This window comes from Doryrhamphus excisus, chromosome 2 (genome assembly GCF_030265055.1).
Source record: "Doryrhamphus excisus isolate RoL2022-K1 chromosome 2, RoL_Dexc_1.0, whole genome shotgun sequence".
In the NCBI taxonomy this organism is placed as follows: domain Eukaryota; kingdom Metazoa; phylum Chordata; class Actinopteri; order Syngnathiformes; family Syngnathidae; genus Doryrhamphus; species Doryrhamphus excisus.
The window spans coordinates 30,351,042-30,621,669 of NC_080467.1; the positions used below are offsets into that span (position 1 = coordinate 30,351,042).

Genomic DNA, 270,628 nt, shown 5'->3' on the forward strand with positions numbered 1-270,628 from the left:
CCATCCTCAAATCAACCATCCATCCATCCATCAACCATCCATCCATCATCCATCCATCCATCAAATATCACCCATCCATCCATCCTCCAATCAACCATCCATCCATCCTCCAATCAACCATCATCCATCCATCCATCCATCCATCCAGTTGCAGGTTTTGTGGAGCCTATATAAATCATCACGTAGACCAGTGGTGTGAAAGTCCTGCCATGGGGGCCAGGTAGACTACAGGTGGTCTTTCCAGGTCACTAAAGCAGCTGACATGAACGATGAAGCTCCTTTGGTTTGAGGGAAGGAGCTCCTCAATGACATCACCTGCTGGACCAACTGCTTGGAAAGAAAGCTGCAGTGCTTCGGGCCTCCGTCCACGCGTGGTCTGGGATGATAGAAGGTAGGAGATGATCCATACGCAGGAGAGGACAGGAGAAGAAAAGAATGGATAGAATGCCCAAGATGAAGGCGTGAACGAGAGAAGGAGCGGAGATCCAAGCGAGGCCTTCAGGGCGGAGCTTCCGCGGATGGAGCATCTTCCTGGTCTCGGTCACAGTGGGACGGTGGATTCCACTTCCAAACTGGAGCCCGATGAAGATAAAACACCCGTCTCTTTTTTGGTCCCCAAAACCGTTGGTTGGGCTTTGAAGGATGCAATTAGCCGTTTATCATCTCCACGTTTATTTGCCTCCATGACTCGGGAGGCCGTGTACTTTGAAGCGGAATTTCCAACTCCCCGTCATTTTGGACAGGAGAGAGGAGCTTCATCTCGGAGGAGAAAAAAGCAGCGCCGAGGGAGACATTGTATCATCCATCTTTTGAGGGCCTTAGGAAGCCATCTGTGCTGGAAGTGTGGACGTGGACGAGGCTAACACTTGCAGGAGGCTGCTCTTCTCGCAGGAGAACCACCGATCTGCCTTTCGCACTTTCAGACGCCGCTTTGCTGTGATGCTCTCCAAAACAAACGCCGCCGCTTCTTTGCCTGCTACGCCTCCCGTTAGACGCAATTAGCCCCCGCCCCCCCCCCCCCCCCCACGAGGTCATCTTCTTCTCTCTTTTTATCTGTCGCTCCTCTTCACGGGAAATGAGAAGATGAGGACCTGCTGACATCTTCTCCTCTTCAAGAGACGACCACGCTCCCGCCTTCCTTTCCCAGCCATCGCATCACCGTCGGCTTTTCCTTTTCCTTTTCCTTTTCCTTTTCCTTTTCCTTTTCCTTTTCCTTTTCCCTTTCCTTTTCCTTTTCCTTTTCCTTTTCCCTTTCCTTTTCCTTTTCCTTTTCCTTTTCCTTTTCCTTTTCCCTTTCCTTTTCCTTTTCCTTTTCCTTTTCCCTTTCCTTTTCCTTTTCCTTTTCCTTTTCCTTTTCCCTTTCCTTTTCCTTTTCCCTTTCCCTTTCCTTTTCCTTTTCCTTTTCCTTTTCCCTTTCCTTTTCCTTTTCCTTTTCCCTTTCCTTTTCCTTTTCCTTTTCCTTTTCCTTTTCCTTTTCCCTTTCCTTTTCCTTTTCCTTTTCCTTTTCCTTTTCCTTTTCCACACCAAAACGCTCCTTTTCATCACCACCCTGTTTGGGAACACCCCCCCCCACCCCCCCCCACCCCATTCCTTCAAGGGGAAATACTATCTTCTATTAGAAATACTACCTTCTACTGTAATAATATCTTCTACTGTAATACTTCTACTAGAAATACTATCTTCTATTAGAAATACTACCTTCTACTATAATACTGTCTTCTACTGTAATACTATATTCTACTAGAAATACTACCTTCTACTGTAATACTATAATCTACTGTAATACTATCCTCTACTGTAATACTATCCTCTACTGTAATACTATCCTCTACTAGAAATACTATCTTATACTGTAATACTTTCTTCTACTGTAATACTATCTTCTACTGTAATACTATCTTCTACTAGAAATACTAGCTTATACTGTAATACTTTCTTCTACTGTAATACTATCTTCTACTAGAAATACTATATTCTACTGTAATACTATTCTTTACTGTAATACTATATTCTACTGTATTACTATAATCTACTGTAATACTTCTACTACAAATACTATCTTCTACTGTGAATATGAAAAAAATACTACATTCTACTGTAAATATTAATAAGAATAAAAGACTACCTTCTTCTGTAGATATAAATAATAATAAAAAGAAAGAGTACCTTCTACTGTAAATATGAATATAAGAAAGTCCATCTTCTACTGTACATATAAATAACAATGTAATATACTATTTTCTACTGTAAATATGAATATAAGAAAGACATTCTTCTACTGTAGATAAGATTATGAATATAAGAAAGACCATCTTCTACTGTAGATAAGATTATGAATATAAGAAAGACATTCTTCTACTGTAGATAAGATTATGAATATAAGAAAGTCATTCTTCTACTGTAGATAAGATTATGAATATAAGAAAGACATTATTCTACTGTAGATAAGATTATGAATATAAGAAAGTCTAAGAATAAAAGAGGAGGCATCACGTGTCCTAGAGATAATAATGCTCACGTGAGCGTTGATCTTCCGATGCTTATTATAATTCGATTCCAAAGTGTCCCAAAGTGTCCCAAAGTGTCCCAAAGTGTCCCAAAGTGTCCCAAAGTGTCCCAAAGTGTCCCAAAGTGTCCCAAAGTGTCCCAAAGTGTCCCAAAGTGTCCCAAAGTGTCCCAAAGTGTCCCAAAGTGTCCCAAAGTGTCCCAAAGTGTCCCAAAGTGTCCCAAAGTGTCCCAAAGTGTCCCAAAGTGTCCCAAAGTGTCCCAAAGTGTCCCAAAGTGTTCCTGAGCAGGGCCCAAATGGCCTCTGAAGGACTCGGTGTTTTATCCTGCCCGCCCACTCCTGCCGATCCCAGCAATTCCCACGTCCTGTTCCCAAGCAGTTCTTATGTCGCGTTCAAGGACGGGTGTCCTCTTCCGTCCAAAAACATCCTAGATGCTTGAATACGGCAGACATCCTCCATGCCCCCCACCCCCCCCCCCACCCCTTTTTTATCATATTCGTTAGAAGAGGAAGATCATATTTCATGTCGGAGCATCACATTCATTTGTCAACTTCATTTTGAAAACGGATCACATTCGTTTCAGGGCACCTGAACGCCTCATTTAGCTTCATTTGAGGCTTGAAATGTGCTTTTTACAAATATGCTTTTTACAAATATTAACAAATATGCCTTTTACAAATATTAACAAATATGCCTTTCACAAATATTTACAAATATGCCTTTTACAAATATGCCTTTTACAAATATTTACAAATATGCCTTTTACAAATATGCCTTTTACAAATATTTACAAATATGCCTTTTACAAATATGCATTTTAGAAATATTTACAAATATGCCTTTTACAAATATGCCTTTTACAAATATTTACAAATATGCCTTTTAAAAATATTTAGGAATATGCCTTTTATAAATATGCCTTTTAGAAATATGTCTTTTAGAAATATGCCTTTTAGAAATATGTCTTTTAGAAATATGCCTTTTAGAAATATGCCTTTTAGAAATATGCCTTTTAGAAATATGCCTTTTAGAAGTAGGTCTTATGCGCCCGGTGGGTGACAATGCGCATGCGTGTCGTGCTCTCTCCCCAGGGGTTTGGGCCTGAAGATGCAGGATGTAGGATGAAGGGAAGCGAAATCGAACTTTACGGCAACGTCACACTTCCTTTGTTTTGTCTGCCTGGTGCGTTCGAGGAACCTCGCTTACCAACAACGAAAATCGTCCTTTATTAAGTTGCTGGCCCCCTTTTGTGACTTTTAGGAGCCGAGACGGTGAACGCCTCCACAGGCCCCCGCGGCACCCGCTAATGGTCCCATTGCATTTGAACGCAACACTCGTCTGTGGCCCTCACCTGTGGATCTTTCAAGGAAACATACACAATTATACAACACTTATTATACAACATTTATTTATGCAATATATATCAATATCAACCTTCATTCATCACCGTTATTATTATAATACAACACACATTTATTTATACAATATATATCAATATTCTTCATTCATCGCCATTATTATTATTATAATACAACACACATTTATTTATACAATATATATCAATATTCTTCATTCATCGCCATTATTATTATTATAATACAACACACATTTATTTATACAATATATATCAATATTCTTCATTCATCGCCATTATTATTATTATTATACAACACACATTTATTTATACAATATATATCAATATTCTTCATTCATCACCATTATTATTATTATACAACACACATTTAAATTACAATATATATAAATATTCTTCATTCATCACCATTATTATTATTATTATACAACACACATTTATTTATACAATATATATCAATATTCTTCATTCATCGCCATTATTATTATTATTATACAACACACATTTAAATATACAATATATATCAATATTCTTCATTCATCACCATTATTATTATACAACACACATTTATTTGTACAATATATATCAATATTCTTCATTCATCGCCATTATTATTATTATTATACAACACACATTTATTTATACAATATATATCAATGACACCATTCATTCATCACCACTGTTAGTATTATGGTTATTATTATTATTATGATTATTATAATGATTATTATACGACACGCATTTAATTATACAATATATATAAATATCATTCTTCATTCATCAACACTACGTGATTAAGCTCATGAGGATTATGATGATGATGATGATGATGATGATTATTAACAAGGATCGCATTGCAGCGCATGAAGAGCTGGTATATATTGAATATTGAAGTTTTAGTTTTGATTTCATTTTAGTGGAATATTTCATTATGATCCGCACGTGTCTAACAGAAGCTCCGAGGACCACGTGGGTGGGGGCTTTGCTTTCTTTGCTGGTCTTTGGTCATCCTTTGGCTTCAACGCCTCTCTCTCTCTCAACCCCCCCACCCCACCCACCCCCCACCATGCATACTCTTGTGTGTGTGTGTGTGTGTGTGTGTGTGTGTGTGTGTGTGTTGTGAAAAGGCCAACAAATAAAATAAAATGTAGGATTGGTTGATGTGTTTTTCAAATAAGCTGCTGCCTTAAAAGTACAAAGTGGTTTTACTAACACTCCGCCCCTCCATCCCTCCAACACTCCTCCCTCCATCCCTCCACCCTCCATCCCTCCATCCCTCCATGTCCCTATCCCTCCATCCCTCCATGTCCCTATCCCTCCATCCCTCCAAGTCCCTATCCCTCCATCCCCATCACATAGGTTTCACTTTTCCCATAATTACTTTTGTAAAGGGGGGGGGGGGGGGGGGGGGGGGTTGGTAATGACTTTGTGGGCTGGCAGGTAAATAGAAATCCTTATATTTAATTATTTAATACTTTCTTCAGCTGATGTTGATCAGACGGCTTTCCCCAGCATGCACACCATAGCATAGCATAGCATAGCATAGCATAGCATAGCATAGCATAGCATAGCATAGCATATGATATATGTATAGGTATAGGTATATGTATATGTACGTATATGTATAGGTATATGTATAGGTATATGTATATGTATAGGTATATGTATATGTATAGGTATAGGTATATGTATATGTACGTATATGTATAGGTATATGTATAGGTATATGTATAGGTATATGTATATGTATAGGTATAGGTATATGTATATGTATAGGTATAGGTATATGTATATGTATATGTATATGTATATGTATATGTATATGTATATGTATAGGTATAGGTATAGGTATATGTATAGGTATAGGTATAGGTATATGTATAGGTATAGGTATATGTATAGGTATAGGTATAGGTATATGTATAGGTATACATGTACATATACATATACCTATACCTATACATATACATATATGTATATGTATATGTATATGTACATGTATATGTATAGGTATATGTATAGGCCCAGTATGATGCCCCCTTTCCCCCTCCAAGGTGCTCAAAGTGCTTTGAAACTGTTTTACATTTAACTACTGATGACGCCCCCAAGTGCCAGCTAGGAGACCCAAGTTCAATTCCACCCTCGGCCATCTCGGTGTGGAGTTTGCATGTTCTCCCTGTGCATGTGTGGCTTTTCTCCGGGTACCCCCCCCCCCCCCCATTCCAAAAAAAAGCTAGCTTGATTGGCCACTCCAAATTGTCCATAGGTATGAATGTGAGTGTGAATGGTTGTTTGTCTATATGTGCCCTGTGATTGGCTGGCCACCAGTCCAGGGTGGACCCCGCCTCTCGCCCCAAGACAGCTGGGATAGGCTCCAGCACCCCGCGACCCTCGTGAGGACAAGCGGTAGAAAATGGATGGATGGAATGTTGGTTGGAGTAGTCAACATTTGCCTCATGGCTGCAAGTACTTGGGCCTGGCGTGTCTCCATGGCGGCCAGTCCCAGGCCACGCCAGGATGAGCACACGTCAGCCAGCTTGAGCAGGCAGCGAGTGGGTGACAAGAAGTAGATGAAGAGGAGGATGAGGAGGAGGAGGAGGAGGAGGAGGCAGGTAGCATGCTAAAAGCACATCACTGGAGACCTGACATCAAAGGAGACCAAACCTCACATTGATTGAACTTTCCATCTTGGAGGAAAAAAAGAAAAGCGCTGTGACATCAGAGCACCTAAAATGTGACTGTCATGTTTTTCTAACTTGGGCGATTGCAAGAACTGCTGGTGGCTAACGCACACACACACACACACACACACACACACACACACACACACACACACACACACACACACACACACACACACACACACACACACACACACACACACACACACACACACACACACACACACACACACACAGAGTGTATGAAGATGAGGACGAGCTGTCTTTGTCTTCCAGGAGCCTCAAAGTCCGATTAGATTGAGAGACAGGCGTGAGGAATTTGTCAAAAGTAAGATGATAGACAGCACTTTGGTGGCGAGCGTGCACGGCTGGGGACTCAGTCATTGACGAGTCACTGTCACCAAACGTGTCATCTGACGCACACCTGACACTTCATGGGGATGCGAGTCGGGATGGAGACTGATCAATTCCCTGCCAACCGTGGTCTGATCCTCCTCATGCCACACTTGCACTACTCTTCCGGGGGGGGGGGAACAAACACCACAACATTTATTGATATGAAACATGACTATAAACTTAAGTTTGAATTAAAACCGATCAAACAATTGATTGGGTAAAGAGGACGCCTGCAATGTCGCTGACTGAACGTCAGGCGTGGGAGCATCCACATTTTCTAGCGTGGACAACATGGACGTTTTCTTTTTTTCTATGCTTTTCATGGCAAATGGAGTAAAATGGATTGGACCATCCTGGTCTTCAAGGGCTGGAGCCTATCCCAGCTGTCTCGGGGGAGAGGCGGGGTCCACCCTGTATATCTGTATATTCAAAAGCAGTATATTGTTAAATACAAGCTTAAAGGTAACAGTAGTAGATACACAAAACAATCGTTTCTGTCGTGTAAATGTAACATCCAGTATTTATTGATCATATTGCATATTGATTTCTTCTTCTACACTTCCCACTTTTCATACAAGTTGTAAAAAAGTGTTGGTGCATCGCTGCTCTTCTCCAGTCAGTATTGATAGGTGAAGTCCCGTAGATATTTCTTCCCGCCCGACTCGGGTTGCTATGGTGTTGAACGTCCATTCCTACGTGTCTTTGAACGTCTTTGAACGTCTCAGGCCGTACGTTTCTCGGGTGAAATCTGACACGGGAGCATTTTTCTGCCTTCAAAGTCGCCTCCTGTTGTGCGTTGTGATCACAATAGCGTCAATCTGGTACCTTGAAAGCCTCGTCTCCGTCGGCAGCCTTGAGTGGGCGCCCCGTGCGCATCTCTCGGGTTCACACTTTGACGGCTGATCCCAAAACTGGCTGGATGGATTGGGACAAAATGTGGAAAAAAGACAACATCATCATTTGGGCCCATTCTGGGATGGGAACCAGCAACTTGTTCAGTGGCTTGTGTGGAGAGGGGTTCGAACTTGGAAAGAGATGAACAGCGATGCAGGAAGCGATATGGAGAATATATGTTGTGGTGTACCCCAGGGGGCCATACCGGGCCCCAAACCCAAAAGTAGGCAAGAGTCACGGATGAAACGACGAGCCTGAACGATGGCGCTGACTACAGCTGAAATAAGCAGGCTGAGGAAAGGTGACGTCAACAAGGTGCGGCCCCGAGCAGCCAATAGGGTGAGCGACCGGTGTGCGCGTCAGGCGGCGGTTTGCATGTGACGTGAACAATACTCCATGGTTGCCGTTGGTTACGTACTTGGGTTTGGGCCTAGCAAGCAGCGGTCACGCCAACGGAAATGACGTGAGGGTAAAGTGACGTGAGGCGTGTTTTGCGCAAGCTCTGCCGTTGAATAAAGTTTTGTACAACAACGACAAACAGCAAACGGACGTCGCCTCGAAGACAACGTGAAGATAAAAGTGCCCCGGGGGTGTCCCGGTCAGTCAGACGGCTAAAGTAGCTTATGTCAGGTTGCCCCGGCAACGGCAGGCTATTGAGCTAACGAGCAGAAAGGTCCATTTCACCTTCCGTCTGTTTTGAGACGCAGAATCCTAGCAGCGCGCGGTTGATCCGGCTAATCGCCGGCCGTGCCAGCTTTGAGGAGGCGGCGGAGAAGAAAAGCTCGGCGTGGTCCTTTAACAAAAGCGGCGCTTGAAGCCGTGCCAAGTGATTGGAAATAATCAAGTGACAATAATCGCATGAAAAGAGAGTAAAGTTTGTCATTCAAGCATTCAAGGCTCAATCATATCGGAGGTGTTTTGCATAACTAAGAGACCCCGGTTCTAATCCTCAAAGGGTCCGGGGGCGACTTGGCTCTGCACTGTAGTCATTCAAGGTCACAACCTGGCAGGAAATATGGGCTGCCATGGCAACACAAAGATGGCCTCTGAAGGCTTAGCATAATTCTGCCCTAATAGAAAAATAACGGCGGCAAATCCCGTCCTTAGCGAGCGCCGGTCTTTGACTGAGGCCGACTCCCACCTGTGAGGCGCCCCGGCACCAAACCCGGTCGCTAAGGCTAGGAGAAGATGAAACGCAGCCCACCTCTGGATGGGGCCGGGCGGCCTGTAAGCCGCAGCCAAATTCTCTTTCTCTCTGAAGCCCGAATCAGCCCCTCGGAGCGTCTGCGGCTAGCTTTAGCTTTTTGAAGGCCGACAAGACGAGCTGCCAAACGCATGGCGCTCTCAACTTTGAAGTGCTTGAGCCGTGCTCTGAGAAGAAGAACTTTGGTGCCGGGAAATTGGCTTCTGTGGGATCAAATCTCAGTCCTCCGCTCTTTTGGTTGAACGCTGGTGTCACCGTGGGATCTCGACCTGCCTGCTAACCCTCGCTTTCCCCTCTTGATGGCATAAAATCCCCCCCCGCGCCCCCTACATTGTCGCCGGGTAGACGGGAGCTTGCCACGGTGGTGTGGAATTGCACGCTGACGTTCTCTGCTGTGCATCGCTACGGTCGGCAGGAGGGTCCGCCATGTTCTTGTGTGGACTGCTCCGTGGGTGCTTCCTTTATGTCCTTTGGTATGCGGAGCCTCCGGCATTGAAGGTCCCAAAAGCCTAAAAGAGAAAGTGGATCCGCTTGAGGATTACCTCCTTTTAAAACTTGATTTCATTGATTTGAAAACTTGGATTTTCTTTACATTTTCCCAAATCGCACAGTGGCACTGATTCAACGACGCAATTCCAGCGTGGGAAGTTGCTTTGACTTGCTTTGTCTGAGTTGACGATCCTGATTCCATGCCGTACCTAATATTATGGCCTGCGAGTATTAATGCTATCCCATAGCTGGCCCTGTATTCCAGGCCGTACCTAATATTATGGCCTGCGAGTATTAATACTATCCCATAGCTGGCCCTGTATTCCAGGCCGTACCTAATATTATGGCCTGCGAGTATTAATACTATCCCATAGCTGGCCCTGTATTCCATGCCGTACCTAATATTATGGCCTGCGAGTATTAATACTATCTCGTAGCTGGCCCTGTATTCCATGCCGTACCTAATATTATGGCCTGCGAGTATTAATACTATCCCGTAGCTGGTCCTGTATTCCATGCCGTACCTAATATTATGGCCTGCGAGTATTAATACTATCCCATAGATGGTCCTGTAGTCCATGCCGTACCTAATATTATGGCCTGCGAGTATTAATACTATCCCATAGCTGGTCCTGTATTCCAGGCCGTACCTAATATTATGGCCTGCGAGTATTAATACTATCCCATAGCTGGTCCTGTAGTCCAGGCCGTACCTAATATTATGGCCTGCGAGTATTAATACTATCCCATAGCTGGCCCTGTATTCCATGCCGTACCTAATATTATGGCCTGCGAGTATTAATACTATCCCATAGCTGGTCCTGTATTCCATGCCGTACCTAATATTATGGCCTGCGAGTATTAATACTATCCCATAGCTGGTCCTGTAGTCCATGCCGTACCTAATATTATGGCCTGCGAGTATTAATACTATCCCATAGCTGGTCCTGTATTCCATGCCGTACCTAATATTATGGCCTGCGAGTATTAATACTATCCCATAGCTGGTCCTGTAGTCCATGCCGTACCTAATATTATGGCCTGCGAGTATTAATACTATCCCATAGCTGGTCCTGTAGTCCATGCCGTACCTAATATTATGGCCTGCGAGTATTAATACACGTCACTGACAGTTTGATATACGGTAAATGAACTACAGTAAATGTTAGCATAATGACGTCGACAGTATCTTGATATTACTTTGGGCATGATTAGCATCAGGCTGATGTTATCCTACTTTATTATTATCAGAACAATAATTAATATCGATGATCGGTTCATAAATTAATAAATTCATAATAATACTTTTGATGACGCTAAAATGACTTTCCTGGCTTTCCCGTCTTATCCCGGCAGCCGTTAGCTGCTAGCAAACATGCTAGCGCCGTATCGACATGACATAAAGCGATATTGTCTTTCGCCCTGTGCTCCCGGAACGCTTTGATCATCAGGCTGCGTTGCGGCGGCCGGTGGCGGCATGATGGCTCAGCTTCCCGTGAAGCCGACAATGACTTCCATAATGACGCTAAGAGGGGCTCCATTTATTTCTCACCGCTTGTGCGGGCGGGCGGGCACGGCGGCCGAGCCGAGTAATTAAATCAACAGCGTACGAGCGGCGGAGAAGCTTTCAGCGCTCTGGTCCCCGGAGGCGACCGAGCCAAACGTCCTTCTTGGTCCTTCTTATGCCCGGTACCTTTTCCACATCAAAGCGTGCCGAGCTGCACGTCTCAGAGATTCCCATCTCCATGAAAGAATGGCCTTTGCTCAGATATGGACACCTCTGGCCTCATTTACCGCGCACGGTCCCCTTCCTCTCTCCGGGCCCCAATCCCAGGATGGAGGGGCGATGGGAGGAGATCACACAGCGAGGTGCGGGGACTTAAAGGCAAAGAGTTACCGAGCATCCTACCAGGAGTCTCCAAAGGCTTCCATTAAAACTCGCTCAATATGCCGGTCAGGGCTTTCAAAGTGCTGCGCACCCTCTGGCCCCCGCAAACTCAAAGGGCAACGGTGCACGTTGACTGGCGGGGGAATCGGCCCCCATTCATTTAATGAGTGGGGGCCATTAGTATGCTGTAGCCTCTCCCTTTTTCATCTTGACTTTTCAGGAGAGCGCCGCCAACTTGCCGTGCCGGGACAAAGGAGCGGCGCGGGCCAGCCGGCCTCAAATCGTCTTGATGGCGATTTCTCCGCGCTGTCCCCCGGTGGGCGGCTTCTCGCGGTCGGCGCCTTTCTGCCAAGTGTGGCCTAGAGGGTGGACACCCGGGACGCTCATGTGGATCGCTTTTCACGTCACAATCTTCTTGAAGAATAAATAAAAGCACTTCAACTAAACAGCAGGCTAACCCTTCACTACACATCTTCAGGTAAACCTGGAGCTCTGCCGACGAGCCCTCGGTCTGCCACAGAGACGCGAGTTGAAGTCTCACCGTTCTGTTTTTCTTGTGCAAATAGGCTAACCCAGCACGGCTAGCTGGGCTTCACTAAGAATACGAGTGTAACGTTAGCACTCAACGAACAACCGCTGCTAACCCTGGTGTCCTATGTCACCACGTCCTATGCTAGCACTGCAGCTCCCATACGTAGCTATGCTAGTGCTGCTAACCCTGGTGTCCTCCGTCCCGCTCCTTTATGTCACCACGTCCTATGCTAGCGCTGCAGCTCCCATACGTAGCTATGCTAGTGCTGCTAACCCTGGTGTCCTATGTCACCACGTCCTATGCTAGCACTGCAGCTCCCATACGTAGCTATGCTAGTGCTGCTAACCTTGGTGTCCTATGTCACTACGTCCTATGCTAGCACTGCAGCTCCCATACGTAGCTATGCTAGTGCTGCTAACCCTGGTGTCCTATGTCACCATGTCCTATGCTAGCGCTGCAGCTCCCATACGTAGCTATGCTAGTGCTGCTAACCTTGGTGTCCTCCGTCCCGCTCCTTTATGTCACCACGTCTCTATGCTAGCGCTGCAGCTCCCATACGTAGCTATGCTAGTGCTGCTAACCCTGGTGTCCTATGTCACCACGTCCTATGCTAGCACTGCAGCTCCCATACGTAGCTATGCTAGTGCTGCTAACCCTGGTGTCCTCCGTCCCGCTCCTTTATGTCACCACGTCCTATGCTAGCGCTGCAGCTCCCATACGTAGCTATGCTAGTGCTGCTAACCCTGGTGTCCTATGTCACCACGTCCTATGCTAGCGCTGCAGCTCCCATACGTAGCTATGCTAGTGCTGCTAACCCTGGTGTCCTCCGTCCCGCTCCTTTATGTCACCACGTCCTATGCTAGCGCTGCAGCTCCCATACGTAGCTATGCTAGTGCTGCTAACCCTGGTGTCCTCCTGTCCATTTATTGTCATTAAAAGGCAATCAAACATTTTTTGTCGTACGCTGGCCTCACACTTCATTAGCTTGCTGTGACGCACACACACACACACACACACACACGGCGCTGACGTGCATCCCACAGTCACCTGTAAGAGATTACACAGCAGAGTTTGGCCAAACAGGAAGTAGCAGCTGGGGGGGCGGGGCGGCGCTAATTCAAGCCATAGCAGCACAGTATCATGGTCCCACATCAAACACCTCATGCCAGTCTGCCGTCTCATCTCCGGGACGCCCAAGCCCTCTGTGACCTGCGCTCGGAGCTCTGTGGCCCCCAAGACCTGACCCGAGGGCCCGGGAGCGGCGGGGGTCCCTGCAGGGTGCACCTGGAGCAGACTTACCTGCCGCCTTTGTGGATCTGCGTGGCAAAAGGGTGGCCGTGCGTCTCCGTGAGTGTTTGGACTCTGACCTGCACAACAAAGCAGAGGACAGGGCCGGGGTCAGAGGTCACTGGAGAGAAAAACACGGCAACACAGGACGCCATGTGGCCCATCTGAGGGGGAACCAGATGCCCCCGAATGTCCTGATGAAACGTGAGCTCAGTGTCGGCACGCTACCGCCATCAATTCCAAGAGGGAAAGACTAACATGGATTTATCTTCTCAAGGCGACATCTTGGACGTTTCTCCTTCGGAAGTACGTCCACGGGTCTCGGCCTGGGACCATAGCCACGCAATGAAGGACCACGTGGACCTGCTAGCGTACCAGGCAGGAAGAGGGTTCACTGACGTGGGAGAAAGGATTCGCCGGAGCTGCTCTTCCAGTCATGAAGGGGTCATGACGTCACGGGCGGAACCGGCGGATGAAGACAGCTCCTCCGCCGTCCTTGCGAAACCATTCCTACTTATGTAGCACCCCCAGACCCCCAGACCCCCGCCACGCGTGTAATCAGCATGACTGGGCTGTGCCTAATCAAGTGTCCGGCGTGCGCTGGTGTTCAAGGTGACCGTGAGCGTCTCTCGTTGTTTCAGCGGTTTCCGTGTGCTTCCTGTCTTTGCACGTTTGCCTGCCAGGATGGGTCTCCAGCAGGCGTCCCCAAAGCGTGCAATCAGCAGATGTCTTCATGGAGCGGCCCACTGCCACATGCACTCCTCGCTTTCTCTGCCAGCTTGCATTTTGGCCACCGATAATTCTTTTTTCTTTTTTTCAATTCCCTCCTCTTAAGATTATTCTTCCTCTTCCTTCCTCTTCCTTCCTCTTCCAAGCCGACGCGTTTGTTTCAGCTCGGCTGAATGGGTGCCGCTCCGTCCCTTTGGGGGCCCGCCGCTGATTTGGGCAAACTGAAGCACTTCAAGTCCACCCTTTGACCTTTGGAAAGTGGAGTCAGCGACTCCATGATGTCATCACAAAGGGACCAACGTTGAACTCGCAGACCGAGACCGTGAATAAAAACCCGTAGCGACGCTGAGCTTCATTTGGCCCCAAATTGCCCACGTTTGCCCGCTTGACTTTTCTGCTTATTGCGCTGCAGCGTTTGATGCCGTGCGGCCTCCCGTCGGCACAAACACGTGTTGGTCCCTCAGGACCAGACTTCACTTTTTATTACGGCTCACATTTAGGGTGGTCAACATTTTGGTAGTTGGAGCGTAGAAATCCTCTTTATGATTTTAGAAATACTTTGTAAGCTGATTAGAGCCCTGTGGACATGAAATAACACCCCTACAGTCACCGTTACACTCCGATGATCTTTTCTTTACTCCAGATTGCACAACTATTATACAACAGGAACTCCAGCTAGCTAGCTAGCTAACTTTTCACTCTTTGCAATCTGTGTGTGTGTGTACGTGTGCATGTGTGTGTGTGCACGTGTGTGCGTAGTCTCGGCTTGAGGTTGGATGAACTAAGGTGTAGTGTAGTGAGTACACATGCTCATAAAGTACACATGCTCATAAAGTACACATGCTCATAAAGTACACATTCTCATAAAGTACACATGCTCATAATATACACATGCTCATAAAGTACACATGCTCATAAAGTACACATGCTAGTAAAGTACACATTCTCATAAAGTACACATGCTCATAAAGTACACATGCTCATAAAGTACACATTCTCATAAAGTACACATGCTCATAAAGTACACATGCTAGTAAAGTACACATTCTCATAAAGTACACATGCTCATAAAGTACACATGCTCATAAAGTACACATGCTAGTAAAGTACACATGCTAGTAAAGTACACATGCTCATAAAGTACACATGCTCATAAAGTACACGTACACATGCTCATAAAGTACACATGCTCATTATGTACACATTCTCATGAAGTACACATGCTCATTAAGCATACATTCTCAAAAAGTACACATGCTTATGAAGTACACATGCTCATAAAGTACACATACTCATAACGTACACATGCTCATAAAATACAATGCTAATGAAGTATGAATGCTACTGAGTGTATAATTGCTAATAAAGTAGCAATGCTAATAAAGTAGCAATGCTAATAAAGTATAAATGCTAATAAAGTAGAAATGCTAATAAAGTAGCAATGCTAATAAAGTATAAATGCGAATAAAGTAGCAATGCTAATAAAGTAGCAATGCTAATAAAGTACCAATGCTAATAAAGTAGAAATGCTAATAAATTCCAATGCTAATACAATAGAAATGCTAATAAAGTACCAATGCGAATAAAGTACCAATTCTAATAAAGTACCAATGCTAATAAAGTAGAAATGCTAATAAAGTAGCAATGCTAATAAAGTAGCAATGCTAATAAAGTAGCAATGCTAGTAAAGTATAAATGCTAATAGAGTAGCAATGCTAATAAAGTAGCAATGCTAATAAAGTAGCAATGCTAATAAAGTAGCAATGCTAATAAAGTAGCAATGCTAGTAAAGTATAAATGCTAATAGAGTAGCAATGCTAATAAAGTAGCAATGCTAATAAAGTAGCAATGCTAATAAAGTACCAATGCTAATAAAGTAGCAATGCTAATAGAGTAGCAATGCTAATAAAGTAGCAATGCTAATAAAGTAGCAATGCTAATAAAGTAGCAATGCTAATAAAGTAGCAATGCTAATAGAGTAGCAATGCTAATAAAGTAGCAATGCTAATAAAGTAGCAATGCTAATAAAGTAGCAATGCTAATAGAGTAGCAATGCTAATAAAGTAGCAATGCTAATAAAGTAAAAATGCTAATAGAGTAGCAATGCTAATAAAGTACCAATGTTAATAAAGTAGCAATGCTAATAGAGTAGCAATGTTAATAAAGTAGCAATGCTAGTAAAGTATAAATGCTAATAAAGTAGCAATGCTAGTAAAGTATAGGAGCTAATAGGAGTGGGCAGTTAACAGAACAACGTTGATGCTTTAAAGAGCTTCCATGACCTTTTTTTCTAATAGCCGTTCTGTTAACGTGTTAATGAGAACTTTTTTATCAGCCGCTTTGCAAGTGTAATGCCACGCAGAAAAGAGGTGTGTGTGTGTGTGTGTGTGTGCGTGCGTGTGCGTGTGTGTGAGTGTGTTGTACGAGGGCATGTTAGACTTGTGCTCTTGGCTCGCCATTTTTCCTTTTCACTCCATTTGGTGGCAGATTGGCTTTTGGATACGGTTCCGTCTTGGCAGCGGTGACTTGCACGGCTCGTCGTTACAAAGTCACGGTGAGCTTTCACACCTCTTCATGACGACCCCGGACGACCCGGTGTCTCCTTAGCCAACGCTTTCCTTTACGGCCTCCTCGCAGCGTCTGCACGCTTTCACTGAGATCTTCTACATCTCCGTACATCCATCCGTCCATCCATCCATACCTCCATCCATCTATCTAACTAGTTATCCGTCCATTCATCCATCCATCCATCCATCCATCCATTTATCTGGACTTCATGTGTTTTTATACCAGCCTGAAAAAATGAAAACAAATAATAGTAAAGATAATCGTGCTCCATCCATAATGTCCATCCAACCATCCATTTTCTATGCCTCACTGGGGTCCTCAGTGGGGTCCTCACTGGGGTCCTCAGTGGGGTCGTCACTGGGGTTGCCACTGGGCTCCCTACTGGGGTCCCCATTTGGGTCCTCAATGTATATATGTATATAATGTATATATAATGGATATACCTATATCCATAGATTGTCATACATGAATATCCATAGATGCTGGATATTGCCATACATTATATGAATATCCATCGATGCAGGATATTGCCATGTATGTATATGTACATGTATATGTATATGTATATGTACATGTATATGTATATTCATGAATGAATGAACATCCATGGATGCAGGATTCCAAGATGTAGTCCCGCCAAAGTGAAACGGTGCCAAGGATGCCGTTCCGGATCCAAGGGTGACTTCTTGCACCAAGTCATGTTGTCTTCCTGCAAACTTCTTTTGGACTTTCCATCGCGTCCATCAGACGAGCACCCGCAGACGCGTGCAGGGCGGGCGAGCGCGGCGCCTTGTCACCCGAATGCTGACGTGTCACCCGAGCGAATGCTGAGTGACACGCAGCAGAGGCACGGTTGAGGCCTGACGGCGCCGGACTCAGACACGTGTTGTCATGTGTTCGGTGGCGCTGACAAAACTCTTTTCATGCTAAACAGACCGCGGCAGCAAATGCTAAAGCTAAAGCTAAAGCTAAAGCTGAAGCAGCCAAGCAGCCGGTGGAAAGAAAGGAGTGTTGATTTAACACCCAAACTAAGTCGGGACATAATCAGTGACTGACTCATCCTTTCAGTCATCACAGACACCGATGAGCCAAATATGCAAATAATCTAAGGACTTCTAGAAATAATCCAAGTATGTGAAAGATGTCTAGACATAATCTACTGTACGTATTTTAAAAGAATGTAGAAATAATCCAAATATGTGAAAGATATCTAGACATAATATACTGTAAGTATTATATGAAAGAGATGAGCCAAATGAGCCAAATATGCAAATAATCTAAGGATTTCTAGAAATAATCCAAGTATGTGAAAGATATCTAGACATAATATACTGTAAGTATTATATGAAAGAGATGAGCCAAATGAGCCAAATATGTAAATAATCTAAGGATTTCTAGAAATAATCCAAGTACGTGAAAGATATCTAGACATAATCTACTGTATACATTATAACATAATGTAGAAATAATCCAAGTATGTGAAAGATATCCAGACATAATCTACGGTATTATGAAAGAGGTGTAGAAATAATGTACTGTAAATATTATATGAAAGAGATGTAGAAATAATCCAAGTATGTGAAAGATATCTTGACATAATCTACTGTAAGTATTATGAAAAAGACGTAGATATAATCTACTGTAAATATTATGAAAAAGACATAGATATAATCTACTGTAAGTATTATGAAAAAGACGTAGATATAATCTACTGTAAGTATGATGAAAAAGACGTAGATATAATCTACTGTAAATATTATGAAAAAGACAGATATAATCTACTGTAAGTATTATGAAAAAGACGTAGATATAATCTACTGTAAGTATTATGAAAAAGACATAGATATAATCTACTGTAAGTATTATGAAAAAGACATAGATATAATCTACTGTAAGTATTATGAAAAAGACAGATATAATCTACTGTAAGTATTATGAAAAAGACGTAGATATAATCTACTGTAAGTATTATGAAAAAGACATAGATATAATCTACTGTAAATATTATGAAAAAGACAGATATAATCTACTGTAAGTATTATGAAAAAGACATAGATATAATCTACTGTAAGTTGATGAAAAATACGTAGATATAATCTACTGTAAGTATTATGAAAAAGACATAGATATAATCTACTGTAAGTATTATGAAAAAGACATAGATATAATCTACTGTAAGTATTATGAAAAAGACATAGATATAATCTACTGTAAGTATGATGAAAAAGACATAGATATAATCTACTGTAAGTATTATGAAAAAGACATAGATATAATCTACTGTAAGTATTATGAAAAAGACATAGATATAATCTACTGTAAATATTATGAAAAAGACATAGATATAATCTACTGTAATTATTATGAAAAAGACGTAGATATAATCTACTGTAAGTATTATGAAAAAGACATAGATATAATCTACTGTAAGTATGATGAAAAAGACATAGATATAATCTACTGTAAGTATGATGAAAAAGACGTAGATATAATCTACTGTAAGTATTATGAAAAATACATAGATATAATCTACTGTAAGTATTATGAAAAAGATGTAGAAACAATCTACTGCAAGTATGATATGAAATGTACATGAAATATAGAAATAATCCAGTGTAAGAATGTGAAAGCAGCGTATAGATAATCTGCTGGGGGGGGGGCAATAGAAATAATCCAAATAATCCAAGAAGGTGCGTGCGTGCGTCCTTCTTATCTTAACGATAAACTGAAAGAAGAGGACAATCTGAAGGTGTGAAATTGGAGGAGCTTTTTCTCCTTTTCTCTCTTTTTCTCTCTTTTTTTCTCTTTTTCTCTCTTTTTCTCTCTTTTTGTCTCCTGTCAGCGGCTCCTGCTGGTCTCATGCGTACTTATTGTTATGATGATGATGATGATGATGATGGTGATGGTGATGGTAGAGGTTTTGGTGGTGGGGCTGATGAAGGTGAAAATGGGAAGCAAACATCCTTGACGTCCGTGAAGAAAAAGAGTGAACATTTTTAAAAAGGAACATTTCCATCCGACCAATGAGCAACCTGATTTATATATTCCATGGATTCTATATAGTCCATATATTTTATATATTCCATATATTCTATATATTCCATGGATTCTAGATATTCCATATATTTTATATATTCCATATATTCTATATATTCCATGGATTCTATATAGTCCATATATTTTATATATTCCATATATTCTATATATTCCATATATTGTATATATTCCATATATTCTATATATTCCATATATTCCATATATTTTATATATCCCATATATTCCACATATTCCATATATTCCATGTATTCTATATATCTTATATATTCCATTTATTCTATATATTCTATATATTCCACATATTCCATGTATTCTATAAATTCCATATATTCTATATATTCCGTATATTCCACATATTCCATGTATTGTAGATATTCCATATATTCAATACATTCCACATATTCTGCATATTCCATATATTGTATACATTCCATATATTCCATATATTCCATATATTTCATATATTCTATATATTCCATATATTCTATATATTGTATAAATTATATATATATATATATATATATATATATTTGCCATCAGCTGTTCATGTCACATTCTGTCAAAATATGATTCTTCTGTACTCTGGAACAAATAATTCTAATTCCAAACAAAAGTGTAAAAAAAGTACATCCGGCGATGACAAATTTTCATATTATTTCAACGTTTTTTCCAACAAATGTGAGCAATATCAGATCTGAAGTATATTATTAAATCCCACCAAAACCCACCTTCCATTATTCCTATAGTCAATACATAAATAATATATTATTTATGTATTGACGACGATGATGACATCATTACTTCCAAATTGGAAACGCCGTAAACGGTGAAAGAGTGGACTGGAGCAATGGAAGCCAGATATGGATGAAATATTGATGAAATATCAATATACATCCTCGCACGGCGGCGTGTTATCCATCTGACGCCAGCCTTTATTTGCAAATAGTAGTAGTAGTAGTAGTAGTAGTAGTAGTAGTAGTAGTAGTAGTACGTATACCGCAACGTCTCCTTGGAAAACACGGAGGATGTGAAAGCATGCCGAGCAAAAATCCTGCGTATATTGCGTCATAGATAGAAATATGACATATGAAATATGAAATATGAAATATGACAGGGGCATTGTGGGGGACTGCAAGGACTTCTTTCCCAGCAGGAAAAGTTATTGAAAAGACAAAGAAGTTGATGAGGCCCGGGGTGGAACCACGTGGACCACGCTCTTCTTTTGTTTCATGCTAAAGTATGAATATGCAAGCACCGAGAGATGATGAAATAATGAGATGTTTCACTCGGACCCAAACACCAAACTTTGCACAATGAAAGGCCACCATCTGTTTGAGCGTCTGGACGATGTTCCGCCATCAGCTGCTGATGAGCGGAGTCGAGCGGAGACGAGCGGAGACGAGCGGATTCCATCCATCTCCATCCATCTCCATCCACATCCAAATCAAACATTTAGCACCATGTGCAGAAGAAGAAAGGTGTGGAAATAAAAGCCATGTTGATGACTTCATTAAGGAAAAGAGCACAGCGAGAACGGGCTGAAAGGCGTCTTTGAAACAAAGTAGCCCCCCCCCCCCCCCATGCGTTTACCTCTGCACTTTCAACAGCAGAAGAAAAGTCAAAGTATTGTGAGAAAGAAAGTTAGCAGTCCTCCTCCGTCTCTCACATGATTACTCAAAGTTAACCTTAGCACGGGAGGGGGGGCCCCCACCCCCCCACCCCCAAAAAGGCTTTTGAAGGCTTTCCTTGTGTCGTACTAGCAAGCGCTTTCAACCGCGACGCCTCAAACAGACTTTCATACGAAGCTGTCACATCAGTCGTCTCCAAACTCCGCATTCTGCCGCAAAATATTTATGTAATCACTCATTCTAATATTCTTTTATTTATTTGCCAAATTCCCTGTCATGCCGGGATGTTTAACATCCAATCATTGCAACTTTTTGCTTTTTTTTGCTGGGAGAGGGTGTAACCTTCAAAGAGCCCCCCCTCCATCTTCTTCCCGTGTTCGCTAAGCAACAGCGGCCATTTTGTCTTGCGCTTGCATTGGTCCGCCCGCACGGCTTTCTAATCATTTATTAACCTTTACTATCCCACGCGCCTTCCTTCCTTACGCCTTTCATCATTTCATGCAAAAGGCGCAGCAACATATTTCCCACATGCGTGTGCACAGCGCGCACGCACACACACACACACACACACACACGCTTGCCCAAGCGTGCACGTCAACCACCCGCTGCTCCCAGCGCCAAGAGTGCAAAGGCAGACGAGCGCAGGATGTTTAAATCAGCCGTCCTGGGGTCACCTTGACTTGGACAGGACCCACCGGAGTGGGGGTGTCCAAACTTTTTCCTCCCATCACATTTCATATTTTTGGTGCAATCCCGGGAATGTGTTTGGTCCCGCTCCTTTTTCCTCTTGAAAAGCTTCCCAGGCTTCCATTCTACATTTCATTTCTTGGAATCAAAAATGGGCGGTGGGCAGCAAACGGCCCGCGGGCCAGATGTTGGACACCTCCGGCCTAGCGTCATCCTTGCTAGCAAAACGTAAACAAGCCGATGGCGTGCTGGCGGCAGCATGGAAGGCATCCCGCCCTTCCGAAATTCACCGTCGCTGGGTCCTCATTCCTGCAGCCAGTTGCCAGCATCACTCAAATGTGCCCCCCCCCCTTCCCCCCCCCCAGGCCAGCGATGCCAGGAGCTTGTGAGGAGATGTCCGTGACGGACCCAGCCCCGACTCACCCGGTACCCAGGCATGCACACCAGGACACGTGAGGACTCACCTCCACAAGGCGGGGACACGCATCCGCAGGCTGGTCTCATTCTCTGCTGGTCCAAAACGTCCGTCTTGTTGTCACAGAGGGTCTTGGGGGGGCTGGAGGGGCACAAGAACACACAAGAGCCCGGCTGGTCCTGCTCAGGTCGCGAGGAGGACCCGGGACTGAATCAGAGCAGGCCCGGCTCGGCTCCAGGCTCAAGAGCTCCATGGGAGTGCCATGGGAGCGGCATGGGAGCGCCATGGGAGCGCCTGGGAGCGCCATGGGAGCGCCATGGGAGCGCCATGGGAGCGGGAGGCGGCTCTATGCTGAGGGTTTTGGGGAAGGATTATGGATTGAGACGTACAGCTGGGAGGCTAAAGTTACACTTTTCATTAGCAGGACCGAGGGGGTCCCTTAGCTGCTTTATGGGAAGCCGGTCCGATTTTGTGTGTGGACCTCTCACCCCACCCCCGCACCCCCACCCCCTCACCCGCAACCTCTCTCTTGGAATTGTTGGAATTGTTCATTCTTCACATAATTGTTTCTGATATGGCAAAAACAGGAAGGGAAGTGCTCTTATTCTTTTGGCTTTTTGTGCCAGGAATGAAAAAATAATGAAAAGAGAAAGAGAGAGAGAGAGAGAGAGAGAGAGAGAGAGGGCGAGCGGGTGCATTGTGAAGTCCTCATTCACCAAAAAGAGTAAAGAGAGAGAGAGAGAGCAGTATGCCCCCTTCTGGCTCTTTTCTTCTCCCCCCTTTTCTTCTCCTGTGAGGAGATGTGAAGAAACGTCCTTTGATGGGCTCCGACAGAGGCCGGGCCACGGGGAGAGGGGTGGCGGGCGGGTGGCGCTGCCAATCCGTGCGAGGCGAAACAGCCCTAATAAGGAAGTAAGAAGCTGGCGGCGGTGCCAGGACACCCGGCGCCGTCTGACGTTTGGCGCTCCTTGCCAGGTCACGTGACTTTCACCTGTGTGGCCCCGCCCATATGCTACCGCACCCCGTCTCCGCCTTTCAACCAGACGCACTTCTTCTGTTTTTTGGTTGCATTTGTCTCGTTGTAGATCTAGGTTTGGTAGAGTGCTGGTGACAGAATGGGTGGACCACGAGGACGTGGCAGGGCGAGGCCGTCCGAGCCGTGCGGGCCGTCTGGGCCGCCCGGGCCGCCCGGGCCGTCCGGGCCGTCCGGGCCGTCCGGGCCGCCCGGGCCGTCCGGGCCGCCCGGGCCGTCCGGGCCTTCTGGGCCGAGCCACAAGCTTCAGATGTCACCTTGACAAAACAAATCAATGAACGGGATCATGTATTCTCTTTCTTCCTAAAACGGCAGGATCCCATTGGCTGTCCGTCAAGACACGGGACCATCCTGGGCCCCAATCAGACGCCATCTGCCAGAGAAGAAACATCTCCAAAGGCCTGGTCTCAAGCAGCCTCAGTCAAGCAGGATGACTTTTGTAGGACGTGGCTAGCGCCCCGATTGTGGGGCCGTCACCCAAATAAACACATCACCTCCCGGACGGGCTGCGGGTCGCGGGGCCGCGGGGCAGCGGGCCATCCAGCCAAGCACAGGTCTGCCGCTAAGGAGGGCGGGCCCGAGCTCACGCAGGCCTGCATTCGGGCCTTTTGTGGGGGACACGGGATGTCCCGCCCGGCTGGCTCAGACTTAGGGAAGGTGTTCTCTGAAGTCCCGGCCTCAGTCGGACCTGGTAATTACGGTGCAGGAGAAGCCGATTAGGCAGCCCGGTGAGGTGGGGGGACGGGCCCGTGCCCAGCGGGGAGGGGAGTCCTGCCGCGGGGGGGCCCAATCAAGTGTGAAGCCTGAACCGCGGCCCAGCCCGGTTCAGTAGGACTTGGCGGCCGCTTCAGAGCGCCGCAACTTTCACGGATTAGTGGAGACTATTCTGATGAGTGAAAAGGGCCGGCATCAATGCATGCGTGCACGCACTCGCCATGGCCTTCCCGATCCCAACGTGCACGCACACGCCATGGCCTTTCCGATCCCAACGTGCACGCACACGCCATGGCCTTCCCGATCCCAACGTGCACGCACACGCCATGGCCTTCCCGATCCCTACGTGCACACACACGCCATGGCCTTTCCGATCCCAACGTGCACGCACACGCCATGGCCTTCCCGATCCCAACGTGCACGCACACACCATGGCCTTCCCGATCCCAACGTGCACGCACACGCTATGGCCTTCCCGATCCCAACGTGCACGCACACGCCATGGCCTTCCCGATCCCAACGTGCACGCACACACCATGGCCTTCCCGATCCCTACGTGCACGCAGACGCCATGGCCTTCCCGATCCCAACGTGCACGCACACGCCATGGCCTTCCCGATCCCTACGTGCACGCACACGCAGCTGGGAGGAGGAGGGCTGCAGCCGGTGCCACGTCGCCATAGCAACAGAATATTCCACATTTGAGCAGGAATAAAGAGACTTAGAGGATATTTAGTCCGCTGGCCGAGGCTGCATCGTGTTTAAACTTGAACAAACGTGATAAATGCTCCCTCCTAACCTCCATAAATAATACCCCCCCCCCCCCCCCACGTCTCAGTGTCGGAGTTGCCATGACGTCCCAGGGACCGCTTTGCCCAATTTCTGTCTTTCCACGACTTCCTCAGCGTCTTTGGAAGGACTTTTATTCCTGCTTGGCCATGAGTGTCACATGACCCACAACATCTTACCAGAAATGAACCTTCAAAGTCTGCACCGTGTATTTGTATTTGCTGGTACGTGTACTTTCTACTGGTACATGTACGTTCTACTGCTAAGCGTACTTTCTGCTAGTACGTGTACTTTCTACTGGTACATGTACGTTCTACTGGTAAGTGTACTTTCTACTGGTACATGTACCTTCTACTGGTAAGTGTACTTTCTGCTGGTATGTGTACTTTCTGCTGGTACGTGTACTTTCTACTGGTACATGTACGTTCTACTGCTAAGTGTACTTTCTGCTAGTACGTGTACTTTCTACTGGTACATGTACGTTCTACTGGTAAGTGTACTTTCTACTGGTAAGTGTACTTTCTGCTGGTACGTGTACTTTCTACTGGTACATGTACGTTCTACTGGTAAGTGTACTTTCTGCTGGTACATGTACATTCTACTGGTAAGTGTACTTTCTGCTGGTATGTGTACTTTCTACTGGTACATGTACGTTCTACTGGTAAGTGTACTTTCTGCTGGTACATGTACGTTCTACTGGTAAGTGTACTTTCTGCTGGTGTGTGTACTTTCTACTGGTACATGTACCTTCTACTGGTAAGTGTACTTTCTGCTGGTATGTGTACTTTCTACTGGTACATGTACGTTCTACTGGTAAGTGTACTTTCTGCTGGTACATGTACGTTCTACTGGTAAGTGTACTTTCTGCTGGTACATGTACGTTCTACTGGTAAGTGTACTTTCTGCTGGTACATGTACGTTCTACTGGTAAGTGTACTTTCTGCTGGTGTGTGTACTTTCTACTGGTACATGTACCTTCTACTGGTAAGTGTACTTTCTGCTGGTACGTGTACTTTCTACTGGTACATGTACGTTCTACTGGTAAGTGTACTTTCTGCTGGTACGTGTACTTTCTACTGGTACATGTACGTTCTACTGGTAAGTGTACTTTCTGCTGGTACGTGTACTTTCTACTGGTACATGTACGTTCTACTGGTAAGTGTACTTTCTGCTGGTACGTGTACTTTCTACTGGTACATGCACGTTCTACTGGTAAGTGTACTTTCTGCTGGTATGTGTACTTTCTACTGGTACATGTACGTTCTACTGGTAAGTGTACTTTCTGCTGGTACGTGTACTTTCTACTGGTACATGTACGTTCTACTGGTAAGTGTACTTTCTGCTGGTATGTGTACTTTCTACTGGTACATGTACGTTCTACTGGTAAGTGTACTTTCTGCTGGGATGTGTACTTTCTACTGGTACATGTACGTTCTACTGGTAAGTGTACTTTCTGCTGGTACATGCACGTTCTACTGGTAAGTGTACTTTCTGCTGGTATGTGTACTTTCTGCTGGTATGTGTACTTTCTACTGGTACATGTACGTTCTACTGGTAAGTGTACTTTCTGCTGGGATGTGTACTTTCTACTGGTACATGTACGTTCTACTGGTAAGTGTACTTTCTGCTGGTACATGTACGTTCTACTGGTAAGTGTACTTTCTGCTGGTATGTGTACTTTCTGCTGGTATGTGTACTTTCTACTGGTACATGTACGTTCTACTGGTAAGTGTACTTTCTGCTGGTATGTGTACTTTCTACTGGTACATGTACGTTCTACTGGTAAGTGTACTTTCTGCTGGTATGTGTACTTTCTACTGGTACATGTACGTTCTACTGGTAAGTGTACTTTCTGCTGGTATGTGTACTTTCTACTGGTACATGTACGTTCTACTGGTAAGTGTACTTTCTGCTGGTATGTGTACTTTCTACTGGTACATGTACGTTCTACTGGTAAGTGTACTTTCTGCTGGTATGTGTACTTTCTACTGGTACCAAACAGCATGATTTGAGTTGTACTTCGTTCCAAGGACTATTATTATCTATTATTATCAAAGCATGCTTTTAATATGACCTTTCACCTCTGACCTTTCTAATGGTTTCTTCTGTGCTCCCTCCAAACCGTAAGCAGTGGTATCATCCACAAATAATACCTTCAGTCTTTCATAACTTTGATAATGTCATTGATCAAGTTGAAGCCTAACATATTGCTTCCTGTAGTGTAGGTAGGTAGGTGGTAGGTAGGTAGGTAGGTAGGTAGGTGGTAGGTAGGGTAGTTTAGGTAGGTAGGTAGGTAGGTGGTAGAGTAGTTTAGGTGGTAGAGTAGTTTAGGTGGTAGAGTAGTTTAGGTAGGTAGGGCAGTTTAGGTGGTAGAGTAGTTTAGGTGGTAGGGTAGTTTAGGTAGGTAGAGTAGTTTAGGTGGTAGAGTAGTTTAGGTAGGTAGGGTAGTTTAGGTGGTAGAGTAGTTTAGGTGGTAGAGTAGTTTAGGTAGGTAGGGTAGTTTAGGTGGTAGAGTAGTTTAGGTGGTAGGGTAGTTTAGGTAGGTAGAGTAGTTTAGGTGGTAGAGTAGTTTAGGTGGTAGAGTAGTTTAGGTAGGTAGGGTAGTTTAGGTGGGTAGGGTAGTTTAGGTAGGTAGGTAGGTGGTAGAGTAGTTTAGGTGGTAGGGTAGTTTAGGTAGGTAGGGTAGTTTAGGTAGGTAGGTAGGTGGTAGAGTAGTTTAGGTGGTAGGGTAGTTTAGGTAGGTAGGGTAGTTTAGGTAGGTAGGTAGGTGGTAGAGTAGTTTAGGTGGTAGGGTAGTTTAGGTAGGTAGGGTAGTTTAGGTAGGTAGGGTAGTTTAGGTAGGTAGGGTAGTTTTGGTAGGTAGGTGGTAGAGTAGTTTAGGTGGTAGGGTAGTTTAGGTAGGTAGGGTAGTTTAGGTAGGTAGGTAGGTGGTAGAGTAGTTTAGGTAGGTAGGGTAGTTTAGGTAGGTAGAGTAGTTTAGGTGGTAGAGTAGTTTAGGTGGTAGAGTAGTTTAGTTAGGTAGGGTTTAAGCGGTGTGCGTTTAGGGGGGTCGGGCTGATCCTGAGGTGTTCTGACGTCCCACCAGAAAGGAACCTTTTCCTTGATTGCATCCTTAAAAGCTCCAAAGAGATGGTAGATTCTTCTGACGTGGCTAATGTTGCTAAACGGGCCCTAGGGACACACGTTCCTGTTAGAACATCACAAAAAATTCATGTAGCATAAAAGTCTCATTCAGAAGCGGCTAAATGTTGACATTGATTGCTTCTGATACGTGTTTCAAGCTGAATGGCTGTGATGGTGAGATGTAGCATTATCTACAATGGCCAAGCTAGCTTGCATCATGCTGCACTGCAGAGCGCACGCACGTACACACGCACGCACATGCACGTACACATGCACGCACACACACACACACACACGCACTTCCTATCTCTCTGCCTGCTCATCACTCCTGACTTTGAAGTCTCCGACTTGTTGGGTTTTGCTTTGATTGGCTAACATCGTGTGAACACTTCCTGTCTTCCTGCTCGGGCGTCCATAAAGTGTCATCCAACCATTTGGGGCCTCCACTCTCTCCCCTCCTTGCTGCCTTGCCTTGTGTTCATACTTTTAATTGGACCCATCATGCTAGTCGCAGCCACACACGTGCTGCTTCTTGTTCAGTGTGTGTGTGTGTGTGTGTGTGTGCGTGCATGTGTGTGTGCGTGCATGTGTGTGTGTATGCGTGTACGTGTGCAGCGGAAACTATTAAAATTTTTTCCCCAGCAGGTTTATGTGTGTAATTTGTGCGGATGCGTCCCACTGAGCTGCCGGCAAGGAGAACAGGAGGAGATTGTGTTGCGGTGTGTCCAGCGCTGAGGGAGCGGAAAGGGGGGAGACGGCGAGGAGGTCTTTATAGGAGGTGGACTAAGTGTTCCTAAAGAGCTTCCCGGCTCCGTACAAACTGCTTCATTTATGGCATGTCTGCTGCTTTGCAAGCTCACAATCATTTCCCAGGGGCTTGACGTGCACGCCAACATGGAGGCCTGCGTGCTGGCTCTGCACCCGTGGGTGGCCCAGGAAATATGAAACACGCGTCCACGTTGCCTGCTTTTATCAGTAAGGGAGAGTCCTTGATAATGGAAAAAGTTCACCTCGCCGTGGGGGTGTGCAGCAGGGAGTAGCACTTCCTGAAAATGGTCTCACAGGTTTTTGGTTTGTTTTAAGGAAAAAGACAAAATGTAATAACGGCCTGCAGATATGAACTCGGAGGGAAGTATCCTCCGCATCTTCTCAGTGGACAACATTAGAGAAATGAAAGTGCTGGATACTTTAGAGCGGGGGTCTCAACCTCGTGACCGTCTCCTTATGCGCCAATCAGGACGCGGCAGTAGCGCTGCACTGACTATAGGGGTGTTACATCATGTCTAGAGGGCTCTAATGATGATAGGACGTATACACTGTATTCCTGGAAGCAATGAAGGCCACAGTGTCAAACAGCTTCTGTCAGCTGGTCCGATGCTGCTGCTCGAGCGCTGCCTGCAGGAGATGGAAATATTGGCTATGATTGGTAGATGCTGCATGAAGAAACACGCTTGCTTGTCAGAAGGTCGGCCACTGCTGCACGAGTGCTGCACCAGTGCTCAGGTTGTTAGCAAGACAAGCCCCCCCCCCCCATGTCTTAAATGTGCCCGTGCTCTTTGGAACGATGTGTTAAATTAGGGCGAGGCCTCCTGTGCTAAGCCAAGTCCTGTAGGAGAAATGAAAAAGCAGGCGCCCCCCCGGCGGTCTGCTTGATGCGTCCACGGACAGGATGGCTTCCACCAGGGCGGGGGCCACTCCATCGATCCTTGACGGCAGGTGGCTGAGCTGTGAAAGCGGTCCTGGCTGCTAAAGCAAAACCATGCAGGGACATATTTCTCCTCACCTGCAACCTTGATGACTGGCGGATGAGCCTCCTTTGCGTAATATCGTCTTGTTAGCGCCCCGAATAGCAGCATTTGGTGGGGGGGGGGGTTAGTAAGAGACAGAGCACGCATCCACGGATGCTTCTTCCAGCTAATCCACTCAAGGAATGAATCATCAAGTTATATAGCGAGAGAACATCAAGTGCACAAGGCTTTCTTCATAAAGAAATAGGTTAAGCCTTGATGTTTAAATCACAGGCGAGAGCGTAAATCTCCTGAAATCCTTTCATGCTTGTTAGGACAAAAGACTCTTCTTGTCAGAAAGGCGTCTTTAAGATGATGTGGCAGCTACTGTATGTGTGCATCAATGGAAGGTGGATAGGTGCATGAAACAATCGAGGCTTCTCCCTCTTAAGTACGGCGAGGACTAGCGTAGCGAATCAGCATTCAGTCTCCGGGATGGCCCATCGATATCCTTCCACCGTCGGGCGGACCGCACGGTACGGCCGACACCCATCAAGGGCGCCGTTGGGTCCCCCCGTCAGCCGGGACAACCTGCCGCCGTTCCAGGGAGCGAGATAGGGGAAGTCCGATTCATGGATCGATTCATCTGTTCCAGGGTTCACACTGCTCCCAGCACTAAACACGAGGGACAAAAATACCACTCAAAAAAACCACTCAACCACCGTGCAGCCCGTAAGATTTCAATACTCCATATATTAATATTATTACGGTGATAAAATAATGTGTTGGAAGTAATAAAAGTAGCAGATTAGAAGAAAAATGAAAAAGAGAATTGGAAAAGAAATACAATTACGGGGAACGACGTGAGAGGTTGGAAGTTCCTCATGGGGGGGTCATGAGCGTACTGTCGGCGGGTAGTAAATCCATGATGATGACGCCAGCGTCTTGTGGACAGTGTAAAGTTTGGAGGTGTGCCTTTGGATCCGCAGGCCCGGCGCCGCAGGCCCGGCGCCGGCGGCCGGCGGCGTGCTGAAAGGAAGTGGGCGGCGAGTAAACAGGCTTTATTTGCACGTAGAGGGAAGTCATTACGGCAGACGTGCGGCTGATGTTTAGCGGCTGATGAATCCACAGCTGAGGCTCATGATGACTTATAGCAGATCTTTTGGAGGAGAATGAGGAGCAAATTGGATAGAAGATGAAATCCACCACCACTGGCTGGCGACATGATGAAAAGCTATATTCTGGGAAATGTGTATTAATGCCCCCCCCTGTAAAGATTAGGGGAAGATGCTGAATGTGGCAAAGTGGCTCCAACTGCTGCCTGTCAGATGAGAGCGTCTTGTGCCCCCCCCCCCAGAGCTGCTTGTAACATATCACACACAAAGACGGGAAAGAGAGGCCAAATCATGGAGTTGATTAGAGGAAAGCCTGGCATGTCAAGGACTTCTCTTCATTAGCAGAAAGGTCTTCTCCAAACGTGAATGACGCGCCTGAATGGGCCGCTAGCTTTCAGCCGCCCTCCAATGCAAACAAGCAGCACATTGTTTCTAAGGACCTTGTGACACGCACAAAACAAGTGGGCCAGGCCTTGGACACACATGCTAACCCAGACGCTTTCATGGGCGGCTAAACGTTTAGCCACCTCGGCTAATTAAGTGCTTTCAAAGAGGGCGCATCAAAGGGGGGAGGCGGGCTATCCGCTCGCTCTGACCAACCCTCGGGTCGGGAGGTCGACCCCTCTCCAAGACACTAGTTGCCCCTAGACGCCCTGGCCCCCGGACCTCTGGATGCTGACCCCTGACCCCTGCTGGCGGGAATCAAAGCGCCGGCACAGACGGGCCTTACAATCACAAGAGGACTTCAAAAAATCCACTTGAAAAAACACAAGGGGGGTGGGGGGGGCAGAAAAAAAAGTGATATGTGCCCACAGGTTCATGTCTTCACTTGTTGCTAGGCGGAATTCACAGGGCTCAATTCTAATGGCCAATGAAAACATTGACAAAGACAAGCCCCGCCCACGCTAGCCTGAAGATACTTGGCCTGTCTTGGCCACTCGACCAATCAGGAGATCTGATTCCTGTCTCCATCCATCCATCCGTCCATCAACCATCCATCCATCCATTCAACCATCCATCTATCCATTCAACCATCCATCCATCCAACCATCCATCCATCCATCCATCCATCTGTCCATCCATCCATCATCCATCCATCCATCCATCCATCAGCTGGAGGTAGGAAGGACTGGAAGAAAGGAGGATGAAACATCATGACATGACTACTACCAGGAGAACCAGAGTATAGAGGGGGAGAAGACGCCTGCCGTGGCCCAGCAAGGTGCACTGTATTCGGGCACACGCTCAGAGCGGCTGCTGTGAAGCCACGAGGTCTCTGGGAAACCTTTGGCACTTTTCAAATGCTGGTTTCAGGTCGCTGATAAGGTTTTTTGTGCTGTGTGGGTTTTTTCCGTCATTGCGGAGCATTTGAAGGAGCTTTATTGCCATAGATGGGGGGCACAAGGTAGTCAGGATCAGCCTGATCATTCTCAGTCCGAAAATCAATACATCATTTTTTTTCCCTCAAATGTGCCGTGGGCAGTGGGCCGCACTTTGGACAACCTCGGTCTGACGTACGCAGCTTCCTTCAGTCAGTCCAGGACGGACGCCACGAAAAGAGCGACCCGTGAATTCCCTCTCCAGCCCGCCCCCATCATGCCCATAATCAAGTGGCTGGCGGCCCCCTCGTCCCCGGCCGGGCCTCGTGCAGCCTGGTCACAATCTGTCTAATGACAGAGCGGGAGCCGCCGAGCGCACCAGCGCTTCGCAATAAGCCACAAAGGGAGATCACAGACTCCATTGTGGCTCGGCGCAGCAGCTTAACACTCATCAGGCCCAATAAACCTGTCGCTAGTCCGGGAGAGACACACCCCTCCCAGCCGGCCCAGCCAAGAACCCCCGCCCCCCCAACCCGGCCCCGTCACTCTGTCATTATGACATCAGGCTGACACGGCCTTAAGACCGCTGTTTATATTTACACGACGGCCCGCTCGGAGGTGCAAGTGCAGCTAATGCTGGGCGGCGTCCCCGCCTGTTTGCTTGCCCGCCCTTTTGCCTCCGTTTCAAAAAAGCGAGGCTGCTCATTCTTGGCCCCCTGTGCCGCCTTCCGGAGCTCCTGCCAAACGTATGCAAATGAGCGCGTCCACAATGGCGCCCGCAGCTGCACGCAGGCGGCCCAAGACAGGAGGATGAGGCGGCCGCCCCTTTCATCCCTAACCCCTGATCCCTGATCCCCTCTCGGTGACACGGCTTGTTCGCCCCCAAACGCGGGACCGGGCCTAAGAACCGTGTCGTCTCGGGCCCGGCCCCGCTCCCCCACTCTTCCCTCTCCTTCCCCAAACCGCCACACTCCCCAAACACGATCTTTTGGCTGTTCGCAACGTTGGACACCACCTCTGATTGCTCTCCAACCTTTGTCAAGAGCAAGTAAAGTAAACAACTTGTGCCTTTTTCCCTCCCATTTTATTCTCCGCTGCCCAGAGAATGGATGGGGGGTGTCATCCCCCCGAAAGGGTGGGGGTAAAGAACCTGATTGCTTTAATCTCAGTGCTCGCTCCCCTTTTCATGGAGCTCTTTGGCCGTGTGATTCAGTCCCGGGCCCCAGTGTTCTGCGCCCCGCCATTGTTCTCACATGAAAATCAATTCCCTTGAAGACCCTCCTTAATCCTGTTTTGGGCCCCAACAATGGCCACTTGTGCACGGCCCTGATGGACTAAGAGCCGGGATGATGCGGCTGTCTGCTCTCATTCCAGCCTATTCAGGTAACGGCGGCCCGCGTGGCTTTGTAGTGCCAAGTGCGGGACTCGACAGGAAGACGTTTGCGATCATAATTTCCTGCCGAGCGGAGGCCCCGGCGACCCGCGCGCCCGCAGGACTCTTGATTAGGACAGACAACCACAGAGATTAGAGATGGGCCTGCGACAATGAGGCGCCCCCACCGGGCCCATATGTGGAGCCCGGTGCCATGATGGCGCTAATGAGCGTCACCTCCGCACACAGCAGACTGCTTATTGGACAGCCTCATGCTCGTCCTCGGAAAAGGAGCGTACGACAGCGGAGCCGCTGGAAAGAAATGACACGCAGACGTACGGATTACCGCAAACGCGGCAATATGGCTTCTCTTTCCTGCTCATGGCGCACCTGTTGCTAGGCAGACTTAGGTCATCATTGCGCAATCACAACATTTACGGCTCTTCAACTTGATGAGTTCCTGCTCGGTATCACTTCCCAAGGACATGAGAATGACGGACAGCCTCCTGCTCAGACAATGTTCCCAAACAGAAATCACACGTCTGTCAAATGTAGCGTGGTGATGTTTGATTAGGACCAATCAGCATCATCCCTTCCTCTCCTGCTCACCCCCAGGGGTGGACGGGTCCTTTTTAAAATGAAAGAGGCCCCTGGAAAGCATCACCATATCGCTTGGACGAAGGAAGCTATGGCAGCCCGAGTTTCACTCCCGGCACATTTGACGGAAGGACAGAGCGACTAACGTTCCATGGCGACTATCAGGGAATAGCAAGCAGCTCCAGCATCTTCACGTCGGAGCTCGCGATGCCAAAACAATCCTGCCTCCGCCCTGTCAGACTCGCTTTTCCCCAACTTTTTCTTTGACCCCCTCCATAAAAACAAGGGCGGCTTCCGCAGTCGCCGGGCGGCGGATAGCACCGGATGGGAGCGTTTGATGCCGCCTTCCCGGAAGCCTCCAAAGGGCAAGAGGAAAAGCAGAAGAGAGGCGCATGGCGGCAACAATCCGCCTTAATTACAGTCAAAGCTGTATCTGAAAATCCAGATGAAGGGGACACAAAGGCCTAAGTCTACAGAGGAGATTTCATTACTCGTTCCTCTCCTTACCTTTTCTGTGTCTGGCAGAGAAAAGGAACAAAGGAGGAACCCTACTGCTAGAAAACTAGCAGAACAGTGAAACAACAGGACACAACTGATCGCTCATGCATGGCCGGGATTAGGCTGCAACTAGAAAGAGCACGGAGAAGAAAGCACACAACTAAAGAAACAGGGGACTGACAAACTTTTTTCTTCTTCTCCTTTTGTGCTGAAAGGGATGGAATGAAAGGTCCGCTCCTATGAAAAGATAGAGAGAACGATTACCAAACAGGGGCGGTTCTATTCAGCCGAGTACGCCTCCACTCGCCTCCCTTTTAAGCAGCGACATGAAAGATGGATCTGGGCTCTCCAGCGCCGCTCGGGGACAAAACCAAGATTGTTTATGGCCGTGCGAGTCTTAATGAATTCATTTGTTTGCTGCCAGCTATCTTCGCCGTCAACTTGGAAGAGCTGGCGAATGGCGCGTTGACCAAAGGCCTCGTGACGCGCCCACCGAGCTCCGCTACGCCCGGATCAGCCGACAGCCTCAAATTGTCGCTGCTTCGTTATTTGAGACAATCCTTGCACTTGCAGCCGATTGGATGCAGGCTGAGCAGCCGATCGTGTCCGGAGGTGAAGCGGGTCACCGGAGCGGCGGGAAGCCGAGCTCGGGTCTTGGAAAAAGACGCGTCACCTATGGTCGTGGAATGCTTCGTGACTTCTGGACAATCAGTCCCTGCAAAGATGGCAGACGTGTCTTCCACTCCATCTTGCTGCCATGTGCTCCCCACATTTCACACTGATTGGTCGAGACACCTCGGCGTTACGTAGCGTGTTGAGCTGTGGGAGAAACAGTCGCACAATTTCACCGTTATTTACCAGTTATTTACATTTGGTTAGGACAGTGTTTTGAAACCGTTTCTGAGCACCTTTTGGCATTGGAAACGGCACACCACTAACCAAAACTGTTACCAAAGGTCGCCACTAACCAAAACTGTTACCAAAGGTCGCCACTAACCAAAACTGTTACCAAAGGTCGCCACTAACCAAAACTGTTACCAAAGGTCGCCACTAACCAAAACTGTTGCCAAAGGTCGCCACTAACCAAAACTGTTGCCAAAGGTCGCCACTAACCAAAACTGTTGCCAAAGGTCGCCACTAACCAAAACTGTTGCCAAAGGTCGCCACTAACCAAAACTGTTACCAAAGGTCGCCACTAACCAAAACTGTCACCAAAGGTCGCCACTAACCAAAACTGTCACCAAAGGTCGCCACTAACCAAAACTGTCACCAAAGGTCGCCACTAACCAAAACTGTCACCAAAGGTCGCCACTAACCAAAACTGTTGCCAAAGGTCGCCACTAACCAAAACTGTTGCCAAAGGTCGCCACTAACCAAAACTGTTGCCAAAGGTCGCCACTAACCAAAACTGTTACCAAAGGTCGCCACTAACCGAAACTCTTACCAAAGGTCGCCACTAACCGAAACTGTTACCAAAGGTCGCCACTAACCAAAACTGTTGCCAAAGGTCGCCACTAACCAAAACTGTTGCCAAAGGTCGCCACTAACCAAAACTGTTGCCAAAGGTCGCCACTAACCAAAACTGTTGCCAAAGGTCGCCACTAACCAAAACTGTTGCCAAAGGTCGCCACTAACCAAAACTGTTGCCAAAGGTCGCCACTAACCAAAACTGTTGCCAAAGGTCGCCACTAACCAAAACTGTTACCAAAGGTCGCCACTAACCAAAACTGTTACCAAAGGTCGCCACTAACCAAAACTGTTACCAAAGGTCGCCACTAACCAAAACTGTTACCAAAGGTCGCCACTAACCAAAACTGTTACCAAAGGTCGCCACTAACCAAAACTGTTACCAAAGGTCGCCACTAACCAAAACTGTTACCAAAGGTCGCCACTAACCAAAACTGTTACCAAAGGTCGCCACTAACCAAAACTGTTACCAAAGGTCGCCACTAACCACCTCATGTGCATCGCTAAGTCTACTGGGGAGCGATACGACATCGCTCATCTGCCATAATCTGCCATAATCTGCCATAATCTGCCATCATCTGCCATCATCTGCCATCATCTGCCAGTCTTTACACCACAGACAGTCACCATGACAATCATATGACATCATATTTAAAGAAAATGATGATTAGATGTCCATTTTAAAAAAGATTCACGTGCCTACAGTAAACGGTCCAGTACACACATGGCTTTCCCAAATATGCAGTATTATATATATATATATATATAGTAGCATATACGTATATGTAAATCCTACCACGGTTCCTGGCCCGATGGTGGTTGACTGAGGCCTCAGTAAAACCAGATGCAAACCTAACGCCATTCTCCATGTTTGTGGCTCAAATGGAGCATCGTCAAGCGTAGAGCGGGCGACATGATGTCACGCCCCGGATGTTGGCGTTCACCATTTAGTGCCTTACGTCCGCTTTCATTTGGTATTTACTTTCTTCTTGCATCGCAGCCGCTCCTCACCATGTGATGTCTGAGTTGGAACCTCGGCATCAGTCCCGTGGTGGTGCGTTCACGTGCAGGGCGTGCGCTGTGGTTGCTGCATCCCCGCCGCGGCACTGCAGCAGGGCTGGGGGTGTACGTGTCAGTGTTGCCAAAAGCCAAAGCAACCTGGCAACACGGATGTGTGAGTCTGCAACCCGCACGCGGCTCTTTTATCCTGCTGTGGCTTCCGCCGCTTTACGCCCCTGCACCGTCACTACGCCGTCTCCTCAGAGCCTTTCCAAGTTCTGAGTCGGAGGTGAGCTGGGCTGTGCACTTCTCCGCCAAGGCGCAAGGGGGCGGTGTGTTCTGGTGGTCACACTGAGAGTGGTACTGGAATTGGAACCGATAGAAGCGTAACTGCACCTTTATTGCAAATGTTGATCCGAAATCGGCGACAAAGGCTTAAGAAACACAACTAATCGGCAGGTGACGACTGCTGGGTTCTCAGAAAGGAAAGCGTGCCAGTAGGTTTGTGGCTCCACGTGGGTTTTAAGTAGATGTAATTAATTACATGTAATTAATTAGATATAATTAATTAGATGTTCTGGCTGATAAAGGTTGCCAACCCCGGTCTATATCATGTTTTATTTTCTCTTACTGTATTGGGTAGTAGGATTGTGAAGGTGATCATAGGGGTGTTATTTTATGTCCGGAGGGCTCTAATGATGTTGAAAGTGGTAACGTATTGCATTTATGACGAAGGGAATGACTTGTGACGGTCTGGTGTGGAACCAATAGGCTGCCATTTCATGCATGTGCCCCCCCCCCCTCCCATGTCAAGTTCATCATCAAAAGGGAAGGATTGACTTTTTCTTTGTCTTTTTGGAAGGGTGCCCCCGATAGCCAACCTGTGAACCTTTGTGTTATGCCGTGCTAGCGCCTTGCTCATGGGCTCCTCACGCAACACGTTGCAGCTTTAGCCTCGGTGACGGTTGCCTTTCTTCAAGCGTAAGACGTGTGAATGTATGATGTCATTGTATGTTGTATGTAATCGCCATTTGTGGAAATGGGTTGCGAGGCGATGAATGGCGGTTGCGGCCTTTGAGGTAACGAGATTGATCACGCTTCAGTGTTGATGGCAAGAATGGCGTGCATGGCGCTATTCTTATTCAAAGGAATTAGTGATGATGATGAATCATTCATCAATAATAACCTCATTTATGCTCCATCCCTGGTGATGATGATGATGATGATGATGATGCTGGCAAAGATAAGACAAAATACATCCCATGACTCCCTGTGGCATTTATCCCGTAATCTGATCATCAGCTGATGATCTCCACGGTCGTCAGTCGGCTTGGTAGTCCTCCTGGTTTGCTGATAGAGCCTGTTGTTCATGTAAGACACATTTAGCCCGGAAGAACCGCTGCCGACGTTCCTGTCGTCCTGGAAAGGCCCAGATGACGTGCAATCACGCCCCCTAGTGGGGGTGGGCGGGATGGCCGTGACACGAGCGCCACGGAAGTCCCGTCCGTCGTCACGACGCCTCTGCCATCACCTTGGCCCTGACGGAGGAAATGTTTCCTTTCACGTGGATCCCACGTGAACAATCCTTTTGAACCCCGGGAAAGAGCATGTGTCAATCATTCCGATAATCAAACATGCTATGCTTGATTGGGGATGTCAATTAAAGAATCCATATCATCAATGATACTTTGTTCATCTTTATGGAGAACGTTGACAATAATAATAATAATAATAACAACAATAACAATAACAATAATAATAATAATAATAATAATAATAATAATAATAATAATAATAATAATAATAATAATATAATATAATATAATATAATATAATATAATATAATATAATATAATATAATAATAATATAATAATAATAATAATAATAATAACAATAATAATAATAATATTGACTTTGAGTAGATTTCACATCATGAATGAAAGTGTTGCAAATGTATTTTCATACGTTCAAATCAAAATGACAGAAAAAGATGAATTTTGCTCGGCCATTTTTGCAGAATGTACGGCGTGCTCGGCGTGCTCGCCGTGTGGGGGGCGTGTACTGTGCGGCCACGCTGTGACACGTTTCTTCTTGCTTGGCCTTCAAGAGGTTGATTTAGTCGCACAAAGGACACAAGGACACGAGGACACGAGGACACGAGGACACAGGCCTCTGTGGTTGCATGTTTGTCGTATGTTCGCTTAAAGGCTCCTTTCTGCCGGCAGGAAGTTGTCTCCATTATGTGGAAATAAACAAGTCATGTTGTCAGAAGTGGCGTTTTACAAAACAATGGCCGCCGCCGCATGCATGGGGGCTTCCTTTGTGCCACCCCCGCCTCTGTGGCATCTTCTAATCGCCATGACTGCCTGACCTTTAGGCTGTGCTCCTTTCTGGGATTTACAGCTTTCACTAGATTGACCTTTAACCCCCCCCCCCAGCAGACACCCCCTTCACGTGAACGCCGGCCGGCCCCGGAGTGGGACAAGCGGTTTCCTCATCCACGGCGTATAAGGCGGCCCCCCTCTAGGTGGCACCATATCTGGTCATTAAAGGCCCACCTCCTCCAAGGCACACCCCCTTTACCCCCCCACCGTAAAGAAGGTGGGCCCTTTGGCCCTTTGGCCCTTTGGCCCTTTGGCCCGGTGGAGGTGCCACGGTAGAGGAGCTACATGCCACCACCACATGTGGGGATGATTACAGGAAGTGCTGCAGAGTAGCAGGGGACCGAGGGGGTGGGCGGCTGATGGGAGGGGGGGGGGGCATACTTGGGCACAGAGAATTCCCAAAGGCTATTGTTGTTGGGCAACTCAGCAAAATCCCCGTCCCGGCCAGGTCACGCAAATTTAGGAGGCAATGAAATGTAGGTGTGGCGGGGGGTGCGGGGGTGCCCGGGGGTGCCCCCCCCCCATCTTTAATTGCAGCCTGTTTGTGTCTCGGCAGACTTGCGGGAAAGAAGCTCCTTCCAAGGTAAATCCAAAATGCTGCTTTTGTCGCTTGTGAATAAAACATGGCGAGTCCTACCTCTTCATTTAAAGCCTTCCTCTTGGAGGGGGGGCCTCATCAGCCCCCAGCCAACGCGTGCAGCCGAGCGTGGGGGCTCATCATCAAACATCCCCCACCCCCCAGCAACCAAGTGCTACATGAGTATTATCATCATTTCAAACATGCTTACAAACGCAAACATGCACTCTGGTGGGGGCCGTGGGGGGGGGGGGGCGTGGGGGGCCACACAGACGTTTGGACAAACAGGAAAAGGAAGTAATAGCCGACCATCGACGAGAAGAGACGTCTGGACTATCCTCTTTCTTCCTCGATGGTGTCTTTTATTTCACGCGTGTTATTTCTTTCCCGATGCTAACTAGCATTAGCGCTACCGTATTTATTATTTCCTTACATTTACATACATGTAGTCTTAGCATCACGGACACGGGGGAGCAATACGGGATTTATTTATCAATACTTCATTCCATCCATGCGGAGAAACGTCCAATGAAAAGGAGTCGGAAGAAGCAGAGTTTATTCTACTTCTATTCCACTTCCTGCTCCAGTTTGCTGCCTTCTTACAGGAAGATCAAGAATAGGAATGTTTCCCTGTCATTCCAGGGGTGTACAAATGTGAGCTGGGGGCCATTATTGTATTGAGTATTAATAATAGTAATAGTTGATGATAAAGTATTGAGTAATAATAATACTGTATTGTACAATGATGGGGGGGTCCAGGTGATGATAAAGTACTGAGTAATAATAATAATACTGTATTGTGCAATGATGGGGGGGGGGGGGGGGGTCCAGGTGATGATAGCGTACTGAGTAATAATAATACTGTATTGTACCATAATGGGGGGGGTCCAGGTGATGATAAAGTACTGAGTAATAATAATACTGTATTGTACAATGATGGGGGGGGGGGGGGTCCAGGTGATGATAAAGTACTGAGTAATAATAATACTGTATTGTACCATAATGGGGGGGTCCAGGTGATGATAAAGTACTGAGTAATAATAATACTGTATTGTACCATAATGGGGGGGTCCAGGTGATGATAGCGTACTGAGTAATAATAATACTGTATTGTACCATAATGGGGGGGGGGGGTCCAGGTGATGATAAAGTACTGAGTAATAATAATACTGTATTGTACCATGATGGGGGGGTCCAGGTGATGATAAAGTACTGAGTAATAATAATAATACTGTATTGTACAATGATGGGGGGGGTCCAGGTGATGACAAAGTACTGAGTAATAATAATACTGTATTGTACCATAATGGGGGGGTCCAGGTGATGATAAAGTACTGAGTAATAATAATAATACTGTATTGTACAATGATGGGGGGGGGGGTCCAGGTGATGATAAAGTACTGAGTAATAATAATAATACTGTATTGTACAATGATGGGGGGGGGGGGTCCAGGTGATGATAAAGTACTGAGTATTAATAATACTGTATTGTACCATAATGGGGGGGGTCCAGGTGATGATAAAGTACTGAGTAATAATAATACTGTATTGTACCATAATGGGGGGGGTCCAGGTGATGATAAAGTACTGAGTAATAATAATACTGTATTGTACCATAATGGGGGGGTCCAGGTGATGATAAAGTACTGAGTAATAATAATAATACTGTATTGTACAATGATGGGGGGGGGGGTCCAGGTGATGATAGCGTACTGAGTAATAATAATACTGTATTGTACCATAATGGGGGGGTCCAGGTGACCTTTGCCCTCGCAAGACGAAGAAGTGAACTTTCCAGACCTGAGGGGTTACAGGTTATTATTTATGGGCGTGTTTGACTCCTTGCTAATGCAATGCGCCCCCCGCCCCCCCAATGTTTCCACAGAGCGAGCGGGTACCCTCCCACCCAATGAAGCGCTGCTTTGGCCCCCTCCCTCCCAGACAGGAAAAAAGAAAAGCAACAAAGAGAGGCGGTACATAAAGGGATTGGGGTCAGATGGGTCACATGCTGTCCTTTGAGTCCCGGGTCCATCAGGACCATTGAGGGTCTCTATAAAAGCGGCAGGCCGCTTAAATACCTGACAGTCCAAAAGGAAAGAAAAACAAAGAGCGAGCGGCAGAACAAGAGCTAAAATAAATAGGACAGCCCGTGTGACTGATGTGCACGGATGCTGCCGGAGAGTCGCTGACATTCCCAGAAATGTGGCCGCCGCCACAAAAGGCAGCTGGAAAACACTCAAGGAGCTTGCTGGGCACATTTTTTTCCACTCGGACCCCCTTTTGAGTCTTTGTCTGGGATCTGGATCCATGAGAAAAGTCAACCACGCGCTCTTGCTGGTCTGTGGCTTCTTGCCGCTCGCGGCCCCTCGCTATTCATCCACGACCGGGATTAGCGCCGCGGCGGTACCCAGGCATGCCCATATGAGGAAGTCGCCGGATGGAAGGCTGGGGGCCCAGGCCGGGGGCCCAGGCTAAGGCCCTTCATCTGCAAAACCACGGAATGGAACACAACCATCAGGCCCAAGCCTGGAGAAGCCCCGCCCTCCACTTACATAAGCAAGCACGACAGGAAGACATCGTGCCTGACAGGAAGTCCAACCATAGTTGAAAGACCATGATGAAACATTCCTACAAGAGCTATGCTAGCTTTTGTGCTCCGGACCAGAGTACCGGACCACAAAGCCAAAGCAGCAGACAGCCTGGTGGTCACCTTCACTGAAGAAACGTCCTTCTTTCTGTCTCCACCTTTTGGTGTTTGCTTTAAGTCAGCGCGTACGTGCCCTCAGGCTTCATTCTCACCGTTTACTCTGCACAACTCCATCAGAGTTCCATCTGACCTTGCCAGCATCATCCTCCGTATCTCCTGGCCAGCCCGGCTTCCTCGAGACTTAAATCCACATGCGTCATCCTGGCCTTTGCTGGGATGAGGCAATGACCCTGGAAGGTTGGCCTGGCAACTTGGCATGAAGATCCCATGAAGAGACCAAGAAGTGCCCATGAAGAGCCCGTGAGGAACCCATGACCCGTGGACCCGTGGGCGCTGTGATGGAAGGCCTCCGGTGGCGATCTGGCATCCTGGGCACGTGTTGAGCTGACGTCCATAACTTTGAAGGACACTTTGAGGCCTTGAAGCGTTTCTTCTGTGGCCCAACGAGACAGCTCTCCATACAGCTGCTGTTGGGGCAGTCGGCGGTCAGCCCCATAGAATAATATTCCATGCAGATTGATGGCACGTATGAATATACGTATGTCTAATAATAAGAGTACTGATACACTAGCATACTTTGTGCCAAGACCTATTTGCTAGGCTAGCGTTGACTAGCCTGTTAGCTTTGGGTGTTGCCATGGTAACAACACCTGCCAATCATAATGTCAAAGTATTCCATAAGCAAGGAAAGAAAGTGCCATATTTAAGGAGCCAAGAGTCTCATTTGCATCTTTTCCATTTTCTTTGGAGTCTGCAGGACCAGGACCAGGACCAGGCCAATAGTGGCCAGGAGGAAATAGCAGCTAATTCCGCTCTTGGAGGGAATCATGGGATCATATTCCAGTAATGGAATATTATTCTCTTCTTTCTGCCGTGATGAGATGTGGCCGCCTCTCGCTTTGATGTGGAAGGGGCCAAGTAAACCCGGGAATGCTTTTTGGGAACAAAAAGGCAAAGACAAATGTGGGTGGCAAAGGTGAGGAATGGCTGCCAACCCGCCGTTGTCCTCCTCTGAGAACCTTTCAGAACCTCTGAGAACCTTTCAGAACCTTTGAGAACCTTTGAGAACGTGCGCTTGCATTACAGGAGCGCACGTGACCTGAAAGACATCCAGATGACGCTCCACAAAATGGAATAACACGCTAGCACGCTGCTGGGTGGTCACCGTCCCGCTGCTGCAGACGCCATTTCTTCCTGCCCTGTGGCGTTTTCCTCAGCTTGCATTGGGGGGGGGGGGGGGGGCTTTTAGTCCATCACCTACTTCCTGTTCATCGCCAAGATGGTTTGCATCCATGCATAAACGTTCCTTTGCGGATGTCATGTGACACCAGTCAGCTGACATTCAAGAGGAAGTGTACTTTTATCGGAATGTTGCCCATCATTCCCATCTTATTTGTCTCCCTTTGCTGGCATGAATATGAGCTAGCTTCCAATGCTATCATTGGGATGCACCTCTTTCCCCCATGAAGCCCTAGAATGGACCTCCGCACGTGGCAAGGTTTGATGTCCATGCACGAATAGCAATATCATATTTACTATAGTACTTTAGAAGTTTACAGCTTAGGTTAGGCATATATATATATATATATATATATATATATATATATATATATATATATATATATATATATATATATATATATATATTATATATATTTATATATGTATGTCAAATTTTAAAACTCCCTCAATTTGTCTTTATTCCTCTTCGTTTGTCTGTCTATCTATCTATCTATCTAGCTGTCTAGCTGTCTAGCTGTCTAGTTGTCCGCCTGTCTATCATAGAGTTCTATGCCGCCCTCTGCTGGCCTTTGTGTGCATCTGCAGTCAGGCTGCATTAACACGTCAGGTCAGGACCCTGACGTTTAGTACCAAAGATTTCAACGATGGCGCTGCCATTAAAGGCTGTGCTCTTCTACTTTCCATCAACATTTCACTTCAACGATGCTTCTTTTCTCTCCCTCCCATTTCTTCTTCTGGCATCTTCAATCTCTCCTACAGGAAGTTTGATATGGTGACGATGAAGTGTATGAGATGGTAAACAGGAAGTGTGATATGGTAAAGAGGACGTGTGATATGGTAAACAGGAAGTGTGATATGGTACACAGGAAGTGTGTGATATGGTAAACAGGAAGTGAGCGATATGGTAAACAGGACGTGTAATATTGTAAACAGGAAGTGTGATATTGTAAACAGGAAGTGTGATATGGTAAACAGGAAGTGTGATATGGTAAACAGGAAGTGAGTGATATGGTAAACAGGAAGTGTGATATTGTAAACAGGAAGTGTGATATGGTGAACAGGAAGTGTGTGATATGGTAAACAGGAAATGTGATATCGTGAACAGGAAGTGTATGATATGGTAAACAGGAAGTGTGTGATGTGGTAAACAGGAAGTGTGATATGGTGAACAGGAAGTGTGTGATATGGTAAACAGGAAGTGTGTGATATGGTGAACAGGAAGTGTGTGATATGGTAAACAGGAAGTGTGTGATGTGGTAAACAGGAAGTGTGATATGGTAAACAGGAAGTGTGTGATCTAGAATAGTTTTATGTGGCGTGCTCGCCGCGCAAAGCTGCGTCTTCCACGAGGCCGAGGTAAGACCGTCTGGACCGGGACCCGCCAACAGATGGTCACCTGGATTAATGGAGTCCATGACTTGATGTGATTATGTCATTAAGGATGGAGCCTGACGAGCGCAGCGGCCCAGACGCGGCTTCCTTAAGATGCTAAGCGGCCGCTTCGCTTCATCTCCCCGAAGAAGCGAAGCGAGGGTGCTTGTCTGTCAAACAGCACCATGGCGCTGAGGGAAACGACAACAACACAAAGTCTTGTGTACTTTTCAAGCTGACATGAAGTAGTACTGGCCTCTGGAGATGATAAATGAGTCCAGTTTGGTCAACAGAAGCAAATTCCGTGGAGACGCGCTGACTCTGTTGATTAGTCTGCTTTAATCCTCGCACGGACGCCTGGTGATCATCTTCTATTATTACTGTCACACGCGTCTTCGGGGAGGGACGCTACGCGTTTCTATACTTCCACTTCAAGGGCACGACAACCTATTTGCATCCCTTTGGTATCTGACGACATGCGACAACATAAGTCACACAGGAAGTTTTAGTTGGGAGCCAACAAAGACACCATACTTTTTAGGATGTTGACAGTTCATTTATTTTCTTCCGCTTATCCGCTTACAGTTATGACAATATATCATTTCTTCTAGACTACACCCAGGAGTACGTCTACATCAGTATGTGATTAGTATTAGTATTAGTATTAGTATTAGTATTAGTATTAGTATTAGTATTAGTATTAGTATTAGTCACGTGACCAGGAAATCCAGATTTCATACCCTTTTTGGTTATTGAGTGTTGATGACATTTTGAACTCTAACTTTAATCCAAGACAGATCAAAAGACATATTTTTATTCCTGCTTTTGCACAACCTCATTTAGCGCCCGCCTGTAATGATTGACAGGTACGTGCTAATTAGCATGAAATGTTATTGAAATTAAATGTTAATGAAATTAGCACTTCATTCATACATACTCTGTAGTGGTATTTCTGTCCTGGTCATCATCAGATCATAATCCATAGAGGAAATCCACGTTTATAAGGCAACATCTCATCCTGTGTAAGGATCACATTCTAATCAAGTCATGTGAAAAACACACCTTCATTTTCAAATCAATCATTTTCATCACAGCTAGGAGAAAGTACTTTGTTTAATTGTCATCATATTTAATTAGTCGTCACGCTTTTCTAAGCAAATATTTCATCAGTCAAAGTCATGATTGATTGTCAACTGTGCTTTTACATTCCATCGTTTCTTCCAGCATCGATTAGTAAGCAGTTACCTGATGAATATCGGTCCGTCTGGAGCCTTTCGGTCATGCAATTAGGCTTTGCTTTGTTTGTGACGTCATAAAACACACATTGCCATTTCCGAACGACCGTGAAGTAGCAGCAAATGGCCGCCAGAGGGCGCGCCGGTGTCAGAGCTTGCGTGCTGCACGAGCACCACGAGCACCACGAGCACCACGAGCCGAGGGGCCGTGAGCCGATGACGTTTTCAAATCCAAATCATAATAAATGTCCCAATTAAAAGCCAGGATTTAGTGTTTGATTGCCTCGTTTTGAACTTCTTCCAGAGGTTAGCTTGGTAGTTCGCTAGATGCTTTCTCCTTACCCGGCAGCAGACATTTGAATGCATCACCATGTGAGTGGATGACCCATGACCCCCCAGTGGGAAATGGGAGGGGCAGAAAGGTCAGGGTGTGGGGGGGGGGGGGGGGGTGAAAGCAGACTAATGCAGGCTGCGGTTGATGATGCGTGGCCCCTAATGGAGAGAAAAGCAGGAAGTGGCGGGAGCCAATGAGGGCGCTCCATGCTTAAGGACGCTCGATAATCATATCATCTTTTTATCATCTTTTTCCATGTTCACATCATCTCTTGACTTTTTCTGATCATGGCCCCCAGACTAAAAACCTGCGGTCATCTTTGGTCACTTTTGGTGACTACATTTGAGAGTATAGTACTGTAGTACTAGTGCGATATTACTATCATGTTATGATCAGTTATGATTGAATCATTAGTAATAATAATAATAATTGAAAGAATGAACTTAGACTGAATGTCTTCTTCTGATCTTCTGTGAGCTCATTAAGCAACATTAGCGCCACCATCTGGTCGGAAGCTGCGTCTCATGGTTAGCATACATTAGCATAGCGGCTAGCCCACCTCTGGCGTCTTCACCGGATGACCTACTACTCAGTCCCGGCCCTCGTGGCCCCATAGGTGGCGCTGGAGGCCCGAGCTTCTGGTTAAGAGTCCCCGGCGTGGAGGCGGTGTGGCACAGATGGGGGGGCGGGGCCAGCAGGCTGCGTGCGGACGCCCACCCAGTCAGCAAGTGAGAGGTTTTCTTCTTTTCTTTCTTCCCACATCTTCTTTTCAAAGCTTCTTATCAGCTGGGACAAGAACTCCCAGGGTTCCGTGCGGGAGGCGCCGGCCTCGTCTTTTCTTCTTCTCAGGTCTTCTCAGGTCTTCTCACCTTCCACCGACCTTGGCCCACTTCCTGATTCATCCCATCAGGAGTTACAGTCCATTTCTTTAAATGCGCTTTTTCTGCTGCAGTACGTGTTCTTTCTACGATTGTGTTCGTTCTCAGAAAAGATCCCAATGTTGACATCCGAGGCCGCCAGCCTCCACGAGCGCCGCACTGCCGCCATTACGTAACACAGGAAGCTGATGGTGAAGATCTTGCACGCCGTGATGGCGCTTTAGCTTCGTCCTTCCAGTGAAACATTGAGCACCTTATGGCCAAGTAAAGCCCTGCATCGCATGCGCCACTGGAGTCCCGTCATGAGCGATACCACGGGTCCAATTCCGGCACTTTCAGGTCATTTCTAAAAGGTGGTGTAGGTGGTCACATCGTAGCAAGAATGGGGGTGGGATTAGGGGTGGGGTTAATAATAATAATAATAATACATTTTATTGGTATAGTGTAACCCAAGTGAAAATTGTAATATAATTTATTGATATATACTTGTATACTATATATTTTTGGATTTAATTTAATTATAATACCCTTTCATATCATTATAAATGCATATAAAGTATAAATAAAATGTTTCAATAATATGTTTCACTCAGCATCAGGTGATTTGAATTATGTGATTTGAGTCATGTGACTCTGGGCCCCCAATCAGGGTTTTACCCCTTGATCACATGACACCCAATAACCAATAAATAGCAGGAATAACAGGAAGCCTCTGCACAAACACGCATGGAGGAACGCCTGCTGCACAGGTAGGCTTTAAGCTTTAGCTTTAGCTTTAGCTTTAGTTCAGACTGCTGCATTTAAATATGTTGGAGGCTAGCACTAGCACTAGCACTAGCACTGCTGTGTCTGTGTGTACTACCCAGGAGCATTTCATGTACTCTTTATTGAACGGAACTGGTAAGTGTTGCTAACATTGGCCTCAGTTAGCTTAGCCACCTAGCCTCATGGTGTGTGCTGGTTAGCATGAAGAGCAAAACCTAAATGGAATAAACATCCACTTTTATGTTGATGGTAGAATTGTTGCATTTCTGTGAAAGTTTTATTGAACCAATTGTACTTCAGTACTACTCGTGAATGAGTTTCGGATGAATGCACTTCACTATTGTATCGATTATGGCATGAATAATGTAGTACAATATCATGACCCTTTGGTCACTGCCTCTCACACACGAGGTCTTCACTATGGCGTCACCGAGCCACCGATCGATGGTCTAGTTGGTTTCAGCTGAAGGGAAACTTTGGGAATCTGACATCGCATACCTTGTATATTCTTGTAGATGGCACCCACTGACTGGCCAACCACGGGGACCTGAACTGGCAACTCTCTTTGGGGTTTATGCCCATGCATGTAAATATTGAATCCACTTCATAAGCAAACTTTGATGGTGTATCCGGGTCATTTCTCCTCTCCCCGAGTCGTACCTAAACTCCTCTGATAGTCCTTTTCCCCAACAGTCTTTATTGATTGCAATTAAATAGCCAATTAAATTAGTTACAATGGCGCTTTTCAAAATACCCTTCGCTTTCCAGTGAAGAAAAATAGAGTTGAGTAAAAAAGTATTGAAATACATCCAACATTCATTGGGGGCTAAAAGGGGGGCACAGCAGTCGGGTATAAAAGTCTAAAAAACACATTTAAGTTGCTGGGTTTTTACTTTTGAAGGTGGGAAGGTCGAGGCAAAGAAGGCTGGGGGGCACGTTGGAGATGGCTGGGTCGGGGTCAGCGGATGCAAATGAACACTTAAAGGAAGAGGGGCGGGGCCAGAGCGCTGTCAACCCATGTCAGGATTCAAAGGGAGCGTTTAACGCCCCCGCTGCTGCGTGTAAAAGCGGACCAAAAGGCTGCCGAGCGGCCAACGGACGGACCGTGACGACTGGCTTCTGACCCTGGCGTTGACCTCTGCTGTGAGCGTTCAACCGCTTTCCTCGTAGGTCTGGCGTAAGGCGCACCCTCATCAGCCCCCGGCCGCCGTCCTGTCTGCCGCCCGGTCTGCCGCCCGGTCCTCCCTCGGTGTTGTCTGGGCTGACATGCATTAATCATGAGAGCAGCCAGACTCCTTTCGGTTACGTAAGCGTTGACCCTTTGTTGGCCGCGGGTGCAACGCTAGGCTGAATATTCCGGATAGAAAAGTTGCAAGCGGCTCCGTTATGGTGGTAGCGCTAGTGGCGTCGTTAAGACAAATGTTCTTGCTAACGGCAGAGAATGAAACCTGCAGCTTCATGGTGGATGTGATGGAACTGGAATAACAAATGGCTGCTGGTGGTGAAGAATGTCTACGTTTGTTCCCACAAAGGCGCTTTTAACCCACCTGGATTTATCTTTGCTGACCGGCTTTCCACGGGCGGACGTAAAAGCTAGCATCACCACCTTTGGACTTCAGCTCCAAAAAGGATGTCGTCCACGCAGTAACCATGGTTACACTTGGCCACAACATTCTTTTGGAGCAGGTCTTGAAGATTTCTTCAGCGATCTTCAACCCCCCCACCTTTTGTGTAGCTAGTATTCCAAAAGCATCCAGCAGTAAAAATACACTAGCAAATATTCCTCAGCTATATTTCAGCTTTCACTGCCATGTGACGCAACCTTGGCATCTTTATTGATTGATGGATTTTTAAGTACTTTTAAAGTAGAAAAAAGAATGAAATATGAACAGCTGCACACAGACTGCTCTAAAGTTCATCCATCCGTGGCGTTGCCTTGAAGGACGAAAGTCACGTCCTGTGCTTTCTGCTGCGGTTCGATGCCCAAGTGGTCACGATGAGTTGAGGTCAATATGTGTATATGCGTGACGCGAGCCCAACTTCAACACCAGCAGGATCTCTTGTGAGCAAGCAGCACCCCATTTCACCCCCCCAGGCCTGAAAGCGTCGTCTTTGATTGCCCGTTGTCTTTAATTACGTTCTTCCATGCTCTCCCTCCTCCTCGTTGATCAACTGCAGCCATAAAAAGTGTAAAAGTCCATTAACAAGAGATTAGGTCTGAACAATTCCATTTCCTCTCTCCTTCTCCTCCAATTATAGCCTGCATGAATCCTACTCGTGGAGAAGAAAGTAGTGGCTCGGATCAATGAGACGTTAGCAAGTACAAGATGTTTGCTCAATGATGGTTACTTTCGTCCTACAGGCAGGAAGGACCAAGCGTTTGGGTTATTGCGGCCTGCAGGGATCCTTGCTGGGTGGGGGCGGGGTCTTTTAGGATCTACTCAAATGGACGTCCCTGTGATTGGCTGGCCACCAGTCCAGGGTGGACCCCGCCTCTCCCCAAGACAGCTGGGATAGGCTCCAGCAGGCCTGCGCCCCTCATGAGGATGGATGGATTGGATGTAGCATGTTGGATACGTAGAAGTCTTACCAAGTCGAAGCTGTAGTGGTTGGGATGTAGTTGGGATGTAGTTGGGATGTAGTCGGGATGTAGTCCGTGGGGTGCAGATGGAAAAACCCGTGTTGTAGGAAAGCTGTGTCCCAGCTTGGAGAGAAAGCGTATTGAAGTAACGTATCTTCGTTCTACACCGGACCCCAGCAGATGCAGCACCCCCAGCACGCGTGCTCCACGCCGTCTAGGAAGTGGCCTCTTCCACCCAGGGAGAGTAAACGAGGGGGTGCGTTCAGCCCCCCTGGTGGGGCGCAGCGGGGGGCTGTGTGAAGGTGAGGTGCTGGGTGTCAGGGCCCACAAAGCGGACCCCCCCGGGAGAGTAATCACCATGAGGCCAGCCCCACTTGGCGCAGCGGTGGCCCTCACTCCCACAAAGGCGGCGGTCTAAAGAGTCGCGCCTGTGCCTTTGTGCTCCTTCCTCTCGCAGTGTGCCCCACTCCGGGGGGCTGGAGAGCCACAACAGGGTGCCCATTAAGCCATGAGAGTGGTGAGGGGTGGCCGGGCGGGGGGTCCTGACAGCCTGACACACGGACTGTAAGAAGATGACAAAATATTGTAACACGTTTTTTCAAGCCTTCAATGACTCCGCCCATCAGGTCAACATAAACACTTCAAGTCCTGGCACACAAGCCTCTTTGTGTCCGCAAGGAGACCACCAGGACTTTATGGAGCTCTTTGTGGGATACACTGGGATCCCCGTCGTGAGCGACGCCATGGAGACGCTATTAAAAACAATACTCTACATTGCTACTGTTGTCTTAGTAACAGTACGTGTTAGCCGTTAGCCTAGCATTGGTAGCAACGATGGGTGAGATTAAAACATAACATTCGATTTCTCGTTTGGAAAAACAGACAGACGGCCTGGAACGATGATGAAACACGTTCATCAAAGAAAACCAAACATGACAACCAACTGCAAACATTTGTGGTGGTACTTTTTCTGAAGTACATGAAGTACATGAAGTACATGCCGCCGAGCCAGCGCAGTAAAAGCTGGATACTTTGTTGTAAAAGGCTGATGGCCTTCTGTTGAGCTTGGATATATGACTATATGACTAGGATATATAACTCACGCTTGGCTAGCTGCATAGCTGCATGGGGCTGGCCTTTCCTCTCTATGGAAGGACGCCAGCCAGCTGATGAGAAAATCTAAATATTGTACTGAATGTTTCCCCGTCTGGGTGCGCTGCAGGTTATGTAATCCCTTGACGGAGTTGTTTGGTGGAGTCCGATAAAAAGGCCAAGTACTGAATATGATTTATGGCTTTGCAGGAAAGACCCAAGCTGATGGGTGGCCTGCCGTGTCCGTCCGACCAAATCAATGCCATTGACTTCACTGCTCCAAAGCAATGAAAATCATTGAAAATGATAGCTTGGTGATAGCATGGTCCTCTTTTCAGCCTTTGGCCCCCTGCATCTTTGCCATGCTTCTTCTGCCTTAGACCAAGAGCAGGTACAATTTGCTTAAATATGCATTTTCATACCAACGATAGGCCATATTCAGCCTCATATTTTCATACCAACGATAGGCCATATTCAGCCTCATATTTTCATACCAACAATAGGCCATATTCAGCCTCATATTTTCATACCAACGATAGGCCATATTCAGCCACAAAACTGATCATCATCATTGAAAAACATCGACAGCGCGGGAAGATGCCATTTTGGTTTGGAAAATGTGGGTCATGTTGCGTAATATGTCACAAACGCTGCCCAATCAAGTCGATGGTTGATGTCAGCGCCATGACAACACCCGTGATGACCGCGTATGAACGCGGCGTGGTCAGCAGCAATGAGCCACCAGAGTCTCGGCAGGGGGCGGGCGGGAAGATGACTGTTGATGGGGACACTTCATCCCTCACGACGCCCGTCCCTTGGCATAGGAAAATATAATATACATAGTAATAATATACATAATATACAAAGTATATTAAAAGTGCGCTTTTTGATGATCATATTCCAAAAAAAAAATCCAATGTTTACATTAAAAGAGGTAAAAAATCAAATAATAATACAATGAAACTAATGAACTAAAATGAGTGGCTTTTGTGGGCCAGATAAAATGAAATGGTGGGCCAAATCCAGCCCCCGGGCCTTGAGTTTGAACCCTGTGGTGGTTTTCCCGTAAGCCAGATTGCAGGTTTCGGTCTGGGAAGCTGTTCAAGTCCACAGCCGTGGGCTTTATCATCCTCTGCTTATTGCTTTGGGCTGCCACCTCTGATGGGCAACTTTACTGTAGGAGACCTCAGGGGCCATGAGGACCAGAGGTGTAGCTGATGGATGGATGCATGGATGGATGGATCCAGGACGTGATGGTTCTTTTCTTCACTGGTGTCTCTTCATGTCAGTCGTACACAAAAGGCTAATAGCCCACCAACGGCCAATCACGTGCCAGCAGAGCAGCCCGGCGTCTGCCCGCTGCTGCGTGGACGCTGACGGGTAGAAGATGTGAACGTGTAGGCAAGGTCCGTGTGTTCTTGGAAGGCTGCGTTGTTCCATCTGCTAGCTGCTCGCCAACCAGCTGCCACCATCGGCCCCGGCAACACCAGCTACGACTGCTCTGCTGCCATGGCAACGGGCTGCCTTCTGCGGGCCGCCCAGATTGACCGACCCCACTGCTCCTCCGCATCTTCTCGCCGGCCGTTTGTAGCATTATTACGAGGAGGACTGTGTACTTCCATCCCTGTGCCGTGCTACGCAATGCTGCAGATGCTATTTGCATAATTCATATGCATCTTGTGAGCACAGCGCAGTACAGTGAATGCATCACTTTTTCACACCCTGGATTAGAAAACAAGAGCAAAGCAACGCTGACTTTCAAACGTAGTCATGGTGGAATGACGTGGATGAAAACATTTAGTCACCACAAGTTATGGCAGAAATCACAGCTTGGATGCTCTGGCAGAAACCCATGTTTGTGCTGCTGTTGCTTGGCGTACCGCGGTCCTGCTAAAGTAGCATAGCATCATGTAGCATCATGTAGCATAGCCTTCATGTAGCGTAGCCTTCATGTAGCATAGCATCATGCAGCGTAGCCGTCAATAGCGTCATGTAGCATAGTAGTCATGTAGCATAGCATCATGCAGCATAGCCTTCATGCAGCATAGCCGTCAATAGCGTCATGTAGCATCATGTAGCATAGCATCATGCAGCATCATGTAGCATAGCCTTCATGTAGCGTAGCCTTCATGTAGCATAGCATCATGCAGCGTAGCCGTCAATAGCGTCATGTAGCATAGTAGTCATGTAGCATAGCATCATGCAGCATAGCCTTCATGCAGCATAGCCGTCAATAGCGTCATGTAGCATAGTAGTCATTTAGCATAGTAGTCATGTAGCATAGCCGTCAATAGCGTCATGTAGCATAGTAGTCATGTAGCATAGTCGTCATGCAGCATCGCGTCATGCAGCATCGCATCATGCAGCGTAGCATCATGTAGCATAGCATCATGCAGTGTAGCCCTCAATAGCGTCATGTAGCATAGTCGCCATGCAGCATAGTCGCCATGCAGCATAGCATCATGTAGCATAGCCTTCATGTAGCATAGCCTTCATGCAGCGTAGCCGTCAATAGCGTCATGTAGCATAGTAGTCATGTAGCATAGCGTCATGCAGCATCGCATCATGTAGCATAGCATCATGTAGCATAGCGTCATGCAGTATCTCATCATGTAGCATAGCCTTCATGTAGCGTAGCCGTCAATAGCGTCATGTAGCATAGTAGTCATGTAGCATAGCGTCATGCAGCATCGCATCATGTAGCATAGCATCATGTAACATAGCGTAATGCAGTATCTCATCATGTAGCATAGCCTTCATGTGGCGTAGCCGTCAATAGCATCATGTAGCATAGTAGTCATGTAGCATCGCATCATGTAGCATAGCATCATGTAGCATAGCATCATGTAGCATGGAGGAAGCTCTTCTTTCCCACCATCCTGTTAACGCCCCTCATCCTTCCAATATCCCAATCATTGGGAAGCAACTGAAGCTTCATGAAACGTGTCTCTTGGGAATGTTTTCTTCCCGACGGCGGGACTCATATCCGATTGCTGCGGTTGGTCATCAAGCTGAAGATCCCAGCATCCCAGGAAGGAGTGAGGTTCTGCCTTATTATCCAAAACGGAGCGCTGCAGCAGAGTGGAGACTGAGGAGGACAACGTGACGAAGACGTGAACTCCTCTTGTGGTCCTCTCCCTTTTTCCATAATCCCTGAGGACCTGTTGCCGTGGGAGACCCTACCAGGGGTCAACGTAGCTACTGGTGGGGGGGGCTGTGCCATGATGGTGGTGTTACTTGTAGGCATTGTAGGACAGTCCTGGACCACGCTAGATGTAGAACTAGAGATAAACACGCAGGTGTGAAGACCACTTCAGGCGTCTCTTCGGCCGCCTTCTCCACACCACTTAGCGAGCTGACGGACAGCTGGGAAGGATGTGGACATTGTGGTTGATCGGCGCCGCTTGAAGCCACCGTCTGCTGATGTTCTCTGAGCACCGAGGTGACTGCTGACGTGTGGATCTCCAGCAAATGATGGCGCCAGAGGGAGAGGCTGCCGTGTCGTCGGCTAAAAGCAATTTCACCACAGACGCCGTCTTCTCCTGGAGAGTAAAGACCACGGAGGAGAACACAAGGGAGGAGGAGGAGGATAGCCGCAGGCTGAACACGGAAGACTGAACTCCAGATGAGAAGGAGCGATGGACGGCAGGGAACGTGAGAGCGTAGCTGTGTGGAAGAGCAAGGGAGGAGACCATATATATATATATACTATAGTGTATATATATAGTATATAGTATATATATATATATATACAGTAGTACAGTAGCCATTCTACCTCTTGCTCCAGAGAAGGGATGAGGCAGCCGGATGAAAACTGGAGGCAAAATGTTTTCCCTGAAGTTGTGGTTTAGCCTGGGGGGGGGGGGGGGGGGGGGTGGTTGGGGGGGGGGGGGTGTGGGGGGGGGGGGGGCATCCAGGCTGCAGAGGCTTGATGAATAATGGATGCGGCCTTATTGCTCCCATGCAAGCTGACGGAGGTGAGCACAGCTTCTCTCCTCATTACGTAACGCCTGACCTCATCCGCCGCAATGAGAGGCAGAGCTGGGATTCCCCCCCCCCCATCCCCCCCCCCCCCCCCCCCCCCCCCCCCCCCCCACACGGACCAGAGATGCAACACGGCAGGTGATCAAAAGGCATCTTTCTGACAGGCAGGAGCGAGATTGGAAGGATGAGGGGCGTTAACAGGAAGGTAGGAAAGAAGAGCTTCCTCCGGCCCGCAGGGAAAGGCTTGGCGGTGCAACCAAGCACTTCCTGTTGGAATCCAACAACGCAGGATGGGAGGCTATTCCCTTCATAATGATGCCATCGGTGTATTAACAGCGAGCGAGATGACAAAGACATCTTCCTTTCATGGCTGCCCACATGATCACTGACACATTGTCCAGTCCTTCTCCAGTCCTCCCAGTTAGGAAAGTGTGTGTTCGGGCCAACGCTCCCAGCAGCCGGGGTGACGTCACGGCGGTCTCTGTCAAGCCTCTCGTATTTCTCTCATAGAGCTTCATTCTCAATGCGATCATCATCGTTCTTAGCTGCACCTAAGACCCATCCATCAGGTAGACAGGTGTGCCCTCACGCTGGTGAACTCGCCGTATCAAAGTAGATGGGGGGGCTATTGATGATGCTATTTCCTGTGTGATGCTACTTTTCTTTGTTTGAACCTCTCCTGGCTGAGCCGTACCTCCAAAGCTCCAAAGAACTCCGCATTTATTCACCTCTGCTGCGGAATGGCTCACGGGAAGGTCAACTTTATTTATACCTTATTCAGTGAGACATCTTTGTCTTTGGTCGACGTTATAAAGGTATAGAAAGAGCTAAAGAGGCAGCCACTTTATGGAATGGGGCTTATCAACATTGTTACACCCAAGAACTACGCGACCGGCGTGAATGCCAATGTTTGAATGTTGGGATTTTTGACCAAAAACGTAAGGGGTTAGTATGTCGGTTTTTTCAACTTGCTCCTAACGCACTTTTCTGGTGGAAAAACCAGTGGAAACCTCACACACGCTCAAAAACGCCATCAAATGATACATAGTAGATACATACATATATACATACCTACATACATGCATATATAGGGCTCGGACTTTGGTTAGGGTTAGGGTTAGGGCTGGGGTTAGAACTAGGACTTGAGCTAGGGTTAAGACTTTGGTTAGGGTTAGGGCCAGGGTTAGAACTAGGACTTGAGCTAGGGTTAAGACTTTGGTTAGGGTTAGTGCCAGGGTTAGAACTAGGACTTGAGCTAGGGTTAAGACTTTGGTTAGGGTTAGGGCCAGGGTTAGAACTAGGACTTGAGCTAGGTTTAAGACTTTGGTTAGGGTTAGGGCCAGGGTTAGAACTAGGACTTGAGCTAGGGTTAAGACTTTAGTTAGGGTTAGGGCCAGGGTTAGAACTAGGACTTGAGCTAGGGTTAAGACTTTGGTTAGGGTTAGGGTTAGGGCCAGGGTTAGAACTAGGACTTGAGCTAGGGTTAAGACTTTGGTTAGGGTTAGGGCCAGGGTTAGAACTAGGACTTGAGCTAGGGTTAAGACTTTGGTTAGGGTTAGGGCCAGGGTTAGGACTAGGACTTGAGCTAGGGTTAAGACTTTGGTTAGGGTTAGGGTTAGGGTTAGGGCCAGGGTTAGAACTAGGACTTGAGCTAGGGTTAAGACTTTGGTTAGGGTTAGGGCCGGGGTCAGGACTAGGGTTGGTGTGAGGCTTCCTGATCGGGGTCAGGTTTTGGGTGATGTCACATGACTAAAAATGGGCTTTTTTTCTGGTGGCCATTTTGCAGCCTTGGTAATGAATTGGACTGTGGCAGCCTAATGAATGGAGTGTGGAGACGGGCGAAAAGGAAATGAAGGGAGTAGGGAGTGTCAAAGTACATGAAGGATGAAGTAGCTCATACCGGGGCCCATATTACAGCGGCCTATTAGTTCTCCTGTCTCTGCTGGCGATGGGCGTAATGAGGCAGACTCCGAAGACTGAATCGATGCCACCTCTGTCTGGCACTCTGTGAGGATGAGGAGGGGAAGCTATTACCTCATTTATTATTATCAGCTAAATTTGCTAGACGACGATGTTGTTTTTTTACAGACATCCCCCCCCCCCCCCCATCCGTTTTGACAGTGTTTACCCTCAGCATCTCTGTGGGCGTCCCCCCGAGGAGACTCATCATGGACAAAGCCTCCAATTAGTCCAAAAGTGCTCGTTGCCATGACGACAAGACCAGAACGAGCTGACCTTATTAACAAAACCTGATGCCACGCCATCCTTCCTTATGCAGCACCCGAGTGTAGTTCTCCTCTTAAGCATCACTCGTGCTGCTGTTGCTTGGAGACATGGAAAGACTTTGGGGAGCAGGAGTGGAGTCCGCTCAGCTTTGGGACGACGTCCATAGGCTGGCATAGCGTGGAAGCAGGCCGGCATAGCGTGGAAGCAGGCTAGCATAGCGTGGAAGCAGGCCGGCATAGCGTGGAAGCAGGCTAGCATAGCGTGGAAGCAGGCTAACATAGCGTGGAAGCAGGCCGGCATAGCGTGGAAGCAGGCCGGCATAGCGTGGAAGCAGGCTAGCATAGCGTGGAAGCAGGCTGGCATAGCGTGGAAGCAGGCTAGCATAGCGTGGAAGCAGGCCGGCATAGCGTGGAAGCAGGCTAGCATAGCGTGGAAGCAGGCTAACATAGCGTGGAAGCAGGCTAACATAGCGTGGAAGCAGGCTAGCATAGCGTGGAAGCAGGCCGGCATAGCGTGGAAGCAGGCTAGCATAGCGTGGAAGCAGGCTAGCATAGCGTGGAAGCAGGCTAGCATAGCGTGGAAGCAGGCTAACATAGCGTGGAAGCAGGCTAGCATAGCGTGGAAGCAGGCTAGCATAGCGTGGAAGCAGGCTAGCATAGCGTGGAAGCAGGCTAGCATAGCGTGGAAGCAGGCTAGCATAGCGTGGAAGCTGATCACCCCTCCTGCAGGGCGGACTTGGTGGAAACAGAAAGTGAGTCCTTAGACGACGAGTAACCAACACGTAAAAACAAGGAGGAATATAAAGTTGGTAGTTCAAATCTGGCTGTAGGATCCATTTTTAACTGTTCAGTTCCCACCTGCCGTGCGCCGAGCCTGGTCTACCAAGTTAGACCAGGTACCGTGCGTAGCGTTTATGCTACTGAGCATGGAGGACATATGGACGTCTGCGCTTGTAATCCGTTGTATTAAAGTCACTAGTCATTGAAGTAATAAGCAACAAGTATCACATACCAGACCAGGGTGCACCCGCCTCTCACCCAAAGACAGCTGGGATAGGCTCCAGCACACTTCCACCCTAGTGGGGATAAGCGGCATAGAAAACGGATGGATGGCTGCATCCCAAAGCCAACTGGCCACAGGTTGGAAATCAAAGAAGAAACTCCGACACATTTTAAAAGTATATCTTAATATAAAGATTTTATTCAGTGCATTTTTGTGTATACAACAAATAAGAAACTGGAAGTCATCAGGCAGCTCGGACGTCTTGCCTTCTCCTGGTAGCTTGGAACATCAGATCCAACGTGGGTTAATTACATATGGCCTACATCATGCAGCTCTAGACCAGGACTTCCTGCGTTCTTCCCATGCAACAGATACAAACCACCTCCCGAGGGAACCCAGGAACAGAAAGTCCAGCCAAAAAGCGTGGACCAGAAAGAAGTCATACGGAGCTTGAAGGACTCAAAAAGGCTCCTCTTTGTACACCTTGTTGGTACACGCCCTGTGCAAGAAAGGAACCCTGCCCCGCCCCTTTTTATGGGTTGTTTTTTGACTTTTACAAATATGACATGTCCCTACAAAATATTAAGCCACCTAAAAGTCCACAGTATTCTTTTTTTTAAATATAGAAAATATCATCACCACAATAAGTTACTCAAACACATGACAATCCTGGGAGGGGCCGGCGCCATACTTCGATGGCCAGGCGATAAAGTGGAGGAGAGAGGATGACGAGGGTTATGACACGAGCACAGAGGGAGGAACCAGATCACGGGGACCAGAGACAGACATTGTGACAGGACAAGAAGGTTATGGCGACACCGAATCCAAGTTTTCCACCTCAGAGAAAACACTCCAATGTGAATGACATCACTTCCTCTTGTTTGCAAAAGTCCCAAACCTCGGAAAAATATACATCGGGGGGGAAAAACCCAGCTTTGCCGACTTAAAGGGACACTCTTTCGTTCAGTCTTTGGTTTGCTGGAACCTTTTTCAACGGTGTGACAAACAATGGCGACCAATGGCGAGGGTTGGACAACAAGAGGGCGCCAACAGAAACCGGTGGAAGTCGAGAAGGAAAGCTCGTCGGCGAATGTGAAACGAGCAGACAAAAGGGCAGCCGTGGCGTCTCTGCCGCCGCACGGAGACCTGTCAGGTCAGCGGAACCGGACTTCCCGTGCTGGGCGCGTGCACGAGGACGCCAGGGTAGCTACGGTCTGGCCGGGCCTCGGGCCGCGCCAGGGAGTTCATAGGCTTGGTTTTCACGCAAGCACGGATGAGATGGAGATCGGGGCTTGTTCTGTACCCCTGGTTGCCCCGAATGCCCGCTGGCTTCCTGTCCCTGTGTGACGGACGTGCGGGTGCGGCGGGTGCGGCGGGTGCGGCGTGTCTACCTGACCTCGGTAAAGCTGCGGTGCTCAGGAAACGATAATAGAAGTGGTGAGTAAATAGATAACAAAGCAGCCCAGAAGAGACTAAATGTGAAGAGAAGGTGAAGCGTCCGTGTTTTCAAAGGACGGTTATCGATGTAAATGTTTGGTATGATGCAGCGAGTGCTGAACCGCCGATACAAGAGAGGGTCTGCTTGGATTCGCGCTCTGCTGGAGGTAAGGTTTCAAGGTTCAGTCCCAAAGGCGGGGCTACGTCGACTCGTTCTGGCTCACAGCTTTGCCGCCGTTCAGCATCGCCGAGGCACTCCGACTCTTGGTGGGCGTGCCGCTGCCGGAGCGGGAGAACTCGGTTAGGTCGTGGAGGGATGGCTCTCTGTACATGGCCACTGCGAGGAGGAGAGAATGCGGGTTAGGAAGACGCTCGGGACCGATCGCCATCATCACTGTGTTGACTGGAAGTAGCGGGAAGTAGCTCAGGTCCCGAGTCCTTGTCAAACCCGCCCCGCCCTACGCCCCAATACGGTTCATTCATCGTTCATATTGTACGTCACATCCTTTATTCGTCTAGTCAGTCCAAAAATGTGAAATTAAAATGAAAATAAGACAAATAATTCCAGGTGGACTGTTGGACTTGCAAGCGTAAAATAGTCAGCGTCTATTAAATATATAGTCTGGCCCCCCTGGACAATTTTCTTAACTCATTGTGGCCCCAAGTCCAAACCCTCACCGTACCCGTACCCCAAACTCACTGACTCTACGATTCTACCGCCTAGCCTGAACAACACTACCCTAACCCAAACCCCAAGAAAGATATAGTACGGACTCTGGAGCTCAACCCCCACTGACCTAACCAAAGCCCACAAGGGCCGCAATCCTACCCTTAGAGACCCTGACTAAACACCCTAAACCCTGACCCTAACCTGAACCCTTAGCCCAGAGAAGCCTCACCAACCTTTATCTCCTCAATCTGCACTAACAAGAAAACATTAGCCTAAAAAAATAAAATAAAATAATAAAAAATAAAAAAATAAAGTGACGGGCACAGAAAGAGTCCAGCAGGGTCTGCCTTGCCTCCTCCCAAAGTTCTGAATCAAGACGTGGCAGCAGATCACGTTGGCGCTGCACTTGGAAGCAAATCCCGGCCATTAGGAATTCAGCCTGGCATGTTCTCCGGTTCTGCTGAGGTTGCAGCATTTGGCCCAACTTGCACCTCAGCGCCACTCTGACACAAGACCACCGGAATCTCAAGTCCTGCTGGACGCTGTTTGACGTCCGTCCCGCTGCCGAAGCAGCACCCGTCCCAAGCCTCACTTAGCCCAGCATTTATTTGGGTTTTGGTTAGAGCGGCAATCCAGACCTCACAGACGGCAAGGAGGTCTTGTCAGTTGCTGCTGGTCACCTTCTACCATATCTACTCCATCGTGTTGTTGTTCACTTTAAACTTCTTCTTCTGTCGTCATAACAACGCTTTAGATGTTATGCTGCTTCTCATGGACCCAACGTCATGTTCAATCACGGGCTGGTGGTGGTTGGCTACATCTGTAGGCACAGCTGCTTCTGGACGCCACCTTCTGCTGCCACCGACGATGACATGATATTCCAAAACAAGGTTGACCTCAAAAGCAAAATATGAAGTAAAGAAGCGGAAGAGGAGGGAAATAAGTGGATAATAAGTAAATAAATAATAACGAGACGCCCGTGTCCATTCGGACGCCATCATCAGTGGTCTGCAACGTCTTCTCTCTTCGCGTCTGTCAATCATCAAGCTTGTCTTCATGAAATGTCCTCTCACTCATTCCAAATCATTCCTTCATGAGATACTTCCTTCCTCCCGGAATATTTATCCGCCATACAGTCTTTGCTAACTTATCTCCCTCATTATTATTTCCCTCATTTCATTTCTTTCTGGAACCTCCATTTTGTTTTCAAGTATGAATACATGACCTTGGAGGCGTTAGTACAAATATTGGACCTTGCATACGGGATCTTTACCAACTAGCACGTCACACAGCAGCTCCAGCAACTCACCTTTCAGAGGTTTGGGAAGGAAGTGGGCCGCCGGCTTGTTCTTCTTCACGTGGTTGCCCTTCATGATCTCCCCCTCCTTGTTCAGACCGAGGTACCAGCCCCTGCCCGACTGCTGCTGGCGGTATATCATGGAGGAGTAGGTCACGTAGTAGTTCTCGAACACCGATTCCTTGAATTTGCATTCCGGCGTGAAGTGTTCCTGGAGGGAGAAGAGCATGGTGTCAGAAGAGCAGTGGCGGGACGGACGGACTTTCACACGGAGCCCGAATGCAACAAACGAGCGTTGGACCAATCGGGGAAGACTTTGGCCTCTTGAGAAGGATTCCATTTACTGGAGAGAACAATGAGCACGGCACAGTGGATGACGGATATGGATGAGCATGAATAAAACATCCCGTCAGGACAACCAGCATCTTCTCGTTTGCTCCCAGCTGTTAATTATGGATGGCCATTTCATTAGCAGTTAGCATACTGGACAAAAGTGTTGATATGGGCTTGCAGGTATTGGATCCTCCTCCAGCAGCCGAGACATTACACCCGGATACTTTGGAGTAGTCAGTGTACAGCTTGGATTAAAGTACATACCAATAACTTTTGATGTACTTTTTGGAAATGTAGTACATAGCTAGTGCAGTTTATGTACACCTGGAGGATGGGACCAAGTGGACCTGATGATCCACTCCAAATAAATAGCAGGACATGACCACTCTCAGGAGGGAGGAGCCCCCTGCTGTGGCCCAGCATGGTGCACTGTATTCGGGCACACGCTCCGAGCAGCGACGGAGGACTCTGGGAAACGGCTTTTGGGGTGCTGGAGCCTAGGCCTAGGCGGACCCAGGAAACACTAGAGGGATTGTGTCTCACATCTGGCCTGGGAAAGCCTTGGTGTCCTGGTGCAGGTGGCCGGGGACCAGGAAGTCTGGGCTTCCCTACCGAGACCGCCGCCCCCCGCAACCCGGACCCGGATAAGCGGAGGAAAATGGATGGATGGCTAAAACTGTCCACTCCCGTTTTACGGCGTACTCTCAGGAGGAGGAACGCGTTGCGCGGTGTCTCGCTGGCCAAAATCCTGCTCTCGAGTACCCGCAGCAACACAAGTCAATGTTTGTTCCTCCCGCCTATCTGCTGTTCGAGCGACGCCAACGTGAGCAGCGGCAGCTTCCCACTCGCTCCAGGAAAACCAGCACAGGATTGGATGAGAGGGCTGGTATACCGTCCGCCTTATATTGCAGTACTACTGCACTCTCGGATGCTCTGATAAGACCAGCATGTGTTGATGCACGAGCAGAGCTGGGGGGGGGTGTGGGGGGGGTCTTGGGCCAGGAGCGGCGTTCTACCTTCTCGTAATGAGCTTATGTAGACTTGGCTGCGGCCCCTGGCGTGGTGAAAAAAGGGAAAAGGCGGCTATTGATAAACAGATCCATATAATGAATGCCAAGAGCGTCTGCTAGCCGCCGCACCCGATTGGGCGGCCTGGACGGGTGACACTCGCCCTGACTCACACAGGGAGGGGCCACAATGGCCGGGAGGGGGGATCCCCGTTTCTAGACAGAAACATTGAGGTTCTTTTGAACGCAGGCCAGCAGCGTCTCCTTCACAAATCTTTTGTTCGCTGAAAGCAATCTGCCATGGGGGGGTTTGGGGGTGGGGGGGGCGGCCTCAATGGTGGCCAGATGGAGCTTAAAGCAGGAAAGTATATCCATAGTAACAATATCAGCCAAGATGGATTTTTAATGAGGCCATTTCACCATCGACGTGCTTACTTGGACTACGGAGATCCTGATCCCATGATCAAATGCCGTCCAGGGGAAAACATTCCATGCCAACGGTGACGGAGATGAATAGATCAACCTCCACTCGGGGAAAAGCCCGAGAAAAGCCACGCATGCACGGGGAGAACATGCAAAGTCCACACAGAGATGGCCGAGGGGGGAATCGAACTCGGCTCTACTAGCTGTGAGACCTGTACGCTAACCACTTGTCCACTGTGCAGCCCCTCTCACCATGATGATGATGATGATGATTATTATTATTATTCTACACACACGTGTATATGTACAGTGTATACGTACGTACATATATACGTACATCTGCATATGAAAAACACAGACGTGGCGATGGTGGGGCCATCCCAGTACAAGTATTACTAGTATTATTACTAGTATTATTACTAGTTTCATTACTAGTATTATTACTAGTATTATTACTAGTTTCATTACTAGTATTATTACTAGTTTCATTACTAGTATTATTACTAGTATTATTACTAGTTTCATTACTAGTTTCATTACTAGTTTCATTACTAGTATTATTACTAGTATTATTACTAGTATTATTACTAGTTTCATTACTAGTATTATTACTAGTTTCATTACTAGTATTATTACTAGTATTATTACTAGTTTCATTACTAGTATTATTAATAGTATTATTACTAGTTTCATTAATAGTATTATTACTAGTATTATTACTAGTATTATTACTAGTTTCATTACTAGTATTATTACTAGTATTATTACTAGTTTCATTACTAGTTTCATTACTAGTATTATTACTAGTTTCATTACTAGTATTATTACTAGTTTCATTACTAGTTTCATTAATAGTTTCATTACTGGTTTCATTACTGGTTTCATTACTAGTTTTATTACTAGTTTTATTACTAGTTTTATTACTAGTTGTATTACTAGTTTCATTACTAGTTTCATTACTAGTTTCATTACTAGTTTTATTACTGGTTTCATTACTAGTATTATTACTAGTTTTATTACTAGTTTTATTACTAGTTTTATTACTACTTTTATTACTAGTTGTATTACTAGTTTCATTACTAGTTTCATTACTAGTTTCATTACTAGTTTTATTACTGGTTTCATTACTAGTATTATTACTAGTTTTATTACTGGTTTCATTACTGGTTTCATTACTGGTATCATTACTAGTTTTATTACTAGTTTTATTACTACTTTTATTACTAGTTGTATTACTAGTTTCATTACTAGTTTTATTACTAGTTTCATTACTAGTTTCATTACTGGTTTCATTACTGGTTTCATTACTGGTTTCATTACTAGTATTATTACTAGTATTATTACTAGTTTTATTACTAGTTTCATTACTAGTTTTATTACTAGTTTTATTACTAGTATTATTACTAGTTTTATTACTAGTTTCATTACTAGTATTATTACTAGTTTTATTACTAGTTTCATTACTAGTTTTATTACTAGTTTTATTACTAGTTTCATTACTAGTATTATTACTAGTTTTATTACTAGTTTCATTACTAGTATTATTACTAGTTTTATTACTGGTTTCATTACTGGTTTCATTACTGGTTTCATTACTGGTTTCATTACTGGTTTCATTACTGGTTCATTACTGGTTCATAACTAGTTTCATTACTAGTTTTATTACTAGTTTTATTACTAGTTTCATTACTAGTTTTATTACTAGTTTTATTACTAGTTTCATTACTAGTATTATTACTAGTTTTATTACTAGTTTCATTACTAGTTTTATTACTAGTTTTATTACTGGTTTCATTACTGGTTTCATTACTGGTTTCATTACTGGTTTTATTACTGGTTTCATTACTGGTTTCATTACTGGTTCATTACTGGTTTATAACTAGTTTCATTACTAGTTTTATTACTAGTTTTATTACTAGTTTTATTACTAGTTCATTACTAGTTTTATTACTAGTTTTATTACTAGTTTTATTACTAGTTTTATTACTAGTTTTATTACTAGTTTTATTACTACTTGTATTACTTGTTTTATTACTCGTTTTATTACTAGTTTCATTACTAGTTTTATTACTAGTTCATTACTAGTTTTATTACTAGTTTTATTACTAGTTTTATTACTAGTTTTATTACTAGTTCATTACTAGTTTTATTACTAGTTTTATTACTAGTTTTATTACTAGTTTTATTACTAGTTTCATTACTACTTGTATTACTCGTTTTATTACTCGTTTTATTACTAGTTTCATTACTAGTTTTATTACTAGTTCATTACTAGTTTTATTACTAGTTCATTACTAGTTTTATTGCTAGTTTTCTTACTAGTTTTCTTACTATTTTTTCCTCATCAGGAAACTATGTATGTATAAACTATGTATAAGTTTTTTAAAAGCCAGACCAAATAAGCAGGAAGGAAAGAAAGGTTCTCCTCCCCTACTCGTCCTTCCTGTTTCCTGTTTCCTGTTGTTGTTGTCGCTGACTGCAGCCATCTTTGTTCCTCTGCAGCAGCTTGTTGTCATAACGCCCAGCGGCATTCCTCCAACGCTGGAGTCTTTCTGGGCTCCACTCCACCGCAGGCGCACCGAGCAGGCTTACTGTACCGGGCGCCTCATCAAGTCCGCCGTGGTCTTGCCTTCCTTTTTTTTTTTTTGCAGGAGGCCAAGCGCCAGTCAGCATTCATCACGTAGATGTGAAGTGGACGCTCTGGTCTCGTCAAGGAAACGGCATCAATTCTAATCCTCATCCTCATCATCATCATCATCATCACAGGCCGCTTTGCCCGATCCAATCAGCAGCAGGAGAAACACTTGCGTAATGGATTGGTTCCCCTCCGAGGAGATACGGGCTGCTGGGCTGATCTTTCACAACAGCAGCCAAATGGATGCGGCACGACGCCCCGCGTGCGTTCAGCTGCCATATGCGGGATGAAATGATGAAATGACAGCCATCACGGCGTTGGAACCACGGCAGGCTGCAGCGGCGGATCATCGACTTCGCTTGTTTTTATCGCACTTTCGTGGAAGTGCTGAAAACCCCCAACATGCTCACACATCCAAACATCTAACATCCATCATCCATCATCCATCCCAGCCGAAGCACGGAATGACACGGCTCACCGGGCGGGAAGATGGCGGCCGGGCTGATTTACCAAAACCGCTGAGGCGGTTGGATGGTTGGATGGCATTGAAGTACACATTGACCAGGACAGGAAGCAAGGCTGGACCGTCCAGGCACAATAAAACCCTCTGATCCACATGTAGGCAACCATCTACCCCGTGTCCTGCTGGATCACCAGGAGCTTCTAGGTAGGCTTTCCAAAGGCAAAAGGAACCAATGGGAGCGAAGAAGCAAGGAAGCATCCAAGCCAAATAGGCTGGTACCATCCTTGCTTGATGGCCGTCTTCCCAGGAGCGGGTGGGAATGTTGCTGCAGGTGCTGAAGATGCCTTCGCTGGTTGGAACTCGTGTCCACTTTTCTACATAAATCCACCCCCAAATGTTCTCCAGTGGATCTAGATGAGGGGATGGTCCACAAGAGTCAGCTTACTTTTTGACACCCCTGCACAACCTGAAGCTCCATTGTTCCACTGAAGGATCATGATGGCACCCCCTCCACTGCTCCGTGTGGGAAACATCTCCTCGTCATGCCAGTAACGTAGGAAGCCACCAGGAGCGTCCACCTTTCAATGTCCCATGTTTGGTGATGTTTGGTGCTCTCCTGCTCATTCTAAACCTTGAAGGAGACCAGACCTTTGGAGATGTTTCTTCTCTGGCAGATGCCGTCTGATGGCACCAGTGCCGAGCTTCATTGGGGTCCAGGATGCCCGGTTCGAAGAGCCTAGCATCAGATCTCAGCAGCCTTCCCACCACTTGGCTAACCAACTTAACCAGTAACTTCTGAAAGATGACTTCTTCTTCTTTGGTTCCTCCAAAGTAGCTCCAGGACGTAGAGGAGAAGATGGTGGAAGACATTAATTGCTTCTTCTTCACCCACACATTGGTGCTGAAGGATGAATATATTTTCACTGGTGCTGCTACCTCACCCACTCATGCTCTCTCACCCCCCCCCCCCCTCTCGCTTTTTCACTTGATACACGCTCCTGTACGTGCAAAGACATGCATACATGAAGTACATGTACACACATGAAGTACATGTACACACATAAAGTACATGTACACACATGAAGTACATGTACACACATGAAGTACATGCACACACATGAAGTACGTGTACACACATGAAGTACATGTACACACATGAAGTACATGAACACACATGAAGTACGTGTACACACATTGAAGTACGTGTACACACATGAAGTACGTGTACACACATTGAAGTACGTGCACACACATGAAGTACATGTACACACATGAAGTACATGTACACACATGAAGTACGTGTACACACATGAAGTACGTGTACACACATGAAGTACATGTACACACATGAAGTACATGCACACACATGAAGTACGTGTACACACATGAAGTACATGCACACACATGAAGTACGTGCACACATGAAGTACATGTACACACATGAAGTACGTGTACACACATGAAGTACATGCACATACATGAAGTACATGTACACACATGAAGTACGTGTACACACATGAAGTACATGCACATACATGAAGTACATGCACACACATGAAGTACGTGCACACACATGAAGTACGTGCACACACATGAAGTACATGCACACACATGAAGTACGTGCACACACATGAAGTACATGCACACACATGAAGTACATGCACACACATGAAGTACGTGTACACACATGAAGTACGTGTACACACATGAAGTACATGTACACACATGAAGTACGTGTACACACATGAAGTACATGCACACACATGAAGTACGTGTACACACATGAAGTACATGTACACACATGAAGTACGTGCACACATGAAGTACATGTACACACACATGAAGTACGTGTACACACATGAAGTACATGTACACACATGAAGTATGTGTACACACATTGAAGTACGTGCACACACATGAAGTACGTGCACACACATGAAGTACATGTACACACATGAAGTACATGTACACACATGAAGTACGTGCACACACATGAAGTACATGTACACACATGAAGTACATGTACACACATGAAGTACATGTACACACATGAAGTACGTGCACACACATGAAGTACATGTACACACATGAAGTACGTGTACACACATTGAAGTACATGCACACACATGAAGTACGTGCACACACATGAAGTACGTGCACACACATGAAGTACGTGTACACACATGAAGTACATGTATACACATGAAGTACGTGTACACACATGAAGTACGTGTACACACATGAAGTACGTGTACACACATGAAGTACATGTACACACATGAAGTACGTGTACACACATGAAGTACGTGCACACACATGAAGTACATGTACACACATGAAGTACATGTACACACATGAAGTACATGTACACACATGAAGTACATGTACACACATGGATTGATAAGGCTACATTAAGAGTGCATGCATAAGAAATATTTAGTGTTGTTATGCATATTATTATTCATATTTGCATGTACAATAAATGTGGAACATCGCGCCCTCCTACAGAGGTGGGGGTGGGGGGGTATACGTATATGCAGTATATACTAACTCCTCTACTAACTCTATACTAACTCCTGTAGTTCCCCTGGACTTAGACCAGACAGCGGTTTTCCTAGCTGAGTCTTGAAGAACAGTGACACGCTGACGGACCCCATGACCTCTGCTGATGGACCTCATTGGTCGGGGTGCACCTTTAATGAAAAGTCCGAACCGGACAGGCCAGTGTCCACCTTGTGTCTGATTCTGTGGACCGGAGCTTCAGAGTCAGAACTCGCTGATCAAATGGACTTCGAGTCCTCAGCACAGAAAAAACCCTTTGAGAAGCAGACGCTGCCAGAACGGAAGGTGGCCTCCAATTACACAGCATCTTCATGCTAATAGCAGACAACATTTGATGAAGAACCAAGAACCATGAAGTCCATCTGCCAGGCCTGGCTGACCCACTTCGTTATTTTATTACAAATGTTTGTTGAGTGTCAGCAGCAGATGTCCTCCAGCCTTTCAATCCATGCACTAACTTGGCAACATACAGCAACGTATCCATCCATACATCCATCCATACATTCATCCATCCATACATCCATACATCCATACATCCATCCATACATCCATACATCCATACATCCATCCATACATCCATACATCCATACATCCATCCATACATCCATACATCCATTCATCCATACATACATTCATCCATACATACATCCATACATACATTCATCCATACATCCATACATCCATTCATCCATACATACATTCATCCATCCATACATCCATACATCCATCCATACATCCATACATCCATTCATCCATTCATCCATCCATCCATACATCCATACATCCATCCATCCATACAGCCATACATCCATACATCCATCCATCCATACATCCATACATACATTCATCCATCCATACATCCATACATCCATACATCCATCCATCCATACATACATACATCCATACATACATTCATCCATCCATACATACATTCATCCATTCATCCATCCATCCATACATCCATACATCCATACATCCATACATCCATACATACATCCATACATACATTCATCCATTCATCCATACATCCATACATCCATACATACATTCATCCATTCATCCATCCATACATACATCCATACATACATTCATCCATTCATCCATACATCCATACATCCATACATACATACATTCATCCATTCATCCATCCATCCATACATCCATACATCCATACATACATTCATCCATTCATCCATACATCCATACATCCATACATCCATTCATCCATCCATCCATACATCCATCCATCCATCCATCCATACATCCATACATCCATTCATCCATACATCCATCCATACATCCATTCATCCATTCATCCATACATTCATCCATACATCCATTCATCCATTCATCCATACATCCATCCATACATCCATCCATCCATCCATACATCCATACATCCATTCATCCATCCATTCATCCATACATCCATCCATACATCCATACATCCATACATCCAAACAAACATACATACATACATCCATACATCCATACATCCATACATCCATTCATCCATTCATCCATACATCCATACATCCATACATCCATACATTCATCCATCCATCCGTACATCCATCCATCCATACATCCATCCATTCATCCATTCATCCATACATCCATACATCCATACATCCATCCATCCATCCATCCATCCATACATCCATACATCCATACATCCATACATCCATATGTAACCCACATAGAAGTTATGCATCCTTGGAAAATAATGAAAATATATTTTATAATAAAATTATTAAATATTTATATAATATAAAAATATTCCCCGGTCTTGTATAACGTCTGTGAATGCAACCCAGTCACATGACGGAAGACGGAACATCTTCCGCTTGCGCTGCGTCTCAGCCAATCAGGTTTGCCGGGGCCGCAATCAAATACACCGGTACGCTCTCCTCACACATACCGGTGAGGAGACAGGCTACAGGACGCTGCTAACACGGTTAGTCTCGAACAAACTACTTCAACTTATATATATTGTTGATCGTTCTCTAAAACTTTGTGCATTATAAAACTTGTAGAAGCCGCGTACCGTCGCTGCGGACATCCGGGTTCTAGCGGGGACTGAATTACGAGGGGAATTGGTGAGTCTGAATGCTATTGTTGTGTGTGGTTAGCTTATGTAGCGTTAGCATAGCAATGCGATCGGCAACCAGCTTCGCTGCTGTAATGCGATTCATTGTTATGCTAACCCCCAAAACGATAATCACACTTTTTAACTTGATTTGGCCAAATAGAAGTAACTGTGAACTAGTGAGCCACTGCTTTTGATTACTGTGTATTCTGAATGTTATGCACCTTAAATTGCATTTTAAAACAATCCTCTTTAAAGCTAAACCGGGGTTGATATTTGAAAATGTATTTTCATATTCTGATGTATAATGGATTTTGCATACTGATTAATGGATTTGTGTACACTGAGCTAGCTAATGATAATTATGATTGATTTACTGATAGTGGCCCTGTCTGTGATATACAGGCCAGGTGTGGGCGGTTGGGGACAACCCCCATGCTACGAGGCGAGCTAGACCCAAAGGGAACCGAACCACTTCAACATCCTCCTGCGGTCTGGTAGGGGTGTTGGCAGCCAGTTCTCTCCCACCTATGCACTGGTCACTTTATCTGTTCACATATGAACTCTGTTGCGCGCGGTCCTGGACAATTTCCACATATACCATGGACTCTGGGTCTCTATGAGATGGACATTGGCTCCACACATTGTTGTGGCCACTGACCCTTTATTGTGAATACTGTGATTTTGTGCTTTGTGTGATCTTAAGGGCGTTTACACCCTGGACTGTGCTGAACCACTGTTGAATTGTGATTTCTTTATTTGTAAGAACCAAATGAACTAGACTGAAAGACTGAAGTGCACTTCATCAAACAGCTATTGGAATTCCCAAAACCTCTATACCAGGGGTCAGCAACCTACAGCTCCAGAGCCACATGTGGCTCTTAAGCCTCTTTGTTGTGGCTCCCTTTGCAATGCTCAAGTATTTTTTTTTGCAAAAAAAAAGACTTTTTGCGAGACCCTATACTCCCATCAACTCTGCTTTTTCTCCTCTGAACTTTTTTGACACCCCCAAATTCCCTCCAAATCGGGCAGTCAATCAAAATCTTTGAAGACTTGCAATTGGCTGCCCATTTCTTCAGGCGTCTATTGAGGTTTAACCAAGATGATACTATCATGACCCAATGAGCTAGCATCCATCACACATCAAGTTATTGTATTCTGCTGTTAAAACTTGTTAAAATTAAAAATTAATCTTTAATTAATCTAAATTAATCTAAATTAAAAAATTTAAATTAATCTACATAGATGTTTTTAAATCATGTTCTGCGGCTTCGGTCTATTTTTCTTTCGTGATCGAGGGGGTAAAAATGGCTCTTTTGATAATAAAGGTTGCCGACCCCTGCTCTATACCATTTTACTGCCGTTTGTAAATATTGTAAATAATTTGTCACTGTTTGCACTTAAACCAAATAACGCACCAAGCCACTTAAAAGTACATTTTGTGTCTTCTGTGATATTACTGTACCTCAACCTCCCTAGAGCCGAGCATAGATCTTCTGAGCTAGTCCATACTTCTATTCAATTCATCTTTACCTTTTCTTGCACTTCTCATATATGCTACACATACATCCATTCATCCATTCATCCATCCATCCATGCATACATCCATCCATTTTCTACCGCTTATCCTCACGAGCGTGCTGGAGCCTATCCCAGCTGTCTCGGGGTGAGAGGCGGGGTCCACGGCGGACACACCCATATTTATGCATCATATTTTGCCAGACACTTACGGACGTGTACAGGAAGCCCTCGCTGTTCATGGCCAGGTAGAGTTTGGTCTGCACCCCCTGGATGGCCACCACTCGCAGACCCACTGGAATAAGGTTGAACATGGCTGCGTGGAAAACAAACCACAATCAGAACCACAATTCATCCTTCTTATCCATAAAACAATGATTGAGATTTGACAACAACCCTTGGGACTACAATAGTACTTTTGTCGGTGCTAGCTCGGTTTCTGTTGTTAAAGTTGTAACCCTAACCCGTCCCAGAAACCCCCCAAATGAAACCCCCACACACACATTTTATAAAGAATATAGGTTTTCTATGTAGAAGATGATGCAAAAAATATATAAATGACCAAAGAACGGACAGTTTAACATCGCTATAGGGGTGTTATTTCATGACTACAGGGCTCTAATTATGTTAAAAAGCGTATTTAGAAGATTGTAAACGGGTTTTCTACGTATGAACACTTTCCAATTACTACTATTGAATCCTCCTTTGCAGGAATGGGTTTATCACGTTGGGGTCTGGAACCAGTACCAGGAGCACTACCAGGAATTTGCTTCCGAGCATGCCGGAGTCTACTGGAAAGACGAAGCAAGGAATTGGACGTTTGGTTTGAATGTCCTCCCCACTGAGCTGTGGTCTGTCTGCGACACCTGGGACTAAAGGGCCCCATCCAAGCTTTTAGAGGGGGCCATTACACTCAGCCTTATCACCTTAACAGCTCAGATACCCAGAAGCCACGGGGGCCTGTCAACATGTCGGCCCCTTCCCGGTCCCAGTCTCTATCCGCCCACACCTTCCCTCCTGGTTCCCCCCGTCTGCACCGCTAAATGTCTTCTGGCCTGACACCAAGCCCTGGTCACGAGCATCTCGTTGTACCGCAAGACAAACGCCATACTTACTCACATGGTCATTTCTCTACCAGTCAACATGGGGGGGGGGGGCCCGTGGGGGCTTTTTACAAACGGCCTGCTTCTCACTCGGCTTTTTCCTCACACACACACACACACGTCTCTCGAGAATCTCAAGACGAGGAGCCCAATTACTTCCTGGCTCCTGGAAACACCTGATCCCCCTGGGGGGGTTGGGGGGGGGGGGGGGGTCTAGCGACTTGGTGACCTTTCCTCAGTGCAGAGATGCAATGAAGCAGAAGAGGACCTGAAGGACACGTTGGTGATTGGCCAAAGTTGGACAGTGTGTGTCATGATGTCCTTCCGGGGGGGGCGGGGCGGGGGGTTTGGATCAGCGTGACATTCTGATGGTATGATGTCCCGCTTCCATGGTTCCGACATAGGTGGGTACGGAACTCATCTTATGTCTTCCACGGTCTTACCTGCCGAGGCTCCGGTGGCAGCCCGGCAAGGTGTACTGTATTTGGGAACGTGCGCCGAGCAGCCGGTCTGAGGCCACGGAGGTCTCTGGCAAACCTTGGTGCTTTTCAAACGGCGCAGCGCTGGCGTTTCAGGTGGCTGATGAGGTTTTTCATGTGCTGGATTTTTTTTCCTTTGCGGCGGAGCGGCGGTACAACTTCCACGTGAAACGTCTTCCTCTTAAAGTGAATGTTTGTTTACACGTGGGCACAGGAAGTTACGACCGGCCATGAACATCACAGGCGGGAGAAAAGGAGCGCTTGATGTGCTCACCTGCAAAGTACGGTTAATCTCAGGAGCGGGTAAAAAAGAATGTCATGGGATTCATGGTATGATGCCATCCGATAGCGGGAATCCTGGAATTCTTCCCAACACGCTCCCAGTCTCCAGGGTTTCTGAAATACTTTGAAGTGGATGTTTTCCGGATGTTTTCCAAGAGGCTGATTGGCCGAGACTGACTAAATTGAACCAATAGGAAAGGTCACGCTAACGAGGATGGACTCTTGTTGTGCATTGGAGTAGCCCCCCCCCCACGCCCCCCCCACCACAAGACACGCTAGCTCCAAGAGGACTGCTCTCGTCACCATGGAGACAAGCGCAGCCTAACCTAACAACGCTATTTTTGGAGCTCCACTCTTCCTCCTTCTTCCAACTGAAGCAGCACTCCTTCATTCCTCCTCCCAGCCATGCGGCGACACTCTTCCACGGCGCCGTGAGTAAATGACGCCGTGGCGTAACCATGCCGCATGCTGCTTTGTTGCTGCCGCTTCATTTACGCCGGCATTGGACCCAAAAGCAAGGTTGGTTTCCACTTGGGAGGAAAAGCAAAGCCAGAAAGGTTGCAGATGATGACGAGATGGCGGCCATGAAGTATGCGGCCATATGGCCGAGGCCCATTAAACGCCGTCCCGGTCTGAAGCTCATCGCCGCTGCTTTATCACCACGCAGACCAGAGCCCCCCCCCCCCCCTTTGTTACTTTACCGTTCATCTCCTCTTTAATCTGTCGGGAAGCTGCTGGAGGCCCAGACATCAGTTCCCACTTCCAGGCAACGCAAACACGCAACAACCAGCGTGAGCAGTGGCGTCCTCGTCAGGCGTCCATGGTTGCTCACCTACTGCTGGACTCGTCCTCGTGTCAAATGGGCCGCAGACGCTTTCTTACTACGCTACGCATGTACTGTACTTCCAGATACTTTTATGGATCCATCATAGCAAAAAGAAGCCGTCAAGAAACACGCAGCGTCTTGTGTTAGCATCGGGAATGGGAGGCAGACTCACCGTAGCCGTTGTCCTCCTCCTTGGTTCCATCAATGGTTCCGTCTGCCTGCAGCTGCAGGTGGAACCCCTGGCGGCTGTACAGCTTGGTCACGATCCCCTTCAGCTGGGGCTCTGTGGGGGGGGGGGGGGCAGAAACACACACATCGTCAGATCCAGTATTTTCACCTCGGGAATGTGATGGAAGTCCGCGGGCGCCATGTTTGATAAGAGCTAAGTGCTCGGCTCTCCCGAGCGTGTGATGAGCACACCTTTCATCTCACCTCCACTCAACCACTCGCAGGTATTCCAGCCTGCCGGCGGCCATTTTCCAACCAAAACTACCACCGAGGAGTTGATCTGACAAGCATCAGCTACGGCATTCCATACACATTCTGGGAATGTTGGCTTCCCGTTGTGGAGATGAACGTGTGCTTGAAATGGTTTGCTGGATGGATGACTGGATGGACGAAAGACGTGACGAATGGACGTGATTGGACAGAAAGAGGACGGATCCCCACATGACAAATCCAGTCCGGGTGTCGTCCCACTCGGGTATTAAGCGCTGCTCTCAGTGGGCTTGAGGAACGCTGGACGGCTTTGGGTCTCCAGAGATTTCAACTTCCTGTCGGTGCAGTAAGGAGCAGGACACGGACCTTCACCCGGAACGCTTGAAGGTCAAACTTGCGACCCTGCTGGCCCTCATTGATCATCAATCATTGATTGTGTTTTCTGAGCGAGGTAGACGTTATTGTTCGTAAAATCACACCCGCCTCACAGGACACACTCCTAAATACAGTTTTATCATTATTAGAGCCCTCTATATGTGATGTAACAACCCTATAGTCACTTTTACACTCCTATGACCTGATAGTAGCCAAAATAAGAACCAAAAAGATGTGTGTTGCTATAAATGTCTTCCCTAAGGAACTGGTTCCCTTTGAAGCAGGTTAAGTCCAGTTTGAGTATATAAGTTGATGGATGGATGGAAGGAAGGAAGGAAGGAAGGAAGGAAGGAAGGAAGGAAGGAAGGAAGGAAGGAAGGAAGGAAGGAAGGAAGGAAGGAAGGAAGGAAGGAAGGATGGACAAACGGACGGATGGATGGTTGGATGGACGGACAGACAGATGGACAGGTTCGATCGATGGACGGACGGACTTCCATACGTCCCTCCGGTCTGCCTTCCCAGTGGACCAGAAGGGATTGGCTCCGTCCGGGTTGTCCGTCTTTCCAATCCCTCCCACAACAAACGTTTTTTTCCTGCGTTTGTAGAATGTTGCGCAACAGACCTGGCCGTCTCCTGCGCCGCTTCTTGGAGCCGAAGAGTTTGACCCGGGAGAAGACGTTGAGCCGCCCGGGCTTGTCGCAGGTCCCTTTGCTCTTGCTGGGGCTGCTGACACAGCGGCAGGCGTTGGACTTTTCCCGCTCCCTCGCCTGCCGTTTCTGCCGGATGAGGGAGCTGGCGATGGCTGCGGCCATGGCCACTTTGGCAGCCTGGAGATGAGCGCTGCCCCCCCCCCTGAGTGTCCTCACAAGTCAGGCTGGGAAACAACGCCTGCACTTGCTCAATAAAGCAGCGAGCTGCAGCGGCTCCGCTCAGTCGCAGCAAAGAAGTCCGGCTTTAAAAGGAAAACGTGCTCCGGCGGTCCAAGAATTCCATGGTGGCAAAGACGCTCCTCACCGCACGGCACACCTGTTTGCTCCCTCTAAGACCGCAACGCCGATGCCGGCCACGCAGCAGGGAGGCACAGAAGGACTGCCTTCCCTCCACCAGTCAGGCGAGGCGGAGAGCGGCGGCGCCCCTCATGTTGGAGGCGAGGCGCAGACTGCCGAGAGCTGCCTGACAGCATCCCACCTCCAAGTTGCACAATGAGCCGCTCGGGGGGGGCGGAGGGGGCGAGGGGAGCGCATAGCCAAGCCATCGTGTGTGCGTGTGCGAGGGAGTGCTAATATCAACATGATCGGGGTAATATTTCATATCCATTTCAAACCATACGTTGTGCTTATTCCGCACTTTGTGGTTATGTAAAAGATGATCCCGCCAAAATAAGATCATTCAACCACGTGATGCTGCTGTGGGACCACAATGCCAATATCAATGGGAGTACCAATACGAATATATGAATACAAATATGGAAATACGAATATGAATCCATATTTTTCCAATTAGGATTGAAAGATTGATTGAAATAGAAACTTCCATGGGAAGAAAGAGGACAACAAATGTGGATCCATTTGGGATTTAAGTCCTTTTTTACATCCTTTTAAGCTGATGTTGAATAAACATATCATAACATAAACAAATCAAATTGCCAAGCTGGGGGGTGGGGGGGGGGGGATCAAGGGATTGGTGGGACAAGCTGATGAAACTCAGCATGGTGTCGTGGCAGGACGTGGGTAGGAGGACCCAAAGGCAGAATTGGCAGGCACTACAGGGGGTAGGGTTGTTGGGGGTGGGGTACACAGGAAGTCATCCAATAAGGAAGAAGAAGAAGGGGTCCAAAAGCAGATGAGGGTCAGAAAAAAGGCGAGGCCGTAGCAAGGACCACTAGAACAAGACATGAGTGTTCAACCAACTTGCAGCTAACAGGAGGAACCAGAGGAACTAAATAGGGACCAGGAAATCAGGTGATGGGGGACACCTGAGCAAGTCTTTATGAATATATATAGCATATATATATATATATATGCTCCATTAAACGTCACTCCTTCCATTCCATAGCAACTGATGTTTTACTTCAACGCTAAGCATCCATGGATCTCCAAAGAGGGTGGTGATGTCGAGTGCTTCCACAACCTAACCGTTGGCGCCATCTAGCGTCCAGAAGCAAACATTGCACAGCTTTTTTTTAGCTACTGTCCGCAGGTCACTAAGACTGTGACATTTTCATATGTAAATACATTTTATATGACAAAATGGGACTCGTCTACTGCAGATACCACTTGACTTGATGGGGGGGGGGGGCATATATGTCCTTCAATCACAGTAATGCACCTTAAAGGAATGACTACTCAAGTTCAAGGTACATTTTTTGTAGCTGAGGAGTTGACAGGAAGTGAAAGTATGGAGGGTCCAGAAGCAAACCACTAGCAGGGGTATGGTACCTGCAACCCTGCACTAATTCACTGCTGGGGGGGTCATGTGATTCGGGAACTTGGGAAATAAACCCAGAACAACAAAATGTGCCCAAAGTGAATGAAAGAGGAATCAGCACCACGGACAGCTCCCCGTGGAGTTGACCATGAGAAGACAAGGATGCTAAAAATAGGATGCAGCCTACCTGAGACGGTTTTTCTTAAAGGAAAAGTCATGGTTCTGTGCAGCGAGTGGACTCAGCGGTTCCGGGCGGTGTCGGGCGGGTCTGACGGTCCCCAGCAAGCAATCAGCCAAGTTGGAGCGGTCGAGCGGACAACAACTGTCAGAAGATGCGTGGCGAGAGAGGAGCGAGCATCGAGGCGTGGCCACCGGCGGGAAGATCATTAGAGGACATCAAGCGACATTAGGACTTCTTAAAGGCTCATTAAACTTTCATTTGGAGGTCTGCTGCTTGATCCGGCTGTGTGTGTGTGTGTGTGCGTGTGTGTGTGTGTGTGGAGGGGGTCAAAGTGGTGGCAAAAATGGACGCTTGTTGTCTTGTGGGGGGAGCAGACAAGACTTTGCTCTCATGTTTCTCAGATGATGTAAAATGATCCGATAATGCACCGACTAAACCGGTTATTGTGGGCCTTCCCACCGTGGACTGAGCAGACATGGCCGCCCGGTGGAGGGAGAGACAATGGAGGGGCGTGTCCATCACACAAAGACTGTTAGCAAGGACGTTTGTCTCCCCGTCAAAGCGATGGCAGGTTGGACAACACTTGGACAAACCGATGCCATGGAGCATCCCTTCCTGGCAATGCCGGATCTCTCTGGAAGACATCCCATAATAGCTCACTGCCTTTACAACAAGCTGTGCTTAGTCCTACTGTACTGTACTGTACTGTACTGTACATAGTCTGTACTGTACTGTACATAGTCTGTACTGTACTAGCCAATACACGTACTATAAATAGACCTGCAGACAGGATGAGTGAACCTTGACCTTTGTGACCACGAGACCACGCAATGCAACCGTCTACCAAAGGGGTCGGCAACCTTCCATCCATCCATCCATCCATCCGTCCGTCCATCCGTCCGTCCATCCGTCCATCAACCATCCATCCATCCATCCATCCATCCTTCCTTCCTTCCTTCCTTTCTTTCCTCCATCTGTCTGTCCGTCCGTCCATCCATCAACTATCCATCTGTCCATGCATCCATCCATCCTTCTACCCATCCATCCGTCCATCCATTCATCAACCATCCATCCATCCACCCAACCCACTCATCCATCCATTCATCCATCCGTCCATCCATCAACTATCCATCCGTCCATGCATCCATCGATCCTTCTACCCATCCATCCGTCCATCCGTCCATCAACCATCCATCCATCCACGCAACCCACTCATCCATCCATCCTTCCTTCCTTCCTTCCCTCCATCTGTCTGTCCGTCCGTCCATCCGTCAACCATCCATCCATCCTTCCTTCTTTCCTTACGTCCGTCTGTCCGTCCATCCATCCATCCATCAACTATCCATCCATCCATCATCCATCCATCTGGAGGCGGCCACAAGCCTGGCCTGGTTTCCATGGCAACATGTAAAAGGCCAATGTTCAAATAATAATAAAAGGGGAGGGTGTGAGTGTCTTGGATCGGCTAAGGACTAAAGAACTCGGGGGGGGGGGGGGGGGGTAATGGAAGCAAATGATAAGCGGTTGCTATTGCACATGTTGACCAGCAGGGGGTGCTGCTGATGAACCATATTAAATACCATCTTAGTTTCTTTCAATTTGTGGTCATTACGGAATAATGTTATTCATATAATGTCATTCATATCATTTAAAATGTAAAACAAAAGAAATATTAACTACAACATGTATTTATGTTATGATGTTTGTTATAAAACGTGAAAAATGCACCTTGATTGTTGTTTAAATCAATGAATAAAACAGTCTGGGCCATATTTACTATATTTATATTTATATTTTTGCTATATTTAGTCTGCATGATGTCATCCATCTCGAAGGCCGCGTGCATCCTGACACGCCCACAAACAACCTTATGAAACAGCCAGGACCCTTAGGAACGATGACCTCTGCCAGTGAGGTCAAGGACACAACAGACGCGTCTACGTGGTTTTCTTGTGTACTTTTTCTTGTTTTCCAAATCCTCCACAGACTCCGAGGTTGCGGTTCCGATCTTTGGCCACCAGAGGGCACCGAGGCTCGCAGGGAGCTGCAGCCGTGATGGAGCACCATGTTGACCTTCATCCAACAACTCAAGCAAGTCCTGTTCTTAGTAACCCGAGGCCATCATTAGCATGTCGCTGGAACAAACAGGTGAATAAACGAGGACTTGGACCGTCCTTGAGGACTTTACCCAAGGGCAAAGTTGCATTGTGTACAATCACATGGGGGTGTTGAATGGAACAGCAATCATCAGCCGGGGGCTTGGGTGCTGCCTGCACGTGTTGCCATGGAGACTGCACACACGGCGTGAGCATGGGGGTGGGCACCTGGCAACCCGGAAGCATCAGTCACTTAAGGTTGCGGGAGAGGAGAGGGTGGGGGGCGGGGTGGAAACAGTCATGCTTGACTGCCGTTGAAGGCCCCCCCCCCCAAATCAGGGGGCTTGAGGGCAGCAGAATGAGGACACGTCTGATGATTTATGTCAACACTTGGCTGAGACGTGCCTGAGGAGACCACGAGAAGAACACTTGATGTTTATGTTTATATTTAGATACTCATGTACTTGTACTCATGTACACCATATGGATTGGAGTATTTAAAGCAGCACAAATGCTAAAATACACATGGCTAGCATGGTACGATGGCTAGCATGCATGGCTAGCACGGTACGATGGCTAGCATGTATGGCTAGCACGGTACGATGCCTAGCATGCACGGCTAGCACGGTACGATGCCTAGCATGCACGGCTAGCACGGTACGATGCCTAGCATGCACGGCTAGCATGGTACAATGGCTAGCATGCACGGCTAGCACGGTAGGATGGCTAGCATGCACGGCTAGCACGGTACGATGCCTAGCATGCACGGCTAGCACGGTACGATGCCTAGCATGCACGGCTAGCACGGTACGATGCCTAGCATGCACGGCTAGCACGGTACGATGGCTAGCCAGAGGACCCGATGAAGCCAATGGAACAGGAAGCTCTACTTTGCTACGTTGCTGGTGATGCTAAGCTAGTCTTCCAAAGAGAGTCAGTGTGAAGAATCCCGATGAGGAATGAAAGGACTAATATTCCAGCACGGCCATCTTGATAAAAAAGGAGCTAATTAGGCAGAGCCAGCATTCCTGGCATCTGTCACGTCACCTCCAAACTTGGGTTCCGTGTGTGGCTTCAAAGTGTTGGTTGATCAGCGCTGTCGCTACAGTAGCTTCCTATTTTTAGCCATCATCAATGGAGGCTAAACATGGCAGCCAAACAAAGCCTTGCAGCTATTTCAGCCGGCGTTGCCAGACGCTTTGGTTTTTTCTGACTGACTTTGCTTGATGGGAGCCATTTTTGTGGACGAGGTGTGAAAGAAACGGAAACGTCCACCATGACGACGGCTGCTTTGCTCCACGAGCAGCTGGACGCCATCAAAAGACTCGCCATGATATCACTTGGTATCGAGTAGATGCCAAGCGGCCGTATCTGCTGACCCGGAGGCCGTGGACAGATCCTGCAGGAGTACTCCATTTATCCCGGGGGGGGCAATAGAAGGACTGATGGAAGGGAGCAGGGAGATGGTCCCTGGCCAAAAAGTGAGCCATCCAACGGGTGAATTACAGCAGCTGAGTCAGAGGCGGCCCTTTGGCCAATAGCAAGACGCCATTTAGGAGTAGAAAGACTAAAAAGCAGGATGGCTTTCATGCTCCTGTTCTCCGTCTGCGTCTGCGTCTGCGTCTGCGTCTGCGTCTGCGTGACACGCCAAGGCTGTCAGACGAGCAGCCGTCGGCACAAAGGAGCCATCAAGGAACGGGACGTGTTTGGATCCTAAAAAGGGCTAATTTTACCTCCTCACAGCCCAAAATACTCCGACCTAGAAATAGCGGGCCAGGATGACACGGGACAGCTGATGACATCATCTCCATCGGCGCTAAGCGCTAACCTCCGCCAGGATCCTTCTCCAGGCACGCCCCCATTATCTCTGGGCCAGCAGCATATCATGCCCTCTCTGGTCACATGGAAGTACGGCACGGCTAGCTCACACACCCAGCATGCAGTGTGGCGTAGCAGGCTAACGTTAGCCCGCTAACATTAGCCTCTCCTTCTGGACCTCAGCTAGCATGCTGTCTAAAGCGGCATATCATGCAATGTCTTCATGGATGGATCTTTACGCTTGACTAATGATGATCCACTTTAATTATTATTATTATTATTATTATTATTATTATTATTATTATTATTATTATTATTATTATTATTATTATTATTATTATTATTATTATTATTATTATTATTATTATTATTATTATTATTATTATTATTATTATGTTATGTTATTATATCATAGAGTATGTTTAGTTAAGCAGTCTATCATATGTATTATTGTATTGAATAAAACCATTTCATACATAAAATAAGACATACTTAACAGATAATTACCGTGTACATTGTACTACACCAATATAAATAAAGAATATAAAAGATATACTTTATGGTATTATACGTATATAAAACACTATAGCGTGTCCCCAGCATGACCCCCATCCCATCCCATCCCATCTCTGCTCCTCCTCAGGAAAAGTGTCGATGATGCAATGAGGTCATCGCTCCTTTTAGCCTGGTTGGTGCAGCAAAAGGCCAACTGGCACCGGAACGGAACCATAAACGTTGATCGGCTTGGCCGCCTGGGATTATTTCTGCATTCCCACTGCTGTAGCAGGAACGGGGGGGGGGGGGGGCAAACATGGAAGTGGGTCATGCACCCAGACTGCTTTTCAGTGCTGGCGTTTGTTGGGATCCGGGAGAGCAACGGGCGGGGACGTCATGGCGATGGGCGGCGGGACACGAGGGCTTGGAGCGCCGATGGCCGCCCCCCCCCCCCCCCCACAGCCGAGGAGTGAAAAGTAGGGCAGAACACAGCAGTGAGGAGAAAGTGGGTCTGTGTGTGGAATGTGGAGTGGGACCTGGTTTTGGCGACACCACAAGGCAGGTTTAGGTCATGGTAACGCCCGTCTATTTAAGACACGCCCACTAAACGTGAGGAGAAATGTTTCCATTCAGGCTGAGGAAAGGAATCCATATTATTCCATACTTCCATATGCATGCACGCCATGGGAGTGCATGGCTCCTTCACGGGTACGGATGCAATTGATGGGTGAAATCTAGATTCATCGTGATGCGTTTGTGGGTATCGGTAAAATCCCATGCAAGCGCCGTTTATTAATGTTCAATTTCACTCCATATGCTGTTCCCAGGCGCCTTGAATGCACCATCGTTATGCTATGCACACTTACACACTCTACTACCGTGCTGCCCTGAAGGCAATTTCCGAATATATAAGTCAATGGGTTTAAATAAGAAATATTAAAGGTGGGTATTTTGCTAGAAGTGATTAAAAGTTGTTTAGGCAAGTAATTCATGGTTTATACAAATTTGTATTAAAAAATGTTATCGCCGCGGTCCACTTCCGGTTTTCGGAGATGCACTTCCGGTTCACTTCCGGATGTCGCGGGGGAGGAGATCGCTAATTGAGACTGCAAGGGAACGTTGTGGATGCCACCCACGGTGAGTTATCACGCAGGAATGCCGTGAGTTTGACTGTATTGTGATTTATTTTGGTATATTTGGATATTGGGTTTTGTGATTGATTGGGCTGGGGGCATTTTATAATGTAGCAGCCGCTCAAGATGTTGACATGCACCATTTATGTTGCAGTTTTCACCGCGAACACACAGACATATCTGTTAAAGAAGACAATTAAACTTTCCAGTGGAACTCCAGGGTCTTTGTTCGTGGTTTAGCTCGGTGTCACCAACATCCCCGTTGAAAACACTACAACTACTAGTACTTACACATACTGGTACTGCTAGGCACACTTACACACCCTACTGCTCGTACTTACACATACTGGTACTGCTAGGCACACTTACACATACTACTACTAGTACTTACACATACTGGTACTGCTAGGCACACTTACACATACTACTACTAGTACTTACACATACTGGTACTGCTAGGCACACTTACACATACTACTACTAGTACTTACACATACTGGTACTGCTAGGCACACTTACACACCCTACTGCTCGTACTTACACATACTGGTACTGCTAGGCACACTTACACACTCTACTACTAGTACTTACACATACTGGTTCTGCTAGGCACACTTACACACCCTACTACTAGTTCTTAACACTTACACATACTACTACTAGTACTTAACACTTACACATACTACTACTAGTACTTAACACTTACACATACTACCACTAGTACTTAACACTTACACATACTACCACTAGTACTTAACACTTACACATACTACTACTAGTACTTACACATACTGGTACTACTATGCACACTTACACATACTACTACTAGTACTTAACACTTACACATACTACCACTAGTACTTAACACTTACACATACTACTACTAGTACTTACACATACTGGTACTACTATGCACACTTACACATACTACCACTAGTACTTAACACTTACACATACTACTACTAGTACTTAACACTTACACATACTACCACTAGTACTTAACACTTACACATACTACCACTAGTACTTAACACTTACACATACTACCACTAGTACTTAACACTTACACATACTACCACGAGTACTTAACACTTACACATACTACCACTAGTACTTAACACTTACACATACTACCACTAGTACTTAACACTTACACATACTACCACTAGTACTTAACACTTACACATACTACTACTAGTAGATGGATCTTAAGGAGGTTCTAAGTAGATTAGTACTATGTATGTATCAATGAGAGATGCATCCTTAGTGAAAGGGATCTGCTTCCCAAGACCGATACGATACCAATAAGTGATATGAATAATGCCAATGATGTAGTACATCTACTCTGTTTGCCGTACAGGGAGTACTAATGAAACATCGTACATGACTACTACCAGGAGAACCAGAGTATAGAGGGGGAGGAGCCGCCTGCCATGGCCCAGCAAGGTGCACTGTATTCGGGCACACGCTCCGAGCAGCCCCTGTGCCGCCCTGGAGGTCTGTGGGAAACCTTTCTCACTTTTCAAGCACGGCGGCGTCGGCGTTTCAGGCGGCTGATGAGGTTGGCGTTTCCCCTGAGGGCGTTTAGCATTTAGTACCGCTAGCTACAAAATGTCCTCCCTTTTAAAGTGAGTCAGGGGAAGTTGGGACTGGCCGTGAACGTCACACGCAGGAGATAAAAGGAGTGCTTGATTTGCTCACCCTCACAGTACCAGTAACCTGGCGTCACTGGAGCGTTCCTTCCAAGAATGATGGGAGTTATGGGAGTTATGGGAGCAGTTCTCGGCGCTGCTGGGTTTATGGGTGTCACGTGACAGTCGCCTGCTAGTCGTAAATCACAGCGTTGGACGAAGCCAAGTGTTCCCGGATCTCCGAGCGAGCGGCATCATGCGGGGTCAGGCGGATGAAGGCAACGCAGGAACACAGATTAGAGACGGCCACGGCGCCATGACGGCCATGATGGCGGTTAGCGTGTGAGCGCCGGTGAAGCGGCGGCGGCGACATCACGCTCGTGGCCCCCATGTTGCCCATTCCAGCTGCTGCTTTGCATCGCTTCACGTTCTGGTTGTTTTTCCAATATGGACGCCTCCGATCCAGCCCCCCCCCCCCCCCTTCTGGACGCGTGCAGGTCCTCTCTAACGTGCACCCCCGCACTGTGTCCAATGTGTGAGAATAAAATAGAGTAGACATCTGTCGATACGCTCTGGCAGCCGCTGATTAGATGTGCAAAGTCCAATTATCTCTCCAGATAGTGGATTAGCCAGCAAATGCTAATGGCCGCCATCAGGCTGCAGGTCTTCCACATGCTGACCTTAACATGAAAACATCCAAGCCCGGCAATCTGCTCCCGGTCCCGCTTGGACCGTTGACTCGCAGGAAAGCATCAAACGGGAATGATCTGTTCCTGGGTTAAACCGACACCAGAGCATCCCCGCTGCCAAGACTTGGATCTTCCTATGAGCGCATTTCAGTCAGCTACTAGGAAAAAGCCAAAGAAAAAGCCTGGAGCTGGTGAGGCCACCTGCTTGGAAGCAGGAAGGTGAGCTAGCGAGGGGGGGTCTGATACCGACCCAAGCTCGTGGAAGAACTTTAGGATGGCGTCTTCCACGGTGCTCCCCGATCCACCGACGCTGTTGAGTGCAGACCAACTCATCTTGGTCTCGTGACGCCACCGCCATGTCCAAATGTCCATGTCCAAATGTCCATGTCCAAATGTCCATGTCCAAATGTCCATGTCCAAATGTCCATGTCCAAATGTCCATGTCCAAATGTCCATGTCCAAATGTCCATGTCCTCCAAATCTGATGTTTTATGGCCTCCAGCTCTCCGGCTAAGATTTCCACTTCAGCTTCGGCGAAGGTCTTCGGCTTGTCAGCAGCCACCATTGAGAAGAAGTCAGCGAAATGCAACAAAGTCTCATTAAGCATTCATGAGGTACTTAGCATGGACCATTCATGGTAAAATGGGGGGGTGTCCAGGGCGGGACCAGAGGTGAATCTAACCTCCAGGTGGAGTGGCATTCGTGAAGGGAAAATTGCGTGCAGGTGTGCGTACGCACGACTTTACGAATGGGAATATTTTTAGGCGTACTATTTGTACGTTTTCGAAATGACCCCCCCCCACACGCGGTTGTTAATCCTCCCTGGAAGTCGTCTTTATCTGTTGGCATGTTTGACAGAAAGCGGGCGCTTCATAAGCCGGCATGGCAAGCAGGCTGGCACACTCGCTGGCGACCTCCGACCTGGACCGCCAGGGGCTTTACATAACCCTGAGCAGCACCTAACATGACCCTGGAATGTGCAGCACGGAAGCCTTGGTGCTGACTTCTTGGTAGAGAAACCAACGTGATGGTCTCCACCCTGGGGGCTCACCCAACGTGTGGAAGCAGGAAGTCACCAGCAAAGTTGTGCGTCACAACGTTTGTCCGCGTGTTCCTCACATGGAGGCTAACAGCAACCTGCCCCCATTAAGCTTCCCGGGGCCCCCCAAAAGGTCAGAGAAGCGCAGCAGGACTCGCGGTTCCGATGCGACATTGACACTCAGCAGGCGGCCAATCACGGGGCGGCACGCATCATTTATTCACGCGGTCTATTTGCACGAAGACGGCGCGCAGCGTGCTGAAAGCCAGAGCGCCGAGGCCGAGTAAAACAAGCCGTTAGCGCCCCGAGGCCGAGCTTCGTGTCTCGTCAAGACCGCGGACGCGAGGAGTTGATGGGACGGCACGAGTAATGGGACGCGGCCATGTCGGCGCCGTCAAAGGTAATTGCGCCGCGCCGGCCTTTGCGGTGAATCACCAGCATGCATTTTACATCAGGCGTGGGAAACGATAGCGCCGGCCCCCGGGGGTCCTCCCCACGTCTGCTAACGTTCTCGTGGTCTGGTGGCTGGCAGATGAGCTGTTTTCTCTGGAAGGATCAGGCTAATTGCTGCAGTTAGGGAAGGGAATGCTGAGCGGCACAGGTGCTGACTACATTAGCCCAGATGGGGGGGGGGGGGGGGGGGGGGCTCTCGTCTTGTCTTATCTTTTAGTCTTTAGATCATCTTTAGACTCCCGGGAGGAACGCATCCGGGCCTGCCGGAGGTCGCTGATATTTTACAGCAGCAGGTGCCTGGAGCCTCATGGAGGTGGCTAGCATGGTGGCTAGCATGGTAGCTAGCATGGTGCACAATGTATGACGTATGACACATGTATGACTTTGGACATGTTAACACAGCCTAAGGCCCAAACGCTAAACTAGCTAACACGTCAGGAAACGCTGCCAGGTCCTTCGTAGAAAAACGAGGCAAAGCAGCTTTAATGTAGACGATCCAATATGGAGTACAACATGAATGGGTTACTCTGAGACCCTTGGGGCCTCTGGGTTTACACACAGGCAATAGTGATGGGGTTCCACAGGGATGTGTACATACACTGGGCCCACTATGTTTACACACAGGCAATAGTGATGGGGTTCCACAGGGATGTGTACAAACACCGGGCCCACTATGTTTAGACACATGCAACAGCGATGGGGTTCCACAGGGCTGTGTACTAACACCAACAGCAATTTTATACAAGGCACTCAGTAGCCGTGATACGTAGTACTAGAGTACACTGGTCTCTGTGTCAGTAATGGTTCATTGATGAGATAATAGCTGCAACAGGAAGTACGCTGTCTGGACAATTATATGTCTTATATATCCAATGACCTCTTATTATGTCTACTGTATTGGGTAGTAGGAGTGTAAAAGTGACTATAGGGGTGTTATTTAATCTCAAAGGGACTCTACATTATAAAGTGTATTTAGAAGGTGGTAAACAGCTCGTCTTAAATGTCCAATTTCCTCTTATTCTGTCTACTATATTGGGGAGCAGGGGTGTCAAGGTGACTATAGGGCTGTTATTTCATTTCTAGGGGGCTCTAATAAAGTTAAAAAGTGTATTTAGAAGGTGGTAAAACCATTGATAAATGTGGGAAAAGGACTGGTCAGGGTGGGGTCAGGACCCAATGACTGCCATCAGGGAGGGATGACCACGGATCCGTCCCTCCAACATAAAACCATGAAGACATGATGGCGTCATTTCAGCGCTAATATGTTTGTGATGGTGTTTCCATTTTTAGGGCAGATGGTAATGACAGCAAATTCCACCAAGTGTAGTTTCATCAAGGCCTCATCAAGGCCTCATCAAGGCCTCATCAAGGCTTCCACCATCTACTACTGCGGTGCAGGCATAGGCGGAGGCCCCCGTGTTCCATCTTAACATCTCCGAGACCAAGAAAGGCGCCCGTGAGCGAGAAGACAGCTGATGTTAGCGTATGGGTCTGTCTGTGTGTATACGGAGGAACGTGCGAGTACAAACACCAAGTCTCACAGTCATCCTGCATTATGGATGGAATATTTGCACGGATCTGCCCCCCCTCAGGCACACTGTTTTGTTTTGTGGAGGAGCGCTGCATATTTAACCAGAGCGGCGAGGGAGGGGAGGCTGTATTAAGAAAGGGAGATGAACCCAGAGGTGATGAAGACGGACCACGATGCAGGAGCAGGTGGATCTCCGCCCTCGTGATGTTGGGGCGTCCCTGAACACCCCAACATCACAATAACGTCTCCATTATGGGTGGTGTGAATAAAGGCTATTCCTATCACTCCCCAGAAGCAGGAAAACATGACTAGCGTATCCTCATGCTACTGCTAGTGCTAAAGAGGCAGGGGCGGGGCAAGCTACCGTGCTAGCATGCTAGCACCAGCATTATTTGGGTCTTATTTATGTCTTCAAGGAAAGCTCCATCATCCACAACATGAACACTCCTTCTCTTTGCTGTGATGGAAAGATCTATACCAGGGAAAAAGAGGCAGCTAAGCATGCATGCCATGGGACACACCTATAAAGCCTGGAAAAGCTCTGGGAAGGGAAAGGGAACGGGAAAGGGAAAGGACAAGGACTGCTACGTCTGGAGGCTTGGAGGGAGTTCACGCAGAATGTGAGAGAGAGCGAGAGAGAGAGCGAGAGAGAGAGAGAGAAAGAGGTGTTGGCGATGTTGTGTCTGTGTGTGCGTGGGGGGGGGGGGGGCGTAGCATCAGCAAATGAAAACAAGGAGGGGGTGCAAACAAACCTTCGGGCTCAGCGCTCTCTTTGTGGACGGCTTGCTTCAGCGGGCAGCAGAAGATTTCGTGACACTTAGCACGAAAGGGGGACCCTTTACTCCTTATATCCGCAGAGTGGATGGAGTCCTGCCGTAACATAATGTACTCCTGGGTACCTGGGGCAGCATCATCCTGGACTGCGGCGGTGCCATAACAGAACGAAGCGGGGTTAGAAAACTCACCACAGAGAAAGAAAGAAAAACAACAACAACAGAAAACAGGCAAAGAAGATGCTGGACGTGTTGCTCACCTTTGCCATGCAGGAACAAAGAAAGGAACAAGGAGCATCTCAGCACCGCCCAATGACCCAACCACCCGATGGCCCAACCACCCAATGACCCAACCGCCCAATGACCCAACCGCCCAATGACCCAACCGCCCAATGACCCAACCACCCAATGACCCAACCGCCCAATGACCCAACCGCCCAATGACCCAACTGCCCAATGACCCAACCACCCAATGACCCAACCACAAAGTAAAAGGGTGGAATGGCCCCCGAGCCATAGCTTCCCTACCCCGACTTGGTGTGTGTTGTAACAATAGAAACAAAATTGGGGACACAATCAAAGGTCACGGGGGGGTCATGCTTGCATCAGGCTGCAAGGCAAGCGTGCCGACCGCTACGACAGGAGGAAGTCAGTTTGCCGTAGCCCACAAGCAGGTGAGGCATGCACAGGCGCCGCCCCCCCCCCCCCCCCTCTCGCCAGGCGGGGGGCGGACACTCACCCCAAGTCATGCTGAGCACACGTGTCCACATGTGTGTGCATGTGTGTGTACATGTGTGTACATGTGTGTGTACATGCGTGTGCGTGTGTGTCAGTGACCCACTTTCACCACGCTGTTGATGGATTAGCAACTAACAAATCAGGCCAAATAAATGCCATCTTTTTCTCTCTTGATGGATGTAAGTGTGTCGTCTCTATAAATGGAAATGACTACAGAGGGGCCAACATCACCCCCCCCCCCCCCCCCCCCCCCAAAAAAAAATACATCAAGTATCACGCGAGTACACAATGGACTTCTTATCAAAAAACAAGTTCCTTTTTTGGAATTTAGAGTCATCATCTCATGTGAGACATAGACACACGTCTCTCTCTGGGCCTTATAAAGATACTCAAAGAGGTCAAAAGAGGCAGCTGATGGATGCACGTCATGGGACACACCCATAGGGCCGAACAAGGCGGCGATACAAAAAGCTCCAACAAGGTTCTCTATCTCTGCTGTGAGCATGTAGCAACATAAAAAGGAAGGCTACACTTAGCATAGCATTAGCTTCGGCTAGCAGCCTGAGGCATTCTGAAAAGACGTAATATAAGACATAAATGATGCTCGTGTCCGTAGGGGACTGATTCTCAACTGGTGGGTGACGGGGATGCTGGAGCCTATCCCAGCTGACCCTGGACTGGTGACCACCTCCATCAGGAATTTGGGGACCACAGTGGTAGACCTCCGCTAACATCTGCTCAGCTTTTGGTCCTCAAAGAGCCCAATTTAGCGCGTCAGTCTCGTTTTCGCCACGTGAAAAAGCTAGGTCGGCAAAATCCTTTTGTCACGCTGGTGTTTACTCCTGATAGTGAGGTCAAAGTGGAGGATCCCAGGGAATAAAGGAGTGATGGAGTGCAGCAGGAGGACAAAAGGCGCCCGTCTCCTTCATCTTTGGCCCAGCCTTGATGAAGAGCGCATATCGGGATTGAAAGGACGCGTGATGGATGATGGAGTGCGGCGCGGGGACCTCAGTCACCCGGGTTCATCACGGTCCGTGATCTACAGGCACCTTCAGCCACCGCGATGGATGTCCTTGCACCCTGACTGGAATTAATCTCCCGGACAGGAAGTCGGTCCGCGGAGAAGAAGCCGGCTTGCGGCGTAGCTGGCTTGCCTTAGCTGCTCATCTCTTTAAGCCCCGCCTCTCATACCTTTGACGGACAAGGTGTCTTTGGGCCGGTGGATATTTACCATGCAGACGCGTGTGACCTGACAAGGTGTTACATCACAGGCCACCCTGAGGTACAGTACATACGTACAGTACATACGTACAGTACATACATATGTACATTATCACTGCGCTTTTACCAAACAAATACAAACATGATACATGAATAAGCTGTTTTCCGCCATCTGTCCAAGATAAACGGACCCATGGAATCTTTTCTTAGGGGACATGAGTCTTCTTTCCAGCTAAAATGCTAAAATGATGATCCCAATGGTCACGGACACACATGTTCTACCCAGGCCTGGAAGGACGTTTGCCATATAGGAGCCCTCTTCAAGCTGCTGGTTCCTGGCTCCATGTCTTCTACTGTACATGCGGAGCCTCATTAGCATTCCGACCAGGATGCAACGGAAGCCCGGGAGCAGCTTTGCATTACCTTATTAGATTTAGCGTAAAGCATGAAGATTTATCACTTGACCAGCCAAGGCCGCCGCGTGCACACCTCGGCACGGGAAGCCCGGCTGGGTCCCGATATCGGGATGAACGATCCCTCCGGCGCGGAATGGTGCGTTCAAGGTACCACCATGTAGCCACCGCGGTCTAATCTGATGATGAAATGCGAGTGGAAAGAGGCAAAACAAACAAACAAAGGCAGAGTGAAAAGGTCAATTCCGACCCACGAGTGCCAACCGCTTGGCCCGCATGCAAGGATTACATAAAGCGTTCAAATCCAGGCATTCAGCGAGCGGAGAGGAGGATTTAGGAAGCACACGAGCCATCTGAATCATCAAGTATGTGGGATTATGGCTCCCTTTCCTCATCGTGCACTTTGAAAAGCAACCGCATGAGCATGTGGCCCTTTGGGGGGCGGGGGGGGGGGGTCTTTCTTGCATTTGGAGTAGAGCTGATGGAAAATGATTTTACAGCAATAATCACCATATGTGAGCTTCGAGGTCCCTGATGTTGGCCTCTGGAGGGGGACGGATGTTTACACTGACGCTCTTCCAGGTGAACATTGACTACCTCACCCGCCTCACCCGCCTCACCCGCCTCACCCGCCTATCTGGACTGGTATTCATCCATGTATATTTGCTTTTCTCTGTAGTATCATATGCTGTATGTAAACCTGGATTTGGATCATTGCTGTTGCAATGCATATGCCTGTGGATGGGGGGGTAGTAGAGGTGGCTCGGCGGCATGGGGGGGTTGGGGGTGCAGGATTTAGCTCAACACAGCGTCACATGAATTATGCACGGAGGCCATCCAGATCCAGACACGTCGCCGTGTATCTTTCCAAACGCTTAGCGGTTAGCGCAGCATGGAAGCTTGGTTTGGCTATTATTCACCAGGGGGGGGGGGGGTCACCTGACCTCACCACTGATTTCTTATTCGGAAATAGAATGTCCCGCGATAATAAACACGCAGGATGAAACGGAGGCGGCTAATTCAAGAGCATGCCACGTGCACGCGTGTGTTAGCGGCGTCTGGCCTCCAAGGCAGGAAGAGGCGTGGCTTCACAGAAAGTAAGCTCTATGCATACAGATGAAAAGCCGGCATTTCTAGAAATGCTGCAAAGGTTTGGCAGACCGCTAAGTTTGGCTGTGAGAAAATACATGTCGCAAGCGTCACTTCCACAACTTTACAGGGTGTATTATCATTTTGGGGGCCACCGAGACCCCACGGGTGACATCGACACGCGTGACTTGTGACTAACATGTAGTCTTGGTCCTTTACTTGGTCTGGTCTCGTTCTTGTAGAGCCCATCGTGTGCATGGTCGGGACACCCCCACTACTCACACATTAGAGGCACCCTTTGTGGTGGTAAACAAGTGTGTGTGTGTGTGTGTGTGTGTGTGTGTGCGCGTCCAACGCCAGGTCCGATGCCGCAGGCTAGGTTTACTATCCGGGAGCCAGATCAGAGCGATTACACGGGAACTGGTTAAGACAACTGCTTGACTCAACGTTATCAAACCACCCACGCTCAGCAGACGCCTGACACATCACACACACACACACACACACACAGACACACACACATCAGATGGGAAGCCACACCTCCAGGGGCGGCCGAGTAGATGGTAATATTTGTCCACACCAGTACTACACGATAGACCGTGTACAGTCCAATACGTATCTTGTACTTTCAAATCAAGCGGCATCCAAATGCTTTTAATGGGACAGTGGTCAGGAAATGAATGTCTTTTATCGTTACCATGGCAACACCACTTTACGGGTCTATTTATAGGTCAGTGCTATTCCAATGGCGGACGCTCAAGACGTCGCAAATACACTCATACAGCCTGAGACCCACTAGCATGCTACGCTAAGCCAGGTAAGGGACGACTTAGCGTCATGACCAAGGGGTCGGCTGGGGGAATATTTCCCCACGTAGGCGGACCCTTTCCTCCCGATGATGGCGTTTGGTTGACATTAAGTTCAATCCCGCCAGATTCTGTCAACGCGACCATCGCACACGCCTAAGCCGGCCAACGCCAGCCTGCCGTCTCACGTCTCTTCACTGCCGCCATTTCTGGTTAGCCTCGGCTAACGTGATGGCTTTCTTTGTGGAGACACTACGGCGTGGCGGGAGAGAGGCGCTCTGCTAGGTCGGCCAAAATGAGGACAAAAGATCAAATTGTGAAGTTGATATGAACAATATGTTCCTTCACCTACGGTAGACGACAACGACCCTTGACCTTTTAGCATCACTTTGCCATGTGGCTGGGAAGGGCATGGCCCGCCTTGGTTAGGGCTGATCTGGTTAGAGATCATATTTCCCCCATCGCTGTGGAAGAGAGCTGAAATAAAACAACATCAAATAAACAAATAAAACAATAATTCTTCATAAGAATTACACAACCGTACGTGATCCCTCATTGGCTGTCTGCACCCGAGCATCAGGTGACCGAAATAATCTGCTGATCTGGCAGGAGAACAGCAAACCATATGAAATCCTGGCCTCGGCTCAAGGAAATTAGCTTTAGCGCTATGAAGCCAATGACATGAACGATGGCGCTTTGCCCCCCAGCAGGGGGGAAACGGGACAGGTCTTCTAAGGGACAGACGCAGGTGACAGCAGGGGTCGCTGACCGGGCCATCCCCGTGTGAAGATGGTTTTTGGAACTAAATCCGCTTGTTGCGCCTCAGGGCTGCCCCCGAGTCAGCGGGGGGCGGGGGGGGGGGCAGATTGTCCAGCTCGGCTCAGCTTCCATTTGTGATCTGATCAATGATCTCCTCAGTGTTTCATTGGTTAACGGGTCTTCTGTGTTTACATTGTTGGGATAATCGCCATGGCAACATCTCCTTGCTATGTTCCCCAAATGAGGCAGTTTCTCCCCGAGAGACACGCGGCGCTCGCTAAGCCTTTAATGGAAGACAATTACTCGTCTGGCATTAATTACTACATGATACGCTTTCCTGACCCCCTGCCCCCCCCCCCCAGCTGTGGCGCCAATGCTAAGTGGGCTTCACCTGATGATTAACGTCACTCTTCATTCTCCTCAAGCCTCGCCTGAATGCATGATATCAACGTATCATGGTATCGGGGTATCGAGGTATCAACGTATCATGGTGTCAGGGTATCAACGTATCATGGTATTGGGGTATCGAGGTATCAACGTATCATGGTGTCAGGGTATCAAGGTATCAACGTATCATGGTGTCAGGGTATCAGGGTATCAACGTATCATGGTATCGGGGTATCGGGGTATCAACGTATCATGGTGTCAGGGTATCAAAAGGTATCAACGTATCATGGTGTCAGGGTATCAAGGTATCAACGTATCATGGTGTCAGGGTATCAAAAGGTATCAACGTATCATGGTGTCAGGGTATCAAGGTATCAACGTATCATGGTGTCAGGGTATCAAAAGGTATCAACGTATCATGGTGTCAGGGTATCAAGGTATCAACGTATCATGGTGTCAGGGTATCAAAGTATCAACGTATCATGGTGTCAGGGTATCAAGGTATCAACGTATCATGGTATCAGGGTATCAAGGTATCAACGTATCATGGTGTCAGGGTATCAAGGTATCAATGTATCATGGTGTCAGGGTATCAAGGTATCAACGTATCATGGTGTCAGGGTATCAAGGTATCTTCTGCAAAGAGGGAGATGTTTGAAGGACACGTAAAGGTCAAGCAACACGACAACCGCCCTACGAAGGCGCCATGGGGTTTCCCCAACGCCGAGCACCCAGGCACGTCTCCTTCCCGCTGCCAGGTAACGTCCTCTACGTGGACTGAAGATGGATTGAATACTGAACTTTGGTTTTATTAGATTCAGATCAAATGTTGTGTCCTATGTTCACATCCAGGATCCATTTCTACCCAATTCCCTCCTTCATGATTCATTTATGGCTGAAACGTTACTGAATCCTTTTGGATCGTACCAATAATGTGGAAGGTTTCCGTCCTAAAGACGACAGCCTCCTTGCTGCCTTCCATCATCAACCTCCACACGATGAGCGGAAACGGAAGTCATCATGGAGTACACGAGTGCTGGCTCAGGCGCCGCATGTCCACTTTTATTATTTGCAATTCAAATCAAGGATGGAACCACTCGCCGTCAAATATTACAGCCCATGAATATAGTTCAGGTAAAACCGTCCTCTTCCAGCGACTTCACATACAGGATGACTTATGCCCCCCCCCCCCTTTAAAAGCAGAAAGGCATGAGTGCCCCCTGGAAGTGGCAATGGCGGATGGAAGTCAAGTCTCCACTTTCCACAGCAGGCATCTTTCATGCTAACCCTCCATTTCCGCGTATGATAGGCCAGATGTCCCATTCAGCTGAGGAAGCGCTGAGGATGCTGGGACACTCGGGAGGGGCGGGGGGGGCATCCTCATGCTGTCCCCCAAAGCAAACGGAGAGAAGTCTTGATGTACCAAATGTTGTGGCTTTAAAGGGGACCTGTCATGCTTTTCCATTTTCTGACCTTTGTGCTAAACTACCCCCCCCAACCCCCCCGCCTGCACTGTGAAGATTTCACCGTGTTACACAGAGTATGACCAATCACAGCAGAGTGGGCGTGCCCAGAAGTGGGCAGTGGGTGGAATAAATTACAACAGCCCGCTTTGCAAAGCCAAGGAAATCCAGCTGGAATAGGCGCAGATTCTGGAAGAACTAGAAAGCTTTGTGTGCTGGTTCTGACTCTATAGGAGTCCAGAGAGTGATAGTTCCTCTTTAAAGGTTCCTCAAACCTTATTGTGAACATCCAGCAGCAACACAGTGTTTTGGGGTGAAAAATACACGGAACCAAGTCCAGCATCTAGACCTCCACCCGTGTTCCAGAGGTGTCACCCCGATCTCATGACATCAGGACATGAGGCCGAACTAGCTTGTCGCTATAAATAACATTTTTGGGTTCTGTTGGCTTTCAAAAATGGAAAAGGTGGAACATCACGACAAACAATATGGAAGGCATGTTGATGAATCACGTCGGGGACCTTTTAAGGAGTTCCCAAATATCCCAGGGTGGCTCCCTAACCCGGCTGAGCTCATTCGGTTTCCTCCGCCAACCCCACACCTGGCTGACGGCCAAAACATACGCCCACAACCTGAGACCCACTCAGCACCCAATCACCCCCACCACCAACATTCCCGCCATCCCCCACATGCCGGCATGCCGCCCCTTGACCCGGCTCGTAAGCAGGTGCCGAGACACGGGAATCAGCGAGGCTGTGAACGCACCACATCAAGGCTGCCCAGCGCCTGATGACAGCTCAGCAAGCAATCAACGGCGCCGTCACCGCAACAGCTGACCACACCTGCTGGGGCCTGACAGGGAGAATTGATGTCCGGGGGCCGCGGGTGGAGGTTTACGGCAGGTCAGGGGGGCCGTTAGCGCATGATATGGTTGCAATTAGGCTTCCAACCTTGGAGAGGTGCTACTTTATAGACGCGGCAGAAGAGGCCACATGGTTCATCACGCCGGAGGAACGGCGCTCCCAACCATCAGGAAGCAAGCGGCCATGATGACAAACACGGCTTTGCTTTTCCAGTGGCGCTCTCCTCCTCCTCCTCCGCCACCCGGTGTCATGGCTCATCAATAATGCAGCGACCCGGGCGCAAAGACCTCACAAAGGAGGACCGGTGCCTCTGTGAGGAGCACCCGACCTTTACGTACAACTCAGCGCTCCGCAGCGACTCTTACATAACAGACGGGTGATAGCGTCTGTAGCGGCAGTAGCGTTAGCGCTACAGTAGCGTTAGCGCTACAGTAGCGTTAGCGCTACAGTAGCGTTAGCGCTACAGTAGCGTTAGCGCTACAGTAGCGTTAGCGCTACAGTAGCGTTAGCGCTACAGTAGCGTTAGCGCTACAGTAGCGTTAGCGCTACAGTACCAACATAGGCCTTGGCTTTGAGGCGGAATCTTTGAAGCGGGACAGAGGCAAAGTGGTATTTTTGCCATGGCCCAAGACTGTACAGTCCAAAAGTCCCATGCATCAAGTCAGGATGGGATTGTCGGAAAGGGCTGATGGATCGTCTTTGGGAATACATCCCACAGATCCCTGTTCATAACCTCCTGCCCGGTAGGACTTTAGGAAGGAACAACGGGCCCTGACAGGAAGAGGAGGTTCCCCCAGGCCTCCTTTATCACCAATTACAGGCGGCGTTTGCCATCAGTGCTGCCCAGCGCCCTCCTCTGACAGCCCCGCCCGATGCAGACAGTCCTTCTGGCCGAGGATGTTCCGGGCTCGTTGGGCGCCAAAGCCACGTCAACATCTGACAAGGTGATTAAGAAGTTCTGCTGAGGCAGGAAGCCGAGTATTTGAGAAGAGTCGCAGAAGCAAAGTAGACAGGCAGCAAGATTTAAAGCGCTTCTCGGAAATGTACTCGTCCTTCACTATATGGCTCTCTCTGTAGCTAAGCTTGACTATATGGCCATTTAAATATGGCTCTCTCTGTAGCTAAGCTTGACTATATGGCCATTTAAATATGGCTCTCTCTGTAGCTAAGCTTGACTATATGGCCATTTAAATATGGCTCTCTCTGTAGCTAAGCTTGACTATATGGCCATTTAAATATGGCTCTCTCTGTAGCTAAGCTTGACTATATGGCCATTTAAATATGGCTCTCTCTGTAGCTAAGCTTGACTATATGGCCATTTAAATATGGCTCTCTCTGTAGCTAAGCTTGACTATATGGCCATTTAAATATGGCTCTCTCTGTAGCTCCGCTTTCCAAAGATCATTCAAGGGAAAGATGACTTTCTGGAAATCATCCACAATCCTCATGTGAGACAGGAACGAGCGTCTTTCCTTTTTCCGTGTAGGAAGGATAATAAAACAGCTAAGAATGCACCAAACGGGACACAGCTATTCCGCCCCCCCAGAAAGGCTCCATGTCATGTCATCATGTGGGCTGCATATGAAGCACATTGTTATTATTATTATTATGATTATGATCAACATTGTTACACCTAAGAACTACATTAGTGGCGTAGTGACACCTCGCCACACCACACGTGGCGTTTATGGCGTCTGGAAGCAACTGAGGTCCATAAAGGAGAGACACGTGAATGCTGGGAGGACAGTAGCGGTGAGGACCATGTAGATGGTTCTAGAAGACCTGAGTATTTCTCCCAATGACGTGCACTATCCACAGACGCCTATAAAGCACCCAGACCCCCGCCTCCACCGATATCTGCCACCGCCTGCCCCCATTCTTCTTCCACGGTCCCTCTTTTATCCCCCACCTTCAATCAGCAGGCGGGGGGCACGGCGCCACCACTCATTAGCCGGCTGCGGCGGCGGGGTTAGCGGGGTTCGCTTAGCAAAGACAAACAGCTCAATTAAAGGCTGCGTCGCTGTAATAACTTCAGAGGAAAATTGTTTTGAAAGGGGGGGGGCAAAACATACCAATCACCAACACGGCAATTAAGTCCACAGCCGCGTTTGGATTCAGCTCATGAGGATGGGATGGTGTCTGCATCCATCAGGACCAGCATGGACTCAAGAGGTCCTGTAGAACTTGTTAGACTCATCCTTTGCTTCCCAAGCTCCAGGTCACATGACTCAGCTCATTCCTTCCAGGAAGACAAAAATGGATGGATGGATGATGGATGGATGATGGATGGATGATGGATGGATGATGGATGATGGATGGATGGATGGATGGATGGATGGATGATGGATGGATGGATGATGGATGGATGGATGATGGATGGATGGATGGATGATGGATGATGGATGGATGATGGATGATGGATGGATGATGGATGGATGGATGATGGATGGATGGATGATGGATGGATGAATGTGACCATGTGCCTGCATGTGGGTCCATATGATCAAGCTAAGGTGTGTGCTCCAACTGTTATGCTGTGATGCTATGCTATGATGTTATGCTATGCTATGCTGTGTGGTGTCATGCTATGCTATGCTATGCTATGCTATGCTATTACGTTATGCTGTGATGCTATGCTATGCTATTATGTTATGCTGTCATGCTATGCTATTACGTTATGTTGCGATGCTATGCTAAGCTGTGCTCTGCTTTGCTATTATGTTATGCTGTGATGCTATGCTATGTTGTGTGGTGTCATGCTATGCTATGCTATGCTGTGCTATGCTATGCTATTATGTTATTTTGACATGCTATGCTATGCTATTATGTTATGCTGTCATGCTATGCTATTACGTTATGTTGCGTTGCTATGCTAAGCTGTGCTCTGCTTTGCTATTATGTTATGCTGTGATGCTATGCTATGTTGTGTGGTGTCATGCTATGCTATGCTGTGCTATGCTATGCTATGCTATGCTATGCTATTATGTTATGTTGACATGCTATGCTATGCTATTATGTTATGCTGTCATGCTATGCTATTACGTTATGTTGCGATGCTATGCTAAGCTGTGCTCTGCTTTGCTATTATGTTATGCTGTGATGCTATGCTATGTTGTGTGGTGTCATGCTATGCTATGTTGTGCTATGCTGTGCTATGCTATGCTATGCTATGCTATTATGTTATGTTGACATGCTATGCTATGCTATTATGTTATGCTGTCATGCTATGCTATTACGTTACGTTGCGATGCTATGCTAAGCTGTGCTCTGCTTTGCTATTATGTTATGCTGTGATGCTATGCTATGTTGTGTGGTGTCATGCTATGCTGTGCTATGCTATGCTATGCTATTATGTTATGTTGACATGCTATGCTATGCTATGCTATTATGTTATGCTGTCATGCTATGCTATTACGTTATGTTGCAATGCTATGCTAAGCTGTGCTCTGCTTTGCTATTATGTTATGCTGTGATGCTATGCTATGTTGTATGGTGTCATGCTATGCTATGCTGTGCTATGCTATGCTATTATGTTATGTTGACATGCTATGCTATGCTATGCTATTATGTTATGCTGTCATGCTATGCTATTACGTTATGTTGCAATGCTATGCTAAGCTGTGCTCTGCTTTGCTATTATGTTATGCTGTGATGCTATGCTATGTTGTATGGTGTCATGCTATGCTATGCTGTGCTATGCTATGCTATTATGTTATGTTGACATGCTATGCTATGCTATGCTATTATGTCATGCTGTCATGCTATGCTATTATGTTATGTTGCGATGCTATGCTAAGCTGTGCTCTGCTTTGCTATTATGTTATGCTGTGATGCTATGCTATGTTGTGTGGTGTCATGCTATGCTATGCTATGCTATGTTGTGCTATGCTGTGCTATGCTATGCTATGCTATTATGTTATGTTGACATGCTATGCTATGCTATGCTATTATGTTATGCTGTCATGCTATGCTATTACGTTACGTTGCGATGCTATGCTAAGCTGTGCTCTGCTTTGCTATTATGTTATGCTGTGATGCTATGCTATGTTGTGTGGTGTCATGCTATGCTGTGCTATGCTATGCTATGCTATGCTATTATGTTATGCTGTCATGCTATGCTATTACGTTATGTTGCAATGCTATGCTAAGCTGTGCTCTGCTTTGCTATTATGTTATGCTGTGATGCTATGCTATGTTGTGTGGTGTCATGCTATGCTATGCTGTGCTATGCTATGCTATTATGTTATGTTGACATGCTATGCTATGCTATGCTATTATGTTATGCTGTCATGCTATGCTATTACGTTATGTTGCGTTGCTATGCTAAGCTGTGCTCTGCTTTGCTATTATGTTATGCTGTGATGCTATGCTATGTTGTGTGGTGTCATGCTATGCTATGCTGTGCTATGCTATGCTATGCTATGCTATTATGTTATGTTGACATGCTATGCTATGCTATTATGTTATGCTGTCATGCTATGCTATTACGTTATGTTGTGATGCTATGCTAAGCTGTGCTCTGCTTTGCTATTATGTTATGCTGTGATGCTATGCTATGTTGTGTGGTGTCATGCTATGCTATGCTATGTTGTGCTATGCTGTGCTATGCTATGCTATGCTATTATGTTATGTTGACATGCTATGCTATGCTATGCTATTATGTTATGCTGTCATGCTATGCTATTACGTTACGTTGCGATGCTATGCTAAGCTGTGCTCTGCTTTGCTATTATGTTATGCTGTGATGCTATGCTATGTTGTGTGGTGTCATGCTATGCTGTGCTATGCTATGCTATGCTATGCTATTATGTTATGTTGACATGCTATGCTATGCTATGCTATTATGTTATGCTGTCATGCTATGCTATTACGTTATGTTGCAATGCTATGCTAAGCTGTGCTCTGCTTTGCTATTATGTTATGCTGTGATGCTATGCTATGTTGTGTGGTGTCATGCTATGCTATGCTGTGCTATGCTATGCTATGCTATTATGTTATGTTGACATGCTATGCTATGCTATGCTATTATGTTATGCTGTCATGCTATGCTATTATGTTATGTTGCGATGCTATGCTAAGCTGTGCTTTGCTTTGCTATTATGTTATGCTGTGATGCTATGCTATGTTGTGTGGTGTCATGCTATGCTATGCTATGCTATTATGTTATGTTGATATGCTATGCTATGCTGATACGTTGATGTGACTGGTTTTATTTGAAGAGATGGATGATGTATATCGTCGTGTATATATTGCAGTACAACCTCCATGAATAGAAATAGTACCTATACTGTATTACACTTTGGGAAAGTTTCACATTTGTTATGGCATTGGTCACACCGTCCGAGGGTGAGCACAATACATTATACTGTAAGTACTACATGCTAGTATAAACAGTGCTATACTATACTAAAGTATATACTATAGTTAAAGGTGCTAAAGGTCCTTTGTGACAGCTAGCATGTCAAAGGTGAGCGCTAGAGTTGAGTTAGGAAAGCTTTGGCCCTGGAAGGGAATGGAAGGGAATGGAAGAAGGCTCCAACTATGAAGCAACGTGAAGAAGAGGGTCTGGTGTCCAACCCTTCATGATATGTTTTCCCGGGCTAGGATGAGCGTCATAAATCAGCGTGATGCATCTCAGGAAGATCTACGGCCTTTTCTCATCATCCAGCTGTCTCCCTCCGCCCGTGCTGACCACATTTACGCCGTGCATTTTTCCACAGCATCTTTCATTCATTTGTGTTGCACCATCTGTCCACAATTATTGCCAGATGATCAAGGGTGACGCTGGGGGGGGGGCATGCTGCATGGGAAAACATGGGAAAATACAGTTGGATGGAAGTGAGGACTGATGATGCTCACATTTGGTCCTGTATTATCGTTTGTAGTTGGCGTTGGTGTGACAATAAGACCATGGAAGATGATGTCATTACACCATTAATATCAATATGGAAGGGCCACGCGCCACCGAGGAGGCAACACCAACGTTGAGGTGAACGAACATTGTGGTCAGCGCTGAAGGAAACACAAGTTTCATGGAGGGGGCCCCTCATGGAGGGGGCTCCTCATGGAGGGGGCTCCTCCTGGAGGGGGCTCCTCATGGAGGGGGCTCCTCATGGCCGCGCTCCATCTCACATCAGCACGGTGCTAGGATTCCTAGCACCGGGAGGCTCGGAGGGCATCTGCCGGGTACCCTGCAAGGTTAGGGACAGGAAGGACCTCCGGCAAGACCGCGTGTGTTTGTGTGCACCGTGCGTGTGAGCGTGCACGTCTGTGATGCTGCCGCCAAGACAGGATGGAGACCTGCAGCCAAGGACCAGAGGACCGGTAGAGCAAGTCACACTGAGACCGGGTGGCCATCTGTCCCTCAAAGCTTTACTGCACGGGCACATGCACACACGCATACGCACACGCACACACACACACACACACACACACACACACAGTATCACAGCAGTCAGCACCCCCCCCCCTTCCTTACCAAGCCATGAGTGAACACATACTGTATACGAAGGCTAATCAATATGTCTGCCTATTTGTGGGCAGATGTTTGTCAGTCTAGCACCCAGGAAGAGTGTGTGTGTGTGTGTGTGTTTGTGTGTGTGTGTGTGTGTGTGTGTGTGTGTGTGTGTGCGTGTGCACGTGCTGCAGACATTCTTCATCTTCATCTTCATCAAAGCGTTGTGCATGTTGCTGGATGAATCTGTAATGTGATTATTGGAGAGCGTTGTATTTTGTAGCCCCTTGAGAAAAGTGGAAGGAGGAAATGGAATATCGTAGATAGAACGCTAAGACGAGGCTTCACAGATGCTCTTATTTTGGTTGCTTTTAATAGAATGAATACATTGATTTATAATGTTAATATAAATAAATAAAAATAAAAATGATTTATTGTCCCCAGACAGTTTTCCTGAATGAGAAGTCTTGCCAGGTTTTCCTTACTTTGTCCTACGTCCTACTTTGGGATCAAGGAGACCCTCGTTTCCACCTAAAGGACTACTGACAGTGAAAGATTTGCATACGTAGGCTATGCTATCTGTCTACGTGATGAGTGATGAATAAATATTAAGGTTAGCGGCGGAGAAATAAAGCTGGTCGTCTTTTCCACGAGGGAACGGTCCTGATATCTCAACGATCCAAACCATCTTGACATTCCAGCAGATGATAGCGACTCACTCTTTCCAACGTGATGCCAGTTTGACTCTCAAACGGGAACATTGGAGCGAGACAAAGTGGTTGAATTGGAAGCCGTGGTGTTGGAATCGTTCTTTCCACTCCGCAATCGCATTAAAGGACCACACGGAAATAAATATGTCTGCTATGCGTCTCAACACCTTGATGGAATCCTCACAGGAGATACGGACACACAGCAGGTGGCGTGCTTCCCATCGGTCAGTTCCTCTCACACGCACGTGCACACACACACGTGCACGTGCACACACACAAATGAACCACAGATGATGCGCCAAATGGCTGAAGACGTTCCTCCAATAAAGACCATGATTGGAAAGCAAGGTAGACAAATACAGGATGTTCCTCAATCAACCTGGAGGGACGAGGAGAATACTCCAGGATCCAAGCGGCAAACACAGCCTTGGAGTACGCGGCAGTACTCGCCAGTATGTGTCAGTACGTGCCAGTACTCGCCAGTACTCGCCAGTATGTGGCAAGCAGACTGAGCTCTGCGTCCTCGTTCCAAAGAATCGGGAGCAGAGTGTAAAGCTTTTCCACCCATCCAATGCTCCTGGGCCTAATTTCCCACCCTGACCTTTCCCGGAAGATGGAGAACTTCCTCGTCATGGCGTGCAACCTTTTCATTTGGCCGAAAGCAGGCTTCGTCTTCTCGATGCTAGCTCTCTGGCGCTGCGTTGGATTGCCGTTAGCTCGCTAGCCGCCAACTCCAGCTCTCTTTCTCTCGCCCTTTCCGTTTTCCCCGTCACCCCCGTACCGCCGCAGTGTAGGCGGCGACCTGTCTCCCTTCATCACGCTGCAAAGCATGTGATCGCTCGCCACCAACAATCTCTCATCTGACATGTGACAAAACAAGACGTCTGTCAGGCTTGGAAATGAAACCATGAGATCGGGGATCTGCATTTCACTTCACTGGGAGTACAACTTCCTCTTACAGATCACTGACCGTGTACACACTGTGTACACATACACCGTGTACACGGTACACACTGTGTACACATACACCGTGTACACGTCCACCACACCTCATTTGGAACATTGTAAAGGTTTTCGTTTTCTTGACGGTGCTCTGCAGGAGCCAGCCTCCTGTGAGGAACGTCAGAAGCGGGATGAGTGTCGGCCGTGGGATGGGTGCTGGTGAGATGTGGTGGTCTTTCACCCAGCTCCAGTGAGGGTGCTATTCCTGAAAATGCTCTGAACAGTGGGACGGGTGTCAGAAGGGGATCTACCAGTCACCTTTTGGTCTTTTTGGTAGAAGAACGATATCTCAAACCAACACCCATACTGATCACTTTGGTAAATATCTCTTTGGTGTTCATATTACTCTTTTGAAGGAGTCATGTGTATTTCCTGGAAGAAAGGAGGATGTGCTGATGTGTCCTTATGAAACATCTCAACATGACTACCACCAGTAGAACCAGAGTATAGAGGGGGAGGAGCCGCCTGCCGTGGCCCAGCAAGGTGCACTGTATTGGGGGTAAAAGGTCAATGACATAACGGATACGGTGTCCGGATGCTCCACAGACCAGGATGGAGGCCAAAGCAGCGGCAGCCACGCACCTCCATCCCATCCCAGCCCATCTCATCCCATCCCATCCCATCTCATCCCATCCCATCCCATCCCATCCCATCCCATCTCATCCCATCCCATCCCATCCCAGCCCAGAGGAAGCTGATCTCCAGCTGCTCTCCCCCCCTTTATTTCCTAATCAAGCGTGTCTTTCCATACGGAGGGTGTCTCTGGGGCTGCGAGCATGTGTTTGCGTGACGGCGTGGTTGCCGTGGCAGCATGTCATTATGTAAATGACGTCTCCCTGACGAGAGGCAGGCAGGCAGGCGGCCATGATGCTCAGCCTTCTCCAGCCTCGCTCAAATTGGCTTCAGGGACCAAGTGAAGGATTGCTGCTATATTTAGCAATCATCTCCACCCTGCCTTTCATCTGCGTTCTTTCTAATGTTCTCCAAATAGACAAAACGTGCACGGAAAAGGTGCACGTCCATGAGTCGGGGCGGATATCTCGTAGCTCCGGGCCGTATGTGCTGGGATTGCAACTTTGTCCAATTTCATCTTTCCTCCTTTGTCCCTTGAACACATCATTAGCCTTCCATCGTCTCTTCTTCTCATCAGCGCTGAACCACTTAGCTTTCCCTGCAGGATGATGCTAACGGCTTTCTGCTGGAGATCATCTCCCGTGTTCCTCTTCAAGAACAAGCCAATACAAAGAGCCCCGGCCCTTCTAGATGATCTACTGTGGACGTATTTGGCTTTAAATCAGGTGACCTCTAGCGAGACAGACACCAATAAGGCTCTCCTCTCATTCTGTGTGGAAGTGGTCCACCGTCAAAGAATAATAGGAGCGTAGAGGTGTCTTCTGGGGTGTTATGTCATGTCTAGATGATGTCAGGTTTCCATGCCATCACGATGAAGTCTTCCATTCATCGTCTCTTGGTTTGTCTTCAAAAGGAAGCAGCGACTACATTTGTCACGTGATCTAGATCACGTCTTTTCAACATGGCGAGATGGGAGCGTTTGGGCATGAGCGAAGGCAACGCCACCAAAATGGTCAGAGCACTGGGAATACCTGCTGGACCAGTAATGTCCTGGAGGAGAAATGGAGGATAATGATCTTGGTGTGAATCACCCTATGGGGGGCCATGGCGCCAGGCGGGGGGCCATGGCGCCGGGCGGGGGGCCATGGCGCCGGGCTAGCCGGTCAGTATTGGATCCTAAATTCTACAACCAATGAACCGCCCTAAACGAGGGAATGGGTGTGTCTAGAAATCACCAGCCAAATATCCTCTTATCTTTAATAGATGTCGTCACCCCCCCCCACCCCCCCCCCCCCCCCCCCCCGCCACCCCGCCATCAGACCCCCAGAAGCTGGAACGAGTTGGCAGTCATTTGTGGCGTCCTCATCAATCTGGGGACCGTGTCCGCGTGTCCGTCCTAATGAAGCACGCTCTTTGAGGGAGCGGCGCCCAGATCGATGGAGTCGATGGCGTTAACCTCCAGGGAGCGCGGCATCTTGCTGAAGGTCAAGAGGTCACCTAGGACCTTAATTAATGAACAGCCTTTATAGGCCGGGTCGTCCTGGGCGCCATCTTTATTGGTAAACTTTCAGTGTCCAGGCCTCGGGACTTACGTATGTGTGCGTCCCGGGAACCCCTCCCAGCTTCTTCCCGGCTGGGATCAGCAGAGGTGGAAGAACCGGCGTTAAAAACAGGACCTCGACTCACGCCACTCCCGGTGCCGACCGTGGAATCGCTGCGTCATGATGTGGCGTCCTGTGATGATTTTGCTAAACTTTATTCTGGCCAATCACTGGCCCTGCAGAGGCCTCGTGCCCAGTTTGATGCCTTGCTCGCTTCCAGCCTGCACCCCTGTTTATTACCCCCCCCCCCCCCCCCCCCCCCCGCCCGCCTTATCGCCTCCCTTTCCATCCGCCTTAATCTCCTTTATAGTTTTCAGCAACTTTAATTAGTTGACGTCCAGAGCAACTATTAATCCCGCCATGGCTTGGAATATGAAATCCAGCTGGATGTGCAGGCCGTCCTTACACGGCACCGGACCTTGGCTTGGAGACCACGCGGGAATCTTTCACCAACCGATTGGCCGCTTTATCATTTCCATGTCACGTCTTTCAATTGCTGAAGGGGGGGGGGGTTCAGCAGCGACCCTGACATTTAATAATCACCTTAGTCTTAGTCTTGGTCTTGGTCTTAGTCTTAGTCTTAGTCTTAGTCTTAGGCCTCCACTGTCCTGTCCTTACACAGGAAAGGCTATCTAGCGAGCGAGCTAAAGGAGCTAACAATCCCGCTGATTAATAAGAGAGAGAGAGAGAGAGAGAGAGCGAGAGAGAGAGAGAGAGAGAGAGAGAGAGAGAGAGAGAGAGAGAGAGCAAAGTTGAAAAGAGGACAAGGTGACGGAAGTTGGCGTCCAATGACAAAGTAGAAGCCAGACTCGGCCATTTTGTGCTGATGTCATCTTTTTAGCGGCGTTAAGCCCATAATGTCCTGACATGTCCATTAAAGTGCTGAGCCAAGACGGCCTGAAGGTATTAGCATCGCTAGCCAGGAAGTTGTGTTGTTATTGGGGGCGTGTGACACACATAACCACAATTATGGCAGATTATCTTTGGATGGGATTAGCTAGCATAGCACGACCACGCTTCATCTCTCAAAGTAAGGTTGGCCGTAATCCCCAATCCTGAGGTAGTAATCCGTTACCTATGTGGACTTTTGGACGCGGCCATTACCATGATGAATCCCGTGGACACGTGATCGCTGGCTGGGTGCCACTCAAACCTCCGAAGCAACGTCTCGTGTCTTTGCTGCCGCGTCCGATGCCTTGTTTCTTTTTGACATCTGATGGAGATGAACTCCCGTAGAAGACCCGACGGCCATTGTTTTTACGGGTCTTTCCGACTCCAAACATGGGCGGCAACTGTGTTTCGGGTTTCACCTCAGACGCTCTGCGGATTAGCGGCTCATGCTGACTAATGCACCAGAATAGTGGAGTATTTAGGGGCTTGGAGGGCGCAACACTTCTGACATAACGACAACAAATGACAACGCTGATGCACTTTTCCTTTGGAATGCTTCAGCCGCCCTGCGCTTGGTAGCGGTCACAGGACCACGCTAGGCTAGGCCAGCAGGAACGCAGCACTGACACAACGTGCTAAACATTCACCATGTCCGACATTCCAACATTCACCATGTCCGACATTCCATCATTCACCATGTCCAACATTCCATCATTCACCATGTCCAACATTCCATCATTCACCATGTCCAACATTCCATCATTCACCATGTCCAACATTCCATCATTCACCATGTCCAACATTCCATCATTCACCATGTCCGACATTCCAACATTCACCATGTCCGACATTCCAACATTCACCATGTCCGACATTCACCATGTCCGACATTCCAACATTCACCATGTCCGACATTCCAACATTCACCATGTCCAACATTCCAACATTCACCATGTCCAACATTCACCATGTCCGACATTCACCATGTCCAACATTCACCATGTCCAACATTCCAACATTCACCATGTCCAACATTCCAACATTCACCATGTCCGACATTCACCATGTCCGACATTCACCATGTCCAACATTCACCATGTCCAACATTCCAACATTCACCATGTCCAACATTCCAACATTCACCATGTCCAACATTCACCATGTCCAACATTCACCATGTCCAACATTCACCATGTCCAACATTCACCATGTCCAACATTCACCATGTCCAACATTCACCATGTCCAACATTCCAACATTCACCATGTCCATCATTCACCATGTCCAACATTCACCATGTCCAACATTCACCATGTCCAACATTCACCATGTCCAACATTCCAACATTCACCATGTCCAACATTCACCATGTCCAACATTCACCATGTCCAACATTCACCATGTCCAACATTCACCATGTCCAACATTCCAACATTCACCATGTCCATCATTCACCATGTCCAACATTCACCATGTCCAACATTCACCATGTCCAACATTCACCGTTCAAACACTGTTGCAAAGTAGTTGCAAAGTGAGCCAATGTTATTTTACTATCATGATTATTTTATGATTATGACTTTGTCCAATGGAGAGTCCACATGTCCAGGTTTCATTCAGGGTGACCAAGGTCCAACCATCAAACCAACGTCAAACCCGACTGTGACTCAATGTTGGCAAGTACGTGTTTCTATCAAATACAAGCCCGATAAGATACCATAACTAATAAGCTTTATTATATCTACGTTGTAAAGATCTACATGTAGTGTGGGCAGGATGGAGGTATGGACTGCTGATGTGTCCTCATCAAACATCATGACATGACGACTACCAGGAGAACCAGAGGATAGAGGGGGAGGAGCCGCCTGCTGTGGCCCAGCAAGGTGCACTGTATTCGGGCACATGCTCCGATCAGCCCATGTGATGCCATGGAGGTCTCTGGGAACGCTTTGGCACTTTCCAAACGCCGTAGAGCTGCCGTTTCAGGCGGCTGGTGGGGTTTTTTGGGTGCTCAATGTTTTTTTTCCCCTCATCACGAAGCATTTGGTACAAATTTGGTACAACTTACACACAAATGTCTTCCTCAGCAGCACTTGATTTCCTCACCTGCACAATGAATAGATGTCATATTGGCCCAGTAATTATGGTGCATCCCTGGTTTTTACAGATGTGACGTCTTGGGAAAACTGGTAGTGGTTGGTCTGCTGTTTGTGACCAGACGCTCCACTTTCTCCTTGTTTCTGGAGCTCAGCTTCTAAGGATGAACTCCTATTGATGCTAGGTGGCAATGCTAGCTGCTATTGTACCGTCCTAAAAATAGCACGGAGATTTCCAGTGCTGGGGAGGTGAAGATTACCAGTTCAAATAAGAGGCAGGATGGAATCTACAGCGGCAAGGAGGAGTGTGTGTGTGTGTGTGCGTGTGTGTGTGTGTGTGTGTGTGTGTGTGTGTGCGTGTGTGTGTGTGTGTGTGCATGTGTGCATGTGTGTGCATGTGTGTGTGTGTGAGACATCATGTACCAGGGAAGGAAGTGTGAATTTGTGGGGGTTTGTTGCCTTTTCTCAACAAGCACCAACTAAGGTGCCAATCACGGGGCGCCAGCGTCACTCCCAAAACCCCGAGCTGACACGAGCGAGCGAGAAGGACGAGCCCTCAGCGTTCCCAAACACGGATCAGCACGCGATGCGGCGATGGAGAGTGGCACATCTCTGATGCGAGGCGAGTCGCGTCCCTCCAGGCGCTGCGGACGGATCTGCATCAGCACCGGGAGAGCTGCTTTGACAGGACAAGCGCTCGGGCGCCGCACCGACACCGGAGCACGCCAACGCCAACGCCGCCGCCGCGTGTTGCGTTTGAGTGTTAACTTTAGTCAAACGGGAAATGAAGACAGCATATTTTAAGACTGCGTGTGACGTTCCCACAAAAGCTCCTTGGAATGTTTACTTGATGTCTCCTGATGCTCTACACGGTGACTCGGTCTCCCGTCTGTTGGCTTATGGAAGGATCCGCCGATGCTGGAAGTATGACATGCTAGCTTGAATGCTACATGCTCACAGCACGGATGGAAAACCTTGCTGGAGGTTTTTTTTCCAGGGATTCCTGATGCTGTTTTAATCGTGCACTTTTCCTTTCAGGCAGGTTCTCCTGAAGGTGCCAGCATCACGGAAGGAACTTACTCGTGGCGCCGACCACGGGACATCAGCACAACAAAGACACCCAACAAGACTCGACCGGGTAACATCTAGGCAGCGCTAACCATAGCCACGGAAAGGGACCGCAAAGCATGCTGGGTACTCCCCCCAAGATTTCCATAGGTTGTAACCTTTGGCCGGTTAAGCAAAGATCTCGACATCATCCAGCATCCTCGGCCACAGATGAAGCGCAGTACGTCATATTTCCCATTCAACAGGAAGTAGAAGAGCAAAGTGTAGGAAAGACCCAAATCCACAGCTTAGCAGACAAATCAAAGCCAGTTAAGACGCCGACGTTGTGATGTTCATCCCCGCGTTGGTGTCAGCAGGCTCCTCCATCATGCCGTCCATCCACACGTCGGCTTCACAAGGACAGCCTGGGATTTATCGCCGTGAATCAGCGGTCGCACGCGCACACACGAAGCGCGGCCTCGACTGGCCGACCCGCACGTTTGATTAATCTCACCGAAAGAAGACACGGCTAACTTTGTTAGCGTGGGATTACACGGCAGCGCTACACGGGCGCCGCAGTACGTGAAGGTGATGGAACGCGTAGCAACATCACGCTTTAACCACGCCTTTCAAGTCCTAATTAGAAGAATGATGCCACCATTTTGTGCTAACTTGGGTCATTTCATTCATTATTATATTGATTTCATATTGACACTTTTGACATATTATCCTTATTATTTCTATGAAATATCACTCTCTCACTGCAGTATATCATCCTTCCATCCATTTTCATAGCTATGGACAATTTAGTCACGCTATCGTGGTTTTGCAAAAGCAGGAATAAATGAAGGTTGTTTCATGGTTATGGTTATGGCCTATTATGACTCCAACAATATTGAAGTTATATGTTTATGTGCATACTACAAGTTATATGTGGAGCTGGGGTCACGGCCATCAGTACTGGCAGAATAGCATCCCTTTTCAAAATGCCAAATGCTTATTTTGAAGGTGTTGGCAGCCATCAGTGAAATGATCACTGCAAAGAACAGAACTGTGTACTTCCTTCTGTGTACTAACTTCCTGTATTGCTGTCTTAAAGCTTCCACTTTTGGGAAAGAAAACAAACTTCCAGTATGACTGGGATACTGTGAACATCCAGCAGCAACGCAACATTTTGGCGCGACTACTGTTTGTATCCAAAACTGAAGTCCAGCACGGACCTGGAGGAGCATGTGTCTACTCTGCTTGAGCTGCGAGGTGTCACCCACCCCACGGAAGGAATGGAATGAATGGAAGGAGACTGGGTGAAGATGTCGGTGGCGTAGAAGCCGAGTGAGTCAGCCATTCACAGCGCCCATTGATTTGGAGGGGGTGTCGGACAGAGAAAGATGCTCCTGAGGTTAATCTTGGAATCAATTTTTTGGAGCACATCTTTTCTCCTCACTCTCTCGTCGGCACGAAACCACACACACACTTTGGGAGGGCCTCACGTGGCGCGTGGCACGGGTGGGATCTGCATCCAAACACGGCCAGCGTGCTAGTATCAGGAGACAGACGCACTGATGTCTCATGGGGACCAAAGGGAAGTGGCAGTGCCTTGCACAAGGGCACTTTGCACACCTCGCAGTATTCCACAAAGGGAAGACGGGAAGTTTGCAGCTTGTTCATGTCATTAGGCTGTACAGTCAAGGCCTCTTCATGAACATGAAGGAAGGACAGTAGCGGGATCCAGAATCCAGGATCCAGGATCCAGGATCCAGGATCCAGGATCCAGGATCCAGGATCCAGGATCCATATCTGTAGTGGTAGGTCACACCAATGAATCCCACAACATTAAAAACAGCTCAGATAATCCACCATTGAGACAACAACGCACTCCTTTTTTCTCCCGCCTGCGACGGAATTTCCCTGCTGCCCTTGAGCTAAACATCCACTTTCACCAAATGCTCCCCATGAGGGAACAAGACTAAACAAAAACCGATTCAAGTAAAGAACGCAAATATCGGCTCGATATATCAGCCAGCTTTTATTTGAAAAGTGCAAAAACTTTCCCGAGACCTCCGTGGCCTCACAGCAGCCACTTGGAGCGTGTGCCCGAATACAGTGCACCTTGCTGGGCCACAGTAGGCGCCACCTCCCCCTCTATACTCTGGTTCTCCTGGTAGTAGTCATGTTGTGATGTTTCATCCTCCAGTCCTTCCTACCGCCGGCTACACGCTACACTTACGTCTACATTTGGAAAAGTACATCAAAAGTATTATCGGTATCATATTGGTCTTGAGAAGAACAATGTTCATCACTACTAAGTTTGTGAAACTTGGTCTTATTTTGCACTGAGCCAATTCAAGCTGTTCTGCACCGATGGTGCTCCCGTGGCCAAGCCAGCTAAGAGCCTCTGCTACAGAATAGAGGATCTTTGACAAGCGGTCTCGCTCCCAGTCATAGAGGATCTTTGGTGTTTTTTGGCATGTTAAAACCAGCAGAGTGGTGCTACCGTGGAGGAGACCTTTGCTCTTTTCATCCATGACTTTATTTGTTGAGCCGGACGTGAGAAGGTACGCGTGTCAGAGAACCACAACCTTTGTAGCTTTGAGAAGATGTGAAGAAGAGAAGATTGGCAGCCATCACTGGCATTGACGTGCAGCATGATATGATGGTCACCATCTCCATAGCTTCCCTCCCGGCCACGCATGCACACAAACGCCACCGCGTCTCCATGGCGATGGGGGCCCTTCCCATGCTGTACGACACCCAATCAGGCTACCATGTACGGAATCCCAGGCCTTTCAACGGAACGCCACAAGGAGAGACTGCTCGCATCCTTCCTCTTCCACATGCTGCATCGCCATCGGCAAAACAAAACCATCGTGCACGGAATGTGGGCCTGCACGGCGTCCACATGCTGACATGGTTCACAGTGACCCGGTGCACCATGCAGGGGGGGGGGGGTAAAGCATTCTCTACATTTGAAAGCAGATAAGTGCCTCTTACCCTTGGAAGCATCCTTGTCTTCTTTAGGCTTCGCCACTTTTCCGCTCATAGATCCCAGTTTGGATGCGTAATTCCCGATTGAGGCAAGAATTCCCTGGATGGCCGGCTCTGTCCTCAATCAAATCCTTCCCAAGGAGTCCAGGTGCGGAGATAAGGCTTCTGTGGAGAGTGGCGGAGGGCAAACATTCACACCAATTGCTGATTTTACGCACAAAGAGGAGGCGATCATGGAGCCCCCCCCCCCTTCTCTCTCTCTCTCCTGTGCGTGGTGGGGGGGTTCGAGCGGGGAAAACAAACCGTGTGATAATGACGATGATGATGATGGTGGTGATGCTGCCATATGTCACACAAACACACGCACACGCACGCCAACATGCGTGGCAGATATCCTACCTTATCTCGTCCGCGCTGTGCGCCTCATCAACGCACATGGATGGACGCTCCCGCCATCAGGCTTGCATGGACGACCAGCCTGCACGATGGTTGCTTTAAAGGTGCCAAATAGGCGCGGGGGGGGGGTGAAAGAGAGATGGAGAGAAAGAGAGAGAGAGAGAGGGAGTCCTATGTGGAAACAAAGCCCTGGAGGGAGGCCATCCAGCCTGGCTTCGTCTTCTTCTTCTTCCTTTTCTTCCTCTTTTTCTTCCTCTTCTTCCTCTCCTTCTTCTTCTTCTTCTCAGAAGAGCATCTCTCGTCTCGTCTGAGCCTTTTTTCCCTCTCAGCCACAATCAACAGGATACGCAAGCACAGCGCGCTCCCACCCACGTCACGCACACGCCGATTGGCTCGCTCCCGTCGACGCCCGCCCCCTTTTTCATTCCCAATCCTATTTAGTACTCTTATGTCGACCACGGACGGTGCATCCTGATCATTCCATCTGCTGGCGAGCTGCTGGCGGAGTGATGCGGCTCTCCTCCTGACGATCTCTGCACCACCACCACCCCCCTTCACCCCCCTTCACCCCCACCCCACACATGATCACATGACCTTCATGAGGGCTTTCTGGGTTTTTGTGCTTGAGGGAAAAATGGTTTGGGTTCCAATCGGAGGTCTTTAAAATACTCACTGTTATTATGATTATTATTTATTTATTTTTATTATTATTATTTTTTATGATTTTTGTATTATTATTATCATTATTATTTTTTATTATTTTATATTATTATTATCATTATTTGTTATTATTGTCATTATCTTTATTATTATTATTATCATGATTATTATTATCATTATTATTATTATCATTATTATTATTATTATCATTATTATTATTGTTATTATTATTATTATTATTATTATTATTATTATTATTATTATTATCATTATTATTATTGTTATTATTATTATTATTATTATTATTATTATTATTATCCATTTTCTGTCCTGCTTATCCTCACCAGGGTTACAGGGGTATGCTGGAGCCTATCCCAGCCGTCTTCAGGGGGACGTCCCTGGACTGGTGGCCAGCCAATGGCAGGGCACATATAGATTTATTGAGTATGTTGTATGATTGCTTCCCAGAGGGGGGGGGGGGGTCATATTCCGCTAGCAAGCAGCCAGCCATTGCCAAGATTAGGGTCCTTAGTCCTGGTTGAGGTCTTTGCAGTAGAAGGCTACGTGGTTGTCGCTACGTTGGCAGCAGTCTTGGGTTGTCGGCGTAAAAAGCAGTCCTTACCCTCCAGCATCCTCTTCCTCACCATGAAATCCAGACTAGCGCTTTCCCTGGTGATGAAGGTTTGATGATGAAGGGTGTGATGAGGAGGAGGAGGATATTTTCTCCCCGTGTCAAGGTTCACGTGTCTCCTCTCGGCCTTCTGGACGCTCAGCAGGCTTGAGGGTTACACGATCTTCATGCCGCCTATTTTTAGGGGACACTGGACGCCTTTCAAAGGTCGACACGCTGCAATCTTAGCTGACATCTTGGAGGCCCATCAAGGCTCCTTGGCTTCTCCTTCCCTTTCTCCTGGACCCTCATCCAGATCAATGGGCTTCCTGCCTTGACCTTTGAGGTCACATGCGTTGGTGGATCCGTGGCGGTCTGGCCTCCGCGTACGACCATCCCGCCAGCATTAAGGTGCGGTATCGGTCGACACCGGTATCTGACGTTTCAGCTGATATCAGACGTCCCTAATGCCAAGATATCGCCATCTACCGGATCTACCAGGTTATGCTCGTCTGCACTCTGCTAGCGGCCCCGCCTCCACCCACACAGATAAAGACAGCAAGATTGACAACAAGGCTCACTCCGTTCATGCCATTGTTCTACAGAGCAATGATGCTGAAAGCAAATGCACAGAGTGAACCCTCTTCCTGCCTGACCAATTGATTATTGATCATCCACATATTGATGGGTGATCCATTGTCCATCTTGGAGAAATCAGGTTCTCATCTGATGAGATCCTGGGCCGCCCGTATCGCTCTCAGTTGCCAGCCTGGAACGGTTCTCACGAGCTCAGTGATGGCGTTCCTCATTTCCCACGTCTGAAAGGCAGCACCAACATTCCCATCACAACCAATCAGGCGGCTGGCTGAGTGGAGCGAAGCGGGGCGGCTCGCTGCGTGCAAACAGCCGGGAGTGCGTTCTACTTGGATGTGGAAATGTCACCGGGTCGAGTCCCCGCTGCGGCCGTGGCCTCTGGCGCCCTTTGACCTTTCTGCCAGGCATCACGGGGCAGCCCGCGGGAAGCGTTGCTCCATGCGCTCTGTGGTGGCGTCACGGCAAGCCGACACGCTTTCGTCACGGAAGCACACGCGGTTGCGTAACCACGCTTGATGACAGTGCAGTGACAGTAGGTACTCTCCTACCTACCCTCCTATCTACCGTCCTATCTACCATCCTACCAACTCTCCTACCTACCCTCCTATCTACCATCCTATCTACCGTCCTATCTACCGTCCTATCTACCATCCTACCAACTCTCCTACCTACCGTCCTATCTACTGTCCTACCAACTCTCCTACCTACCGTCCTATCTACTGTCCTACCAACTCTCCTACCTACCGTCCTACCTACCCTCCTATCTACCATCCTATCTACCGTCCTATCTACCGTCCTACCAACTCTCCTATCTACCGTCCTATCTACCATCCTATCTACCGTCCTATCTACCGTCCTACCAACTCTCCTACCTACCCTCCTATCTACCATCCTATCTACCATCCTATCTACCGTCCTATCTACCGTCCTACCAACTCTCCTACCTACCCTCCTATCTACCGTCCTATCTACCGTCCTATCTACCATCCTACCAACTCTCCTACCTACCGTCCTATCTACCATCCTATCTACCGTCCTATCTACCATCCTACCAACTCTCCTACCTACCGTCCTATCTACTGTCCTACCAACTCTCCTACCTACCGTCCTACCTACCCTCCTATCTACCATCCTATCTACCGTCCTATCTACCGTCCTACCAACTCTCCTATCTACCGTCCTATCTACCATCCTATCTACCGTCCTATCTACCGTCCTACCAACTCTCCTACCTACCCTCCTATCTACCATCCTATCTACCATCCTATCTACCGTCCTATCTACCGTCCTACCAACTCTCCTACCTACCCTCCTATCTACCATCCTATCTACCGTCCTACCTACCGTCCTATCTACCGTCCTATCTACCGTCCTACCAACTCTCCTACCTACCGTCCTACCTACCGTCCTATCTACCGTCCTACCAACTCTCCTACCTACCGTCCTACCTACCGTCCTATCTACCGTCCTACCAACTCTCCTACCTACCCTCCTATCTACCGTCCTATCTACCGTCCTATCTACCGTCCCACCAACTCTCCTACCTACCCTCCTATCTACCGTCCTATCTACCGTCCTATCTACCGTCCTACCAACTCTCCTACCTACCGTCCTATCTACCGTCCTACCTACCGTCCTATCTACCGTCCTATCTACCATCCTATCTACCGTCCTATCTACCATCCTATCTACCGTCCTATCTACCGTCCTATCTACCATCCTATCTACCGTCCTACCTACCGTCCTATCTACCGTCCTATCTACCGTCCTATCTACCATCCTATCTACCGTCCTATCTACCATCCTATCTACCGTCCTACCTACCGTCCTATCTACCGTCCTATCTACCGTCCTATCTACCATCCTATCTACCGTCCTATCTACCGTTCTATCTACCGTCCTACCAAACGTCCTATCTACCATCCTATCTACCGTCCTACCTACCGTCCTATCTACCGTCCTATCTACCGTCCTATCTACCATCCTATCTACCCTCCTACCTACCCTCCTATCTACCGTCCTATCTACCGTCCTATCTACCGTCCTACCAATTCTCCTACCAATTCTCCTACCTACCCTCCTACCTACCCTCCTATCTACCGTCCTATCTACCGTCCTACCAATTCTCCTACCTACCGTCCTATCTACCGTCCTACCTACCATCCTATCTACCGTTCTATCAACTCTCCTACCTCCCCTCCTATCTACCATCCTACCAACTCTCCTACCTACCGTCCTACCTACCGTCCTACCTACCGTGACGCTTATGAAGCTAAGCTAACGTGCTAACAGCCATGACCGTGGGGGTGTCGTCTTCACAGACCTGCATGTTCATTGACTCTAGCTGTATTTAGCTGTAAACAGGTTTTATATGACTTGTATATCTTATGCGCTTTATTGTCTTTATTATATTGAGCAATAGGAGTGTAGGTGTGACTATAGGGGTGCTGTTTCATGTCCAGAGGGCTCTAATAATGTTAAAGCGTATATGTACAAGGTGTAAACAAGTTTTATATGACTTATATATCTTATGTTCTTTATGATCTTTATTATATTGAGTAATAGAAGTGTGACTATAGGGGTGCTGTTTCATGCCTAGAGGGCTCTAATGATGTTAAAGCATATTTAGAACATGTAAACAGGTTTTGTATGACTTATATATCTTATGTTCTTTATTATCTTTATTATATTGAGTAATAGACGTGTGACTATAGGGGTGCTATTTCATGTCCAGAGGGCTCTAATGATGTTAAAGCATATTTAGAACATGTAAACAGGTTTTATATGACTGATATATCTTATGTTCTTTATTATCTTTATTATATTGAGTAATAAAAGTGTGACTATAGGGGTGCTGTTTCATGCCTAGAGGGCTCTAATGATGTTAAAGCGTATTTAGAAGGTGGTAAACAGGTTTTCGAAGCTCTAGCTATGAAACTATTCCATTTCCAAATAAGGAATGTGGAAATCCACTTTTCCTGGACAGGCGTGGAAGCAACGAACGATAAACATAAACGATATCCTGCTGTGATGCATATTTCACACAAAGCTTGTCAAATATTCTTTGAGTGACAGCAGAGCTGCTCCTGCATTGTCTCGTACAGATTTGTCATTTCAGCCTCCTTTTTGCTGCCTTTTGGACACGGCCCGCCGTGGCCCCCTGTGGCCCCCTGTGGCCCCCTGTGGCCCCGTGAGGCGTTCACCCTGTACCCAACCCGGCTGCACCAGACCTTAGATGCCCCGCTTGAGTTCAGGAGAAAAACAGGATCCTCCCACGTACCACACGTGCTCTGTTGACTCTTCCTCAGCCTACGTGATCCCGCTCTTGTTTGGCTTCTGCTAAGGTACACAAAAAGACCATCAGGGCCACGTTAGCATGCCAGGACCTGACGTCCTGATGGACCTTCATTATTGTACACAGTATTTCATTCATAACCCAGTCAGGGGTCGGCAACCCGCCACTCTTCAGCCTCCTCATCAGTCTCAGCCTCTTTCAGTCACGGCAAAAGAAAAAAAGGATATTGATGAGCATTATTATGATCTATGCACCATTCCACTTTGGTGTATTTGATATCTTGGAGCTGAAGTCAAACTGGAAGAGGGAATTGATGGCCTTTTGTTAGTCTGCTCAGTGCCCCCCCCCCCCCAGCTCCTCCAGTTGCTCCTTAGGGAATACGGGACAATTCCCTCCCTCTTGTGTTAATCTGTCAAGTATGAATATGAGCCTGTGAAAGAAAGCTCCATGGCCGCGGTCGGGAGCCGCCAGCCCCAGAGAAGCCTGTTGTGTGCCCCCCCCCCCCTTTACCCCCAGGGAGGGGCGTTTATTTCCGTTTGATATGGCAAAGCACAAAATGACAGCAGTATTAATGTCCTCAGCTGTTGGCCAAGACTTGTGTTGTAGAAATGCAGGATGTTGCTTCTTCTACCGGCGCCGTGGCTCGCTGTGCTCGGCCGGAGGGGCTGGTGCGCCCTCGTGTGGTCAAAAGGCTAAAGTTCATGAAAAGAAGAATGGATTAGCATCGTGCTAACTTGCTGTAATGCATTGGGTATTTGACTAAGCTGTCTTATTATCACCCCAAATCCTTCCTGTCATTTCATACAGAGATAAAAATAGTTCTTCATGTTAGCTGCTACAATAATGATAAGTTGTTGGTTCATGTAGGTCACCTATGGAAATGGTACACTGTTTGGGGAGTTTTTGTTGTGAAGGCTTGAGCGTCAAAATAGGTATATCCCATGACGCCTGTTGCTAGCTAGCTCATATTAACTTGTTTTCTCACGCTAGAATGCAGAAAAGGTAAGAAATATGTGTTCATGTTTCATATAAGGATTGGGAACGATGGGCAAAATGTTGCCCCGGCTGCCCCCGGCTGCCCCCGGCTGCCCCCGGCTGCCCCCTGCTGCCCCCGGCTGCCCCCGGCTGCCCCCGGCTTAGCCCTGGGCCTGCGAAAGCCTCACGTTTCTACCTACAAACCGCCAGATTGGCGCCCTCAAGACCTCTGGTCTCTGTCCTCGCCGTCTGCCTGCTGCTTGTGTGTCCTTTACCCTGCGTGGACACCTTTTATTGAATCAACACCACGACTCTCGGGTTCCGGTCCAGTCCACTACGTAGTTCCTAACACAAACTGAAAAAGGCCAGTTCCCCTTTAAAGACGTACTGTATACATTTCCAGTCAAAGTGCAGTAGGTACTGCAAGATCAAAGTTTTGTGTGTACAAAGTGTCCGCAGCAAACAATGGACTGTTTATAAGAATGTTAGCATGAATGTTAGCGTCTACAGTGACAAGTCATGCAGGATGTCCATACTTACTGAACCCCATGCGTCAGACCAAGGTAGCCTGCTATGATATGTCGTTAAACGCGACGTGGGCAAGCTGTCAGTCACCACACAACAGATGTTGGAAGTCAACCTTGGGTTAGGGTTAGGGGTCAGACGTGGGCCGTGAAAAGTAAACGCTGTGTGGGCATGCGTGGTCACGTGTGGTCACGTGACCCAGGTTGATGGTACAAACACGATCGTGCACTTTGGAGCGTGTGACCATCAGATAGCTGTTTCGCCATGGCCAACGTCTTCCTGGTTTGTGTGTTGCTGTTCCACTTTCAGCGGATCCTCGCAGGTATGACCTCAGTGTTGGAGTTGACCGGGGGCCCTAATGGCCCCGAGCCTGGCTGTCTGCAGGTCCGGTGTTCCTGTCCGGCAGCACGGCCCACGTGGTGCTGAGCAGAGCCAAACGTGGGAACAGCGGCGTGTTTGAGGAGCTGTGGGAGGGCAACTTGGAGAGAGAATGCTACGAGGAGAAGTGTGACGCGGAGGAGATCAGGGAGGTCTTTGAGAATTCCCAATTGGCCGTGTGTATTTGCCCACTTCCTATTCCTCCATCTGGCTCGCTGTGGCTTTAAAGGGACACCGCTATCGTTTCAGGAGAACTTCTGGGCTTCGTATGCAGGACGTAAGGCTGTCGACCAATCCCCAGTCTGTGTAAGCGTCTCGTACTGTACCTCCTGTAAATCCCCTCAGGTGGCAGCCAGTGCTTGCAGGATCCCTGTCAGAACCAGGGAACCTGCAAAGACCAAGGCGACTCCTACATCTGCTCATGTCCAGACGGTTTCATCGGCCAGAACTGTGAGATGGGTAAGGGATCCACCTAATCAATCATACTGACCATTGGGATGGATGGATAGCTGGGACCCTAGCGGGGGCCCTAGCAGGGGCCCTAGCGGGGGCCCTAGCCGCTTTGGCCATGCTGAATGGCAGATGCTGAAGATGGCTTCACTGTCTGGAACTCATCTCCAGCCTTGTGAATCCATCCATCCCCAAATGTTCTCCATTGGATCCAGATGAGGGGAAGATGCAGGATGGTCCAAAAGAGTCAGCTTGTTCCTCTGGAAGAAGTCCTTGGTGAAGTGTTGAAGAGCCGGTAATGACCACACAGACCAGGGCCTTCAGATCTCCACATAGCCGGCTGCCGTTTTACGCCCCTGCACAACCTGAAGCTCCACTGTTCCATTGAAGGATGATGATGGTGGAGAACATCTCAGGTGGGATCTCCTTGTCATGCCATCAGGAGCGTCCACGGAGAAGAAGACTTTCTTCCACCTTTCAATGTCCCATGTTTGGTGTCTCCTGCTCATTCCAAACCTTGAAGGAGACCAGGCCTTTGGAGATGTTTCTTCTGTCTGATTGGGGGCCAGGATGGTCCCGTGTCTTGACGATCCTGTCGTTTTAGGATGTTTTGGAGAAGCTCAGCAGCAACGGATGGCTGCCAGAGGCCTTGCTTATGCAGCTCAACATTCCCACCTTGTTGCCATCCGGAGATGATGACAGTGGGAATACCTGACACTAAATCACTAAATCCACATTTTCACCACAGCCTATTTCACTCCAATGCTTCTTTTCTCTCCCTGCCATTTTTTGGATGTACGGAGCAGAAGAACACCAAAGTGTTGTAGCTTGCTGTCAGGTGAGTGAAGATATGCCGGATGCCGGTGCTGCTGTCGCGTGGCCATGATGGGCTGTGGTGGGTCTTTGTGGGTCTATGTGTGACAGAGGCCCTGGTCACAAGGTGTCCTGTGATAGAAGCTCCAAAGGTGGGAAATTGCAGCTCGACTCGGCTCAGAAGCTCTTTTTCCTGCCCTCAGCTTTACAAGCTTTCCTGCGAAGGTGCGACTTCAACAATGGACAGTGTATGCACTTCTGCGAAGCGGGGGCGACCGGAATCACGTGTTCCTGCGCTCCAGGATATAAGCTGGATGAAGATGGGCTGGGATGCCAGCCAGAAGGTATGACAACAATCAACAAACCACGGCCACGCTGCGGCTAAAAGCGGAAACCTCGTCCTTTTGCCAGCCGAGTTTCCGTGTGGAATGACCGCCCGGAGAGCTATGATGAGAGTCACCAGGTCTGTGGGCGGCACCATCGACACGCCTGTGCGCCACAACAATGCGACTCCTACGATGACGACGACCCCAGCTACCGCCTCCACGGAGGCCCCCCGAGGACATAATGGCTCCGTGGAAAATCATCCCCCGTGGAATCAGCGTGTCATTGACACGCTTAAGAAGAAAATCCCGATGGTCCGCAAACGCATCATTGGCGGTCATGACGTCCGTCCTGGAGATATCCCCTGGCAGGTATTCACCCACATCAAGTGGTGCCTTGGTTTTCATACGATATATCAAGGACCGTGAAACCTTGGTTAGCATCATTCATTCCAGAATGACTCTAACCAAGTCCATCACGTTCACCAAATTTGTCAGGTTTTACGGCACTGTTCCTTGCGTCCATGCAGGTAGCCTTGGTATACAGTGACGACGGGAGAGTATTCTGCGGGGGGTCCATCCTGAGCGAGCGATGGGTCATCACCGCAGCCCACTGCCTGGCTCAGGCCGAGGGCCCCTTCTTCGTTAGAGTGGGTACGGCCGCTTTATTTCCGCTGAACAAGTTGGGAAGCTTGAGGTTGTCTCTCTTCAGGGGAACGTTTGATGTGTCCTGCAGGGGAGCACCAGATTTCAATCCCTGAAGGACATGAGCAGGATCTCCAAGTATCCGAGCAGCACATTTACCCCTTCTACAACCCCCAAGTGAGTCTTGTCAATCACGACCTGGCCCTGCTCCACCTCGACAAAGCCATCATCTACTCTCGAACGGTGCGGCCCATCTGCATCGGGCCCCAGGACTTCACAGAGGCCCTGGTGCAGAGCTCCTCCCCGGCCACGGTCAGCGGCTGGGGCATTACCCAAACGGCCAATACATCCGACGCGCTGAAGAAGATCAAGGTTCCCTTCACCAACCGGCGGGACTGCAAGCTCAGCAGCGCGGACAGGATCACGCGCTTCATGTTCTGCGCGGGCTTCGACGACAAGGACGAGGACCCCTGCAAGGGGGACAGCGGGGGTCCCCACGCCAACAAGCGGCACGGCACGTGGTTCCTGACGGGCATCGTCAGCTGGGGGGAAGAGTGTGCGCAGAAAGGCAAATACGGGGTGTACACCCGCCTGTCTTTGTACTACTCTTGGATCCACAGCATGATCAACAATCTGGCCTTCAGCATGGAGGAGCCCCAAGAAGAAGAGTAGTCACCCGCACCTTTGTCCAAAAAGGTTATAAGGGAACAGCATGTGCAGCGTTGCGTTTTGTTGACTTTTTTCAAATAAAATACAACGTTTCCAAATATTTTTGGAGATTTTTTATAACAATTATCTTAGTCGGCCAAAAGGACTTTTTTCTGGTTTGGTTGGGCTCTCCCTTGGAGATAAGGAGGAAAGTGTTTTGTGTTAACATCGGCTTTTAACAGTAAAAAGAGGAGATAAAAAGCGAATCGGCTCCCAATTGCCGCCAACGACGCGAACCGGCTCCTGTAGTTGATTTCAAAGAGTCGGCTCGTAGAGCCGGTTCGTTCGTGACCGACGCATCATTACCATCCGTGTCTATGGTGAGAGCGTTGTATCACGCTTCAGGTCGGTTCAAACTTCTTTTCACCATCCACTCGACAGTTCTGCTTTTAATCGTTCATTTTCAACTCGTAGGAGCTCCCAACCGCGTACCGAATGGGGAAAAGGAAACAATACATGTAGCGATAGACCTAGGAATTGGTAAGTCATGAGGTGTTTGTAGCATTAGCTAGCCGCCTCCATTCATTTCTATGGAGGCGGTTAGCCATGCTAGCGACCCGCCATTCATTTGTATGGACGCGGTTAGCCACGCTAGCTACCCGCCATTCATTTCTATGGACGCGGTTAGCCAACCTAGCTACCCGCCATTCATTTCTATGGACGCGGTTAGCCACGCTTGCGACCCGCCATTCATTTCTATGGACGCGGTTAGCCACGCTTGCGACCCGCCATTCATTTCTATGGACGCGGTTAGCCACGCTAGCTACCCGCCATTCATTTCTACGGACGCGGTTAGCCAACCTAGCTACCCGCCATTCATTTCTATGGGCGCGGTTAGCCACGCTAGCTACCCGCCATTCATTTCTACGGACGCGGTTAGCCAACCTAGCGACACGCCATTCATTTCTATGGACGCGGTTAGCCAACCGAGCAACCCGCCATTCATTTCTATGAACGCAGTTAGCCAACCTAGCGACACGCCATTCATTTCTATGAACGCAGTTAGCTTGATTCAAGTGTGCCTCATTTCACCAAAATGCAACGACGAAACCTGCTAAAGCGATGAACCATTTGTCATTACCAGTGTCTAATGTACTTTAGCACTTTTAAGAAATGCTTTGTCTAATTTGAATGTTAGTTATTGTTACTTGAATTATATACTTGTTGAATATTGTATATCAATTGTAAACGGTATGTATATTGTTGATAGTAAACTTGCTGGTAGTAATCTCAGGAAGTAATGCAGAATACATTGTATTTATAGTGCAATTTTTCCTCCTTTTAATAAAAGGTTTCATTTAAACTACATAAAGTGTTTAGTTGTGTACATTTTCTTTTTCTGCTGTTTTTTAACCATCACTTGGCCTGGCGAACACAACCAACTTGGTTGACCGAACACAATGTGGCATTCATACCACTGGAATGTTTCTTTCTCTCTACCAGGCTTTCCCAAGCTTGGTCCGCCCCACACCCAAAGTGGAACTCGGGTTCCTCCCTGAAATACAGAAGCTCACTGCTGGAACATGGACATACACACACGGCTGTACGCTCCTCCTCCACACGCAAGAGCAGCTGAACAATGTGAAGAATGTACATTTAGCACTGTTGGATCTTAAGGAGAGCTTGAAGATGCCAGAAGAAGAAATGGGAGGGACAAGTTGGAACGTTGGTGAAAATGTGGATTGAATGTGATTTAGTGTCAGGTATTCCCACTGTCATCATCTCCGGATGGCAACAAGGTGGGATTGCTGAGCTGCATAAGCAAGGCCTCTGGCAGCCATCCGTTGCTGCTGAGCTTCTCCAAAACATCCTAAAACGGCAGGATCCCATTGGCTGTCCGTCAAGACACGGGACCATCCTGGGCCCTAATGGTGCCCGCTGGTCTTCAACTTTGGATCAGCTGATGAACAGCCCATGTCGCTGGAATGCTTCTTTGCCAGAAAGGACTTTTTTCTCTCACTCCCGTTTTTGGCATCTTCAGTCTTTGGCATCTTTAGTCTTTGCTTGGAACCTCCTCAAGATGCAGCAGTTCTAAATGTACATTCTTCAACACTGGGGGGGGGGGTCTATAAAAGGCTTGGAAGTATCCGCTCATCCAGGCGGCCATTATTCCAAGTCCTAAAGTAGTTCCTACCAACCTTTATTGTCAGTGAGATAGTCCAGCAGCACAAAGAAGTGCAGGATGCCCTTTGGGATACATTGTAGTTGTCTCAGACACGCGTGGATCCGTTTTCTTTTACTAACGTCGGCGGTCGGCACATTTCTGCTGAGTACAGCGAGAGGATGAGGAGCGAACATGAAGCCAGGCGGCTTCCCAGAGTTTCCCAGCAGTCAGTCAGGGAGGGAAGTAGGAGCGCTGAACGGGCTGATCACTACCATATGCTGCACGGCTGCCTTAAACAATAGCAGACAGGAACATTCAGGAGTCACTTCAATCTATAAATAGCCTGAGAGGAAAATGGGGGCCGTGCCAGGCAGCACATCTGCAAAGTGTGTTTTTCAGTGGGAATGTCAGGAAGAGAGGGGGCGGGGCCTGAGGAGGGAAGAAGAATGAGCGAGAGGAAGTGATGTGCTGGCCGAGTGTAGCCCTCGGAACGTGGAGTCACCTCCTCTCCTGTCATGTCATGGGGTCGTCTCCTCCCGCCTTCGACCCGCCCCTCTGCTCCGACACCGCGCCCGTGTGGACCTGCCTGTGGACGGAATCTAGCCCTGGAAAAGACGATCCCAGTCATCAGCTGAAGCTCTCTGGAGGGTGTTCCTCTTCCCTTATATGGCCACGGAGCTGGGAAATCATTTGAATTAGTCCGGATTCTGCTGGCATGCCCGTCTGCTTTCAGTCCTGACCGACTCGCATCTGGTACGCTTCTACCGCCGCTCTTTTCTGGGCTGGGTTTCTTTTCCTAGCTCTGGGCTGCTTTTCCTGGTCTTGGTTGTTTGGGACAACAAAAGGAGGGCTTGTGTTTATGTGCTGACATTCGCCTCCGGGGTGGCTGCTCTGCCCCCCCCTCGCCCTGGAATACACAAACACACACCTGGCAGCCAAGAACTGGAACAGGGTCGCTCTATACTGGAGAACTCGCGTCTATTGGGATGGCTTTTCCTTTTCCAAGCAGCCAACACAGCGACAGGGAACGTTAAAAGACACCAGACTGCTTTCTTCCCAGATTTCCAACATGAAGATGAGGACCATGGGACGCTCGGCGCCCCTGTGACACCTTCTGAGGCTAAAGCGCTCTCCTCATGTGGACCACCTTTACCCGGCCGGCGCTAAACATCGGTTGCCATGGCGACGGCAGCATGGTATCACCGTGACATCAGTCGTGTGCATGCGGAGGACCTGCTGGCACGAGCCGGGAGGGATGGAAGCTTCCTGGTGAGAGACAGCGAATCTGTGCCAGGAGCCTACGCTCTCTGCCTCCTGTGAGTACACTATTGGCTGACCTTTGACCCCACCATATCTTTTAGTTCACTTCCTGCTTCTCAAGATGCCCATAACCAACTTGTCTGTACTTTTTAAAATGGAGATGTAGTGTCACACCTCCATCTCTGTGTGGAGTTTGCATGTTCTCCCCGTGCGTGCGTGGCTTTTCTCCAGGTACTCTGCTCTCCTCCCCCATGGGGCGACCACCTCAGATCCCGAGAGACAGTGGTTCCCAGAAAACTGAAGGCGTCCACACCAGACGCCGTGCTGTTGAGCATTAGGAGAGGAGGAGTGCAGGAGGTTTCTCCTCAAGTCCCCTGTCATCCCTACAGTTTTGAGCGGGTCCAGCTCCAGATGGTTGTGGAGAGGAGGTGATGGGGGACGGAGAGGAGGTGATGGGGGACGGAGAGGAGGTGATGGGGGACGCAGAGGAGGTGATGGGGGACGCAGAGGAGGTGATGGGGGACGCAGAGGAGGTGATGGGGGACGCAGAGGAGGTGATGGGGGACGCAGAGGAGGTGATGGGGGACGCAGAGGAGGTGATGGGGGACGCAGAGGAGGTGATGGGGGACGCAGAGGAGGTGATGGGGGACGCAGAGGAGGTGATGGGGGACGCAGAGGAGGTGATGGGGGACGCAGAGGAGGTGATGGGGGACGCAGAGGAGGTGATGGGGGACGCAGAGGAGGTGATGCGGGACGCAGAGGAGGTGATGGGGGACGGAGAGGAGGTGATGGGGGACGGAGAGGAGGTGATGGGGGACGCAGAGGAGGTGATGGGGGACGCAGAGGAGGTGATGGGGGACGCAGAGGAGGTGATGCGGGACGCAGAGGAGGTGATGACAATAGTTGCTTTCTCTCTGTGTGCATGGCTGCTGTGTAAGGTTACTGGTGCCATACGTATTCTGAAGAAAGGAGTCGCTTTTGAGGCAAAATGGAGGCGCTATGTTGGCACCTGTGGAGATGGCAGGCGGTCCAGATGATGGCTGGTTTTTGACATGGTGACATCTTTGTGATCCAGTTTGGAGGACGGCTGTAGCAGCAGCATCACAGCCTCACCCCAAAGCCAAGGACCTTCTTTTTAGCCTGGCAAGCATGGACTAAACAATTCTCCAAGGCTGTTCGGCCATGAGAGGTTGAGGTGACTGGTAGCCAAGCCTCTGTGACCTACTGGCAGGAAAAGGGATCCAGTTGGAAAGAGAAGGCGGCTTAGCAAACGCCATGGAAGAATTTCAAGGCAGTCATACGTCCAACATTTTGCAAAGAACAATTCATGGGCTTCACCCCCCCCCCCCCCCCCCCACCCCCGACCAGCACGAGATGGTCAGACAGCAGATGACCGTGACCGTCACAAAAACCCGACTTTCCCCTTGTGACGCATCCGAGCCACTTCTAAAGCCTTGGCTCCAGATTCCTGTTTCCCATCACACTCCGTCTTTCTTCCCTCGGGCCCCATGGAAGAGGGCGGGAGCTCCGGTGACCACACTATGCTGACTGGTCCTCCGCCTGCGCCAGACGCATTCCTGAAAACTGAGCTGGGCCGCCCGCACCGCTCCCTTATACACCCCCCCCCTCCTCTTTTCTGTTTTCTCTCATTGAGGTTATTTTTGGGGGTGAATTTTTGTGTTGATGAGTCCTCATGAAACATCATGACTACTAGTATGGAGGGGGAGGAGCCCAGCAAGGTGCACTGTGTTCGGGCACACGCTCCGAGCGGCCCCTGTGAGGCCACAGAGGTCTCTGGCAAAGCTTTTGCCCTTTTCCAGCAGCACGGTGCTGGCGTTCAGGATGGCTAAAGAGGTTTTTCCCCTCAACGTGGAGTATTTGGTACAACTGGCACGCAAAATGTCTTCCTGGGAAAGTGAATGTTTGTTTACAAGCAGGGTGCTATTATCTGTGTGACATCATTGGCTATGTGATCCACTCTGCTTTTTAAATGAAACGTGAATGTACCTGTGTCAAATGTCAGCTGTGGGTCCCTGTCAGGTCCCTGTCCCCACCCTCCCCGTCAGAGACTGGTATCTTCAACCCCGGTAGACCTGATGTCAGACCTATTTACACTCCTGTTATTTGTCTCCCTTTCTCCTGTAGATTTCAACGCCATGTTCATACCTACCGCATCCTTCCTGATGGAGACGGCCTCCTGGCGGTGCAGGTGAGTGACATCATTGCCCCACCCAGCGAGGTTGACCAATGGAAAGCCTGCTAAGCGTCCCTGCCCCAGAGACGTGCCAGCAACAGAAGATCCTCTGTCGGCTCTGCAGTAGCTTTGTTGCTCCGGTGGCGTCTGCGCCGTGTGCTTGCATGCTTGGAGGATGAGCTCAGCGGCTCTGAGAAACATTTCTTTTCATGTGTCCGCATTCTACCCCCACATGAGGTCAGCGAGCCGTGGGTGGGTGCTTATTTGTTGTCCTGCAGAACTGTGCCCGCTCGGCATAATAAGCTTCCGCGGCTGGCAGGGAATCTTACGGAGAAATGAAAGCGACGTGATGAGTGGCCAGCTTAGCTTCACGTTTTCAAGTCTTTGCGGCGCTCCTGAATGCCCTGCTTTCAGCCTGGGAGCTGGTGGACTTATTCCACTGCCATCGGTACACAACTCCCTGGCATCGTACCCCAGGCCCCCGTGGGAGCAGTAAACCGCATGCATGTGGCACGGATGGCACGTGGAATGGTTCAGATATGTACTGGTCAAATGCCCTTCCCAGGATGGTCCATCGTGATGGGAAGAAGCACAGGGAAGCCATCTTTTAGCCGTTGCTAACAGCTGTGGCTCTCGACACACGCGCCAGTTTACAGCCAGCAACAACAAATAACACGGGATTCATCCTCAAAGCTCAAACGTTGCTGGAAGGGGGAATCTGAAAGGTAGCAGCTGGGAGAATGTCCAGCGATGCTCCACGGAGGCCTGGAAGCGAGGCCTCTTCTGGCTGGTTAGCATCTAGCAGCCCGGAAGTAGCGGCAAATTAGCATGTTGGCATGTTTTGCAAGAAGGCAAATTAGCATGTTGGCATCATGGTTGTCATGATGCTGAGCTCAGCTTTGCATGTCATGTTGTCACGCATCATGCCATGCCAGTAGTGTAGTATTTTGTGTGTATTTAGTGTAGTATTTTGGAGATGCAAGTGAAGGACGGTTCCTTCACTTGCATCTCCAAAATACTACACTACCATCCTGAGCGTGTACGTGTACATCGTGTATGCTAGCCCCATCTGCTGACGATGCCTTGCTCTTTGGGCTTGTTATGTGTGTTAGCAGACCACACAAGGGGTGCAGGTCAACTGTTTCCGGACGCTGGAAGACCTGGTTTTGGGCTACCAGCACCCTCACAAAGGCTTGGTCTCCCCGTTGCTTTACCCCGTGCCTCGTGACGCCGACGCAGGGGACGAAAGCTCAGGTGAGGCTCTACCAGATCCACACTACTGTTCTGCATCAGGAGGTGCGTGAGGGTGCGGGTGATTGGCTAGGTGGCCTGGAGGGGTTGGCCTAAGATGAAGACGCTAGCTTGGAGTCTCTCTCTATTGGCTCCACGGTGCTCCCTTTGCTCCTGGTCCCGATTCCGCTTTTCCTCGTCCCGTGCCTGCAAACAGCCAGGAAGGGAGCTCACTCTGTGCGTTGGTTTCAGCACCGGGTGCGTTAACAGACGCTGTAGATTATTACATCACACGAGAAATGCTACTCCTTCATAGTTAAACAGCATTTCAAGAAATGCTTCAAACATTTTAAAGACAGCACAAATAGAAAATGGCCAGTCCACATACGAGAGGAATGATTGCATTGTTATGATATATTCTTACACTATATATCACGTGGGGGTGCACCATCATTATGTGGCATACAAACATTTCAGGGGAAGACATTTGGTGTACTAGTACTAGTACTGGTACTAGTACTGGTACTAGTTGTACCAAGCCAACACATCCTCATTTACATCTTCATTAACATCAACACTGGTGGCTTTTCAGATGATGAGAAGACGCCACCAAGTTTAGTTCCTGTCCACACGGTGACCTTCACCACACCGCCGGCAAGTCCCGCCCCCCAGGCTTTGTTCCTGGAGAAGTTGCAGGCGCTGAACACGTCCAGGTAGTTCTCCTCCCGTCTCCTTTTGCTGTTGGTGTTGCAGGGTGAGATGGTCCTCACGCTTCCTCCCTTTCAGCACTGCCAGTGACGTCATCGCGCTGCTCAACGACTATTTCTTCAGCCAGCTCCCCCTGGACGTTGAGAACGTGCGCAAAGGGGCCACCAGCCTGTGTCACCTCAGACGTACGCTGGGGGCCGCCTGCCAGGGCCTGGACAGGTCAGTCTTGGGATGGCGGGCGACGCCTACTCTTTCTTGGTGTTCTATACTCTACCGGTACACGGCACATCAGCTAGCTACGCTACTCTAGGACAGATACAGATGTCTAGTCTCCAAGACTAGATAGGACAGCCCCAGTCCTAGAAATCCTGTGACATTTTAATCCTGCAAGTTGTAGTGAGACCCCTAGTGTGTAGAAGATCTTCCGGGATGTCATCTGGGTGGTTCTCTTCCGCAGTGAGATGGACCAGACACTCTCAAGTCTGGAGACCCTGGCCAAAGTCTTTGACCATCCCAGCTGCTCTTTGCCAAACATGAGTGGTCAGGTATGACACCTCATCATCATCATCATCATCTCTGGCACACGAGGCCGTGCGGGCCGAGACTCTGCAGGTTTTCTCTCCAGCAGCTGATTCATTGCTGAGCTCCTTCCCTCGAATTGAGGGAGGTGTTGATCATTCCATCATTCAAATCAACTGCTGTAGACCACCTGCAGCGTCTCCGCCCCCCATGGCACCGGTTTGCCAGCCCCGATGGGACATTTCTAACTCTATCACATCTGCATGGAATGAAGAGTCCAGACTCGGAGGTCGACACCTTGTTGGGGAAGATTTCAGCTTTGGTCAGCCTCCTTTCATCGCTGGAAAAAAAGGTATGCACTCGTGTGTGTGTGTGTCAGTCACCATCCATCCATCTTCTACCGCTTATCCAAGTTGGATCGCGGGGGCAGCAGCCCAAGCAAGGAGGTCCAGACTTCAGACTTCCCTCTCCCCAGCCACTTCATCCAGCTCCTCCTGGCGGATCTCGAGGCGTTCCCCGGCCAGTTGGGAGACATAGTCTCCTGGGTCTTCCCCGAGGTCTTCTGCCGGTTGGAACACCTCCCCAGGGAGGTGTCCAAGAGGCATCCTTGACCATAGCTTAGCATGAGTCTGTGACCTTCTCCCACTGATAGACCACCCAAAATGACAACATGTGCTCTTCTGGCTGTGAAGGTACTGAAAGCCCTGCAGGACGCAGTGACCAATCACAATCTAGCTGTGCAGCCGAGCCCTCCTCCTCCGGAACCAACAGCCACCATCGGGACTTCTGCCAGGAACCACGGGCATGGACTGCCAGTCCACACCTTCCAGGTCAGCAACACGTGCATTTCACTGCGCTGGACGCCTGAGACCTTCAAGGACCAGGGCCTTCAGCTCCCTTGTTTGCTGTTGATACTTTCCACTTCCTACTCCTCTCCGCTCCCTTCTCCTCTCCTCCCTCTTCTCCTTGCGGTGTGCCATGATCTGCCGTGTGTGTTTCCAGGTAAAGATGCTGCGCTACGGCAGGCAGACGGTGTCCGTGGACGTGGGTGCAGGGCTGCTGCTCTTTGACAGGAAGTCCAACTCATGGGATGTCGAGCGGGTCTCACACGACAGAGGTGATGATTGTGTGTGTGCGTCCGTTGGTGCATCCTTGCTTGACCCTTCTGATGGCGTGGGGGCCATGATCAGTCCTTCAGGTTGTCAAGTACCAGAGCTGCCGCGCCAAGGTCCGCCTGCTGGTGGACAGCCACCACAATGCACCATGGGACATGATGTTTGAGAGCACACGGGTAAAGCGGCTTCTCTCTTTGATCGGCGCCTGGACGCCTTCCTTTTTCTCACCCACGTTCCCCTTCATGCGGGTCTGGTTTTAGAAGGGGGACGCCTTCTGCCAACTCCTCCAGCTGATGAAAACACGACATTCCAAACTCAGCCAACCCGACGTCGTCTCCGTCTTCGTCGGCACCTGGAATATGGGTACGCACGAATAACGAGTGTCCCAGCGAACACAGGAAGTGAGCAGGAAGTGAGGCGTCTGTGTGTCAACAGGTGGCTCCCCTCCGCCTCGCAGCCTGCGGTCTTGGATCAGCTGCTGCGGTTTGGGACACACCCCCGACGACTCCGTGGCCTCGCTGCCTCATGACATCTACGCCTTGGGCACGCAGGAAAACCCTCAGGGCGAGAGGGAGTGGGCGGAGCATATTAGAGCCACCCTTCGCAGCCACACCCACGTGGACTTCAAACAAGTACATCCTTCTTCTTGTTAGACGCCACTAACGTGGACGTACATGCTAACCATCAGCAGAACCTTCCTTTCATGAATGGGAAGGAACTCATTCACCCCCCAAGGCCAAAGACAGGCCCTTCAGTGGGGGCCGTTTTAGGCCCATCTTTCAAGGCACATGGAATATATATCTATATATCTTCTGTGGCTGCAGCACCATCTAGTGGCCATCCCGGGGTATAGCCTTCAGACGGCCACTTCCTTGGCCAAATGGGAAGGAAGCATCTGGTGTTGCTCTGGTTTGGCTTTTTCTCTTCACCCGTCATTCATTCCATGTTCGGAAAATGAAATATAAAAACCAAACAGTCTATTTGGAACGATTTGTATTTCCATTTCATTGTTTTTACATACAAGGACCAAATCACTTGTCATGGTTCAAGGATGGGCATATACAGTACACAGTACACAGTATGTACCTGTGTGTATACGTGCATGCACCTATGTGTCTGTATTCTCTACATTATACTTTGTACTGAACTTTGCTCACTAGCAATAGCAATGCTGTAATGCAGACATGGTCCTGCAGGTGGCGGTGCAGTCCCTGTGGAACATGCGCCTGGCTGTGTTCGTCAAGCCGGAGCTGGAAGGCAGCATCGGCCGTGTGAGCACCGCCAGTGTAAAAACGGGCCTGGGCAACACTCTGGGTAGGCGGCGGACATTTAGCAAATGAAAGCATGACTTTAAGGTGCAGGCTTCTGTTTTAGGGAACAAGGGAGCGGTGGGAGTGTCCTTCCACCTCAATGGAACGTCCTTTGGCTTTGTCAACTGCCACCTGACCTCTGGAAGTGAGAAAGCTCTAAGGTATGTCTGATGTTGGCGTGCATCTTTTCACGTTGTTGACGCCTTACCGACATGGCATCAACGTGCGTCTAGGAGGAACCAGAACTTCGGTGACATCCTCAGGCTGCTTTCACTGGGCGACAAACACCTGGGCGCCTTCGACATCAGCCTGCGCTTCACGCACCTCTTCTGGTGCGGAGACCTCAACTACCGCCTGGACCTGGACGTGCAGGTAGGGTGGACTGGCCGTCTTCAGGCCGCCTTGGGAATGGCACACTGCTCCCAAAGTTGATGACCCTGTCCCGGTCTGCAGGACATCCTGAAGCACGTGTCCAAGAGGGAGTTTGAGGAGCTCATGCGTGCGGACCAGCTGACCCGAGAGCGGCTCAAGCGGAAGGCCTTTTTGTATTTCAGTGAGTTTGGCCTTTAAATCGTCTCCACTGGCCGTTCATTTCATCTTCTGGTCCGGCTGGATCGGTCCAAAGTCGGCCATTGACGGTGGCACCTCAGGCATTCCATTCATGACCTTCCTGTTTAGCGGAATTAGCGCACGCCCACCACGCCATGCTACATGCTCCCACGCTTTATCGTGACCTGAACACATCAAGGCCACGCCCTTCCAGCAGCGTACACGCATCTCCTACTCACACACACATCTCTGGGGACGAGGAGACTAATTGGCATTCATTCACTTGATAACGGAAAGAAGAGAATTAGTACTACTGCGACTGTGTACTTATACCCCCAATTAGGAGTATTGTTGTGGTAAAGCTGTGTACCTGTTGCTGTAAGTATCATAAATGAAATACTTTTGTTGATGATGTTTTTGAAGAGGAAGAGAAGATTACCTTCCCACCAACCTATCGGTACGAGCGAGGCTCCAGGGACTGCTACCTGTGGCAAAAGTACAAAACTTCAGGGGTGAGTGCCCCCCCCCCCCCCCCCCCCCACGAGGACGACTGCACACATTCCATGCGTACTAGCGACCAGACCCCCCCCTCCAACATGTCAGATGAGCGACAAACAAACACGCCTGCTTTGTCTTCCCGTAGGTGCGAGTCAACGTTCCGTCATGGTGTGACAGGATTTTGTGGAAGTCGTACCCCGACACGCATGTCCTCTGCACGGCATACGGTGAGAATGGGCGGCGCCCGGAGGAGAGGGCGGGCCTAAGGGCCTCATGAGTGTCATTGTCTGTGGGCAGGCTGCACCGACGACATCTTCTCCAGCGACCACTCGCCTGTGTTTGCCACCTTCCACGTGGGCGTGGCGTCGCAGCCCAGCTCCAAAGCAGGTGTGCCTGTCAGGACTCGTACCCACACGCTACCGTTTTCACGTTCCGAGTGAATATGACATGTACCACACATGGTGTGTGTCTCTTAATTAGCCTCATTAAGGAAAGGAAGGCCAATATATGACACATATTACAAATGATTTATTACTCATAAACAGAAAACAATAATAATAAACATCCCTAAATTGGGAGTGAAGGAAGAGTGAAGGCAGACGGTGCAGAACCAATCATGTTTCCGCTGGGACTGACGTGGTTGGTACGTACCACGGACAGCTCACACGTCCAAGTTTGAGGGACGTTGGTCTGACAACGTCCATGACCTCCAGACCTACGTCCCAGCAGCCTCGGACTTCCTGCCTACCTTCCACTTCGAAGTTCTCCACCAGCAAAAATGTGGGGAACGGCCAAAGAAATGGTAGGTCTGCTTGTGACGAAGACCTGCTGATGTCCACACTTTCATGTCAAGCAGATCCATGCTCCGGCGTGGAGAGGGCCTGGATCGAGCTGGAAGGCATCGAGGCCATTGTGAAGACGGCTAGCAAAGAAAGGTTCTTCATCGACTTTTCTTCCACTTGCCTTGAAGGTACAATATCCTACCCAGTACTGTTTCCTCGGGTACTCTATGGATTAGAGATGCACGTAACAGATATCAGATAACTGCTTCTCAACGCCGATACGCTACCTTCTAAATGTAGCCGTGATGTAGATGGAGTGTAGTGTGTGCACAGCGGCGGCAGGAAGGACTGGAAGAAAGGAGGACATGTTGATGTGTCCTATCATGGCATGACTACCACCAGGAGAACCAGACTATAGAGGGGGAGGAGCCGCCTGCCGTGGCCCAGCAAGGTGCACTGTATTCAGGCATACACTCCGAGCAGCCGCTGTGTCGCCACGGAGGTCTCTGGGAAACCTTTAGCACTTTTCAAACGATGATGAGGTTTTTTTGTGAGCTCCATGTTTTTTCTCCCCTCATGGCGGAGCTTTTGGTACAACGTCCTTCCTGCTAAAGCGGAGGTTTGTTTACGGGAGAGCTGAGGGAAAGTTGGGCTTTATTGTATCGATAGGATGCCATAATGCCCCGCCATGGCTCTCTTATGGTGCAGCACTAGCATATAGCGTACGAATGGAAGCTGGAAGGCACCGATTGACGTCTTTCGTGCTTTCCAGAGATGCGTCGCTCAAGCGAGAACGACTCTCAAAGCTGCGACGTTCCCGGCTTTGTCAAACTGGCCTGGTCCTTCAAGCAGCTGCCAAAGGTCAGCGGCCCCCAGACATTGATGTGGCGACACGGCCCACTCATGTCTGTGTGTCTTAGCTTCTTCCACTCAGGTCTGACATGGACTTCCTGCAAGATCAGCACCTGCTGCTGTCCGTCAAGTCGTGTGACGGCTTCGAGTCGTACGGTGGGGGGTCTTCTACTGCTTGCTTCTTGGTTGCTTTGCTGATGGTGGACATTTTGTCCCGTACACCCACTCCTGACTTTGGTCTTCCCAGGGGAATGCTGCGTGGCGCTGCGCTCGCTGGTGGGCGCGTCTGAGCAGTTTGAGACCTTCCTGAGCCACCGTGGGGAAGAAATCGGCTCCATCAGGGGACGGGTACGGCTTCACGTGCCCAAGGACAGACGGGGAACCCGCAAGAAGACCTACGGTGCGTCTGTCGGAATTGGCCACCCCCCCCCCCCCACACCCGCCTCCTCGCACTATCACTTCCTTTCACCTCCGATGGTCCCTCAGCTCTCCTGCCAGTCTGGCACTGCTTCCTCTACCCGGTTCCTCAATGACCCCCCACAGCTTGGCTTTGCACTTCCTCTTCCTCTTTTGGCATCCTGAGACACGTGGGTGTCATGCCCCCAGGTCAGCATTCTTCGAGCAACGCCACTGTGCTGGACCCCCCCCCCCACACACACACACAGAGGAAGCACAATTCAAAATGGCAGGTTTCTTCACATCACAGAATTATTCTTTTTCAGAGTGGTTCCGTTTGGAGAAAGACCAAAGAGGTCCTGGCAGAGGTCACGTGACCCCCGCACCCACACGAGTCCCAATTAACAGGTGAGGACTTCTTCTGTGGTACCGTGTGAACGCCACCCGCATCAGCGACAGCGAGCTCAAGTGTTGATGTGTTGCAGGTCGTTGGCGGCGCACCCCAAGGCCACGCCGAGCAGCTACACAAACCCCGCCTACTTCATCTTCGAGGGCGTGTCAGTGGTCCGAGGAGTAGAGGAGGCTCTCCCTCTACAACGGAGGGAACCGCAGGTGATCTGGGCCGGCAACCAGGCCCTGCAGCTGCCCAAAATCTCAGCCCGCCGCGGCTTCAACGCCAGACCCTGTCGCCGATCGGACTTCACGGAAATAGAAATTCCAGCCGTCCTTCCCAACTACGCTCCGACCAGCCAGCTCCGCACCCCTCAAGCCGACTCCTCCTACGAGCTGTTCCCTGCCAAAAAACCCTCTCCCATACTTCCGCCCTCTGGGAGAAGCACCCCGCCCGGCCAGGAGCAGCGGTCCCTTGTGGAAAACCCTCCCCGTGACTCCGCCCTGCCGGAGAACAACCTGAGGAACTCGTACATGAACCAGTCGGCCATCCTGCGGCAGAAAGCCAAAAGGGATCTTCCAGACAGGAAAACAAAAGCTCCGCCGGTTTTCCCCTTCACCCTAGCTCCTTCAGGACCCTGTGGGGTGCCCGCCCCCTGGGTGGCCGAGCAGCCGCCGCCCGGCCCCGCTGGCGACAACTCCCTGACTGCTTTGCAGATCGCCAAGTCGCTCAGTGAGGTGGACTTCTTCCCTGCAAAGCCGAGCCCCCCATCCTTCCTCAGCCAGAGGCCAGGCCCCGGGAACGGGCCCGCCCTGCCCCCAGAGAGGGGCCACAGTTGGGAAAAAGAGGTGGGACGCTGCATGCTTTCCCGGGGCTCCACTGAGGAGACATAACCAACCTTGCGTTTGTTTCGCATCAAAACAGGTTTCTGTCCTCCAAGGTGCTCCTGAGACGGTCTGTGAGCTGCTCGGCGCTCTGGGTCTCCAGAAGTACTCTCTGGGACTCCGCCTCAACGGCTGGGACGACCTGGACTACTTCAGGTACGCTGCTAGCACCACGTAGCCAGCTAAGCTAAAGACCCCCCTACGGTGTTCCACAAAGCGCTTGGACCGCTAAAGTAGCTTTGGCTGGTGCTGAGATGTTGGTGGCGTCCTTCAACGTTCCCATGGTTCTGGTTCTCCACGCTTCACATCTTCTTCCAGCATTGCTGTTGTGGCACGCATGCGACAACAATAACAACCCAGCATCTTGCACTGCGCATCTTTGCCTGCTGCTTCACTCTTCTTTGGTCCCCTCGCCCCCTCGCCCCTCGTCCCCGTCCAAGACATCTTGGAGGAAAGGTGTGGGGCTTCTCGTGTCCTCCCGTATTTGTGCTGCAGTAGCTTTTGTCGTCTCCACAGCGGCATCACCGAAGAGGATCTGCGTGCTGCCGGAGTAACAAACTCCTCTCACCGACGCAGGATCTTGGAGAACCTGCCCAGGAACTGGACCTGACACGCATGGACGGCTAGGACGTCCATCCAGAAGCTTCTTTTCAGCACCTGCAGCAACATTTCAGGGATTTAGTCTGGACTTGGTGGCGTTTTCACGTGACGTTCCTGAGGTAAGCCCCCGTGGTTCTACCTTCTGTACGCCACTGGCCTCCTCTCGACCTCAGACTCCATCCGATTGGTTCCTTGAAGATAAAAGTATGATTTTAGTGCCAGGGAAGGCATTTGTGTGTCGTGTTCCACGTCCGTGAAGATGATGTGAACGTTGGCGCTCCGTGGACATTTGATGGACTGACTGTCCTCCTGTGTACTTTGTGCTACGCCTGAGCCTGGACCAGAGCTTCTATTAAATGCATCGTCTACACATCTTGCCAGAACATTCTGTCATCAGCCGCTCTCCACCGCCGCCACGTAGTCTCAGCCACGGCCGTCTTTTCCAGCAGATAGAAGAGCTGGGCGTAGAGCAGACCAGACTCCACAGGTCCAGCCACGGCTGGTGTGTCAGGTACAGAAGAACTAGTTCCGTGTCCGTCCGCTCTGCTGTGGTTACTCATTAAGGCTCCGACAAACAACTCTGCCTGACCCCTGACCTCCAGCTGCCTCGTCCACGATGTCATCCTCTGGACAGGCGCAGGGGTTTTTGGCAGCGCTTGCACGGTTTTGGTTATCGTACGGTTTACTGACTTCAGACTTCACGGTCCTAAGTGGTGGTCTTTCAGTCGTTATTTGGCATTCCCACGATGGCGTCACCACGCACTCGTGCAGACGCATGGCCAGCAGCGCCACATCCTGCAACGCCGCGCCTCGTCCTCCTGGACGTCACAGCACGCCTTCAGTATGTGTGCCGTAAATACAGACAGTAGGTGTTGATGTTATATATATTATACATATATTGATGTCACTCACTAACCTGACTGACTGCAGACGTACATTTCTGCTGGCAAATCCCAGGAAGTACGGCTGGACTCAAACCTGTGACTTCTACCTCCATGACAAATACACTTGTGTCCTGTTCCTTTCTGTGTGGACCAATCTCACTCTCTCATGCAAACTGATTCATTTGATAAAAACGTGTCATCATGTGACTCCGCCCCCTTGAAAGAAAGCAACATGCAGCTTTTCCATGATCCAGTCCTCAGGTCCTCGCCGTGCCCTGGACCGGGAAGTGATCCTTTGACCTGCGTGACGCCGCAAGCCTCATGGAGACCATTGCTCCACTCCTGGTACATTTATGTCTTTATGGTCAGGCGTTATTGTCTCATACCCGTGGCAACTTTGTAGCCAAACAAACAGACGAGCACTTCACCTTCCTTAGCAATCCCAACTTGGCATAAGATTCCCAATATTCCAACTTTACGCTGGTAAGATGATATTTGGCATTCTCGTATCTCACATAAGTTCCTTCCCGTGGCTAAGTAGGCCCACTGTTAATAAAAAGGGGGAAGAAAATATAATAACTTCATCTTTCATCAATCGGCTTTTCTTCCTGTCACTCACACACATCCGTGTTATATTTGCTAAGTGAATTGGGATTGTTGGGAATCATAGTCAGAATGAAAGTACATTGTGTTGCGTTCAAGGTAGTCTCTTCTCCCACTTAACCCCCGCCCACCCTCAGGAGCGTGAGCGCGCACGGTTGGCTCCTGGCGTGCTGCAACAGGAGCGCGCACCCCCCCCCCCCCCCCCCCCCCCCCCCATCCGTAAACAAGTTAGCAGCGTGTCTGCTGCAGCAACGCCGACAAACTCCGACGGCGGGCTGGACCTGTAACGGCCACAAAAAGGACCGGAAAGCAGGAGAAACTTGAAGCTGCACGTCCACGGCGCCTTTGGGGTGGGTGGGGTGTAGTGGGGTCTTATCTCCGTGAAGTGGACGACGGGACGTCGCGGGGAGTCAGAAGCCACGTTCACGTCTGCAGGTACAGTTGACGTTCAGGTTCCACTCATTGGATTTCCGGTACAGAATCCTGCTTTCTCAAACCAACTTTTGGACTCTGAGCAGCATCCGTGTAGCAATGTTTATGATGATGATTATGATTATGATTATGGGTGTACTTTGCAGCCGTTTGGAATATTGTGGAGCTATAAAGACAGATTTACAGCCCCCCCCCCCCCAAAAAAAAATATATATACATAGATATATATATAAAAGACAAAATATATCCTATGTGACATGAAACGTCCAAACGACAAGATAAGTCATGATTAGATATGAGATGAAGTCTACTGATGTCATGATGATGACGTAACGGTTACAATGGGATACAAAGCGGAAATAAGCTAAAGTGAGCACGTGACAAAGGCTGCACGTGCACATTTCTCTCATCATTTTCACTTTTTATCCATTTTTATTTGTAAATGATGACTTTATGTCATTCTCCCGACTTTGTATCTCCTAATTATGAATGCTGATCTCATAATCGGACTTCTGTCATCATTTAGATTTTCTTTTCTTCATTTGGTCTCCTTGATGTATCTCCATCTCCTACTTTGGTGCCCTGGAGGGCTTATGGCGCCACCTTCTGGTCCGTCTTAGCCTAACAGATGCGGTGCTGGCCGCTGTTTATTTAGCCAACTACGGCGTTTCCAACTTAGAGAACAAAGGCGTTTTTAACCTAAGGATTTGGAGTGCATGAGAAAGTGGGGAGGAAAGCAGAGATGCTGCAAGGGAACCAATGTTGGAGTAGCGGCAGGGAGAACGTGCTTGATGAAGGACGTCACTTGACTGTCCCACCAAAAGCGGAGTAGCTAAAAGAAGCAGGTGGATGCTTCAGATGCTGTTACTGCCATCAGGAGGCTGCCTACAGCCACGGTGGTTTTTGAGAGGCTCTGGCTCTTGCTGACATGGTTTCCATTGTGTGCCTAGAACTTCATCATTCTCCTCATCTTCCCTTGGAATGCCGGGCGCCGGAGGTCACCATGGAAACGCCGACCCCGCCCAACCAGTCCACGGTTTTCATCTCCATCTTCAATGAGAGCTGCCGCTTTGACGAGGAGTTCAAGTACGTTCTCCTCCCCGTCTCCTACAGCCTGGTGTTGGTGCTTGGCCTCCTCCTCAACGCCAGCGCCTTGTGGACCTTCGCCAAGATGCGTCCGTGGAACCCCAGCGTGGTCTTCATGTTCCACCTGGCCCTCACGGACTTCCTGTACGTGCTGTCCCTGCCCACGCTCATCTACTACTACGCCAACCGCAGCCACTGGCCCTTCGGCGTGGCGGCGTGCAAGATGGTGCGCTTCCTGTTCTACGCCAACCTCTACTGCAGCATCCTCCTGCTCACCTGCATCAGCGTGCACCGCTACCTGGGCGTCTGCCACCCCATCAAGGCGCTCACCGCCGTCAAGCCGCGCCACGCCCAGATGGTGTGCGGCGGCGTGTGGACCGTGGTGGGCGTCTGCCTGGTGCCCAACCTGGTCTTCGTCACCACCTCCAGGCGGGGCAACGACACGCTCTGCCACGACACCACCAGCCAGGACGCCTTCGAGGCGTACGTGGACTACAGCTCCGCCGTCATGGCGCTGCTCTTCGGCGTCCCCTTCCTCGTCATCGTGGCGTGCTACTGCCTGATGGCGCGGGCCTTGTGCCGACCCAGACGGGGATTGGCGACGAGCCTGGCGGGCGCCGGCTCACGCCAGAAATCCATCAGGCTCATCGTAGTGGTCTTGGTGGTCTTCGCCGTCAGCTTTGTCCCGTTCCACATCACCCGCACCCTCTACTACGCCGCCCGGGTTCTGGACCTGGACTGCCATGTCCTCAACATCGTCAACTTCACCTACAAGATCACACGGCCGCTCGCCAGCGTCAACAGCTGCATTGACCCCGTTTTGTACTTCCTGGCCGGCGACCGCTACCGCTCCAAGCTGATTTATGCTCTAACGGGAAGACGCCGGCCCCCCAGGAGCCACGTGCCCACCGAGGTGCCGCCCAACAGGAACCCCAGCCTCGCTCTGGTCTGCAAGAACCTTCACAGCGGCCGCCCCACCATCAGGAATCAGGAACCTCCCGTTGAACACCGTGGCACCGTGTGACCTTCACGGTCCTCCAATGTCAGACCAGGGGTGTCCGCAGGGCAGCTCTTTGAATGCTAGGAGCACGTTGGAAAAACACCAGAGGTGCACGATAATTGAGGGGATTATGACATCATTCAACAAAACGCTCCAGTGAGGCGAGATTACCATCCCGTGCAAATCAAGCGCTCTTTTTTTCCCCTCCTTCCACTGACGTTACCTTCCCCTCACCTCACTGGTAACCAACATGCGCCTTTAGAGCACAAAGAACCTCATCGGCCTCCTGGAACGCAGCACTGCAGCATTTGAAAAGTGCACAAGCTCTCCCAGAGACCTCCGTGGCGGCACAAGGGCCGCTCGGAGTGTGTGCCCGAATACAGTGCACCTTGCTGGGCCACAGCAGGCGGCTCCTCCCCCTCTATACTCTGGTTCTCCTGGTGGTAGTCATGTCATGATGTTTGATTAGGACTTATCAGCAGGTACGCTTGGTCACATGCTCGTTTCTTCCAGTCCTTCTTTCCTCCAGGTGTGCGCAGGTAAATGGGAATTTAGAAGAAGTACATATAAGATAGTTATGGTATGGCTTTGGAAAATAAGATATTGTACATCTGTAAACGATGTAAACAAGACTGGCATCACACCATTACCAAGCAGGATGAGGACCACTCTTAGCTTAGCATGCTTATATCATCTCCAGATATCACATTAGTTTTGATGAAGGATGACTGTTTTGGGGTCAATATGATATTAAATAAATAACTAAAAACTAAATAACTTCTTCGGAAGGTTTGAGGCTCTGAACAATAACCCTGCGAGGAAGGCTACCCCCCACCCAGATGAACAGGCAGTCAAGTTTGATACTGCTGCTGTGTGGAGAGTCCTGAGGAAGGTCAACGTGCGGAAAGCTGCAGGCCCAGACGCCATTCCAGGACGGGTGATCAAAGAATGTGCAGACCAGCTGGCCCACGTGCTCACAGACATCTTCAACACCTCACTGGCCCAAGCTGTAGTCCCCCCGTGTTTCAAGTCCGCCACAATAATTCCAGTGCCCAAGAAACCATCTATTACATGTCTGAACGACTTTCGGCCCGTTGCACTCACATCCACCATTATGAAATGTTTCGAGAGGGTGGTTAAGGACCATATCACCTCCATACTCCCCCCATCTCTCGACCCTTTCCAATTCGCGTACCAGCCAAACCGCTCCACTGAAGACGCCATCTCCACTGCTCTCCACCTGAGCCTGGAGCACCTGGAGAAGAAAAACACCCATGTACGGATGCTGTTCCTGGACTTCAGCTCAGCATTCAACACGATCATCCCCCAGGACCTGGTACGCAAGTTGGAGCCACTGGGCCTCAAGACCTCCCTGTGCAACTGGCTGCTTGACTTCCTCACAGATAGAACCCAGTGTGTCAGAGTGGGCAACAACACATCCAGTGTCATCTCCCTGAACACCGGCTCACCCCAGGGATGTGTTCTGAGCCCCCTGTTGTTTACCCTAATGACCCATGACTGTCGCCCCAAGTACAGCAGCAACCATATCCTGAAGTACGCGGACGACACAACAGTTGTGGGCCTCATTCAGGACAACAACGAACTAGCTTACAGGGAGGAAGTGCGACACCTTGTGGATTGGTGCAAGGCGAACAACCTGATCCTGAATGTTGACAAAACAAAGGAGATCATCGTCGACTTCAGGAGATCCAGACCCAGCCACACTCCACTCAGCATCAACGACACAGCCGTAGAAGTTGTGAACACAACCAAGTACTTGGGGGTGCATATCACGGACAACCTCGGCTGGTCACTCCACACCTCCGCTCTGGCGAAGAAGGCACAGCAGCGACTGCACTTCCTGCGGCGGATGAAAAGAGCCTCCCTCTCCCCTCCTATCCTTACCACCTTCTACAGAGGGACCATCGAGAGCCTGCTGACCAACTGCATCTCCGTCTGGTCTGGGAGCTGCAAGGCCTCGGACTGGACGTTACTGCAGAGAGTGGTGAGGACAGCGGAGAAGATCATCGGGACCCAACTCCCCCCCATTAAGGACATAGCAAACAGCCGGTGTGTATCTAGAGCCCATCGGATCTGCTCTGACCCCACACACCCCCAGCATGGACTGTTCTCTCGCCTGGCATCGGGGAGAAGGCTCTGCAGCATCCGCTGTAGGACGACCAGGTTCAGAGACAGCTACTTCCCCCTGGCCATCAGACTGCTCAATGCCAAATAAGCCTTACTTACATTATTATTATTTATTTTAATTATTTAAATTATTTGGGCAATTTACTGTTCATGCTGCACTTTATATTATGTTGTTCATATTTGGTGTCTATTCTATCTATTTATTCTCCACATTATTATTATTATTATTATTTGTTTTTACTTATCTTCTTTTGTGTCTGTTATTATATGGGAGCCAGGCAACGACATTTCGTTGGCAATTTCACTACTGTGTTTTTGTGCAATGACAATAAAGGGAGTCTATCTATCTATCTATCTATATTATATGATATTATATTGTGATACACATGATACATATTCCAGGTATCACCTGATTTCCACCCCACGTGAGTGATGGTCGCACCTTGGACAGCCCAATGAAATACTTCCGGCTCCGCCACTGTTGTGGTGCTATTCCACGCCAGTCCGTTAGATGGCAGTAGATTACACAGCGCCACCTGCTGGCTACGGTGGTGACGCTACAAAGTCTTGTAGCCATTGTTTGTATTTCCTGCCTACCACCAACGAAGCACAGCATCAAGTATTTAAGAGTCGAGGTTGTACTTTATTCGTGGTGTGGTGCCAGTCGTTAAGAATGTGAGGTTTAACCCACCGCCTCCGGCTCTATTCCTCCCACGCAGAGTGCTCTTGAGCAATGTGGTAGTAGTATAATACTATAATCACAATACCGACTAAAAAGTTCTTAGTAGATGTTTTAACAGCTCTGTGTACGATGCAGAGCGTTTGGACGTGAGTGCAAACTACAGCCACGATAATAAAGCTATTGTTAAAGGAATGCAGTGTAAATGTAGGCTAAATACAATCCCTCTAACTTGGGGAGTTGTGGGAACTTTTCAAATAATAAATGACCGCTGTTTTGGGGGTTGACTGTAGTCTGTTATTAGTCCAAATATGCTGAAAGGCAAGTTGTCAGTAGCATTGTCGCCACTTAGCATTACTAATGTTGTGAGACGTGACCTTAGAGACACCTGAAAACAAGATTCTCCTCCCTTTTCATCTGGAAGTGGTAAGTTTTAATCTTCTTTGTTATTTTTCCCACTCCGTTTGAAACACTTAGTGTATTATGGAGGCTAACCAGTTAGCTGGCTAGCTTGCTATGCTAGCAGCGGTGGTCTGTTATGTCCCTTCTGTGATTCCGTAGCCTGAGCAATGTGACGTAAACAGTGAATGATAGGTTGGGGAAGTGACAAGTGGGGTGTTATTTGATGTCTGTATGAAGAGTAACGTCAAAGCCGCGTCTTTAGGAAGTCAGGAAGATTACATATTTAAACATTGACTCGTATATGGCGGGAATTCATTCGACGAGTAATTAATGTACTATCCCTTTAAAAGCGGAACCTGGTCACGTGACTGTGCGGGCGTGCCTAATGATCTGACCCTGTGCTGCTCCCAGTTGTTTTTCTTCTTTTAGCATCTGTTCATTTCTTCTCTCACCGAGTGGGTGGAACTTGTCTGCAACAGACTCCAGAAGCACACCCACATCCTTTCCCTGGGTAGCTTCGGGCTGGAATGAAGATAGGATAACCAGGTTGTTCCTGTAGATACGTGCTGGAACCTGAACCTGGCCTACAAGAAATGCCAGCAGCAGTAAATGAACCCCTACAAATGGTCTGGTCTATGAAGCCATTCCTTATGAGTTGGGCGTTAATGGCTTCTAGGGATGCCCCCCCCCCCCACTCCAATAACGGCTCTGCTGCGCCTCCTGGTGGTGGGCGTGGATCAGTACAGTTGGCAAGGAGGCCTTGCATACTAATCCTAAATTTACCCCCCAGTGCTGCCCGGTTAGATGTATAAAGGTGACAAAATGGCAGCAAAAACAGGAGAAACATTAAAGATGATAAATCATAGAAAGTTGTTTTTTTGTTGTGGCCAAGGCCAGGGCAGTTTATTTATAGAGTCCATAAGGTAATTCACAGTGCTGTAAAAGTAAAGTCGTGGTAAAAGTCTGCATGAATGTGATTTAACACCCCCCCCCCCCCCACCCCCCATTCCGTTAAATGAACATTTTCCCTGCACGGCTCCTCGAGTATTCCTGTTATTTGCGGTTCTGTTGAGAAAAGGATGCGCTGTTCTCACATTTCTGCGCTCAAGGACATGAAGGACTATTACGATCAAAAAGTTGATTTGTGACATTTAGGGGAGGAAAAAACATGTTTTCTTTTTCTTCTTCGTCCTTAAAGAAGTATAAGAAAATAAATTGGCTGTGGTGCCGCGTGGAGAAGGTCTATTCAGCTCCTTTTTCACTCCTAAATACTTTTTCACAAGCTTTTCCATCAGCTTGAAGATGAAGTCGCTGAAAGGCCTTCACATGCACACACATTTAAATGGCTTTTTCACGCCAAATGCCACGAAAATGAAGAAAATGTTTACTTTGTGTGGGTTACCTCCAGAATAATATGATTGATCCTAAGGAGGATTACACAACGTGACATTTATCAAGAGGAAAGGGGAAGATATATTCTTATCACTCACTTCCTAACTCTAATTTCATGCATAGTTATTGATTCTGAATTAATGATGAATTATGATGAATTACTTTGGAAATTGCATTACAATTTTAAAACATTTGACAGCCCAAATGAAATAAAGGAGTTACTGCCATTAACATACTATTTTTGACAGCCCTAAAATATAGGAAAAATATGCAAAGGAAAGCTATGCAGTTGTAATATCATATTAATCAAGTAAATGATTTTTTTCTTTTCATTTCCAATCGTTGTAAACATAGTGTGTATATGGTATACTGTACTGTACCATCATGTGTGTATACTGTACTATACCATAATATAGCCATATTTATGATCCATCAATGCTGCCATATTGTGAAATGTCCAGCCCTTAAGTGATGCATTCATTGGACCTTGAGCATTTGCCCCCCCCCCCCCCCCCAGCCCCCCCGGCCCCCAGTGAGAGACGGTGGGTGAGGGCTTTCAAGGACGCCCGGCCTGCGGTCTGAATGGACGGGAGGCTGAGAGTGGAGTGGAGGAGTGACACGGCGAGGAGGGGAGGAAGTTCATTATCCCGCTGAAAAGGAAACCAATGGCTTTGGTGGTTGCCGTGGCAACGGGCCTGTTTTTGGCTGTCAGCGCTATGATAAGGTACTTCACAGCATTAAGCGCAATTATTGCGCTGTAAAAGGGGAAATATTGCCTTCCATTGATAACAGATGCTGGGGATTGATTGGCGTGGACCTTCCTAAAGAAGCACCCCCCCAACTCTTTCACCCCCCTGACTCTGGGTAACCTTTGCGTAAATGTGATGGAGAGTGGAGGGGGTGGGGGGTGTTGCATGATGACACTTTTGTGTGTTTACTTCTGCTCTAAAGGACGCGTGGCAGCCAGGAGGACGATGGAAGAAGCCGTCTGACCTTCACATAGAACCAGGACCTCCACCAAGCCCACCTGGATGGACTTCACCTGAGCAGGAGGGCCTCAGTCTACGCAGCGGTTCCGTGGCTACGACTGCAAGGTCCAGTTTTAGTGCAAATGTAAGTCACACTACACATGAAAGACGTGAAACACTCCAACAAAACCAACTTTTATCCCGCTTGTCCTGCACCCTGTGAGGGGCTTCCTAATTCACAATCCTGAAATATCCCAAAGATGTTGGGAATTCCCGGGAAATGGAAGAGTACCACGAATAGTCTGTGTTGTCAAGGAAGTAATAAACCCCGAGTCCGGGTGATGAATAGACCAAGGTCTGCTAGCGTTCCCGCTAAACGGCGGCGTTCCACATGATTAGCGTGTCTCTCTGCCGGCTGCCGTCTTACAATGGCGGCGCGGCCTTGGCGGTGTAGCGGTGGAGGCCGGCGTGGCGGGATGGGTGGGGGGTTATTTGGTGTCAGCCCGTGTATTGAGATGGGGGGGGGTAAATTGTTTTAACCCCATTGCAGCGAGTGCACGGCGTTCCCCTTATCAAGGCGGCGGCAGCCTCTCATTAATATTCCCGCCATATGGCTGCCCTGTGTATCATTGTCTATTAATGGGAGGGATAATCGCTCATCCAATTATCAGCCAGTCAGCACGAGAACGCCGACGCCTGAGTAGCAGCATCCTGCCCGCCACGTTGCCGCGTGTGGCCCCGCCAAGTGCGGCGTGCCAGTCGGGGAGGTGAGCGCGATAGCGGGAGGGGATTACAACGTATTAGCGAGATGAACGAGTCAGGCTTCAGGAAGCAGGAAGCAAGGCCAGGAAGACGGAAACATGCCTGAGGACGAGTAACACGAGTGTCAGCATCACCGCCACCGCCACCGCCTCTCGTCTTGTTGTTGTCCTAAATGTGGCGGCCATGCTGGATCCTAACCTGACTGCTATGTGTGTCTGTAGCTTTGATGCTAATGGCTACTCCCCTCAGCTAAATGTTAACACCAGGGATGCTGCACACGGTGTTGGCAGAATAAGAAATGATTACTAGATCAATGATCATTTCTAAGTTCAGGTGTTTTTTCTACAAGTTACCATTCTGAAGGTGCTGAAGCGTTTCATTCCTGCTGGATGGCTGATGAAAACATGCTTTTATTTAACTCCATCTTATCTGCCTTTCTCCTTCTCAGGACTTTTGAGTGGCTCAGAGGCCACACAGCCTGGACGGGACCCATAATAGTCTGACCTCTGTGACCTCTGTGACCTTGTTGAGCCAACAGCAGCGCCCCCGCCCTGCCGAGAGAGAGTGGCTGTTTGGAGGAAGTGTGAAAGAGATATGAGGTGAAACGCTAAGAAAGAATCTCATGAACTCCACAGTTTGATACATTTTCACACCCGGAAGGCGGAGGCGAAGGCGGGGGGCGGAGGCGGGGCTTTTGTCGGAGGTCCTATTTGTTCTTCTTTTTCTCCCCGATGCTGACGGTGTCAGCCAAGTTAGGAAAGTAATTAAAGCTGGGAGAAAAGAAAGCAAGCTGCCATTCTGTTTTAGAAAAAAATAAATTACAATTTTAATAACAGGGAGGGTGGGGAGGGGTGCGAGAACGTGGAGAGCCTCGGTGGGGGCGGGGGGGGGGGGTGCTACTTATCAATAGTTGCATTTTTTTATTTTTTTGGCTTGTACATTGCAGAGGCACAAGTGGCCTTAAAAAGAAAAGGCGGGAACATTACCATAGTGATGTGATGCGCGTGGCAAAGGGCCCGAGCCCGTATCAGAGAGGACTCAGCACTCCTTTTGTCCTCGGGCCTCTGCTCCCCTCTGATATGAAAATTCAATTATTTTATAACTAGATCTGGCGCTGCCTTTTTGACAGTCCACGCTAGCGCCCTGCCAGCTTGCAACTGGGGGGGGGGGCTCCTGATGGGGGGGCCGCCGGGCTCCTGATAGCGAGAGGGAGGCCTTTTCACACGACGACACAGGTTTTTTTTTTTGGACAAGATTGCCTAAATGTGTTGCATTTAAGGGCTGGAAGTTAATCTAACGCAGCGCCATTATCTCCCAGCCGGTAATTCCAATGGCCGCCTCAATCTGTTTACGCTCGCCGCCGCCGCATTCATTCTCCGACACTTTCAATCTGATCAGCCTCTCCGCATTCACACCACTAATGTATTTATTTACTTGCCTGCACACGCCACACACACGCACACACACGCCACACACACGCACACACACACACACACACACACGGCGCCACAACTTTTCTTCGACGGACATCAGCATATTTCCAGGTGGGGGTTCTTTTCATACGCAAACTCAATATTCTGTCAACATGTACCCATGAACACATCATCTGACAGGGAATTATACTCTTTCACATGGACCCTGAATGCCACACATTAAGAAGTGATTAATAAGGATGCATCATTATGGGGCTGATATGAGGGAATTATTACATCATACTGATAACATTCAAAATAGCCCCCCCATCGCCCTCCCACTAGGTGAGCAAATCAAGCGCTCCTTTTGAATCCTGCCTGTGACGTTAAGGGCCTGTCGTAACTTCCCTTCAGCTCACAAACATTTACTTTCCGTGGAAGACATTTGCATGCTCGTTGTCCCAAGTGCCCCAATGATGGGGGGGCGGGGGGTAACCCATCAAGCACACAAAAACCTTATCATCCACTTGGAACGCCAGTTCCGTGGCGTTTGAAAAGTGCTAAAGCTTTCCCAGAGACCTCCGTGGCATCCCAGCGGCCACTCGGAGAGTGTGCCCGAATACAGTGCACCTTGCTGGGCCACGGCAGGTGGCTCCTCCCCCTCTATACTCTGGTTCTCCTGGTAGTAGTCATGGTTGGTCTGGAGAAGGACAAATGCAAACAAAGAATAAAGTTACATTCTAAATTATTTGGTGGAGATTTTCATGACAAAACAAATAAAATAAATGTACAAAAACAATACATAAAGCACAATAATAAGAAGAATAAAAAAAGAAATAAAAGACTATAAATATACATGAAAAATAAATAGATAGAAATAAAATGAAGAATATAAACCAATACATCAAATATGAGGCAGAACATCCAAATGTTATTTATTATTAAAAATAACGAGGTGAGTAACGAGTGTAACGGAGGCCGAGTGGGGCGTCCCCACGTCACAGTCTGATGCTCTTTCAGCCATCCTTTCCAAAGTGGGAATCCTTGCAGTCATTGTTCCTATCAAACGTCCACCCCAGGAATGAAAGAAGTCAATCAGAGATGAAAATCATGGCAGCGGAAATGAAGCTAATGTTTTTGTCCGTGATTTGCTGCTTGCTAGCCGCCTCCTTGGTGGCATCCGTGCTGGCCATCCCGAGCCAGCGCCTCTCCACGTTCTCCACAAATCTTTTCATTAGCTCCCCGGCTCTATTGTCCGCGTTCCCAGGGGGGTCTCTAGAGATTAGGGAACAGGAAGCACCCCCCTCCCTTTTTATTTAGCTGTGTGGCCCTCTCTCTGCTTATTAAGCCACCCTGTTGGGGGAAACGTACCTGGCCCCCCGCCCCCACCCCTCATTAGGCCGGCGTGGAGTGGGCGCTCAGCTCATGGAAGAATGGGACATGAATTAGTATTCTCTGCAGGGGGGGCCGCCATTAGCACTTCATTAGCAGTAGAGGACCATTCAGGCTGCAGGCTAGTCCGGTCCAGGACAATGTGTGTCTTGTTGCTCCCTGCCAACATATTCTGGAAGACGTAGGGTTTCAGCTCGCCGAGCTTCCAGCTGAGCAAAGGCGCGGTGTCGGAGAAAGCGGGCGCCAGGGAAACCAGAGGTCGGCTCTTCCCAAACGGTCCGAGGAAAGTTCCTTTTGACGGCCCGGAGTCGCCATCGCTCTCCCTTTACAAGCTCTGGGTCCAGAACCACCGTGGAGGACGAGAGAGGCTTTTGCCCCCCCCAGGTCCGCTCACTCCGTCCCTGTGTCGTCCGGCGGTCCCGGCTTTCCTCCCTGAAACCGGAGAGGCAGAGAGCTGTCATTTGCCAATTTGGGCTGAATGGGGGCCTTACGCTGGATTGAATGTCGTTTTCCCACCAGGCTGCATCGTCCACACCAGCTGGGGGCCGCAGGGGCCGAGGGGAGGGAGGCGGGGTGTAACGCTAGAGTAAAATTAGAGCTTTGATGGCGGTGTGATGGGTGGCACCGAGAACCACAGGTTCTCTCCTTCTCCCCCCGTCCTCCCTTCTACTGTCTCCCAGCCGAGTGCTGACACACCTTTAAGATTACGCCGGGCAACCCCCCCCCCCCCCCCCCCGCTTGTAATTACACATCTCCGACTTCAAGCCTGCCCCGCGGGTCAAAGGGCCTCATCGCTCCTGTTTCTACACGCCTTTGAGCGAGTGAACGCACGTTTGTTCCTTTAAGGATGTACGCAGGAACCGCTGCAAAAATGACGTTCATCATCTTGCTAAACACGACGGCTATCTCGCTAATATCCCAACCTGCACCCTCAAAGGTGCCTTGCTTGGGGGCAACATGCTGGCGTACATTTCCTGCTCATTGCCATATACGCCATTTGGCAGGAAGTGGTGCTTTTCTTCTGATCTTGTGCTAACATCACGCTAAATATCATCACTCATGATGAAACTGCTGCACGACGGCAGTTTTCCTATGGTTTCCACTTCCTGTACTTCAGTCTGATGTACTCTATACTGCATATACTGCATATACTGCATATACTGCGTATACTGCATATACTGCAAAGCACTTAAGATTTCTTCTTACGCAGGACGCTCCTTGCTTCGCCAGCCATGCCGCACCACGAGAACAACAGCACCACCCCCAGGGGGACACGCCCACAAGGGGGACACACCCACCAGGGGGACACGCCCACCAGGGACCTAAATAGGTAAACTCCACACCTAACATTTTTGGACAAAGGGTGCTGACGTTCCACACAGACCAGCATGATAGCTGATAAGCTAACACATGTTAAGCATGTTAGCTTCAGGTATGAATGTGAGTCCACGGTGCACCCAAAGTCAGCTGGGATAGGCTCCAGCATACCCCAGTGACCCGGGCCAAAGCGGCATGGAAGGTAGATGGATGGGATGGTCTTTGTTGCAAGGAACAGACTTGGTGTACCTCTTGGTGGATTTTGTTTTGGGCTACAGTACAGGTATTTGCAGTGCTAGCATTAGCATTAGCATTACCTTCGGGTAATGATTTCTCATACTTTTGGGCAGTTTTTCAGTTGAAGTGAAACCAGGTCATATTAATTGGATACTCCTAGCAGTATGGAACAGAGGGGCGTGTATGTTAGTAGCCGTGCTTTAGCTTAGCTTCCAGGCAGATGAGCTGTGGGACTTCCTGTACAGTAGGTGAGGTCACAGAGTTCAGGTGTACAGTAATGAAAGAGTGGATGGAATGCCTTTGGCCTGGACGGGTAGGAAGCGTCCTGTATCAGCGCTCTTCTCACATTCGTATGAATTAATCACACACAGCTCGCCACCCTCGCTGCTCCCACCCGACCGTGCCAGGATGACACCGAACACAACGCTGGGGGATTGCCTTAGGCCACACGTACACACGCACGCACACACGCACAGTGGTTTTTGAGGCACGGGCGTCCTGTTGCTGGTTTGACATATGGAAGGTTAAGGCTTCTTAAATATCCATATCAATCTGCTCACTTGTCAGCTGGACAATGACAGAAAGACAACACCATTAGCAGGATCGTCTTCCTGTGCAACCTTAGCAAAATAGATGGCATGCCGCCGTACATTCCTGTGGGGGGCGCACCGTTCATTCATTTCAAACGCCGGTGGACGGTGCAGACAGGAAGTGATGTTGATGGTTGAGAATTGATTTTCAGCTTACTGCCGCAACAGAATCTCTTGTTCTTTTATTCAGGATTATTGTGCTTATTGTCAGATCGTTCAAAGCTGCAATAACCACCCTCGAGTCTGGTGCTTGTGTGTCTGAGCCAACATCACAGTAACACTACTGACCCCTAGTGACCAGTGTACAGTACTAAATACATCTTTGAATGTGTCTTTTCAATGCCTTCAGCCATTTTTGTGCTTGAAGATGCTTCTTGTGGACATTTTGGGTGCTCATTCTACCAAATGCTCCGCAATGAAGGCAAAATAGCCATCAAGTACACAAACCTTTATCAGCCAGCTGACACGCTAGTGCAGCATTTGAAAAGTGGCAAAGGTTTCCCAGAGACCTCCATGGCGGCACAGGGGCCGCTCGGAGTGTGTGGCTGAATACAGTGCACCTTGCTGGGCCACTGCAGCAGGCTCTCCCCCTCTATACTCTGGTTGTCCTGGTAGTAGTCATGTATGATGGTTGATTAGGACACATCAACAAGTACAATTGTTGCCTTCAGGTGTACACGAAGTACACGTCCATTTACATTTGAAAATCATATGTAAAAGGCATACAGTTATGGGTGTCACATTGGTCTGAGAATGTAAAAAAAAAGATAACATCTCCAACTTCCTTTGACTGTAAAGCCAGATCCATTTTCCTATGATATGAAAGTCAGGTGATGGACGAGGTGAGCAGGATCCTGGTTCCTCTGCAGAGAAGCCTCCTGTTCACAGCCTCCATGTTTTGGGTTTTGGAGCTCTTTCACGCCACCAGTGCTTCAACAATAGTGTTCTCGGGACGGGAGGCTCCGGGTCACTTTCCCTGGCCAAGTTTTACCGGCTGCCATGTTGTCTATTCTGCTCAGCTATTTGGGAAAGGTTGAATATCAACAATGGCTTTCACGGATGCATTGTCAACTTTTGTATGAAGCAATCTCCACTGAATGAGATGGCTCCCAGAGCAGCCCCAGCTCAGCTGCAGCGTGCCGCTCACTGGCCCGTCTCTTTCTCTATCTGCCCCCGCAGACCGGGGGCTCGCCGTGGCGGCTGGGTGGCGGCGAGGGCCCGGCGAGATGTTCTGTGGACGCCCTCGTGGTCCGGCTGCTGTAGATGCGTCCTCGGCGGAAGCGATGGCGGCTGCTGGGTGAGTGTTTCTGACCAAAGTGGGAGGAGGTTTGGGCTCCGGGGGGGTACGGGGGGGGGGGGGGGGGGGGGGGGCTTGTTCTTTGCATTCATGCTTTACTTGGGAGGATACCACAGTCATTAAAGACTGAAGATCCTGTGGAATAGCAAAGTAAAGTCCAGGTTTGATGGCCATCAATCAGGTTATGAACACGCCATAACTTTATGAAATAATAACCTCTATGGAATAATAACCTCTATGGAATAATAACCTCTATGGAATAATAACCTCTATGGAATAATAACCTCTATGGAATAATAACCTCTATGGAATAATAACCTCTATGGAATAGTAACCTCTATGGAATAATAACTCTATGGAATAATAACCTACAATAATATATCAACTCATGTGTGAGCAAGCAGATTGAATGTGAATAATGTTTCTAGTGACTATGACATAATTCAATACATTTTTTGACTTTGATATTACACTCTTTAATGTTTGATTTGATATCAGCTACATTCATTATTTATGGGATGATGATGATGATGATGTTTTTATGAGAGGAAGTCATTTCCATATGTCATTAGAATATTCACCATGGTTTGTCTTCCTGCACAATGCATGCTCTGCATCATCTTAGTAGAAATCACTACATAAAGGAGGAGGAGGAAGGAGAGGAGGGAGGGAGGAAGGAGTAGGAGGAAGGAGAGGAGGAAGGAAAGGAGGAAGGAAGATTGATTTGGGATGGAAAGGAAGCATCTTAGCCGTTTTTGTCCTGCTGTGATGTAGAGAAGCCATGCAGGAAATGGTCTTGTATTCTCCATACGTGTTTGTCTGCACACGCACACACGTGTAATGACCAATGAAAAGACTTACATGAGGAAATGGGACCACTGGGGACGTTGCTGAGCAATGGTGGACCTTCTGTGAAAGTGCAGACCCTTGGTGGACCTGGGATGGCAGCATTGAGAAAGGGATAGAGGTTGGTAGAGCTGCAGTTGGCCATGGTCACCACTAGGTAGCGCTGCTCGGTCTTCTCATGCATAGAAACATGTTAGTTGGATCTGGAAGAAATGGATGGTCAAACCTCCATCATCTACTGGACCTTGTGGTACCTCCCATTTCCAAATCCTTTCTTTCCCTTTCCAAGTGTTGAGCTGATACAGCAGACTACCTGGAATCCTGGAAGAACTTCCTGAGGAGCTTCCAGTATTTTGGTGTCCTCACGGGTTGACCAGACTCTTGTAGATGTTTCACTTTCATCCAAAAGTGTGGGTGCCCATGTGGTTTTGGGTATGCATTGGTATGCACGCGTCCCGTTCTTCCTTTCATTGGTTGGAAAAGCATCATAGGTCCCCTTTGACCCTTTCCTGTCCAAGTGGAAAGGAGGCCTCAGTCTTCCTTGGAATGAGACAGTCTTTGGGGGAGAAGTGCTTCCTTTGACCTAAATGTTTTCTTTCACGCCCCCATGAAACCCACCAGGGACCCCAACAGGGAGACTCCCCACCCGAACACGTGGAACTGGACTAAAGGGGAACCGTATCCGCCTGCCTTCAGTCCCCCTTCCGCCCGTGGACTCCCGGCCACCTGTGTCGTCCTCCAGCTCACCCCGCCCCAAGGTGAGCAGTTTCCTGGGGGGCCATCCATTATCATGTCAACACAGCCAGCCCCCCTGCTCCCCGCCGCTAATGAAACGTGCGCTAATCACCGCCTTCATCTGGGCCACGCTCAAGGTAATTAATATATTTAGAGGGCGATGGCTAACTCTTAATTAAATCAGGCCTCCTTTGTAACGAGACCTTGGGGGGGGGGGGGCAAACCGATGACCACCAGTCTGCTCCGTCAAGCGCCTGGCGGGCAAACGACGTATGTCATTCCCGCTCCGACATCACGGCTCCACGACGCCTCGTCATTTGGAAAGCTTGTTTGCTTCTCCATTTGGAATTTCATAAATGACCTCCTGATGGGGCAACAGACGCCCGGCCCCCGCCAGCACATCACAGCGATGATCGTGTAGAGGAGAGGACAGATAAGGAGGCGAGGTGGCATTAATCATGGCGCTAAACACCCGCGCCTTTCATTCATCATTGAAAATTAATTGCGCATCTTCCACAATATTATCTTAAACTAATGAATTTGACAAAGCCACTCCCTCTCTTGTTGGCCCAGATTAGCCGGATCTTAATTATGGCTAAAACAAAAGCAGGCCTGCTCTGCCTGAGCAAAGATGGCGGCGGCGGCGGCAAAAAAGTGCCGACTCTGCACTTTCTCCCAAACACGGGAAAAAAGACCAAGAAAGTTCCTTTTGTTTTTGCTGGAACGTGAACATGGCGACGATTCAAAAGATACACACTAAATAATGAGCGGCGTAATTAGCCCCGTGCTCGTTAAGCTGATCATCGTCAAGAGGTGCGTGATAATGTCATTCACTTTTAGCTTAACCACGCTAATTAGCGTTTGATTTGTCTTTCTGCAGCGTCTTGTCGTCCTCATGGCACACATGGAGCCCATCGGGATGCATCTGGCAACCGCAGATGTCATCTCAAATATGACGCTAGCGTAGCCTCGCCCCTCGCTAGTAGCGGCTAATTGCTTCCACACGCCGCCGCCTTCGATCCATGGACGCGATATCGGATTCCATGTTACGCAATGCAACGACACTCTACAGCGACACGTATGTTCGCTTTCTGCATTCTAAGCTGCCTTGCAAGTGTAAGAAGAAGCTAACCCTGGCAACAACAGGAAAACAGTCACCCAACTTCCTGTGTACGTTCTTGCAGATGAAGCACAAAAAAGCCAAAGAAAAAGTGAAGTTTTGTTTTGTGTGAAGGTAATTCAAAGTATTGTTTTTTTTTATGCATCCGTATTGGCATTCTTCCAGGAAATGTCATTACCCCCCCCCCCCCCCATAAACAAGCGTCCCACCCAGTGGCTCAGAAGCAAAGGTTTCTGCTAAATTAGCGCGGCTGAATCCAGGTGTCGTGTTTAATCCGATGTTTTATTTTCCATTTAACGCCCCATGTCCCAAACGTCTGAATGGCGGCCTTTCTCCCTAATCTCTCCCGGGAAAAGAAATAGTCGTCATGAGGGAAGGCCGGCCCGATGGCCCTTTGTGTGCTTTCTTAGCCTCATTAGACAATCAGCAAAATAGCCTGTTCATTATGGGATAGCGGGGTCGGCAGAGAGCTGCCGTGTATTTATTTATCACCTCACCTTGCATTCACGGCCCTGGCTTTGGTTACACTTCCAGGCCTGGAAGGCCCGGAGGGCAGGACTTCAAATAGGACTTCATCGGGATGAAGCCGGCATGCGGTCAAACTATCAGAACCACATCCTTCTAACTGATGGATGGATGGATGGATGCGTGGAGGTCAGGAGCTCCTCTATTTTTACATTATATTGCTTTATATTTCATTATATGGCATTATATTATATTACATTATATTACATTATTTTACATCATATTACATTGTGTTACATTATATGACATTACATTATATGACATTACATTACATTACATTATATTACATTATTTTACATTATATTACATTGTGTTACATTATATGACATTACATTATATTACATTACATTACATTATATTAAATTATATGACATTATATGACATTATATGACATTGTATGACATTATATTATATTACATTATATTACATTATATTGCATACAGTATGTTACATTTTGGAAGAGAACATAATCCAACAAATATATATAATCTTGTGGGGGCCAGCATGCAATGAAACTATCATAACCACATCCTTCTAACTAATGGATGGATGCGTGGAGGTCATTATCTCCTCTATTATTATATTATATTACATTATACTGCATTATATTACATTATACTGCATTATATTACATTATACTGAATTATATTACACTATACTGCATTATGTTACATCATATTACATTATACTGCATTATATTACACTATACTGCATTATATTACATTATGTTACATTATACTGCATTATATTACATTATGTTACATTATACTGCATTATATTACATTACATTATATTACACTATACTGCATTATATTACATTATGTTACATTATACTGCATTATATAACATTACATTACATTATATTACATTACATTATACTGCATTATATTACACTATACTGCATTATATTACATTATGTTACATTATACTGCATATTACATTACATTACATTATACTGCATTATATTTCATTATATTACACTATACTGCATTATATTACATTATAATGCATTATATTACACTATACTGCATTATGTTACATCATACTGCATTATATTACATTACATCATACTGCATTATATTACATTATATTACACTATACTGCATTATATTACATTATACTGAATTATATTACATTACATTATATTGTATTATACTGCATTATATTACATTATATTACACTATACTGCATTATATTCCATAATACTGCATTATATTACATTACATTATACTGCATTATATTACATTATATTACACTATACTGCATTATATTACATTACATTATACTGCATTATATTACATTATATTACACTATACTGCATTATGTTACATTATATTACATTATTACATACGGCAATTCATGACTCGTTTAAGCTTACATAAAAATGACTTTTTGCTTTCTTGTTCTTTATGATATTACATGTAGTGTATATTCACCGAAGCAGATTACTGCCCCCCCCCCCAAATGTTTGTGCTGAAAAAGGAATGTTTCCATGTCTTAGTTTTCGTCTGTAATCAATGAAATGGATGAAATGAGGAGCCAAGAAGGAGCTGATGATGGCAGTGCTTTTATTCCAGCAAATGAGCCGTGAATATGATTTTACCTGCCTTCAGCCGGGGGGGGGGCTTCCCAGCATTGAAAAGGGGGCACAAAAGGAACACCAGAGCGGACGGAACATGCAACTTCATTTGCATCCTTCGCTCCACAAAAAAGGAAAAAAGACACAGAAAATCCTGCAAATCTTAATGAGGCAGATTCCATTGTTCCTTTTACTGGGGGGGGGGGGCTAGTGATCGAATACATCTTCTTTATTGTGCTTTGGACGTTATTATTTTACTTAGTATTATTTCGTTATTACTATTATTATTACGATTATTATTATTATGTTGTTGTTGTTATTAAATTAATTATTTTGATTAGATTTATTTAGGAGATTGATGAATGGGTGAAGACCACATCTTAAGGCTCCTTGCCTGTGGAAGTTCTATCTTCTCCCTGCCTCCGTGGTCCACATTTGTAGATATCCGGCATTAAAGGGATCATCCCCAATGTAAACAATTTCTACAAAAAATATCAGAACCAATTCAACTACAAATATACCCATCCTAATCTCGCGATATGTAAACGTTAGTGCCTGTTCTCGCATTTCGGTGCTTGTCTTGCAAGTGGATCAGAGCCAGATGAACCGAGGAAGGAAGGAAGGCCTTTTCTTTCTTCTTCTACGGTTCCATGTGCATCCACCACCGGGAGAACTTTCCCACCTTTTTGGGAGGAATCGTTCATTGAAACAAATCAATCATTTCCATAAACCAACGATTCGATCAGCAAAAGACTACTTCTTAAATACACGAATAATATCACTAAGGTAGTACTTCGTCATCAAGTCGTGTATTCCGAGGTACTACAAATTATATTTGAAAGAATCAAAAACAATGTGACCCCACCCTACAAAGTACTACAAATATAGTACATGCAGTATTGCATAGTAGATAGTACACACAGTACTAGTATAAACATAGCATGTAGTTGTCAAACACCCTGGAAAAGGAGACAAGGCAAGGATGGGGGGGGTTGGTGGGGGGGGGGGGTGTAAAGAACTATCCTTTGTCATCCACAAGAGGTCGGTGATGTATTACTTTGCTCTGGGGACCCGGGAACCTGGGAACCTGGGAACCTGGGGAACTGGGAACCTGGGAACCTGGGGAACTGGGAACCTGGGAACCTGGGGAACTGGGAACCTGGGAACCTGCACGTGCACATGAGCCTTTCAGTCACGTGGAACACATGACACATATTCCTATGTTCATACCTGCTCATACCTGCATGCCAATCATCCTCACTACTTCAACTGGATGTATAGAAGTATGTCATTACCCCCCCCCCCCACAATGTTTTATTCTAGATTCCTTTTTAGCCTGCTATAGCATTCTAATATATATATAATATACATATAGTATTCCATTATAATGGCATTCTATTATAGTATTCCATTGTAATGGAATACTATACTCCAAATCTACTTTAGATTTGAGATATTTAGTTTGTTTAGGCCGTGTATTTTATTCCAACATTTGATGAGAAATGTAGGAATAAAGTTGTCATCATTAATATGCCGAAATGAGGACATTGACTATGATATTTATTGTTATATTTATCATGTAAATAATCGTACATTTCCCCACCGAAGGCCGAATAAAGGTATTTATTATCTTACGTCAGATTGAAGGCGACTTCCTGTTTGAAGTGTGGAGTGGAAGCGGGCCGGTTTGGCGTGGAAGCGGACGTGGTAGGCCGGAACCGAATGGCTTCCACGTCCGTGACGTGACGTCATTAACCACCAAGAAGCGTTCCGCGCGGGCGTCATGTTGTCAAATACAGCAAAGAGTCGTCAAAGTACGCGCAAACATTTCCCCAAACTTTGCACCTTTCCCCCTTCTTCCCCCCAAAGCGGCTTCCAGCACCCGGCCAGTCTCCCCGCCTCTGATTGGCCGCCCGGCGTATGCGGGAGCTGGCTCCTGATTGGCCGCCAGCCGCCCATTGTGGAGCTGTCAATCACGGTCACATGGTGCCGGCGCCCGGCCTAATAACAGCCAGCCTGGAGAACAAGTTTGCAGACTTGGGTCGATGAGCTCGCAGCTCGGAGGAGCGACACACCAACACCTGCTGGCAACCTTCTCTTCTGGGCTTCCCCGTCTGTTGCTCCTCTTTCGCTCCTCTTTCGCTCCTCTTTTTCGTCCACCTTCCTCCGCGGAGACGGCTCGGCGCGTCTTTGACTTTCCGCGCTCGTCGCCCAACTTCCCGCGCCAGCCGCCAGAGAATGTACAACATGATGGAAACGGAGATCAAGTCCCCGCTCCCGCAGCCCAACTCGGGCTCGGGGGGTCCGGGCTCCAAGGGGGGCAGCGCCGGCGACCAGGAGCGCGTCAAGCGGCCCATGAACGCCTTCATGGTGTGGTCCCGGGGCCAGCGCCGGAAGATGGCCCAGGAGAACCCCAAGATGCACAACTCTGAGATCAGCAAGCGGCTCGGCGCCGACTGGAAGCTGCTGACGGACGCCGAGAAGCGGCCCTTCATCGACGAGGCCAAGCGGCTGCGGGCCATGCACATGAAGGAGCACCCGGACTACAAGTACCGCCCCCGCAGGAAGACCAAGACCTTGCTCAAGAAAGACAAGTACTCGCTGCCCGGCGGGCTGCTGGCCCCGGGCGCCACCGCGGTCAGCAACCCGGTGCAGGTGGGCCAGAGGATGGACGGCTACATGAACAGCTGGACCAACTACTCCCTCATGCAGGACCAGCTGGCCTACCCGCAGCACCACGGCATGAGCGGCCCCCAGATCCAGCAGATGCACCGCTACGAGATGGCCGGCCTCCAGTACCCCATGATGTCCTCGGCGCAGACCTACATGAGCGCGGCCTCCACCTACAGCATGTCCCCGGCGGCCTACACGCAGCAGGCGGCCGGCGCAGGCGGCGGGGGCGGCGGCGGCGGCGGGGCGCCCGGCGCCGGCTCCATGGGCCTGGGCTCCATGTGCAAGAGCGAGCCCAGCTCCCCGCCGCCCGCCATCACGTCGCACTCCCAGCGGGCCTGCTTGGGGGACCTGAGGGACATGATCAGCATGTACCTGCCCCCCGGAGGGGACAGCGCGGAGCACTCGTCCCTGCAGGGGAGCCGGTTACACAGCGTGCACCCCCACTACCAGAGTGCGGGGACGGGCGTCAATGGGACCCTACCGCTCACCCACATCTGAGGGCCGGCCTGCGGGCGCCACGGCGACCGGTGAAAGACTTTTCGAAATAAACAAAGTACTTGGATACTTGAACTTTTTGGCTCGCTGTCGCGAGAAAGCGGTTTTACGGCGACCCGGTGGTTTTGGACTCGAGTCCGGCTCGGTTCAAGACGGAGCGAAAGAGACGCTATGAAATATTGAAATATTGAAATATTGAAATATTGAAATATTCCTTGCCATATTCTCCTCAAGCGGCGTCACCGGGCTGCTTTATTTCACAGTAAAAGAAATGTTTACACTTTATTTCTAGGATGTCATGGATCCAGACCTGTAGACCCCCCCCCCCCCCCCCCCCCCCATCCCAGCCCTCCTTTTTTTGTTAGCTTGAAATGAAATATTAAGACTGTGCGGGTCGCAAACGCAAGTTTTATTTATAGTTTTCTTCTTTTCTTTCCTTCCTTTCTTCTTTGTAGCTTGTCACCCCGTGCTTTTATTTTGTCATGTGGGAAAAATGTTCACCTTTTTGTCAAATCCTGTTTTGTTTTTTTTTGCTTTGTCACGTTTACGCATTCCTCTGAGCTGGAAAGCAAAGGTTTTATTTAAAGGGGGGTTTCTACACATTGAAGACCACCCTCTATTCCTAAATGCTGAATAAATTTGTAAGAAACCAACTCATGTCAGACTTTGTCTTTTCTGTCCGACTTGGGGACGTGGCACCGGGGGGGTCATCACGTCACCAACGGAAGAGGCGGCTGACGTCGGGCGTGGCGGGGGAGAGGTGTCGCTGTGCTCCTGGGGGGGGGGCGGGAACTCCAGCGTCCAAGTCGGGCCGCAGGTGCCGCTCGGGCAATCAAACGTGACTTCAATCAACTTCTAGCCGCTCGCTTCCGTTTCCGTTTGTGTCCAAGTCCACGTGAGACGTTGCTTCTTCTCTAACGACATTTTAAAGGAAGTCGAAAGCGTTGACTAAACTTCAGCAGATACCACTTGAAGCTCAAGTTGGTGAAAATGTCTAACGTGCCTTCATCTTGCTAAGGTGGCTTTCCATGGCGTGCTGCAGGTGTTACTTAGGGTGGCTTTAACGACGACCAGGCCGGCCCAGGCGGCCTGCTGTGCTCCGTGTATTTTGGCATAAATGAGCTTCGGCCACCAAAGAGGGTTTTTGGGAGCCTGCAGGGGCGGGCCCGCCGGCCTTCCCACACTCTCCTTTTTAGGGATCTTGATCCACAAGCTGAGCACAGCGGCCTGGATTAGCCCAGCACACCTTTGTGGAGGGAAAGATTATCCGGACCTCCCTGCATTGACCGGCCTGAAGCCTTAAGTCACTCTAGTGTGCCAGAAGCCGCCACCTAATCACGCCGGGACTCTTTTTTTCTAATTAAGCAGCTTTTCCTCATCCTTCGCTCCTCGGCATAATGACTTAGTGTGATGGTCCCTCCAGGATGTCCGTGTGGGGCTCCTTGGAAAAACACCATCACTAAAACGCCACATTGAAAAACTAGAAAAGTAGTTGAGGATTGTGTACTCGCATGTGAAACCCAATCCAGACCAGGCCCCCACTTTGGCCTCGTGTAGACATGCTACATGGCATTTCCACTCATTGTCAGTCGGATCCGGATCCAAACTGATTTGAGGTTGCAAACTCGACGCTGCTTCATTTCCCATCAAATCACATCAGTTTTGCCTGCTTGGGATTTGAATGTGCAAATGCAAATAGATCCCTTGGCAAATAGATCCCTTAGCAAATAGATCCCTTGGCAAATAGATCCCTAGATCCCCTAACCGTAACGTACGCTATAAACCGATGCTGACTCGGCTGGTTTTAGCCAAAAGAAATCATGGAAGTCCAAAAGTGGTACCCCATTCCACGTGCTAGCTGTACCAAAACAAACAAAAGGCACCCAAAAGCACCTGAATAAAAATACCACTTCCTCTTTCATAACTTTCATATTCCAACTTTATTCTTTTTTCCTCCTAATGTATGAATTTATTGTGCAAATCTTCTTAATGCGCCATCATAGGGGGGCTTTAACGTATCGCAGTTAAAACAAGGCCACTAATGTTCATGAGTTACGCTCCAATGTTGCGTAATCAAGCCACGCCTCTCTGTTATGACGGCAGACCAATAGCGAGACCCCTCAGAGTCTGGCGTTCTTTTATAGCCCAGGAGCAGTATCTACTGTACACATCTCCATGTACTCCACTATCTACTGTACGCATCTCCATGTACTCCACTATCTACTGTACACATCTCCATGTACTCCACTATCTACTGTACACATCTCCATGTACTCCACTATCTACTGTACACATCTCCATGTACTCCAGTATCTACTGTACACATCTTCATGTACTCCACTATCTACTGTACGCATCTCCATGTACTCCAGTATCTACTGTACGCATCTCCATGTACTCCAGTATCTACTGTACACATCTCCATGTACTCCACTATCTACTGTACACATCTCCATGTACTCCAGCATCTACTGTATGCATCTCCATGTACTCCAGTATCTAATGTACGCATCTCCATGTACTCCACTATCTACTGTACACATCTCCATGTACTCCACTATCTACTGTACACATCTCCATGTACTCCAGCATCTACTGTATGCATCTCCATGTACTCCAGTATCTAATGTACGCATCTCCATGTACTCCAGTATCTACTGTACGCATCTCCATGTACTCCATACTGCGTGTGTCTATTAAAAGCAACATTTTACCTCCAATCAGGTCCCCCGTCCGGCACCCTGGGGTGGCGCACCCCCCCCCCCCCCCCCCCCCGCCGGAGCTCAGTGCCAGCGGACGGAGAAGTGAGGAAGACACAGAGATGAAGATGGTGGCCTTGCCATCCCAGAATGGTGAGTGTGCTCATCCTTCAAGGATCTTTATGCTTCCTAACGAGTGTAAATTAAATGGCTACCCCCCCCCCCCCACCCCCAGTCAACATGTGGCTGTGAAAGATGTTTATGTAAGATGTATCATCAGTGAAATGATGACTGCTAAGAACAAGTGGAGGTGGGCGTCCATCTGCCTCTCCTTCTCTGGACTCGCCTGGTCCACTGTTGTCCTCAAGCTTCCTCTTTTGGGAAAGAGAAGCTATCCCAGCATGACTGGGATACGGTGATCATCCAGCAGAAATGTGGACCATAATTGCCAAGCATCTAGAAGATATTTAAGCAAAGTAAATGAATGATGTCAGCCAGCGAGAACATTCGGTTCCTTCTTCTGTTCCTTTTCCTTCAGTGGCCTCTGAACTCTTGTGGATCTTTTGACCTTTGATGGTTTCACCACATCATTGTTTTTCCTTGTGTGTTGGAGTCGTGCTGGTAACCGTTAAACAAAGGAGCTAGGAGTGATGGGAAGTTTTAGCTTGGAGGAGATAATGACGACTAATTGGGTGTAATGACTTGTGATTATGATTGGAGCAGACAGGATGGGAGGCATCATCTTCAGATCTTCAGCTAGGTGTGTGTGTGTGCACCTTTCATTCTGTCTTCCTGCAATGAGGCCATCCAAGTGGGGGGGGGGTAGCTTCTGACCCCCCCCCCCCCCCCCCCCCCCGCAGAGCACCCAGAGGGCCTCTCCGGTCGGTGTGTGCCCACTCAGCAAGTGCAGGCCTATCCCACTTCCATCTATGACCTCACAGCCCCTGTTTGTTTAACCCCCACCCCTCCCCAAACTAACCTAATTATAGCCCTCCCCAGCGTGGATTCAGCAGATTCCCCCGGTGCGTTGTGCCGCCGCCGCGCCGCACGCGCCCATGGCAGCGAGATGAAGGGAGTGTGTCCCGCGTCAGCGTGATGCGTGGAAAAGTCATGTGAGAAATGCGCCTGTCGGCCGCTGACATCACGCCGCCGCCTGCTCGACCGGCCGGGCCGCTCGGCTGCGGGAGGACACGCCTTTGTTGCGGCGTCAAACGTGGGATCTTCTGCCGCCAACAACGCGAGCTCAGCTATCTGTGGGGGCCGGGGGGGCGACCCGTCCGGGCCGGCCCGGCCTGAGGAGCGGGACTCGTGTGGGGCTCCTCAGATTGACAGCAGTGAGCGGCGAGGTTGTGCGGGGGTTGGGGTGGGGGTTAATCTCCCTGAACCGGGGCAGATGTTGTTAACGAGCTCCTCTCAGGTCGGCTCCCCGCGTGGGAAAATGGCATCAAATCCTCCAGGGGTCAGGGGCTTTGGGGCTGACCCGCTGGGAGCCCGGCCTTCCCGGGTCTTGGCTCTTCCTTTCCCGGACTTTTTTCTTTTCAAAGTGCAACTCAGGCAAACGTTCACAGACTTGTTTTGTGATGCACGCCGTCTCATTAACGGTAGCGCCGCTGGAATCGCCGTGCCTTACACAACCACGAGGAATGCCGAGTGGGAAGTGCTTCAAAGGCCACGGTGCCGCCGCCCCATCCGCCCAGCGCCGGCCGGCCCGTTGGGAGCTGGGAAGCGAAGACGCTCGGTTGATGACTCAAAGGCGCCGGTCGAAAAATACAAAGGTTCCTTCACGTGTCAAACACGTGAGGCCGAGCTTGGCTGCCGTTGGATCGCCCCGATAACCCGATTCCCAGATACCCAGATACCCCGATCCCAGATTGTCAGATTTCCCGTTACCCCAATTCTCAGATACCCTGATTCTGTGATACACCCCAACACTGGCTTTTCAAGACTTCCCTTTAGACATCCTATCTTCTGCATCCGCCCACCTGCTGCCCCAGGAGAGGCTGACGTCATCACGCCTCCCACGGGCTGACTGACGTCGCCATCAGCGCCATCATCCACACCAAAACTCGCCACAACTTGCACCTTTGCTTCCCACAGACGCTGGCGGAGACGCGGAGATAATGAAGAAGGTTGGAGGTGCAAAGCCATCGATCGCCATGGTCTCATTGTCCACCAATCATAAGATGAAGATGTTCTTAGATGTTCTTCTGAAGATTTTTTTATTGACTGGAATCAAACGGCTCGGTGTCGTTTCTCCGCTGTGTCGCCCGCTTGGATGGCACCACCCCCCTGCGTGTGCCGTAGATGCGTCCCTCCCGCCCCTCCCCCTGAAGTCAGCTGGGATAGGCTCCATCCCACCGCTGACCCTGAACATGAAGGAGGTCGTAGAAAAGGTCATGAGAAGAAGAAGCCGCCATGAACGTGGTGAACATGAACGTAGCATGAAGCACATCGCCCCAACAGTGCTTTCTGGGGGGGGCGATGAGGCCCAAAGCATTGTCCCCGGCGGTCTTGAAGGAGGAGCTGCAGATGGTCCCGTTCTGTCCCGCACATTAACTTTGTCTCGGAACACTGAAGCATGCAGCCTCGTCTCCAACCACTTCCTCTGACCCCACTTCTGACCCGTCTCACATACACATGCCTAGGGACAGTCCACGCTCACAATGCCAGGTCCGGGGGTGGGGGGTTAAGGAGGTCCGTGGGGGCGACGAGGGGGGGAAGATTAGGCGGCTCATGTAGGCCACGGCGATTGATTAGTGTACGTTGAGGACAGTGAGAGGGAATCCAGATTGACACGGACACAATGGCGCCGTGCTGGCGGGAGACCCCCGATCACATCGCTATTGTCAGGGGGGGGAGCACCTTCACATATGGGGGGGGGGGGTTTGTGTGCAGCCCAATCAGCCAATTGCATCCAATATCAAAGTACATCAGGAATCCCGACTCTTCAGAAAAAGTCAGACATGTGGACGTCTCCACACGGATGACAAGGACACGGGGCAGGCCATGGCTGGGTGGGACATGGGACAGGCCATGGCTGGGTGGGACATGGGACATGCCATGGCTGGGGGGCACAGGGGACATGCCATGGCTGGGTGGGACAGGGGGCAGGCCATGGCCGGGTGGGACATGGGACATGCCATGGCTGAGAGGGACGCCCCCTGGTTGATTTCTTAGTCTGTCACCCTTCAATGTTTCCGTCATCAAACCAATATAGTAAATATTAGCCAATGATTTATGCACGTCTTAAATGAAAGGTTTTATTTTGAAGGGGCACATGGCCCTGTGTGGAAAACGTGACCCCCCCCCCCCCCATTCAATCATACTGTACTTTCATTGAGATGAAATGAGGTCTGTCAGCGTGGAAAAGGTTCTAAAGCCATTTCTAAAGCTTTGGGACTCCAGCAAACCACAGTGAGAGCCATGATCTTCAAAACATGGAAACGTGGTGAACCATCATAGGAGTGATTTGTTATCTTTAGATCTTTAGAAGATGGAGGTGGACAAAAAAGATGTCAGCTGAGGATTGTGGAGGATGGACAGCAGGTCAGCATTGTTATCTTTATTTATTGCCTTATTTTATTTTACACAAATGTTCTTATATCGTAAGTGCTCATAGTGTGTGTGTGTGTGTGTGTGTGTGCTTTATAGAAGTGTAACCCTGGGAAGCTGAGGAGTGGGAGGGCGTGGGGGGGGGCCGGGGCGGGGGTGTCGAAGGCTCTGGGCTGCAGGTCAGCGGTGACCGACTGTGTCACTTATTGATTAGTTGCCATGGAGAGTTAGTCGGGCCATCTCTCTTTTTGGAGGCGTGTCCCGCTGCAAGGCCTGATGAGCCTGCGGAGGCTCCTGCGGGGGGGCGTGGGACGGGGGGGGGGGGGGGGGGCATTCTGGTGTGTATGCGACCTCGCTTTGCTGTCTCTCAGCACTCAGCATCGGCAGCGAGAAGACCTCGTCCCTGCCTATCTGCCAAATCTCACGGAATGAAAGAAAAACATCAATATTTATGCCGGCCCCCTTGGGGGCGGGGCTTAATGGGAATTGTAAACAAATTGTCCAAACTTATTGAGCTGTGAAATCCCCCCTTCATCGCACCCTGGATTTGCCTCCTCCATCCCCTCTCATCTGATGTTCCTCCATTGTTCCCGTCCAGTGCCAAGAAGGGGGGCTCTGGGCCGGGTGGCGGCACCGGCGGGGTCCCGTGCCTGCTTGTGAGAGGGTGCTGGACTCCACGCCTCAGGTGAATAATTAGCGGGCTTGTAACGACGAGTAGAGGAGGCGGCGACGTGCTGGGGTTTGTTTTCCCCGCCAACGTGGGCCAAGCCCAAAATAAATAAACACTTTGGCTGCTGTGGAAAGCACAATTGGACCCGCAAGATCAAGACCAGCATCCGTGGAACATCTGGGTTCCTTGGACCCACAGGAGGATTCTCCTGAACTTCTTCTTCTCTTGAGCAACACCAGATGAACACATCTACAAGGTGATGTGGTACGTTTGGCAGATGACATGAAGTTGAACTGACGTGGATCATCCATGATGGAGTCCTACATATGGTTCCAACCAACCCATCTCCACCCACGGAGGAGATGACCACCCCACCGGAAAGCATCTGTTCCTTTGTCATCCATGCAGGATACTAGCATAGAACAACGGCATGAACGGAGCGAGACCTTTTGTATCATACAGTGTCTTTGTGTGGGTGGGTGGAGGCGGGGCCGCTAGCATACACACAGAGTGCAGTAGAGCGATATTAGTAGATTGCAATATGTATTTTTTTCATTGTACGGGTGTCGTGCCACCCACGTTTATTTCCAGATGTTTCCAAGCGTCCTCACCTGATTTATTTCATTCTTATTTATTTTATTCTTATTTATTTTCTTCTTATTTCATTCTGCTTACCTGAGATAAAGACCTGATTGCATCATCAGCATCTCGGTGGCTGCGTTGTCGCCATCAGCGCCAGGCAATGGAGCCAAACTAACATGTGACACATTGAGATTGCGCCCCATTGCCCCCCCCCCCCCCCCAGGAGCGCCTGACTTGATGTTAAGTTCAAATTGTAAATGTGGGAATAATGCAGGAGAGAAAATGCGCACAAACTTCTTCACCCCGAAACCTGACGACGCGGCCCCGCCCTCCTCTCCCCTAATATCACACCTCGGACGCATAAACATGACGGCGGTCCACACATCAGTTCTCCGCAGGGGGTGGATGGTTGGGGGGGGGGGGGGCTGCATGGCTTTAGTGGCGCACTGTGACACCAATCAGGGGAGATGGCGGCCCCCTTTGTCATGCAAACACCTTCCCTTCTTGTCTTATTCAAATGGCTCTGCCCCCCCCCACCTCCACCCCCCTCCACTCTCGCTCAACCCTTCGACCCCCCCCACCCCTCTCCACCACCAACTTCAGCCCCTCTCACCTCCTCACATCCAAGAAAATGATTTCTAGACGGGCAGCAGACGTCGTGGTCTTTTCCAAAAATGGAAAAGATACTTGGAGCGCCTGGTCATGTGACCACAGGCGGTGGTCCAAAGGACCCCTGATCAAAATCTTCGAGCGGTTGAAAAATGTCAAGAATGTTCATTTAGGTGTTGGAGCTGAAGGAGGTGCTAAGTGGAGCTGCTAAATGCAAGAAGGAGAAACGGGAGGGAACTGATAGCAAAGAAGCTATGGAGTGAAATAGGCTGATCCACCCCCCCCCCCCCCAAAAAAAAAATAGGCTGTTCACCAGCTGATCCACAGTGTGGGACCATAGCTACCCCCCCCCCCAAATATAAATGAAAAGTTTAAAAAGGAGAGTGATGAGATGGTCGTCTTCCCAGGAGCGGGTGGGAATGTTGCTGCAGGTGCCGAAGATGCCTTCACTGTCTGGAACTCTAAATCCATCCCCAGATGTTCTCCTTTGGATCCAGACGAGGGGAAGATGCAGGATGGTCCAAAAGAGTCAACTTATTCCTCTTTGTCAGGTGCAGCGTTGTCCTGTTGTCATGACCACTGCCGTTTGACGCCCCTGCACCACACGAAGCGCCATTGTTCCATTGATGATGATGATGATGATGATGGTGGAGAACATCTCAGGTGGGATCTCCTTGTCATGCCAGTAACGTAGGAAGCCATCAGGAGCGTCCAGGGAGAAGAAGACTTTCTTCCACCTTTCAATGTCCCATGTTTGGTGTCTCCTGCTCATTCCAAACCTTGAAGGAGACCAGGCCTTTGGAGATGTTTCTTTGATGGGAAGCCATCATCGTAATATTTGGAGGTACATGAGCCCCCCCCAGTTGAGATTGTCTTCTTCTCCCCAAGCCCTCATAGAAGTAATTCCACTTAGTCGTAAGTCTACATGAGCCTTTGAAAGCCTGTTTCATATTCAAATGTCAGCATCAGGCCTGGGGACCACGGGGGGGTCTTTATAGTCCCCGGCTCGGGGCGGCAGGTCAAGATGGGGGGGTGGCAGGGGTTCTAAATGATTTAAGGCATGAATGAGTCATAAAAAAGCATTTTTCCTGAAGTTGTCATGTAAATTCCAGCTTTGGCGCCGCGCCCTTCCTCTGGTTTCCCCCCAAAAGTTGCTGGTGGTCTTGGCTCAGGTGGGTGGAGCCGGCGAGGATGGAGGAGGAAGGTAAGCGTCATCAGGCATCATGGAAGCACGCGGTGCCGCTGTGTCTCAGATGTCCCGGTGTTCTGGAGCGGCCTGTTATTCCTGTCCCCCGTGGGCGTGTTCCCAACGTCGCCGCTCCGACATAGGCAGCGTGGTGATGCAACGTCACGGCGGGGCCAGGATGTGGGGGGGGGGGGGCAGCTCACCTGCTGCTTCAGTCCATAGCTCCACCCCTACTGAAGAACATGAACATGAACATGTTCCACCCAAGAAGACCCATGTTGGTATGTTGGCCGTAGTTAGCCACCATACAGCCATCATTTGTTTCTTAGTAGCCATCTATTGTGTGGCAGATATTTTAGGCATCTTCAAGGACCTTTCATGTGTTGCTGTGTGTACCTCGGCCAAGTCAACTCCACAAGGATAGAGACACTTTGGCCACAGAAGGGGCGTGGCTGGGGGGGGGGGGGGGTTGTCGTCCAAGCCTCAGTGGGCACAGCTGTACGTACCCCCGCCGCCATTAATGCTCCTCTACTGCTTCAGAAGAAAGCCCCCCCCCCACTTGGAAAAGCCTGGTAGTGCCTGGCGACGCCGCCCTTGGCCTCTCACGTGTGGCGAGGGAGGCATCGGTGCGAAACATGGCGGCGTGCGGGGCCCGGGTGGAGGTCAAACCTTCGTGGGTGGGGCGGCCTCTGTTCCTTCCTCTCTCATCTAGCGACCAACCATTCTGTTTCCCGTCCCCTCGCCCCCCCCCCCCCCCCCCCCCCCCCCCCAAAGCCCTTCTCTCCCTTTTGTGCCCCCTGCACCTGCAGCCCTTGAGACTGGAGCAATAAAGCTGAAGGATTTGCCCACTGGAGGTTGGAGTAAGAGGGTGGGGGTGGGGTGTTGGGGGGGGGGGGTCATTAGACAGCCCTGGAAAGACAAAAGCAACAGGTCCCAACCGTGTGTCTTACACGGCTATGCTATATTCCAGATCCACGTAACGCAGGCTGCACCTTGTTTGGGTGGGTGGCACTGAGGGTCCGGGCGGTGGGTCCGCCTGATGTCACACCTCCCTGACATCCATCCTGGACCAGGAATCCAGGAGTCAGGAGTTATGAGGGTCCGTTATTAAAAGGTACTGCAAACTGGTGGCTTGTCTAAAATGTACTTCTATATGAACATGTTGTTTATGTTGTTAGCCGCTTCATGTCACGCTGCTGCTGACTAGCTGGCATGCTGCTAATGCTAGCTCCATGTTAGATGTTGCTATGATATGTCATGATCAGATGTTGCTATGATATGTTATGATCAGATGTTGCTATGATATGTCGTGATCAGATGTTGCTATGATATGTCGTGATCAGATGTTGCTATGATATGTTATGATCAGATGTTGCTATGATATGTTATGATCAGATGTTGCTATGATATGTTATGATCAGATGCTGCTATGATATGTTGTGATCAGATGTTGCTATGATATGTTGTGATCAGATGTTGCTATGATATGTTATGATCAGATGTTGCTATGATATGTTATGATCAGATGTTGCTATGATATGTTATGATCAGATGTTGCTATGATATGTTATGATCAGATGTTGCTATGATATGTTATGATCAGATGTTGCTATGATATGTTATGATCGGATGTTGCTATGATATGTTATGATCAGATGTTGCTATGATATGTTGTGATCAGATGTTGCTATGATATGTTATGATCAGATGTTGCTATGATATGTTATGATCACATGTTGCTATGATATGTTATGATCAGATGTTGCTATGATATGTCGTGATCAGATGTTGCTATGATATGTCATGATCAGATGTTGCTATGATATGTTATGATCAGATGTTGCTATGATATGTCGTGATCAGATGTTGCTATGATATGTCGTGATCAGATGTTGCTATGATATGTTATGATCAGATGTTGCTATGATATGTTATGATCAGATGTTGCTATGATATGTCGTGATCAGATGTTGCTATGATATGTTATGATCAGATGTTGCTATGATATGTTATGATCAGATGTTGCTATGATATGTTGTGATCAGATGTTGCTATGATATGTTATGATCAGATGTTGCTATGATATGTCGTGATCAGATGTTGCTATGATATGTTATGATCAGATGTTGCTATGATATGTCGTGATCAGATGTTGCTATGATATGTTATGATCAGATGTTGCTATGATATGTCGTGATCAGATGTTGCTATGATGTGTCATGATCAGATGTTGCTATGATATGTTATGATCAGATGTTGCTATGATATGTTATGATCAGATGTTGCTATGATGTGTCGTGATCAGATGTTGCTATGATGTGTCATGATCAGATGTTGCTATGATGTGTCATGATCAGATGTTGCTATGATATGTTATGATCAGATGTTGCTATGATATGTCGTGATCAGATGTTGCTATGATGTGTCGTGATCAGATGTTGCTATGATATGTTATGATCAGATGTTGCTATGATATGTTATGATCAGATGTTGCTATGATATGTCATGATCAGATGTTGCTATGATATGTCATGATCAGATGTTGCTATGATATGTCATGATCAGATGTTGCTATGATATGTTATGATCAGATGTTGCTATGATATGTTATGATCAGATGTTGCTATGATATGTTATGATCAGATGTTGCTATGGTATGTCGTGATCAGATGCTGCTATGATATGCTATGATCAGATGTTGCTATGATATGTCATGATCAGATGTTGCTATGATATGTCATGATCAGATGTTGCTATGATATGTCATGATCAGATGTTGCTATGATATGTCATGATCAGATGTTGCTATGATATGTTATGATCAGATGTTGCTATGATATGTTGTGATCAGATGTTGCTATGATATGTTATGATCAGATGCTGCTATGATATGTCGTGATCAGATGTTGCTATGATATGTTATGATCAGATGTTGCTATGATATGTTATGATCAGATGTTGCTATGATATGTTATGATCAGATGTTGCTATGATATGTCGTGATCAGATGTTGCTATGATATGTTGTCATACTGACATCTTAGCATCCCAGGTGGGAGTGGCTTTTGCCAACCAGTCATGTGGTCCATGGCCAAAGGGAAGGCCTCCGTGACCTGGGGGCTCCAGGGTGCCAGGGCATGGTGGCGTTGAGCGGAGGGAGTTGAATTCCCACCTGTTGCAATGTGATGTTCAGTCATGTAGAACTCCTCCTGCAGCTGCCACCCCCCCCCCCCCCAGACCCCCCACCTTGCAAATGAGAGAGAGGGACTGGAGCCCGGAAGGGCGAGCAAATAACAGTAAAAGGGACTTAATTCCGCTATTAGCCGAGCGGGAGCGCTGCGGGGACGGTGCGGGACGGCCCGATGCTTGAAATTCACGGAGCGGAGCGGGATGAGGCATGCTGGGTAAACGGCGTGGTAATCAGGAGGCAAGGCAGCGCCTGATCAAGGTACACTGGGCCCTCTTCTTCTCCATGCGCCTAATAAGACTCGCTTGGACCTCCTCTCATGTGAGGGACCTGCTAGGAGGGACGGGAGATTAGGCTTTGGGGGGGGGGGGGGTCCCACATTTGATTATTCAGGTTGGCTGAACTCTAAATTCTAAACCCATAAAATTCGTATCCCCTCTGGGGGACCATTTGCATATATTTTAGTACCCCCCCCCCCCAGCCCCCCACCCCCCTTCTCTGAGAAAGTGAAAGAGGGTGAAGTAAGCGGGCCTGTCTCGGCTTTAAGATGTCGCTGTGGTGTGAAATATGGGTGAACAAGCAGGGCCTTTGAAACCCAAACTAACCCCCCCGCCCCCCCACTCCACCCGTGTGCCCCCGCCCTGCTCCGCCACCGCCGCCTCGGAATTAAATGTCACTTCACGTTACACATTCTGCTCCTCTGCGCTAAACGTTTGTGCACCTGAACGCCTCTCCGCTGACACGACGGCATGTCTGCTGTCATTAATGGGCCGCCGTGGGGGGGGGGGGGATTAGTCTCTTGCCACATCATTAGGTACACCTGCACGGTCCAAAGAAAACCCAAGCCTGTTAAATGGAGAAGTGTGAATGCATGAGTGGAGACCACTACAATGTACCCCGCCGGGTATCCTCCGACCAATCAATCAGGGTCTGCTAAGGAGACCACTGCTGTCTAGCACAACACAATGTGGAACCATGTGACCCGTGGCGGCCAATCAGCAAACAATGTTCAGGATTGTATGACGTATAGTCGTTAAACGTATAGTTTTCATTGAAACAATACAAAGTCAAACAGGAAGTGGATATTCTTAGCACTCGCCAGCTAACTCCTACTAAGGTAGGAGAGTGTGCTGCATTCAAGTATGCTGGGGAATCCCAGATAATACACTCAGAACATGAATTTAACTTCAAATAGGTGCTGCACTTGAACGCAACCCCACAATGTCATAGAAATGTTCTGCTGCTGTTAAAGAGATTATTATTATGAATGATTATTATTATTATTAAGAATTGGTAGATATCACAATACAAATACTATGTTCAGTCTAAAGATGATTTGAATGAAAAAGTACTAGTACTACTACTAATACTACTCTAATACTATACTATAAGCATCCACTTGAAGGTGCAGATCCAAGATGAGGGAAACATCTCTTTGACGTGGAGGTGCCATGCAGCCCGGTCACATGGTCAGTGATGCTGCCAATCGGGCCATCACGCCGTGCAGCCGTACCTAATCAAGTGTCCCGACGAGGCAGCAAGGAGGCCACGCTCGTCCTCCAGGATTCATTTTCACCCCCCCCCCCCCAGAAAAAAAGAAAGCTCTGAAGCCCAGGTCTTAAAATTCCGGTGAGGGTGTGTGGTGAGTCGTGCCAAGATGAAGGGAGTGCACGTGCACGTGCACACGCACACCCAGCCTGCGGCGGGCGGCGTGAGAGTCACCTGTTAGCTTGCGGTGCCAAGCGGGCCCATCTGGAGGCGGGGTGCACGTTAGACCGGGACCAGGAGGGGGTCGTTGATGCTTGGCATTTTGGTCATCCTTTAACCCCCCCCCAACTCCACTTGTCCAATATCCCCCCCCCCCCCGCCCCTCCCTGGTGCACAGGCAGAATGCGGTGTCAGGAGAGCGAGCACTGAGCGGCCATTGTGCCTGCTAACCAAAGCGGAATGCCCGGGTGACAAAAGGGGGAGGAGTGGGCTCAGGGCGCACAAAGCCAGGGGGAGGAGAAGGGCGAAGGAGGAGGAGGGGAGGGGAAGGAGAGATGGGCAATCTGCTGGGGGCTAAATAGACCCACTCAGCCTCAAAAAACACCCCCCCCCCCCCCCCCGGGTACATTACGCTGGGTGATGGAGGTCGTTCCTCGTCCCGGAAACAAGAGGATGAAGATGCTGGCTGGGAGCTTCTACACTATTTATATGTCATACGAGGGTCGTGGGGGTGCTGGAGCCTATCCCAGTGCTGGAGCCTATCCCAGTGCTGGAGCCTATCCCGGCGTCCACCCTGGACTGGTGGCCAGCCAATCCCAGGGCACATATAGACAAACAACCATTCACACTCACATTCATACCTATGGACAATTGGAGTGACCAATCAAGCTAACATGCTAACATGTTTTTGGAATGGGGGAGGAAAGGGGAGTACCCGGAGAAAAGCCACGCATGCCCAAGCAGGCAATCGAACCCGGTTCACCTAGTTGTGTGGCCTGCACGCTAACCACTCGGACACTGTGCAGCCTTGAACTCCTATTGCCAATATTGTAGCCATAATAAGAGAAAATAAGACATAAATAATTGTCGTTATGGTTGTCTTCCCTGGGGGAGCTGAGGGGCGGGCAGACAGGAAGTGAGGGGGGGGGGGTTGGGGTTCATTTGGCCTGGATTACAGCAGCCACCAGGTTGTGTAATTCAAACCTGCATCTTTAACATGAGCGCCCCCCAGTGACCAGTGAGGAATACTACCTGTCCTTCACAATGCGTCTTCTGAATGCCTTATATTTGTACGTTACTTCATTTAGGCTCAGATGAAGTACATTTTGCTACAATGTGTATTTCTATTGACTTTACCACAATTATTCATGACTTCCCTTTTGGACAAGTGCTCTACTGTAAGTACTGTAAGTACTGTAAGTACTGTAAGGAGATGATGAAGTACTAGGTGCCACGTAGCGAGGGATGTCTGGATACGTAAAAGAAGGTACGGGAGAATAAAGGCGTGCACGTGAGGCCGGTCTAAGTGTGTATTTGGTGTAGTATTTCCCATCGTGCTCCTGGCCTTCCTGCCGTGGAGGAAGGGTGGGGGGGGGGGCGGCCTTGTGGGGGCTTGTACACGTGCGTGTACTCGCCTGCCCGTCGCAGACGCCGCCTTCTCTCTGGTGTAGCATCCTGCGTCAGAGCCCGCCTCCTCACGCCCACGCAGGACCCGCGGCGAGAGGCGGCCTTCCCTCTTTCCCAACGACGCTCCGACGTCAGATGAACAACCTTGCCAAAGTATTTTAATAAGTACTTCATACTAACGTACTGTCTGGCCATCAGCCTCCTACGTCATGCTGTGTACTGTATACATACTGGATATACTCTACATACTCTATATACTCTGTATACTGGATATACTCTATATGCTCTATATACTGGATATACTCTATATGCTCTATATACTGGATATACTCTATATGCTCTATATACTGGATATACTCTATATGATCTATATACTGGATATACTCTATATGATCTATATACTGGATATACTCTATATACTCTATATACTGCATATACTCTATATACTCTATATACTGGATATACTCTATATGCTCTATATACTGCATATACTCTATATGCTCTATATACTGGATATACTCTATATGCTCTATATACTGGATATACTCTATATGCTCTATATACTGGATATACTCTATATGCTCTATATACTGCATATACTCCATATGCTCTATATACTGCATATACTCTATAGTATACTACATATACTCTATATGCTCTATATACTGCATATACTCCATAGTATACTACATATACTCTATATGCTCCATATACTGTATATACTGTATATACTGGATTGGTTGATGCTTGCTGATCAGATGGACAGATGGATGGATGGATGGATGGATGGATGGATGGACGGATGGATGGATGGATGGATGGACGGGTGGATGGACAGATGGATGGGTGGATGGATGGGTGGATGGATGGATGGACAGATGGATGGACGGATGGATGGACGGATGGATGGATGGATGGGTGGATGGATGGGTGGATGGACAGATGGATGAATGGACGGGTGGATGGATGGATGGGTGGATGGACAGATGGATGGGTGGATGGACAGATGGATGGATGGATGGGTGGATGGACAGATGGATGGACGGATGGATGGATGGATGGACGGATGGATGGATGGACAGATGGATGGATGGATGGATGGATGGATGGACAGATGGATGGATGGATGGATGGATGGACAGATGGATGGATGGATGGATGGATGGATGGATGGATGGACGGGTGGATGGACAGATGGATGGATGGATGGGTGGATGGACAGATGGATGGGTGGATGGATGGGTGGATGGATGGATGGACAGATGGATGGACAGATGGATGGACGGATGGATGGATGGGTGGATGGATGGATGGGTGGATGGACAGATGGATGAATGGACGGGTGGATGGATGGATGGGTGGATGGACAGATGGATGGGTGGATGGACAGATGGATGGATGGATGGGTGGATGGACAGATGGATGGACGGATGGATGGATGGATGGATGGATGGATGGATGGACGGATGGATGGATGGACAGATGGATGGATGGATGGATGGACAGATGGATGGATGGATGGGTGGATGGACAGATGGATGGATGGACAGATGGATGGACAGATGGATGGGTAGGTGGATGGATGGACGGATGGATGGATGGACAGATGGATGGATGGATGGATGGGTGGATGGACAGATGGGTGGATGGACGGGTGGATGGACAGATGGATGGATGGACGGGTGGATGGATGGACGAAGAACGTCTGCGGCGGCCTATACGCGTCCTCCATGCATTTCCTGCATCCGTTGCACATGGAGCGTCCATAGGAGCACGAACGACCGCTTGTGGTCTGGTCTTAAGCGTGTTTCCATCCAAGGTGCCCTGCTTGAACCTTTGCCCCCCCCCAGAAACCCGGGGTCACTTTGAAGTGAACTTTCAACCTCTGCGGCTCCCATCCCAGCGGCCAAATGCTGACTCGGCACATCAAAGGGACGGCTGTAAAGAAAACTCCCGGCGGTGGACGCCCCCCCCCCCCCTCCACCCCTGGTCCGCCCCCATATGCACACTTAGCATCTGAAGCCCCTTCCCTTCCATTCATGCGGAAGCTCAGCCCTTCCCGTCCCATTTCCATATTCTGCTGCGGGGCGCCAGGTAGTTCCACCCGGGCCCAGCTCACAGGAAGTGGCTTGCTGAGTTGTTTTGGTCGCTGTGTTGTTAGTGAAACGCGGAGGGTCAAATGCAGGCCTGGGGGGCATGTTTAGGTCCCCCCCCCACTCCCCCCTCACCTTTGGGACCGGGCTGTGTGAGCGCCAGGTGAGTTCATGCGTGCCGGTCGTATCGCTCAGCGCCGAGCCGTGCGGCCATCATTGTTCTGGAGCTGCAAATCACCCGGGCCGCAATCAGGCGTCCCGATCTCGGCCTGCGTGACCCCCGCCGCTCCTGATGAGTCCTCCACCGTGATTGGCCTAACTGGACGCCTGTCTGTGGCGGCAGATTAGCATGGATTGTTTTTTCTCTGCGGCATACGGATTGGAGCGTGTTAGCATTCGCACCTACGCACGGCACCCCGCCGCTCGGGAAGGGAAAAGGAAAAGTAGCCAAAGGTGGACTTTTAGTCCCGATTCACCAGCTTGGATTTGAACCTCCTCCAAACTTTGATGGTGAACGCGCCCATCACAGCCTCCATTTTGTCCTGACTGCTGTGGTACAAACCTAAGATTCCAGTGTCAAAAGGGACTTTTTATGCAAATGAGTGCTATTTTTACCTCCGCCATGCTAGTGCTAAGCTAAGCAGCATGGAGGCTATGCTATGGCCTGCGTTCATGTGGTTCTTTGTTTTTGTGTTGGAAATATCTGAAGGTTCTGAATGGCTTCGGATAAAATGTTCAGGAATTGTTGGAACTGGGATATGGAAGAACTGATTACATTTTGGCAGAGATGAAAAATCCCAAATGTTCCCAAAATACAACCTTTTCCCGAAAAGTCATTTTTAGTAATGCTAGCACATAGCCATTTTTATAGTGATACGCTTAACGCCTGGCATTATTATGCTAGGTGTTCTCATGCTAACATTAGCATGGTAGCATCCCAATTCTTATGTGAGACATGAACGCACATCTTTCTCTTCTCTGTGCCTTATAAAGATACACAAAGTGGTAAAAGGAAGGCTAATGAATGCACATCGTGGGACACACCTATCGGGCCTAGCAAGGCGGCTATTCAAAGTAGTACTATTCAAAGTAGTACTTCTAGTATCCCTTCCTTCCTGGGTGCGTTGATGTCCCATAGCACCATAGAAAGTTGTTGGTGACATTTGGGGGGGGGGGTGTTTTCTAACACCCTCCCTCATCTGGTCTTTGACTGCTGTGGATCTCCACGTGACGTTTTCCCTCCCAGGCTGCTCATCACGTTGTAGTAATATCATCTCTTTTACTAGACGCCCTCTCTCTGCCCCCCGCCAGCCCCTTGGCCCTGCAATCAGGGACAAAGTCTCTTGGCCCTCAGGGAGAGAGAAAGGCATCGTTGACCTGTGGAGACCAGACCACATCACCACATCACCACAGACCACAGACCATAGAACAGAGACCATAGTACATAGACCATAGACCATAGACCATAGTACATAGACCATAGACCATAGTACATAGACCATAGTACATAGACCATAGTACATAGACCATAGTACATAGACCATAGTACATAGACCATACTGCATAGTACATAGACCATAGTACATAGACCATAGTACATAGACCATAGTACATAGACCATAGTACATAGACCATAGTACATAGACCATAGTACATAGACCATAGACCATAGACCATAGTACATAGACCATAGTACATAGACCATAGTACATAGACCATAGTACATAGACCATAGTACATAGACCATAGTACATAGACCATAGACCATAGACCATAGACTGTGTTATGGATGACAAATACTTTTTCATCTAAATTCTTTCATCTGGACGAAGTCATCAGGAGTACAACAGTATATTACAGTATATATATAGTATATATACTGTAGTATTGTACTCCTGATGACTTCATCCAGTGTGATACGTGCTAAAATGATGTTGTATGAGAGCTATGCTAGTACAGTTAGCGTACTAAAGGGCGTTAGGGTGGCCTGATGAGGCATGTCAGGTGAGTGAAAGAAGGTAAACAAAGTGTAGACTAGAGAGAGAGAGAGAGAGAGAGAGAGAGAGAGAGAGAGAGAGAGAGAGAGAGGCGAGGCGAGGCGAAGCGAGGCGTGTACGTCGAGGAGGAAGGGAAATGGCCCGCGGTGTACATGTCTCCTGTCTGGGACCGGTCCCGGTGTGACTGAGCGAGACTGTCCTGACACGGCCGTACAGGAAGTTGATGTACGACTGGTCGGTCCAGTTGGGGGCCGGATGCCACATGCGTGTCCCTAATTTCCCTGAGGGGGCGTCCGGGGGATCAATAAGCCTCCCTCTAATCTCATCCATGTCATCTCATCTTCAAGATGAGGCGCTGAACATGTCAACCACAGGTGGGGGCATGCTGGACTCATGAAGGCCTTGATGAGGACTGATGGACTGATGGATGGTGATGGGGGGGGGATCTCTGCTGGCCCTGGTGGAGGTCTGCACCCTGAAGCTGGTTCATCTCATAGTCAGCTGACAGAGTGACCTGCTACGCTACGTGTGTACTCGCTTATTGTCTTGCCCTGTTTACCTCTTCCAGGGTGGGGCCTGGGCTTTGGGGAGGGGGGGGGGGGTGGACCTCAGCTCCCAGGAAGCTAGCTGGCCATACGTGCTCGTGCTCCAGAAACCTGAGCTTTGTCCCGCTAAAAACAATGAAGTGGAACACGTGAGGGGCGTCGCACATGGCGGCTAAGGTTACCTGTTTGTCCTGCCTCGCTTTCCACGTTGGCCTGGTGGGACAGCAGCACGTTACCTTATGGCCATGCTGGGATGCTGCACCTTCTCCACCTTCTCCATCTTCTCCACCTGATATCAATCACTATCAATCAGTATCAACACTATCAATCTCCATGCTTTCCCCCAAATCCATTCCTGACTAAACGATGACTGTTAGGTGGCTGACTGGCCTATGGTTGCTCTAAAATATTCTAAGATAAGTCCTATCAAGTATGGTGGTCACTATGACACATCACCCTACATGCTACATGCTACATGCTACATGCTACATGCTGCAATGCTATATGCTGCACACTACATGCTGCATGCTATATACTACATGCTGCAATGCTATTTGCTGTATGCTACATGCTGCAAAGCTATATGCTACATGCTGCATGCTACATGCTACATGCTACATACTACATGCTGCAATGCTATATGCTACATGCTGCAATGCTAAATGCTACATGCTACATGCTGCATGCTACATGCTGCATGCTCTATGTTACATGTTGCATGCTGCAATGCTACATGCTGCTGTATGCTACATGCTACATGCTACATGCTGCGTTCAAAGCCTGTGTGTGTGCTTTGCAGGGATAGTATGACACAATATTCATATATCCACAACATGCAGAGGTTGCCTAGCATGAGCCCCCCCCCCCGCCCCCCCCCCCCCCACTCAGCTACTATGACAAACGATGCCGAGTCAGTCGCTGAATGACAGGATTACACACTTTTTTGTACGTTGCCGTGTTTGCTGCTAGCGCTCCCCTCTGAAACTCATCCTTTGCCATAAGCCCCCCCACCCCACCCCCACCCCCCCGCAGCACAGCAGGTGAGCTCCCTCCACCAGGCAGGCAAACCGGACTTTCAAGGCCCACACCTGTTGGACTCTGGTCCTCTCACCTGTGCAAATATGAACGGCAGGTGAAAAGGAGATCTACCCCAGCCTTGGGTGACCTGGGTGACCTGGGTGACCTGGGTGACCTGGGTTACCTGGGTTACATGGGTTACCTGGGTTACCTGGGTTACATAGATTACCTGGGTTACCTGGGTTACATAGATTACCTGGGTTACCTGGGTGACCTGGGTGACCTGGGTTACCTGGGTTACATGGGTTACCTGGGTTACCTGGGTGACCTGGGTGACCTGGGTTACCTGGGTTACCTGGGTTACCTGGGTTACCTGAGTTACCTGGGTTACCTGGATTACCCGGGTTACCTGGGTTACCTGGGTTACCTGGGTTACCTGGGTTACGTGGGTTACGTGGGTTACCTGAGTTACATGGTTACATGGGCACGGCACAGCTGAGCAAAGCTCTGCAGCCATAGGACGGACTTCACCTGCTGCTCCTCTAGTCCATCTTCCCTCTGTGCAACATGACGTTCCTTCATGGCCATTCAGAAGATCTTCCTTCCAGGTGCCACACTTGATACTCTCTCATGTGGCTTTGTGTGGCGTGGCCACATTGTGCAGCCATTGGCCGCCTCGGGCGCCACATGCCCTCCTTAGAAAGATCACGGCATGGGTGGAAGGCATAATATGGATATGAATCAGGAAATCCTTTCATCTCCAGGCTGAGCTGTTTAGCTGATTTGGAGAGCATAGCCCATAATCACCATGACACTGCACTTCCAGACGCACCATGACACTGCACTTCCAGACGCACCATGACACTGCACTTCCAGCCGCACCATGACTGGGGAGCTGGCACGCCGACTTATGGAAGAGTGGAAGAATCTCTTCATCGTCTGGCATCTGGGAGGGGAAGAGCGTTTACCTCCAGACTTGATGTCATTCCTGGAATGCGGGGGGGGGGGGGGGGCAGAAGAACAAACGCAGCCATCAACTGAAGTTGTAAATAAGCAAAGGGAAACACAACAGATTGGGATCGGGATGCTATCGCTTTAGCATGGGTGGCTACGGCATCACCACATATCATAGCAACGCAAAATACCACGAAACCACACCCTTAGAAATGGACGGATCAGGTGCAAGGTGGCGTATTATTATTATTATTATTATGATTCTATATTATTATTATTATTATTATTATTATGATGGATCTCATGGATGGCTACTTCATCTAAGAAGCCAGTCTGAAGCCACAAATTGAAGGCATGATGTTCAATGTAGTTCGTGGGCATGCCCCACAAGTAGGATGGGAGTTGGAGGAAAAAGAGAAATTCCGGCTAGACCTTGATGATGTGATGCAGGGCATCCCTAGAAGGGAAAGAGTTGCTCAATCGACCTTCCGTTTCCGATGAAAGACGGGAGTGTCGTCTGTCTGGCAGCGTCCATGTTTGGGTAGCCATAGAAGGCAACATGGAAGAGGAGTCAACATGGCCGCCAGTGAAGGCTTGTCGTCTGGGATTGGCTGGGATTGAATGAGTACAGATGGAATGTGGACAGGTACGTCCTTCGAGACTTGTGTATCAATCACCGAGGTGAACAATTGGATTGGCTAATCCCTGCCTTTGTCAGGAAGCTAAGGGTGTTGTTGTTTGGACATTTTAATGTTCACTTATTCTCCGCTTGGGAATCATTTGGACGGGAAAACAAGTTTTCAAGTTGACCGACCTGATGTGAGAACTTTGTCTTTGGAGGTTTTCTTTTGCATTTTAGTGGAAAAGATAGATGATATGATGATAATAAGTGTGTTGCGTGTTGACATTTTGGAGACTTGTGACATAAATGTGTCAACCGCTGATGACGGCCGACTTCCACTTCCTGTTCCCGTGCGTTAGCAAGACGAAGACCACGCTTGGACTGTATGAATTCAACATATTGGACGCCAACCGAATGCATGCAGACATGAACTGCTAAGCATGCTAAAGGCTAAAGGCTAAAGACAGATGATCCTTCCACTGATGACTGATGTGGAGGAACACCTTTGCACCGATACCAAGGATATAGGATAGGATGCTATTCCTGGTTTGGTACACGGGAAAAGAAAGATAGAAGGAATGGCGTTCCTAGTCAATAGCGTTGCTATTCCATGATAGCGACAAGGCTGTAAAGCGTTATACATCTTATATAAGACAGCTGGGATAGGCTCCAGCATCTCAAGCATTCTTTATTTCATCTCCAAAACTTTCTTCCTCCTGGAAAACATGTCTGAAATCTTGGCTTTAATGACCGTGTACATCCTCTGACTGGTACAGCGCCATGTTTGCGTACCTGAGTGCTCGTTCTCCCCATCGGGCTGAAAGGGAGCTAGCGCCATCAACTATAAATGGCCTAGCACAACACACAGCCTAACTTCTTTTTACGCTTGCTCCGACAGCCTGCCCCTGCTAAACGTGTCCAGATGTAAACACACTGGTGTGTGCGCGTGGAGGCGGATGGCGCCGGGAGGCTTTACGGGCTGTGGAGGTGTATGAGGTGAATCATATCGCACGAGGGCAGCCACGCTCACACCTGTTTGACTCTCCACCTCCTTCCTCTCTCGCCCTCTGTGCAGGTTTGGGCCTGAAAGACGTGCCAGACCTGCTGCCAAAGCGCGGGCCGCCACCTCACCCTGCAGACATGGCTGCACGCACACGCTCCGATACGCACGTACAGCCGACATCCTCTATCCCGCCGCTCCGATGCAAAACGTGCGGATGGGGCACATTGAACATTTGGCGGTCCACATGGCTTCCACCTCATTGATCAGTGGCGTTCACCCTCTCGCCTATCAAAGATATGTTTTTGCTCCAAACGCTCCGTCACGTTATTACAGAGTGTCAACTCTTTCCTCCACTAACTCCCACTTTGGAATGTTCAGGGGCTCATTTGATATTTCCTCTTGGAAAGCAACCATGCAGAGCGACAAGAAGCGGAGGTGACTCAAAATCACCTTTTATTTCTTCCCAGACTTCCATCGTGAAAAGCAGGATAGAAGATGAAGTGTACAACGCTAACGTCATGAAAAGTACACGCAAGTAAAACCTCGCCCTCGCCAAAAAAAACATTATGGTGGAGAAATGATGAGGGCAGCCTGGTTTCTTCGGGTATTTGTTCAACTCCAGCTGCCTCACCATGACTTCCATTTGGCTCGCCCTCCTTCAACAGCGACGCCGTGGTGTAGGCCGCGCCATCATTGGCAGACCCTTAAGTCTGCTTTTGACATTTGGTTTGACATTTGGTTCCAGATCAGACCGTCATACGCGAATTAAGTAGGATTCAGTATTAATAAACGGAATATTTCATGTTAATCTTGTTTTTAAATGTTTGAAATCTTACCACTTCCACACAGAAGCTGCTTTTCTCTCTTCTAGTTGGGAACTGAAATTTTCCTGAAACTCTACTGCTGATTCCTAAAGAATGGAAAGAAGGAGAAACAAAGGTTTTCTCTCTCATCACTCGAAGTGAAACGCTTTAAAGGGGACCTAAGATGCTCATGAGCTGTGGTCTCCTATAGAGCAGCTACACACAATAACCCGCACAGAAAACTTTGGAGATCTTCCAGAATGTGCACCTATTCCAGCTGGATTTCCTTGGATTTGTGCTTCCCAATTGTGAACCATTGTAAGGACGTCCACCCCTCTGTGACATCACAAAGAGGCAGTTTTACCACGCCTTTTGAAAGCGAGCGTTTTGAGCCATCCCAAACGTCTTTCAGGGATCACTTAGGAAAACTCATGGTGAGGAACTTTGGCATGGTTTAACATGGTTTAACATTTGCACGTTTTGATGATACAGTCTGCCGGCATCGGGGCCAAGCAGGGCAGTGAGCAGCATGACTGCCCCCTACAGGACCGGAGTAGATGATTGGTTCAGTTGGATTAGATTAGCTAGACCTGGTATTGATCCCCTGGGCGTGTGCCAAAGTAAGACCAAAGCCCACCTGAAAGAGGCGGGCAGGATGAAGGTGGGCATTTATTACGTCAAAAGCTGCCAAGCTTTCACGACTTCGTCCTCCGGTTCGCATGTTCCCATGTAGCGTGCGTCTCCTTCGTAACGCTCTGGGTTCTGAAGCGCTCCCATGAAAGGAACACATTCTTGGCATGGTTCCACTCTACGTGCCTCTCCATCACGGATGGTGGCGTCGTCACACACTCATGCCATGTGTCAAAGCCCGACACAATCAGGCAACATTCACACGGTCCTCACACACACACACACACACACACACTCACTTGCTGGTTTGTGACTTTTGCCACACCTACACACATTCTCCCAAGCTGGGCCACACCCACCAGGGCGGCCCGTGCACAGCAAAGTAGAGCACAGGTGAAGCGAATCTCCACACCTGACTGACTGATCGTGGTCTGCGTACTTCACGCCACGGCGCCAACTGACGAGCGCTCAGCTGCTCTGCTAATTGCACGCCACATACCTGCTGGTGGGGAAGCCCGCACGCTCGGCGTGGGGCCTCGCCGTCTCGTTGGAACGGTCACAAGACACGTTGTACTGGAACAGCCCAAAACGCACCGAGGTGATGAGTCACGACGCTGGCCTGAAAGCTGGGCTGGTTTTCAGTCACGCCTGAGTGTGTGAGGAGCGCTTTGGTGCGTCACTCGCTCGCCCCGCCAATATCTCCTCATCTACACATCCTCCATGGAGTAGTATGTAGTCCTGCAGATCGTCCTCACGTTGGCCTGGACGCTGGCCTGCGGCTTCACTGCTACGTTGGAAGACCAAGTCCGTCAAGCTTGCTCTAAAAGTACTGACCTTGCGTTCCCAGCATCTTCGTATGAAGGTTGCAGGAAGTACGTGTGAGCTGTACGTTTTACATCCAGCATATATTACAATAGAGGCCTAGCAAATAGACCATACAAGGTAAGCATTAATAAACCCAGATAGATACCATAAAGCATGGCTAACTAAGCCCTGCAGCTTCATATGCCCCACTTCCTGCATGACCTGTGGAAACAACCCCAGCAAACGTAGGAGAGCCCCACGTTGGCGTACGGACCACTCCCGAAAACGTACCGAGAGCTAAGTTTGTCTTGCAAGCTGCCAAAAACGTAAGAGATGGTTTGGCCTGACAAAGTGTCAATCTGGCACGTATGGAACCTTGCCGTCTTGTTGTTGTTGTTGTTACTGACGTAGCCAGAGGCGTGTTGGCGTATTCCTGGGTGACAGAAAGAGCACTTAAACCCAGTAAATCCTCACCACGTCACCTTCCTCCTCTCCTAAGTCCTCGTGACCTCACAGCAGGTCACCCAGGCGGCTTTCCACCGGCCTTTGGCCTTTGTTTTGGTGGATCAGTGGGAACCCGTGTTGGACCAGCAAACAGGGCTGGGTGGTATCTGACTTCAGGCAAGGTGTGTGTGTGTGTGTGTGTGTGTGTGTGTGTGTGTGTGTGTGTGTGTGTGTGTGCGCATGTGTGTGTGTGTTAACATCAGGTTAGAGTGTGTTGTCGGTTTGAGTCTGGTCTGACGTAATGCTACTCTGACAAAAAGCTTTCCTTAAAGTTGCTCTTACTGCATGAACTTGAGTGCAATAGTTGGATAACTTCACTTTATGCCCTTTAAATACTCTATTGTCGATCATCAGGTTTATAGTCGTTAACATAATTATCAGGACTAGGGCATATTTGCCTCTTAATGGCAGCAATTCAATTCTTCAGTTACATTGTGTCAAATAAAAGTAGTGTCATTTGTTATGACTAACATGCTATTAAAAATGCCCTGTGTGGTATTCAGGGTGGAAAACCAAGTATCGGCCCAAAAGCGGTAGGTATCGGTATCTGGTATCGCCCCTCTCTGAATGCCTGGAATAGGCCTTCTTATAAAGTTTAGGCCCCGCCCACCGGATCGTAAACGACCCCAAAACACATTCCTTTCTGATTCAAGCACAATTTTAATAAGATAAACAGCACCTAAAATACATTTTAAAAGCAGACCAAACTGTGTCATTTGCGAGTTTCATTTAAAAAAGCAAAAACTGGCGATGGCGATGACGTCACCCACAAGGCTCACCCACTATGGCCACCATTGGGGGAGACATCCACGATGGACACCGCCAAGGAAAGGTAAGTTTGGTTTGCCAGGTGTTGGGACCAGAACACATATTTAGACGTAACATGGAGGCAGGAGAGAAGTTTAGGAAAGGGGAAGTCCACTCTGTAAATATAAGATACCTGCTAACTGAAAGCTAGCTATGGTTAGCCACCTTAAACACCGGCTAACTGGTATTGTTCATGATAAAGCCGGCAAAACACTGTGTAAATATAAGATGCCTATTAACTGAAAACTAGCTATGGTTAGCCACCTTAAACACCGGCTAACTGGTATTGTATATGGAAAAGCCGGTAAAACACTGTGTAAAGATAAGATGCCTGCTAATTGAAAGCTTGCTATGGTTAGCCACCTTAAACACTGGCTAACCTATATTGTTCATGGAAAAGCCGGTAAAACACTGTGTAAAGATAAGATGCCTGCTAATTGAAAGCTAGCTATGGTTAGCCACCTTAAACACCGGCTAACTGGTATTGTATATGGAAAAGCCGGTAAAACACAAAGAACGTTCCAGCTAGCATGTGAAGAAAGCCGGTAAACATGTTGCTAACCTGTCTTTTACATAGGCTTAGCTAACATGAACAGAAACATTAGCATGTGTGTAAAAGCACTATGAAACACAAATGTTTTGTTGTAAAAGCCAAAGGAAAATCAATGTACAAAACAAAGGCAAATGGGGATGCTTGTAAGTGTAAAACTAAGTTAACCATACCAGGCATTTTGTGCTATGGCATCCAAGTGTAAAGACAAACCACAGCAAGATGTGTTGAAACAAGAAAATTCAGCAAAAAAGCCAATGAATAAAAGTAAATGTGGGGGTTAGAGTGGAGTATAGGTTTGAGCTGCCCCCTTGGGGGGTCAGCCCCATGCCGGGCGGATGCACGCCTGCTGTAGTGAAGTAGGCCTCTGACACCTTCCCGGCACAACTCTCCTCCCCGTCCCAGGACTTATCACCACCTGCTCAGCAGGTTGTTCCAGGACTGCAGGCACGGCCCCCAGGGACCACTGCAAGGCAGACTGTTACGTGTGGCCGTGAACGCAGCACGGACGGGACGGTGATGGTGACCTGACCTGATACGGGGATTATTTCAGCCACAGAGATGGAGAGAGAATGGCAGTAGTAGTATTGCAGGTTAGCAAGCCCCTCAGCTACCACGACACCCCCACGCCAACGAGCCAAGACGACGACCAAACGCCATGAGCCGGACCCTGACGGACTGCTACAAAAGTAGGGGTGGCTAGCTCGTTCCAGTCTGGGATGGACACAAACGCACCATCATGTAGTCCACCACAGCCAGGAAGTAGTCTTTGTTCCTGAACACAAGGTACATTGAAGAAATAAAAATACAACAATTGGTCCTTCATTATTAAGTCAAATGTCTTATTTTCTTCTTTACCCAGGCAGAAGTATCTGAAATATGAAGTAGATCATCACAGGAATATTGGGTAGGCTACTTTGTTACTAAAATATATAAAGTAGCACAATGTTTCCCTTTTAGCTTCTCTATTGATCACATGCTTTATTATTATTGGATTTCCATGATAGTCCCTCCCCCTGGGAACCCCCCATGCATGATTGTGTTGGTGTATCACTTTAAGGACGTGTCATAAATGTTCCATGTCCTCCATAAGAATATGCTTTAAACTTAGACGTTTGCTTATCCTTGGCAGTCGACTTTGTGTTGATGAGTTTTTTCTGTGAGAAGCGGCAGCAAAGAAATCAGCCAAATGGCTAAACGGTAAGACCAAACATCCTCTCCGTCTACCTGCGTGTAATTTAACACCTGCTCTTGCCTCTAGCTGTCTTAACCTGTGTCTGTGAACAAGAATCACTGCAGGCTCCCTGCTGTGCAAACAGCCTGTTACCTAATTGGAGCCTGCAAGCCAGGGGCCGTCATCTGTTCACCGGCCCCCACTAGTGGCCCAAAGCTGCTACTGTGGCATCCTGGGAGAAAATCACCTGTCATGTGTTCTTGTCATACTTCATGTCAGCTTTGTGTGGTGACAAGCTAATTACATCACGTCATGATGGCGCCGCTGCAGAGTCAACACGGCAAACACGTGCACTGACGTGGACGCCGCTCTCCTGGGCCTCAACGTGCTAATGGCTTTCCATCATCCCGCCGCCGTCCGTGGGTCTCATGCCTTCTTTGGTGCTGCGGCGCCTGTTCTCTTCTCTTCTTCACGCCATCATCACCTGGACAAGAACCCGCCTCCGCGCCCACGTCCTTCTGGATAGAGGTGACCTTTAACCCTCGCCGCTGCTAAACCGCCAACCACTACTAGGCCATACCAGACTAGACTAGACTATAGTACTATATATATACTATACGTATATAAAAACATGCACTCATTGTGGCGTACTTTATATAAACACCACAAGGTGTTATGAACAGTAATAGTAGCATAGATGCTAGCTCTACGGCTACTGTAAACCAAGTAGATGATGGAGTACTCAGATGTAACGTGATACAAGTCTTTGTCATTATTAAGGTCAAATGTCTACCTTAAAGCACGATGGGGTTAAAGTGTGTGTGTGTGTGTGTGTGTGTGTGTGTGTGTGTGTGTGTGTGTGTGTGCGTTAGCGCCTCTTCCAAGGTGACCCTGTGAAAGGTGTTCTCCAGTTACCTGGCCCGGCCTGGGTGCGGCTCCTAATTGGAACGGGAAGGAAGTCCTGTGGGATTATTGCATGTATGCCTTCCATTAATATGATCCCCTCCGTAGTCATATCGCTTACTTCTTCTCCTCTCCTTTTTAGGACAATCGCCTGGAAATGCCTCTGCAACCAAATATTCCGACCTGTGCCAAACGTTTCTGGTTCCCGGTTTGGCCCTTGCACTACTTGAAGGTAAAAAAAGAAGACAGCATAGTACTCCTGTATGGAGGACCTTTAACTACCAGTAGATCCTCAACAACAGCATAGTACTCCTGTATGGAGGACCTTTAACTACCAGTAGATCCTCAACAACAGCATAGTACTCCTGTATGGAGGACCTTTAACTACCAGTAGATCCTCAACAACAGCATAGTACTCCTGTCATATGGAGGACCTTTAACTACCAGTAGATCCTCAACAACAGCATAGTACTCCTGTATGGAGGACCTTTAACTACCAGTAGATCCTCAACAACAGCATAGTACTCCTGTCATATGGAGGACCTTTAACTACCAGTAGATCCTCAACAACAGCATAGTACTCCTGTATGGAGGACCTTTAACTACCAGTAGATCCTCAACAACAGCATAGTACTCCTGTATGGAGGACCTTTAACTACCAGTAGATCCTCAACAACAGCATAGTGCTCCTGTATGGAGGACCTTTAACTACCAGTAGATCCTCAACAACAGCATAGTACTCCTGTATGGAGGACCTTTAACTACCAGTAGATCCTCAACAACAGCATAGTACTCCTGTATGGAGGACCTTTAACTACCAGTAGATCCTCAACAACAGCATAGTACTCCTGTATGGAGGACCTTTAACTACCAGTAGATCCTCAACAACAGCATGGTGTTGAAGCGTCCCAACTGAGACTGTCTTGTGGTAAAGCGTGTATTTCCATCTGATGTGATGAAATGTTATAGAAATCCAGTCCAGTGTAAAAAACCAAGCTTTTTTTTCAGAGATGGCTGCTGAATGTCGCTGTGACTAAAGCATGACTCAGCAGTTCCAAATGACATTTCGCCTTGATGGAGGTCCATTCTACTGCTGCTGTTTGTTACTGACGCCATGTTTCTTATTGTTTGCCAGTGCGTCATCCTGAGAAGGACTTCCTAACATCCCATGGCCTTTTAAAGTAAGGTAAGCCATATCTCCTAGTAAACAAACACTCCAATAGTCACATGTTGGCACCCAGGAAATGAGCCATTTGCAGCTTACACTAAAGATGAACACGTTATTTTGCCAGAATAATCTCCAAATATTAGGACAATGAAGCCAGAAGACCAAAACTTCATTTTACAAGAACTGAAATCTTCCAAAAGAATAGTTGTACTTTCACAAAAAAAAGGTTTAAAACTTTTTTGACAGATGTTTTGAAAAACATGTTTAGAGAATAAAGTGGTAATATGTGTTTCAAAGGCTTATATATGCATCATAATGAAATATGAAAAGTCCAAACATTATGAGAAACCAAACAAAAACGGCAGACAAAATGGGAAAAGCAGCAAAAAGGAGTAAAGTAGTAAAAGGAGTAAAAGGAGTAAAAGGAGTAAAGGAGTGAAAGGAGCATGTCGCCAGGAGAGAAAGTGGAGTATGAAGGAAAGCTGACATGCAGGCTCTGCTGGAAATGTTGCTCCTGGCTTTTTTCACGTCTGCATATTTGGTTCACTAGATATCAAAGTGGCCCCCGCCTCCTCCTTGATGTTTCAGGGTGCGGCCCTCGTCTCACCTTTAATTTCATCAAATTAGGGCCAAAAAAAGCCAGCAAAATAATGGCAGTGTCATCATGATTCCATGCTCCCGTGAAGGTCTACAGTACCCGCATGGTGGCCCGTTTTCATGATCGGTTATGGTTTTTGCTGATTGGTTTGGGGAAGTCACATGACCCCTGGGCTGATGTTACCAAGTATGGTCGCCTGGCCTGGCGCTGCCTTGGAGATCAATATTCACTCCCCTTTTGTCACCAACTTTAGCACAAAGTGATGAGTGCCAGCTCACCCACTGAATATGCATGCCTGTCATTCAAGTCAGATAGGGATCTTTTGGAGGGGGGGGGCTATAAATTTTCATCTTGGTTTGCAGGGAGCTGGGTTGTGTGTGTGTGGGGGGGGGGGGGATCAAGCAGTGTCACTGGAATCCACAGTGTTGTGAGAGCGCCATACCTTTCAGCTTCATTAAACCAATTTCACGCCGAGGTGAGCTAAGAGAGGAAGCTCTGAATCCGAGCGCCGCCAACAATGGCGCATTGAGGGTGACGGCGGCCAAAGTAAATTAGGTAGCACTTCACAGACGGCAAATTAAAATCTGAAAGTTGTATTGGAAAAAAAAAAAAGTTGAGGCAAGATGATTATGTCTTTATTGTGCCCCCCTCCCTGCTTAATCTAGAAAAGCCTTCTTTTTTTTTCCTTTTAGCAAGCACCTCGACCGCTTCCACCCACCCCCCTCCACCCCGCAGCCCGACCCCCCGAGAGAACAATAATGATCTATTTCTTGTCCGGTAATTGCCTTCTAAGATGCTCCCACTCACAGAGAAGATCTCTGCTTCCCTCGGCCTTTCACCGCCTTCATTTGCCGCCTTTGCTATCCGACGCGTTTCATATCGAGAAAAAAATCACATGAATGAAACATTCATGTGCGACTTTTATACAGGCCATCGCTGACCCCCCCACACACACCTCACCTTCCACGTTACTGTTTCTAACCTAAAGAACCATGGGAGACCCGACCTGAAGGTAACACCATCCTTCCGTCCCTCCATCCTTCCACCCTTCCATCCCTCCATCCCTCCATGCTTCCATGCTTCCATCCTTCCATCCTTCCATCCCTCCATCCTTCCATCCTTCCATCAGCATGCCAATACATGACATGCTGTGTTTCCACTGTGGTTACAAGGAAGTATGAAAATAATCAGACGTTTGGAGAATAAAGTGGTACATTTCTGTACAGGCATTGCCTCGGTCCAGCAGCAGCTGGGAAAAAGCCAAAGAAAAAGTGTTGATGCGTTTATTTGGCCTTTCCAGCTGTATGTATACGTACATACTGTACAAGCTAGAAGAACAGGGGACTGAGGGAAGTGGTTTTGGCTTTTAGTGGGCCCTGAGACAGACACACGCGGTAGGATGCCCCCCCCCCCCACCACCACCACCATAAAAGCATCCAGAAGAGAACAAAGAGGGCTGGTGCTGACAGCTGCATTGAAGGCTCACCTGCACCCAGTGGGGTGGTCGTGGGGGCCAAGAGGCCCTCTACCCTCCACTGCCTTCACGCCACCACTCGGCAGGCACCAACGGGGCCGCGGCCACCCCCCCCCCCCATAAAAGGGATTAGCGTTGTTGTAGATGATGGTGTGTAGCTGGTGCTACAGGAGGCGACAACACGCATGCTAGCACTCATGCACGTCCATTGGCCAATACCAGAAATCAAACCTTTCCAAAGGTGCCCCTGGTCATTGTCACGTGTCCGGTGCGTTTGCGTGCGTTACTTTTTGGAGAGGGTGCCGGCAGATGGGGAGGCCCAGCAGAGCCACAGGTAGATGACAAACATGGCGTCAGGCAGCCAGGCGGTCAGCGGGGGAAGGCCGTCCTCAAGTGACAGATGTACGCTGGTCAATCTTTAACTCTTGCTGGTCCCCCCCGAAAGGGTGCCCCCCGCCACCACCATCAACCACCGCATCTGTCCTCCTGCTCCTCGCCAGTTAAGCCCACCCCCCTCCTGTGAGAAAGGGGCGTCTCAAAGGGAGAGTAGGAGCTATCAACTGGACTTATTGATTAGTTTGGCCCTCATTTGAATGACCTCTGGGAGTCATTAAAGGACAAGTCATTGTCTTTGGGATTTCTTCCCACTTTCCCCCACCATATGGGAATCCTCCTGCTGCCAACTCAAGGCTGCTGCATGGAAACACTTGTGGCTTGCCAGTCCGTTGACTCCTACTCTATACGGCAGGAGAACGCTGCTGTTTCTAAGGAGCTCCTGCAAAAACACGACTTGGAGATCATCAGCATCATGTCCCAAATGCAGCCTGCAGCTCCTTCTTCAACTTTTTAATTTCTATTTTTTACATGTAGATGGGAGTGTAGTGTGTGCCCAGTTGGAGGTAGGAAGGACTGGAAGAAAGGAGGAAGAAACATCATGACATGACTACTACCAGGAGAACCAGAGTATGGAGGGGGAGGAGCCGCCTGCTGTGGCCCAGCAAGGTGCACTGTATTCAGGCACACGCTCCGAGCGGCCCCTGTGAGGCCATGGAGGTCTCTGGGAAACCTTTAGCACTTTTATTTATTTTTTCTCTCGTCACAGGCAGGAGAAAAGCCCCAAGATATACCGTATAACGTAAAGCCCCTATGTACAGTATATACATCACATACATAAGCCCCCACCCCCCGCCCGCGTCCTTATTTTTTTACTGGATGGTTCTTGGCCCATTATGCTGCTTAAATGTATAGATACTATAACAACAACACAAGAAAACATCTTCCCAAGTAAAAACACCCCCTCCCCCCATGGAGTCCCGTATGAAAGTATCCAAACATCCTCCTTTAGTCAAGTCTTCCTCACTCAGCCATGGCGGGGACAAGAGATGGTTTATTTTAATTGAAAATTAGCAAAACAAAACAAGAGCAAGAGGATCCCCTGAATGCCCCCCCGCACCACCCCCCGCCCACCGCGTTCCCCTCCGTCCCTTTCTCCTGTGCCGTTGAATAATGCATATGGGAGAAAGTAAACAGCAGCCGCGGGCCTTGCCGGGGGAACAATGGGCCGCACACAACCCATCCAGGGCGCCTGATTTTATTACTGGCTTGTCAGTCCGGATCCCAGCTACCCCCCGCCCCCACCCCGGCCTGGGAACTGCGGGACCTCGGCCAGACGGCAGCTGCTGACCGCTCGGTGCTGACCCAACACACCCCGCACACCGCTGCATACCTCCAGTGGAGAGATCTCCGAGAGCTTCCACCCTGGGCGCTCGCGTTGGCAGAGGGGGGAAGGAGACGCCATCAGGCCGTCGTCTTGGAAACTTGGAAACTTTTTCACCCACACTCGTTCTTTGTGTGTGTTCGTCAGGCATTGAGATTCCGGTCTTGCTTCTGGCCTCAGTCAAGTCCCGGTTGCCATGCCGACCGGCAACCCGGTCTCCCAGGATGAGTAATGATGTGATGTGGCTGCACGCTAACGTCCCCAACAAAGACCTTATTACTGCCGCAGCACCTCATAACGCCGCATTGTTGTCGAGTGCTCCCTCATATTAACCCTCGTGCACTTTGGCTTCCTCCCTGCAGTGTGTGTGTGTGTGTGTGTGTGCGCGTGTGTGTGTGTGCGTGTGTGTGTGCGTGTGTGTGTGCGTGTGTGTGTGTGCGTGTGTGCGCCACATTTACTCAACTTATTACTAATGAAAACAGATGGAAAAACTTTGTTTACACAACAACAGGGAGTGTTCAGTTAAGGCCAGGGGTGTCCAAAGTGCGGCCCAGGGGGCCATTTGTGGCCTGCAGCTCATTTTGCAACCACAATTTCCCTTGGAGGTGAATAAAGTGTCTATATATCTACCTGCAATTAAACACACATATTCCAACATTACAAAGGAGGATTAGGGCCACACAGAAAATTCTAGTCAAAGATCCTCTATATGACAGAAGAGCTCTGCCGTTTTTCAGGACCTAGCCCAAAAACAGTCAAAAATCATCTATACCAGTGATTTTCAACCACTTAAAAAAAAAAAAACTTTCTATTCCTGCTTAATCAGCTTTGTGTTCATCTAAACAGGCCCAGGTTTCAGTGTAAATAAATAGAGAAATGATAATATCATTAAATACACTGTACAGAGTGTCATTCTGTAACATTATTGGTTAGTGGTGTGCTGCCACATTGTTCCAATGTAGAAAAAAACAAGGTTTAAAAACGCTGGTCTAGATGATGGACACAATCTGCTGTTTTTGCTGGAAAAACCAGAGTGAAAAGATCCTTTTATTATATTCTGCAAATATGCTAGTCAAAGATCTACTCCATGAGCACCACAGTTCAGGCTTATTTTTTTTTGAGGGGGGGGGGATTTTTGGCTTTTTTTGCAAGACAAAAAGGAGGGGACCTTATTTGCTCTCCATGTGAGATCAAACAGCATCTTCATGTCCTCGTAGCGTCTACAGACCTTTCGCCAGACTAGTGTGAAGCGCTATAAGGAAGCGCTGTGCTGAGGAGTGTGTGTGTGTGTGTGTGTGCGCGTGTGTGTGTGTGTGTGTGTGCGCGTGCGTGTGTGATGGCACAGGATGTTTGAGTGTTTGACTTGCTTTTAAACAACATCCTCTGACAGAGACACCACGGGCTGCAGATGAGGCAGGAGATAAGGAACGGGCCTTCACCCCGGCCATTGTCCTGCTTATCTCTAATGAAGCGCTACTTCTGCTAATGATGGGGAGGAGATGCAGGCGGGGGGCACAGCAGAGGCCTGGTCACTGATGAACAGCAAAAGTGGAGTGTTTGTCCAATAGAAAGCATTTCAGTGGAGGGCAGCAAGAAATGGCTGCTTGAGGTCTGATCACCGCATATCATAGCAAACCCAACATACGGTGTCATATGATTCTGCGGTGTTAATAACTCCACCCTAAATTTGAAATGATTGACAAAGAATGTGGAACCCACAGAAAACAGGATGAGGTTCCAAAGCGCTATGCTAGCAAAGGTTGTTGACATGATTCCCTTTGGGACAATAAGAAGTGGTGACATCACGTTCCCAAACCTGGCTGTTTTAGATCTTTAGAAGGCGAGATGTCCTGTCAAGCGTTCGCTAGTCTTGCGACCTCGGACCATGTCTCTACATTCCCTCATCTGATTGTTATCCATCCCGGACTATGCCATCCATCCCGGACTATGCCATCCATCCCGGACTATGCCATCCATCCCGGACTATGCCATCCATCCCGGACTATGCCATCCATCCCATGCAGCCGCATCTGTAGCTTGTCGGTGCATCCTTCCCAACCCCAGTAAGTGCTACGATGTTCCGGCGGTGCCCACGGCCTAGTCCACGATCTATTGTGGAGTCTCGGAACTATCGCGATCCCCAGCAAGGCGCACATGTTGCCCCCCCCGCCTGAGTCGGAATGGGTCATGTTCAGTCATGTCATTACGTTTGTATTTTGATACGTGCACGCGTCCCGATGGAGCAATTTGCAAATTCTCCAAAAGGAGCCATCTTTGTTTCAGCCTGATGAGGCGTACACTCAGGTGCGTCACACAGGATGTCTTGTCTTCTCCGGTTTCCCCCCACAATGGCCGACAAGGGGAGGGGGTGGGGCCGTCAGAAGGAAATCACCGCTCTAGTGCCAAACTCCACAGGAAGACAGCTGGGAGGGGCTTCTTGCCTGGCGTACATCACTGTCGCCGTGGGAAACCGTATCCCCGGAATAAAGTCAAGCATTTACCTGTACGCTTCAGGTGACGGGGAGGGAACAGGGTGGGGGGGCTTGCGGTTGTGTGTCCACCCCCCTGGGGGTTAGAGAGTAACCCTGACCCCGTGGTGGTAGTGGGGGTGGGGGCGGGTGGCTTGCAGCATCTCAGTTAGTGGAGCAAGATCTGCAGGGATTGTGGGAATTTGGCCTCCTAGCAGGGACAGATGTCCCTTGGGACGCTGCTCTTTAAAGGGAATGATCCCCCCAAACCACCGACCCCCAACCCCCCCTGCATTAAAATCAGCTTCTTTCACAGAGATCCTGCACGTCACATCCTTAACGCTAGATGCCGTATCCATCCACTGGTGCCTTTTACACAGAACTGTCAGAGGTAGACCCGTCTCCTGCTTCCCAAAATGGCGTTTGTGGCGAGCACTGGTCTATTTATAGTATTTATTATTAGTATATAGTTAGTATAGAGTATTTATTACGGATCCCTACCGGTTAGCTCAACCAGATATTCATAGTTCAACAAAGTTGGAGGCTGTGACGCGCTGTCAGTAATGATGGTGTCGTTTTTCACCCAAACCATTAAAAACCGATCAATAATTGCTGTGCATTTCTTACAAAGCGTCTCATTGTCCTCCAAAGTCATTAAAAATACGCTCTGTTTTAATTAGGCGCCGGGAATTCATCATATTCCCTCAAATGCAACAGTATCTTCAGCCACTATGGATCCGCCCTTTCCGTGAATAAATCACCCGTGTGACAAGGCAAACAGGCCTGGAGACACCTAGCAGGATAAGATGGGGGGGGGGGGGGGGGGGGGGTATTTGGTTACACCTGCTGATAACTTGATGAGATTACATTTGGGACCAGGGATGAGGATGAGATGTTCTCCTCACTGGTGCGTGGACAACAACATCTCAGGAGGTTTGACCCGCCCTAGACTGGCCGACCTGAGTTGGTAGGGGGTTCCGGGGGGGGGGAAGCTGCTGAAGCTTCCGAGTGGAGTGTTGAAGCATGAGGCAGAGCTAATCCTCATCTTCGGACCGAGACCGGCTCCGGGTCTTTAGGGTTGACAGTGGATGGCCAACAGGGGGGTCAAAGGGTCGTGTTTACCTGGAGCAGGTATTTCCTCTGGGAACTGATAAGGCTCGGGGAGGGGAAGTGCTCGGTTCCAGGTGAGTGCAGAGGGGCCCGCAAAATGACACCGTACACACCTAGATGCCCCCCCCCCCTTCACTTAATTGGACTGCACTTCCTTTCTTTAACACATACTGTCCATGGAGGGGGGGGCGCTAATATGAAAAATAATTCACCTTTGATCCTCTTTTTGCTGTTTGTTTTTACTCCCCTCCTCTTCCTCCTCACCTTCCACCCCCCCCCCCCCCCCCCCCCCCCCAAACACCCCAGTGGTCCTGAGAAGAGTCAGTGAGCTAGAACGTGTTAACAAGCAGAGTCCCCAGTCTGGACCACTTTATTGAAAGACACGCTCACCACCTGCACCGGGCCAAGTGGACAGGGCAGAGCAGGGGTCGGGGGAGGTGATTTGGGGAGGGAGGGGGTCGGTGTGGCTCCTTTGCAGATGTTTTTGCATGGAGGATGAAAGACAGCTCATGTTGATGATGATTACATATTACTATATGTGCCCTGGGATTGGCTGGCCACCAGTCCAGGGTGGACCCCGCCTCTCACCCAAGGACAGCTGGGATAGGCTCCAGCACCCCCCGCGACCCAAAGACAGCTGGGATAGGCTCCAGCACCCCCGCGACCCAAAGACAGCTGGGATAGGCTCCAGCACCCCCACGACCCAAAGACAGCTGGGATAGGCTCCAGCACCCCCGCGACCCAAAGACAGCTGGGATAGGCTCCAGCACCCCCGCGACCCAAAGACAGCTGGGATAGGCTCCAGCACCCCCGAGACCCAAAGACAGCTGGGATAGGCTCCAGCACACCCGCGACCCAAAGACAGCTGGGATAGGCTCCAGCACCCCCGCGACCCAAAGACAGCTGGGATAGGCTCCAGCACCCCCGCGACCCAAAGACAGCTGGGATAGGCTCCAGCACCCCCGCGACCCAAAGACAGCTGGGATAGGCTCCAGCACCCCCGCGACCCTCATCAGGAAAAGTGGTAAAAATGAATGAATGAACATTTGGCATGCTGGTTGTACCACATTCTTCGCTAATCAGCCACCTGAAACGCTAGCGCCACCGTGTTTGCAAGAGACGGCTCACATGGCTGCACTATGTGTGTGTATGCTAGCGGCCCCGCCTCCCCCCACCCAGACAAAGAGACTGGATGACTGGGAAGAGGGCTCACTCTGTTCATGCTGTCGTTCTATGGAACAAACGTGCCACGGTGCTGAAATAATGTACAGAGTGAAGCGTCTTCCCGCCAGATTTCTTGTGTCATCCATCCATCCATCCATCCAACCATCCCTCCATCATCCATCCATCCATCCATCCAACCATCCCTCCATCATCCATCCATCCATCCATCCAACCATCCCTCCATCCATCCATCCCTCCATCATCCATCCATCCATCCAACCATCCCTCCATCATCCATCCATCCATCCATAGTTGAGAAATATATCGATCAACCCTGCCAATCAAAACTCATATCAGCTTTGACATCTACAAGTAAAGTCGGACAGCGTGTCCTAGACGACAGGCCATTGTGCGGGTGTACCTAATGTTGTGGCATGGTGAGAGTGTGTCCTGCCCGTAAGAAGGGAGGCGTGCGTCCACACGGTCCTCCTCCTCCTCCTCCTCCTGCTGCACCTCCTCAGGTCCCGCAGAAGCCTAATTAGTGCCAAGGTAGCACACGGCTGCCATTGTGGCCAATCCAAACATCAAGCCCTCTCCATCCCAGCCCCCCTGCCCCCCCGCCCCAACCAAATCCTTATTTTTCAGGCTCCTGCAGCTGGCCCGCTCTGCCGGAGCACTTAGCCGTGTCATTCTATCCGGCTCTCCGGGCCTCCACGGAAACAGGCCCGTTTTGTGCTTGCCACTCTCTGATATGACTCCAGAAATGGAAATGAAGCCATGGATCTTCATTAAGGAGAGGCAGGTGTCCATAGAGACCCGGCCCAGGTGAAGGAGCAGGGTGGGGACGGGGGGAGGGGGGAATTGGATCGCAACTTAAAATGTGCTTCAATGATAGGCCCTTGCTGCCCCCCCCATCCCATACACTTGCATGAACACACTCCTTCCCACCTCCACCCCAGCACTTAATTGCCCATGTAATGAGCTGCACTGAATGGGATTACTTGTGTGGAGGCACTTGAGGACCTTGTGCATGGGGGGGGGCACCTCCTGCAGGCCCTCATCTCCAGGGAATACATTTAGGATGATGTTTTCTATGACGCATGGGGAGAAGAAAAAGCCCCTCCCCTCCTCAGCGCATCTGTTGTCGCCGCATTAGGCCCTCCGCGTCCTCTCCTTCATCCCTCAGCCACTCATCCCCTCGGCGCCTTTGTTGGCCTAATTATTCATCACAGAGAGGTGGCCCCCGCTTTGAAACCTGTGCTTGGCGCTGACCCACCATGCACCACAGCATCCTGGAAGCCCTTCCCTTTGTGGCGGGACACCTGTTATTCCCGCATCCTTCATCAGCATCATCAGCATCATCGGCATCATCGGCATCATCGGCATCATCGGCATCATCGGCATCATCAGCATCATCAGCATCATCGGCATCATCAGCATCATCGGCATCATCAGCATCATCAGCATCATCGGCATCGTGGCCTCGGACCAAACATGACACTGGATGTTCCTAATGTGGTTTTAGCGTATCGTAGTATATAGTAGTAGTAGTAGTAGTACAGTTACACTATGCATAGATACATATCAGCAAAGAGAAGCCCCCCCCCCAGACTGAGTGGGGGGGTGATGGATAAGGAAATGCTCCACCTCCCATTCCACTTGTTAGAGTTCCCCTGGGTTGACGGGTTCCACCCGGGTCAGATATGACCTCCTCTTCTGGTTCCGGTTAAGACTCTTGCACCAGTGTGTTGGTCTAGCACGGGGGTCAGCAACCCACGGCTCCAGAGCCGCATGCTGCTGCAAAGCTGGAATATTGCTTGAACACCCGAGTGGGGACAATGCACGTCTTTGTAAGGAGTTACTAAAACCAACTTTGTGTGAGACCGTGAATGCATCCTGGCTGAGTTCTGAGTGGTGATTGGCTGAGCAGACAGGATGCTAATCAGTTCTCTCTCGCAGGTAAACATGGAGGACAAAAGTCATACTTGCCAGAGATATTTGATATTTTTATATTTTATTCCTAAAGAAGAAATGAGGGATCATTTAAAAACATGGGAACTTGTTTGTTTCCCATGTTTCTCTTAGGACCCATGAAGACGTAGCAGCTGTACGTTTGTCTCGCTTTGTTGGACCAAGAAGATAAAGACCAAGAAGATCTGAGCGGGTGCAGCTTGACAGTCAGTTGACATCCGTGCATCTCGTGCCCACGTAGACAAGAAGGTAATATTTATTTATTTTCTAGTCTTCATGCTGCTTAGACGAGGACGCGTCTACAAAGGATGGTGGGCGGTACGGGGGGGCCACAGGGCAACATAAATGTTTATGCTGTGGGTTTAAGGCTGAGTAGCGTGCCGCTAATGTGGCCTCCAAGGCGCCCACGGCCGCTTCTCTTCTCACGCTGTTTCTGGTAAAATATTAGCCCCCGCCGGCCTGCGAGGGGCGGCTGACAAATAAGAGAGCTGTTGTCCCCCTTCTCTCACAGGGCTGAGGGTTAATGATCCCAGTTTTGGGGGGCAGAGGGGGGGGTTGAAGCCTCACCAGTAGGCTTTTCTCCCGCACCCCAGCAGATGTTGCCGGGACTTTAATGTGGTTATCAAATCGGAGTGCCCTCTGAGCCCCCGGGGGCTCATTGTGCGCCGCCGCATTCCAGGGCTTCTCCGTGGTGACGGGGCATCCCGGGGGCCGGGCCGGCCCCCCTCAGAAGCTGACAGCTCCCCGCAAGGCCCTAGCAAGGCCTTCATGCTGCCCCCTCGCCGTCATAAAGTCATCCTTCAGCCCCCCCCCCTCGGCCCAGCCGGTCTCTGACTCTCACTTTCTTCTTTTATGGGTAAAACCTGTGCTGGCATTATGGCTTCAGCCAGGCTGGGGGGGGGGGGCTTTTTCCTTTCATTTATCAAATAATTATGCTTTTCCTGCAAGACGTAAAAAGTCACTAAATGATTGGACAACCCAGTTTTCTATTTCTTTTTCTACTGCGTTCTTTCAGTGTGGCGCTGATCTCCCCGTACCACCAGATTGGTGTTAAATATGAAGCCGCCATGAGCCGCCCCTGCACCGTGGCACGGGCACCCCCGGCCCAGCCCGTGTTTTTGGAGGGAGGGGTGCATGAGCTGGGGGAATAGATGAATAATTGCTGTTCCGTGGAAGCTGGCTGCCACTTGGCGGGGCCAGCAGCCATTTTTCATCTTATCGTCTACCTGGCCGTGCACGCAAGACGGATGGCTGACAATGACTCCGGGAAAAGCCCGACGTTCCCAGATGATAAAAGTTGGCGTGAAGGGGCTTTAAAGATGGTTCGGAGAACGGAAAGCACCTTGCGTCCGCCAGACAAGCCGCGGCTGTGGAGGAAGGACAGGCGACAATCAGCCTGCTCAATGAAGTGTGCGGCCATTAGCTCGTCAATTACCAAACTGATTGATGGGCCCAATCATCTCATTCCTTTTCTCCACCCAGCGGGAAAAAGGGGGAACATTTGCTGATGAATGCCTTCACAAACCATCGCCTACATTGGAGAAATATTACTACAAGAAATCCATCCATTCATATCCACTCCCGCTCTGCCCACATCTCCTATCAGGCGGGGGTCGGGAACCGGGCAGCCCCCCCCCCCCCCCAAGGAGGCTCCCTGCCTTCGCTAAACTAGCAAAATTACTTTGGTTTTTTGGAACGGAGGAGTTGGCCTGACGGGATGTCTGACGGCCAAAAGGACCTCACGGTGTTGAAGAACGCACCTCCATAACCACGTTCAGAACTTCTTTACACATGGGAAACTTTATTCCACTAAATGTAGGATTTTATTCTACTAAATGTAGGACTTTATTCCACTGAATGTGGGACTTTATTCCACTAAATGTTGGCCTTTGTTCTACTAAATGTAGGACTTTATTCCACTGAATGTGGGACTTTATTCCACTAAATGTTGGCCTTTGTTCTACTAAATGTGGGACTTTATTCCACTAAATGTAGGACTTTATTCCACTAAATGTAGGACTTTATTCCACTAAATGTAGGACTTTATTCCACTGAATGTGGGACTTTATTCCACTAAATGTTGGCCTTTGTTCTACTAAATGTGGGACTTTATTCCACTGAATGTGGGACTTTATTCCACTAAATGTGGGACTTTATTCCACTAAATGTAGGACTTTATTCCACTGAATGTGGGACTTTATTCCACTAAATGTTGGCCTTTGTTCTACTAAATGTAGGACTTTATTCCACTAAATGTAGGACTTTATTCCACTAAATGTAGGACTTTATTCCACTAAATGTTGGCCTTTATTCCACTAAATGTAGGACTTTATTCTACTAAATGTAAAACTTTATTCTACTAAATGTAAAACTTTATTCTACTAAATGTAAAACTTTATCCCACTAAATGTTGGACTTTATTCTACTAAATGTTGGACTGTATTCTACTAAATGTGGGACTTTATTCCACTAAATGTGGGACTTTATTTCGCTAAATGTGTGATATTTTTTCCCAAAGCGGCCATAGCAAAGTAGAGAAAACTCACAATAGTCAAGAAAACTTTATTCTACTAAATGGAAAACTTTATTCCACTAAATGTAGGACTTTATTTTACTAACTGTAGGACTTTATTCCACTAAATGTGGGACTTTATTTTACTAACTGTAGGACTTTATTTTACTAACTGTAGGACTTTATTCCACTAAATGTAGGACTTTATTCCACTAAATGTTGGCCTTTATTCCACTAAATGTAGGACTTTATTTTACTAACTGTAGGACTTTATTTTACTAACTGTAGGACTTTATTCCACTAAATGTAGGACTTTATTCCACTAAATGTTGGCCTTTATTCCACTAAATGTAGGACTTTATTTTACTAACTGTAGGACTTTATTCCACTAAATGTAGCACTTAGGACTTAGTGTAAGGTGTAAGAAGGGTTGTGCTGTTCTGCAGCGAGTGAGGGAGGTTGCCGTATTTCCCGCCTTGACGTGGATGGGCCGCCAAGTTCCTCCGAGCGGCTGAAGGACGGCCCAAAGAAGACCCAAAGAAGACCCAAAGAAGACCCAAAGAAGACCCAAAGAAGACCCAAAGAAGACCCAAAGAAGGTGTGAAGAGCCCTATGAGGGGACCGAAACCTTGGGGTCGGTCTTGTGTTGTTAGACGACGGACGCCGTCCTCCACCGTGGGATCTATGGGATGTATTTCTAGGCAGGCCCCCACATTGAGGCTCCATCATGGTGTCCCTACACACACGATGACACATTCAGGTCAACACCGTCAAACCAGTACACAATGTGGGGGCAGGAAAGGGGAGGCGGCACAGATTGTTTGCTTGCGGTTTTTTCATTGCTATTATTATGGAGCTCTTTTGATGATGTCATCATGATGTCACAAAAAGGACGTAAAGTTTACTTTATATACTATATGTACATACACTATATATATATATATATATATATATATATATATATATATATATATATATATATATATATATATATATATATACACACACACAGTATAATGTCGTAATTCATATGTCAAATAAAGTGACAGTTTTGTCTTGGATTAAGTGTATGGTCTTGGATTAAGTGTATCATCTAGGATAGGTGTATGGTCTTGGATTAAGTGTATGGTCTTGGATTAGGTGTATGATCCAGGATAGGTGCATGGTCTTGGATTAGGTGTATGATCCAGGATAGGTGCATGGTCTTGGATTAAGTGTATGGTCTTGGATTAGGTGTATGATCCAGGATAGGTGCATGGTCTTGGATTAGGTGTATGATCCAGGATAGGTGCATGGTCTTGGATTAAGTGTATGGTCTTGGATTAGGTGTATGATCCAGGATAGGTGTATGGTCCTGGATTAGGTGTATTCCGTAGCATTGGTGTATTATTGTTGAATGGATGATGTAAGCAGTGGTCTAAGTAGACGATTATGTGCCATCTATTATTTTTGCGCCTCCACAGCATCTGCTGGTAAAGATGACATCAGTTGATCTGCTTTTTCTCCCATTAGCCCCCCCCCCCATTATAACAGGCCCATATCATTCTGCTTGACTTTCCCCCCCGAGCCTCAATTCAGTTATTGATTGCCTGTTCACTTTCACTGGGAAAAGGTTGATAAAAGGAGGTTTTCAGTGGGTGAATAGAATGTGACAGCTCCCTAACAGGAAGAATGGGGGCGGCCCATTCACAGGCAAATCAAGCTAATCCAGCGTGCCCCCCGCTCTCAATGGAGCGCTCACAGTCCTTCCCGGCCCATTCCATCACAAGCCCCTCTCTTCAAAGTTAGCCCAACTCCTCCAGGAGACAACACCGGCCTTTGTGCACGCCTCCCGCTCGCCGGCAAACGGGGGCAAAGCCGGCTGAACCAGTCCCGAGTCACGGCGGAAACATAATCGCTTTGCCTTCGCTCTGATCTGCCTCCGTCGCGCTCGCCGTCCCGGTGACCGACGCCATCGCAGCCTTTTTCCCACAGGAGCGCCTTGCAAGTGTAAAAAGAAGTAGAAATCCACGGAATGAATGCGAGGTTGAATAGTCTATATGTGCCCCGCCATTGGCTGGCCACCAGTCCGGGGTGTACCCACACAGCTGGGATAGGCTCCAGCATGCCCCCACCCTCGTGAGGATAAGCGGCATAGAAAATGGATGGATGGATGATGGACCAATTAAGAGGTTAGTCAGTAATGCTTAGTCGCAGCCCGAGAATAAAGCATAAAAAGCAAAGATGCCCTCAAGGCATGCTGGGTGCTGTGGCAGCAGTACCAAGAGTAAAAGATGGGATATGTCAACTCCTCATCCTTCACTTCTCTGGAGACACAATCAACATATTATGTTGGGAGCTACCCAGCATGCCTTGCGGCAAGAATGTTTTCTTGCCGTGAGTATTGTTATGGACATGTGTATGCCCACACGGCGCAGTGGGCGTGTCCTGCGTGTTGGCGTGTTGTTTTTCTTCAAGCAACTATTTTGTCAGCTCCAACGCTGCAAGCCGTGTTGCCCAGTGTTTGATGCCGCTTGTGGCTTGGTCATTTGACGGCGCTAACGGGCCGAGGCGCAAATGGCTTTCATCCACCAGTTCTGCAGGACCTCCGTGTCAAAGAATAACGCCGAGCGTATTTTGTGGAAGACAAAGACGGAGGCGCCGGGAACAACTCCACTTATCTGGCGTGCGCCGTCCAGATTGGACGCCTTTGGCCGGTCCTTTGTCCGCCATCAAAGCGGGCGAGAAAGGGAGAAAAACAACATCAACAAACTCTTTGTCACGTCTTTTTCCACTTTGGGAATTTTACAAGCGGTCGTCCGTCTTGGGTCATTCAAGTTTGACTTTGTGGTCTTTTCAGGTGGGCAAGAAAAGGAGGAGATTAACATGACTTTGCATACCCCCCCCCCCCCCACACACGTCCCAAAGGCGTGGCGGGCCCTGGCTCAATGCGCACTTGTTCCTGCTCTCAATTCAGCTTTCAGGCCCCTTGAAGGAGACACGGCCCAATCACAATATTGTCAAGGCTCTGTTGGTTTTCTGGTTCAAATCCTTGTTCACGCTGTTTGCTGAGTACTCATCTGCTGTGACAGCCTTCAGACAAACACCCGGTCCTCAAAGAGGTCTCCCACAAGCAGATCTTTCCTGCTGGGCAGCCACTAAAACGCTTCTTTCTCTCCCCATCAAGTGGAACCCGGCCTATTGAGCCCGGCCCTGGGATCCCCCCATTGAGGTGGGCTACGGGCCAGTGCTCGGCCCCTCCTCGCCCCGGGCCACCCTCGTTTCTTCGAGACACCTGTACCCTTAAAAACCCCACCGTGGGAACCTCCCTCCGGGCCTTTGCCACCCGAGCCGTGCCCGGCTGGGCGGCACCCGGGACCGAACGGGGGGATTAAAGCGTCCGAGGAGAAGTTCTTTGGACGGAGAGGACATCAGAGTTCTCCCACACCTGCTCTGGATCTCCATGGCACGCTGCAAAAAATCAACATTCACGAAGCGTTGACTGGAGCCCCCCCTTTTGTGTTTGCCGGGGTCCCATCCAGACAGAGAGCAGGCTCAAAGCCATCAACTGGTGTTTCGGGGAAATGTCCCCCCCCCCCCCCCCCCCTCCACGCCCTCCCTCGCTCTCGCAGCCTCTTCCTCTTGTGCCCCCTCAGTACTCAGGGCAGGAAGCGCCGTCTCTTCATCCATCCCCCCCCCCCCCCCGGTCCAATTGACAGCCGTGTATGAAGAAGACATCTGTCCATATTGCTGCAAACGATGGCGCCCATGCTGACATAAAAACCTGCCAATTCTTTCACGTGCAGAAGAAGCGCCTTTAATTGGCCCGTGCCTTCCTTCTACAATCGCACAATCAATGGCGGCGGAGATGCCTTTTCTGCGCGTCGCCATGTTTTGCCCCCATTTAGTGCACTTTTCACCCCGGTTCATGCCACTCCGGTTGGCCCTTTTCACCGCATGCAAATTGGGCACATTGGGCTTGAAATGAGGCGTAATTGCCGGCATTGAACACCCACACCTTTCTGCCGGAGGTTCCTGCCGCTTAGCTGCCGCTAAAAAGCTCCCGCCGCATCTGCAGCGTCTTGTGGCAAATGGCGGCTTCCTTTGGGGTCGGAACGACATTCCCGTCTGGGATCTTTCTTTGCTGGAACCTCCACGGTCAAACGCGATCCGTGCCGTGACCGTGATGGATGTCCACGTCTTCAAAGAAGGTCACGTCAGTCTTCTGGCGATGTTGAGGTGGGGGAGGGGCCGCGGGGCCATGAATCCCACCACATTAAAAATAGCTCATCATTTAAAAATGAGATGACCCGTACTGTGCAGGTGAGCCAATCAAGCGCTCCTTGTAATAGACCGTAGTCCACCACCAACAGCCGTCATTAGCAGGAAGTCATTTGTGGAAAACGAGGGAGGACTTTGAACTAGTGGCGGACAGCAAGACCCTTTCCCACCTTGCATGAAGTGGCATTTCCTGTTCTATGGTTATCATTACACTTTTTACACAGACAAAAAAGTACTTTGTTGCCCTTCCTCCACAATCCATACTCGATGTGAGACAGGAAGACCGGGGGGGGGGGGCAACAAGTTTGTTGCTCAACGTTCTATTGTCCCATTCCACAGCATATCAAGCTAAGTGCTAATTTAGCACGGTGGGCGTGACCTGTTGAATGGGCGTATTATTAAAAGGGTCCCATCCCCGACGTTGACCCCCCCCCCCAGCCCAACATGTTGCTATGAGACGTACGCATGTGAAGATAACCTGGCCTTTCTTTGCTTCCTATACGGGTTCTAACAAGTGCAGCCTAATTAGCGCTAATCAGTCCACGGAACGGCGTGTCAACCTCCACATGGGATCGCCACCAAAGGTGCTTCCCTCGTCCTATCGGGGGCGTGTTGGACGTCGTAGCGAAAGAAAAAGAAGAGCCTCCGAGGCTGAAGTGGTGGCCCGAGCCCACTCCAAACAATACCTTACAAGATACTGTTTAAATTCGCATCCGCTCCTCCTTTCTTTGGGGGGGACACCTCCACAGACCCCTGAGCCACCGATACACAATTAGAAGCGATGCGGCAGTTAAGGCGACAAGCGACTCTGTTTAACAGACTGTCTTTGACCCTCGGCCATTGAAGAAATAGAATGCCCCCAAAGGGAGTAAGACACTGGGCCCCAGTGAAAGGGGAGCCGCAGATAAGTAGTTAAAGACCTTTATAGAGTATAACGCCATTATCCCTGCTGAATAAAAATAGGATTTAGTGTTTTTTCCACTTAATTTCAATCAAAAGAGTCCCCACCTTACATATTGCACTGCTAATGTAATGGAGAGAGCGCCACAAAAAGGCTTTGTGGCCGTGACACCCCCCATAGTCGGACCGTGTTGTCCCCCCGGCAAAGGAGAGAAAGACTTTTTCTTCCTGGCGTTGCTATCTACAAACACATCCTAATTGATGCTGCTGCATTCCTCCACTGGACGCATTCAGCCAATAACGAGCCTGCCGCTGAATACCCATCAATTGGTCCCCCTTTACCCCCCCACCACCCCACCGCCATGGCGGCCACCGTGCAGCGCCCTCCCCTCCGAGACCCCAAAGCTCCTCTCCGAGCTTCAGCGCCCATTAAAGCATGACCATTGTGCGGGGGTGCGGCCCACAAAAGCTGTCAATCTCTCCCAGTCCTCCAAAAAGCTCGGACTCACACAGGCTGGAGTGACAGACCCCCCTCCCCCGCCCCCGCCCCCCAACCACCACCATCACCCCTGAAAATCCTCCCAGAAAACTTCTCAGCTAACTCTCCCCCACTCGCTCCACCACACCACCCTCTCTCTCTCTCTCTCCCTCTCTCTCTCTCCCCGGGCGAGCGCACAAAGCATCAATCTGTCTTCAGCCTCAGCACCCTCGGCCCTTTGTCCCGTCTGCAGGTGCCTCTGAAAGCACCCACGGTCGCCCCCGGCCTCCGCGCACGCCACGCCTAGTCCAGGGACAGGAACTGCTGACAAAGGCCCAGTGTGGGAATGAGGGATGCGTGCAGGGCGGGAAAAGGGGGTCGTGGGGGGGGAGGGGGGGGGCGCTCCTCCAAGACAGATGGCCGGGGAAGTCTCCCAACTCCTCCACGGAGGCTGTCACTTTAAATTCACAAGTAGGACGGGGACGCACAAGGGAATGCCCGGCACATGCAGCTAATTGCTAATAGCTAGTAGCTAGTAGCTGCACCCTGCTCAGGGCGCCATGTTTGTATTCTTACCATGCACACCCCACACTCACACTTATACACCACTTATCCTGTACGGGGTCACGTGGGGGTGTGGGGGTGGGGGTCTTGAGGCCTCTATGCAGGCATCATTTCTTCTTAATGTGACATATTAGATGTGAGCTTTATGAATATGAAGAAGAGTTCAATGCTGTGGAACCAAGAAAAGTTGACATCATAGTTGGTCTGCTCGGTAAAGCAACAGCTTAGTAACAGCCTAGTCACCCCATTCATGCTGCTGCACTGCCACCTCCTGGTCGATGTGCGCATTGCAGCAATCTCACACTGACTATGTGCACTGGCTTATCGAGGAGAGCAGAGCGGTATTAATAGTCCTAATCCGGCAGGTCCACCCTTTAAGCCGGGGGTGTCAAACTCATGCCGTGGGGGGCCGGGACACTAGGGTGGTTCTTAAACAGCTGATTGGAATGATGAACCTCCTTTGGTTTGGGGGAAGGAGGCCCTCAATGAAATCACCTGCTGGAGAAAATGCTTGGAAAGAAGACCTGCAGGGCTTCGGCCCTCTGTCGACATATGTGGTCTAGGGGCTTACATGTGGTCTAGGGGCTTACACGTGGTCTAAGGTCTTACATGTGGTCTTGGGGCTTACACGTGGTCTAAGGTCTTACATGTGGTCTTGGGGCTTACATGTGGTCCATCATGGTCTTCTGGACACTGCCGGGTCAGCATCTCCCCATGGTAGTGTCGCCATCTGACCCAGACTGAAGATACCTTTGCAGGTTCTTGGAGGTCATTAGTGGAAGAGAGAGTGACACCATGACTTCCCAAGATTTCCACAATATTCTCATTTCCTGATCTTTAAGCCAACCATCAACATTTCAGGAAACAAATATATAAAACAAAGAGTTTTACTCTATGTGTGATGAATCTATATAAGATATCAATTTCACATTCTGAAATGAGTGACAAACAATATTGAACGTTTTCGTGGTATTCCCATTTATGAGACGATCTCCAACCCTTCTTCCTGTGTCCACCAGGTGGCGGTAGAGTCCAGCATACAAGCCTGGTCCTCTCCGGTCTGACTGACATGCTGAGGCGTCCAGGTCCAGGTATTACATAATAATGATCATTTGAAGTTCGCCTTCCGGCTTTCTTGACTTTTGTTCTCTACGAGTGGAATCTTGGGATGGAATTGTGTAAATAGAATACACTTCATTTTCCACATCCAGAAATCTAATTTAGCGGTAAAGTGGGAACTTTGCTGCAGGATTCTGTTTGTTTTATGTCACCATGGCAACCAAAGAGCTTTGCAAAGCACACATGCAAATTAACTGCGAAGGTCAGTCAAGCTATGACACCAAAAGAACCATGATGGAACCATAACACAGTGATGGAACCATACCACGGTGATGGAACCATACCACGGTGATGGAACCATAACACGGTGATGGAACCATAACACAGTGATGGAACCATAACACGGTGATGGAACCATAACACGGTGATGGAACCATAACACGGTGATGGAACCATAACACGGTGATGGAACCATAACACGGTGATGGAACCATACCACGGTGATGGAACCATAACACGGTGATGGAACCATACCACGGTGATGGAACCATAACACGGTGATGGAACCATAACACGGTGATGGAACCATACCACGGTGATGGAACCATAACACGGTGATGGAACCATAACACGGTGATGGAACCATAACACGGTGATGGAACCATAACACGGTGATGGAACCATAACACGGTGATGGAACCATAACACGGTGATGGAACCATAACACGGTGATGGTAGCAGGCCTCTTGGAGACAGTCTGAAGCAGGTGTAGACAAACACGGCTCATTGGCATTAAAGCTACAGGCACGCAAAATGGCGCCCCCTTTAAATGACCGTCTAAAGTCCACGTCTTGGTCGTCAGAGGGGGTGATGTGGTGTGGAATAGTGACATGTTTTATAAACATATCAAACGCCACAAAAGAAAGAGGACTCGTCTTGGATGTCGCGGTCCCACGGTGCCTCTATGATGACATGACACGCCATACGTCCACCGTCATGACACATGTCATTCACGTTCCAGCCGCTAGATGGTGCTTGGACACAGAGTGCCGGTGTGAGGCACATTAGCTGAAGACAGGAAGTACCTGTGTGTATATATGTTGGCTAGTTGCAAGCTGGAATAAGTACAGCGAGTTCTTAATGTTGTTGGTCTTAACGTTTGACGGAAACAAAGCATCCACGTGACAACAAACCTCAGCAGGAAGACAATTGCGGAAGCGAGTCGCGTCGTCCACACGACTGCATTACCCACAATGCACCGTCACGGGTAAAGTTGCCGCACCTTCCACGGGAGGGGTTAGCTACCGCTTCCCCGGTCATCCCCACCACTCAGCGGGGAAGAAGCCGCCGGCAGACGGCCAGCTAAGCGAGCGTCAAGGGAGAAGCGAAGTTCCGGCGTCGATCACCGTCGCGAAAGGCGGCCAGTCTCGCCTCACCGGATCCTTCCCGGCGGCTTGCGGCGGCAGCAACAGGGCGCCAGAGCCGAGCGAGATGTCAGCGGCGGCTCCGACCTCCAGCCTCGAAGGGAATTACCGACGAACCGCCACGCCGAGTCCCACCGCCGGCGCCGGCAGCAGCAGCAGCGGGAGAGGATGCGAATGGTGACCGGGCGGAGGAGTCAGCCCCAACGGAGAGGATGTAGCGGCACCGCGGTATTTCTTGCGCCTCCAACTAACGTTAGAAGAGTAGTAGAGGATAGATAGCCGAGGAGCTAGCTGCTTCACTAACATTCATGACATAAAGTTGCTCCCGGAGTGTGGAAGCCGAGCCGGGGGAGGAGTTGGACATCAAGATGCTACGAAGAAGACTCAACCGACTGGTATGTGTGCCTGACACCCCCACACGCCCCCCCATACACACCACTCACACATGGCTAGCTTATGTCTGCTCGGTTCCGACCCAAACTGGCAATTTGTTGCAGCTGTTGGCTTCACTCGGCCGGATGTGAGCCCTGCAGGCTGGCTAACTGCTAGGGAAGTTCCCCCGGTCAGGAAGTCAGGAAGTCACGACACACTTCCTTGGGTCACACACGGGATGGCTTGGCACCATCCACACATCAGACATCCTAACATCCTAACATGGTGCATGTCTGCCATCTCCCACAATCAAAGCGACTCTTTCATGCGCAACCGCACTGCATCACCCGGAGAACTGATCCTGATAAATACTGGAAGTACTGCTGTGCAGCTCCACAGGTTGGAGTCCTTCTACAGTGCTTTCCATTTGAATAAACGCTAAAAATGCAAAAGCCACCGTACACCAACCTAGCATCTCCATCAACTAGCCAAGTCAGGCGTGTACAACATAAAGCGTACTTTGGGTTGACCAGGAAGTTCTTACATCTTGGGCAACATTTGCAACTCAAATCACAACACAATAAACAAACCAGTCAAGTCACCCAACAAATATTTTACAGCACTCAAACGCTGTTTGTTTTCCTTTTAGCCAAGGTTTCAGACATGGCTCCATAGTTTCCAGGAGCGAAAACACAGAATGGGAAGTGTAAATGCCTCCTTTTAAATCGTCGTCTTAATGAGCACCCCCCCCCCCCCCCCCCCCATAGTAAACATACTGTACAAATGGCTGTGAAAGACGTTTATATAAGATGTATAATGCCTAAAGCCTTGTCGTGTACTTTTAAGCCAAATATTGTGTTCCTTCATAGTAGTCATCAGTGAAATGATTACTGCAAAGAACAGAACTGGAGGTGGACGTCCATCTGCGTCTCCTCCATACTTGCTACGATGAACATCCAGCAGCAACTCAACTTTTTGTATCGACTACTAGTCCGGCATCAACCTGTACAAGCGTTTGTTTACTCTGCTTTACACACGGCTGCAGTAGAAAGTCCTGACAAGCAGCTGTGTGGACTTGAAGTGGCAAACCTGTCCAGACATGTTGAAACTACCACAACCGACATCAACATCTTGTGTTTGTTCCCACGTTGCTGGAGAAAAGCAACCGGGATGTGTGTGGTTAGCATTAGCATGATGTGTTCCAAGATGGAAGCCGCCGGTTGGATGCTTCACGTGGTGTGCTGAAGTGCAGCGTTGTACATTTCATTGCTTTCGCTTTTGGGATGTGAAATGCCCGTCCCGTGCCGTCCCGTGCCGGCCCGTGCCGTCCCGTGCCGTCCCGTGCCGTGATCAGTCAGGCGAGTTGTTAGTGGAGACGCTAAGCTTCCTCCTCCTCCTCATCCTCTCATGCACCATAACCTGTTGGCACCACAAACCACAGCAGAGGCAGCGACTGAGGAGATCTAGTGTTTGACCCTCCTCCTGGTCTCTCGAGTCTTGCACGGTCAGCTGAATTTGCTTCTCTATGCGCCCCCCCCCCCCCACCCCCCCATCACGCTGAGCAGTAAATAACATTTTGTGCAGAGACCTCAGACATGGATGCACACACAGCGCCGTTATCTCAGCCTCGCCGCCGCCTAAATCACACCACCCTGCTGCCTACCCACGGGAAGGAGAAAAGGTGGGGGGGGGGGGGGCTGTGAGCGTGAGTCCTTCTACCAAAAAGCCACGGGGGGAGGAGTCACGTGTCTTCCTTAACTCTGCCTCCCTGATTGGCTCTTCCCCCGAAGCCCTTTTGGAAACATTTGGAAACATTTGGAAAGATGGCTTCAAGAACAAGCAAGACTCCATGTTTTTTTCTTCTCTTTTCACGAGGCCGTCGCCGGTGGGGGTGGGGGGGGGGCTCCAGAGGTTGTAATGCTCTGACAGGAATGCAAAATCTCCCACTTGCCTTTGATGTTGCTTGAAGCCCTTGAAGGCAGCACTGTGTTGTGGAGGAGGTGGCGTCTGGTGGAAAGGAGATCCACGGGAAGAACATGCAGCCTGCGTGGACAACTTCCAAGGTCAAACGCGATCCCATTGAGGAAATGGAACATAATAGATGGAAGTCATCATCGTGTTCTCCAACACCTAAATGCTTGGTCGTGTGGAAACCGGTTTCTTCGTGTCGGTTTATTCCTGCTTGGCTGTGGTTGTTGGTTTCTCCTCAATCTCTCCACGTGGAGGCCAAAGCCACACAAAGACATCACAGGCCGTGACATGTAACCCAGAAGAGCTTACAGCGGCAGAATGGGCGGATGACTCATTTCCCAGCATGCTTTGCTGTACTTAAAATGATATCCTTTGACTGCCGTCTGCCTCTTTAAGGTTATGCTCGTGAATCTGATGGCATCTAAAATACTTCAAAAATGGCAAATGCCAGAGGAATGGTGCGGATCGCTGGAAGCACTTTGTTTCATGAGGTCTGCGGGCCGGATGGAAGTCCCAGCGTGTACCAGATTTGGCCACATGGCCTCAGTTTGGGAGTTCTAGTGAAGCAAGGTGTAGATAAGCAGATAGGTCCATAGGTCCAGCAACCTGTCGTACCAAGTGGAAGCTCCTAAGCTGGCATCTTCTGATATCGCCTTCACCCCCCCCCCCCCCCAGTCTCTTGTTACCTAACCCAGGTTTGAATTATGTATTCTTTTACCTTTGCAGCATGTCTGCTCCCAGATTTAGTGTAGCGCACGCAGACATTTGCATAGGGAAACGTTTTCGGTCATTAATGAGTAGCCACGGTTCATGTCCCGGGGCCGACGTGTACGCCGTGGTGGCATCACAGCTCCCATCCATGAAGATGTGTGAAGAGAGGGCCTGTAGATGATGGATGGATGGCGCTCCGATGCTCCTGGGACGTTCCAGCAGTGGATAAGCATCATTGGCCACGCTACGTACACGGCTAGGCCTGAAGTCCAATGCTAGCACTTCATCAACATGTCACATTATACCACGTCTGGCACCTCCCCCTCCGTCAGCAAGCCGAGGACGCCGGCCTTCCAAACCTTTATCACCAGATTGCTGTCAGGAATAATCTTGGGCTGACATCTTTAGCATCCGTTGGCGCCGAAGCGAGCCATCATCTTCCTAGTATTTGTGACGTGTATCTGCTTTGACATGAAGTATTGTTGTGTACCGCCATGTCAGCTGCTGCTGGACGTCACTGGCATGCTCCACGTTCTCCCGTGAGCACCTCGTCCCACCTGCTGGAAACACGTTACTGACTGATGAGACAACAGTCCTTGAGCCGAGTCGTCTCTTTGAGGAGTTCAATTCCGAGTGCGTCTGAAGGCCACACGCACCCCGCAAGGCCCGACTGATTTATTAGCCCCTTTTTGATTAGGCACGATGCTCGCATATTGATGGACGTTTCTTCTTTCCTCGTCCACGTGGTGGCCTGCATCGGCTTCATAGCTCATCTTCAACCAGCGGGAGCAAAATGGTGCGTTTAGAGACCCTTGAGATGCTAGGCAGACGGTGCAGTGATGAGATACAGTACGAGTTACCCTTTACTCAACCCCTGGGTGGACCTCTCCAACCCCTGGGTGGACCTCTCCAACCCCTGGGTGGACCTCTCCAACCCCTGGGTGGACCTCTCCAACTGCATGGGGACCACCTGGAAACATCTGCATTCAGTCAAGGTAGACTAGCATGATGGAGGAGACTGTGGAAGGAACTCGTGGAATGATATCATCCAGTTTAAGGAACGGTCCACACACTCCTGATCAGGATCTTAGGAACCGTTGGAAAATGTCAGGAATCTTGGATCTTCATGAGGTTCTAGGTAGAACTTTACGAACCTCAAAAGAAGAAAGTATTTGATCCCCGCTGACCCCCATTGTGTAAATAAATAAAATGGTGGCCTGATTGGCTTGCAGGCTGTTTTTGGATGATGGCCGTCATCCATTTCCCTCTCAAAAGTGAGGTTGAATTCTCAGTTTGTTTGTCTAAATAATTCACACGTCTTCATTTATTTACAATGATCTTGCACATGGTTCTTCTCGGCCTTGTGGCAGTCCAAATGTGTCCTGGCCACCCGTACGCCGTCCCCGCTGTACAGTATAGAGCTGCTCCGGTATATCATGGCCCCCTAGGGATCCCCCCCCCCCCCCCCACACACACACACGGACAGCCGACAATGATTATCTGGATGCTAACTTGGAAGCAGGCGGGCGGTGTTACTCAGTCAACCATTGTGGTTTTTTAAGGTCGTCATGGCGGATTGCGTTTGGTATGATTGACAGGTAGTCCTGTCCACAAATGACTCCCGATGAAGGGTATTCTTGTCTACATTATTCCGGGCCCGTTGTGTCATGAATGCAGTGATGATGTATGGCGTGTTGTTTTATATATATATACATCAGACACCACACCGCTAGCCAGTGCATTCTTGCTAGCGCCCCGCCTCTCCCCACTGGCTAAAAAAGCGACTGAATGACCGACAGGAGGCTCCATGTTCATGCTGCTATAAGACCAACACGCCCAGATGTTGAGACCGATGCACAGAGTGAGCCCTCTTGTCATCCAGCCTGTTTGGTAGCAAGCGAGGCGCAAAACAAACACGCATCTTTTTAGTTTTGGTGCCCTTCATTGGTTTGATTGACAAGCAGGCACGGCACTTCCTGTTTTTAAATGTTCATAATAAATGCATGTTAAAGAAATGAATAATCGATAAAGAGCATTGATCATACGGAGTATGATTGTATAATGTATTAATAAATTCCAAGCAATAACTCCAATTTAGCATCAGTCATATCAGTCAGATGCGCCCTATTTGTTAAACTGCGTCATATTTGTATATTCATATATTCATATATTTGTCTGATGCTCAGCCTCTTCTCCAATTCCATATACCGATACCCAAAACTGTCCTTAGCACTGTGCCGGCATCAAGTTGTTATTATTGTTGCCGTTCAGCCATTTTTGTTTCCTAGTCCTTGGCCATGAGGAGCAAAGTATCCGGTCCTTCATCTTTAGTAGCTGGATGTGGCGTTTTGTCGCACACAGAAATAGTACAGAGTGCGAGCACTCGGCTAGAAAAACCATCGTCCATTTATGGGCGCGCTACTTTCAATTCTCTTTAATTATAGATTACAGTGTGAGCACAAACTGGAGAGGTTCTCCACCCAACCCCACCTCACCACTGGTGCATTTGCTCCACCGGTATGATTCATTTGTTAAGGTGTGATGACATCACCATCCATGACCATCCATGACCATCCATGACCATCCATGACCATCAAGCTGGCCGAGATGGTTTAGAAAGATGGCGCCTTTGTGACCTATAAACTCTAAACGTAGTGACAATGTGCTATTAGGTGTTAAACCATGCCAAGGTTTCAGATCATGAGGTGTAGCTGCTCTATAGGAGTCCACAACCCAATCTAGAGGGCCCAAAATGAGCATAATAGGTCCTCTTTAAAAGCTGCAGAAATGACTGTTTAAACCCCCCACTGTGACCTCCACCAAAGTATCTTTTGGTACTGAATGGGAAGTGGAAGTGGCCTTACTGTGGCCAACGTTGTTGACTTGTTGACCCATCACGCTGTAGTGAGCCAAAGCAGAGACGTGTGTTTCTCTATGCTAGCACTAAACCAAAAACCCCCAACGTGTACGAGATTTTGCTTGAGGTTCCTCTTCCTCCTGCGGCCACCTGCTGTGTTGTCACAAACATTGCCAAAGTCTGCCTGCCAACAACAGGTTGGTTGCACAAGCGGCCAGAAAACTGGCTTCGTTTTTTTTTACGAGACATCCAAACCACTGAAGAAGCAGCTCTGATCTCAAGCGTCCCCCCCCCCCCCACCCCCCACCCCCCCTCGCCGATTGTCGAGGGACTCGGCGCGATGTAGGCCAGTACCAGCCCACGATACAGAACACTTTGTGTCTGGTACAGCTGCGGGTATTCCAGCAGAACAATGAGCCTTTGGCTGACCACAGCGGCTCCCTAGGATGGGATCAGGCCCCTCGCTCCACCGATATGGGCTCTTCATGCTGCTCCGCTGGCCGCGTGTCGGGGGAACCAGGATGGAGGTAAATGGCGGGTAATGGCGGTGTCATTCTATCAAAAGAGTCTTTATTAATATTAATGTGGAGGACTTGAGAGGGAGAGTCTGTTCATTAAATTGCAATTACTTTCTGCTCACCTTGCATTGATCCGTTCAGCTGTCAAATGACTATTTTATGCAAGTACATTTCAGAAGAGGTACTTTGGACCAGGACCAGGTCTACACACACACACACACACACACACTAATGGAACCTTGAAGTTTAAGGGTGATTAATTACATTTCTAATATCTTTGGAAACATGACACTTAGCCGTCTTAAAGGTGTTGATGCTGAATTAGCCGAGCTGTCATGATGCTAGTTTTTCTACAGAAAGAATAACAAAAGTTTGTTCCACAGAAAGAATAACAAAAGTTTGTTCTACAGAAAGAATAACAAAAGTTTGTTCTACAGAAAGAATAACAAAAGTTTGTTCTACAGAAAGAATAACAAAAGTTTGTTCTACAGAAAGAATAACAAAAGTTTGTTCCACAGAAAGAATAACAAAAGTTTGTTCTACAGAAAGAATAACAAAGTAATAAAAAGGCTTTCATGTGCTCTGAAGTCTTAGCGCTATATTAAGTTTGCTTTGCACTGTCAAATATGTCTAAATATGTCTCATATTTCCTCGTATCTACTGTATTGGGTCATGGGGGTGTAAAGGAGACTATAGGGGTGCTAGTTCATGTCTAGAGTACTCTAATGATGTTAAAAAGCATATTTAGAAGGTGGGATACGGGTTCAATATGTCTCATATTTCCTCTTGTCTGCTGTATTGGGTAATGGGAGTGTAAAGGAAACTATAGGGGTGCTAGTTCATGTCTAGAGGGCTCTAATAATGCTCAAGTGTATTAGGAAGGCAGGAATTGTGTCACATATTTCCTCATGTACTATATTGGATAATGGGAGTGTATAGATAGATAGATAGACTGAGACTATAGGGGTGCTAGTTCATGTCTAGAGGGCTCTAATAATGCTCAAGTGTATTAGGAAGGCAGGAATTGTGTCACATATTTCCTCATGTACTATATTGGATAATGGGAGTGTATAGATAGATAGATAGACTGAGACTATAGGGGTGCTACAGAAAGAATAACAAAGTAATAAAAAGGCTTTCATGTGCTCTGAAGTCTTAGCGCTATATTAAGTTTGCTTTGCACTGTCAAAGATAGCGAAGATAGCATCTCCAACATGTCGTCACTCGCTGCTCCTCTGGCCATTTGGTCCTGGCAATGGGACGCCACCTCTCTAGGACCATGAGAACCATTAGTGTGGCCTGAGAGGAACTACTAATTGGTAGGTGGACCAATGTGGTCACCTCTGATTTTTGTCATTATGTTTTTCCAAACCAACAACGCTAACTTTCTGCTTCCCAAGACTGAATGATCCCCATTGCTGGTTTAGATGGGAGAGTGGTTTGTGCCAGCGAGGTGTACTGTATCCGGGCACATGCTCCGAGCATCCAGTGTGATGCCATAGAAGTCTCTGGCAAACAAAGGTGTCGATCCCGCTGTAGTGGATTTTCCATGCCGCTTCTTTTACCTCCTGAAACGTTTAGATGGTTACTGCACCCCCCAGGGTGTCTGGGGAGCACGCTATGCTAGCTGGGTCACACATGAGCCAAACCACCAGATGAGCAAGTGGAGATGCAAATGGTGGCCAGAAGGAAGTGGCAGCAACACCCACTCTTCCTTGGGTGCGACACGCAACACATGTGACTCACGTGTTAGCGTTGGCATGTTAGTTACGTGTGACCTCGTGCTAACACTCCCCACCCCTCCCTCGAAGAAAGCTGAGGTCTTCTTCATGTCGTAAGACTTCTCGGAAAGCTGAACATGATCATTTCCCAGATGCAGGAAGCTTGGCTCACACAGGCGTTGGATGGATTTGCACGTCTCCCTGGCTGTGAGGAGCGCTTGAAGAGGAGTAGGAGGAGTAGGAGGAGGTGGAGTCGGAGGAGGGTGTTGTGGTGGAAAAGTGACAAACACTCACTGGAAACGTCGGCCTACTTTCATCCGTGGTGCTGACACACTTCCATGCTGACGAGATGCCATCGTCTCAAGAAATAGGTTGCCTCCACTGGTGGCTGCTTCAATAGGATGAACGTGAGATGGTAGAACAACAACTGGTGGCTGCTTGAATAGGATGAACGTGAGATGGTAGAACAACAACTGCTGGCTGCTTGAATAGGATGAACATGAACGTAAGATGGTAGAACAACAACTGGTGGCTACTTGAATAGGATGAACATGAACGTAAGATGGTAGAACAACTGGTGGCTGCTTGAATAGGATGAACATGAACGTAAGATGGTAGAACAACTGGTGGCTGCTTGAATAGGATGAACGTGAACATAAGATGGTAGAACAACTGGTGGCTGCTTGAATAGGATGAACATGAACGTAAGATGGTAGAACAACAACTGGTGGCTGCTTGAATAGGATGAACATGAACGTAAGATGGTAGAACAACAACTGGTGGCTGCTTGAATAGGATGAACGTAAACGTAAGATGGTAGAACAACTGGTGGCTGCTTGAATAGGATGAACATGAACATAAGATGGTAGAACAACTGGTGGCTGCTTGAATAGGATGAACGTGAACGTAAGATGGTAGAACAACTGGTGGCTGCTTGAATAGGATGAACGTGAACGTAAGATGGTAGAACAACAACTGGTGGCTGCTTGAATAGGGTGAACGTAAGATGGTAGAACAACAACTGGTGGCTGCTTGAATAGGATGAACGTAAACGTAAGATGGTAGAACAACTGGTGGCTGCTTGAATAGGATGAACATGAACGTAAGACGGTAGAACAACTGGTGGCTGCTTGAATAGGATGAACATGAACGTAAGATGGTAGAACTGGTGGCTGCTTGAATAGGATGAACATGAACGTAAGATGGTAGAACAACTGGTGGCTGCTTGAATAGGATGAACGTGAACGTAAGATGGTAGAACAACTGGTGGCTGTTTGAATAGGATGAACATGAACGTAAGATGGTAGAACAACAACTGGTGGCTGCTTGAATAGGATGAACGTGAACGTAAGATGGTAGAACAACTGGTGGCTGCTTGAATAGGATGAACATGAACGTAAGATGGTAGAACAACAACTGGTGGCTGCTTGAATAGGATGAACATGAACGTAAGATGGTAGAACAACAACTGGTGGCTGCTTGAATAGGATGAACGTAAACGTAAGATGGTAGAACAACTGGTGGCTGCTTGAATAGGATGAACGTGAACGTAAGATGGTAGAACAACAACTGGTGGCTGCTTGAATAGGGTGAACGTAAGATGGTAGAACAACAACTGGTGGCTGCTTGAATAGGATGAACGTGAACGTAAGATGGTAGAACAACTGGTGGCTGCTTGAATAGGATGAACATGAACGTAAGATGGTAGAACTGGTGGCTGCTTGAATAGGATGAACATGAACGTAAGATGGTAGAACAACTGGTGGCTGCTTGAATAGGATGAACGTGAACGTAAGATGGTAGAACAACTGGTGGCTGTTTGAATAGGATGAACATGAACGTAAGATGGTAGAACAACAACTGGTGGCTGCTTGAATAGGATGAACGTGAACGTAAGATGGTAGAACAACTGGTGGCTGCTTGAATAGGATGAACGTGAACGTAAGATGGTAGAACAACTGGTGGCTGTTTGAATAGGATGAACGTGAACGTAAGATGGTAGAACAACTGGTGGTGGCTGCTTGAATAGGATGAACGTGAACGTAAGATGGTAGAACAACAACTGGTGGCTGCTTGAATAGGATGAACATGAATGTAAGATGGTAGAACAACTGGTGGCTGCTTGAATAGGATGAACATGAACGTAAGATGGTAGAACAACTGGTGGCTGCTTGAATAGGATGAACATGAACGTAAGATGGTAGAACAACTGGTGGCTGCTTGAATAGGATGAACGTGAACGTAAGATGGTAGAACAACTGGTGGCTGCTTGAATAGGATGAACATGAACGTAAGATGGTAGAACAACAACTGGTGGCTGCTTGAATAGGATGAACGTGAACGTAAGATGGTAGAACAACTGGTGGCTGCTTGAATAGGATGAACATGAACGTAAGATGGTAGAACAACAACTGGTGGCTGCTTGAATAGGATGAACATGAACGTAAGATGGTAGAACAACAACTGGTGGCTGCTTGAATAGGATGAACATGAACGTAAGATGGTAGAACAACAACTGGTGGCTGCTTGAATAGGATGAACGTAAACGTAAGATGGTAGAACAACTGGTGGCTGCTTGAATAGGATGAACATGAACGTAAGATGGTAGAACAACAACTGGTGGCTGCTTGAATAGGATGAACATGAACGTAAGATGGTAGAACAACAACTGGTGGCTGCTTGAATAGGATGAACATGAACGTAAGATGGTAGAACAACAACTGGTGGCTACTTGAATAGGATGAACGTGAACATAAGATGGTAGAACAACTGGTGGCTGCTTGAATAGGATGAACATGAACGTAAGATGGTAGAACAACAACTGGTGGCTGCTTGAATAGGATGAACATGAACGTAAGATGGTAGAACAACAACTGGTGGCTGCTTGAATAGGATGAACGTAAACGTAAGATGGTAGAACAACTGGTGGCTGCTTGAATAGGATGAACGTGAACGTAAGATGGTAGAACAACTGGTGGCTGCTTGAATAGGATGAACATGAACGTAAGATGGTAGAACAACTGGTGGCTGCTTGAATAGGATGAACATGAACGTAAGATGGTAGAACTGGTGGCTGCTTGAATAGGATGAACATGAACGTAAGATGGTAGAACAACTGGTGGCTGCTTGAATAGGATGAACGTGAACGTAAGATGGTAGAACAACTGGTGGCTGCTTGAATAGGATGAACGTGAACGTGAGATGGTAGAACAACTGGTGGCTGCTTGAATAGGATGAACGTGAACGTAAGATGGTAGAACAACTGGTGGCTGCTTGAATAGGATGAACGTGAACGTAAGATGGTAGAACAACTGGTGGCTGCTTGAATAGGATGAACGTGAACGTAAGATGGTAGAACAACAACTGGTGGCTGCTTGAATAGGATGAACATGAACGTAAGATGGTAGAACAACAACTGGTGGCTGCTTGAATAGGATGAACGTGAACGTAAGATGGTAGAACAACAACTGGTGGCTGCTTGAATAGGATGAACGTGAACGTAAGATGGTAGAACAACAACTGGTGGCTGCTTGAATAGGATGAACGTGAACGTAAGATGGTAGAACAACTGGTGGCTGCTTGAATAGGATGAACGTGAACGTAAGATGGTAGAACCTTCTGGTGGTGAACCTCCTTCACGTATCAAAGGCCACAGCGCCTACACACAAGATGTCTTCCTGAGAAAGTGAACGTTTAGCTCGGGACTCATGACAGGAAGTGGTGTGTTATCTGACCTATGATGATATCTGTATGATGTCATACTTCCTGTATATGGGTCCACCAATGACTGCTGTGATATTATTGCTGCTCCCCTGTTGGATTCATTTTAGGTGAGACACAAGCACCAGCACCGCCTTTTATTGCAGTGCTGTGGCTACCACCACCCAGGGAAGATGAAACTCTAGCTGAACCTCTTGGCTCCCCCCTTGGGGGGGGGGGGGGGGGGGGGGTACATTTATAGCAGCACATACCACCACCAGTCTTGTTTACTCTTATGTATCTACTCTATGTTGGGTGAGTGTAAAGGAAACTATGGGGGTGTTACTTCCTGTCTAGAGGGCTCTAATGATCTTAAAAAGCATATTTAGATATGTCTAAATATGTCTCATATTTCCTCGTGTCTACTGTATTGGGTCATGGGGGTGTAAAGGAGACTATAGGGGTGCTAGTTCATGTCTAGAGGGCTCTAATGATCTTAAAAAGCATATTTAGATATGTCTAAATATGTCTCATATTTCCTCGTGTCTACTGTATTGGGTCATGGGGGTGTAAAGGAGACTATAGGGATGCTAGTTCATGTCTAGAGGGCTCTAATGATGTTAAAAGGCATATGTAGAAGGCAGGAATTATGTTCAGTATGTCTCATATTTCCTTGTGTCTACTGTATTGGGTCATGGGGGTGTAAAGGAGACTATAGGGGTGCTAGTTCATGCCTGGAGTACTCTAATGATGTTAAAAGGCATATGTAGAAGGCAGGAATTATGTTCAGTATGTCTCATATTTCCTTGTGTCTACTGTATTGGGTCATGGGGGTGTAAATGAGACTATAGGGGTGCTAGTTCATGTCTGGAGTACTCTAATGATGTTAAAAAGCATATTTAGAAGGTGGGAAACGGGTTCAATATGTCTCATATTTCCTCTTGTCTGCTGTATTGGGTAATGGGAGTGTAAAGGAAACTATAGGGGTGCTAGTTCATGTCTAGAGGGCTCTAATAATGCTCAAGTGTATTTAGAAGGCAGGAATTGTGTTCAATATGTCACATATTTCCTCATGTACTATCTTGGATAATGGGAGTGTAAAGATAGATAGTTAGACTGAGGCTGTAGGGGTGCTAGTTCATGTCTAGAGGGCTCTAATGATGCTGAAGTGTATTTGGGAGGTGGTGAAACAAGAGGACTAAAGTTGTATTGTTTGGCAATGACATGTCTGTTATGTCCCTGCTTCTAGAGCCCCCATGCCCCCCCCCCCCCCCCCCCATCTCCCAAAGCGTGTGTAATTAGAGTGAAGGCATCATCTGATGGAAAGCTTCAGGCTGACTGGATGTTCTAAAGCACCATTAGCTCCTGACTTGAGCTCAATTAGATGGTTATTTGCTTTATTGATCCGATTGGTTTGGTGGCTGGTGCTCCTTCATCATGGAGCAGTCTACTTCTTGGTATTGGAGCAGTCTACTTCTTGGTATTGGAGCAGTCTACTTCTTGGTATTGGAGCAGTCTACTTCTTGGTATTGGAGCAGTCTACTTCTTGGTATTGGAGCAGTCTACTTCTTGGTATTGGAGCAGTCTACTTCTTGGTATTGGAGCAGTCTACTTCTTGGTATTGGAGCAGTCTACTTCTTGGTATTGGAGCAGTCTACTTCTTGGTATTGATGTGGTAGGACTTGACTGTCAATGACGTGTAGCTTCTAAGTATTTTTCATCTCATTGATGGCCATGTTAGTCACTAACCCTTGAGGCTCACTCTGCTGGTACCAGTAGTGGGAAAGGTAAACATCTGGAAAAAAGACCATTTCATCGGGTGTTGATGAGCTTTTAGGGGTCCATTCTTTGTCAATGTCAGCCAAGGTCACAGCCAGCCTATTAAAACCCTGTCTGAGCCATCAAAAGCCCACAAAGCCCTTTTGTTAGCACATACATGAACATGGCTGGAGGGCTAGCGCTCGTTCCAGGTGGAACCTTGCTGCTGTGCTCGAGTCCCTCACAAAGCCCTAGTTGCGTTCAGAGAGGAGGAAGAGCAGCTGGGGGAGATCTGAATAAAAGTACAACACTACAGTAGTACACTGTAGGAGTGTGGGCGGTTCCTTTTTGTACTTCCTCTCTCTTACTCATCCCCCCCCCCCCCCCCCCCCCCCTCTCCCAGTCCGGTCCATCCGGTCCTGCAGAGTGCTAGATGAATGCGTTCCCAGCAAGATGCGGCCATGCTGTCGTGTAAGGAAACACAAAGCAAAGCTTGGATGTGTTGAATGAACGTTTGGTGTTTCCACTTGGTGTTTGTCATGAAGGCTGACTGCATCATCTAAAGGTTCCTCGGCGCCCACTCAGCGCCTCCGATTAGTCTGGCTTTTATCTAGAACTGGACTCTTGCAGCTCGCCATCCAGGTCGCTCTAATACTCACACTCCCTGGCACTGGGCCACGATGCTCCTCACTTGGTGGTAGATCTGGCCTCAACCCAGATGCTCCTCGCTTGGTGGTAGATCTGGCCTCAACCCAGATGCTCCTCGCTTGGTGGTAGATCTGGCCTCAACCCAGATGCTCCTCGCTTGGTGGTAGATCTGGCCTCAACCCAGATGCTCCTCGCTTGGTGGTAGATCTGGCCTCAACCCAGATGCTCCTCGCTTGGTGGTAGATCTGGCCTCAACCCAGATGCTCCTTGCTACGGTTAGGGTTAGAAACTTGACTCTGAACCCCCAGCGTCACTCACTGTCCCCCCGCCACTCAGGTTCCCCAGGGAACACATTTATAGCAACACACACAAGCACAAGTCTTCTTGCGCCTCCTGCTATGGCTACTATGTTGGGTAATATGAATGTAAATGTGATTATAGGGGTGCTATTTCATGTCAAGAGGGCTCTAATAATACATGTTGTATGGGGCCAGTTAGCAGCCATGCAAGAGGGATTACGGTCTTTAGCGTGGGTCCACGTGGTGTCAAATAGCCTTTTGTCTTTAATTACACATCCAGACACTAATTTGCTTGCGTCCAATGAAAGTGACGGACAGGGAAAATGCAGCAGAGTGGGACATCCCTGAGAAAATCCCTGGTTTGTTTACATGACAGGAAGCATGTGAGAGCGCCAACATCAAGCAGGCTGGTTGTTGCTGCATGTCCTCCATCTTCATGTCCTCCTCATCTGTGCTCTGCCCCCCCCCCAGCTGAAAGGCGAGGAACGAAGAGGAGACAGCAGGACCATCTACGTGGGTCATCGGCCACATTCCGCCAGCGAGCCTTTCATCCCGCCAAAGTTTTGTGACAACAGGATTGTGTCATCCAAGGTAAGACGCTTGTCATGTTTTTATCCAAGTGGAGACTGAGGGCACACAAAGTGGGCGTGTCCAGCAAGCTCCTCCTGGAAATAAGTAGACTGACAGGCGTCCATCTGCTGTCCATCATGTGTTGCCTTCACGCTCTGCATTGGCCCGTCGCCGCCTTTTCTACTCCCATCCCTCCCCTTGCCCCCCCCTCCGCCATCTTTTCTCATTAAGCCTCCCCCCCCCTTTTTTTTCTCTGGCAAAATGACACGGACTGTTGTGCTGTGGCAGCATTTCCACGGCTCCCTATGCTGAGTTACTGTCTTCATAAAGGCTGCCTTATTGCTTCCTATGCCTGCCCCCCCACATGGGGGGTCCAGCGTCCCTCCCCACCCATGGGCTGTCTGGCCTGCAGCTTATTCTGATCACCAAATGAAACATGGAATGAGAATTGATTAGCATCACCTGCAACTTTTTGTGTATTGTTTTTTATGGATGCTAAGATGGTGGAACCATAAGTGGTTCCACCATCAAGCATCAGCTTTCCATTTTCACGCCTTTTTGCTGTGTGTGTATAAGTTCCACCGCATGGTACCTGCTTGGCCCCACAGCCCTCTCCCACTGGCCTTGAACCCGCTGCTCTATCTGATGGCCTCTTGTCCCCCCCCACAGTACACCGTGTGGAACTTTTTACCAAAGAACCTGTTTGAACAGTTCAGAAGAATTGCCAATTTCTACTTCCTCATCATCTTCCTGGTGCAGGTGAGCAATCCTTCATTCATTAACACCCCCCCCCCCCCCACCCCCCCACACACACGTGCCGTTTGCCGAGCTCTGTATGCCCTCGCTTTATGGATTTGGAATTCCATCATCACAATCCTCATGTAAGATCTGAATGCCTGGTGGGGGCTTGGGGGCCTAGTGTGCTAAGCTAGTTGCTAGCCGGCTGTGGTGTCCCTACCCCAGCAGGGTAGTTCTTGGTGGAACAGTGCTTCCTACAAGGCTTCATCCAGGCAGTAGAACAGAGATTGGGATTGTGGTTTGTTCCCTTCCGTCCTCCTGATCCGATGCCAAGGAACCTCAGCAGTGCAGCCGTCTCCTCCTGGTTGCTGCTGGTGTCGTCATGCTATGCTGCAGTGGTCCTCTCCTTCCTCATTGGCCCAACGAGCCAAGCCGTACCTAAACCAGGCGGGCTATCCGGACCGCAAAGGAAATTCCATGATTATCACGCAGCGTCCTTCTCCTGGCCTGGCGTTGTTGACGCAACACAACAGCCTGAGGTGTTTTCCAGCGATTGGACCCTAATGACATGGTGGGTGTGTATACTTGGGAGCTCTGACCGGGGGGGGGGGCAGCCTGGTGTTTATAGATGCCGTGTGTGTGTTTACATGTTCCAGGGCGGATGCTGGAACTTGATGGGTGACTTTCCAGATAGCGTCAGCTGGCGTTCAGACCGTAGAACCAAATGTGATGACTGCTAGCGTTGTCAGTGTTTGGCTGTGGGAGGGGTCATCAGGAGACTTGGCGTCTACCCCCAAGTTGTACTGCAATACCCGACTGCACATTCCTGTCTTTCTCCGCCCCATTAGACACCCAATGAGACGCACCGTACCGCTTTTAGTCCAACTGATACCATAACGTTGGGCTTCCCAGGACCGCCGCGGATGTGGTCAAGTGTACCTGTTGATGTGTACTAATGAAGTATCGTGACTTGAGTACTACCAGGACAGCCGCAGTATAGAGGGGGAGGAGACACCAGCTGTGGCCCAGCAAGGTGCACTGTATTCGGGCACACGCTCCGAGCAGCCCAGCCGGTCTGCTGGCTCTGCTGCCGCTCTTCCCTCAGCCAACTTCCCCCCACGGCTCCTTTCATAACCACTCGCTTCTCTCCCACGCAGGGTACTAGCATATCAGAGGTACAGCCCCCCCCCCCCCCCCCCCCCCCCCCCAAGATGGCAATGCGGGTGCTGCACCATCAAGCAAATGTCAAAGCTCTTCCTCGCTCTTTGATTCTCTTCCCTTTTGGTGTCTTTTCTTCCCCGTTTCTCTTCCCTCTCTCTACTAACACCCCCCCCCCTTCCGCCCCCGCCCCCCCTGCAGCGCTGCGCTGCTAACGTCAGCAGCCAGGAAGCTCCTCTGTGTGATTGTGAGCGCCACAAATAGACACAGGCCGATAAAAAAGCACCACTCTCCTATAAATAGCCCTGCGTGTCTTGGCTGGAATTTGATCAAATGGGAATGGGAATGCGTGAGAGAATAGGGAATAGGACACATGCTGCTTTGGAGGCTCAGGAGAGGAAAGGAGGCGCTAGAACACGGATGGGGGGGGGGGGGTGTAAAGTCAGGGGAAGATGTAGTGGTCCATACACACACACAACAATACCCTGGGACTTGGGGGGGGGGCTGTTCCTTCTCATCCGTCTCTCTCCCTGACATACTTCCTGACTGATGGAGATCCGTGCTGCTCTGATACTGTGCTGATACCACGCCACTACTGGTACTACTACTGGTACTACTACACCATGATATTTTGTGTGTATTTCATGTTTGCAAAGATACAATAGACCCCACATACAGCGTGTATTTTGAGCAGTACTATAAATACTGCATTTCCAAGCGTGGTTGTGGTAGTGCTTTCACAGCAAGGTATAAAAGATGAAAGAAGAGTATTTGAGGACGTGGGAGAAAACATCATCCATCTTTTTATAGTCGGCCATCAAATGTGTCATCCTGATCAATCCGACCAGACTGAAGTTCTAAGGAGGCACAGTAGCACCGTCTGGTCTCCAAGCTGTGCTTTCACCATCTGGCTGCTGCATCTCGGGGACGTGATGTCCTACAAGCTTTGTGGTGGTTTAGACATCTTCTCTGATCAGCCCAGCCTTCATTCCACGCACGTGATGCTTTAGGAGGGGCCGTTCTGGGGAAAACTGATCCTTGTTGCCGTGGCCGCCCTCATTAGTGGTCCCGCTGATCCGACTCCCGGACCTGTTACTAATGCTGGTACTGTATAGTACTGTACTGTACTGTACCGATGCTGTTACTGGTTGTTACCAGGTTGCGATGGCAGGGGCAGCAGGTCCTTCTAGCCAGCTACTCCACCAACTCCTTTTTATTTGGACTCATTTCTACGTTCCAGATTGTTCCCGCTTAAGTCAAGGAAAGCTGGATCAGACATTCCGGTGGGAATGGAACGGTGGTGTTTGGGTCAGGTGGTACGCCTCAAACTGGCTGATTGGGATTACCTCATTATTATTATTAATAATGTTATTATTATTATTATTATTATTATTATTATTATTATTATTATTATTATTACAGCGCCCATTTGTAAAACTGGCTTCCATTTGCATGTTTGGGAAAGCAGGAGGTTGAGGTGAGTCTTCCATTCCGTTCTCCGGGAATGGAAGACCTCAGACACATCATGGTTATCCCATCTTCCTCATTGGCTGTTTGATGGGGGGGGGGGGGGGGGGTCACAGGAACAGCCTTACTTCAATCAATGAAGTATCTAGAAGTAATTAGTGAAAGTGGATCAATGAAGTATCTAAGAAGTAATTGTACTTCAATCAATGAAGTATCTAAGAAGTAATTGTACTTCAATCAATGAAGTATCTAAGAAGTAATTGTACTTCAATCAATGAAGTACCTAAGAAGTAATTGTACTTCAATCAATGAAGTATCTAAGAAGTAATTGTACTTCAATCAATGAAGTATCTAGAAGTAATGAGTGAAAGTGTATCAATGAAGTATCTAAGAAGTAATTGTACTTCAATCAATGAAGTATCTAGAAGTAATGAGTGAAAGTGTATCAATGAAGTATCTAAGCAGTAATTGTACAACAAACAATGAAGTATCTGGAAGTAATGAGTGAAAGTGTATCAATGAAGTATCTGGAAGTAATGAGTGAAAGTGTAAGATGAGTACTGTGAGATCTTGTACGGAGTCCTTCTGCTCATCAAGGTGTTACTCCAGGATGATCCCTGACGCTCCTTGTGGTCTTCCCGGACAGGTGATAGTGGACACGCCCACCAGCCCAGTCACCAGTGGCCTACCTTTATGTTTTGTGATTACCGTGACAGCCATCAAGCAGGTAAGGAGCAGCAACTCTATCCCCCCCCCTTTTTTTTTTAATGCTGGAACATGACTAATTCTCCTGGACTCTGGAATAATACACTTCTGGTGGATTCTGATTGGGGGGGGATGGGCCTCCAGAGAACTCTTAGATGTATTGTTTAGGGATGGACTTTGGAGTTGGTCTCCTGCCGGGCCTTTGAAATGGACAACAGTGGGCGGACTTCCTTATGTAAACACACGGACACACGGATAGAGAAGGTCAGAAGTACCGGGTACCACATTAATACTACCAGCCGGTCCCAAAGTACACATTCAACTGGCAGAAAAATCCCGCTCTTATGGAGAGGGAATGGAAGCTAGCCGGGTTAGCTTAGTTTAGCAGAGCATGCTAGTATGTGAGTTAGCACCATGTCGTCTTAATCCAAAAGGTATTTGAGGAATATTTACTTTTAGTTGGTAGATGTCTTTCATCCGCCTGGCGTCACCGCCTCGGCTTGCAGTCCTTCCCTTCCCTTCCCTTCCCTCCCTTCCCTTCCCTTCCCTTCCGTATCCGTATCCGTATCCGTATCCGTATCACCTGATGCCGCATCTTGGGATGGAGGAGAAATCCAAGCCCACGTGACTCTGCCTCCCAACAGGGCTACGAGGACTGGCTGCGGCACAAAGCCGACAACGAGGTCAACAAGTACCCGGTGGTGGTGCTGGAAAGAGGTCGCAGGCTCCGGAAGGACAGCGAGAAGATCAAGGTACCTGACACCATCCTGGCCGGGCTGCGTGTCTCCAGGAGGCGCCGCCATAGATGGGAATGCTAGCATATCTCCATGGGGCGTGGAGGCTCCTTACCTTGGAGGTGCTTTGGTGTGCTTTGTGCAGGTGGGCGATGTTTTGCAGGTGAAGGAAGACGAGACCTTTCCCTGTGATCTGATCCTGCTCCAGTCCAGCAGAGACGACAACACCTGCTTTGTTACCACTGCTAGTCTGGATGGAGAGTCCAACCACAAAGTAAGTCCTGGAGGAGCCATGCTTGGATATTGCTCTTAATATGAACTCTGCTTTTGGATGTTCCTCCACATGTTCCTCCACATGTGTCTGTCATGTCTTGGGGTCTCTAATGGTAATGATGTATGATGTAGAAGATTGTAAACAGTTTTCTAAACTGGAGGAAGCGGCCTTGTCATGGTGGGGGTGTGGAAGCCATGAAGCGCCATGAAGCGCCATGAAGGAAGTGGTCTTGGTGGAACTACTGGCAAGTCTACTGGTCACCGTGTGCCCACGTTGTAACTGCTGGTTTTCTGCAGACGCATTACACGGTTCCAGACATGGAGGATCTGGAGTCCCTCAGTGCCACCATCGAGTGTGAGCAGCCCCAGCCCGACCTTTACAAGTAGGTGTTGATCCAGGGCTTGGCCTGAGCTTCCATGAAGGCTTCTACTGAACCCATGTGACCCATGTCTTCTCCGTGCTAGGTTCGTGGGGCGTATGCACATCTACAAAAGCAATCAGGAGCCTGCGGTGAGGTGAGAGCTCGTTCAGGTCACCAGCTTCTCAAGTTAGCAAAGCTCAGGAACGTGCTAATTCTTGTCCTGATGGACGTCGGTGGTGCGTTTGTGTGCAGGTCTTTGGGCCCTGAGAACCTGTTGCTGAAAGGGGCGACCCTAAAGAACACCGAGAAGGTGTCGGGTGAGTTGCTAATGCGTCCCTCTCGTCCCGTACCAGCCAGTCCAAGTGGTCACGTGGTTGCTTGTGGTTGTCCAGGTGTGGCCGTGTACACCGGCATGGAGACCAAGATGGCTCTCAACTATCAGGGCAAGTCTCAGAAGCGTTCAGCCGTGGAGAAGTGAGTTGGACGGGTGCGACGCGTACCTGGCATGCCCACCTGTCGTTGCTCACCGTGTGTGAACCTTGCAGGTCCATCAATGCCTTCCTGTTGGTTTACCTCTGCATACTGGTGAGCAAGGCACTGGTGTGCACCACGCTCAAGTATGTCTGGCAGAACACGCCTGGCCAGGATGAGCCTTGGTACAACCAGAAAACCCAGAAAGAGAAGGACACCAACCTGGTGAGTCACGTGGCATGTAGCACTTAGCACTTAGCATTTAGCATTTATGAAAGGTGGAATTTCTCTCCACAGTACCTGAGGATGTTCACGGACTTCCTGTCCTTCATGGTGCTCTTCAACTTCATCATTCCCGTGTCCATGTATGTGACGGTTGAGATGCAGAAGTTTTTGGGATCCTTCTTCATCGGCTGGGACAAGGACTTTTTCGACCCAGAAATCCAGGAAGGGGCGCTGGTCAACACCTCCGACCTCAATGAGGAACTCGGACAGGTCAGACCGGACTGCCATGAATGCTAACGAGGGTGCACGATAATTATCAGACCCAATGAGGGTAACCCGGGGGGCGGACGCCCTCTCTCCAGTTAACTCATTCCATACCAAAGACGTATTTCTACCTTTTTCTAAACCCCAACGCCCGACCCCAAAGACCCCCTCCAGTGTAAACCGTGAGGGGAGCCACTGGGTGTTCAAGCTGCGTGAAGGTTAAGCAGGACCTATGATGCTGATGTTGGCCCCTCCTATGGAGGTGTGGACTCCTGTAGAGCAGCGACACACCATAACCCCCACACACAGCTTTCTAGATCTTCCACAATCTGCACCTATTCTGAAATTGAATCCACCCAAAACCCGCCTCCAGGCACGGCCACTCCGCTGGGATTGGTTGGAAGCGAGCGTTCCGAGCCATCCCTAACGTCTTTCAGGGCTCACTTCCAAATGCACAAACCTCGTGATGTGAAACGTTGGCACGGTTTGACACCAGAATCCAAGACGACGCAGCCATGACATGCTAACATGCTAACATGCTAACATGCTAACGGCAGTCTTCTATCCCTGCGTTGTGGTGGCGGCCTGCAGGTGGAGTACGTGTTCACAGACAAGACGGGCACCCTCACTCAGAACAACATGGAGTTCATCGAGTGCTGCATCGACGGGATCCAGTACAAGCACCGCCGCCGGGACTCCCAGGTGGACGGATCGGATGCCACAGACGGGCCCGTGAGCGTAATGAAGCAAAAAGCTGGCAAGGTAGGCGTGGCGCCGTCGCCCCATCTGTTCTACCAGAGCAGATCAATCAAGAACCCCAAAATAAATCTTGCAAGCCGCAACATATGGCTGCACGTACCCTGCGGTCTACTCACTCGTGCGGTCTCCTCCTCTAGTGTTGGTGCCCTGATAACGCCCTGATAACGCCCTGATAACGCCCTGATAACGTCCCAATAACGCCCTGATAATGCTTTACACCCTCTTTTACCACCCCTGTGTTGATAAGACCGTGATTGGCCATAAATAGTCTGTACAGCTACTGTATATGATGGCCTTCTGTTGGGCTTGAAGCCCAGTCCCAGAACCCAGTCCCAGAACCCAGTCCCAGAACCCAGTCCCAGAAGCCAGTCCCAGAAGCCAGTCCCAGAAGCCAGTACCAGACATGGGTTGTGTGTTTAGCGTGTTTATTCAAACATGCTAGCATCGCCTCAGTAAGCTAAGATTGTGCCGTGTGTGTAAAATGGATTATTGCTGTACTAGTCGAGTCCTTTTTGTCCCATGAGGATCGTGAGGAGCTGTTCCTGCGCGCCCTTTGCCTGTGCCACACGGTCCAGGTGAAGGAGTCCCCCGAGCGGGGTCATCCACCAGAAACCAGACCGGCCGACCAGGTGGACTGCCTACGAATAGACGGAAACGGTCCGGAGCGACCCGGCGACCAGATGGGCTTCATCGCGTCCTCGCCGGACGAGGTGGCCCTGGTCAAGGGGGCCATGAGGCAAGGGGCCGGCCTCACATGGGGGCAGGTGGAAAGGAGGCGGATGTGTTTTTACTTGTGGGGCTTTGTCTCCCCCTGCAGGTACGGGTTCACATTTCTGGGTCTGGAAAGCAAAGCCATGAAGATCCTGAACAGCAGCAATGAAATCGAAGTGTAAGTTCTTGGCTCCTCGTTCGTCTCTCGCCTCAACGCTCACTGATTTACCGACTTTTGGCCAACAGCTACGAGCTGCTTCACGTGCTGAACTTTGACCCCGTGAGAAGGAGAATGAGTGTCATTGTCAGATGCAAATCAGGTGAGGGCTTCCTTTTCTTTCCACGGGGATGCTCTGATGGGATGGGGGTGCTCTGATGGGATGGGGGTGCTCTGATGGGATGGGGGTGCTCTGATGGGATGGGGGTGCTCTGATGGGATGGGGGTGCTCTGATGGGATGGGGGTGCTCTGATGGGATGGGGGTGCTCTGATGGGATGGGGGTGCTCTGATGGGATGGGGGTGCTCTGATGGGATGGGGGTGCTCTGCTTTTGTCTGATGTTTATATGTACTGTATAGAATATATATAGGAGTGTAAAGGTGACTATAGGGGTGTTATTTCATGTCTAGAGGTCTCTAGTGTAGGAACATGATTTCAGTGGCTAGTTAGTGAGGCTAGTAGTGGCTCATGGCGCTCTGGAGTGGAACCAATGAACCTCCAAGGAGGATTGACTGTACATGGAATCTTCTGGTGAAGATAAAGAAGTAAAGTCCTGATGTTGTGTTTGTGTCTTCAGGTGATATTCTTCTCTTCTGCAAGGGAGCAGACTCCTCCATCTTCCCCCGTGTCAAGCCGGACGAAGTGGAAAGGATCCGTGTGCACGTGGACCGGAACGCAAAGGTGGGTCCTGATGAGGGACTCCCAGGCATCCTGCAGGGGACTCAACCTGCGCCGCGTGTGTTGATGGTGCACAGGAGGGCTACAGGACGCTGTGTGTGGCTTACAAGCGTCTCAGCAAGGAGGAGTACGCCCAGGCGGACGCGGGGCTGAGGGACGCCAGGCTGGCCCTGCAGGACAGAGAGGAGAAGCTGATGGCCGTTTATAACGAGGTGGAGACCGGCATGAGCCTCATCGGTGCCACTGCTGTGGAGGATCGGTGGGTGCCAACGCACGTCGTCTCATCTCCCATCCTGCTCCTTGTTGAAGCTGCCTTGGCAAGAAGCTCAGGGAGTTTGGAGTTTAGTCAGCTCCAGGAAAGTAAAATTCCTGACAGCTTCCGACTTCCTACAAGCTAATAAGCTGTGGAACGTTTGCAGCTCTAGGCTGCCCTCCTTTCTGGACTGTAGAACTCATCGCTATTTAATCCTAACCTAAGCTAACCTGACCCTAGGCTAAGCTAAGCTAAGCTGCACCCATTGAATAAAAAAACAAACATTCATCCGTGGATGAACCCCCCCGATGAACCCACCTGGCATGGCCCAGCAAGGTGCACTGTGGTCGGTCATTGTTTTTGTGAGGCGATAGTGCCCTCTGGTGGTGACTTGGTGTAAATACCGTCCAACATGATGGTCATTCTGCAGACACGTGGGGGGCTCACGTGGGGGCTCCACGCGTGCATTCATTCTTCACGATCTTCTTTCAGGCTCCAGGAGGAAGCCGCGGAGACCATGGAGGCGCTGCAAGGGGCCGGCATCAAGATCTGGGTGTTGACGGGGGACAAAATGGAGACGGCCAAGTCCACCTGTCTGGCCTGTCGGCTGTTCCAGAGGAGCACGGAGCTGTTGGAGCTGACGGTGCGCGCTCTTGAAGGAGGAGGTCGGAAGCGTGAGGAGCGGCTGCACGAGCTCTTGCTGGAGTATCACAAGAAAGCCGTGCAGGAGGCGCCGCTCTTGGAGGCCGCCGGCAGTCGGTGTGTAGTGCCCCCCCCCCTCCGTAAAGCTTGGCCTCCATTGCTGTCCTTGCTACATCATAGTTGTCTTGAAGCAGGAACTGGTCCCTCCCAGACCACGACTATGGTTTGATTATTGACGGAGCCACGCTGTCCATGGTGCTCAACTCCAGCGATTCCAACTCCAGCCACTACAGGAACCTCTTCCTCCAGATCTGTCAGAACTGCACCGCCGTGCTGTGCTGCCGCATGGCGCCGCTGCAGAAGGCCCAGGTTGGGGAATCATCATCATCATCCTTGCTACAGTGGATTCAAACGTAGTCTGTGATGTCCACTTGATGATGACCGCTTTCTTCATGCGTCCCTTAGATCGTGAAACTGGTGAAGCACTCCAAGGGCAACCCCATCACCCTCTCCATCGGCGATGGCGCCAATGACGTCAGCATGATTTTGGAAGCTCACGTTGGCATCGGTAGGACATCTCGGTCTGATGCATTCATGGCATTCATAGCGTGATGACCGGACTTGTCCATGTCAGGCATCAAGGGTAAAGAAGGTCGCCAGGCGGTGAGGAACAGCGACTACGCCATTCCCAAACTCAAACACCTGAAGAAGCTCCTGCTGGCGCACGGACACCTCTACTACGTCCGCATCGCTCACCTGGTGCAGTACTTCTTCTACAAGGTAGGACGACGGCACGCCGCGGCGTCTCCCTCCGACCTCTAAAGTCTCCTCTCTTGGTCCGCAGAACCTTTGCTTCATCTTACCTCAGTTTTTGTACCAGTTCTTCTGTGGATATTCCCAGCAGGTGAGAAGGAACCCACACCACCGACCCCTCAACTACCCTCTCTTCTTGTCCTTGCTTGTCATCTCCACTCTATGGAATATACAATGTACTATGTGGACTACTGTGTGGTATACTATATACCAATGTACTATGTGGACTACTGTGTGGTATACTATATACCAATGTACTATGTGGACTACTGTGTGGTATACTATATACTAAGTGGACGAGTATGTAGTATGTTGAGTAGACATCCATCAGTGGACATCTTTCATTGGGGAAGAAGGTGTAGCTTGTCACACGGACAGGAAGTCCATCCATCCCTTTCCTAGTAGTAGTAGTAGAGTGTAGTAGAGTAGTATCTTATCCAGTAATGGCAGACAAATGTCAATAAAAAGCACCTAGTACCTAGTACTGTTACCTATATTGCAGTATTTAGTACTAGAGACGAAAGACCAGGCCAAGCATGGTAGCGTCGTACCGCTACACCCTTAGCGCTCGTGTGTGTGTTGTCCTCTCCATGATTAACCCTCGGTTGCCCCGCCCTCTTCCCCGCCTCTTTTCCCTTGGCCCCTCCCCCAGCCCCTCTTTGATGCAGCCTATCTGACGATGTACAACATCTGCTTCACCTCCATGCCCATCCTGGCGTACAGCCTGTTGGAGCAGCACATCTGCATGGAGGCCCTGCTGAGCAACGCCCCCCTCTACAGGTAACCGCCCCGCCTCGGCCAATGGGAAGCCAGCATCGACACGCGGAAGCAACATGCGGACCGTTTGTCTTGTTCAGAGAGATCCACAAGAACGCCATGCTGCGATGGAGACCCTTCCTGTACTGGACCTTGCTGGGAGTCTTCCACGGCTTGGTCTTCTTCTTTGGTGTGCAGTGCCTCTTCAGGAACTCTGCCCTGCAGGATGACGGACAGGTTGGCTGTCTTTCCTCTTCCCTGGCCTGGGACACACACATGTTGGAAAAACACATGGAATTAGAAGAAGCTAATGTTGGTCATCATGAAGACAGGATGTCATACCGTCTTAGAAAGAAGATTGGCATTCAGGAGAACAACCAAACATCTCAGTCTCACAGGAATATCGTTTTACTAGCAGACTAGAACATAAAAGTTCTATGTTGACGTCTGTGTGTGTTTATGTTGACGTGATGCAGGTTTATGGAAACTGGGCTTACGGCACAATCATCTTCACTGTCCTGGTCTTCACTGTCACGCTAAAGGTGAATGCCCCCCCCACCCCCCCATTGTTGTATTACAATATGTATACTGTATTATGATGGCTAATTCCCCCCCCCCAGCTTGCTCTGGACACTCGCCACTGGACATGGATCAACCACTTTGTCATATGGGGGTCTCTCGCTTTTTACATGCTCTTCAGCTTCTTCTGGGGAGGAATCATATGGTGAGTCAACGTGGGGGGGCCACGCGTGTCCGTGTTCCCCAAAGCCTCTAAACGTGTCCTCTGCTCTCCTCCCGCAGGCCCTTCCTTCGCCAGCAGCGTCTGTACTTCGTGTTTGCCACCATGCTGAGCTCCGTGTCGGCCTGGCTGGTGGTCATCCTTCTGGTGGTGCTCAGCCTGCTGCCCGAGATCCTTCTGGCCGTGTTGCACAAGCCCCGCGACCCCCTGGCTCAGCAGGTACATTCTGCTTCGATTTAGCTGGAGGTGGGAAGGATCATGACGTGACTACTAGCAGGAGAACCAGAGTATAGAGGGGGAGGCCCAGCAAGCCGTGGCCCAGCAAGGTGCACTGTATTCGGGCACAGCATTTGGTACAACTAGCATGTGAAATGTTTTCAGCTTCCTAAAGTAAACATTAGTTTCCATCAACTGGTCTTGACTCACCTTCCCTCCTAAAAGCGCTTCAGCACTTTAACACCTTTTCCTCTCTCTCTCTCTCTCTCTCTCTCTCTCTCTCTCTCTCTCTCGTCTGTGCTCTCGCTTCCTCCCTGGACCCCCACCTCCCTAAAAGATGAAGCACCGCCTTCCTTCCTCGGGGACTTCTACTATCTTCATGCTGTCGCAGACCGCTAGCACGCACAGCTTCTCATGGACTGACTGAGGTCTTTCTTTCCTTCTTTGTTAGCCCTTGTTCTTTCTCCCATGTATCCCCTTCCTGCTCTTTCCCCCTCTCCTTTCCTTTCCCACCCGCCACGGCTAGTACCTTATGCATGGGGGGGGGGCAGCATCCACGAACTCTACATGAGGCTCAAGAAGTCAAAGCCCCTTCTGCCTGCGGTGGGGGGGTGGGGGGGCAGGTAGCCACAGGGCCAGCCTGATGAGAATATGAGTAGTAGCATCACACTGAAGGCCTTAGCGGGACGTCCTCCTTGTTAGTGCTGCTCGTCAGCGACCGTCATCACATGGGGGGGGCTTAGTTACGTCTATGGTTCTTCTTCCAGAAGAAGCCGTTTGAGTCGAGTGTGGGGGGGCTCCCTTCTCCCGGGTCGTCAGCCAGGCCCCTGCTCATGAGAAGCTTCTCAGACGAGGCCAGTACTGTGGTCTAAACAAGGTACCAGGCCGCCTCCAGGCCGTAGGCCCGGCTAGCTAATAGCTACCCCACCATGCTGGATCCTAACTCCTAGACTAGAGGGCACCCGGGTCAACCCCCCGCCCCCGCCCCAGTGTGTTGTTTTGTGTCTTTGCAAGCGGATATTGGTTGGCTGAAGAGATGCCCTTTTCCGTCCGTCCAATGATGGACTTTGACCCAAAATGGGGGGGACTGTCTCGTACGTTGTGGTGCTCCTTATCCCGTACGTTGTGGTGCTCCTTATCTCGTACGTTGTGGTGCTCCTTATCCCGTACGTTGTGGTGCTCCTTATCTCGTACGTTGTGGTGCTCCTTATCCCGTACGTTGTGGTGCTCCTTTCAGCCCCCCTTTAGACGCCTGCAGCCGCTATGACGCTCCGCATGTGCCTTGCTAAATCAGTGCTGTGATGCTGGTGAATGTTGTCATGTGTGCACGTTTCCCCCGTGACCTTTAACCCCAGACAGAATGCTGCCGTAATGCATTGAATAGAGGGGCACATTTCTTTCTTGCATGAGTTTCTTCTGTGGAGTTCAACATCTTGGAGGTGCCTTGCTATAATAACCAGGACGCGTGCTATTGGCTAGCCTGCTTGTTTACAGAGTAGAGACACAACTATATTAACAGCCAGGCGGGTGTACTTCCTGTCACTGATGTGGGTACACCAGGGGGCCCGTATCCAGGGAGACCTGGGAGTCTTGGGGGTGTTTTTGGTCTCCAGTGGATCCCAGCACTTGGTGGGGGTTGCCTTGCAGGACCACCAGCCAATGGAAATGTCTATTTTTCCATTCTATTTTAGCCCCCCTGCTAGCTCTAACTGACATCGTCACACATTTTGGATCAATATTTGCTATAAGAGAAAAAATCAAATGATGAAAAAGCTCTGTTGGCGTCGCTGCCTTCCTCCCATCCGCTCATTCCCACCAATCAGGAGCCTTTCCTGACGTCTTCTCCCTCCGCCAGGATGCAGACGTGGTGACCGTCTCCTACATGCAGCTCTTGGCACGCCACTGAAGAGCAGGAAACACTCACGGCGACCGCGGCGGCGGCGGCCACATTCAGGGTTCCATGCCAGTCAGGTCAGACGTGCCTGATCGTCACGGAGGAGGCCGAGCAGCTGCTCCGACTCCGGCTTTTTTCCCCCGTCCCAATGACGCTCCTTCCTCACGGCCCACGCATGCCTGCACAGCCGTGCCCCGCATTGTTCCATTTTTCCATATCTACTCAGATGACGGACATGTACTCTATGTCTTTTACACAGCTGCCTTCTATCAAGCTACCGTCCACTCGCGCTGCATGAGGAGAACGTAGTTCTTACAGGAAAGGTCCACTCTTATGGGGGAACTCTGACCATCGTCCACAGTCCTCTTCTCTTTTCCGTGCCTCCTAAAGACACACTTTTTACCTCTTTGTATACCTTTAGAAGGCACAGAAAAGAGAAATGTGTCTTCATGTCTGACATCAGGATTGTGGAAGATGGACAACATTCCAAAACAAAGTGCACTGTTCCTTTAAGACACCGTGCCAGTCCAAGGTCTGTTAAATCGTTCTATATGTGTTTCCATTTTTGAAAGTTAACATTCAGTCTGATTTGTGTGAGAACCAAACACAAAGCTTGTGATAGCCACTTCCCCCTTGTGGGCCAAAAACGAGCTCCCAACTAACTGTGTTGCTTGTCGGTTTTCCAAACCAAATGTCACTGTGCTCAGTGGAGCGTCGGAGCATCCCTGGTTTCATCTTATGGTTTATGTCATGGATGTTAAGTACAAATACGTGTGTCAACGAGACACCGATGTTTGTGTGGATATTTTCACCTGTGGCCACTTTACCTGTGATCTCGTCAGAATGTATTGGCAGCTTTACTCACAGCGCCGGTCAAAGGTTTGGAGACGTTCCCTCATTCAATAGCACCACAACGTGTCCCTAAACTTTTGACTTGGCGCCGGCCATATGTCATTTAAGTTGGAGTACCTGGAGATGTGATCCGTCATCACGACAGACTTCAAACCCTGTACTGTGTATTTGACGGGGTGGGTAAGCTGCGGCCCCCGGACCTTGCATGGCACATGAGAGCCTTTCATCTGGCCCACCATGCAATTCCAAACCAAACCAGACCTCAGGAGTTCTTTGATAGTCCAACATAGTCAACACGGCACCAGTCAAACGTTTGATACGCCTTCTCGCTCGCTAGCATGAACATGTCTCCAAACTTGGGACCGGTCTATGGTCTATTGCTAAAGATTAGTTAGCCGTATTTTCATATAAGAGTATTTGGTCTGGCCCGTTGCTGCGGCTCGTTCTACGACGTTCCTGTGAGAATAAACGCTTGGAGCACTCCTGCACTAATGATGAAGCTAAAGCACCAAGGCAAAAGGTGCACAATACCACATACACACCATGCACTAAAGGGTATCCGTGGATCCTCTTATTATTATTATTATTATTATTATTTAGCTGAAGATGCGTGTCATATCCTATCATACGAGGCCCACTGAGGCGCTTCCTGTGTTGCTTTACATACATTCCATTCAATCATGAAAGACGCCTACATGGTGGACACGTTTATGTTGGCTGGTGGTCTTCACCCGCCCAAGAAAGGATGTGACCTCCAGACGCCATGGTTCTCCAGCCTTTAAGCGGCATCAGAGATGCTTCCTGGAGTCAACTTCACAGAGTGGATTGTATTTCTAACCTTTTCCAGTCACTTTTTCTATGTACCAAAAAGCAGAAGGGTTCTTGTCCCGGTTCCTCTTTGGGACACGCTACCGTCTCAAGACCCTTTTTTTGACTCGCCAGCCTCTCAGCTGAATGTACTGAAATTCTATTTCTATTTAAAGTTTCTGTAATAATAAAAAGCATTTTCAAGAAAGTGAGATCTTAGCTGCTGTGTTTTTGTGGATGCGTTCACACGTGTCATCAAAGTGGTTTAGTTCTGGATCTCTGCTGCCGTTGCTCTGCTAGAGCTTCCCAACCCTGGTGTGCACCAACAAGCCGAGACCCGAGCTGCTGGACCTCCGTCTGCTTGCTCCAGTTCACTTGCCTGAATGACAAAAAAGCATCGGATGCTCGTGATGTGGTACCTGTTGGTGAGTACTGATGAAGTATCATTACCTCATATCGGCCTGGTAATCATCGTGCACCCTTACTTTGATACTTGGGTCATTCCAGGAATAAAAGTTTTCATTTAGAGTGAGCTTCTTCGATTGAATGATTTGATGAAGTTATGGAACAGTTTTCTTTTGGGTAAAGTACTTTGTTTACCTTGTGTAGGAAATGTGCTGTACTTGCCTTCATTCCTAAAGTACTTCTTACAGGGGACCTAGGATGCTTTCCATTCCTATAACTGTAGTTAGAATGTAGTACTCTGGTGTAAGACCATTATAACTGTAGTTAGAATGTAGTATTCTGGTGTAAGACCATTATAACAGTAGTTAGAATGTAGTATTCTGGTGTAAGACCATTATAACTGTAGTTAGAATGTAGTATTCTGGTGTAAGACCATTATAACTGTAGTTAGAATGTAGTACTCTGGTGTAAGACCATTATAACTGTAGTTAGAATGTAGTATTCTGGTGTAAGACCATTATAACAGTAGTTAGAATGTAGTACTCTGGTGTAAGACCATTATAACTGTAGTTAGAATGTAGTACTCTGGTGTTAGACCATTATAACTGTAGTTGGAATGTAGTACTCTGGTGTTAGACCATTATAACTGTAGTTAGAATGTAGTACTCTGGTGTAAGACCATTATAACTGTAGTTGGAATGTAGTACTCTGGTGTAAGACCATTATAACTGTAGTTAGAATGTAGTATTCTGGTGTAAGACCATTATAACTGTAGTTGGAATGTAGTATTCTGGTGTAAGACCATTATAACTGTAGTTGGAATGTAGTATTCTGGTGTAAGACCATTATAACTGTAGTTGGAATGTAGTATTCTGGTGTAAGACCATTATAACTGTAGTTGGAATGTAGTATTCTGGTGTAAGACCATTATAACTGTAGTTGGAATGTAGTATTCTGGTGTAAGACCATTATAACTGTAGTTGGAATGTAGTATTCTGGTGTAAGACCATTATAACTGTAGTTGGAATGTAGTATTCTGGTGTAAGACCATTATAATTGTAGTTGGAATGTAGTATTCTGGTGTAAGACCATTATAACTGTAGTTGGAATGTAGTATTCTGGTGTAAGACCATTATAACTGTAGTTGGAATGTAGTATTCTGGTGTAAGACCATTATAACTGTAGTTAGAATGTAGTATTCTGGTGTAAGACCATTATAACTGTAGTTAGAATGTAGTATTCTGGTGTAAGACCATTATAACTGTAGTTAGAATGTAGTATTCTGGTGTAAGACCATTATAACTGTAGTTAGAATGTAGTATTCTGGTGTAAGACCATTATAACTGTAGTTAGAATGTAGTATTCTGGTGTTAGACCATTATAACTGTAGTTAGAATGTAGTATTCTGGCGTTAGACCATTATAACTGTAGTTAGAATGTAGTATTCTGGTGTAAGACCATTATAACTGTAGTTAGAATGTAGTATTCTGGTGTAAGACCATTATAACTGTAGTTAGAATGTAGTACTCTGGCGTTAGACCATTATAACTGTAGTTAGAATGTAGTATTCTGGTGTAAGACCATTATAACTGTAGTTAGAATGTAGTATTCTGGCGTTAGACCATTATAACTGTAGTTAGAATGTAGTATTCTGGCGTTAGACCATTATAACTGTAGTTAGAATGTAGTATTCTGGTGTAAGACCATTATAACTGTAGTTAGAATGTAGTATTCTGGTGTAAGACCATTATAACTGTAGTTAGAATGTAGTATTCTGGCGTTAGACCATTATAACTGTAGTTAGAATGTAGTATTCTGGCGTTAGACCATTATAACTGTAGTTAGAATGTAGTACTCTGGCAGTAGACCATTATAACTAGTTAGAATGTAGTCTAGTGTTACTGTAGTTATAATGTAGTATTCATAACTGTAACATAACTGTAGTAACAGCTAGCTCTACGAAAGCAACCATAACGGAGTGACGCCCGTTTTAGAATCTTTGTAAACAAAGCAGAATCTAAAAATGCCAAACGTGTAGTGTACATTCTGTGTGTACATTCTTCCTTCCGTCCCAAGTACAAGTGTGTGCATATCTTCAATGTGTGTGTGTGTGTGTGTGTGTGTGTGTGTGTGTGTGTGTGTGTGTGTACCTGGAGCGCTAAGCAGATGCTGTGCCGTAATGAGATGGCAAGGCGGGCTAAGCTGGATCAAGCGTGCTGCCCTCGTCTAGGACTCCTTCGGCGGACAGGAAGTGCACACAGTGCTGATCCATCATCTTTCAGGCCGGCCGCCCGGAGCTGGGGGGGGGGGAGAAAAGGCTCTGTGTTGGTACGTGCACAATGACAGCCTTTCACACGCTTACAATGTGATTGTGTATGGTGGGCCGTGCTGGATGGCCGAGGGTGTGTTTGACTTTCATGTGCTCTCTTTCATTTTAGGCGACTGTGTAGCTCCCTTGAGGCTGTCAAACATGGAGGCATGAGTTACAGGGAGAAGTTGGGAGGGGAACTGGCTCGGCGTCAGGACTTTTCAGTGCAGAGCTGACGCACTAAAGCCCAGAGCGAGAGAGAGAGAGAGAGAGAGAGAGAGAGAGAAGTCAGGACGGCAGCAACAGCTCAGCAGCCAGCAGTGGTCAGACCGATTTTGTTGTGTGAGTGTTGGGACAGGAAAAGAACCAGTTCATTTCCTGTTTCTACTGTGTGTGTGTGACACTGCATGCAGCCCAAGGTCAACAAGTTCCGGCATCCCGGGTGGATGCGATCCCCCACTGCACCGTGTAGAAGCGCGGGGAGGATGTGAGGCCTCGGATTACCCTGCTGTCTGCTTGCGGTCCGGCTGCAGCAGAGGGGGAATGGGCCCGGCGTCGCTGCAGGAGGAGTCCAGGTCCCAGAGCGAGGAGGAAGAGATGGAGAGCTGCCTCCTGCGGGCCGGCTCCCGGCTGGAGAGCACACTGCAGCGTGAGTACACCAAACGTTTGATATCCACGTCACACATAGAAGAACGCAGGCCCCTTCTCACCCTCATTTTCCACAAGGATCATTCATGTTCCATTCCAGGGATGGTGTTTCCCATGTTTCCCATTCACGCCGTCTCAGATGGTCTCATGGTTTTCCTTGCTAATTGCTCTGCCTGATGTGCAGTCCTGCTTTGGATGTTGTGTTGACGATTCTCCTCGTGTCGCTAAAAGTGAGAATACCAAGGATGTAAATCTCTTTGTGGTACACAATTCCATGCCGGCTAAGACAGCATTCAAAAAACACAACTGGATATTTGATACAGTCTACAAAAGATTCCATTACTTTTCCATTACTTATGAAAATTAATGACTTATTAAATAACTACATTGAATTATATGTAAATGGATAACAACTTTAGAAATACAGGCCATTATTTAATTTTAAAAATAATATACAGTTACAAATCCCACCGTTTTTGCAAGCAACGACTTTTTCAACTGTCCTTGAATGCACCATCTAAGTTCTCCCAGGCGAGACACATAAGACTACTGTATTTTACTTTTAGCCATTTTAGCCTTTTACTTTCACCTCATACTTGCTCCCAAAAGCTGATATAAGTGGGAAAGCATGAAGGCGAGATGTGACGATGTATGAGGAGTATACATTTGGAGTATACATGTGAGAACGGAACAATTTTATGAGCAGAACCGACATTATCCAACATGGCGTCGGTTAGCAGCTGACATTAGCTATGAATGCTAACGCCGGCTAACAACAGCATAATAGTCAATATTGGACGAATAACTGGAATGAAAGGCAGCGCTATTACTAACATAAAAATAAAATGTATTAGTCATATACAAACCCACCTGAAACATCAAATAATAAACAATGTGTCAGCATCGGCGTCTGGAATGAGTGACAGTGTTGATTGCATCAGATGCTACTTCCGGAGAGTTCGGGCTGTCTCAGGTGCCCTCACTTATCGCGGCTGCCACCTGGTGACCAAAATCAGTATTGCAACTGCGTAACGGGCGCCATGTTTATGTTGGTGGGACGCACCTCTCCCAAAAACAAAGACCAGGCTAGTACTGGTGAATTTCGCTATGGTGGCTTTAATTTGACGCTGTTCCCGTCTTAGTTTGACATATTACATCATAAATAATAGCAATGAGATGGCTAAAGTGTACTATGTGTTGCTGATGTATGGAAACTCTGAGCAGCTAGCACGCCGCTAACGCTAGTAAGGGCAACTATCCTTTTCTACTGATCATATTTTCTGGTTCTGGTTCTGTAGACCCTGACTAGAGTATTATTGTGTTCAGGCAGCAGTTTTGATACCAGTCCTGTACTGATGCTGATATTTGTTGTAGTATTATTAAATATTGCTGAATCAGCATGTGTTTGTGTACCGAATAGAAAAATCTAAAGATTGTTTTTAAAAGACAACAAAGGGGCAATTAGTGGAAGGGAACTGTAATGTGTGAGTTTTTCCTGGAGAATTCCCCCCCACCAGGAGGCTAATCGGATTACCGTGGCAGGCTTGGCTTATTGTTTAATTAATGGCCCTTTGCCTTTCCTGCCTGAGATGCTGGATTGGAGCTGCTGGCGTACCAAAACACACCACAGCAGAGTAGCTTTTGTTACGATGCTGGACATCTTCTCCAGGGGGTGGGGGGGTTGTTAGCTTGTGTTATGTAATCCCTGGAACGGCATCCCGTGTATGCAAACCCAATATGTCTTATCACTTACGTCACTTACGTCTCGTATACTCACAAGGTCGGTTCACCGCATTTGCAGCTGCTCAGGTTGCACATGATTGACGGGTGACGGGTTGAAAGGAGGTGCACCTTTCTTGACATGCACCGTCACGACGTCTGGTTCCCTCATTTAGATGGATGCTTGCTATTTGCATGTGTTTAATTGGCAATATGTGAGTACACCTGGATTACCCAATATGGCATTATCAACAGAGAAAATAGACAAATTACTGACACCTAGTGGCCAATGGAGAATACTACATTCACTATTTCAGTGCTTCTTCTGCCTTGGACTTTAGTTTATTCAGTTATAAAGTGTATCATGTCGCCATCAGTATGATTAAGATTAAGATTAAGATATGCCTTTATTCGTCCCTCAGTGGGGAAATTTGTATATGCCTGGAAATACTTCATTTAGGCCAAGAAGGAGAAGTTGGCCAAAGTATGCGGGCTGTAGTACTACCAGTAGGCCCTGTTCAACCACAAAGCAGCTATCGTTTATGTGTTTTACTACCAATGTAGTACTGTATGGAGTACATGCCTTTTTTCTGTTTTACTACCAATGTAGTACTGTATGGAGTACATGTGTGTACTAGACAGCTTAGACAGTACTAGTGTTGCCTGTGGTTTTGGCACACGATCTTGACCCAGAAATGAGGCAGTGTGGGATTCATGCACGGATTGTATGCTTTGTGGGGATTACACACGTTAGCATTTTGGGTTTTAAGAAAAATAAAGGTCTTTGGCACGTGTGTGTGTGTGTGTGTGTGTGTGTGTGTGAGAGAGAGAGAATGTCGAAGGTCCACACGCTCCTTTCCTCCCTTCATGCCAACACACACACCCAGCACACATTAGTTGAGGGATTAGTTGGGATTTGTACGCGTGACAAACCAGCTTGTTTTCACCAACATTCCTCTACTTCACATGATTCCATTTCACCTTAGTACACCACACTACACCATCACTACATTAACACTACACCCCACCAACACTACTACACTATACAACACCATACTACACTACAGTACACCAAACCGGCATGGACAGTCAGGTTGGGGTCACGTTGGTATCAGGTTGGTGTCACGTATGGTGCTTATGTAGTCCTGGCATGGACGGTCAGGTTGGTGTCAGGTTGGTGCGTGAAGTAAGACAAGGTAACATTAGCCCCCCCCCTCCCCGTGGCCTGGCTCTGTTACACACCTGAAATATTCATCTGGTCGCCATGGAGCTCATTACATGTTCCTTGGAAGACATGGTAGACTTGATGATGTTGATCATGATGATTATTATTATATAGATTAGATATGGTATTGGCATGATGATGATGATTATTATATAGATTAGATATGGTATTGGCATCATGATGATGATTATTATATAGATTATATATGGCCTTCCCTGCTGAGACTGCTGCCCCCATGATTGACAGCTCTGTTGACCATTGTCTTGCAGAGGTAACGGTTCCTATGAGCATGAAGGAGGTTGGAGGCTACATCGAGAAGCAGGTAGCATACCTGTCAGGTGAGCGCTTAGAACTGATGTACCGTACGTTTCTACCTGAAGTCCACCCGAGCGACAGCGTGTATTTGTTTCTTTGAGCAGGTGGGCGTGGTGAAGACTCCAGCGTCATCATCACGCTCCCAGAATGCTCAGCTTTCCGGGACATACCAGAGGAGGCCTTGGCCAAAGTCTTCACGTACCTCACGCTCATCCCGCGGTGCGTGCGCTCACGTCACCGTCACCGCACTGCACCAAACGCTTGTCTTTGCTTTCTCGTCACGGCCTGGCCCCGCCCTGCCCGGCCTGGCCTGACCCCGCCCGGCCGGCCGGACACTGACTCAGATGTTCCCGCTGACGCCAGCCATAGCACCAATACTCCAGGGAATTCTCACATGGCACTGCAGTCTCTCCACTCGCTTCCCCTGCCCGCCAACACCCCCCTTTTACATGTTTTTGTTGTGTTAGCATATTCTAGCCACTTGAAATTACAATGCTAACTTCTTTTTACGCTTTTGTAAAACAAGACAAGTTACCCACCATTCCACTTAATACTTATATTGTGTGTCCATTAACAGTGCTTCACTTATTTTTACACTTGTACATGGAAACATATTTTGGTTGATGATGGTGACAGTTTGACCCTGGAACAGACAAGCTATGATTCACTGTTGGAAAACCTTCCATAGACGAGTGGCAACAGGTTCCTAGCAACAAGCTAGCCAGTCACATTTCCACTTCTTCTTAACATCACTTGCTAGTTCCCGGGTTGCTGCCCCAAAGAACCTTCCATGACGACCGCCACACTAGCAGAGAAAGGACAGGGAGATGCGGAGCGGCTCTCTATGTTAGCGCTCCTCTGGTCTTACTTTGCTCCTAACAACCACGTCATCCACAGAAGCAGGCAACCAGGAGTCAAGTTCATCCTCATTCTGGACCGCAGGATGGACACGTGGGCGTCCATCAAGACTGCACTTGCCAGGATAGCAGTGAGTTGCTCATGTTTTATGGTTTATGTTTACAGTGGAACCTTGGTTAGCATCCGCCCCCGGTTAGCATGTTTTTCAGTTGAAAATGTCTCGGTTTGGGTGCATTCTCTGCTTAGCGACAGGTTATTAATATTAACATTAATATTAATATTAGAACATTAATATTAACTAATTAATCCTAATATTAATATTCTAACATTAATATGAATGTTCTAATAGTAATATTAATATGAATTATAATGTTATGTCGGTTAAATATTAATGTTAATATTAATATTAGAATATTCATGTTCTAATATTAATATTAGTATTAATATTAATATTAGAACATTAATATTAGAACAGGATGGATGGATAATACAAATATATTTAAGTACAATATATCTATAATTTGTACAATATTGTTATTTTAAAAGTAAAGAAAGCAAAACTTAAAAACGAATATCATTTTGTGGGCCAGATGAAATGATACGATGGTCTGAATCTGGCCCCCGGGCCTTGAGTTTGACACCCATGCTTGGAGCATTCGGGGCACAGCCCCTAGGAGGCGCCACACGTGATGAACAGCGGTTTACCTTGGGTACCTGCACAGCCAGGATGAGAGTCATCTCCTGAACGACTCACCGACTCAGCCTGACGTGCAGTAGCTGACTCATGAACTCATTGGCATGCAAGCAACAACCCCAAAAGAGTGGGGGTGCGGGGCTCTGCAGAGAGGGAGGATGAGGATGCAGGCTGGAGCGTGTGTGATGTGTGAGCGAGGATGCTGATGCTGATGCTGGTGCTGATGCTGATGCTGGTGCTGATGCTGGTGCTGATGCTGATGCAGCCGTGCGGGGCTGGATGCATCTTGTTGTCATCCCATCATGGATGAAAGATGCTGGCCAGGAGGACTTGCAAAGATCCAAAGGAGCCCGGTAATGAGCAGCGGATGTTGTATCACTCGGGGGGGGGGGAGTTTGGCTGAAGTTTTAGGGTGGGAATGCTGCAGTGTGTGTGTGTGTGTGTGTGTGTGTGTGTGTGTGTGTGTGTGTGTGTGTGTGTGTGTGTGTGTGCAGCCTGCTTTTGCTTAGTCATGCAAGCGTCTTCCTGTGCGGGGAAAGTGAGCGTGGTCGTGCATGCTGGTCCGTCTCCGCTTACATGCACGCTCCTGACTGACACGCATGACGTCGCTAGGTGGAGGGCGTGTGGGGTCAAATGAATGTCATCACGGGCGTCGTGCTGCAACTTTGTGTAGTGTCCTGGTATTTACCTTGTCCTAGCTGGACGGGGGCCAGTTCACCCAGAAGGTCCACACGGCTGCCAGCACGCATTCATCATCACGTCTTCTTCAAAGTCAGGATGACTTTCTATTCCATACCTTCACGTTTTTACCTCACCACATGGCCGACACAAGCACATGAACATCAAGTCAACCACGAGATAAATGTGGATGCTCCTCCAAAACCTTCTCCATGAGGAACACTCTGCTCTTTTATGACCTCCAGCATGAAACACAAAGCTCCCTGACAGGAGGACTCTGCTGGTTAGAAGGATCTCCTGCATCAAGGCCAGTCAAAGATCCTCTATATGATAGGAGTGCACTGCTGGTTTTAAGGATCTCCTGCATAAGGGCAATTCAGAGATCCTCTATATGACAGGAGGACTTTACTGGTTATAAAGATCTACTGCATCCGGGCAAGTCAAAGATCCTTTATATGACAGGAGTACACTGTTGGTTTTAAGGATCTACTGCATCCGGGCAAGTCAAAGATCCTCTATATGACAGGAGTGCACTGCTGGTTTTAAGGATCTCCTGCATAAGGGCAATTCAGAGATCCTCTATATGACAGGAGGACTTTACTGGTTATAAAGATCTACTGCATCCGGGCAAGTCAAAGATCCTTTATATGACAGGAGTACACTGTTGGTTTTAAGGATCTACTGCATCCGGGCAAGTCAAAGATCCTTTATATGACAGGAGTACACTGCTGGTTTTAAGGATCTGCTGCATAAAGGCACGTCAAAGATCCTTTATGTGACAGGATCACTGATCTGCAAATCAAAGATCCTCTATATAAGTGAAGTCATGCACTGGTGGAAGGAGCGAGTCCACAAACAGCCAAGTGATGAAAGTGAATCCTACTTTGTTGTTGCAATGCAGGCCTCCTTTCCCGGGAACCTCCACCTGGTCCTGGTGCTCCGCCCCACCAGCTTCTTCCACCGCACCGTCACCGACATCGGCTTCCGCTTCGGCCAGGAGGACTTCATGCTGAAGATGCCGGTAAGATGAGCTCTCTTAGTAAAAAGCAAAGTGCTGAACATCTCAGCAGGACGCGTGATGAAAAGTAGACGTGTGAGCGTCCAGGTGGTGATGCTGAGCTCCGTCACGGACCTGCTGAAGTACATCGACGAGAACCAGCTGACGTCTGAGTTCGGGGGCACTCTGGACTACTGTCACAGCGACTGGATCCTTCTGAGAACGGTAAGAGGAGCAGAGCCATCTGCACCATCCAATCTGATCCCAGACCAGACCTGGGACTGGTCAAGATGCACCATGGCTTCTCATACCAGGCCTGCCTCCCCAGACCAGTACTCAAACCTGGGTCTCCTAGCTGTGAGGCCCAGCTATTGTTAATCATGGGATGTGTGGGTATGATGTAATGATGCCCTCATATGGCCTGAGGCCTGATCTTCGTGGAGAACCCTAACGAGGTTTTAACCCTAACGAGGTATTTTTGCCATCGCAGGCGATTGAAAGTTTTGCCGTCACGGTGAAGGACATGGCACACATGCTGCAGGCCTTCGGCACCGAACTGGCCGAGAGGGAAGCGCCCGCTGAGGGCGCCGCCATCGAGCGTCTCCTGGAGGCTCACGAAGACAAATACAGGAAGCTGAAGGTGCGTCAAGAATGCTTCATTTCCTGTCGTTGATGATGCGGAACGCCGTCTCTCTGTGGCAGGAGGCCATTAGATCTTTGTCCAAAGAGGGTCAGCACCTTCTCTCCAGCCTGGAGACAACCGGGGGGGACAGCGGTGACTCTCAGTGGGACGTCAAGCTGGACTGGGAGACGGTACATCGGTGAGATCTCTCATCAGGTTGGTCGTCTCATCGAAGAAGACGACTTCAGTGGTTTGTCCTCTTCAGGCTCCTCAACCATCTGAGGGACATGGAGTCGGCCTTCGATGGCTTCTTCGACAAGCACCAGCTGAAACTGCATCAGCACCTGCAGCTCCTCACGTATGACAAAAGCGTCCAAGAGGTGAGCGGAGCGTCCGTACGTGGTTGGTGTTCAACATGCTTCAGATGCCTGCTATGGTCTTGTTTGTCATCAGATGGAGTCGTGTCTGCAGCGTCTGTCGTCTCAGGAGGGCGAGCTGTCCATACGTGTGGACACCATGGCTCAAGCCGAGCAGGCCCTCCAGCAGCTGGACGCTCTGGAATCCTTTGCACAGGTCTGTCACGGGGCAATCGGACTGTTGGTTCTTGTACAAACCGTCCACACGCGTCTACAAACGCAACCACTTGGTCCACAGCGCGTCTCCCGCCTTCTCATTTTGCTCTGTTTGTCAAATACCGTGGCACCTTGGTTAGCATCATTCATCCCTTCCAGAAGGGCCGACTCAAACCAAAACGGACTCTAACCAAGTTTTCCCATAGAAACGAATGTTAATCCAATTTGTCAATTCCAGACACCCAAAAACACAAAAAAATGACAAATGAATGGACCACAGAACATTTAACATCACTTTTATTATCACTTTTACACAAACATTATTATTATTATTGTTATTGTTATTGTTATTGTTATTGTTATTGTTATTGTTATTATTATTATTATTATTATTATTATTATTATTATTATTATTATTATTATTATTATTATTATTATTATTATTATTATTATTATTATTATATTATTATTATTATTATTATTAGCCGGCGAATGCAAACCAAGGCAACATTTGAGCAAAAGACGCGCTAACCAAGGTCACGCTGTGTAGCAGCACCAATACTTCTCAGCTCCAGCAGGTGGTGCTAATGGATGAATTGATGGGCCTACAGTAATTAATATACTGTACAATCTGCTATTATTATACTGTCTATTTTATGAACATAATGTATTTAATCACTAGAGTTTAGTTGATTATTTGATCTGAGTGATTATGTCGGATGTATTTATGATATTGTACTATGCATGTTGTGTATTATTGTTGCATATCAGTTTATGTACTCACATTATGTTTTCACATTCATTCATCCATTTTGTATACGGCTTAATTTGTCCTTGCTGGGGTCAAAGGTGAGCTGGAGTCTATCCCAGATGACTTTTTGGACTAGCGGAGGGAACTTCCTGTCAACATTGACACCCGCGTACACTATAATGGGCCATCGCTTCCGGTCAAACGATGATGGCGTAGAATTGGCCGACCTCCGCTGAGTACGTCTATGCCTCGGTCTCAACAGGAAGTGACATCACGAGCACAGCTGGCGATCCTCCAGGGCCACCAGCTGTCAGCGAGTCACCACTACGCCACCGTTCTCATCATGCAGCGCTGCAACGAGCTGCGCCATCACTGCGAATCCGTCGGCGCCGCTCTGGCGACCAAACGCTGTGGTCTCCTGCAAACGCACCGACTGCTGCTCTCTCTGGACCAGGTAGGACCAGGACGTCCACGGGGACCCGTGCTGGTCTTCATGGCGCTCTCTTCGCCCGCCTCAGGCCCAGACCTGGTGTGACGATGGGGCGTACATGCTGGCCAATCAGCTGGTGGAGAGGTTCCAATCCAAGGAGGGGGCTCAGGCTGCTTTGAAGGCCATCGAGAGCTTCCTGGAAGGGGCGCCAGCTTTGATGGCATCGGGGGCGGACATTCTTGCACTGGAGTATGAGGCCGTCATCACCCCTCAGCTGCAGGTCCACAACATTTAGCCACAGTAGAAGATACAGAACATCCAGACCCTCATCCTCACATGTTCTTCACATGTCAGGTAAAGATAGAGAAGACCTTTGAGAAGCATGCAACCGTGCTGCAGATGATCCGGACCAGACAGGCCAGTCTCAGGAAGCTGGCTGATAAACACCGACCCGTGCAGCTGGTGGCCCCCCGTGCTGAGAACCCGCCTCGCTCTAAATCGCCCATCTTCTCGCCCAAGCACGGTAAGGTGGATGCATTGAAAAATGGCTTCTCTGATCATGTTCATGAAGGTGGCCCATGGCGTGCGATCACGCCCCCGAGTGGCCAAGGAGGGCGGTGCCGTATGGGTCTGGGATAGCCCGGCAGTTTCCTGAATCAACTTTTATCATCTGCCTTTTCCAGCGGATGGCTTGAAATTCACCTTTGACCTCCCGCTTCCCGGGAAGAGGATGTCCCGTAAAGGTCCCAACACCCGCACGGTGAGAACGACACAGGCTGGTCTTTGCAGCACCGGGAGATGATCCACAGACTGTACGGTATTCCCGTGTGTTCAGATCCAGGTCATTCACGACTACCAGGAGAGCCGAAGCTGTGTGACGTACGGCGTGGAAGGCGAGGACAGCCCTGATGTCCTCAAGCGGTGAGGAGGAGGAGGACGAGGAGACGCGCCTCCCGTCCATCTCCCGTCTCTGGAACTAACATCTGCGTGTGTTCCAGGCATGTGATGAGGGAGCTCATCGAGACGGAGAGGATCTACGTGGAAGAGCTGCTGTCGGTTCTTCTGGTGAAGACAGACCTTCTCATCTCCAGTCAGCATGTGACGTGGTCCAGCTAGCTGACTGTGGTGTGATTGGTTTGCAGGGCTACAAGGCCGAGATGGACAACCCGCTTCTGTCGGGTCTCCTGCCGTCCGCCCTGCGCAGCAAGAGAGGGGTCCTCTTTGGAAACATGTCAGATATCTACAACTTCCACAGCAGGCATGTCCTTCAAGGCTGCATGGAGCTGCAGGAACCCAGCATAGAAACCTCCAACATTTGTCTTTTTGTCTTTTGGGGTGTGTAGGGTGTTTCTCCAGGACCTGGAGGGATGCCTGGAGACTCCTGAAGGAGTGGGCATCTGCTTCCTAGCAAGGGTGAGGATGCAGTTTGCTTGGAATGAGTGTGACGGAAGTAAAGACCTGCTGATGTTTGAGGGATTCTATCTGCTTGGTGCGTCAGCAGAAGGAGAACTTCCAAATGTACGAATGCTACTGTCAGAATAAACCACGCTCGGACGCTCTGTGGCGACAGTTCTCCGACCTGGCCTTCTTCCAGGTCATATCTCCTGCCCGTCTTTGATCAGCTGTTCCTCGGCTGTTCGAGTCAAATGACGCATGGTTCTTCTCTGTGAAGGAGTGTCAGAAGAAGCTGGGACACAAACTGGGGCTGGACTCGTACCTGCTGAAACCCGTGCAGCGCCTCACCAAATACCAACTGCTGCTGAAGGTAAGCAGGTCAAGGTCGACGCCAAGGTCACAGCATCCACCGTGGTTGTGCTCGTAGGAGCTGCTGAAGCACAGCACAGACGGCGAGGCGTCCTCTGAGCTGCAGGGGGCGCTAACAGCCATGCTGGACCTGCTCAAGTCCGTCAACGACTCCATGCATCAGATAGCCATCACGGGATACGAGGTGAGGCGGCTAAAAGGTGTTCCGGGCGTTCCGGGCGTTCCGGGCTTCCAGAGAAGTAGCACCCAGGCGCTCTCGCATGCAGGGGGACATTTGCGAGCTGGGCCGCATGCTGATGCAAGGCTCCTTCAGCGTGTGGATCAGCCACAAGAGGGGTCCCACTCGCGTCAAGGAGCTGGCCCGCTTCAAGCCCATGCAGAGGCACCTCTTCCTCTACGAGACGGTGCTGCTCTTCTGCAAGCGGAGGGAGGAGCACGGAGACGCCGGCGAGAAGACGCCCTCGTATGGCTTCAAGCACTGCATCAAGGTCATTGTGGCGGGACTTGTTGATGGATGAAAGTACCACGTTCATCATGGTGTCCCGCCTCTCCGTGCAGATGACTGCTGTGGGCATCACGGAGAACGTCAAAGGAGACCCGAGGAAGTTTGAGATCTGGTACAGCGGCAGGGAGGAGGTCTACGTGGTTCAGGTAATCAGATGCTGTCCTCGTTTCCGCCCAAGTCCTAGTCCAGATAGAAGCAGTCCTCAACAGAAGCAGGCCACCTTTTAGAGCGTGGCGGTCTCAAAGCAGAAGGTCCAGCATCTTGTATGACATAAACGTAAATTCAGAACGTAGGTTCTGGTGCACGTGGTCTGGATGCAGCGAGGCTGTGAAAACCTGTATTGGTAGAAGGTAGGAGGTGCAGAGGAAGACCAGGAGGACGTTTACGGATGTAGTGAAGGAGGACACGAGAGAGACTGGGTTGCTGTGGGACCCCTTAAGGGAAAACCCCAACAAGGAAGAAGACGGAGCAGTCCAGTCGGGAATTGTTAGGCCAGGACATGACCCAAACATCAGGGAATGGTTGAGAAGGTGCATTGTTTGTGTTCTTCTGCCAGGCTCCCAGCGTGGAGGTGAAGACGTCCTGGCTCAGCGAGCTCCGACGGATCCTGACCAACCAGCAGAGGTTACTTCGAGGTCAGTGGTGGACTTGCTAACGGGTTGGTGTGTCACGTGACCCAACAGCTCATGCTCTCAATGTCCTCCTTCCAGATGAGGCCCACCAAAACGGACAACTGGTGGAGCGCCTGCAGATGTCCCCGCCCCCTGGCGCCAGGTCAGTGTCCGTGTTTGCTTGGCGTGCACACGCCTCCAAGTAGCGTCGCGTCACACGCCGCGTGACCGTGACGCCACATAGATGGAGTCCAGTGCGGGCGCCAGGGGGCCTCTGTCAAACTGTCTCTGGTTGCCACCCCCGTCCCTTCACCCACCCCCCTCCCTGCAGGGGCATGCGGCCATCCGGAGGGGGTCAGAGGGGCTGCCTTCCGGGGCTGGTCTCGGCGTCATCTGACGTGTTTATGTGCCTGCGGTCCCGAAGCCCCCGTCCCCGAAGCCCCCGGCAACGGCCACCTTGTGTGCGCCCCCGCCACCACCGCCACTGACCCGCCTTAAAGCTCGGTGGTAAACGCAGCCAGCCCGTAACGACCTTCCTCATGTGCTGCATGCCGCCATGCGTCCAGCAGCCATCTTGGACTCCATGCTTCCTCCTTCCTTTGTCATGAGCTGCTGAGTCATGGCAAAATCTGCTGAGTCATGATGGCATGCCGCCATGTACATGATGGCGGTCCGCGTCTCTGGACCGCCATCACGCTGCCGTCACGCCGTCGCCTGTCTGAGTGCAGCATCAAGCTTCATCTTTGGTGACGCCCTCTTCTTCTTCTCCTCCTCGCCAGTCTTGCCAGTCAGCAGCAGAGGGCGTCGTTGAGCTCGGAGGACGCCGAGTCAGGGAGGACCAGCCCAGACGGACGGCACCCCCCCCCAAAACCACAGCTGAACCGCAGGAGTGCGTATGGAGTACATGGCTTTCCTCATGACACCCCCCCCCCCCCCCCCCCCCCCCCCCCCCCCCATCCCCAAAAACCACATCTGTCCAAGCTGAGACTGTTCACCAACAGGTTGGCCCGGAGCTCAGCCCCCAGTGAGCAGCAGCGAGGGTCTGGGGGAGACCAGCGGCATCCGGGACCACCAGTCTGGTGCACAACTGGTCAAACTGGTGAGCCCCCACAGGCAGTGGAGCCTTTTTGGTTATTTTCATCTTTTTCCATTTTGGTTCTTCTTAAATTCTATTTTGTGTAACGGGGGCCAATAATAAAATAGTTGTGGACCACAAATGGCCCCTGGCTCGCACTTTGGACCTTGCTAATGCAATGTGTGTGTGTGTGTGTGTGTGTGTGTGTGTGTGTGTGTGTGTGTGTGTGTGTCAGTCTGCAGGCAGATATCGGGCGGTGGCCGACTGCCACGAGAGCGGCCCGGCCAGCGTGGCCATCAGAAGCGGGGACATCATCCAGCTGATGAGTGAAGACCCCCGAGGTGGATGGTAGGTCTCCCAGCATGTCAACACTTTTACTTTTACTTTTACTTTCACCTTCCTGATCCAAGTAGGGACGTCCCAAAGTAGTATGGTCTGATATCAGCAGAGAAGATGTTTCCCATCTTCTACATATGGTCTTTAACATTCTTCAGTCCTTACCATGGTGAGAAGATCAAAGTGAAGCTCATTCAACTGGAGGGAAGAATATGGATCATCATATGAATATGAATATCATCATCATGGGAACATGCTAAATAGGAACAAGAGTAGGGGGTGCTGGGGGGCAGTAGGGGGTACTCTGGGCAGTAGGGGATACTAGGGGGCAGTAGGGGTACAAGGGGTCAGTGGAGGGTACTAGGTAGTAGGAGCCACTAGATTACGAGGGGTCAGTGGGGGGTACTGGGGCGGTAGGGGGCACTAGTGGGCAGTATGGGGTACTAGGGGGCAGTATAGATTACGAGGGGTCAGTGGGGGGTACTGGGGCGGTAGGGGGCACTAGTGGGCAGTATGGGGTACTAGGGGGCAGTGGGGGTACTCGGTACTAAGGGGCAGGATGGGGTACTCAGGCGCAGTAGGGGGTACTCGGATGCAGTAGGGGCAGTAGGGGGTACACGCCTTCAAGTCAAAGTGAAGGACGAGGAGTGTGAAGAGGGAGGGAGGGGGCCACTGGTATTGGGGTTATGAGTGATCCAGCATGTCTGGTTAGCAGCTTCCATTTTCCCAAAATAAGTCCCCCCCCACCCCGCTCCACCCCCCCAGGCTGGTGAAGAACATGAGTCTGCACCAGGACGGCTGGGTTGCGTCTGCCAGCCTCCAAGTGTCCATAAGAGGGATCCCCAGATCAGGCTCGTCCAGACTTGGGGGTAAAAAGGAGATGAACCATCACCATCATCTTCCTCTTCCTCCCTCATCTTCTCTCTTCTGCTTGTTTTGGACCCCCTTGCAGACACGGGGAGGGAAAGGAAGCTGAGTTCTCCTTAGGGAGGAACCCCAGCCAGAGGGGGCGCCAGTGAGCCTGTTCGGGACCCGTGTGTGGATTCCTCACCCCACTGGTCTTTTACCTCCACGCTAACTTTTGAAAAAGGACACGGAGCACAAAGACGGTTTGGGAATGCCGTGTCTTCCTGGCTGCATGTTTTGGTGAACCTTCTCCATCAGGTGTGGGGGTGTCCTCACTGCAGGACTGGGATTACGGCCCAAACGGAGCTTTTCAACAATATCTGACCTCTATACCTCCAACTTACATCCCACTTCCTTCCCTTCTGGGCACACAAAGACAATCCAAAAACAACCTGGCATCAGGTCTCAGCCCAAACCAAAATACTGGACTTTTTCTACCGGAAGTACTGGCATCACTCTGTGATGTGGTTGCAGTACTGGCCGGAGCCACTAGAGGGCGTACTTGATGATGTGCTGTGACATCCTTCTTCTTGACAGCATTCCCTTGCTTCGTTTCCAAGGGAATTTCACTTCCTACTTCTTTGGAATAACTCTCATTTCCTCATGTGCTCTTCCTTACGTGCCAACATGTGCTTTTCATGGGGGGGGGGGGGTCATCTCATACGTAGGTACTTCACAGTATTTCTCAGCTTGTATGAATGTTTTAGAGCAGTACCTTGACTGCATCTTCCTTTTTGTGTACTTTTACTTTATGATGCATTACAAAGATTTGCCTTTGTTTGCTCATGGGCATATTCTCAGAATAAAATGATTTCATAAATGAAAATATGAAGAATGTACATTTAGCACTGCTGCATCTTGAGGAGGTTCCAAGCAGAGGCAGAAGATGCCAAATAAGAAACGGGAATGAGAGAAAAAGTCCTTTCTGGAAAAGCAACATTCCAGTGGAATGAATGCCACATTGTGTTGGGTCAACCAGGTTGGTTGTGTTCGCCAGATCAGGTGATGGTTAGAAAACCAGGTCCTCAGACTGGTTGTCCATCTTGACTAGAAGCTTTCTGGTCCAAGCGGCCGTGTTTCTTTTGTGGGACACACGGACATGTACGGGAGCGTGAGTGTCTTCTGCAGTGAAAGGTCCCAAGGTCCGGTGACCGTGAAGAGCTGACGGCCGGGCCAATAGAAGATACGTTTGTGTGGTCTGGCAGCTGCAAATCTCCCACAGTTCAGCACCAACAACACGGAAGCGGTGACGGGCTGCTAAGACGTGCTAATGCTGCAAGGCTGTAACGTAGCGTGGTGGGGGCAACCCCCGCAATCCCTTCCAGGACCAGCATTGGGCATCTATATTAAGACTGGGTCTAAAACAACACCGGCTTAAGCGTAAGGGGCTTAAGGGACTATTTGGAAGCCTGCACACAGGCACCACCAGCCAAGGCAAATGCTAGCAAAACAGCAGGCTAGATGGTATTTAAAGATACACGTACCCCCCCCCCCCCCCCCCATCCATTTATCTATTCATTTTAGCACACAAAAACGGTTCTTGGAAGAAACTGATTTAGGCAAGAGACGTTTTTTGTCTCACTGTGGACGTGACGTCTGTTTGGTAACGCCTCGTGTGCTAAGGCGTGAAAATCCAGCGTCCTAATGAATCAGACCAATCAATCAATCCTTAGCGCTCGGCTGGAGTGTGAAGATCCTTCAGCGATCCAAAGGCAGATGGACCTCAGGAAGCCTTGTCCCAAATAAGCCAAAGGATGCTGGGGAGGATCGCAGGTGATGAAATGTGGGTCCTGACCCCGAGGCCGGGCTAAGACGTACACATAGTCAACATACGCTTTAGTGGGTACAAGCATCAATACAAGACAAGTACCACTTATACTACCTACATATACTACAACACAATACCTGACAAGTATTCATGAAACTATGCTTTTTATGGCTTCTTCATAGGGACTCATGGCTTCAATATTTACATATGGAAGACTGCTTCTGATTACCTGACTGATCATAAATAAATGCTCCAATCAGGTGAGATTACCTGTACTGTGCAGGTGAGTAAATCAAGTGCTCCTTCTTGATGTGTTTTAAATGATGGCTTATCTGAGGTATTGATAATGTAAGCAGACTTATCAGTATGATTTCATAATTTCCTCATATTGGTCCTATAATTAACATGCACCCCTATTAATAGTATCTCAATTCGGGGGGGCATGACAGAGAACCACTGCATTAAAGTATTCATACTGCCAGGATACCAGTACTTCCATAATAACCATAGGCCACCATACCAGTACTTCCATAATAACCACAGGCCAGCATACCAGTACTTCCATAATAACCATAGGCCACCATACCAGTACTTCCATTATAACCA

General features: G+C 48.8%; 7 protein-coding genes and 4 long non-coding RNA genes across 23 annotated transcripts; 8 read left to right on the forward strand and 3 right to left on the reverse strand.

The window, feature by feature from the left end:
• Window positions 1-7,385: 7,385 nt before the first annotated feature.
• Window positions 7,386-22,691, reverse strand: LOC131110699 (uncharacterized). The gene is made up of 3 exons (XR_009120963.1): window positions 22,384-22,691; window positions 13,263-13,330; window positions 7,386-9,563 (listed from the first exon to the last, which is right to left on the reverse strand). It is a non-coding gene; the product is annotated as an uncharacterized LOC131110699 (long non-coding RNA).
• A 36,558-nt stretch (window positions 22,692-59,249) lies between these two features.
• On the reverse strand, window positions 59,250-117,698 carry fgf13a (fibroblast growth factor 13a). Of its 4 annotated transcripts, none has more exons than XM_058049305.1 (7): window positions 117,167-117,685; window positions 116,774-116,932; window positions 91,649-91,816; window positions 76,763-76,873; window positions 74,113-74,216; window positions 62,883-63,081; window positions 59,253-61,240 (listed from the first exon to the last, which is right to left on the reverse strand). In XM_058049305.1, exons 2-7 carry the CDS (start codon window positions 116,820-116,822, stop codon window positions 61,104-61,106), a joined length of 768 nt encoding a protein of 255 aa, XP_057905288.1. In that variant the 5' UTR covers window positions 116,823-116,932; window positions 117,167-117,685; the 3' UTR covers window positions 59,253-61,103. The 4 variants fall into 4 exon arrangements, with proteins under 4 accessions (XP_057905296.1, XP_057905314.1, XP_057905288.1 ...); XM_058049322.1 differs by lacking the exon at window positions 59,253-61,240 and adding an exon at window positions 61,264-62,469 and having other exon boundaries at window positions 117,167-117,698; XM_058049331.1 differs by lacking the exon at window positions 91,649-91,816 and having other exon boundaries at window positions 59,252-61,240; window positions 117,167-117,688.
• Window positions 72,219-73,858, forward strand: LOC131103231 (uncharacterized). The gene is made up of 3 exons (XR_009119577.1): window positions 72,219-72,250; window positions 72,330-72,392; window positions 72,788-73,858. It is a non-coding gene; the product is annotated as an uncharacterized LOC131103231 (long non-coding RNA).
• Window positions 85,500-117,253, forward strand: LOC131103238 (uncharacterized). The gene is made up of 3 exons (XR_009119580.1): window positions 85,500-85,557; window positions 86,914-87,050; window positions 113,774-117,253. It is a non-coding gene; the product is annotated as an uncharacterized LOC131103238 (long non-coding RNA).
• Window positions 117,699-124,012: 6,314 nt separating the features above from the next.
• Window positions 124,013-127,184, forward strand: f9a (coagulation factor IXa). Its single transcript, XM_058055360.1, has 8 exons — window positions 124,013-124,144; window positions 124,207-124,376; window positions 124,450-124,477; window positions 124,546-124,659; window positions 125,667-125,807; window positions 125,875-126,158; window positions 126,317-126,440; window positions 126,523-127,184. Exons 1-8 carry the CDS (start codon window positions 124,087-124,089, stop codon window positions 127,101-127,103), a joined length of 1,500 nt encoding a protein of 499 aa, XP_057911343.1. The 5' UTR covers window positions 124,013-124,086; the 3' UTR covers window positions 127,104-127,184.
• Window positions 127,185-127,324: 140 nt separating this feature from the next.
• inppl1b (inositol polyphosphate phosphatase-like 1b) lies at window positions 127,325-144,136 on the forward strand. 3 transcript variants are annotated; one of them, XM_058055282.1, is made up of 28 exons: window positions 127,325-127,619; window positions 128,583-130,559; window positions 132,649-132,712; window positions 133,810-133,951; window positions 134,520-134,640; window positions 134,714-134,854; window positions 135,093-135,180; window positions 135,429-135,506; window positions 135,847-135,984; window positions 136,157-136,271; window positions 136,345-136,445; window positions 136,530-136,632; window positions 136,705-136,901; window positions 137,466-137,583; window positions 137,644-137,740; window positions 137,813-137,951; window positions 138,033-138,132; window positions 138,552-138,640; window positions 138,772-138,853; window positions 138,924-139,013; window positions 139,483-139,596; window positions 140,181-140,269; window positions 140,329-140,416; window positions 140,508-140,660; window positions 140,983-141,064; window positions 141,142-141,895; window positions 141,972-142,087; window positions 142,448-144,136. In XM_058055282.1, exons 2-28 carry the CDS (start codon window positions 130,423-130,425, stop codon window positions 142,539-142,541), a joined length of 3,630 nt encoding a protein of 1,209 aa, XP_057911265.1. In that variant the 5' UTR covers window positions 127,325-127,619; window positions 128,583-130,422; the 3' UTR covers window positions 142,542-144,136. The 3 variants fall into 3 exon arrangements, with proteins under 3 accessions (XP_057911265.1, XP_057911282.1, XP_057911273.1); XM_058055299.1 differs by having other exon boundaries at window positions 142,508-144,136; XM_058055290.1 differs by having other exon boundaries at window positions 133,813-133,951.
• Window positions 144,137-144,241: 105 nt separating this feature from the next.
• On the forward strand, window positions 144,242-147,300 carry p2ry4 (pyrimidinergic receptor P2Y4). The gene is made up of 2 exons (XM_058055387.1): window positions 144,242-144,453; window positions 145,401-147,300. Exon 2 carries the CDS (start codon window positions 145,454-145,456, stop codon window positions 146,558-146,560), a length of 1,107 nt encoding a protein of 368 aa, XP_057911370.1. The 5' UTR covers window positions 144,242-144,453; window positions 145,401-145,453; the 3' UTR covers window positions 146,561-147,300.
• A 62-nt stretch (window positions 147,301-147,362) lies between these two features.
• sox3 (SRY-box transcription factor 3) lies at window positions 147,363-167,430 on the forward strand. 2 transcript variants are annotated; one of them, XM_058055375.1, is made up of 9 exons: window positions 148,780-149,789; window positions 151,675-151,881; window positions 152,109-152,270; window positions 153,336-153,486; window positions 156,902-157,021; window positions 159,015-159,132; window positions 160,600-160,736; window positions 162,368-162,487; window positions 165,807-167,430. In XM_058055375.1, the coding sequence occupies exon 9, from the start codon at window positions 166,176-166,178 to the stop codon at window positions 167,106-167,108; it is 933 nt and encodes a 310-aa protein (XP_057911358.1). In that variant the 5' UTR covers window positions 148,780-149,789; window positions 151,675-151,881; window positions 152,109-152,270; window positions 153,336-153,486; window positions 156,902-157,021; window positions 159,015-159,132; window positions 160,600-160,736; window positions 162,368-162,487; window positions 165,807-166,175; the 3' UTR covers window positions 167,109-167,430. The 2 variants fall into 2 exon arrangements, 1 of the variants encoding a protein (XP_057911358.1); XR_009120070.1 differs by lacking the exons at window positions 152,109-152,270; window positions 153,336-153,486; window positions 156,902-157,021; ... (2 more) ...; window positions 162,368-162,487; window positions 165,807-167,430 and having other exon boundaries at window positions 147,363-149,789; window positions 151,675-152,096.
• A 51,806-nt stretch (window positions 167,431-219,236) lies between these two features.
• Window positions 219,237-251,043, forward strand: atp11c (ATPase phospholipid transporting 11C). 5 transcript variants are annotated; one of them, XM_058055328.1, is made up of 30 exons: window positions 219,237-220,204; window positions 235,002-235,121; window positions 235,770-235,859; window positions 239,110-239,190; window positions 239,813-239,920; window positions 240,048-240,176; window positions 240,473-240,558; window positions 240,641-240,691; window positions 240,790-240,854; window positions 240,930-241,011; window positions 241,083-241,233; window positions 241,306-241,503; window positions 242,089-242,259; window positions 242,781-242,992; window positions 243,074-243,145; window positions 243,214-243,287; window positions 243,763-243,866; window positions 243,941-244,122; window positions 244,609-244,875; window positions 244,950-245,127; window positions 245,224-245,326; window positions 245,393-245,538; window positions 245,603-245,662; window positions 246,224-246,351; window positions 246,429-246,564; window positions 246,804-246,869; window positions 246,948-247,051; window positions 247,129-247,285; window positions 247,620-247,710; window positions 249,138-251,043. In XM_058055328.1, exons 1-29 carry the CDS (start codon window positions 220,145-220,147, stop codon window positions 247,707-247,709), a joined length of 3,471 nt encoding a protein of 1,156 aa, XP_057911311.1. In that variant the 5' UTR covers window positions 219,237-220,144; the 3' UTR covers window position 247,710; window positions 249,138-251,043. The 5 variants fall into 5 exon arrangements, with proteins under 5 accessions (XP_057911311.1, XP_057911331.1, XP_057911294.1 ...); XM_058055348.1 differs by having other exon boundaries at window positions 219,239-220,371; XM_058055311.1 differs by lacking the exon at window positions 219,237-220,204 and adding an exon at window positions 226,217-226,414.
• LOC131106477 (uncharacterized) lies at window positions 246,230-255,160 on the reverse strand. Of its 2 annotated transcripts, XR_009120086.1 has the most exons (6): window positions 255,067-255,160; window positions 254,259-254,420; window positions 254,053-254,178; window positions 253,603-253,788; window positions 253,391-253,537; window positions 246,230-251,214 (listed from the first exon to the last, which is right to left on the reverse strand). It is a non-coding gene; the product is annotated as an uncharacterized LOC131106477 (long non-coding RNA). The 2 variants fall into 2 exon arrangements; XR_009120087.1 differs by lacking the exon at window positions 253,603-253,788.
• Window positions 253,428-270,198, forward strand: mcf2a (MCF.2 cell line derived transforming sequence a). Of its 2 annotated transcripts, XM_058055558.1 has the most exons (31): window positions 253,428-253,568; window positions 253,679-254,197; window positions 257,410-257,478; window positions 257,560-257,674; window positions 258,353-258,443; window positions 260,587-260,706; window positions 260,791-260,907; window positions 261,173-261,322; window positions 261,385-261,503; window positions 261,570-261,684; window positions 261,758-261,877; window positions 262,890-263,081; window positions 263,146-263,337; window positions 263,412-263,580; window positions 263,741-263,817; window positions 263,893-263,978; window positions 264,056-264,122; window positions 264,200-264,315; window positions 264,401-264,470; window positions 264,559-264,651; window positions 264,730-264,822; window positions 264,880-265,005; window positions 265,088-265,309; window positions 265,380-265,472; window positions 265,883-265,961; window positions 266,037-266,100; window positions 266,717-266,826; window positions 266,939-267,036; window positions 267,248-267,360; window positions 268,114-268,217; window positions 268,301-270,198. In XM_058055558.1, the coding sequence occupies exons 2-31, from the start codon at window positions 254,092-254,094 to the stop codon at window positions 268,333-268,335; spliced, it is 3,321 nt and encodes a 1,106-aa protein (XP_057911541.1). In that variant the 5' UTR covers window positions 253,428-253,568; window positions 253,679-254,091; the 3' UTR covers window positions 268,336-270,198. The 2 variants fall into 2 exon arrangements, with proteins under 2 accessions (XP_057911541.1, XP_057911548.1); XM_058055565.1 differs by lacking the exons at window positions 253,428-253,568; window positions 253,679-254,197; window positions 257,410-257,478; window positions 257,560-257,674; window positions 258,353-258,443 and adding an exon at window positions 258,800-259,360.
• Window positions 270,199-270,628: the final 430 nt, after the last annotated feature.

What these genes read in the sequence shown, in the direction of transcription:
- p2ry4 (XM_058055387.1), top strand. Translation starts at nt 145,454, where the DNA reads ATGGAAACGCCGACCCCGCCCAACCAGTCCACGGTTTTCATCTCCATC.
- inppl1b (XM_058055282.1), top strand. Translation starts at nt 130,423, where the DNA reads ATGGCGACGGCAGCATGGTATCACCGTGACATCAGTCGTGTGCATGCG. An exon ending in TGATGTTTGAGAGCACACGG is followed by an intron (nt 136,446 to 136,529) that starts GTAAAGCGGCTT and finishes GTCTGGTTTTAG; the next exon opens with AAGGGGGACGCCTTCTGCCA. An exon ending in CGTCGGCACCTGGAATATGG is followed by an intron (nt 136,633 to 136,704) that starts GTACGCACGAAT and finishes GTGTGTCAACAG; the next exon opens with GTGGCTCCCCTCCGCCTCGC.
- f9a (XM_058055360.1), top strand. Translation starts at nt 124,087, where the DNA reads ATGGCCAACGTCTTCCTGGTTTGTGTGTTGCTGTTCCACTTTCAGCGG. An exon ending in CTTTCAGCGGATCCTCGCAG is followed by an intron (nt 124,145 to 124,206) that starts GTATGACCTCAG and finishes GGCTGTCTGCAG; the next exon opens with GTCCGGTGTTCCTGTCCGGC. An exon ending in CTGGAGATATCCCCTGGCAG is followed by an intron (nt 126,159 to 126,316) that starts GTATTCACCCAC and finishes GCGTCCATGCAG; the next exon opens with GTAGCCTTGGTATACAGTGA.
- fgf13a (XM_058049305.1), bottom strand. Translation starts at nt 116,822, where the DNA reads ATGAGCGGAAAAGTGGCGAAGCCTAAAGAAGACAAGGATGCTTCCAAG. An exon ending in AGACAAGGATGCTTCCAAGG is followed by an intron (nt 91,817 to 116,773) that starts GTAAGAGGCACT and finishes GCACCGCCGCAG; the next exon opens with TCCAGGATGATGCTGCCCCA. An exon ending in AGAGAGCGCTGAGCCCGAAG is followed by an intron (nt 76,874 to 91,648) that starts GTTTGTTTGCAC and finishes CCCCCCCCACAG; the next exon opens with AGCCCCAGCTGAAGGGGATC.
- sox3 (XM_058055375.1), top strand. Translation starts at nt 166,176, where the DNA reads ATGTACAACATGATGGAAACGGAGATCAAGTCCCCGCTCCCGCAGCCC.
- atp11c (XM_058055311.1), top strand. Translation starts at nt 226,334, where the DNA reads ATGGGATCAGGCCCCTCGCTCCACCGATATGGGCTCTTCATGCTGCTC. An exon ending in TGCAGTACTTCTTCTACAAG is followed by an intron (nt 245,539 to 245,602) that starts GTAGGACGACGG and finishes CTTGGTCCGCAG; the next exon opens with AACCTTTGCTTCATCTTACC. An exon ending in AGCAACGCCCCCCTCTACAG is followed by an intron (nt 246,352 to 246,428) that starts GTAACCGCCCCG and finishes TGTCTTGTTCAG; the next exon opens with AGAGATCCACAAGAACGCCA.
- mcf2a (XM_058055558.1), top strand. Translation starts at nt 254,092, where the DNA reads ATGGGCCCGGCGTCGCTGCAGGAGGAGTCCAGGTCCCAGAGCGAGGAG. An exon ending in TCATCACCCCTCAGCTGCAG is followed by an intron (nt 263,338 to 263,411) that starts GTCCACAACATT and finishes TTCACATGTCAG; the next exon opens with GTAAAGATAGAGAAGACCTT. An exon ending in AGCCCTGATGTCCTCAAGCG is followed by an intron (nt 263,979 to 264,055) that starts GTGAGGAGGAGG and finishes CGTGTGTTCCAG; the next exon opens with GCATGTGATGAGGGAGCTCA.